Below are 254,720 nucleotides of genomic sequence, written 5' to 3' on the forward strand. Positions count from 1 at the left end.
CACTCCAGGCTCTCCGCTGGAACTCCTGGGAGCTACCACCCCTCCTCCCCAGTGAAGTGCAAACCAGCAGTAGACAAGACTTTTAAAATTTCGACCCAGCCCACAGTCAGTTTAGCAGCTAATTGAATCAAAGGGATCTGCCGGCCTTCTGACTACAAACTGGAAATGAGCATGGAGTCAATCCAAGCTTGTCTTCTGCCCTGTGGGGCACTCGCCGGTTTCTTTTCCATCTCCTCTCACCTGCTCCACCCACCTGACTCACACCATCCCAGTCACCACTTCCACTGTGGCTGGTGAAGTCTCCTGCTACCAATCTCCCAGTAGGAAGTCATTAATTAACCTTCTGCCTTTATAACCATCCAGAGAGAGCATACCCAAACAATAGTGACCTCCCTGCCACCACCATGCAGCAGCACCACTCAGCAGTCAGGGAGCAGACCCTCCAGGCCCTGGGGACAGAAGATAAACCAGACGTTGCTGGTGCAAGGTCAGAGCCCTTCGGGTCACATTGGCCATTGGCTACCTAGTTGCTTCCTGGCAGACCAGCCTTTTCCTGACTTGGACTCAGTCACGGGGGCCCTAACTAAAACAAGCCTCCAAGACTATTGTTGTTGGCTTCAAGCCTGTTGGTTTGTTTAATTGTTGTTTTTATGGGCACCAGGCACTGTGTTTGACACTGATGCCTAATACCTCACTTATTTCAATGATACCAGTTATCAGTGGTTTCATTGGGCGAATAGCATGAATCATCTGCAGGCTATAAAGCATGATTAATATGAAGAAACAATCCTAAGATGGCTTGAATTTAAGAGCAGAGCATGAACATCAAACCTCTCCTTTCTTCAATAAGGGAAGGGTTGTTAGAGCCACTTCATTTGGGGTGAAGAGGACCCCAGAAATATTAGACTAATGTTTTCTTAGTTAAGTAGGTCTGATTCAGGGAATAGATATCTAACCTGGGGTAATGTCTTTGTTTTTTGGAACCCCTCTGAATTGGGACTAGGCATTCTTGTGGGACAAAGAAAGTCCCATAAAATCTTTCTTGTGACAAATATATTCATTGATAGCTAAACAGCATTTAGAACTATGGAGATATCCAGGAGGACCAGGGAAAATGAAGAGGCATGTTCATTTTCATTTCTAATTGTAAAGGATATATAAGAGTGGTTATTGAAATTGAAAAGGTGGTTTGGAAATTACCAGCCTATCAGAAATATAGGGGATCTACGGAATGGCACTTCCAGTGGGCAGTGAGTACTTCTAACGAACACAGGCTTCCTAAGTAACCCCAGCTGTTTCCAGCCTGTTTCCTCATGGATGTCTCTCCAGTGCCCTGTTCTCAGTCTCCCAGTCATGAAGCCTCCACCCCTGGGATGTCACCTGCTACCAGGTGCTAAGCCTCTGGACCACTGAGCATCTGACAGTCCCCCAAACCCTATGGACAGTTCACTGCTTGCCTATCCCTAGAAGCAGGCACAGGGCACCCCCAAGCCTGCCCCCACCACCAAGTGAGGGTGTCTAATTTCCAAGTCCTGATCACGTCTACTCCAGCTGTATCTACTGCCTTCTAAGCCTTACCCATCAAACTCTGCCTGCACATGTATAAATGTGTGCAAATGCACCTATGTTCATGTGCACATGCACACGTATCTGAAGAGTGAGAGAGCACAAAAGATCTTAACTAATGAACACATACATATTTTACTTTCCTCTTCATGTCCCAGGGATTCTGTGGTTCCCTTCCAGGGGAGGGGAGGAGATGAGGAAGCCCATCTCACCTTCTAAAAGAGGCCCCAGAGCGCCCTCAAGCCCCACACTTAGTGTAGCTTCCTGACCAACGGATTCCTACATTGCCTTTTGTAGAAAGCATGAGTTTGAAGAAAGGATGCTTTACTTTTAAAAGAGTGTGTGTGTGTGTGTGTGTGTGTGTGTTGAAAGCCAGAGATTTAGTTCGACCCCTTTGTTTTACAAATGAGCAAATTAGGAAGAAATGAAGATTGTCCACAGTCATGTAATGATTTCACTGGAGCGGGAACGAGAACTGAGGTTGCTTGAGGCCCCGGCTTTGTGTTTTCTGCACAGCACACAGCACTGAGAAAGAAAAACAAACACCACCGGGTGCTTGTTGCAGGCATTAAGAGTTAGGCTATGTCTTGATGATAATCCAGGATTTAAAGGGCAAACGAGAATGTGGAAGTGGAATGTCCCATTCTACAATGCGTTCCAAGAAATCTCCGGAAAATCAGAGACTAATCAAAGGGTAGAAATCTTGAGCTACGGGAAAGTATAGATATGTTTGGTGACTCTGGACCTACATTTTTACAGCATGAAGAGGCACCATGAATCAGAAATAGCCCTTATAAGGTTTTTCATCACGAACATCATTATGGAAATGTACCTCATAAGCTAGCAGAATTTGGAGTTTTTTTTCCCATTGGTTATTCGTTAGGAGTGCTCCTAGAGTTGTGGCAAGGCTTATGAGCAGAATACCAACCCCCATCACCAAGACAACTCAGGTGAAGAAAGCTTCTGAAGTCAATGGGAACGGTCTTTCCTACCCAAATCTCCTACACATGGGGTGTATGTACGCCTGGGCCTGCAGAGTCAAGCTGTGCAGGGGTTTTCTGAGTTTGAAATCTGCACTTTGTGGACAATCCTGATCATCCTATTGGAATCACCTGGGGAGCCTTAAGCATACTGATGCCAGGGCTTGATTCCAGAAGAATGAAGTAAGGCTTCCTGTTGGTAAGACATTGGCCATGTCCCAAACAGTTTTATTATACCACCAAAGTCAAGAACCACTGAGTCAGAGGGTTCAAAAGAACCCAAAAGATGGAGGAGGAGGAGGAATGAGAGAACTAGTCCTAACCAGCCAAGGTGACTCACTGTCCAGGCAAACCTCCTCAGTGCTGAGTGACCTGTGTCACGTACAGAACCCCCCTAGGGGGCATACCTGCCTCCCACCTCATCACCACCCTACGCCTCTCACTGTTCCAGAGAATCTCTCTTGGGATGAACTTCCATCTGGAACTCTGCCTGAAATGCAACCGCTTAATTCTCAGTAATGACTCCTGCCTCCACTTCTAGGAAATACTGCCTCTATCTCCCATCTACTATGAAGAAACTCTCACTGAGTGTGTGTGTATTTACCCACCACTGATGAACCAAAGAAAATTCCCAGATACTGCTGTTTTTTATGAGGCCCTAACTAAATCCTTCCAGCTTCTTCTCACAGCCTCTGTGCACCTATGAAGGGAAAAGAGATCCTTCTGGTAAAGGCTTTTTCTTTTTAACTGAATTCATTTTTAACCCTTGCATTTTTCAAAGCTATGGCTGCTTACAGCAGTTGCAATAGCCCCAACAGCTCCAAACTCTCTGCTAGCTCTGGCCAGTGTTCAGATGCTGTGTCCCATCTCTGTCAGTGGTCCCTACTCATCTCTGCTCATAGCCTTCAAATAGCCCACCCTTTCAGCAAGCAGAGAAACATTCCCCTCACCTGCTTAACTTCTGTGCAGAGCCCAGCACTGTACAAATCCTGGGACAAAGTATTGTTTTGTCCTGGCAATGCTGTTCAGACTGGGACCGCTCAGCCTTCTGGTAGACCTGACATGCCCCACTCACCAGAAAAGGTGCCCTGGCAGCCTGTGATCCTGCCCCTGGGAGGGAGAAGGGAGGCTGGAGTTCTGCAGGACAAGAACTGGAAATGGATCAAACCTCCTATGAATACCACTGCATCCTTGATACTTATGTTTTCTTCTTGTTAGTGGGAGCTTACTGAAGGCTTACTCTGTGCTGCCCATAGAGAGAGGGGGTGCAGCATGGGGAGAGTAAGGGCTCTCCTGAGGCGGGGTGGGTGGGCAATGAGATGATAATGACTGCAGGAGTCAGGCTTTATGAGGTCTTGTCCCTGCTCCCACTGCATACATGGGACTAAGGGAAAGTGTCCAGTTCCACATCCCAAAAGCAGAATGACACCTACGGAAAGCACCCTGGGAATGGGAGGGCTTGGCATTTCCGCAGCTAGAAATCTGAATAGAAAAACCACTGGAGCACAAAGGAAATGACTTGAGAAGTGTTAGAGGGCAACAGATACAAAATTTTGAAGTACTATCATCCGTGCCTTAAATAAATGAAGGAATGCATTATATTAAAGGAGAAGTATATGAAATAAGAATTTAGAGCACTGAAGGAACACATTCTTAATATTTAGTCCATTCATTGAACATATAAGAATTGACTATTCCCATTTCCTCAACATGCAGAGCCTTTGTTCTTCATATGCTCCTGAAGCCACTTCTCATCAGAAGTATTCAGAAAGCCCAAACCTTGGAGAGCTGGAATAATTTTGCATCTAACAACTTAGCTTCCAATTTGGATCCCCTGGGAAATGCAACTCTAAAGGGAGGTTTCATCCAAACGAAGCCCCACAGGAAACGCTTGCAGGTGCCAGCTCCAGCTTTTCAGAGCTCCCTCTGCAATGCCCAGAATGGCAGGCAACCATTAAGAGGAGACAAAGAGCCAAATGAGTTTCACAGATATATCCATGCCACGAACATGCTTGTGAATGTCTAAAGACATCCCTAACAGCACAGGCTGCTCCATCATGGACCCACAGAAGCTTCATCACTTGAGAGATCCCAAACTGGCCAGAGAGTAGGCTGACACAGCCCGAGTGCCCCTCACTGTTCTGGCAGGGAAACCCACAGTGTGTCCTCATGCAGAAGGTCTTTTCCTCTGCGGTTATCTGGGGATCTGCAGGCTGGGAGCTTCCGAGGCTGAACAGAAGGACGGGTCTGTGCGTGTTCACACATCTCATTTCATTCATTCACACTTCAAAAGGCTCCAGATTCTGTTAAAATTTTAGCTTGCTTTTATTCTCAAATCCATTTTTGAAGCTGGCAGCAGTGCCCCCAACTCCAGGTATAACAAATGTATACAGTTCCTCACTGCCTCCCACTTCCAAGCCTTGCTACCAAGTACACCACTACATGTTCCTCCTCTCAATACAAACATGATGTTTTTCATGCTTTTTTTCCCAAATGATGGGTGATAGCTAGGCTAAAGATGGAGATGGAGGTTACAGACACATTTTGTTCCTGTTAAATGTTCTACCTAGAGTGTTACTGCCTTCTCCACTTCGCATGGACTCCCTCCCTTCCTCATCTCTAAAAGTGCCTATGATCGGAGCTCTGGAGGTCAGGGCTCAATTCTGTCTTCTGGACCTACCGTTAGGTTTAAAGAGTGCCTCCATTTACCTGTAACTTCCCATTAGAATGAAGTAAATCAGCTGTCATTGTTGTGGTCTCAGATAAACCACTCCTTTTAGGATGACTTGTTTTGTGGTCAACTAATGCAAGGAAGGGTGAATTGCAAAAATGGCACTTCTGGAAAACCAATGTTTACATTTTTCCTCTAACTTTTAATAAGCTTAATGTAGGATTTTATGAAAACTCATGAGGACTGACAAAAAGTTGAGCGTCAGGCTTTTGAAACAAAAGTAATGAGTTTGGTCTCCTGTTTCCACCTCTCATAAGTCTGTGACGAAGGGCAGGTTGTTTACGAATGGCAAGCTTCAGTTTCCCAGTCAACATTCCCACACTGTATTTTAGTGTGGGAATATCTCTTTAATCACCTTCATTACAGAAGTCCCCTATGGTCAGATTTTCCATTACCTCCTGCAGTTGCAATGTCTTTGTGTGCCAATTCCAAAATCTCAGCCATTTGGGGGTAAATTTTTATTGATTGACTTTTTCGTAAGCATGGATTATATTGTGCTATTTTTTGTATGGTTAGTCATTTTTTATTGGATGCTGGCCATTGTGATTTTTTAGGTTGTCCGTGCTGTGTTTTGTCATATTCTTTTAACTATTATTAGAATTTGTTCTGGTGTGCGGTTGAGTTCCTTGGAATCAGTTTTGTTCATCATGTCATTTGGAATAAGTTGGTTGGGGTGGATCAAGAGAAGCCTTTAGTGTGGGGCAAACTTATCCCCACTGCAAAGATGATATTCTTCTGAGAACTCTATCCACTGTCCTATGTGTTATGAGACCTTTACCCCCAGCTGGTGGAAACACAAACTATTCTTAGCTTTGTGGGAGTTCTAAAAATTCTTCAACCTACTGCTTTCCAGTAGCTCTTTCTTTTGGCCTTGAGTATTTTCTTCTCAGGCATGCCCCAGACAGTACTCTGCTAAAGCCTCGGGATGACCCTCTGCAAATTCCTGGCACTCTCTCTGCGGCTCCCTTCAGTATTTCGACATGAAAATTCTGGCCTCTGGCCTCACTTAATCCTAACCTCGTTCTCCTCTATTCGATGAGACTACCAGGTTCTGTTGGGTTTCTCTTTCCTATGCTGCTGCCTGGAAATTGCCTCCAAGCTGTAAACTGGGTCAATTGTAGTGCCGTTTATTTTCCTTTTATCAGAAATCAAAATTGTGTGATACCTACTATTCAATGTCTAAACACAATTGTATCATTTTTTTTTGCCAAGTTTTCTAGTTACGTAAGACTTTGAAAGGTAAGTGAGGTGCCTATTTCTCTACCATTGATGAAAGGAAAAGACCCCCTTGTCTTTTTGTTGAGTCCTTAACAGAATCTGATAGTGGCTTAGATAGTGGCTTTTAACACAACCAGATAGTCTAGGGTCATTTTGTGTTTTCCCAGTCCCATATTCATCATTGGCCATCTCTGCAGGGAAATCTGGTTTGTTTAGTAGGTGATAGTAAACTCAGAAAATGAGATACGGGTGCCAGATTTGCTCATTTCTCCTGTAACATCATTTGATCTGTGGCTTTTTGAATTATTACTTCCAGCTGATCTGGCGAACTCAAATTCAGCGCCATTCTCTTACGTCCCCTCATGCTATGTGTCTCTCTCTCTCTTTCATGACAGTAGGAGCCCTAGTCCCTGACACCACTATGTTTGCACATTTTCTCAATATGTACAAAAGTAATTTTGTAACCATTCCACCAACACCACTACCATAGCAAACCAAAGAAGTAAAGTTTATGATTTTTTGCCAATTATTCTTATCTTTAGAATACTTTCCACATTAGATGTTCAGGCAGAGTACTATGTTCAAAATTATTTGAATTAATTTTGCTATTTAACTTTGTCATAAATTTGATATATAGTTCAGTTTATTTTTTTCATTTTATTTAATTTTAGGGTGTGCTCATTTTCAAACTATTTTTAATTTATTTTTTCATAATACTTAAAAATTTACATGGTAAATCAACACTAGCAGAGAGATCTCACTCCTGAAACAATTCCCTCTACTTCATTCTCATAAACCTTTAGAATGAATCATTTTAAGTACTGGTTTATTTTTCATGTTTCTTTTCGAAAAATGAATAAACATGCATAATATGAGCAAATATATATACACACATATATTCTAATTCCATTTACTCTTTCTTACATATACAAGTTAACAGCCACTATCTATGCTCCTTTTTTTGTACCAAGTACATGAGGATGCTGTGCACAAGATATGTCTTAGGCACCAAATGGAGATAGCAAGTAGGTAAGTTGGACATATAGACACAGAGTTCAGAGAAGAGATTAGAACCTTAAGATTTTTTCCCGATAAGTTTTTCTGCCAATTATCAAGTAATACTTCATTCTGGTTTTGTTAAAATCAAGTCCTCTTGAAATTTTCTGTACACAACTTTGAAACAATTACCCAGGCTCTGTACAGTTTTAAAAGACAGAGTTCTCTTCATCTTGACAAATTGGAATGACATTACTCTCTTACCACTGACCCCATTTTTCAAAATGCAATTCTCTCTAAGTATAACATTTGAGGACTTTTCAGTTAACTATAGCTTGCTTAATTTGAGGAAGCCCGTGAATCAAATTGTCCCAATTCGTATTCAATTTCCATGTTTCCTTCTAAACATCTCTCTAAAGGTCAGGGGGATTTTTCAATTCTATGTGGACTTTTCAAGCAAATTTCCATAGAATCCAACCTAAAACTGTTGGCAAGGAAGAGTTTTTCTTACTTAATCAATCACAGTAGTCAGTGCAAAGCAAACAAATGAACAAAAAGTGCGTTGGCTGAAGAACTAACATTGAGTAAATATTGTTGGTATTATAGAGTAAGAGTAGCTTAAGTAAATTTAACAGACCATCTTAGAGGGCTATAGTGCCAGGCATGACCTTTTCATTCTTTCAATAGTGCAACACTATCAAGTGAGAGGACTAGGCTGGGGACTGAGCAATTGCACACCAGAATAAATCCAAGCTTTTGCCTTCAAAGTGCTTGCTGACACTTAAGAAATCAATAGTCACAGGTATTATTATTTTTTAACTTTGTTTTTATTGTTGACACTATTACAGATGTCCTCATTTCCCCCCAACCCCTTTGCCCACCTCCACCCAGCCCCTGCCCCCCCTTCCCTCTGGCCATCACCACACTGTTGTCTGTGTCTATGGCTTATGCATGTATGTTCTTTGGCTGATCCCTTCACTTCCTTTCATACAATCCCTTCCTCCCCTCCCCTCTGACAGCCTGTCAGTCTCTTCCATGTATCCATGCCTCTGTTTCTATTTCGTTTGTCGGTTTATTTTGTTCAATAGATTCCACATATAAGTGAGATCATATGGCATTTGTCTTTCTCTGGCTGGCTTATTTCACTTAGCATAACAATCTCACAGGTATTGTTAAAGTAGCACATACTGTATATTATCATGAGAAGAGCCTTTTAAGTAAAAGGCAATGAGGATTCAGTGACAGAGACACTCATTCTAATGGCAGAATTTGATAACTTCTTGGCAGACAGAGATTGAATCTCAGTCTCTGAAGGCTAAGATGTTGACAGCAGTGAGTGGCACCTGGTTTTGCCTTCAGCTAAAGAGACCTATTGGAGCTGCTGTAAGACACAAGGCAGAAGACAGCTTTAATTAAGGCAATTTCAACGGGCGTGGGGAGGACAGACATTTCAAAGGTCAAATGTTCAAAAAACAGGAAGCTTTAGCAAAATGTCATTGATGGTCCCGCACTGCACATCATTAAAAAGAACACAAAGTGAAGATGTAATGTCATGGAGAGGCTGAGAAAATAAAGCGAGTTTTCTGATGGATTTATTTTTTTTTGCTTTCCTCACAGGGTTCTTATTAATATTAAAAAAGTGAAGTGAAAACTATTTTGTTTGTTGCATGGTGTTCTTGTTACTTCTATTAACAAACAGAGCAATCGAATGTGGCTATTTGAAAGTCGTTTTTATGGTGTGCCTGTGTGTGTGTGTATAAGCCTGGAAGTGAAGAGAAACTAAAGGCTGAAATGAGTTTTGCTTTAGAAAATAATCCTACCAGCTGTTTCAAAGTAAATTGTTTGTAGCTTCTGGGATTGAACATAGTGGTTTGTAAAATGATAGAAAAGAGGCCTCCAAGTTTGTGCTTAGCAGGATAACTAGTTGTTGTTTTATTTAAATTTTTTTGTGTGTTTTCTTCATGAGAAGGGAATCTGTTGGAAATTCACACAGTTCACCTTCCCCCAGAAGTGCAGGATGGGTTGTGCTGACCTGGAGTTTTCAGGAGTCTTCATTGATTCGCAGGGAGACAAATGAAGACTTGTGTCACAAAGAGGCCAACTCTGTGACCACCTCTGACCTCTTCTGTACTGTACAAGGTGCGTGGCCTTAAAAGGACTTGAATTCCCCAAATTATGTATTGTTGTCACCATCATCATTGCTCTAAACTAAATGTTTGCATCCACCATAATATGTTGAATCCTAAAGCCCAGTGGGATGGTATTAAGAGGCAGGCACTCTGGGAGGTGATTAGGTCATCAGGGTGGAGCCCTCATGAATGGGATTAGTACCTTGATAAAGGGGACCCCCGAGAGCTCTCTGGTCCCTTCTGCCACGTCAGGACACAGCATGTGGGTGGCTGGCCACTTAGAATATAAACCAGAAAGCCAGCTGTCACCGGACACCGAATCTGCCAGTACCATGAACTTAAATTTCCAGCCTGCAGAACTGTGAGCAATAAATGCTAAGCCCCTCAATCTATAGTAGTTTTGCTACGGCATCCTGAACAGACTGAGGCAATCACCCCCAGAGCATTTCGATGAACATCTGGTTTCGCATGACAATGTGGTAAGTGGTACTGATAGGATGACCCTAGTGGTGCTGCTCAGCACAGGCCCAGACCTGAGAAACGTGGCCCAGTGGCTACAGTGCAGCAGATATTCCTTTCAACAGAGAAACTAATAACACCTAACATTTACTGAATGCACATTACACATTCAGACACTGTTTATAAAAGATTCTCGTGTTTTGCCTCACTCGCTTTCACCATCAAATCACCCTTTGAAGTAAGTCTTCATCTTAACCTCATTTTACTGATGAAAACACTGAGGCAGTAGGTGATTTAATAACTTTACAAAACTACATAGCTCATGTGTGGAGGAGCCGGGATTTTAACTCAAGAAGTTGGGCTTCATAGTTCACACTTTCAACCACTAGGGTTTATTGCCTCCCGCAGTGCATAGGGAGGGTTCAGAGTAGGAAGGATTTATTTCTGATTGGAGTCTAGGAACAGAACCGAAGAACTCTGCATGTAGGTATGGGGTGAAGAGATAATAGTAGCCTCCTGGGCCAGAGCTGAGAGAAGATTACAAATCAAACGGGCCTGCGCTTGAATTGAAAGCTCTGCCACTTACTGACGTTGTAGCTTTAGGGAACATTTAGCCTACGCCTGTCTCCGTTTGCACACCCATAGAAACCCATACAGCAAAGACTCACAGTTAGATTTAAAGAATTAACACATGTGATAAGCTGACAAATAGTGATGGGCACATAAAACACACTACAATTACTATTATTATTATTATTAATTATTATTACAACTAAGGATTTAGCTACCGGGTAGCTCCTATGAAGGACGGAGTATCATATCCTTGTAATAGATTAGTTGTTCGCAGGTGCCATAAAATTTTTTTCTCAGGTAGAGGAAGATTTAAGTATGAGAGGAATGAAGGGGGAAAGGGTTTGAGGAATTGAAGGCTCACCGCAGCTGAGACACAAGCTCTCCACCCGTGGCTCCTTAGTCATGACCTTGAGGCGCACCTCTGCAGTGGCTTGCTTCTTTCCCCCGGGACTCCAGCCTGGCTTCTTCTCAGCCACTTCCTCCTGTGACAGCCACAGAGCAGCGCTGCCTGTCACAGCCTTCTGGGCGCTTGTCACAGGAACACACAGAGATGTCATCTCACCAGGGACAGGCCCTGCTCTGAAGAGAGCTCAGCCCCTTAGGAAATGAGAGTATCAAGCCACAGGTGAGAGAGTTTATAGTTTTGGACCAAAAAAAGGTCTTAACAGATCATTCCAATTCCTCACTTAACAGATAAGGAAATTAAAAACCAGAGAAGTGATTTGCTGAAGGTCCCTTAGCCAGGGTTAGTAGACTTGGAGTGGCCAGAGCCTTGGTCCAATGGTCAATGTTTTGAAACTGTGCTCCTCCAAGCACCCGGGCTTCTCCCATGTTCTTCAGAGGCCTGCACTGGAGAAGAGAGCAGGGGGGCTTCTGGACGTTCCCTCAGGGAGTGCACTCCATGACGACATGGTTCTTATCCCGCAGCTTCGGACTGTGGCTGGGTTGGAGGGACGGCTCCAGGGCTGAAAGCTTGTTTGAGATTAGGCCTTGCTGCCTCGTCATTGAACAATTTGTTGAGAGCAAACTGGAAACTTCCCCCGATGATGAAGTCTTTCGTTACATACTTCAGGGCTGATATTATAGATTAATGTTCTAATAGATCTGAAGACTGAAGGGCAGAGAAACCTCAGCGTGTTTCTGTGTGACTTGCATACATTTATGAACATTATTATTCTTCAAATTAATGATAAAGAACTTGTCTGACTATGAAAGATATTGATAGAGTAATAAAAATAATCTCCTCAGCAAATATTAAGTGCTTACTATGTCTCAAGCTTGGACTGTTATCCGAATAAATTTTTCACACATATGTGCTGTTATTCTTCAAACATACATGTGATTTTACCACTGATGAAATCTAAATACATCTTAAAATGCTATCAAATTTGCCTTTCAATTATAATAATGTTTTCTCAGTCAACATTATCCTTATTATAAAATCTATGTTTCTTTTATATTTAATGCGAGAACTACGTCCCATGTGCAAAAATTTAAGGAACTCTGGCTGAACTTCAGCACTGGGATGCGGCTTGAGTAACCCGTTCTTCTGTGCCCTTAACATTACACAAAGGAAAGATTTCTGAGCATTTGGGGGTTATTTCAGGTTCTCGCCTGAACCTTTGTGACACTGACCTCTACCATTGTTTTATATATAGCCACTTGAATTCAACAAAGTTTTCTGGGCAGAAGGATGTGAGCTGGGTTGTGTTATATAAGTATTAATACAAATAAAAACCTTTTGAAAAGAAATATAACTTCTTTATTTCTCCCCAACATATGACTCTGCAACTGTATAGGGGACAAAGCCATATATAGAAAGGTTATCATTTGTTTAAGATAGAAGTTGACCATAAAAGATGAACAGGCGCTACAGAGGAGATGACCTGGTCGCTTGCCATAGTTAGTGTTGGTGTGGGAGAGTGGTTTGGGGGGGTCTGATGAGACTAAATAGAAGTGAAGATGCTACTTAGGGTTTACATGGTAACAGAGCAAAATCAGAGCTGGGTTCCTCTGTAATGAAAATCTAAAGTAATTAGGCCACCACCATACAACCACCTTAAAAATATTGGGGACATTGGAGTAAAAAATATATTGGGGACATTGGAAAAGCGATGATTTTTTTGTGGTCATTTTTGCTATTCTTAATTTCCAGTTAAAGTTTGCAATCTGAGTGGTGACCATGAAGCCAATAGGAGTTTGGAGAGGCACCCTCTCAGGAACGAGGAGGCAGCTCCGGAGCGAGAGGCCACGTGACAGCCAGGAAAGTGGAGCCCACCCCCAAAGAGGAGTAGACCAGAGCATCTGACAACACAGTCATGGGACTAGAGTCACCTGAGCGGAAGTGAGAGCCAGAAGCTTCAGGTGACTAGGAGAAGAGTCTCTTTCTCCTGTTCTCCACTCTTGAGATCTGGGCAGACACAATTTGAAGAGGTGCCTCATGGGCTGAGCTGCCCTGAGTCACAGACACAGCTTCTGCTGCAAAAACTACCTTGTGCCGTTGGGCTTTGAACAACTACCTTGCATATCAGGGTAGTGTCCAATACACCTTCTCAGCCATGGGAACAAAACATTCTATTGATCTTAAACTTCTTGAAGCCATAACAGCTTAGGGTGTTTACTTTCCCAGATGACAGATACTCTCTGGTCATGGTAGTTTACCCAATTCTCAAAAAATTTCTTCCAGGATTTATGCTGTCTAATTGCACAGTGTCACGAGCTGAACGTTTGCATTTCCTCAAAATCTATGCATTGAAGCACTGACCTCGATTTAATGGCCTTCTCAGGCCAGGCCTTTGGGAGATAATTAGACTTAGATGAGGTCATGGGGGTGAGGCTCCCATTATGGGATTAGTGGCCTTGCCAGGAGAGTAAGAGGTGCCTAGCTCTTTGTCATGTAAAGACACAGTCAGAAGGCAGCCTTCTGCAAGCCAGGAAGAGGGCTCTCATCAGGAATGGAATGATCCAGCACCTTGATCTTGGACTTCCCAGCCTCCAGAAGTACAAAAGTTACGTGTCTATTTTTAAACTACCCAGTCTATTGCATTTGGTTATTGTAACCCAAGCAGACTAAAACATACAGTTATAGGAGCAGGTCAGGTAGCTCTTGACAATGTGTTGGTATCTATTACTTTCCTTATATATTCACAGACCCATTGAAAATTTGTTTGAGAATTGATAGAGCTATGTGAAGAGCTCTCAAAAGATTCCCACAGCTCTTGGAAATCAGCGTTCTAAGCACTATGGGGATTTGAGTTTGTGACCTCATGCTAGCTAATTTTTCTGGTTCAGAGAGTATGTAAAGGATCTTTAAGAGCTAAACAAAAAATAACTATACCAAACTGGATTAACTAGGGTTCCTCAAGTGAGGGCAAGCCCAGAACACCTGCCAACCATTAAAGATTGTGACCTACAGTCATTGTAACAAATTGCGTAAGAATGCTTTGGCAGAATTCCAGGTAACACCTGCCTGAGATCTGCTACCAGGAAATTGCTAGTGAAATGCCAAGAAATGTGGGTATGAGTTGCAAGCCACAGCCCCCTTTCTTCAGCGCCAGACTTTTATTTTTTATTTCCAAATGTGTGTGATCCTTTGGATTTCGAGGTCCGAACTTTGACTTGCTTAGTAGCACTCCTTTAAAAGAAAGGTTAAAAAATCTTTCGCCTCATAAAGTTTTACACATACCCTCTCCTGGGCAGGGGTATTAAGGGGCGTATGCAGGAAGCAAAGCTGTAATGGGAAAATAATATGAAATCACATTCCCAGAGACTGCAGGTCAGAACAATTGGCTTTAAGTTCTGTGTTGTTTCCTTTGCCTCTTCGTGTCAATAACCCCGAGCAGATTACTGAAGTGATCGAAGGTCAACATACCTATTGATGAGTAGTGCATCCCTTAGCATGTCCCCTTAAGCAGAGGGGACCAACAGCCATGCCAACTGTCTGGGGCTTTGGTGATGCACGAGCTATAGCATGAAACAGCTCATATAAATCATGGTTTCTGTGTTTCTTATTCCTGTAATGCAGGAAGTGCTGGTTCTACGAGCCCCTGTGCTCTCAGAGATAAGAATGGTTCTGCACTGTTCAGAGTTTTTAGATAGCCCGTTGGAATTTAGTAAGCGATATGGAGCACGAAGCCCTACGGTGAATAGATAGGAAACTGTTCTCAAGGTGTCAGCACCCACTGGAGCTGTATCAGGACCTGGGAAATGAGGATAGATGGAATTCCTCTTTGGGCTGTACACAGGCCATGGTGTATTTGGATAGATAGACTTATATCTAGGTGCCTTCTAGCCTTTGCTGTGGAATTTCATTCATGGAAACAATGTCTAGACTGAAAGAAGCAGATCCAATTGTGTTTGGTCGCTCTGCATAAGAAAGCAGGCTTAGATCTGACAGCCCAGAATCCGATTAAAAGATCAAATGAATCAGTCATTAAATTATTAATTAGGGTTTTTTTAATGTTACTTGAAACACTTTCTTGCCCTGAAGCAAGGTAGGATATAAGCAATAAGGAGAAAGCCTGATGGTAAAAGTTGTGCTGTCTGCATTCTGGAAGCTTTTATTTATTTAGAGGGTTATGGTGGGAAGTGGGAATGGGGATAAAATAGTGAGTATCTAGGTGATGAGGATATGACGCGAATCATTTCAAATGGGCTAGTCAGAAACATTAAAATGCTTCTATTATGATCTATGAAGTCAGATCAGAAAAGTGAAAGACATGAAGTGTGCAATGGTGACTTCAGTGTGGAAACTGTGTCTATTGTCGCGCTGAGGAAGAACATGAAGAAACGCAGCAGTTCTATTCCTCATGGACAGTGGGTCTGCTGTTCCCCCATGACTGTCGTACATAAGGTGGGCGACTGTGGTGACGGTGGGCAATGCACTTCCTAATTTCTTTGGAATGTACATTGAATGTGTTCTGATGTTAGGGAATTATTTAGAGATCTGCTGTATAATGTTGTGCCCCTAGACAACAATACTACATTGTACACTTAAATTTGCTGAGAGAGTAGACCTCATGTTAAGTCTTATCACAGTAATAATATTTTAAAAATCAAATCAAATAACGGAATGCTAGGAAACAGGCTGGTTTTCTCACTTTTCTCTCAGAACTTGTTCATATTGGGAATATTGACATGTTTCCCTTGGCCACGTAGCCTATTTTTTAGGGTGTTTGTATCCTGAACACTTTTGTAAAGTGGGTAAAGGAAGCATCGAAATGTTGGACTTGGAAAATATTTTTCTAATGAGAGTTTGGTTTTGTGGGAACTTTATTGGTTATTTCAAACCCACACTCACGTTCACACCCATTAGGGATCCGATTGAAGAACACCATTTTCCTGGTCTTTAATGCTGTCAAATCAGTTTTACTAAAAATTCTGCCAGTTGAATCATACTCGTTACTAGGAGTATTACGTGGTTTTTCTTCATTGCTTGTCAACACATTCTCTTCTTACAGTATTATCTATACTTTCAAAATACAAGTATGACCATTCCTCATGACTTCCACCTATATCACCCTACTCCAAGTTGCCATCATTTCTTCCCTGAACTGCTGCAATGGCTTTTCTAATTGGTCTCCCTGCTTCTAATTGGCCTACTTGCTCCCCTAGGGTGCATTGTCTATAGAATACCAAGAAAGATCTTTTAACATCCCACTACTGTTCTGTTGAAGGCAAGAGAAATCTTTGAGAACATAAATTGCAGTTGGAGGTATTGATATAGATTTGTGATTTCTAAAATATGTAAGCATCATATGTATGTACAGAAACAAATATACACATGCATTTCTTAGTTCTATCTACTGAAAAAAACTTGAAGCGATTGATACTCCCAGTAATCAAATGAACACATTTAGCATTCAGATGTTGATTTCTATACCATCTACACTAAGAAGAATCGGGGATTCTCAGATAACTGATTGTTTTCCAAGCTGGGGCATGGTAAGTATAGCACAATACTGACAAATTCCTTTATGTGACAGATTAAGAAACAAAAACAGACTCAGAGATACAGAGAACAGACTGATGGTGGCCAGATGGGCAGGGAGTTGGGGGGTTGGGTGGAGAAGATGAAAGGATTAAGAAGTACAAATTGGTAGTCACAGGGATCATAAAGTACAGCAATGGAAATATGGCCAATGATATCATAATAACTATGTATGGGGCCAGGTGGGTACTTGAAATACTGGGGGAATCACTCCATAAGTTATGTAAATGTCTAAACAATATGCTTCACATCTGAAACTAATATCAAATATTATTGAACGTCAACTGTAATTAAATTTTTTTAATTAAAAAATAATAAACAATAAAAAAGATTAGGGAAATGTTCTCCAAATGTGATGGGGACTTGTCACAAGGACAACGTGAACAGCTCGAAGGAGCTCCCACTGGGAGGATTTGAGAAATAAAATAATTAAAATCAGTGATGAATCATAAGCCATTTTTGAAAGCCATGTGTGCACACTAATAATGAGTAATGAAGTAAAAAATATTGTAGAAGAGAAGGCCCTTGGTAACAGTAGAATGTGAGGTGAGTATTGAATATGAAAACATCATCTCGCAAGCATCAGAGTAAAGAGGAGATCAGGCAAAGATCAGCAAGAAATGCTAACTATAGAGAGTACATTTTGGTACTGTCAGGATATCTGCCCGAATGCTTATTAGCAGTGAGGAGAAACTGCATAACACCTTGACTGGGTGATTAAAACTAATATAAATGGAAGACGGATAGACATTGTGTGTCTCTCAATGGGATATTCCAAGGACAAACACCAGTTCTATGTTCTTCCTGCCAAGAACGCATAACCTGATCATGAAGAAACATTAGACAAACCTGAAATGGGAAATGGCCTGTTAAAACGGGGTGGTAGGAGCCGGTATGGTGACAGGGGGTGGGGGGCAGCATGCTTCAAAACTGTTAACAGCCAAAAAGGAAAAACAAGGCTCCAGAACTGCTCCAGATGAAAGGAACTAGAGACATGAAAACTAAACTCAATCTGTGATCCTAGACAGAAAGAGAAAAACACACTACAAAGGGCACTATTGACTCAACGGACACACCTGGAATACAGATGGCAGTGTGGATAGAAGTACATGCTAAATTTCACCTGAGTTGATAACTATTCCATAGTTATGTATGGAGTTAGGGTTTTTCAGAGAAGTAGAACCAATAGGAGTTAGATTAGATGATGATAGATAGATAGATAGATAGATAGATAGATAGATAGATAGATAGATAGATAGATAGATAGATACAAAGAAACAAAGAGTAGGAAATCGAAACACCAAACAATTGTGGAGGTTGTCAAATCCCCAGATCTGCAGGGCGAGTTATCAAGCTGGAGACCCGGGAGATCCAATGATGTCATTACAATCTAAAGGTCAGCAAGGTTAAGACTCAGAAAGAGCCAATATTTCCGTTTGAGTCTGAAAGCACAAATAATAATAATAATAAGGTTCCAGTTCTAAGGCCATCAGGCAAGGAATCCTCTCTTACTCTGGGAAGGTCAGCCTTTCTGCTTTATATGTGCCTTCAGCTGATTGGGTGAGTGAGGCCCAGCTGCATTAGGGAGGGCAATCTGCTTTACTGGGTTTACTAATTTAAATGTTAATCCCATCCAGTTCGCCTTCACAGCACAGTCTCCTGACTGTGTTCACCTTCCAGCTGTTGGCTGGTATATAGTGTACTCACATAATGTTGGACCAAAGATCTTGGCACTCCATGGTCCAATAAAAATTAACCCTCAAAGAAATGAGTATCCTTTTACTTGGGAAATATATATCGAAGTATTTACAGTTTAATACTCATGAGATGTGCCATTCATTCTCAAGTGATTCTGATTAAAAAGTTTCTGAGAGAGATAGAGATGGTAAATGATGAAGGAAATTGGCTCTAATGTTCACAATAAGTGAATCTGAGTAGAGTATAGAGATATTCTTTGTACTCTCTACGCTAATTTTTTTTGTAAATGTCAAATTATTTCCAAACAAATTTTCCTTAAAAGCCTTCCAGTGTTCTCCTAAAAGTACTGCCACAGTTTCCTAAGTACTAAGGACAGGTCCAGATTTCCTCACTTGGCCTTCTAGGCTGCAAGTGACCCATCGTCTGCCCACTTCTCACCTCAGTGAGTCCTGCTTACCTCCCCTGGGACCCCCTCCCTCCATCCTCCTGCATGCTTCCTGCTGCTAGAATCGGCCAAGTTCATTCTCTCCACTGAGCCTTTACACTTGTGTCCTTGTTAGCCAACAGCAAGTGGGGGCCTGCTGCTCACTGCCACCCTCTGGGCAAAATGCCAGAGGCAAGGGTTTGGTGATAAAGGAAAGGAGTCTTCATTCAAAAGCTTCACAATTTTGGAGTAACTGCTTTCCACATTAGTCATTGAAGCCTCTCAATAATGGCTAAACTCTTCAACACCTGAGTTCCCCTATCATTCCCCATGTTAGTTTTTAATCGTCTTTTTTCTATAGGGTTAGTTTACAAACGAAAAGAACATAAGATACAAAATCTGCACAATTTTGGAAGAATGGCAGATTTCTGCCTCAGAAGTCCTCTCCTCTAGAACACCCAAAGAAGAGTGACCCTGCCACCCTCTACCAGGCCAGCCTGACCCTAAGCTGCACCCAGAGTTCCTTCCCATCCAAAACACTATCTGTTGGAAAATTCAGGCAACTGCAGTATGATCATCCAGGCACCCTTGAGGAAGGGAGCAAGAACCCTAGAGACAACCAGCCAGAGAGCCAGCCCCTCTTATACATCCATGAACCCTGGAGGCATTCAGCTTCTCAGCCAGTCCTGTCCCAGGCTATTTACTATTGCCTTGGGCAACCTCCCCTATGGCCCCTCCCTACTCCTCCCCAGTGAACTAATCAGGTCTCTCCTTTTCATCCTCTCACCTGAAAGCTCCTCCCCCCTCTTCACTTGGCCACTCCTTCTCATTGCTCCTGTGTCTTGTCAGAAGTAGTCACTTCCACAAAGAAGGCCTCTGCCCGAGGGAGCCAATCTTCGGTCTCAGTGCCCTGTTTTACGTTACACTCTGAACTTAGCATGTTTACTCTCTCCTTTACCTACTTATTGTATCATACTTCACTGTGGTAAAATTTCAGAAGGGCAGTCTCCTTGTTCATGCTGTGTGCTGCTATTTCTTTAACACCTAAAACCTTGCTTGGCATAGGATTGGTCCTAAAAAATATTTCTGAACCAACAGGTAAATATTTAAGTGCCTGTAATGCTAAAACCATTGAAATTAAACTACTTAAACCTATTAGCTACTTGTCCTTCACTTACATAAATAGGCTTTTCTAGTTTCTGACAAGAATTTAATAATTAATATTATGACGTTACAGATCAGTATCAAAGATAGAGTGTTATTATAGGGACTATAAAGGTAAGTACAAACGGATGAAAAGAAACATTTTTAAAGTAATTCTGATGATCCAAAAATTGAATTACATGGACTTAGTGTGAATATCTCACAGACACTGTAGTAATAAGAAAATCTATTGGTGGCAGGTCCTTGAATTCAAACTATCTCACATGGTACCTGAGAAGTAGCAAAGGATTCACAAATGTTTAACAAATACAAGAAATAACCTGCCAATAGTTCATAAGTGGTTCCCTCCAAGGAAAGTACAAAGAGATGGCTAGTTTTTCATTCTTGAACATTAAAACAAATTTAGTTTGTTAACTAGAAGAAGCGCTCATGATAGTAAGAGGTAAGGTTTCCCCTAGGAAATGGAAACAACATTAGAAATAACAATTACAGCCCTGCCTCGGGATAGTTACCACCTTCTTAACATTCTTGCTTGTTTTGTTTTCTGTTTTGTTTCTGTGGTACCTCTGATTTAATCAATGACTCCTACTTCCCAAGAAGCCACATGTTTCTGCACGAGGCATTCACTCCACATTCAGTAGGGATGAGAGCCAAGCAAATATAATAAAACCCCCTTTTCTCTGTCAAGAATAAGAATGAAATTCCATCTGCAGCGAGAGTTAATTAGCAGACACGGTCAGCCTTTTGGCAAGGAGAGCACGCCCTGGACTGTGTAGTGACTGCTGGTTTCACACCTTCACACTCCATCCAGCATCACAGTAGTTACACCACATGAGGTGCTCATCGTTTTTTACAAAAGAGTCTGGAAGTTTCCAAGTTCTATGATTTTAGATAAAACTACAATCTCTGGGGGTCCTCTCTAGGTGCTGTGCCTTCCACATTCGCCTCTCCTGTTCCCCACTGTCCAACACGCAGTTTGCTGCCTCTGAGGCAAGGACAACATTTACTAAGTACAGCGGAGCTGTTGATGTAGTTAGTTTGAGAACCTGATAGGGTTTTGGACTGTGCTCTTGTGAATGTGCAAATGTATTACTCTGACCTCTTCAGTATCGGAAAATCAATGCCATTGTTAACATTTCCTAAGCTTAGGAGAAAACTGATTTACTGATCCAATTTTTTTTCCATGGAAGCGAGGTGCAACTTGCAAAGGGTAAGACTCACCTTTTAATGTACAACTCCAAGACTTTTGATAAATGCATGCAATTGTATAACCACCAGCACAACCAAGATTTAGAACCTTTCTATCACACCCCAAAATTCCCTTGTGACTCTTTGCAGTTAAACCTGTCTACCCCTCCCTGATAAATGGAATCTTTGTATGTGAATGTGTTTATCACACCTTACTTTTTTACCCTAATAATAGGAAGACTTTATTAGAAACCACGGATCAAAATGAAATTTCATCTGCAGGAAGTGAGAAAAGGCAATTTAATAATGATACCCTTACATTTGCTTCTATCATGTCTTATTCTTAATTATGTTCTCTTTATTATGTTACCAATATGTAGAATTCTTAGTTAATAAAAAAGGATGATGGTATATGTTATGGTCGATAAGCAAAAAAATCATTTTGGTGACCAGGGTGAGCAAATGTCATTTCCCTAACAGTATGTAAATTATTAATTAGCTTATATTGACCTTCTGAAGTGACTGATAGTAAGTAACACACCATTCTTCTAATCAGAGATGAGACAATAGTCTCAGTTTGAGTCCTGGCTAATTGATATCAGCTGATCATTCTAGGTAATAAAGTATTATGAGACTTGGTGGGAATAATTACATGTGACATTTAAGTTTTAGAAATTATTAAATATTACATGCATATGACCTTATTTAATCCCAACAAAGAGCCCCAGGGAATGTTCCTATCATAATCCTTATGCCACAAAAAGAGAAACCGAGTCTTAGAGAGACCAAAAAGCGAGTTCAAGGTTGAACAGGGAGATAAGTGATGAAGCTGAGATTTGAACCTACTTAAACCCTAAAGCTTGGGTGCTTGACCACATTGCACTCAAGCAATTAATCACACAATTATGGGAGGTCAGGCAAATTATTCTGAAGAGGGAAATCTGGGCTGAAATCTGAAAGCATGTGTTAAACAGAAGGGAGAGAGGGCACTGAGCAAGCAAGGGCTTTTCCAGAGCAGGTCCAGGGCCTGCGTAGGTGGAGGAACAAGGCCCATCGGGGAGCTGCCATGCCAGTGCCTGAAGCTCAGAGGCCCAGGGAAGAGCAGTGAGAGAAGACAGAGAGAGAGAGAGGGAGAGAAGCCCACACCCTGGGGCCCCAGAGCCCTCTGAATGACCTTCATATCTCTGCCAATGGCATCTGGAAGCCCCTGCATAGCTTTGTACTGCCGAGGGACACAGTCTAATGTCAGCTTTCCGAAGGTCACTCTGTGTGCAGGGAGAGAAGCTTATTCGCCAGGGTAAGAAACAGAGAAGGTCACTGCCAGTCCAGTTGAGGAATAGTGGCTATATTAACCACCATCTTCTCACTTTCTGTATTCTGAGGCCTTGACCTAGGGGCCTGGGTGACCCTGGAGGCCTCATTCTGGGAAAGTTAGTTAATTCCTAAAGATTGTAGAAAATTGGCCTGCAAACCTGCCTTTCATATCCAAATCAGCTAATTCAGAGCCCCTACCCCTAACTGCCTCCTTTACCTAGCTCCTACTTTCTGGGCTACTTTCTACCTGCTCAGTCAACCCAGAGGCACATACCAGAGAACTAAGCTCAGCCCCAAAGCCCACTAAAATTATTCAAACAGCCAATTCCAAATCTGGTGTTTCCGCCTTTCTCTTTCCTTCCTGTGGAAACCACAGTAAAAGCTCCTGCCCTTGTGATCTCTCTCCCTCTGCCTCCTGACCCACCCTGGTGCTTCCCCACATGACCACAGTGGGGTGGGGTGCTGCTATCTTGGGGTCTTGAGCACAACAAACTCTCTCTAATGGCTGTCATCTCCTGGTCGGTTGGCCACACCCTACCTGAATGATAGTAAAACATATTTTAAAAGAGTGGCACACTGGAGAAGAGAGGGCACATCTGAGAGATATTAGAGATTGAAAAAATGGTGGTTGATTGAATATGGGGAAGTGAGGGACTGTAGATGTAAAGCTGGATATGTAGATCTCTAGCCTGCAGGCAAAGAAAAATAATAGCAAACACCTATACGGCACTTGTCATGTTGTCATGCTCCAGACCCTGTTCTAAGCACTTGACATGCATGTATATATGTATATACATATGTATATGTGTGTATACATACACATATGTGAGGTCTGTTCAGGAGATGTCCAGCCATGTAATATAAAAAATAGAGAAGTTTATTGAAGAAGATACAAGATATAGGAAACATCATACACAGGATAATGACGCCTCAGTCCCCTTCAAAGTAGGCACCTTGGGACCTCACGCAGTTCTCCCAGTCACCATCAGCTGTCTCATTATATTTTCCTGAATTTCAGAGATGGTCAGAAATCTGTTCCCTTTCAAAGGGGATTTTAGTAATTTTAGTTTGAGAAAAAGCTAGAAGTCACAAGGTGCCAAATCTGGGCTGTAGGGGGGCTGAGTCACCTGGGTGATCTGATGTTTTGCCAAAAAACTGTGCACCAGACATGGTTCATGAGCAGGCATGTTGTGTTGTCATGATGAAGCTGCCAATCACCAATTGGCCATAGCTGCGGCCTTCTGAATCATCCGACCAGTTTCCACACAGGAATGTTAAAGCTTAACACAAAATTTGACACACATTCGTTGCTCTACTTGCTCAGTCATTTTGAATGTGATGGCCACGCAGTCCACATGTTCTCACGCAACTATATTTACTGCCCCCACTGACTAGTACGATGAAGTCGTCATTGTTCACAGAGCATTCTAGTCCACTGTCCCTGGCTGCCAGGTTACATAGATGTTGCGCAAACCATTCTTGTTACATTAACAATGATGGCTGGGCTTTTTCCAGACACACCTTGTATGTAATTATGTAATATATATGTGCCTTACACACACATACTCTGAATGAGTTTATATATAAATCCAGTTTGTTATTCCCATTTTACTCAAGCTGAAATGGAGACACAGAGAAAATGAATAACCTTCTGTGGCAGGAACTACTGTCCATCTCCTCTCTTTTGCTTCCTGGGAAGGCACTTGGGCTACATCCCTCCCAGAGTTCCTGTGTGGCCAAGTGACTGGGTTCTGGCTGTTAGAACTTGGAAGGAAGTGATGTGCAGCACGTCTGGTCCTAGTTCAGAAAGTCTTCTCATGTCCCACCAATTCTGTGTGTTCCTTTCCCTCTAGATTAATGAATGAACCTGTGAAAAATGGCGGAGCCATAAAATGGATGGAGCTTGGGTTTTTAAATCAAGGAATAGCAGACTTTTTTTGGTAAAATACCAAATAATAAATATGACAGTCTTTGAGGACCAAGAGGCTCAACTGATGATTAATGACAAATGATTATGTCATTATGTGAATAACCATTTAAAATGTGGCCATTTAAAAATATAAAAACCATCCTTGGCTCATTGGTCATACAAGGAACACATAGCAGGTCAAATTCAGCCCGCAGCTGTGGCTTACTGAGTCCCACCCTAAATTTTCACTAACAGGGAAGTCACCTGCTCATCTGGAAAACTTCCCCTGAGAGAGTAATAGATGGCTTGTGCATCAAAACACTGAAATTTGGGGGCCATTTTCCCCTACCAGTTAGCCTCCCATAACCTACCTGAGGCCATATAACTAGGAAGTACCTAGAAAGGGCAGATTTGGACCCACGTAGTCTCGTTGTCAAGGTTATGCTCACTGATAATGCACAATGCTGCCTGGGAGAAGGAGGACATGTCTGATTATTGACATTCTCCAAGGGGTGGGAAGGGCCTGAGGGGCTCACATGCTCATATTGCCATCCTAAATCCTGAGTCAGAAGGAGATGCACAAAGACCAGCAGTAAAAATTCTACTGTAAAACCCACTGGATACCCAATTTTGATCAAAGAGATCTCATTTAATAACATCAAGAATAGTGGCCTGTTATTGTTCCTTCAAGGAGGGGAACTGCTGTTTTGCATTTTATAATTACCCTCAAATGCCCTTTCTTCCAAGTCCAATTCTCCCTGCCACCTTCTCGGGAGCGCCCCCAAATCCAGGGTCCACACAAATCTGGACACATACTGCCCTTCTGCTGGGAGGAGGAGAATGGAGAGATGTATAAGGCCTGGCTCTGTGGTCATCCCGTACTTTCCAAGGTCTACGTCCCTTAGAGATGTGTGATGCCTTATTGAAAATGACTAAGGAAACAAAGTAGCTGTTTCTAGAACTTTATGGAAAGTAAAAAATGAAAGGAGGGAGGTATCCTGACTGTGTTCACCTCCCAGCTGGTGGCTGGTATATAGTATACCTAAAAAACAAGCAGGTCTTCCTGGTATAAATTTGGGAAGAAATAAATTGACCTTCAAAAAATTACCTCTCCTGCTCATTCTTGTCGTCTTTCCCCACCAGGCAGGATTTGTTTATACTGGTGTTTATAGTTACTGGTTGGCCTCAAAATAGATATTTTAATTCTGAGAACTCACTCATGGATAAAGAATGTGAAAAGAAGGTTTCTGTGGTGATGTTGGCATTTTAAAAATAAGGGTGCAGTTAATTAATCTCCACTATCCATCTCAGGAAAAAGAGGACGATTAATATGACAACAGAGGGTGTTAGCAGAGAAAAGAATTCATAATTATTTATTCTGGAACTTTCTTTAGACTTCGTTTTTGGTTTTAGTACAAAAGGTAGAAGAGGGCAGTTATTTTTATTTACCTCAAATCCAAAGTTACAAAAAGAAACAAATCAAGGTCTATATTTACCTACTTTTCCTTATTTGTAAATATTTCATTATCAGTGTTTGTGGTTTGGTTCTATCATGCCAAACTCTAGAAATTCAACGCATAGTGTAAGTTGTCTTGAACAATGCAACCAGAACTAGTTGTTGGTTGGTTAATTTTCAGAAGCCAGAGAATCATAGTAACTTGATACATCTACCTTTAAATATTTTTCTATAATTTAAAAACACTAAATGCCCAAACATTCATCATCATGTAGTGTAGCTCGTGCCCCATCTTTTCTCTGAGCATGAATTTGCCATTGGAGATGTAGCCAGGTGGCTTAAATAAACCACAACCATAATGTATTGCCTACCTTTCAATATCATTTTCTTTAAAAAGAAATGAGAATTTAAAGACATTTGAAAATCAATTGAAGGGCAGAATAATTTTTTATTTTATTCTTTTAATTTTTTACAGTTGAATCACCCACACATAATTCAATAGCCATTTTTAATGATTCCTGTATTAAGTCTTTCTAAAGCATTTAACTTAGTTGTCATAGATATAAGCATTCTCTCTTTTTGAATTCATACTTCATAGGTTTACTGGAGATTTGGATTATGTAGCTTAGACACAAAACTTGTACAAAGTGATTTAGTATTAAATTCAACTGCATATAAGTCACTGGTGACAGGAAAAATGCATGGACGTATGGAGAGTGGCTTTGGGTCTTCAGCTTGGGTTGTGAAGGCAGGGGAAATGCAGTCACTCTTATGAGTCTGTTAGGTAGAGGAGGTCAGGTTGAAGATCTTTGAATGTGTATGTAAAGTGCTATTTACATGGTCATAGGTTTTACAAATCTTCTGTTACTACAATTTAATAAAGATGGTAATAGTGAGGCTGCATAGACTCCAATAGTATAATAGAAACTGTATTGATCTTCGTATGACTTACTTGGTTTTGAACTTGATAACCTTAGTAATAATGGCAACACCATAGTAAAAAAAGCAGTTATTGCCCTCATTACTTTTAAGTTGACTTAAATAGCAGTCATCTTCTTAATACACTATGGGTATATTTATGTGTTGACTACTCTATGCAAAATAAACTTCCAGAAACTGTCAAGTGTTTGATTCTAAGCTATTGAAGATAAGCCTTTAGGGTAAATAAATTTTTATCTGATGAATTTCTATCATCTTTATCTACTTCCTCTGGGTTCTCCTCTAGGGCAGTTATGAGTCTCCTAAAGCCACCCAAGGCCTTCTGGGAATTTTTAAGGCTCTTCAATTGGTGCCATGATTGAAGGATGCCACTAGCATTAACTGGATAGGATCCTGGGGCCCTGGACTCCCAGAAATGTGCAGGATGGGTTCATACAAAGTCCTAATGATCCTTCAGACAGCGCACTCACGAAAGTGAGAAATCAAATTAGATTTCAATGAACCTAGAACCAAACTGTTTTATAAAGACAAAAATTTTTAATAGAAGAAATAGATTTTTAATGTCATTTCTGCTCTACCAAGACACATGTGCTCCTAAAAATCCCTGTACTATCAAAACTGTGCAATAAAAACCAAAGAGCCTACGAGAAAAACAGGGCTGGGGTACAACACTCAACACAGTGACACATAAGGAAAAAGATAGCATCCCTGTGACAGTAATAGCACAGTGTTAAATGGCTAAGAAACACACAAGTACTGCAATACATGCAGCACTTGCGTGACAAAAGACCTAAGGTGTGCTAGTGTAAGAGGGCGGCAGAGAGCTGCAGTTAGTGAGTTATTATGTAGTGGCAGCAGGAGCGTTCTCTAAAGTGGGGCGGAAAGTCGCAACATCACACAGCACCTGGTGGGTGTGGCTCCTAGCGCAGGTGCTGAAGTGCAGAGCCCTCAGTGTAGAGTGTGCGCATGCGTACTCCTGCACAGCTGGTTCAGCTAGGGGCGCTTTCCTGGGTTCACCTAGTGTTTCTCACCGACAAGCTGTTTCAGTTGTTCCCTCATATACCAACTTCATTGGAACAAACCTTAAAATGAGTGTTATAGCAGCAGGGGCTCTAGGCTGAATTTTCTAGGAAGGCAATGACCATGTACATTTTTTTAAAAGATTCGTATTTTGCTTTCTTTTGAACTTTCCAAAATTTGTTCATCATTTCAGAAAATTAAGTCCCTGAGGCAATTCCGTTGTGGTACATGAGTTCCCAACACCACGTGCTGGTGTGAGCCTGCGTTTGGAGCTATTGTATTCTTGGCGAGGTATATAGAGGCATGAGCAGCTAATACTTCATTAGATCCTCTGTCATAGTCCTTAACTATAGTAGGAAAAGGACATTGCTGAATAAATAAATACGATTTTATTATAAATTATTTTCCAACCACTTCTCCCTCATATACAATTAAGATAGCATATCAAAACTTTTAAAATGATGTATGTGGAGCAATGATATTATACGAAAAAGGCACCATAAAATATGTAAGTAGGAAAGGAGGATGACTGGGTTTGATGAGTCTGTGAACCACTGACATAGAGTGATACAGGGCAATTAGAAAAAAAGAAAAAAAATGTGGGCATATTTTTATCCACCAATACATGTAAGGTTTAAATGAGATGTGCTGGTTTATGGTCAGGTGTAAATAAATTATAGGATGTATGATGAAGATCCTGATTACGATGACTGATAAGGTATCAGAAGGACCACATAGCCACTGGCTCCCTTTGGATGCCCCACAGGTCCCTTAAACTCAGGAGTTCAGGCTCCCACCTTCTCACCGCTCCCCCAAACTCGCCCCTCCTCTGGGGGGTTTAACCTATAGTAAAAAAGCATCCTCTTTAAAGCAGTGGTCGCCAGCTAGAAATAGGGCATTATCTCTTCTTTTTTCCGGAGGCCAATGTCTAATAAACCACCTTTCCCGTAAATTCTACCTCCCCAATGTGTGGGAAGTCTGTATGACTTCTCCATCTCAACTGCTGTCCCCTGGATTCAGGTGACCGTCACCTCCCACCCTGACTGTGGAAGGAGCCTCCGCTGAGCCCAGTCTCCCCTCTCATCCCATCAGACCTGGTCTCTCCTGCCTCATCTGACGGGGCCACATAGGCAAGCGTCAACTCGCTGTGTCAATATTTAGAAAAGGAAACATAGGAAATCAATTTTAACAGCACTTTATTTAACCTACTATGTCCCAAATGTAATCATGTCAACATGTTATCCATGTGAACAATTATTAATGAGATATTTGGCGTCCCCCTTATGCTTTGCTTTCAGAACCCAGCACACACTTTGTCCTTACGGCACACATCAGTCTGAGGTGGTGAGGTTTCACACACAATGCTGTTTTGTGATACTAAATGTGTAATTTCCGGTAAACCAGATCGGATGACAAGACTGGACTTGAGTTGTTGAGCTGGGAAATGCATCGCGTGCATCCCCTTCACAAACTGTTCCGTAAGAATGAGCATGGTGAGCCGTAATGCCCTGAGACACCCACCGGGAGTAGAGAATTAACTTCTCCCCGTGTATGAGGTCGGTACCAGTTATGCACTCTCTTTAGCAGGTTTGAGAAAAACAGTTACAGCATTTTCTGATGAGCTTAATTCTTCCCAGAAAAGGCTGCAGAGTCTAATTATTTACATAAGTGCAGTTACTTTATTTGATTTGTCTAGTTTGTTTCCGTTGAATATCACTTGATTTACAATCTCACTGATTCCATGAGGATGACAGGGAGTCACAGAATGTGCTTTTTGTGGAACGGGGTCCTTGGTGATGGTGATCTTTCTCCAAAGGGTGGAAAAAATCACGGTGTGCTTGTGAACTTTGGGGGGCTACTCAGACCAATGGGAAATGTTTGAAAGAGAAGCCTTTTCTCCTGTGTTTCTCACTTAACAGGAAGGGACACTCCCTTTCTTCCCTCTCTTCATCCTCTTTATTACTGTGGAAGAAGAAATGGCAGAGCTGCGCTGTGACTTCAACCTTAGGCTGACTCTTTTCTTTTGCTGCTCTCCTGTTTACTTTTTTCCTGGTCATCAGAAATGCGAGGTGGGGCTTGCAGGGGCCCGGGGCCAGGCAGCTGTCTCCCACAGGCCTCTGTTTCCTGTGCAGAAGCGTAGGCTGTCAGGCCCTCCTGGGAGCCCAGTCGGGGCTCTTTTCCCATAGACCTGGAAGAGAGGGTGCCTTTACACTAAGGCAGGAAGCGGAGACCTCGCATCCATCTGAGGCTGTGATGCATCCTTCATCCTACCTTGTAACAGAGATTTCCAGCAGGAGGAAGAGGGGTTGCCTGTCAGGGGCTTGACTACCTCTTCATACAATCATGTGTTGGCTGTTATTCCTTGGGTGAGTTCCAGGGTCCAAAACTCAACAGAAAGACGAGTGATCACAGGACTGCATCACCCAAATCTAACTGGATGTTTAATGGTAAGCACTGAACACCAGTTCTATCATGGCAGAGGTCGTGCTGTTGGTTTCACTCCTACATACCCTGCACCGGGAAGGGAGCCTGGCACACGAAAGGAGGTATGTGGTGCAGCTGGTGACAAAAGTATGTGTGATCTCACAAGCTGGGCTGTCCTGTTCAGAAACCAGGAAGCCACATATGGCTACTAAGGTTTAAATTAAGTATAATTACATAAAATTGAAAATCCTGTTTCTCAATTACACTTGCTACATCTCAGGTGCTCAGTAGCCACAGGTAACTAGAGGTGATTGTGAAAGGCAGGTACAGAACATTTTTATCAGGGCAGAAAGTTCTACTGGATAGTGTGCTCTAGAGCCCCACCCCCTGCTCTATTCTACTCAGCATCTGTGTAGACATAAGCACATCATTCCTCTCAGTTTTGTGACTAGTGTGTGAATAGACTAATGCACCCCAAACAGCGCTAGCACATAGTTCTTCATCATTATCTAAAAATGCTTTCACACTGGGATGCTGTCCCAATACAAGGAAATAGGCCCCAGACAACGACAACGTCTAAAGCCATCATCTGCCCTTAAATCCTGACGAAGTATTCCTGTAATTGAGGGTTGCTCATTTACAATCAGCCCTGGAACTCAAGACAGATTCTCGCTAAGGGCAGAGATGCTCAGGACTAATGATTCACACAGTCTCTGCCCTTCTCCGAGCTGGGACTTGGCTGTCTAAGGGCCGAACCTGTGAGGACTAAGGTTTCCATGGCTTTGGTGGGCAGGTCAAGTGCAGGGCCCAGCCTCCCGGCTGCCGCACTGTCCAGACGTCAGTAGCCACCAGTTTTTGAGGTAATCCCACACTTTGTTTCCCCCGGAGAAGTCCTGTTACCCCTTTTTAATTTTTTCCCTCTTCATTTTCCACAAAGCCACTCCAACTTTTCATGTTGCTTTGTGGATATGGTTGGATCACTAATTCCGTTTCATGACTCCTCAGACATATTTTCAATAGAAAGGCTTTTATTTTAGAATATTTTATCCAATAACATGATTTTTAGTGAATTAATAAAATGTATCATTATTAGTTATTCTACTTGCTTGTTGCAAATAAACTTTATTCGCATCAAACCATAATTGTTCAACTTGAATTTCAAGAAGATCGCAAAGCTTGGAATGTGCCTGAAGCATAAAACACGCCAGGGATCTATACCTGAATTGGAATACATTTTAAGTATTTAGTAAACTGAGAAGACAGCTGATGGTTTGGTTCATTTTGATGACCAGCATGTGTTTCTGAATGTGATCCCAGTTACTGCTAAGTAATGGTATGTACTTAGAAAATGACCCATAGAGAGTTCTAGAAAAATGAAGATTGCTACCTTCTACTTGTTATTCCTTGGCACTTTTAAATGCCAAATAAAGTATTTTCTGTCACTTCCCCAGTTGTTCAGTACAGCTACGGCATGCCCAAACCTTGGTTATCACTGAATCTAGAGGGCGAGCTGAGTTCCCCTACACTCAGGAATCAACAGGAACATTTTCATGCTCTGTAGGATGCCAAACAACCTGTGACAAAGTAGATGCAAACATTTTTAGTGGCATATTCTACATGAATAATAGCCTGTTATCAGAGCAGAAATGGGCTTTCTGTTACCTCGAGATCATTCAGCCCTGGCACTGTCACCATAAATCGTCACGAGTGGATACTGGTCTCGATGAGCAGTGTAAATCATCAGAAACTGTTCTTTAAGCAAATCTGGGCAGGGAGCGGGGTGATCTTGTTTCTCCTTGAAAACTTCACCTAATTTATCTGAGCCACAGGCTTTGGCAAAGAGCTTTATAAATTCAGGTTAATTTAAGAATCGCTAATTGTTTAATAATAAAGCTGCCACTACGTAAACACTACAGTTTTAGGATCCCATAAATAGAGTGGCCTTTTTTCCTCCTAAAATGATGTTCTTAAGATTTGCTTTGTAGAGTTTATCATGGAAACCTTACAAAAATCAAGTTTTCAAAAATCTCACAAATTTATGTACAGTTAGGGCTCAGCAGACATGAGATGTGCTGTCATTGGAAATACGTCTTCTTGGTCAACTCCCAAGTTCCCTGTCCTCCCTGTGTACGTCCCCAAATCCTCTTCTACCCCTCCTGATGCCCTGAGTGACTTCATCCAAGGCAGCATCCGCTGCTATGATGAAGTGACCAGAACTGGTCATTTCTCAATCTCAAACTCGAGACTTTCTTGAGACTTAACTATTGCAGCTGAATTGCTTAGGGGTCTCATTTCATTGCCATTACCCCCTTATGCATTTTTCCTCTCCATGGTTTGTTACATGGGGTCAACCACAGTCTAAAAATATTAAATGGTGAAATGTAGAAATAAACAGTTCATAAATTTCCAATTGTGTGCTGTTCTGAGTGGCATGATGAAGTCCCACTCTGTCCTACCTGGGACGTGAATCAGCCCTTTGCCCAGACTCTTCGTGCTGCAGACAGACACTACCTGCCCCTAGTCACTTGATCTAGGGTCATATGATCTTGGAACCTATTTCCTGTGGATAAGGGTGAGTCTCCTGTACCTGCATCTACTATAAATCCACTTTCTTTGTTGGTTGATAACACCACTCTTTCCACTGTACAAATACAACTTCGGACATCTTTACCTCCTCCTTCTCTCTCCTCTCTGACACAAATCAGTCACTAGTTATTACCAGTTCCTCTTCATGAAGTGAAAATATCGCTTCTTTATCCATGCCTTGATTATCTGTTTGGGTTGTCGATCCCCTCATTTCAATGGAAATGCCATAGCTTCACAATTCTCCCAACTGGTCTCCCCACATGCCTTGTCCCCCCCCCAATCCACGATCTTCATTGCTGTCACAGCGATTGTTTTCTAAATAACGACAACGTCAATTCCACTTCCCTATTTCCATCCTTTCTTGTCTCCCCATTGCTTATGGAGCCAGATCTGAGCTCCTTAGCCTAGATCAGGAGACTGGATTCTGATGTGCCTTTCTAGCTTTAACCACACAACACCCTGCCACGTGCCCAGGGAACCTGGTACACCTCTCTTTTTACCCACTTACTGCTTTGCCTATCTGGGACTATCTAACATGCCCTTTACACTTATTACGCCCCTGACCCTATTAGAATATAAGATTCACTCAGGTAAGGACTTTCTCTGTTTCGTGCAGTATTGCTGACCTAACAGATAGAACAGTGTTCCAATGTGGGTGATGAAAACTTATCCGCCGAATGCGTAAGTCAATAGATTGTTTCAAAGACCTTCAAAGACCTGTTCTAAGGCCACCTCTGTAATGAAGCCTGCCCACCCCTCCTCCTACTGTCAGCAGGGATATTGCCCTCTCCACTGTGATTACAAAACACACCAAATACACCTTTATTTTAGCACTATGATCACACTGTCCACATGTACTTACAGAATGCATCTCTTACTCACTTGAGCTCCTTGGTGGCAGGGATACTCTCATTCATCCTAAATGCCCATCAAAGTACCCAGTTCAGAGCAGGACGCAACAGCTGTTTTAAACTGTCTTATGAGAGAGTGAATACATGAGACAAATTAGAGAGGAGGAGGTAAAGAGTGATTAGATTCGGCCTGGAATCACACACCCCCCTCCAAGGAAGAGGAATACTTACACACTACTCCACGTAATTGAATGTTTCAAGGATTCTTCTCCAGGAGAGCCAGATGTATTAGCCTGGCTGGCTATGTCGACCTTTAATTCGCCTTCGTAAAACATACTTTAAAGAGATAGCCGGGCTCATACACCAAAAATAGTTAAATTGTAAATCCACCAAGTGGAGGGTTCTTATAATGGCAATACTAATAGATTTTGACCTTTAAAATACTTCTACTTTCATTATTAAAACCATTCTACTCTTTTGTTAATAAAAGAACCACGATATGTGGATATTTTATGATATACTTATTTCAGTTGGTTTTTGCCTTCAGTCACCTTGACAAAAATGGAGAAGAGGTTCCCTCAATGCAATGTCAAATACATGTGCACACTGAATGGGCGGGGGGGAGGCAGAGCAGAAAATAACCATTTGCTTTATTCATGACTCTTGTACAGTGTATTCTGCCAGGGCCCACAATCAGGTTCCGATGACTCCACTTCTGGAGCTCTCACCATGGTGACCACTGTCTGCCCTAATCGGTGCCATGAAAGCCAATGACAGTCTTCTCACTTGTTAAAAGCATCCCTATCAGCGTACCCCAGGACGGGCAGAGCCTGGCAATGAAAAAACACAGATGGCGTGTTGGTAACATCAAAATTCCTTTAGAAAAAAAATTGGGAAATTAAAATGTAAAACAACACATAAAAACTAGACACCTCAAGCATGTAATTGTATATTTATTTCTCTTTTTAAAGAACACTCCTTAATGTAATTCAATATACAAACTTGGTTTCACAGAATTATAATCCACTATATAGCACAAAGATAACCCAGATTGTGTGTGCGTACGTGCACACACACGTGTGCGTGCGCGTGTTGTTGTACCCTCCCTTCCTTCCTTTCTTCTGGACCTGCAAAGGCTCTGCCCGCCTTCAACACTCCCCAAAGCCCGTTGTGAATGTTACATACAAAAGACATCGTGCTCCCACGAGTTCTCTCCCCCCGGAAAGCTTCTTCCTCCCATTCCCCCTGAGATAGCCAGAAGTGCGACACTTCCCCTCTGCCAAAGGGTAAAGTGGCTTCTCCTAAAGCTGACGCCAACCCTGTCACCGTGTGGACTGGCTGACGGGAAGGGCTGTGAGCAGCCAGGTCCCCATGCCTCTTCCCCGCTTCCACACCCACCCCTCAGAGTCCAAGTGCGACCCCTCTTAAGTAGCCTTAGTTCCAGTCACCATCGCGTGCAGCAAGAACCAAGGAGATTTCTAAGCCCAGATCTTCTCCACGGGCAGCGCACAGCACTGCCTGCCAAGCCACCGGGCCGGCCGATAAGCAAGCTCTACACAGTCCCATGTGCTTTGTCACTTTAATTTTTAAAGACACCCTAGCATAGGTCTGTGGTAACCTAGTGTCCAACTGAGTTACATAAAATTGTACCAGTGATGCACTTGTACATATTTACATGGGGCGGAATGTTTTCCCATATTTTTAGATGAGTATATAGATCAACATGTTCACATAAGACCAAATACTTTTAATATTATTTATAACTGATTTATAAAGCTTTGAAAAAACTCACAATAGCACGTTGTTTACTTTAATGCTTTACGGTACTATCAGTTTAAAAATCACAATCAGCACTTAAGTTATCGTCAATCCAGCAAACAAGAGTCAAAAAAATTTACAAGAGTTAAGAACTGACTGATACATCCTTTATCTTTTTCTTAACTAATGCATAAGTGCAGAATAAGATACTCTAGTTTAAATAACTTGTTTACAATATACATTTTTGTCTAGTTATGCAACAGTAAATCCCATGCTTCACATAGAAAAGCAATCCACAACATTAAGAAAAAATGTACAATTTATGAAACAAAGTAAATAAATATTAGTATTACAGAATCAGAGCTGTACATAAAAGCTGTTCAGTTTTAATCATATAAAAATATGTTTTAGTGCAACCTCACATATATATTGATGCTGTTTTGCTTTACATCATTTAGATCCAAGTGTCCAAAAAAGGAAAGAAATTACATTTATTACAAAGCAGATACACAAATTCTAAAATATGTACAAATTACTGCTAAAAAATGCTTATAAGAATATAAGCAAAGTAAAGAAAAGGCACAAACATCTGTACAATTTTAAAAGTACCAGACCCAATAGGTTAATTTCAAATTTTGTTTTGGTCAGGCTCATGATGACTTGTTAATTCTCCTAATTCTTTTGCTATAAACAAAAGTATATATAATAGCAAACTACCGTAACTTAGGACAGGCATGCTATCAACTCGATTACCTCTATTTCTAGAAAAACGAAACAAAATAAGAAAAGGTGGAAATGGAAGTCCCCATGCATCTTAGATCAATGTAGCTGACTCTTCTCTGACGAAGGTTCTCTGCCCTCCTCTGTGCTTGAAGGTGATTCTTTGCTGCCATGAAAGCCTGACGGCTTGTCATCCGCACAACCTTTGCTGTAAAATGTGGCGTGAGCTAACGCAGTCTGTGATGTACCCAAACTGTCCTTTCCACCGTCATGCAGGTCCGCGTGGGGAGCTGAGGTGCAGGGCTGCCCCGGCTCAGGTCCACTAAAGTGTCTAATGCTGACATGTGCACTCTCCAAGGGTTTCTGCTGGGGCTCCGGGCCCCGTGCTGGCTGGTCCGCCCCAAGCAGAGCGGCCTCTTCTGTGGCAATCCGGAGAGAGGCAATGGCTTTTGTACAAGTCTGTATGTTCTCCTCCTGCTCCCTCTCTGTTGCATTCAGGCTGTCTTCTGAAGTGCTCTGTTTCATCAGCAGGCGAGGAGAGGAGGGCATGCTGGGTGGACCAGATGACTGCAAAAGGTGAGGCGATGGCTTCTCGTGCTGCTTAGAAACAACGTAGGGATCCTTAGCGAAGAATTCCCCGGAAGCTCCTTTCTTCTCCTCGGAGCCCTCCATTGGCAGAGGCAATGTGGGTGGAGGATGTAAACCAGGGAGGGCCGGCGGCATGGAGTGAACCATCTGGATCCCACCAACTGGCACCATGGGGATAGGAGCTCGGACTTGCTGCTGAGAGTGGAGTGGAAGATGACTGAAGACGTAGTCATGAGGTCCCTCAGGGAAAAGGCTGGGGCCTGGATGTTCATGAGCACCTTCTTGGTCTCCATAGAGACTGAAGTAAGGAACCTGAGGTAATCCTCTTCTTAAATTCTGCGTTGGGAAACAGAGAGCACGAGAGTCAGGACCCGCTACTCGCCATGCTTAGGTCAACCTACTTCATCCATTCATTCATGTATTCAAAGCACTTAAAAACTAGTTAGTCCCGCCTTGGCTGGTGTGGCTCAGTAGACTGTGTGCTGGCCTGGGAACCAAAGGGTTGGCAGTTCGATTCCCACTCAGGGCACATGCCTGGGTTGTGGGCCAGGTCCCCAGTAGGGGGCACAAGACAGACAACATGATAGACATGAATGTTTCTCTCCCTCTCTTTCGGCCCCCTCCCTTCCCCCCTCTCTAAAATAAATAAACAAAATCTTAAAACTAACTAATCCTTTTACTGGTTTTTCACTTTCAAGAGATTTCTCAGTTGTCTTTTAGAATCTCTGAATGAAGCTGCCCTTTGAAAAGTTACTTTTTAAACCTTAATGTGATAAACACAGGCATGTGCTTTTTACTGGTACAGAGACACATTTTAGCTTGGCTTTTTTTTTTCATAAGGAAGAATGAAAAGAAAATCATGGATAATTACTAGAAAAGTTTACTGAGCAAAAAGAAACACTAATAACAGATTTTTAAACTCAAAAGAAAGTAAAAAGATTAGCCTTTGTTTATATACTGGGAAGATTTTTAGTATTTTTCTTAAGTGTCCCTAAGTATAATCAAAGTAACAATCCTGAAAATTCCCATTTTAGTTTTTATTCTGCAGAGCAAATGGCAAATGGTGTTGGTATGCAAACTGGCCCCTCCAAAGTGCAAGCTGTCGGTCTAATGGAATAAATTTGTACAAAGAGACATCCAGGCAGATGCCCAGAGTCTTCATCAAATCACAGACCAAGGCGGGTTTTGCAGAGCAAACTACCAACGCATCAGATGTGCAGTTCACAGTAAGTGTTTCAAGTAGTTACAACTCTCACTCAACTACATGCCTGGGAAGCAAAGACGACTGTCTGTTATTTCCATTTGCCCATCTTCTTGGAAATTGATGAACTCAAGACATTTAAAATTTGGGGCCAAAGATCCAGATTTCATGGTCTCAGCCAGAACATTTGCAGAAATGCATTTTCTACAAATATTTCTGTAGCAAAAATACAATGTAGACTGTGAGATTATCAGGTTTTAATGAGATTATCTAGTTTCACTGGCTGAGATTTGTTCTTTTAATGGAGTGCTGTCCTAAGGAGACTCCGTTTATTCTTATTTTCTGAGAAGTTAAAATCAAATAGATGTAAACATGTCAAGTATGGTAGTAATCCAGGAAAGAGACAAAAAAAATGTTCTAACTCATTTCATGAATGTTTCAGTTCTAAAACTCAAGGTACGCTTTATACCATTAATGATTCATCCGGTTCTATTTAGATTGTGAGACTGGCTGAGGAATGATGAATTATGCATCAGCTGGGCTACTCTGTGCCATGCTTGCCACTAACCCTGCTCCAGGCTCTGACTTACTGAAACAAATGATTTGTCTTGGAAGTGTGGGAGAAATCACACAATCACCCACCCTATAAGCACAAGACCTCATAAGCTAGGTCAGGGAAGAATTTTATGGTATTAGAAAAAAATCGTTATATGCTACCAAAAAATCCTTCTTGTATTGGTTCAGGTTTAGAAAAAGGCATGTTTCCTTCATCAAACATCAGTTAGGTGGGAAGAACTGCAATGCCTATAATAATCTTTGGAAATAATCAAATGAACCTTCTTTTCATCACAATTGTTACAAATTCAAAGTTTAAAATAGAATGTAGTTTGGTTATCTTTCTGTTTTGCTTTCAGTTGCTATTCGGTGATGGCCACTGTCCACCCCTAATCAGAGAGACAGAGAAAACAATGTCCCATTACGCGGGGTTCCATCTCACTCAGGCTGTCAAAGGGAATGGTGGGCTGCCTTCCACAACTGAGGTTTCTTCATTATGTCCAAATTCCCACAAGACGGTATTTGTGTTAAAAATAAAAGTGTCACATTGAGACCTTTACTGATCAGAAACTCGATGGTTACCACCACAGAAGTAAGTACGTACACAAGCCCAGCTCCTACCAGGGAACAACTTCCAGCCCACATCCTCTCTCCTCCTATTCACCCCTCCTTCGCCCTCCAAATAACTCTCAATAAGGGCTTACTAGTTTGGCTTTTACTCCATTTGCAACCTATGCTGTTCTGTAACTTGGGCCTTGCTGTTGTGAGGTGGTGAACAAGCTCCCATCTTGATGCGGAACTACAAATAAGGAATTAATCCGTGGGCTGTGTGAAGTGCGTGCGTATTTACATGCGTGTGTGTATCAGACACATCATCCCGCTCATCTTCTCAGCAGTGTCAGTGGGTCCTCTGGAAGCAAATGCTGGGAAGGAGGAAGGAGCATAACCAGAGGTTCACTGGTTGGTGTGTGTGTGGATGTGGGGGTAGGAACAGACAAGCTAATGCCTGTGAAGGTGACAGGAAGAGAAGCAGGTGCTCAGCTCAGCTGTGACCAATCCGAGCTCTGCCATTGGCTGGGGCTGCAGCAGAGAGCATGGCCTTGGCTGAGAAACTGAGGTGTATCAGGAGCTGACAGCAGCTGTCAGCTGACTGCATTCCTTACAGCTGAATGGCAAGTTCTTTCTGGGACAGAAATCTACTTGGCCTACCTCCCTACCAACCACAGAGAGGTTCAGAGGTTCAGACTTGCCCAAGATCACACAGCGATCAGGGGACAGGACTGAATGTGGACTCTTTCACTGGACACAATGTCCATCTATGCTACATACCAAGGACCAAAACACTCTTCTGTCACCTTGCTATTTATCTACTGAATCTTTAAAGATGGAAAAGAAATGTTTTAATTTAGAAAAGATGAGGGCAGAAACCATACAATTTTCACCCTTGTTCTCCAGCCATATATAGGAAGGAGACCCTCAAAAATATTTACTGAATGAAAAAGACTGCTGCCTTTTAATTCTACCACCTGTATATCCATCTATCCAGCCACCCAACCAGCCTAAAATGGAAACTAACCAGGGGGCATCAGCGCAGAAACAGCAGGGAAGCAGGACCCAGTGACTGTACATCATCTCCTCCGAACGTGCCCCCCAGGGCCTGCTGCTCAGACTGAACCGGACAAGGGAGGGATCATGTTGAGCTACAGGGTCCCTTCACACCGTGGCCACTGTCTTGTGGTGGAAGTGAAGCAACAAGACAAGGCATGGCTAACAGCATTTCCACCAAAAAGGGCTATTTTAGGGTCATCCCAATGTAGTATTTTCAAACATTACTCAGAGAGAGTGGAGCACTCATCAAATAAAGCAATGGGGAGAAATAATTCTCATTGGTATTGTCGGTTCTACTTGGCTCTGGCAACAGGAATCTAACGTGCAGCTCACGGAAAGGTGCAAATCCTCCTTTGCCCTCAAAAATAGCGTGACAAAGCGCAGAAGTGTTTGGGACCAACTGCCCCTGATTCAGGGAGGATTCCCAGATCCATCCTCTCGAATCACGCAGACAAAGCAGCCGGCTATACATTCTCGAAAGATAATTAAACTGGGTAATAGACCAAAGGCTCAGCACTTGGGCTTCATAAATATCTAGGTGAATTGGCCATATATGTGAAAACCAGATGAAATCCCTTAGCCCACTCCTCCAATTCCATTGTCTGAGTTGATTGTGAGTGCTATTTTTTTTAAATAACATAGTGTGTGGGCACTAAATGCTTATTTTCTGTGGTTACAATGGGGCTGAATATGCTCCCGCAGCTCACTAACACACCAGCCTTGGCCCGCCTGCCCACTACCAGAACAGGGGGCCTCTTCTCACGCAGTCCACAGGCATCGCTGAGTCTCCATCGGAGAAAGCATTTTTCACCCCAGCTGCAGTGCCCAGGCACCTGAGGGATCCATCACCCTTCATTTACACTTCAACGGCATTGCATTCTGAAGCTCACTCCTTCATATTTAAAGCCACCAAGACACAAAAACCTGTGGAAAGGCACCTCCTTTTCCTTAGCTAGCTAGTTTATTAACCTAGCAAATAAATTATATTTCTGCAGTAGTTACACCATGAACACTAAGTTGGTGGTGGGCTTGTGAAGAGAGGGTGCTGTGGGCAGGTGACTGGAATGCCGCAGGGGGCTATCCTGAAGTTCAAGAATGACAACCTAAGCTTATGATTCAGGCTGGTGGAAAGGTGATAGCAGGGAGGAGCCTGGCTACTGTGGCTGGGGGCGGGCAGTGCTTCTTTCAGCTGTGAAGGGCGGGGCTGATCCATATGGCAGAAACTCAGAGCGAAGAGAGAACAGAGACCACAAAACAAAAAGTCACATTTAAAGCAAGCAAACTCAAGAGGTAGCATTCCTCTGTGTTCATTGGCTGCTTCATTCATCATTGTAAGTCCTACTCACACTGAAAGAGACCTGGAGGTCTACCCCACTGTGGCAGGAGGCGGGGCATGTGCTTTTCAAAGGATTGGCACCAAAGCTTCTGCCTAAGCTGAACTCATGATTGTTGCTGCTGTTAACTCATACTGAGGGTACTGTAGCAATTTCCTCTGATACTTTCTCCTTTCATTCTTCTAACTTTCCACTCTCTTTGGGCCACCATCTCACTCAGCAAGTGCCCTTGGTGAGCAGGAGGCGGCAGAAATAGCAAGAAAAGCATATACGTTCCGGCCTTCGAGTTACAAACATACCAAGGGGGTCACTCTCTCTTCTCCCAGTCCCTCACTAATTTCACCTGTCCACTCACTGTGAGCAAGGTAATGAGTTTATTTATTTAAAAAAACTTACTAAAAGTCAAAGCTAATACTGAATCAGACTCTCTACTGAGCAAAGAGTTTGTAACTATGACAACTTTATTCCCAAGACTGCCTATCTAAGCAGCATGACATTCCCAAGACCTTATCTTCTCTACTCACGTCGAAGTTTCGGCTCACGTTGATAATTAGTTAACCTCGGAAAGCACTCCAAAAGGCCTCACCTGTTCCCAGCTGGAATGCACTGCAGCTGACACAACACTACATTTGGGGCGACGCCACTGCCACGCTACTGACAACAGCTTCGATAAAAATGCCTTCCTTCCTGCTATTTACAGTAACCAAGTTCCCACCTCCCCATGAGGGAGACTCCTTTATGAATTCCCACACTAGTGTGTTATCAAGAGGTCCCCATGTGCCGTGTCTGAGGCCTTAAAAGGAGAACGTTACTTATACTCACAGGCGGCCCCAAGACAATGGGCTCTGCTTGCAAATACTGCCCCATGGTCAATGGTGGGTTGTGGTATAAAGCCCTTCTGGGAGATGGCGCTCTTATGGAGGTCATGTATCTTCTCTCTCTTCTGGGAGAGAGGTCTCTTCTTGCCGTGATATCTTTCCCAGGTGACAACGGCCTCCTTGGGGACAGATGCCGTCTTGGTGAAACATCTCTTTGGGACATCTCTCTTCTCAGTGCAGCTTCCTTTCTTGGTGAAAGATGTCTCATGGGTGATAGATCTCTCCTAGGTGATAAATGTCTTCTGGGTGATAAATCTCCTTTGGGTATCAGATACCTCTTTGGTGAATTATCGCGACAGGGTGAAGAATCATAGCCTGGTGAGGAATGGTGGCTTGAGGGGGAGAAGTCCCTTGGAGAGGAGCTGGGCTCTGAAGACAGCATGCACTCTTCATCCATACACCCGGGTATGTCTAACCGGTCTTTGTCCGGTTCCGAGTCCGTACTTTTGCTCTGGAATAACCTCTGGTATTCTGTCATCTGGGTGTCTTCGCATGAGTCACTTGGTGTCACTAGCTGAGTAACCTGAATACTTGGCAAAGTAACCAAATAGCTGATCAATGAAGAATGTCCCAGGGAACTGTCCGAAGGAGCCCCATGGGGCACGGCGCCGACATTCACGGGCAAGGAGGAGAATCGAGGAGGCTGGGGACTGGTGCTTCTCGATCTGGTTTTTGGTGTCAAATCACCCTGGTCATCAAAGTCGTCATCATCCTCATCATCATCATCGTTGTCATCGGCGTCCTCACCATCCGACTCTTCGGCATCTGAGAACTGATGATCAGTTGAAATACTGGACATGCTATGCTTCTCCACCGTTTTGTGCAAATCTTCCATAGTTTCTGAAACAATTGAACAAAGATAGCGGAGATCAAGATCCAAATATCAAGGTCGGGAGCTACTTTAGGCCCAGTCTCCTTCCAAGAGCTGTCCTCATCCCTGCAGCCCCTAGAGACAGTTCCATCTCTGAACTCCTGTAACACTCGCCGGACGCCCACTCCTGTGAGGCAGCACTGGCTCTTGACTTTACGTTCCTACCTGGTTTCATCCCCACTTCTAATAATAAAAATTCCGGAGTGGGGCCTATATCTCAGACACCGCACCACTCAAACAAGAAAACCCTCAACAAGTGGGTATATAATGTTCTTAGTGATAATGGCAGAAGCAAAATAAAAGCACGGACTTGTCTCTATAGGTATCAGCTTATGTATAAGTGCTGTATCTCAGAGGGTTTGGCTGACCCTCAGGTTTTTTTACTGAGGTTAATGATGATTTTCTTTTCTACTAGATTTCCTCTTAATGGGAAAATTAAGAGACTAGAATGCTTCCCAAATCTCCCAGAAACTTCTGTAAAATTTAAATCACTATCACAACAAAAGTGCAACAATCAGATTTCCTTTATGGTTCCAGATAGAAATATTTTCATAGTAAGACTTGTCCCCTCCCTAGGTCTGAACTGAAATGCATTTCTTCTCAGTAGGTTTTCAGACAATTCAATGTGTTGGACTTCTTTTCCATATTTAGTATTTAATACAATGAAGTGTAATCAGTCTTTAAAAACTATCTAAACTTATTTTTGCCATTTTGGCCACAAAGCTGCATCATGCATAGTGCACCGGCTGGTCAACTAAATGATAAATACCTGCTTCCTCGGTCTCCGTGTCATCCACTGAAGTCATTGAGACTCCCAACTCCAGGCATTTTTTCATGTGTGCTTTCGACTTCATATGCTTCGTCAGGTTTCCTAGAAAGCAGAGGGAGGGGGGAGAGAGAGAGGAGTTAACCTGTTGCCCAAATGCAATGACTGCTCCAAAATTCGATGCAAAGTGAACTCGCTTGGGACAACAGAGGTTTGTTTCCATCCACTACCCTCACCTCAAACTTAAGAGACCCAGTCCATTTTCTGAAGATACCAATGAATGAGGGCTTTGGCCCAGCTCAGGTTGTCTCCCACCTGCTGGACTTGTGCAAGTCTGGAGTCACACCTTTTCAAGAGCAGGCTGCAAGCATGACTGGGAATCTCAAGTTCTCTTGGGTGACAAAGGATCTAATACCTTTGACCCAAACGGCCAGCCTTCTAACATTCCAGACAGCCACGCTGGGTCACACATTGCAGAGAGACTTCAGAGTGAAATATTATTGACATGCCCCTCCCCAGACCCCTTCCCTTCTGGCAATGATCAGATATAGATTAGACTCACAGCATCCTACCACGTCGGAAGGAAAAAAATATCCAAGCTGATGTTAGGGGCAACCCTGTAAATGAATTCAAAGGACCACGCAAATATTTCCTATGTATCCAGAGTGTCCCCCTCAGCTCTGAGCACCTCTCTGCCAGTCACATTGGCAAGCTCGATGACAGCCGTTTTCTCTGGCACAGGAGCGCCCCTTCATGTTCTCTGGAACTCCCATCATTCCAAGAAAAAAGATTTTCACATCAAATATGGATGATGCTGATGATGATATGTGTACAATTGTGTATATATACATACAAGTGTGTGTATGTTCCTATAGATTTATATCCTTGCTGTAAGTCGTGCGAGAAACTATGAAAATACTGATCCAATCACTCTTGATTTAGGATCTATGGAAAAAAAATCCTATTCCGTGTCATATAGATAGCTCATCAAAAGAGATCCGGGAACCAATTCAGTTGTAAGGGCCACAGTATTGTCCATGCCCTTTGATGCTGCTCTGGCCGTCTACCAGCAAACGCCTGATTTTCACGAACAGGCTCATTGCATCTCAGTGGGAATCCTCAGGCTGCTGACGTAGGTTGTTCTCCTTGCAGGGGTGTTCAGTTTACTATTATTGTAACATATGAGTCACAATTCTAAATGGGGACACTGTTCTTTATTGTTTTATTTACATTACTGCATTTTTAAAAAAAACCTCAAATGTTTTTGTAGATAAATGAAGAAGTCTAAAATCTGTAAATTAATGACATACATCTATCAATGAACAGAAATCATCTGCTTCTGAAAGGCAGCAAGGAGTTGTGCATGGGGGTGGGTATGGATGTTAGGTGTGTCAGGATAACGTATTTAGATCTTAATATGTGTTTCTTCTGTATTTTTCTGTCCAGCGGTTTCAAGCAGGTGGCCAGGCTTTGAGCGCTCATCTTTAGGGAAGGTCTACAGTCAGAAATGTGGCTCTGAGACAACCCCACCCTGGCTTTGGTTTATGGGGTTCTTGATCTTCTAAAGGGCTTCCAGCAAGGAGAACGGAGGGGAAGGGCGGTTGGGAGGAGGCAGGGACGAGAGCAGAAGGAGTGGCCCAGGCCTGGAGGAAGCCTGCTCCTGAGCTGAGCTCAGATGCCTTGGGTTTGGACGAGTATTTCAGCGGGAGGTGAAAGGTGGAGGGGTTTCACATAATACCTTGCTTATTTTCAGATTCTGAAATATTTGCACAATCTCAAAGGGTACTAGGAAACTCAAATGCCGAAGAATAAGTTATTTCCTGCTAAACTCCAGGACAATGGTTCAGAGGCAAATTTAATTTGATTTTTAAAAAATCTTTAAAATGTGTTTCTTCACCCAGTGTTCCACAGAGCTCTACCTGTAGACAAGTCTTATGTCCAGGGAAGATATAACTGGCAGATCTGCAGTATCCTGTAACTAAAATATGCATTTTCTTATCGCCCAGGAAGTCTTTGAGTGAAATTCTGCACCAAAGGCTTGACTGCAAGTGAATGATATTTAAAGAACCTTATGTTTATTTCTTCTAAAATGCAAATTAACACTCCTTCCCCCTTGTTCTGGCTTCAAAGAAGACATTCTTATAATATAGATACTTTGTTAATACAGGAAAGAAGCAGACACATTAAGAGGCTTCACATTTATCCCTCTGACAAACCTATGCAACAGCTCAGGATTTTGACTGTAAGAGAAAATAAGCCCACATTTCTTTATCAGAGGTCATTTTATTTGATATTTATTTTTCTCGGTGTGTAGTGAGCAGATCAATTGGTAAGCAAATTTAAAGCAAAAGCTCTGGGAGATGATGTGAAGTTAGTGAGTGGGTATCTCTAGGATCCATTAGTACTTCCTTTGTAGCAGGAAATGCGCTTCTACAAAAGTCACTGGGCTTAGGGACATTTTCATGATTTTATGAAATGATAGAAACAAAATTAGGCAACCTTTTGTGGAATATTTTCCTATAAATATACCCATTAAAAACAGACTTTTTTTGCAAAGGCAGAATACCATTTCAAGGCAAGTCTTAGTTTTATGAGATGAACTGTTGTGGCCTGAGTGTAAGAAATTTGTCTCTGTGCTGATAAGTACACAGAACGCAAGCTATCAAATTTCTATGCATAATTAATGCCACTGTGGATGTAGGGGCCCACCTGGGAGTCTGTGGATTTCTACATTATTCATAACCTTGAAACTGACCATGGGCACATGTTTTTTTTTCCCCCTGCCGCTGCTTTGCCACCGCATGGATTGCGTCCCTGCAGTGCTTCAGTCCTGATGCAAAGATTATCTAGACCACATAACATTTCCAACGTGAAGTAATAGCTATCCAGGCAATTCTGAGCCACTTCCTTTGGAGACAACTGGCCTGGGTCCAGCTCCGCAGCTCTTACCTAAGTCACAGATGGAGCCTCGCTGTCTCACATGCATCCTTTGATCACTTACATGCGGAAGCAAATACATTTTGAGGGGTCCTATTTTCACAAACAAAACCGTCTTACTGCCAATGAAAGCTAGTTATAAAATGGGATTCGGAATCTGAAGTAGCCATGATTTTCCTCTAAAAAAGAAAAAATCGGACCCATACCTTTCGTTTTGAAGGCGAAGTTACACAGCTTGCACACATAAGGCCGGACGTCAGTGTGTGTGCGGATATGCTTCTTGAGCATGCTCGGCTTCTTGCAGCGAATCCCACATTCTTCACAAATGTACTTCCCACGTCCGCGTCCTCTGACATATACGTAGTCTTCATTTGACTTATACCTGTTTGAAAAAGGCAGTCCAGTGTGTTTTCAAGTACTTTAGTATGCTGTACAAGGGGGGGGGACTCCCCCTAAATGGAATTATCTTTTCTAGACGGCGGGCTTCTTGTAGCGCTGAGACTTCCCTCGCTAGGTGAGTGTTCTGGGGACTCATGGATATCAGTGGACAGGCTGGCATTGTTGGGAGAGGCTACCTTCAGCTTCAGAGAACTTTTCTGAAGACTCAGCGCACTGCCCATTTCGCAGTGGGTGATGCACCAGTGCACCTGCCCCCACTGTGCTGCACCTTCAGCCGTTCCTGATATGACAGAGTGGCTTGGCCCCAGCGCCCCACTCTCCCTGCTTCCCCGATCTCACCCAAACAACTTTTTCTTATTTCGCAAATGAAGAGAAGCCTCAATGGGAAACATTTTGTGCTTGTGGAGGAGGTAAAACAAAAAAAGGCAGGAGTACTTAAGAGGCATCACAATCGGTGAGTTCAAAAATTGTTTTGTGCCCTGGCTGGTGTAGCTCAGTGGATTAAGCACAGGCCTGTGAAGCAAAGGGTCGCCAGTTCGATTCTTAGTCAGGGCACATGCCTGGGTTGCAGGCCGGATCTCCAGTGGGGGACACGTGAGAGGCAACCACACATTGATGTTTCTTTCCCACTCTTTCTCCTTCCCTTCCCCTCTCTCTAAAAAATAAATAAATAAAATATTTAAAAAACCTGTTTCGTGCAGTGGAAAAAATGACTGAGTAGGTGTACTGCATCAAATGGAGAGTACTTTGAAGGTAACTGAAGTTTTTCTCATGTAAGACTAAATACAAAGTTTTTATAAATAAATTCCATTTTTTGGGTTCCTCCCAAACCCAAAGCTAGTCATTTACAAGGCAAATTTTTATGAAGGACTTTCTATAATCATGCAACTTCTATGAAGCCTATAAAATTTATGCAGTAAATGCCTGAAAGATAGATAACAGATTTGGCATGGTAAACAAAATGTAATTTTTTCTACATGGAGTTCAGCATGAAACTGGCTCTCCTAGTAAGTTGGAATAGATGAACTGGGTATAGACATTCAAATGGGCTCATAGAAGCCTCAAAGAGTTGCAGAGCTATGTCTTAACAGTGCTTTTGGATTCCAGTAAAACTTCCAACCAAGACACAATCAAAAAGGTATACCAACATGTTCAAATCATCATAGATCACTTCTGAACATTATATCATTTAAAATGTGAATGTGCAAAACACACACTCCTCTAAATTTTCTAAAATTAATGTAGCTGATAATAGAATTCTCCTTTGCAAGCTTCCAGTCTATTTTCACAATCCTGGCATGAGAGTGCCTTGGAAATTTCTAACTTACACAGGCTGAGCTCACCAACTGTTGTCTACAGATTTTATCTGTTCTTCCCAAGGACCGTGAATCTGTACACAAGTGGAGTCTGAATTTCAAGTGGCTTCTGGAAGGTAACGTTACACAATGAAAACTAGAGATTCTATGTTTCAATTAAATTTGAATTGTTTTCCAGAAAGATTTAACTGAGAGGTTTGAAAGAATGTCCAATGAAATCATTAGATGACGTCTAACAATTAGAATGTCTAAGGACTTTGTCAGATGAATGAAGTCTTAAGTATGAAATATAATAATCAACAGAAGAAAACCTAGATAGTGCCCAAACATCACATTTTGTTTACAATATAAAGAAACATGGTCTATCATGGGGTAGGGTAGCATCCTATTGGATAAATCACTGAATACTATCATTTCCTCAGTCAAAGCGAGGTTGGAATTATGGGACTAACGTCATTCTTGTAAAGATATTTCACTCCTTTTTATAATTTCAAAAGGGAAACTGACATACAAAATGCCTCAATTTACTCGGCATTGACTTACAAGCACTAGATTGACAGTTTTTTTATACTCTAGGAGCATTGCAAACTATTCCATTTGTCTTAGCTAATGCATCATCAGGAATAAGAACAAGCTCAACTTCATTCATCCAATACACTGAAGGATTTTTAAGCAAGAAAAATCCATCCATATATTTAAATACCAACTCTGCTATAGATACTTTAATCTTAACATTATCTACTTTTGGTTAATACCAATCTGGGTAAGAATTAAGTAGTATTTTAAAAAATGCTTCCTCCTGGCTGGTATAGCTCAGTGGATTGAGCTGGGGCCTGGGAACCAAAAACCACGGTTCGATTCCCAGTCAGGGCACATGCCTGGGTTGCAGGCCAGTTCCCAGCAGGGGACACACAAGAGGCAACCAAACATTGATATTTCTCTTCCTCTCTCCTTCCCTTCCCCTCTAAAGATAAATAAATAAAATCTTTAAAAAACTGCTTTCTGATCCTTAAAATCTGTCCTTCTTTACAAGAATTTCCAACATCAATTTGTTCTTCAAAACCATTTAAAACTTTTCTTTATCTCACATTGTGTTTTGTAATAAAGTAGAAAAGAACCTAAATATGCAAAATATTTTCACCTTTAATTTCACTATTATGTGCCCCTAAGTAGATGAAATTATCTAAGAAATACAGAATTAAAGTATTTGACAGGAAGCTTATTTTCTTGGAGGAAGAATAATTTAAACTTGTTATAGCCCATGATCATAGTTAAGGGGGAATATATTTTTCCTTCAAATAATATGATGTTACTTTTCATGTCTTAGCTGACTAACTTGCTTCCAGAATAAAAATACAGTAAAGGTCTGTATAAAATATAACTGTACATTGGAAAAATCTATACAAATAAAGTATTTACAAATCCATTCTGCAGACCCATGAATCTACTTAATGTGAAAATTCATAAATTTTGAAAAAAATAAAGGGTATATTTAATTAAATTCTAAAACTATAAATCAGATGAGAAACACAAACACATAAATTAGATTTTTTTTAAGTCATAAATTTTGCAATCGCTAAAATAAAGAGTTGATAATATGCTGTTTGGCATGAACCTGGGCACCACCAGGCAGACCGTGGGCCACAGATTGAGAAATGCTTGGATACAGCCCATGAAATGGGGCAATGAAAGGAGGAAGAAAATAACTACAGGCACAATCCTTTTGGATCATCAAAACACAGCGATAAAACGTTCACATGCGTTTTTTCACCTGTGTCCTTCGTTAGTGGCGACCGGCTCCCCAAAGCGTACATTTCCCGTGAAGGTCTCTAACCTAGTTCCAGGGCACTGCTGTGAAGAAGGTGAGGCAGCCACAGGGACCTCTTGGTCCCTGAGGAAAGGTAAAATCTATCTTTCTCTCATTTGTGTTAAAAGATGAGGGGTGTCAAAAATACTGAGACAAACCTCATGACTACATACAACAGTGAAAATGCAGGACCTCTGTCCACAAGATGTCAAACCCATGAAGGAAGCAAACTCTATCATCCATGTCCAAACTGGGACTCTATGTGAGAAATCAATACTTCATATCACTAAATAGTCAACATTTTATAGTCAAAGAGATACTATTATTTTGTCCTCCAAGTACAATTGGAATAATTGCATGCTATTGGAAATATGTAAATTATAGACGTGTTATACAGGTAATGCTAATTCCATCGAAATCCCCTAAATGTAGTCAATGTGCTGTAAATATTTGTTTAATTGTAAAAGCAAAAATCTGGGCTTGTCTCCTACTGACTAGATAAAAAACACATTTCCATCAAAATCTAAAAGTAGACATTACGCATATGTGTAAATTTTCTCAGTTATACAGACAACAAAGTCATTGAACCTGAGTGTTTTCTACCACTCAGAATTTAACATTTAAAAATAAATTCCTAAAGACAGCGAACTGTCACAGACTAGAGCGGGTGAGAAAGCATGACAATGAAATGCAGTGCAGTCTCCTGGCTTGGATCATGGAGCAGAAAGAGGATATTGATGGAACTGATGAAATCCCCAAAAAGGCTGGAGTTTAGAGAATAATAAAAGCAATAAAACAAACCAATATATTAACTAGTTCCTAGGATGATACAGGAATGTACATGATTGCATTTTTGTAAGCCCAGAATAAAAATATGCTCGTTAATAACACAACAAATGTCGACAAAAATACTCTTTAAATAAAACTTTCAAGATTCCACCAACTTAGTCAATTTCATACTACATTAGAGGCATAAAAATGTAAAGCAGAGGCAAAACCATAGGCAACAGGGATGCTTGCATTAAAAGCAAGTCACGAACGCAAGGGCATGAATTTGTCGTCCGTTACCAGCCAGACCTCAGATGGGTGGACAGAAAAGGAACTCGCCGTGCGGTTCCCACATGTGCACGTACCAGTGTTTCCATGCAGACATGGGGGACCATTCGCTCCGACTTAAAACCGAACAGTTTCCATTTGCCCTTATGTTTCCTTACCCTCCTTCGAAGATTTTAATTCGGATTGGCTCAGTTTGTTTGGATCCAATATCTTTATCCCCATGAATATCTCCTTTCCCTCTTTCCTTTAAGATATTTCCCACTAGTTTCCTCTCTAGTTTGCTGCCGAATAAAAAGGACGCATCAGGTTTCATCTGTGGGACAAAAGGAGAGAATTATTTCACATGCTTTCTCTATGACAAAGGGGGAAGCTCAAGGATCCCGCTCTTTAATGATCTCTGAAAATTAGCCTAAATTCCGCTAACAGGCCACAGGCTGCTTCCATAAAAGAAGGGACAATACAAGTAAAATCAGAAAAGAATAACACTGTTTCCTGAATAAATTCAGTGTTTTGTTTCAAAACCTACTGTGTTAGCACTTACACGGTGCAGCACCAAGACAAACTGCAAAAACATGCTTTATATTCTGAAGTAGCGATGAAAGCCATCTTTATTAATTAAGGAAATATTTTTTAAAATCATGGAAGGGAAGTGGTAACTTAAATAAGTAAAATATGTTTTTAAATTCTCCATTTGCTTCTTTAATAACTTGGCATAAATTCCCAAGTGCCCCTTGGTTAATATTTTTCTAATTTCACATGTAAGGCATGAACTACTCATTTTCTGAACAGACCAGCTAGTCATTTGGACAAAAAAATGAGTTTGGGAGAGATACACAAAAAATAAATTTTAGTAAAAATTACTGTCAATGGGAACCAGCCCTCTGAAGTTTGCAAAGTTCAGTTCCCACTCCCTGGCCCTCTCTGGCCTGATGGAGTCCACTCCCACTCTCTGTCCCCACTTCACAAGTTCCTGAATTCCTCACATCAAAAGAGAAGCCAGCCTGCTAGGTCATTCACACAGGTCTGGAGGGAGGAGGACCCAGAAGAATTAGTCCCTGAGACAGAACTTCATGGCACCTGGGTGAAGGAGATGCTTTGTGGCTAGAACTTTTGCTAGGCCCCTCCTAACTAAGTTTACGCCAGTGGCTTCTTTCACCCACAGGTAAGTCTGATGCTGCACAGGACTCCCCAACTCTGACCTGCATTCTATTTGCAAGTTTTAGACAGTCCTTTACTATGTATTCTCGTCAGCAATGAAACCCACATACAGAATGCTTTCAGAACAGCATTCATTACCTGAGTGAACTGCTTCCAAGCACTTGATGATGTCAGCTTGCCGGTTCCAGGCCTGTGCATAGCAGCCAGAGTATAAATTTCTGCGGTGATTTTTTGCTTTGACCTCAGAAGAGCCAGAGTGGTCTTGGTGTTCAATCCCGATGGGTTTGGATTACAGGAACTAATGCACCATGAAGCATAAACCGAGGATTTGAAGGTGGCCTGTTGCACATAATTGGGTTTTGTATAATTCAAGAAGCACCAACTCACAGTAGTTGTTGTCCGCAGACTGGGGAACTGAAGAATCTGCTGGAAATCAGCCACATCCGTGAAAAGAAGGGTTGAGTTTGCCGCTTTCCCGCTTGGGCCGGAGGCCATGTGGACCAGCATGCCAACCGGCAGCTTCTGGCCCCTTGCTTGCTCTGCCGTCTGACTGTCTGCCTGGGGCAACGAGGAACCCTGTGGGCTCATGCTCATGTCAGAGGCTGTCTCATCAACATCCAATTCATCCGAAGACTCCTTGCTCTCAGAAGGCCCACTGGACCTCTGCCCGAGAGAGGGTGCCCTGGAGCTAGGAGGGAATGGCTCCCTTGGGGGCGCACTGGCAGAGGGATGGTCTTGAGATGAGGAGGGGGAGAGCGAGGACAAGGAAGATGACCCCGACTGCGAGCCGTCCTTTGGCTCAGAAGCGCAGCCTTGTCGAACCAGCTGGGGTTTCTGTGGGCGGGAGAGATCCTTTTTGATGTCCGAGTTGGTTAGCTCCACAGCACTGAGCTCCTCCACGATCTGTCCGTACATCTTTTCTTCTTTGACCCTTTTCTGCTGCTTTGTCTCCATGAAGAGCTCTAAGCTGCTGGCGGGAGAAAGCATCCGCTTGCTGCCTCCCAGGGTGGCGACACCGTCGGAAGTGGAAGGTAAGCACAAGGGAATTGAGGATTCCAAGCCGAGGGGTAAGGTTTGAGGTACTTTCCAGATGGGGTATGTTTCCAAGCCTGCGTTCTGCCCCAACACCTGGGCAATGTTAAACCCTATCCCTTGCATGGCCGCGTTCGTTACCAGTGTTCTCTGGGTCATATTCTCATCCACTTTGCATATGACAATCGCAGGACTGTTCGGCCCAAGTATCTGGGAGATGCTTGTGTACATGACACTCCCATAGGACGGGACATGGGTCTGGATCCTAACAGGGACCACCGTCCCCGGCAAGGACCTTAAAGGCCCGGCAGGCGCCGAGGCAAACTCCTCTTGAAGACCCTGCTCAGAGGGCACGTCTGTTGACGTGGTGCTCTGGTCTGACGGAAACTTTGGAAGAAGGTTCTTTGAGTGCAGCCCTGATGCTCCCGAATAACCCGGGTAAGTTTGCTCTTTTGCGTGTGCGTAATCAGCAGCTTTCTTTCCAGTGTGCTCTGCAGCGTGCTCTAAGGGGTAGCTGGGATGAATTTCTGCCTGGAAAGGAGGCTTGCCGTAGCTCTTCTGGGGGTGCGGCACAAGGGGGTGCGGGCAGTGGGCCTGCCACCACGGAGGCTGCTGGGCCGGCAGGTGAACCATACAGACAGCAGGGTACTGAAACGGAAACAAGGCGTTCTGGATCGGAGAAAACGGAATCGCCTCCTGATGTGGAAATAAATGTGGCTGTTCAGACAAGTGCTTGCTTGCCATATAGGATGTTGGCTGTATTAAGGGATTTCTCAGAGACTCCTGACTATCCATGTGCAGGATCTGTTGTTGGGCCAGGTGCAGTGGTCCCGCGCCCAGCTGGGCACAAGGACCCACCAGCTGCTTCCCTAGGTCCTCTGCCTGGAGAGGGGGCAGCACGGAGGACGGGGCGTGGTGCCACGTGGACCTGAGGCCAGCGTGCAGGTGCTCCATCTGCTCCTGCTTGACGCCCAGGTCAGTGCCGGCCTCACCCTGGGCAATCTCAGGGGAGCCGCTGAAGGAAGCCTGCCGCACCAGGAAGCATTTCTTCCTCTCGCGGGATGGGGATAGCGTGGAGGCCGATGTCCCTGCCACCGGGGCGTGGGACAGATTCCCATAATCAAATGATTTGCTCCTAGTCTCTGGGACTTCAGTTGGGTTGGGGCAAGGCATCTGCTCAGATGAGCAGCGCCGCATCTCTTTCTGGTGGTGGTGGCCTGGGACTGACAGTGAGTATGAACCAGCAGGGACAGTCAGAAACTCTGAGTGCTTCCCAAACTCATCTTGCTTATTGCCAGGTGCAGCAAGCTTAATGGCTTCTTCTCTTTCAAAAGACACCGAGAAACTGGAGCTGTGGGACAGGTTGCTTTCCTGGCTGGGGCTGCGCGACAGGCCGGTGCCTGTGGACTCAAAGCTGGACTCCCCGGAAGAGTGCTCCATGTCCGCGAGTCGCAGCCGCTTCTTTTTGGGTGGCAGCTTCTCGGCTGGAAGCTGGGAAAGGGTCTCGCTTCTCTGGGGCCACTGAAATTCCTCCACAGGCTTCTCTGGCTCTTTGCTCTGGGCTTCTTTCTCCTTGTCTGGTTTGTCTGGCTCCTCTGTCACTCGAATCTCGGGAACCTGAATGTTGTGCTGGCGAACCAGCCTGGGCTGTGCGTGGTACACCTGCTGTTGAACCTGTTGACAAGGGGACGGTTTCCCCCCGCCTTCTGCACCCTCCCCAGGGGGAGCCCACTCTGGGCTCACTGGGGCTTCTGAAATCTCACTGTCACAGGTCTCAGAAGGGGAAGAGGCTTTCTCCTGTGCACCAGGCGCCAGCTCGGATGACTCAGACCTTTCGAATGAATTGGGTCGGCTCAGTGAGTTTGTGTGTTGAATCACAGAAATCACATTTCCTGCAGGTTTCCTGCCCCCTAGGTCTGACACCTTGTCTGAATCGGTGGCTGATGGTAACTCCTCTGACCCTAGAGATGAACTTCCAGAGTGCAGTTGGGGTCGACAAGGGTCAAAGCGCTCTGAGTGACCGTGAGAAGTGCTGTCGTGCGCAGCCATGGCGAATCCACTTCTTCCACCTTCCGGCAGCTGCAACTTGGGGTCATAATCTGAAGTCATTATGGCCACAGGAGTGCTCACAGCACTGCTGCAGATCATGGGGGTGTCCTCCTCATCTCCTACACTCTTCTCTTTCCGGCGCTTCCTGTTTTCACACGTAGGTCCGAACATGGTGGGCGCTCCCTGCAGTGGGACCGAGGGGTCCATAAAGTACTCACTCCCGTGCTTTAAAGAGCTCAAGCAGGAAATGTCCCTGTAGCTTGGCTTGGCTGTTTCAGAGTCTTCCCACTTCTTGTAAGGTTTCCGGCAGACGTCATACTCATAGCCAGCCCTGTCCCCAGGAATCAATTTCTTTTCCTTCAAGGATGAACCTGAGATACTCTTCACCATCCTGCTGTGGTGTTCAGACTCCACGTGTCCCTCCTGGACTGAAGGCAGCTCAAACGCAGCCTGTCTTCTCAGCATGCGCTGAGGGGGGATTCCGACGGTCCCCGGATAGAACACGTCATCAGAGCCTGTCATCCGCTCATCAAATGAGTGACTTCCTCTCAGGGAAGGAGGGATACTCAGATTAGTTGCTGAAGAAGTTGGCATTGAGTTGCTTCGAATAAGGGGGGAAGAGTCCATAGGAGCTTCTAAGAGAGCTGGGTTGCTGCCTTGGAAATTTGCAGGGTAAAGTTTTCCTTCATTCCGGACGGACAGTGGAATAGTCTGGGACTGTCTGGACTCGCTGTTGAGTTTGGTGGACTTCAGCATGCTTGTGTGACTGGGATCGACTTCGCCTTTGGTTGGGATCAGCTGTGAGACGGGATCTTCAAACATCTTGACCTCTAACCTGGTGTTGACATGAGGCAACGGCTCCATCACACCCTTCCTGCCCATCGTGGCACGCTCCTGACTGGTGGCAGTGACACTGAGTGTGTTCCTGGGACTAAGCCGACAGTATTTGCCAAAAATGATTTCTTCGTAAGACTTTGCATTTGTGTTTGGAGGGCTGATCTGCTGCTCTGCACTTTCTGAGCGAGAAAAGTAACCAGAGTCAGTGCTTCCTTTACTGTGCGGGCTCAGAAGGTTTAGAGATGGCTCAGAATCTTGTCCTTTTTTCTCTGACAGTCTTAGTGCAAGTTTCTGTTTTACCGTGTGGGAGTCATCAGCCTTAGTACTTAAAGCCAGGTTGGGGAGCATGTCGGAGCCAATATACTGAGAGCTTTCATTAGCTAAAGGAACCCCACTTTTAGGGATAATCAGAATTGGCACCTTCATTGGACCTCCCAGTGATTCTTCCAGTGAGCCATGATAGCCCCCTCTGCTTGCAATATCCAACGGGATCGGCGGACCGGGACTCATTTTGTCGGAGGCCTCGACAAATAAAGAACTCTCCTCATCTGTGTCTGTACTCTGCTCACCATCTGAATGGATTTCTGCTTCTACATCAATAAAACCAGCCTCTAGGTCCAATTTAGATACAGCTGACTCTGTGAAAGGGACTAAGCCTGCCTTAATTGCATGGGCATGTGACTTCCTGTGCTTGTACAAATTGCTCTTTGTCTTGAAAGAGAAGCCACAAGGTATGCACGGATATGGCCGCTCCCCGGTATGGGACCTGATGTGTTTCTTCAGCACACTGGGTTTGGCACACGCCCTGCTGCAGTAAGGACAAATGTACTTGCCGGGCTTCTTGGGTTTGTGCTCTTTCTTGTGAGCATCTTCTGACTGTTCGATACTTTTCTGGGAGTACTGGCTAAAAGCAGGGGCCAGACTTGAAATCTTCTTTCGAGGATAACCACCACTGTGGCCATGGATAGGAAAGGAAAATAAGTCCTCAGAGGCAACAGGTGGCAAAGGGCCAGGGTAAAGCCACGGAGGGCCTTCGAGGCTCTGCTGTGGCTTGTTGCTGTGCATGACCCCCTGCGGCAACGAGGGCTGCGGGAAAGAGAGGGAGTGTTGGCATGAGTAAGGACTTGGACGGTGCGGTGGGTATTGCTTCTCTGGGACGTGCTGTGCCACTTCGCCGGGGGAGGCCAGCTTCCCAGAACCGAAGAGCTGTGCTGATGCTGGGTTTCCGATCTGCTCCGGATCTATTTGCGGTTGCCGCTGTCCTTCTTGGCTGCCAAAAGTGCTCATCTTAATAACAGCTGATTGTTCCTGTCTCCATCTACCTGATGCTTTATCAGTTTCTCCAGACCTTGAGGTAGCTTTTTGTCCTAGAGCTGTGTCCCCAGTGTCCATTTTCGTTACACAGTTCTTAAGTGCTAATTCGCTGGAAAGCCCTGCAGACTCATGGAGCGTCTCCAACGCTGTGCTTTTCAAAGCTTGCTTGCTGCCATGTTCCAGGTGTCTGCAAGCTTGCTGAGCGTGCCTTCTCTTGGCAACCTCTGACGCCCACCCCGTAGGCTAGGGGCAATGTCCTTGGGCCAGGGCTATAACACAGTTCTCTCCATTGCAGCCACGTCTGCCCGAAAGCTAAGTGTTTTAAGTCTGTGAAATTTTCTTATGGCATTTGAATATTTTCAACTCAGATGAAATTGGGATGATGAATAGTCTAGCAGAAATTTTGTCCATCAACTAGAGCAAAGTTCAATGGCCAGTTTCACTGAGATAAAATGATCTGGGAGGGGGAACAAGTGCAAAGAGATTGTCAAAAACAGTTATCAAGTAAAACACCAAAACCAACCCTAAATAACCAGCCTGATATTAGATACACTGAAAATGATTTTGACTCTAAGGAATTTTTATGGCCATTACATTGTTTCCACAATTAAGGGATATTAATATCAAACTTAGCATTAACTCATAAGCATAAATCTCTTCAATGCTTGAATTGTGATCATCCTTTTAAATACACATTAATTTTGGTTAGAAAAGAATTTTAAGAACAACTTTTGATAAATATTATTTATAAAATCATAAAAATTTAAAAAGCCTTCATTAAAATAACTTTAGAGCTATTTCTTACCAAGTTCTATCAAGCTGGGTCACATGTTTCTTTGTATAGAGATATTTTATAGCTTAATACAAAATATAGACTTATAAATTATATGTAATATAATTATGTAAACACACAAATACATCACAATATATAATGAACAACACAGACATGTTTATAGCTTAAAAGCTGTGATTAGTAGAGCTCGACTAAGTCTGTAAGACTCGATGATTGCCAAAGAACTTTGCAGAAAGCAGGAAAGTCAAGATAAATAAATACTTATATATAAAACCTTCATAACATGGACAACAAAACACGTTTTAGGAAGAGCTGAAAAGTGCGATGACTACCTGAGTGGTGTGGAGTGGTCCTGGGCATGATTGTCTTGACGCTTCCTGTGGGGAAAACAAATGCTGTCAGGAGAAATTGCCCTGTGCGTTACATCGCAACACTCTGCAGTGTTAGCGGCACATGGTGCCAAGTTAAAGTCCATGTTCACCAGGGCTCACAACACTACGTGTCCTACAGAATAAAAGCGGGTGACTTCTTAGACTACACTGTAACAAAGCAGTAACATTACACTGACATGGTGTTTAAAAATGATCCAAAGAGGAAAAGGCATACAAACTTCGGAGTAATATGTTCTAAGGTATAAGATTAGTATATGAAACAAATCTTAGTTTTCTTGACACAATTGGCCTGGTTCCAATCCCTTAGACAGTAAAAAGTTGAAAATAGCAGTTTTCTTTTTGAACCTATAGTTCTGAGTATTTAAAAGAATACATTTCCTCCTTAGGAAATGTACATCACAAGCAAGTAAAGGATTCTTCCAAATGACTGTGGAGAACTCAACAACCTAGAACCTATTAGGCTTCAAGCGATGGTCAACTTCCATAAGCAAATTTCCCATGCGGTCCCCAGAGGATTCTGAGCACTTCAGTGCTCACTTGTGCTGGGCAGGCAACACTGCAGTGCTTACCAAAGTAGAAAAGCTCATGCTTGTGGGCCCAGGGATTCCACTGCTGGGATTCTATCCTTACAGATGGACCTGTGCAAGCGCACGAGGAATTGTGCACAAGAATTGCTTAAATAAATTACAGCTCCATCATAAAACTCAACCATCTAAGAAAATGAAGGACAGCTATGAGTATCACCATAAAAACTCGTCCAAAAGACAGTAAGGTTGAATGTAAACAAATGCTTATTGCACCCTAGGTTGTATTTAATAATCCCATTTGTGTAAAAGAGAAATGGGCAATAAACAGAAAATTTAGGCAAAGATGCCAAACAGCTTTTAACAGCAGTTAAAGAGCAGAAGTGGGACCAGGGAGTCAGAGGGAGGGGTAAGAAGGGATTTCTACTTTTTACTTTATGACTTGCTTATATTTTTGCTTATATTTTTAACCCAAGCATGCTCATCTCTTTAATAAAATATTGTTTAGAAAAACAAGATGCAAATGTACAACAATTTCCCGAACTAACTCTCAGGTACAGTCTTACTTCCACGTCCAATTTGCTCCCTAATACAGAATGGCAATGTAATAATGATAACAGCAGTTACACTTAGAAAAGGGGAAAGGAAATGCAAATTCCCATGGGAATAAGAAGGCTTTGGGATGAGAAATGAGTAGGCACAGGTATTGGTGGCAAGATATCTGCCATCAAAAGATCCTGCCGCTGCTGAGAGCCATGAAGATTTGTAAGGGAATCACTGCAAAAACTAAACGATCAGCATATTCACCCAGGTTTTTAAAAAAGTGAACTGAATTTCCCCCCACGGTGATTTTCCTACACATCCCTCTGTAGGTAATAAGGCAAAGATGGAAAGAGAAGTAAAGGCCTTGTAATACCACAGTGCGAACTTCAACCAGTGCCAGCAACCACGCTAGCAAGAACACGCAATGTCAACTCCAAATAGGCTACATTTTTTGTTTACTTAACTAAGTATTTAAGCTTCTTATAGATATAACCTTTGTCAAACTTTCGGAGGTAAGTTACACCTTCTAAAATGGAAATAAAGTGTATTTTCGAGTCAAGACAAAAACATTTGCAACTATTTCCTTAATTAGAAGTCAAAGCTTGAACTGAATAATATCAAGGTTACTTTTCATATTTAATATTTTATCATGGCATTGATATATGCACACAGTTCCATGGCTATAAACAATAATTTTGGTTGTTTATTATGCATTTACTGTATGCTGACAACTGGTATAGACTTACATACATATTACCTTATTTGATCTTCATGACAGCCCTATGCACTTAGTGTCATTACACCTATTTTACAGTTGAGTATGATCCTCAGGTAGGTTGAGCATCAGACCAAAATCGAGTCCAGGTCTGGTGCACCTCCAAGCCTAGGAGGCCCCACCTCTGCTGTTAAGTGTTATCAAAACTTAATATAATCCATCACTTTTTCCTAGATATTTCTACTTGACTCTGATATTTTTAATGCTTACATTTTTCATCTGTGCGGGAGAATACATGAGTCTTGCAGTAGTATAAAAACTGCCATTTCCTAGACATCAAACCAATCCATACTTTAAATAATGTTCAAAACGTGTACATTAAAGCATCGATGAGGACAGCTCCCTATGAGAACATGATGGATTCCCACGGCAAACAACTGTTTCACTCACTTTATTCATTAAAAAGGGGGACTGGGTGAAATGGTGCAGGGATTAAAAAGTGCAAATTGATCATTACAAAATAGTCGTGGGGGTGTGAAGAAGGTGCTGCACAGAAAACAGTCAATAATATCGTGATAATGATGTGTCACCAGGCGGGTACTGGGAATATCAGGGGGAGCACTTTGGAAAGTATATGCCCATCCTACCACTACACTGTACATTTGAAACTAAAATAAACTAATATTGAATGTAAACTGCATAAAAATTAATTTTTTTAAAAGCATTACTTTTAGGGAAAATAAGAGTCTCACCCAACTGAAAATTAGGGATATGGTTGCTTCCCATTTGTTAGTTTACATAGAATTGCAATTTTACTTAAAACACAGACTTCATATATAAAATTATATGAAAAACAGGACTGAGATAATATATTTGTTAAGTAGAATATAATATTTCCATTGCAATGAGATACCGTAATAAATCAGATGGTTTTAATTTTTATAATTTACAGTAATAAATGAAAACCATTACACCATAAGCAAGACACATATAATTCTTATTCTTAAGGACATATCACATGAAAGAGATGTATCAAATAAAATTCATAAAAAATAGCAATAACCATTTGCTGTTAAAGAATAGACCAGAAGATGAAAAAGGGATTTATATAAAATTTAAAAGTAGGTCTTCAACAGTCAGAACAAAAATGATCTAAACATCTAGTTAATTGTTCTTGGATTTAAACTTTTAGGAAAGGAGGCTAATCAGAAAAAGTAATATAAACTATTTTATTACAAAGGTAACAGTCCATTTTGCTGCTATTACCATGTTATCATCCTGTACTCCAACAGCATTTGTTATCCAGAATTTTTTTTTAAATTCAGAACCTTGATCCCAGTAAAAAAACACATTGACTCAATTATGCAAATAGCTTCTGTTGGAAAAATCTCTTCAAGTTTCTAAGGTACACCTACCTAATACGTCCTACCACTTCATCACAAAATCAGATGGCACCCCCAGCCGCATCACCTTCCCCTGGGCACTCAGGAAGAGCCCTGTCTGTGGCTGAGGGGGAGCTCCCAGCAGTACCGGGGGTCGCTCTGCTCTGCCGTCATCTGAGCTGCACTGTCCAAATTCTCACGTCAGTGGGAAGAATATTACTCAGGAACTGGAAATCATTACTATTTCCCACGAACTTTTTGCATTCGATTTTAAACTTTTTTTACGTGAATCCTTTATATTAGATTTTAAACATATTTGAGGATATTCTCTCCAACACCAAGTACTATCCATAAAATCAGTTTCCTTTTTGGAATTTCTGAGACATGTAGAGAAAGGTAGATGGGAGAGAAAATGAGTCGTCAGTCTTTTGGGGGATTTACTGATCCTATTCATGAGCCATTAAAAATGTGGGCTTTTTTCATTAACCGCCTGCCTGCAGTTGCTTTATGGTTGAAACTGAGAGAACTCTGCAGTGTATACTGTGTTCCCAGACCCATTCCAGGGCATGACTGTCTGTCTCTTCACCAAGAGGATTTGGGAGTGTTCAACAGTCTCTGCTATTCTCCTCAACTTCTATTTCGGAAAAGAAACTCACTTTCAAAATCGTAAGACTTTCCAAGTTCAATCCAAAATTTGATCAGGCCATTTTGTCATGTTTTGTGCGGTGGCACTTTTACTTAGTAGTATAACTCTACCAACAACGGTATAAATTCCTGAGCTTCTGTCTTATTATTTAAATGTATGAAAATGCTTATAGATTGGGAAACAGTTTCTTTGGATCTCATAACATTATTACAAACCATCAAATATACCACTCTATACACCTGCAGTTTTAGTTTGATTTTCCCAATACGGATCTACCTAGTGCTTTAAAGATCTAGAGTGATGTGGTTAATTATAGCTATATCACTTCTCTGTGACTGGGTAGATTATTTCCCTGTTTATTTACTCTAATTGTTCAAAGTAAACTTCCAGTTTTCCCAATCAATCTATATGTTTAAAAAATGCAGTACTAGAGCAACTCTCGCATACAAGCAGCTGGTTATCATTTCACTCTCTGAGATTCCTTTTTATGGTAACCAAACCCACACACAGTCATTTTTGGCACTCACTGCCAACAAAGGAGAGGTATTCCAAACACAGTTTCACATTCCCATTTAAAATCTCTCCTGATGTCTTTCAGTGCTACAGAAAGAGAAAGCTATTTTGCTGGAGGATGTGACTTCCGGTTTCCTGTGGCAGGTGCTCCAGCCCATGGGAATCTACCTGTTTGTAAAGACAGGCACAATCCAGTGGGCTGAGCACATTTTTCAGAGAGGGGCTGTGATGGAAAAGGTATTACCCTCCACACGGCTATTTCTGTGGCAATGGAACTAAAGGAACTGAGCAAAAGAAAAGAAGATGATATACTGCATGGAAGAGTGGCCATTTTCCTTGAAAGCGAGCCCTGTTCTTTGGCCCCTCTTCACAGTCCCACTCCAATAAATTTGGCAAGCGGGCAGCTAGTGTGCTCAAGCGGACCCTGAGAGGACAGGCACAGAAACAGCGCCCCGTATATGGACCCGACAGAGGTCTCCTCGGGATGGCAGCTGGGCGGGGCTGGCAGGAGGGCAGGCTCGCTCTGCAGATGAATAAAGGCCCACAGTGTCCAGGGTTGTCCATCTGGGATCTTTTGCTTAGAAAAACACTATCTTAGAAAAAAAAACTTCACCTCAGGAAATTAATCATTACTTGAGTGGTGGCAGAAGTCAAGTGAGCATTAAATAATAACATCCTAAATAATAATGGATAAAATGACTGGCACCAGACACTACTCCTCCACTTCCAATATTTTAATAATGAAATATTCTTAAGAACTAAAATGATTATCTGGTTTTTTTTGGAGAATTGAGTGGTATTTTACTTGTAAACAAGCCTACGTCTTATGATAGTAGCTAGCAAGCAAAATTTCAGAAGCCATTTGCATATATTTCATTTTCAAATGCCAGAGATCAATCACGCAATATTTCCAGAAACACATGAGCGTCTGAGAGCACTGTCGCTCTGAGCGAAGGCCCACGAGTCCCACCACGGATGCCTCCCGGATGAGGGAAAAAAGGGTCCATGAAAAAACCATGCCCTGTGCCAGCACCCAGCTGAATACAGACTTATTTCCACAGGATGATGGAAAAAACAGGCACCTTCCTGAGAGCCAAATTCATTATAAATGCTTCTTTTATTAGTAAAAATTCCCATAACAACCTCAGCTCTTCCTAAAATAAGCAAGTTGCCGATACGAGGAAGATACTGTATATTACATAAAACTCTGCCAAGCAATTCAGAGAACTTTTGGAGAAAGGGAAAAATATGATCTGACTGTGTTTCACTACTTTTAATATTTTCTCATAAATTGTTTTGTGATATTTTTATAATTGTGATTTTGTTTTTCTGGTGGAATGTATAAGCAAAAGTAATTAGGATTTACTGCTAAATAGAATTTTACCTGAAAAGTTGCCAGAAAGATCCTTTGAAACAAGGTTATTTCATTCAAAAAATTATAATTAAAACTGGTCTATAATTTTTTTAAGAGCCAAAACAAATCACACCACTTTTCTCTGTGAATAGCAGATACATTTTTCCTCCCAGATGTGACTACGAAGTTAGTTTATGTATGGGTGCATCATGTCCAAAACTGCTTATTAAGTTAAATGTAAAAAGAATAGAATAAATAATAAATTTAGTATTAACCTGTTATCCTCACATCACAAAACCGCATCGCAACCGTCTGCGCCTGCCATGGTGCCGACTCTCCCACAGGGACTCACGTACAGCTTCTGGAATCTAAAAGATGAACAGGAGATTTAAAATGATGACTCTTGAAGTGGAGTTCATAGGCACACTCGTTCTTTACTCACGGAAACTGCCTACCCCGAGGCGGAGAAAATAGAACTGATGTCTCAAGAAGACTTTTCTTATCCCAAGAAAAAAATTTCTGTCTTTGAACATAGTTTAAATCTTTGGGATAAGTATATGTATTAAAAGAGAATTGCTTGCAACAATAAGAACAGAGGCCATAGGAAAATAAGGCTAAAGGTAAAACTTAACTTAGCAATTACACCAGTGAAGTCCATGATACACTTCTGCACTAAAGCTGACATTCTCACAAAATTTATGGTGCATCAGCAATGAAACTCCACAGGATGAAGTCTCAGATCCTCGTAGCAAATTCTTTTCTGCAGTTTATATCAGCAATGTTATGTTCTGTGCTAAAATTAATTTCTAAAATAGGAAGCCAAAACCAACCAAAGGCAAATCCTGATACTTAACAAACCTTAGTAAGTAGCAAAGAAAAGGACTTTCTCATACTAAGAATTTATATTTACCCAAGCCTGATCCCCCCCAAAATGCATGGAAGTTCAGTTAAATTACTTAATCCAAACAGATCAATCCATCAACCATCTCAAGATGATTTACCTCCAAATATAAAAGGCCCATATAAAATATTATTATACTCCCCCTAGATAATTATTGTATATTTGTTAATTTTTTAAAACACTGCTTTCTTCCAGAAAAGTTACTGTCCCATAGAAAGGATTAAAGCATCAACACATGCCAATTTGAATGCACTTTAATCCAGAACCAGTTCATGGGAGCTTTCAAAATGCTTAAAGGAAGAAGCTTGCTTTAATTGCCCCTCCTTTCTGCACATCCCTGCAGTAGCACCTCGGGACACCCTGTTCACATGGAGACATGAATCACTGTAAGCAAGGAGGCCCATCAGTTCCTCAAAAGACATAAAAGGTGCAAAAATAGCTTCTGCAATTGAAGCAAGAACCACATTGGCAACCAGATGAATGTGGGTGGTCAGATAAGATTCTGTTGCTGCAAAGGGCAAATTATTAAGCAAATGTTACATTAATTTTCATTCTCAACTTTGTTCTTCTTGCCTCCAATCTGCCTTTTGCTGGCACTTAACATGACACTTGACAAGCTGTACAGTTTTCAAAACTTAAAGCTTCATGAAGCCAAAGAGCATGACTGATTAAACACTGAGAGAATAGTGGCGATGTGGGAAGAAAGGGAAGGAAGGAAGGAAGGAAGGAAGAAAGGAAGGAAGGAAGGAAGGAAGGAAGGAAGGAAGGAAGGAAGGAAGGAAGGAAGGAAGGAAGGAAGGGGGGAAGGGAGGAAGGAAGCAACAATGGAATAAAATATATATTCCATAAGATAATGAATAATTAACTATATGTATCTTTCTAACAAACCAAATAGCATCTCCTTTTTGAATAACATCAAGTTATAATGCTTTGAAAAAATCCAAATTACACCTTGACAGTATGGCCTCCTGCAGAAAATAAATAAGTCACTGAGCCACTTTGCACTCTGAGCAAAATTCACCCAAGACATCAATGTGCCCAGATTCTACAGATTTAGCTACATATAGAAAAAGTTAGTCGCACTGTTCAGTCACTATGTTTGGCAATCCCAGGGTCACTGAACTAAGAGGTAAGAAGGGGAGAGGAGAAGGTAATCTGCAGGAGGTCAGCGCTGATATCCACTTCTTCCAGTGGTGAAGCAACTACAAGAGGCACCCAACCAACAGCCAGCCCAGAAGTCCTCATCCCTACCAACGACCTCCACAGGCAGAACAGCAGGCGGGTGAGCCCCAGACAAGTCGTCACCGGGCAATGTTCCCAGTTCTGACTCGGCTTTTCCGTCTCACTTTCCAGGGCTGTGGCTACTGGAAGTAGAAAATGCTCATCTCCTGACATGCATATGTATCTGGAAATTTAGATTATGGAAGATTCTGCTTTTCCCTCAATAAGAGGATTCAAAAATTGTTTTCTGTCATATGATTTAAAATTCATGACTTCGATGTCTGGTTTTTCCCTAACAGAAAAAAGCAATGATAATGGTGTTCTACTTATATTTTTACCTCAAAGAAACTTCCAGGTAATTGGAGCAATTTTAAAGCCAAGATCTCAATGATATTAATGTGAAAGATATGACACCCATTTCTGAGGTTTTGCACAAATCATTTTGCTGCAAATTGGAATCAGTAATGGCCTCTACAAGGGAGGTGATTATGGGTACTATTATAATAAAAACATGGAGATAACAACTCAGAAAATTATTTTTGCATTAACTTTAAGCAAGTTTTTGTGCTTTAGTTTCTTCATAGGTTCTTCATAAACATAAAAGAAAATTGGCTCTGGCCAGGTGGCCCAGTGGATTGGATCATTGCCCTGCACCACCTTAAAGTTGCAGGTTTGATCCAGGTCAGGTGGTCAGGGCACAAAACTGGGTTGCGGGTTCCATCCCCGGCTGGGGCACATAGGGAAGGTAACCAAACAGTATTTATCTGTCTTGTCCTGTCTTGTCTTCTCTCTCTCCCCCACCGGCTCCAAAATCAACATATCCTTGTGTGAGGATTTTTAAAAGTAATGATAATAACATAAATAAATAAAAGAAAAATCTTTCCCCACACAGCTCTTGAGATTGTAGTATGATCGCTCTGCTCCTCTTCCATAGAAACCAACAGTTCACATGATACAATATTAAACAATGGAACAAAAGAGAAGAGATTTTCATTTCTTCAACTTTACTTTTAGGTTACTTGATTCATAAAAAATCACCATGCAATGAAAACTCAATATTCAATACAACCAACAAGTTTTCAGAAAATAGTGTTAACAGACCCTATTAAATATCTTAAGGTCATGTAACATACATTCCTAAAAGGAGGGAAAAAATTACCTTGCAGGTAACAATCTTGTTAGTTACCTGCAAGTTTTAGAAGAGTTCTTTAAAAATATTTTCCAATCCTCTACCTCCTATTTCCAACCAATGCCTGATAAGCTTGATTATTATTGTTCCTATCAGCGGTTTCTTAGTCTTTCTACTGTTAGAAAAAATTCTTGGCATTAGATATTTATTCTTGAACGCTTACAGGTTATTATCACTAAATCACTAAGCTAAGCAAAGCTCACAGGTCACGTTCAGCTATGATGAGATAGATGGATAGATGATAGACAGGCAGGCAGAGGTGGGTATTTTTAAACTATCCATTGTTGGCAGGACTTCTTATTATTTCAATTTTCTGTCATTTCAAACTATTTTAACACAAGTTATGGTTTAATGATTTAAATGACTTTTTCATGAATCTCATAAGAGGTTAAAGTTTTATTGGCAAACTTCTCGTGGAACTATAAGTACCTTCCACCATTCTTATTTTTCCTGAAATTAAACAAATGCACACTAGATTATAATTTTAGTAAAAGTGCTGATACTATAAACCAGTAACACTTTAGATGAGAGTTGTCACAATTAAAAATAATCATGATTGGCAATAATTAACTCTATGGAAAATGGCAAATAGGACCTGGAAATGAATATGACCCTTATATTTCTTGGTTAAAAGGAGTGTTTAAAAATGACGTTTTAAAGAACAAATGTTACATACATTAGAGAGGAGACATTTTTATTTTATAGAAGGTAGTAGAAGAGATTCAAAAATAGTAGGTAAAGATGGGGATGAGGTGCTGAAAGGTAAAAATGCATGTTCGAGATACAATTGATCAATTCCGCCATTTTTTTTAAGAGTCATATTTCCTTCCCTAAAAAAAGGCTCTAAACGGACCCATCGATCCATGTTGCAGTGTCGAGAGTGGCAAGGTGAGAGACAGCAGGGAGCTGGAGGGAAGGCAGGCGCAGGCTACGAAGAAGCACAAACACACACATACACGTACACACAAATATTTTGATCAGCATGATGACTACATGGAGGTAAAAGTTGGGGTCTGGTTTGAAATGTAAAAAAGATTAAAGAGATACACATGGGAAAAGTGGTAATTTTGGAAAATGGGGCAATTAATTACTGAGACAACAAAGTAGAAGACTGAAAAGTCAAAAATGTGAGTGTGAAAAAGGATTTTTTACAAGAGTCGGCTGGGGTGAAATTCACCTCTTATGCCATAATTATTTAGGACTCTGGTTCTACACCTGTCTGTAAAAGTGATACCAGACCTACCTCTAATGTATTACTGCTTCTCAGCAGGCAGTGGGTGCTGGAGCGCAGAAAAGACACAAATGAAAGCATCACTAAATCAGCACTGCTGAAAACAAAGAAGCAAGTACCTGTGAACCAGGGACTGTAACTTAGGCCTCCTTCACTGGGGTCTCTAACTATTTTATGACAGGTATTGAATGAATGGCTACTATGTGCCACGAAATGAGCTAAGTTTTTAATATACAAAAAGTGAAAAAGGCAAGCTCTGCACTGAAGAGCTCAGAACCTACAAGGGAGACGTTTTGAACATGTAAGTTCAAGAAAGTGCTTTGACATAAATGTGAACACTGAACAGGGAGACCACAGATCGGGAAATGCTCAATCCTATTGAGAGAATTTGAAAAGGCTCTCAGAGAGACCACAGCACTGAGCAAGTCTTTAGAGAAATCTATGTGTGCTGATATGCAAAAGTACACAGTTCTCCGTGTTAGCTATAGTGATAAATACATTTGTCAGGTGACATAAAATATGACTATCATTGCAGTTTCTCTCTAGTATATACTTTATTTTAGTGAGGTAAAATGTTGGTTCTTGGGGACGCTTAGGGAATAAGATGGTCTAGTTAATACAACCTCATGTTAGGTAAAGACCAAAGAGAACATTTTTGTTTGATTGCCTGTTAGCAATTATTTTCCACAGTACATTAGCCTTCTCCTTGAGTTAATTAGTCTCCTGAACATAATTTCATCCTTCTTTGATGATTTGGGATAGTCCAGCACTCTCCAGTTCTCACTCTCATCGGACCTGTGACCGCTGGGTACCAGCAATGCAAACCCGCCCCCACAAATGTTCTTAAAAACATGCCATGTTTTCCAAGACTGCTATTGTAACTGATATTTGTTTTCTTGACCACATATTTGACATCAAACAAGTCACACCTGACTCACTTACTAAGGAGCAAACGTATTCCTGCCCACTTCAATCATCATTAGTTTTGAGCTCATTATAAATCATAGAGGGTGTGGTCAGTATCGTCAAGATTTCAGAAATCATTAATCCATCAGCCAACCAACAGCAGAAACAGCTGAGAACTGGAGAAATCAAAAGACTTGCTTAAGGACCCACCAGTCATGACACTGGCTAAGGACCAGAGCTTAGTTAGGTCTTCAAACCTTCAAGTCAATTATTTTCCATCCTACTTCCATCCTACTTCCATTTATTTAAAGTTTTTTTTTAACCTGGCCCTATGGCAGAAACTGATTGAGTAAATGAATGAAAAACAAAACACAGATGGTATTGAACTTAGGATGAGCAAGCCATGTATCATCCATATTTTAAAGCTAATCAGTCCAAGAAACAAAAATAATAGTAGTTAAAAACCAATGCTTCATTGAACTATCTGTTTTTATAGAAAACAAAATAAGTTCAATCAAAATTTTAATTTTTCCCAAATGAGTTCCTGGTAGCCATAATTGCCAAAATAATCAAGTTCTATAAGTAGTAAATTACTTAATATCCAAAACAGGCGCTACTGCTTCTGTGGAATGGTGTACGCCGCCTTGTCTTTGCAAAAGGACAAGGCCAATGAGATGTTTCATAGAATGAAACATATTTCTTGCTTTCTCATTTGTGACACATTTTTATTTTTATTCCCCTTCTTTTCAATCTTCTCTACTCTATCCCTTAGTATTTATTATGGCAGGTAAGTAAATACCCCTTGACAAGCTATCTTAAATATTTACTGTTTAACTAAATATATGGAAGATGAAAGCAAAGGAGGACTGTTTACTACTCCAATGAGAACTATGCCATAACAAGTCAAAACTCCAACATATTGCCTTCTCCAGTCTTATCTTTTGCAGTGCTTATGTTTACTATTTGGTTGCTACAGGTATACATAAACAAGATCAGGATTCTTTCTCCATGCTTTCTTTTCTTCCTGGATATGCCAAATTTAGCATAAAGAAATGCCAAAGTTAACTCTGGGCTATGTAAATGAAGAAAATGAGGAAATCAAGTAATAAAATATACATTATATTCATAAGTATACGTAACACAGGCTGACCTTGCCTGAGAAAAGGTCATCTCTTAGGAAAGAACAACCTCCCACATCAATGTAAATAATACCAAAAACAGTAAAAGCACAGCTGCACCGTATCTACAAGTGATTCGCAGATACGGTGGAAAATAGTTGTCCTCAGTCTTCCTACATTAGGACTAGACACAATAAATACCCCTCAAAAGGAAATCAAGGTGGAGCCTATGACATATAATCTAACCACACAGGTATAACCATCTCTAATAACTAAGCTGCTAAAATAATCAATTGGTCTCCTCTTCCGAATATTTTGACAGAATGGGGAAATTAACCCGTGTGCCACTGAAGAGCTAGACAACCTCAGTAAATCAAAGAGAAAATCTCGATTCAACACTCCCCCAGGATTGGTGAAGCATATGGAGTGAATAAATGACACTGTGCTATCCCACGAGACTTTGGAAATGAACATCGAGTTAGTGCACACAAAAACACCTGGACGCCAGTTATTGTCAGAGCTCCAGAGAAGCATCTGATCAAAAAGGGGCTTGAACAGCCAGGCAAGATGTGACAGAGGACTGTGCTTCGAGTGGAAGCCACACTTTGCCCAAAAGAAGTAAGCTTTTGCCCAAAAGAAGAAAAGCTTCGTTATTAGCTGTGCTTCATGGTTGTTCAGGGACGGCCCGGCACACGGTAAACTCTGAAAGGCATTCATATTTTCAGCTTCATCTTGGACTATCTCACTGTCTACAGAGTTTAAGGCTAGAAAAATACTCAAGTCTCAAGCAGGTGTTTGTAAGGTCCCTTGGGCAAACTGTCAGACAATTCCAGAACTCCATCTACCAGTCCATTACTCAATTAAATCACATCTTTTCCAAAGCTTATATACTAAAATGCAATGAAGTAAAACATTGGAATGCAAATTTCAATATTTACTTGAGTTTGAATCCAGATGCTGTTGCCTCATTTACCAAATACATATGTTTATATAGATTTATATATTATTAAATATAAATATATGTAATTTAAGTCCATTTCAGTGACACTTAACAACTAGGACTTAAGAATAGTGCACACACATAGAATTCAAAAATAAATAAGATGCAATTCATGCCTTCACAGAGTTTAATGTTCAGTGGGTGAGAAAGCATACACACAATAAGCTGTAAAAGCAACAGAGGCATAAATGGGAGTATAAAAACGAGAGAAACAAAAGGTTACTTGGGCATGCTGCATTTAAGGAACACTATTTTAGGCCTTGAGAGAAGGCTAGGATTTGGCAACTAGAAATGCAAAGAAGTATATAACGTGAACATATCACACTGTGCAACAAGGAAGAGCAAGGGGTGTTGAAGGAGCAGTCAGTGGGACTGCAACAGTCAACACTGGGGCAAAGGCAGGGGGCAGAGGAGGAAAGGCGGTGGCACACCCTGGAGGGACTCCATTAGGTTGACAGTGAAGCCACCAGAGGTTCCTAGCAGAAGACAGCCACAGTCACGGAGACACGTTAGAAAGTTCACACTTATATCTCATCCCTTTCCTTCCCTTTTGGGGGCCAACTTCTGCCAAGGTGTAGCCTGAAAAAGAACCAAATTGAGAGTTTGATTCTTCATTTTAAGACAAAGGTTTGAAGTTAAGGGAGAAAAGATATGAGAGATGATCAGTAGAAAAAAATTCTTGGAAAAGTGAGAAAGGAAAGGGAACTCAAAAGCGTAGATTAAAAGATCAGCTTCAGGAGAAAGAAGGACAAATGTTCTGTTTTAGACTGGAGGGAGGGAAGAAATAATAAAGCAAGGGAACCTTGTAGATAAAAAAGAAAGTGAGAAGTTCCCTTAAGATGTTCTTAATGCGCTCAGAAGAGTGGGAGGCTGGCTCTGTGCTGGAGTGAAGGCAGCTGGCCTGACGGAGAGGCGTGAGGAGTGTCAACAGCTGTTTGCTCTGAGGGATGAGTGCCCTTGACAGTCTTAGGCAGAACACCTTCTCTCACTGCGCTATTTAAAAAGGACATTTGTAAAATGTATCTAAGCTAATAAATATATACACATAATATACTACCACAGTATATAAGATAATATAATTAAATATAGAGATTTATGTTTTATTTTTCAATGAAACTCTGAAGATGAACTATAATATAAACCACTATCTACAAGCAGTATACCTAAGGCAATTCAAAAAAACTCGAGTATCCTGTATTTTTACACCTGCAGAGGTCTTCTTTATACTATAAAATGTAAAAACTGATCTATATTAATTTGTACAATGTTACTGAGTTTTAGAAGATCAAACTATTAGTTAATATCTGCAATGCAGATTCCTTGTCTATTGAATCAACTACTTGTATTCAACTATACATGGAATGTATTGAAAAGCCAACTGAATGTCCCACAGGACATAGGGCAGTGGTTGGCAGAGTAGAAAGTCAAAAGACATTTGTCAGTTGAGTGATCAAATGAATAGATAAATGTGAATCGTATCGAAGAACTAATGAATGCTGTGAGTGTACCCTACGTGTATAGAGCATTCAGGAAAACACTCTTCTGGCTTTAATGGCTGAAAACAAGCATCGCACCCCTCCAACATGGAGCGTGGGAGGGGTCTTAACAAGTCCAACATCACACCCAACGAGCAAGGACACGAAACCCTTTGGGACTAAGTGACTGATGTAAGTGGACCTCGGGAAAGTTGAGCACCCCTAAACCTCCAAAAGGATTCATTTTAGAATTTCTAGCACTTTTCATCTACCACACAGAAAAAGAAACATGTAATTTTGAAATGTTATAAATTCATGTAGAAAAAATCTTAACACAAATGTGTATTTTTTTTACTAAATAATAAATTTAAACATCCAATTACTTTATCCTCTGTTAAGGATCTCAACTCAATATAGTAACTAAATTAAGTGATTAAGAGTTAGACTTAAATCTCTTTACCCAAAATCTGAACACTAAACAATTTAGCTTGGACTCCCAAATTTCTCACTCTTTCTTTCCTGCCTCCTTAGTGACTGGCATTGTCATTTTAATTGCCAAAGACCTGTGATGTTTGATGCTGATTCTATGTACACGGTGGGGCAAAAGTAGGTTTACAGTTGTGAGTATGAGAAACACAGAGTTTATTCTTGTATTATTATTTATTGATTATTGTATTGTATTCCATAGGAACAACTGTAAACCTACTTTTGCTCCGTGCTGCATACTTTTTTCCAAACATACAAATATGAAAATGACTGAAAACCAAAGGAAAAGAAAAATGACTCTTGGATTAGAACACGAAGCACTGAAGCAATGCTTCAGCCACAAACTTCTGTCTCTGCCCTGACGGGTGGGCGAGAAAAGTAGGACAGTGCTGATCTCAATGGCCCTCAAGATAAAATAACTCGTCCCTTGGAGTTGCTCATGAATATTCCTACCTTTTACCGTCTTAGTGCTCATTCGCCTTACTGACTATCAAGATGCTGGCCCACTTGCTAACTTGAAGGGAAGAATGGGATAGTATTTAAAGCACCAAAGTCAGACTGTCTAGGTTTAAATAAATCATGAATCAAGCGTTTACTAGCTATGTGGCCAGGAACATGAAATCTTAGTGTAAAGGAAGTAACAATATCAGATATCACCTATTTAATTGTGAGACTTCCTTGAAACACAATGAGTTCAATGAACCCCAAACACTTAGCAGATAGTGCCTGGCACATGGCAATTATTCAGTTATTATCCTGCTTGTTATTATTATGGGTTACAACTGCCCTCAGAGACTTAGCCTGGGTGTTGGTCACTTTAATTCTGAATGGTATCAGGATATAGAGCCAACCTACAGTTCAAGGCAACGGCACAGGATGACAATGGCTCACTCAAGCCTGCCCTGAAACTAACCTCAGCCCTTGAATCTAGGTTGAGATCCTCATGCACACACCAGGCACAAACATGAAGGAGCACTAGTCGCATTCTTCTACATGAAATTTCCTTATACTGATAGCTGCTATGGACTGAAAGTTTGTGTCCTCTCAAAAGTCACATACTGATACCCTCGCCCCAAGTAAGGCTACATTTGGAATGGGGCTCCCAAGGAAGTAACTAAGGTTAAATGAGGTCACAGGGCGGTGCCCTGATCCCACAGGATCAGTGTCTTTGTAAGTAGAGACATCAGATGCCTCTCTCCCACTTTGTCCCTCTTCATGCACGCAAGGAGGAGGTGGGGTGAGCACACAGGGAGGTGATGGCCACCTGCAAACCAAGAGGAGAGGCTTCTGAACAAAACCAAACTTGATGACACCTTGATCTTAGAATTCTAGCCTCTGGAACTACGAGAGGTATTTTTCTGCTAAGCCACCAAATCTGAAGCTTTTCTTAAACGGCAAACTGAGCAGACTAATACAATGTTTTAACACAATTTTACAAACTACATAAAATTGTTGAGATGAGGGAGAAAAGGTATGAACAAAACAACATCGGATTTTGAGTCAGGAAATCCATATTTCTGTGCTAGTTCTAATGCTTGGTAGCTGTGTAATCTTAGACAATTTATTTAATCTTTTTAATCTTTCTTCTTCAGTCAGAAATGAAAACAATTTCATCTTGGTTGTTGTAACCAGGATGCCTGTCATGGTAGGTACTCAATACACTGATTTTTTAAAAGATAATGGGATGAAGGGGAACTCCTGTGAGGGAGAGAATACAACAAAGACGTTCCACCTCCTAATTCTACATTACTACCTAGAGGAGCACACTGCAACAGGCATGCTGTGCTTAATTCTATCAACATTTAGGAAATATGTTTATTCAGGGCCTGAACATTCACTTTTTATGGTGTTATTAGCAAGGTGATTTTTTTTCAGTGTTTTAGTCAATAATTTATCAAAAGAAATTGGCAATCACTTTATACCACATTTTCCTCCCAATTCAGTGGTTCCCAAAATATACACTGGTTGCAACTATGAACAAGGCAACATAACTATTCTATTTAATTCAGCATTAAAAAAGAGCCATGTAGTTTACAATTTTTAATTGTCTATTAAAGTAAAGGTCCCTAGGAGATATTGATCTGTTGTCAGTAGCAAGAAGAATTTTATCCTTATTGAAAACTGGCTTTAAAGATGCATTTTAAGCTTATTAAGTGTCCCTCTTTAGGTTGGCTGCTGGAAAGCTAGGGTCTGAATTGGGGGCCTTCCTCTAAGAAGCATCCAGGCCTTCCTGGCATGTATTTTGATCATGAGCATCGTTTCAAGCTTCAAGTACTATGCCTACTCTTATGTCCTATCATGTTCACGCTTACTAACACGCACACATACACGCCTCAAGAATGGGGACTGTTCCGAAAGACAGCAGCTGCGAACTGTTTCCAAAATTGAATCTCTATATATGTCAATAATATTTGATCAGCAAAACTGTGAAAATGAATTGGTTCAAGGTATATAAAAAGAGATGGGAAAACTACCCAAATATTTGTCATTTCTTTCAGCCTTCTACTGTATTGATTCCAAGGAAAGAAAGGATTGCACAAATATAACAGAAAAGGCACACATAATACAACTGAAGAGAAACGGTCAAGATTTTCTTTCTCTAAGGAATTGCATGTGAATAATAAGGAAATAATATGGTCAAATTACATTATCTTTGAGACATGGTCAAATTTCCAGCTACTGTCAAGGCTCAGCTGTGCACGTGGTAAATGCATCTGACATATTCTTGGACGCAGATGACTTACCCTGGCAGACCCCACGCGCAAATCCTGCGCAGTGCATCGACGGGGTTGGACAAAGGTTGTTTTATCTGTGGAACAGCCGTTGGGTGTAAAACCAGATTTGGACCCATGTACTTTAACAAGTTTAGAATCCACTTAATCAGAAAGACTTTTAGTTCCAAATCAACCTCTACTTTTAAGGTATAAACATCGAGTATCCTAAATGTTACTAAAATTTTAAACAGCAAATTAGAGTCTGAAAAGCATTTCAGTGCCATTTTGATGACCAATTATATGTGCTTTAATTTGACCTTCGTTTTCAAATAAACCTAAGCACTGGAGAATATGTGTTTGTGATTCATAATTTTGGATTTCAGTCAGCACTGACCAGTATCCAATATGGGCATTTTATCCTTATTTCTGTGTTCTTCACACCCATATAAGTAATTTGAAGAACATAATTTAAACCGTGTGACTTGAAAAAAATTATGATAAATATATTTATTGGGATGAGCAAAAGTAGGTTTACAATTGTGAATATGTGAAACGCAGAGTTCCTTCTTGTAGTATTATTTATTCTTCTGTTATACGAACAACTGTTAACCTACTTTTGCCTACCCTTACTTTTCTGTGTATATGTATGTGTATACGTATATACATATATGTATGTATATGCTTTTGCTTCAGCTTTGAAAGATAAAATGTGCATGCTTACAAATGGTCTTAATTTACATGACATTCATTGACTCCACATTTACTGATGTCATTTGGAATTTCACTTTCATTCCCTCTGACATGTCAATGGGAAAAGAATTTGCTTTAAAACTCTTATGCTAGGAATTCTTCCTGAGCACATGTTCTCATGAAAACAAACCAAAGTAGAGAAAAGTAAGCAAAAACAATTAAGCAAATTATAACACAGAGATTACCAAATTAAATATTTTATCCCGTTGTCTGATTTACCAGGCTTGCCCTGATTTCATTAAGGGTCTTAGACAAGTTTTCAGAACTAATTTTATTACGGTACCTGCTCTCTGCTTTTAACAAGGGTGTGAATTATCTGAAACAAGCAGATGATAATATTTCACTTAGTCAATAACTAGCAACACAGTACAGAGAAGAAACAGTTTTAATAATGTATTACATATATTCATTATTTTATTTTTCAAAGCTTATCATTTCAGCCCCATAATATCCTCCCCATATAAGATGACCATGAGGAAACTGAGACTTAGAGAGGTTAAGCAATTGTCAGGCCAGTCTCTCAAAGATCACACAATCGTCAAGTAGCTGCCTGGCCCTTGTCTGCCAGTGCAAAGACACTTCCTTGAACCACATGGGTCCTATAAATCTCTTAAGGAAGCATGTGTGGGATGGTAGGCCTCCCTCTACCATGGACTGACCTTGGGTGGTTCCCTTACTTTCTCAGAGCTTGAATTTCCTCATATGTAAATCGGGAGTAATAAATGTGGTGGCCCAACTTTTACACCACTCTATTGGCGAGCCAAAAATTGAGATGATGTGGGAAAGTTGGCTGCCAATTTTAAACCACGAAATACTTGATATTCTTCATACTGTTGTTGATACTAATGCACAAAGCCATTTTGCTGCTCGAGAAGCTAAAACAAGAAACAAAAAGGCCTGCGCCTCACTAATACTTCCAGCTTCACCAAGGACCCTCAGTAAATTTCAGTAATATAGTAGCCAATCAGAAAGCTGCTACACCATAGTCATGGGCCGCTTTTCGGCTAATCGAAGTCAGCAAAAACCTTCTGCACACACACAGCAGCGGCAAACTTACATTCATTTTATGCATTAACTAGTGAGTTTCCACTGACAAAGGGCCCGCGAAGGCCGGGGTAGGGCTCTCGACGTGGGAGTCCAGCTGAGCTGCAGTGCAAAGACCCGTCAGCGTCAGGAAGGCTCACCATTCTGAGTGTGGGCACTGCAACACCTCCAACCCAGAAGCAGAGACAGGTGTTATGTCAGTTGGGCCTGGAACGTTCTACATTAGACATTTACTTTTAGTTTAGTAAGTGGGAGGGGAGGCATGAGAAAAATCCACCCAGATCATTTTCTTATTTGGGGTCCGGGGACTCATTAATACCCTCAAAGCCCCTGAAATATTCATATTTGCACAGTGATACCCAGTCCATAAAAATGGCAGGGTTTTGCCCTTGATGACACCCAGCACATTCAAGCTTCATGTTTTTCTATCTTTCTATATAGCCATTTTGACTGTTATGGTCCCTTGTGTTCAAACTAGTTAACAATAAGATCCATTTCTCAGAACCCGGAGATAAGTGCACAGCAGGAGGGAAGAAACCGTATAGTAAATAGGCCTGTGGGAAAGCTTACTTCACTACCTGCTACCATGACTTGTTTCATAAAACAGACCTTCCTTTCTTTTCTCCTCAAGGAGAAAGGGGAACAAGCTGGAGATCCTTACTCATAGGAAAAAAAAAGCAAGAGAAAGAAAACAATTTAGACGTAGTACTCAGAACCAAAAAATATAAGCACATCGTATGAGAAACTTTTAAAAATATTTTATTTATTTATTTTTAGAGAGAGGGGAAGGGAGGGAGAGAGGGAGAGAAACATCAGTGTGTGGTTGCCTCTCACGCGTTCCCTACTGGGGACCTGGCCTGCAACCCAGGCTTGTGCCCTGACTGGGAATCAAACCAGCGACCCTTTGCTTCACAGGACTGTGCTCATCATATGGAAAACTTTTATAAATTGTGCCTCCTCACTGAGGGTTTACTACAAATGGAGGGTTTTCACATGGTCAGCTTGTTTTCTCTGACAGCGACATCGCAAAGAAGATTGTAAATGACGATACTGCCGTCTGGCCTAACTTCGGTGAGATAAAAATAGGCTAGAGTGTAAAATAGTTACATTTAAAAGTTCTGGATGGTAATTTCTTTTATTTCGTAGGGATTAATTACATGATCTACATAAGTAAACCCAAACTGAATTAAAATGTTTGGTTCTAAGTTGTTTCACAACCTACATGGGACACACAAAACACTTATCGATAGTAGTAAATCGAATACTGTTTTTAAGGAGTCAGTAATCAGGATTTTAAGGTATAATAGGCATACATCATTTGGCAGTAAATACAGATGATGCCATCCAAAATTATAAGCAAAAGGTTATTCTTCTTGAATAACAGTTTTCCAATTGTGTACGTAAGTACTTGGTATGCCCAAAAAGTATGTACGCATATATCTGAAAAAGTCTTCCCTTTGCTCCTAAGGTAGTGATTTTCTGTCCAGAAGAGTACTGTAAATAATTGCAGCAGGCTCCTTGGTAACAACAGGTACTGCCCGTCAAACATGAAGGAAGAGTTTCACCCTCCTGAGCAGCCACAAGAAGTTCTCTCTTCCTCTGATTTGCATGGCGAGGAGCGGGAGACGGGAACCTCTTGTCACTGCAACTACCATGAAAGGAACCAGCACAGTGAGAAATCTGATACACAGAGGGGACAGAGCCAAAAGAAACCCCACAAAAGAAACCAAACCCTGAAGGCTCACAAGTCTCTGGATCCAGCCTCTCCTGAAAGCACACTGTGTCTGGACTGCTGAGAATCATAAGCCTTAGCATTTCTGCGTTTGCTTTCGAGAGTTTGAGTCAGGCTCTCTGTTCCCTGCTATCAGAGACACCATACAAATGCTGGGGCTGAAACACACGGGTTGGCATTGCTCACTTCCCAGATCTACCACACATCCATCACAAAGGCATGAAACCAAAAAGCAGAAAGGTTCAACAGTCTTTTACCTGGGTTGCAAATCTCTGCCTAACCCACTCTGTCAAAACGAGGAGCAATGCTGCTTCTGAGTGCTTAGGGTCAAGGACGGCCCTAGGAAGACAGTGGAAGCACATGCACTTTGGATTTAGGCTGGAACTGGGTCTCAGCTCTTACACGCCATCCACCAGCTATACAAACCTGACGCAACTACTACTACTTTTAACATCTGTTTCCTCATGATACAATGAGGACGATAACAGCTCTGTGCCAGCAGGCTGTTGTGAGTTTTAAATACGATGCTGCATGCTACCCTGAACTCAGGGTAATATCTACCTCTAACACACACAAAGTCCTGGCATTCTTTTTACAGGTACCAGTGGAGTTACATTTTCAGCAGCTTTTTTTTTCAGATTTTATTTTTATTTTTATTTATTTTTTAAATTAATTTTATTTAGTTATTTTTCAGCAGCTTTAAATAAAGTCAAACACTATATTTACAAAAGTAGGTAGGTACTTGATGTTTATGTTTAACCTACAAGAATAACCAATAAGAATAATATCGAATTAGCTAAAAGTGGTTGTTTCACTTTGCATGTATTTAGGGACCTGTGAATACACATGTGTATGTCTGTAGATTTTGTCTCAGTGAAGATATAACTTAAAGCATGAAACCAGTGCTTTAAGTTATAATGGTATTTCATAAAATAAAAATTGTTAAATAGTATATATATATATGATATGAAATATATATTGCACACACACATATAATGACAGAATGACAGGCCATAAAATGTAACTCATTTCTTGGCTTATCAGCAGGAAAGCCGTTCAGGCCTGCAGTGCCGCCCAGGGCCCCTGAAAGACAGACGGGAATATGCATCTTGTCAACCTCACAGGGCCATTCCTCTGTGAGGTGCTATGACACTAAGAAAAAGGGAGAGACAGCATCAGGCATCATCGTTTCTTGGAAAAACTGGATATTCGTACTGCTATTTGCTTCCTTGGGTCCTACAGAACAGTGACTAAAAATTAGTGAACTTCTGGTCGTCAGCAGGCAGCTTCAAGACCAACAACTTATTTGGAATGTTAACATTTGCTAAAAGTGTTCTCCACGCCCCAACAGTATAAAAGTTCCAAACTTCAGAGTTCTATCAAGCTAATTTCTATGACACACTCCAAAAACTGTGACTAAAGTTCAAGTGGTAAAGTAGCAACTGGTGACATCAGAAAGCAGGGAAGCCTCTGGGCTAAGATCCAATTAGTGGCAGAAAACAGTCCTTTTGCAGGCGAGCAAGAAGCTACTCATCCACTCCACGCCCCTAACCAGGTCCCAGCACCACCGACATCATTTGATGCCAATGAACAGTGAGTTCTCTTCCAACGCAGGTCAGGTTGCTAAAGTCCATCTCCCCCCCTGGCCCAAATGCTAAAAATGTTATTGTTGCCCAAGAACTTTCCCAGAAATTAGATCAAGCAGCAATATTTTCTTTCCCTTTACTGCAGATGAGCGTCTGGATTACATCACAGCTGGGTGGCATCAGAAACTATTAAAAGTGTCTGCAACTGACCGGTGTGAAGGGTGTCACAGTGGCTCACCACTCTGGCACAGAGGCATTGGACCCGGAGACAGAGCATCACCCCACTCTCTATTACTGCGATTTTTAGATACGCATCAACATTCAATCAGCATCCATGATACAATATTAGTCATTACTAACACTTATGAAGCACCTCTCTGCCTCTGCTATGAGAAGTGCAGAATTCAAGTTTAATAAGGTGGGAGTCAAAGTGCCAGATAGCTTCGTCACTTGCTTTGTGCTTCTCTGTTAGACATTCGACTCCTTTTCTGAGCAAATCAGCTCAAGGCTTTTAAGTGTCTGTCCTTCCTTTTTATAAATGTCCAACATGAATATATTTATGTAGTGGAACTTATAGAGAAGCATGTTTTCTACTTAGAGTGATAAGTATCTATTTGATGAGAAAAGACTTAAATTTGTTAAGATTAAAATTTTAAACCAGATGAAAAAATCGTAGAGATCACTTCCTTTTAATATTCTGAGGGATGATAAGACAAACAAAGGGGAGAACTCGGGAGGTTTAGTGGAAGGAATCCCCCCAAATGCATGGAAAGTGTTAATGTATCAATGTCTGTGGAAACAATGTAAAGAACAGGTTACCTTTTCTGAAACTGTGACTATCCTGTTTCGGGGCTGTTTCTCATTGGACTAAGCACAGAAAAGTCTGATGGCCCAGGAACTGTGGCCTCTCCCAGAGACAGTAGCTTTAGAGGCCTCATACGTAAGCTGACCTTTTGTTGCTTCTTGATGTTAATGGGTATATAATAACATTTCTTAACCAAACCTGATTACATAGGGGTCATTATGTAGAAACCTCTACATTTTGAGTAAACAGAGGATGCCAAGAGCCCCCTCCTGTGTGCGGCGTGCAGAACACACAGCCTGCCCGGGGAAGGATCGTCACAGTGGCTCACGCCGGGGCTCAGCCTGCCCGTCCCTCCTGTTCTGATGCTCCCTGCAGACCAGAGAGGAGAGCCTTCCCCAAGGCCTCACAAGCATGAGGTCAAGGCGGTGCCCAGTATCTATACAAGTGGGAACTAGGGGTACAGACAGGCACAGATACAGGTAGAGGTACCACGACAACATGAAAAGAATGCCAGATTCCAGCAATACCAGTACACTTTAAAATACCTTCACGTTAACACTGAAACAGTATTTTTACAGTCGAGAAAGTTAGATAAGACCAAAGGTCACAAAGATAGTAAATGCCAGGGACAGGATTCTGCGCTGACTCTTTTTTATTCTAGAGCCCCAGTATTGTCACTGATCCAAGGCACCTTGCAACCAACAAATAATTCCACTGTCCCACTTTCATATATATATTTATATATGTGTGTATTTATGCATACAAACTTACATATAACATGTAGTATTAAAATGAATTTTTTTAGATTTTATTTATTTATCTTTAGAGGGGAAGGGAAGTTGAAAGGGAGAGAAATACCAAGGTACAGCTGGTTGCCTCTCGTGCGTCCCCTGCTGGGAACTGGTCTGCAACCCAGGCATGTGCCCTGACTGGGAATCGAACTGCGGTTGTTTGGTTTGCAAGCCTGCGCTCAATCCACTGAGTTACACCAGCCAGGGCAAAATGAAAATCTTAAAATGAAAAGATATGAACATTAAATCTATGGCTCTTCTCAGTAATGATTTTATAGATGTTCCAAACACAGGCCTTCTGTGTCATACCTGAAGACTTTGATGTCTCATACATCTAGGGATGCGTCTGGCTTGTTCCTATTCATCCTTAAATCTAAGAATGTCCCTCCTCTCTTAGGGTATCAAAGCCCTCTTCTGTGATCCCATAGGACAGGCACTTAGCAATGGTCCATCCCACTGTGTCACAGGAGGCCCTTGGAGGCAGAGATTCTGTCTGTATTTGCTAATGTACCACTAGCTGCTAAGACAAACAAATTCCAAAGTGCACAATGGCTCATGCACAATAGCAGTCTCAAACGAGTGTCCTGAAGGGTAGGTGGCTCCACTCTCAGGGTAACTGGAGAGCCCAGGCTCCCTCAACCTTCTGGCTCCACCATCTCCATCCTGGTGACCCCACCAGGATTATCTGCTTCAACCTGGCAAAAGGGGGAAAGGATGGAGGGTCACCCAAAGGAAGGTTTTCTTAGTCGGGCACTGAAGCTGCAGACAGTACTGTCACCCACATTACATTCACTAGAACTTGGCCACATGGCTTATCCAGCTGCAGGGGAGGCTGGGAAGTGCGGTCTGTGAGTTCCAGGGCAGGACACGGGTTTGTTGAGTAGCCGACCAGCCTCTGCCACATTCACGTTAGAAACTGCCAGAGGTGCCTTCTGGTCTATGGATGGACTGACCAGGACACCCAAGTCTTGGCCACACAGTAATAAAGGGGAAAATATACTATATATAAAGTATATAGTATTTAGATCTAATTTACTTAAAAATCTTTAATTCACTGCTTGCCTTCCCTTTCCTGATATACCCAAACCCAGTAATAATGACGAAAAACTACATTACCAAGAGAAAAGAGAGAAGTATCATAAGCGAAGCCCAAAGTGCCAAAAGAAAAAGAATCACCCCATAGTAAGGGAATAGTACAGAGATGGAAGAAACATGAACAGAGACAGAATTCACTCGCACAACATAACGAAAAGACACAGAGAACATGACCAAGTCTGTCCGGGCAATTTACTTCAGAATTTTATGTTTTTCTAACACTACAAGGTAAAGCCCTGTAGTGTTGCTGTAGCTGAGCTAGACTTTACATCATAAAACTCTGATGTTGATGTTTAATATCTAAGTAGCTTTAAAATCAGTTGAGATTAAAAGGGGATCAAGTGCATGGATGACCAAGACACTTACAACTTTTGTTTCAAGTCAAGTCACTGAGTACACACCAAGAAAGAACGCGCGGTCTTTTAAAGACGTCATATAAAACTCTGTAGTATGTAAAGGGCTCTGAAAAAGTCTCCATTTGACTGAGCCAAGATTGTTAGTGCATTTAATTCTCCTGAAAAGAAATCTATCAAGGTAAGTGTAAGCGCCAGTAGGAAACTACCTGCGCGTATTGCATCACCCCCGGAAGTGTCAGGTGATGAAATGCTACGGACGGCGTGTGACCCCAAGGACCCCTGTTCTCCAGGGAAGTTGCTTCACCGCACAAACTCTCAAAATGGGTTTATTTCTGCTATTTTTCTGACTGTATTTTAAAAGCGAAATGACATAAGTTCTGCAGATGCCTGTGAAATAATTACAGTTGCATGGCATATAATTAGTCGAAGAAGAGGCTAAAAAAAGACTTCACCTACACTGCACGTTGGGCACAGAGGTAGGATTAACCGTGGAACCACTGTTGTCTGTATCTTGCACAGATATAAATAGCACTGAGGAAAAAACAACCATACACACATGCACACACACGTAACACAAAGAGAAGATACTCTTCCTAAACTCAGGAGAGCACAGACGCCCACATGGAAGCAACTTTCGGTAGTTACCGTCACCTCTTAGGTGTGCAGCAAACACTGGGATGGAGTGAAAACAGATGGGGGACAGTGAAGCGATTCTCCCTTTCCTGTCATCTGTGGCCACAGTGCCCTTGCCCAAGTCACACAGAAGAAACCTCTCTTCTTTGGTGACTGTGTGTGTCCCTCCATGCACCTGAGTCCTCGGGGTTGAAAGCTGGAAGTACTGGGAAAGGAACCAAAGTCTCTCATTTTCATCTAAACTTTCGTTGAACTCATAAAGGTTTCAACTTTTCATCTCAAGGAGCTCTTAGGTATGAATATCAAAAGGTATTGTTACCTGTTTCCACAATCTCCTTTAATTATTTTATGACATTTCAGACAAGTTTCCAATGATACAGTGCAGCAAACCCCAGTTCAAACTTTAATTGCACATGGAAGCATGCACTGGTTTATTTTCAGCCAGGATGCATAAATTCTAATTGGCAGGATTTGCTCACAGCTTAAACAATGGCACCTTAGTGGTACAGATTTCAAAGGACTTGGAAATCATTACAAGTGAAGACTACGCAAGGCTGTGGCTTGGCCAGCACCACTCAATTTCAGAAAAAAATTACGCCAGTACTGAAGCAGATCGACTGTCCCGCAAACGGGGTTTTGGAAGGTACGCACAACGATAGTTAACACTCTACCGGTCTAGCTTAATACCAGGATAAATTTCAGAACATCAAGGTTCATAACTCCAGTCCATCCAGGGCCAGGGGGTAATAAAACTGTGTGGAGGGGCGTAGGGGAGAGTATCAGAGAACCAGCTGAAGAATGAAGGGGCTGCTTCCCTGTGAATTTAACATGAATGGATTACTCATGCCATACCATCACCCCCCACCCCTGCCACCACTGCCACAATTCACACATCGAAATCCTAGTCCCTGATGGGATGGTATTACAGGGTAGAGTCTTTGGGAGGTAACTAGATCGTGAGGGTAGAGCTCTCCTACGAGGATTAGTGCCCTTACAAGAAGAGACACAAGTACCTGCATCTCCCCTCTCTCTCTACCACCTGAGGATACAACAAGAAGATGGCCATTGCCAAGAATTCAATCATACTGGCACCCTAACCTTGGACTTCCAGCCTTCAGAACTATGAGAAATCATCTTTGTTTTCTATACGAGTCTATGGCATTTCTATTACAGCAGCCCATGCTGCTTAAGACAGGTGGTCAATGAGAGAAGGACAAAGCCGACACTAAGAAAATAGGGCAGCCTAGTCGGGGCAGGTGCCTGAATATAAGGCCATCTCACCTCAGCGTGGAGAAAAGCGGAAGGAACCATCACAGGAAAAATTCTAGATTATTATTTTGAGTAGACTTTAAAAAGATAAATGGGGAATATGAGCCCTTTGGATTTGTCACCACAGGGTAGGCCACCAAAATTCCACCACTTGTCCAAAAAACAAACAAAACAAGAAACAAAAACAGGAAACACATACTGAACACAATCCCTTAACACCAGGTCGGTATCACATGTCACTTTGCTAGACCCTGAAGGGTCCGCACTTGGAGGTAACTGAACGGAGAGGCGCTGCAGGCAGAGGGGGAGTGGCTGGGTTGGCAAGAGCCAGCAGGTGTCCTTCCCTGGGCTTCCCGGGAAGAAGGAGGAAAGCGAGTCACACCAACACCCCTTTTCAAGGAGCCCTCCAACTCTCCATCCTCTGCGAGTCCCACACGCCCCAGAGAATAATGCCAGAGAGCCAAAGTCCCCTCCAGCTAACAGAGTAACCTTTTACGCAGGATTTGCTCTTTCTTTTATTGGAATCAAAGAACAGAGAGCCAAAGGGCCCCAGCCTTCATTTGTCCTCTTATCAAGTAGGGCAGAGTTTTATAGGAAGAAATCTACTTTTCTTCTAGAAAACAAGCTTATTCAGAAAAGAAGACTACATAGAATAGTTTCCAGAGAAGGTCTGAGGAGACAAGATGTCTCCTGACCTTCGCATATCCTCCTACAAATCTTTGAGCTCATAGTCAAGCATACCAGAGCTCTTCGGACTCTCTCTGTATTTTGTTATGCCATTTACAGAGGACCCAAGGGGAACTGGATAGAATTTCATGAAATAGCAAGGTGTGGCATGCTAAGAACCTCATCATTCATGCATTCATTCAACAAATACTTACTGAGCACATGCTAAGTTTCAGGTGCTGTGCTTGGTGCAAGGCTACAGTGGGGAAGCAGATAAACTGATCTCTGGAGTAATTCTGTTTAGTGGGCAGCCCTGCCCTTATGGGTGAGAATGACTATTTCTCACTTACACATCACTTAATATGTCTATACATCAGCTGATGGCTTCATCTAAAAGCAGCATTGAGATTATGGCTGGTGCCAATACAACCTTCACACTTACTATGTCACTGCTGTGAAGACACACCCTGGTCTCACTACACTGGTGGCACCATGATGTCCTCAGTGGATTCGGGAGAGAGATATGAAATGGTTTATGTCCTCAAGTGGCTTACAACCTCCTTTAAGAGACAGCCCACCTACATGAAATATAAATCACAAAATAACTGGAAAAGTACCATGGACAATTCAAAACTGCAAATATTTCATAAAGAGGGCACCCATGCAAGTTATTGTCCAAACCATTGCACTTTTCAGAGCAAAAGGTGGCACTAGCAATACATAATATTGAGACTTGCCCTGGAAAGCCAGAACCTAAGAACACTTTCTTCATGAATCCCTTTTGGGAGTGAATTTTGCAATTTAAAAGTAGTATTTAGTTCTTTCCTCAAATAAATATTTATGGGATATTTGTTACCTTCAAAAAGCTACGATAGGTTCTTTTAGAGGCGGGATTTGAGGAGGGGACAAATAAGGTACATTGCTTGATCTCAACTTATTCCCAGAGAAAGAAGACATAAAAATCGCTAACCTATTCTAAACACATACCATGTGATGGATAACCCTATGTGAAGCTTTTTGTATACATTATCTCATTTAATCATCAAAACCATCCTGCTAGGTGAGTGGTACTGCTCCCATTTTAGAGATGAGGTTTAGAGTGGTTGTGTAACTTCTTCAGAGTCACTAGGACTGTAGTGAGCAGCTGGCTTTGGGATCCAAAGGCAACGCCCAGCTCTCGGCCTGTGACAAGTGCCACAAGAATAATCCAGAGGAGATAAAAGTGCACTTGTGGTTGCAGTAATCATGGGGGCTGAATGAAGGAGAGTGATATTAGACATGGACCTGGAAGAGCTGGAAGGATTTTGAAGGCAGAGATTAGAGGGCAAGGCAACCCAGGAAGGAAGAACAATGAACCAGTAGCCCAGAAATGGGAAGGGGTAAGTGAACAGGGAGGAGTCCACCAAGCTGCGACTTGGTAGTTTTGCATAGAGGAATTGAGAACTGTAAGACTTAAAAAAAATCAGCTGAGGCCAAAGATGCCTTCTTGTTTAATTCAAGCAAATGTGAAACTCAGTTTGCATGCCCTGAGCACACTTGATATTGAATTTGCATTGAGGCCAAGCACTGCTTCCAGATCAAGAGATCTTGTAGGCAGAGTGTCTCATAGGGCTGGACCAAAGGAAGCAGCTAAAGGAAGACAAGCGGTCATGTGTATCATCCAAAGGCAGAAAGAATGCTCACTAGGGAACTGGCCACAGTCCTGGGAAATCCCTGTCAGTTAAAATAATGTAAATCAAATTTGATTTTTTCCATACAAACAATGTTACAGCGAGGGTGACATTTCATATCAATGTTCCAGTGAAAGCACCCCAAATATTGTAACTTACAGTCCCTTAACTGATATTTGCTAAAGAATAACGCCTTCAGTGTGTACATATAAATTAAACACAGTGCTGACACAGTCATAATGTTTATGAATTGAAACTATCCCTAGAGGCAAAGCCTTTGCAGGACTGGGAGGGGCTGTGAGACAACAGCCCAAAAGGACTCCCAGGAGAGAGGTTATGCACAAGGTCACAAAAGCCTATCAGCTTGAGGAAAACTGCCAAGTACAACAGAGGGAGCGACCAGGAGCTCAGAACCTATGGAGTCCAGTCTTGGGCAAACAGACTGGGTTCATCAAGCCCAGCTACAGGGGTCTCCCTGGGTCCCAGTGCTAACCCACATGCCATGGTTACCACGTGAAGCTTCCTAAAGCCATCTCTCTAATCCTAATCTTCTCCTGCTCAAAAACTACCAGGGACTCCTCATATCCCACCGAGTTCCAATCCCCGGGATTGCCATCTGTGACCCTCCAGAATCTGGTTCTTCTCTGTGTATGCAACTTAATCTCCTAATACATCTATTCCAATAACCTCAGTTGTAGAAAAGATGGCTTAGTCCTTATTTTCAAGCGGGACCAACATTTTTCATCTTTCTGTCTTTGCTCAGGCCATGAGCTCCGCTTGATAGACTTCCCTTATCACCTCCACTGTGATGTATCAAAAGCTCCAGAGACACAAAATCCAGCTCATGTGTCAGCTGTTCCACAAAGCCCGGCACGCAACCAATGCTCTGTATATGTCTGTTGGATGGACGAACGGAGGGAAGGATCTCATCCTGAATCCACTACCTGGTGGAGATCATTCCCTTGTCAGTGTGCCAGAGCACACTTCTGTTCCACACACACTGCAGGCTCTCCTTTTTCATTAGCATCTGAATACAGTTCTTATCTACATCATTAAATGCAAGGACTTGAAGTGTGAACTACATTCATCTCTGTCTCCCACACAACTTCCAGCACAAGGTCTGTCATAGAACGTATGCTCAAGATATCAGAGAGCAACGTGGTATACTTGGCAGCAAGTGGCAAATGTGCATAACGGTCAAATTTAATACAAGTAAGGGATAAAACCCACGTACAAATGAGTACCTCGGTCAGTAAATGGGCCTGGCATACATAGCCTTAACCACAGCAGACCATGGTGAGATCCCTAGTCTCAGGTAAATTTTTGCCAGACACAGTCAAGGTCATGGCTGCCTACTCCTCCTTCAGGACTTTCCCCACTGCACACCCCCAAAGATTCTAGGTCCTCCCACTGCGTGCACCCAAGGCATCAGGTGCACGCACCCTTCAGAAGCAAGGCTGGCACAGCACACTGCTGTGTAACTGCCCCTCCCTCCTCAGGACACAAGAGTCACTTTTGCTCATCGTTACAATCCATCGCCCCCAGAGCAGGACCTTGCACATCCTTGGCTCTCAATAAAGTTTTCTTGGTGTTTTATTTTAGAAGTAGCAGGTTAACGTTCTGATTTTTTAATCTACCAAGTGCACTCCCCACTGTTGACAAACATGGGACACGTTACTAAACCTCTCAGGGTATGAAAGTAGCCTGACGTAAGCTCTGCTCCTTTCCAGCGATGTGGCCTGAGACAAATCACTGACGTCTCTAGGCCGATTTCCTCACGGGTCCCCGGACGGCAGCAGCACCTTCCCCGCAGCTACTGCCAGGACTAGAGGTCATGGAAATAAGGCACCCGACGGTGTCCCTGGCATTTGGTTAGTGCTCAGTAATGATAGTGATTGTAAGTATCACACTACGAGGACAGGCAAAAGTGAATGTTGATACAAATACTTTTTTCAATGAATATGTGTAACTTTTTTTCTAATTTTGGTGTTTAAAAAAATCAATCTGAAAGAGTTAATTTAGAAACCCCATATAGATACAACCCACATCTTTGGGGCTATAAATTGTTTTCTGTGTTTTTATTAAGAATCTTGATCCATATATATATATGGAGAGAGAGAGAGAGAGATCCACATATCTGTATATATAATGGAATATACAAGGGCTGTATGAAGCTGACAGCAAAATATGTGAGCCACGGGACAGGACCTGAGGGCCTAGGGCCTGTCTTCAATCTGATTTCCACCCCACTGTTTGCCAAGGAGATTTAAAAGAAAATCAGTGGGGAGGAAAGAGGATGTTCTCTAAACATTAAATATTTAAAGTCAATAAGCACATTTCATATTGGGAATTCTTCATCAGTCTACATGCCTCCCAAACTTTAAGTGATACATGTGTATGCCATATTGAGAAAAACCAATGTGGAAAATACATTTCTGACACGGTCTCCAAAGAAAACAACCTAGAGTCTAGCTTCCTGTGTAAACAAATGTCATCACATTCAAAGGACAGTACATCAGGAAATTCTCTGGACGATGTCTATGTTTTCATGAGGGCTGTGTGTGTGTGTGTGTGTGTGTGTGCGTGCACGCGCGCATGTAGACGTGGGGGGAGAGAATCTGATAGCATTCCATGAGAGAATAGCCTCAGAAGCACTGCAAGACACATCATTAAAAATGCAACACACACAAACTGTCTTCCACTGTAGATGCAGAAAGGTTAGTGAAAGCAAAATGATCACTTAAGATCAGTTTGAGGAACCTGGCTTCTTACAAATAGGAGTCAGTAGGTGGATTTGTCCAAACCACACAATTTACATCTTCTCAACCCTATCATTTTGTGCCATGGCTAAAATTTCATACATGTCACAAGTCTTTCCCCTCCTCTCACACCACATAATGTGGCTGCCTTTGAGAATGTCAGATTGCACATAAGGAGAAGAAAGAACCTTTATTTCGGAATCTTACAAATCACAACTGAATGTAAGGCACACAACTTTTAGTTAAGTATTTTAAAAAAGATGAAAGATTTTGAAAAGAAAGAGCCAACAATACTGCTTTGCATTATGCTATGAAACAACTTCCTAACACATTCTCTCAACACAAATTTCACAGACCTAGCTCCCAGCGTTAGGTGAGTACATGAAGTTAAATCCTTTCTGTAGCAATTACCTACAAGTGCCTCCTTGAATGTTCAGGCTAATGAGTATTACATAATTGAGGAAATAACAACTAAAATAGGCCTTGACTCAGCGTCGGATCAGCATGGAGTAGCAGGACCCAGATTTATTCTCCTGCCTGAAAAGCCCCATAAAGGTAGATATCAAATATGAAATAATAGCTCTCAAGATACTGGACACGGGGCAGCAGAGGACAGTGATCCCTGAGAGAAGGAGAAACAAATGAGCCAAGCTCGGAAATGGCCCCGGATGACACCTGGAGAAATTCTTCCCTGTGGTTGTGAAGGAGAAGCTCGGGGAGAAATGAGTGGTCTCCCAGAGTTAGAAACATGGCCGTGGGAGTGCAGGGAACGAAAAGTGGCTGCAGATCTCGGAGCATGTCAACAGCAGCACTGCACAGAGAGAGGACTCTGAAGATATGCGGATGAAGTATTCAGCCGACTACTGGCCAGTATACACATATGAGGAAACTACCCACAGTCAGGAGAAACATCACTAAAAATACACGTGGGAACAGTGCCCAGTGTTCACAAAGGGCCAAAAAAAAAGAGTGCCTGTTTCCAACAGCCAGAATGGATAGCCTCGTAATGTATGGGGCACAGGTCAGAATATTGTATTGCTTGCATATGGGAGGGGCTGTTACCTGAATGAATGCTGCCGTGGTCCTGGCTAACAAAGCTTTAAAGAAAGATCTGACTGCTTCCAAGTATCTTAACTATGCCCAATAATGAAGCTCAAGAATATTTTAGGGCACTGGCTGGCATAGCTCAGTGGATTGAGCGCAAGCCCGAGAACTAAAGGGTCGCCAGATCGATTCCCAGTCTAGGGTACATGCCTGGTTTGGAGGCCAGGTTCCCAGTAGGGGGTGCATGGGAGGCAGCCACACATTGACGTTTCTCTCCCTCTTTCTCCTTCCCTTCCCCTCTCTCTAAAAATAAATAAATAAAATCTTTTAAAAAAGAATACTTATAGGAATACTAAGTCTCTGTTAACCCAACGAGGTAAAAGGGAAGCTTCCAATAAAAAATTACTAAGCATGCAAAGAAACAGAAAAATCTGACCCATAAAGATGAGAAAAATTAATGGACCAAAATGGACCCCTCAATAACACAGATGAAAGAATTAGTAGAATATCCATTAAAAGTTATTTTAACTGTATTCCATATGTTCAAGAAGCTAGAATAAATATGTTAAGTAACAGCAATATGGATGCTATCAAGAAGGCCCACACTGAGCTTCCAGAAAAGATCTCAAAATCCGAAAGGAAAAATATACCAGATGGCAGATTAGACAGTGCAGAAGACAAGACTGTGGGACTTGAAGACTTAGCAACAGAATTATTCAAAATGACATGAAATACTCAGCCCCACTCGCCACAATTCCAAAAGTGTGCTGACATTCAGCTGAGGCCCATTGTCCTGAGGCTGAGACAAAATTCACAGTTGTAGGTCCATTTAACACAGTGAAAAGAAAGTGTTTACTTTTTCTACTAGTGAAACTATGTGACTTTTTAGACTTGTCTCACTTTACAATCTTTCTGTTGATGGTTATACACTCTAACACCTGTTGCTGCTACAAAGCCTTCAATAAGAACCAACATAATTTATAAGTAACTTTACAGTTTTAAAAACTAGTTTGACTTTACCAGCTGTATACAGTAGTATATTATACAGTAATAAAAACCCATTGGGCCTTTTGTTTTCAGTACTTACAGACAATTCTATTCATGCGACCAAATTTGTAAGGAGAGTTTCTTTCACTTAAAAGATTAATGTTGTTTGCTATTTTGAGCTAGTTTCCAACTAAACCACCTTCTGGGTCATCTACCTCTCCCAGTTTCCATTGTTGAATCTTCTGGATTCTGAAAATATCATTCATATTCAAGATTCTATGACTTCATATACATGGATAACACACATATTTAATCATTTTCTTTAGTGTAGTAAGAAATAGCATATTGTTAAATCATTTAAGGTCAATCATTTAAAAACTTCAAGACATTGAAATCCAGATGCTTCATCATCAATTCCAATGTTTTATAACAGAACATATATTCAGCTTCTCTTCATAATCTTTCCTTTATTATTTACTGAATGCCTAGCTGGTCCACACTGGTCACAGGAAATATGATGATGAATGAGACACAGTCTTCAAGATGAAAAATAATTTCACACTGTATGTGTGGTCAAAGCACCATGGGAACAGAAGTGAGAAGGGGAGTGACTGCGACCATGAGAGATGACGGGGGTAAGAAAAACTTCACAACAGAGAGGGTGTTCCTGCCTTGAAGTATCTATGGAAGTTCACGCAATGGAGAAATTGAAAATGACATTACATGCACCGGAGCATAAAGAGACAAGATATATTCTGGGAATAAATAAATTTGGGTATTGTTGAAGATAAGTTATGTGAGGAATACTAAGGAGATGAGAGAAATGATGTAATACGAAAAAGTAAGTTGACATAATAAAGAACCTAGCGTAATATGGTAAGGATATTGAACTTTATCCTAAAGTAGAAGGAAGATTTCTTTTTTAGTAATAGAGCTCTGGAAACAGTATGGAGAGATCAACCTGGAGGTGGGTGGAGCTTAAGGCAAGGGTGACAGTCAAGAGTCTACTGCAGTAGTTCAAGGGCAGGGCGAACACTGAAAAACTGAATAGGCAGAAGTAGAAGGCACTGAAGAAAGAAACACTTAGGAAGAAGAACGGACAGAACATGAGAGGGGGTGTGTGTGTGTGTGTGTGTGATGTGTGTGAGTGTGTGTGAGTGTGTGTGTGTGTGAGTGTGTGTGAGTGTGTGAGTGTGTGAGTGTGGCACAAAGGTAAGGATGAGGGGTTTCTCCAGGGTTCAACCTTGAAGAAACTCCAGGGACAGTGGGCTTTTCATAAATAAAAAGAGGATCAAGTCTTGAGAGAAAAATACAATTCTGGGCATGCTGAAATTGAAGTTTATTTGGACTACTTAGGCAAAGATATCTAGTAGATAGGATGGGGCAAAAGTAGTTTTACAGTCGTGAGTACATGTAACAGAGTTGACTATTGTATTATTATTTATTAATTACCGTATTATTTTTTAAATATTTTATTTATTTATCTTTAGAGGGGAAGGGAAGGAGAGAAACATCAATGTATGGTTGCCTTTCGTGCGTCTCCTGCTGGGAACTGGCCTGCAGGGAACCTGCCTGCAGCCCTGGCATGTGCCCTGACTGGGAATCGAACCGCGATTGTCTGGTTCGCAGGCCCGCGCTCAATCCACTGAGCTACACCAGCCAGGGCTTAATTACCGTATTATTTTTCCATATAAAAACTATAAAGCTACTTGTGCCCCACTCTGTAGATTTCGAAGCATGGAGCAGGGAACTAGAGCTTCTACTACAGGTTAGCAACTGAAGAAATAAAAAAAGATGAAAACACTCAATCATAAACATGAATAGGAAGAAGGGAAGTGAGGAGCCCTGCGACAGAAGAACTCTCCACTGAAATGTTTACTGGGCTGATGGGCAGACAGAACCAGTGATGGAGATGAGGAAAAGGAAAATTCAGAGCTGCAGTGGAGAAAACAAGAGAGACGAGTATCAAAAAACCAGTGGAGAAGAATATGTCAAGGAGAAAAAATTTAAAATTCCACTCAAGTTGCCAGTTAAAAGACCATTGGAGACTTTAACATGAATAATTGCATTGGGGCTGAAGTTTTAAAGCCAGATCCCTATTAGACAGGAGGCAAGGAAACTGGCATTACTACGAGATTAATTTTTCAGAATTTCAGTTATGAAAGGACCAGTCAACAGATCACACTAATATTTAGAAGTGTTATTCTAAAAAGTAATTATGGAGGACATACCATCAGGTACTGTACTAAGCACTTCACATGCATTATCTTGTTTAATTCTAGGGAATTTAGATGACTCCAAAATAGGCTTCCTCTAATGCCAAATTTCCATTAAATTGCTAATCTTCTAAATAAAACATCCACTTTGATCACTTTCACTTTAAGAATAAGGATTGTGTCTTATGCTTCCATTCTTTTGTGCTATCCAGTAAAGTTTTAGGGATGTAGGAAAAACCCAGTACCTTTAAACCTCTTAAAAATATATTTTGAGTTACTGCCATATGCAAGACTCTGATTAGATAATAGAGAAGATTTTTTACACTATCTAGTTCTACACAAGTTTGGAGGCTCATTGAAAAGATAAGATATGCAGGTGAAATTTTAAATTATAGCTTTAAGCATCAATTAAGTGCTACTACACTTATAACAGTACTGTATGAGCTCAGTAAAGGAGAGATTGCATGAGCTAGTGTTGTGCAAGAAATATTTATGCAGCTGGTTAAAGTTAAATAAGGGCTTGAGAATTCTGACAGGCAGAGACAAGGCTTTCCAGGAGAAAGAAATGCCTGAGTAAAGAAATGGCTGTGCATCTCAGGAGAGCCAAGAATTCACCGCCAACGATTTACTGAGCAAAATCTTCAACCCTACTGTTCTTTGTCCCCAATTCAGCCCATGTCCAGTGTGTATTTTTCCTTCCCTGTATATCTTAAATTGATCTCTTCATCTGCATCTCACAAGCACACGCTTGTCTATTCATATTCTGTTTCAACTACGACAACCCCCTCATCACTCGCTCAACATCGTGAACACATCTATGGATCCTCAGTTCTGCTTCTGAAGTTCCTTCCATTGATCTGGTTTGCATACCACCTCCTCCAGGGTCCTACTTAGAGTTTCCTAGCTGCATATTACGACTAAGAGCTTTTCTTTATGTGCCAGACCTTCCCCCGACCATCAGATATCAACCTCTACCTCCCGCATTTTTCTTTCTTCCTTCTGCATACTCCTCACTTTCTCCCTTGTAACTCCCTGATGTTTTTCCCACACTAATTTGTTTCAAAATCTCCTGCAGCCAACTATCCATTTCCCTCTTCCAAGGCTCTTCTGGCTCAAAACCACTCTTTATATTCAAGGCTCTAAATCATAACTTATGGGTCGGAAATCATTAATCATGTACAGAAAGAACAGAGCTGACTGCCACTGAGTTGTTCAAGTACTAAGACAATCTGGTTTCATGTACATTTTTAATTTAAGTTGCCTATAAAAACATCTGTAAGACCTGCAGGCCATATACACATACATATGCACACATACGTACACACATACATATACATATGAGTATACATACACACAAACACACAGTCAAGCAAAAGTAGGTTTAAAGTTGTTCATATAGAAAATAATGCAATAATTAATATATATTAATATAAGAATAAACTGTGTTTCCTGTACTCACAACTGTAAACCTACTTTTGTCTCATTATATGTATGTAGGGAGAAAGAGAGAAGTTGAAGAATGCCAGCTCCTTGAGGACATGTTTGTTCAACTCAAATTCATTGTCATTAGCAAGAGTACATGATGACTGAATCCAAAGAGAGGTGGATCAGTATGTCCTCCAGGCTATCATTTGAACCCAGATTCTAAAACTTAAATATAAATTAAGACTCTGTGGGAGCCAAAATTCTCTTCCAAGACTCTGATAATATACAGGTCTATATATTTCAGAAATTTAATAGTACCTTTTTTAATCACCTGACTGAAAACTAACTTGGGTAATTTCAGCCAAGATACTGTGGCTCTGGTTGTAGCCAAAGCTAGAAAAGACAAACGTTCAGTTACAGGCCGTATTCTGTCAATAAATCTGACCTTGACTGTACACTGATCGTTTGTCTTCTCTTTTGAAATGACTAGTATTCACTTAAACACAATCCAGTGACATTTAGAAGCCCAAATCCAAATTACTCCATTCCTAAAAAGCATTAGACTTTTACTATCAATTTAACACACAAAATTCCTGCGTGCCTTAAGCACTTTGCTGGACACAGCATGCATAGAGATAAATAAAACTTTACTAATAAGACACAAGATCCTCAAAATGCACTCCATGAGATGTAACCAAGGAAACATAACACAATCCTACTAAGAGTAATCTGCAAAGCAGTAGAGGAACACTGGGGGGGAAAGTGGGAAAAATCTGTCTTGAGGAGTTGCAGAAAGATGTGCAAGAAGGTGATATTTAAATTAGATCTCAAAGGGAGGAGAGAAAAAGAGAAACTATATATTGAGAGCATGGACTATTTGCCAGACACAAATGTCATTTATCTCCCTATAGCTACCATTTCAGAATTGGTGAGGCTGAGGCAGATCACCCACAGGCTTGCTAAAAATGTCATCCAGTGGTCTTCAAACCTAGCATCGTATGTTTTGTTCAATGAATGAGCTCCCACCCAAGAACAAGGGAGCACTTTTCAAGTGGAAAGGGAAAGAATTATTATTGTTACAATTAAAGTTTCTTAAAGCCTCTTACAAAGTCTTTACTAGTAATGAATTAACATTTTATGACTGAAGCTATAATTTCCTATTAGTCCATGAATAGTTTTAAAAACCTAGTCCTATGAAAAATGCCTGGGGGCCAAGGTCACTTAAGAGGTTTGTGAAACTTTTTTAAGTCGTATGCAAAAATGTTTGACATACGCATTTCTTTGGGGGAAAGAGCCAGGGCTTTTAAAGAGAGCCCTAAACAGGTTTATAAACCCCTCCTCTAAAAGGCTAAGAACCACTGATGTACAGAGAATTTTGCTAAGGTTTTAATGTTTTCAAAAAAGGGAAACAGTTATGTAAAATTTAGTTTCATATATAAGGAAATACACTTCATATTTAATAGGGAAGCATATTAATATATCCTATTAATAATGTAACAACTTGATAATGAGACACTGAAGTGACCCTTTCCCGTATTTCTAATAAGTACTCAGGATGCTAACAGTGAAAGGATCATTTAGAAAGCTAATTTCCTTTTCATCATTCTTGTTAAGTGTTTACTTTAATTCACATCCTGTGTGACCCTATGGGAAAATTTTTTAACTAATACTGGGGAAAATCCCAAAGGGTTACACAGGATGTGAACCGGGCCTGTACTGAACTACCTTTGGCTTGAAAAATAAAATTAGATAGGTGAGTTTCACTTTCTGTTTGTCATACGTTCCACTTTCTGGTTCCCAAAGTTTAGATTTATAGCATAGCTCTGTTTCTGAAATGGCAGCTCAGTGAAATACCAAAATCCTTCCTCCGTTGTTAAGGGACGATTTCTCAGCGTGGCACAGCAAAATCCTTTCTGCAGAAAATGCACCTCTGTCGTGCAAATCACGGACAGGCTGGTGGCGCGCTCCCGGAGTGGAGTGCACTCCATACCTGCGCTCACGGCTCGGCTGCCGTTTTCCATTTCCTGTGGAGAACACACATCATACCACTTCCCCTATAGAAAAAAGAAAGCAGCCCAGCTTAATTGCTGATGGAAACACTGTCATAGTTTCCACTGGCCAAGCTTGAAACCATTACTGATCTAACCTTCATTAATTTTTCCACAACAATTTGCAGAAATGTCAGGAAGCAGCTGCACGAAAACTGATTAATTGTCCTTATCACCGCAACTTCACCAAGCTATACAGACATATGCATATATATATATATTACATATATATTATATATATATATAATTTCCAGTTTAAAAATAAAATTTGAGATTTTTTGTTTGGATTGGTATTGGTGGTAGGTAGTACGTCTTATTCTGAAAAACCTGGATCTGTTTTTGACAGCTTCCAATGGCCCAAGCGCTTTCAGATCTGGAGGAAGTCCCATGAAGTTTGGGACAGCATCCACGAAGGAAAAGATTGCTTCCTGCCGATTACTCAGTTATATCTGTTTAAACAGACGCTAATGAATTCAAGTCTTATAGCGACACTGCATTTATTAGTCAATCACAGAAGCTAAAACTCACTTCCGAAATGTGAAGTAGAAAATCAAGTGCCCTTTTCATTTCTTTCCACTTGCTTCTCTCCCTCACAATTTTAGTTTGAGCTATACCATCTGTCTCAACCTTTCAAATAATGTACTGTGTGCATGGCTGGCAAAAACAAGTGGAACAGTACACCTCATAACCCCAAGTACGCAGCCAGTGAGCAGCTATAAAAGCGGTACACAACGAAATCTGGCCATCTGGGGATAACTGGTTACAGCAAGCTTAGCTTCTCAGCCAGCACTCCGATCTGCAGACTCTTAACTAGTTGGCAAAACATCAACTAATGTTAGAAAAGAGAAACATTAACAAACATTTTTTTTCAAAACACCAGAATTCAGATAGCAATTTTCGAAGGTGTACTTGCCAATGCTGCTAAGAAGGAGGCTTCAAAAGCAGAGACTGAAGCACTGTCAGCATCCTTGACATGGACACAAAGTCAGTCCCGATGCAGCCGTTTGCAGCACTACTACACTTCGGGGTATGGACACGTTTGCCCTTCCCCATATTGCCTTGACTACATACATGCAAGGGACAGAAGCCGAACAGAGTCTGAATCACAGGACGAGGTAAGTACCTTTCAGAGACAGCTCTGAGACACTGGAAGGAGTTCCTCCTAGGACCGCATCACCCCAAGGCATCCTTCACCCCAGAGAGGTAGGTTCCCCATCACTCTCGAAGCAAAAGAGAACAGCTTCTGGACAGCAGTGGTGCACAGCATTTACATCATAACTGGCCACGGCGCACGGTGTCCCCGATCACGGACAGTGGAGCCAGAACACCTCTTTCCAGTCCGATCTCTGACATGAAGTGGACACCTCCGGCAAGCTACCTAAGCTTTCTGTGCCTAGTTTTCCCGTCTGTAAAACGAGGATAATAATAATGCTGTTTGTTTTAAAAAATGATACAGTGCTTAGAAATGGCACTTGGAAGTGAAATATAAATATTAGTAATTCTATATTTTTCTCTCGATTTGAGGCACATGTTAATCCAAAATGAGGAGGAAATGATGTGACCAGAGTTCCTAAATGAGTTTATGAAAGCCCCTGGGTTGGCTGACAGATTCCCCTTGCCGGTCCAGGGATAACAATATTGCCCGAAGTACCATTAATAGTGGGTCAAGCAATCAGGGTTAAGTTTCCTATTCTTTCTGTTGACTGGAGTGTCTTAGGACACCATGCTTGGTGATGCCTTAAGCCCCCAGGGATAAGCACTGTTGGAGATGACCACACCTCACTGCCACCAGCAGCAGGCCTGGAAATGGGAGGAGGGCGGGAGAAAGGCCGCCACTGGCCAGGGAAGTGCAAACAAAGAGGGACACTGACCGCTGACGGGGGCCTTCATCATAGCCACAGGGCTTGCTGAATAAGACAAAGGAGCTCATTCCCCTGGCACCGAGATCAGGGTGGTGGTGCCAGGAGGCCACACGGTGCAGGAAGGACACCGAGCTCAATGCCTGCTCCACCATGTGACCTGAAGTAACTCCCTGCACTCTCCAAGGCCTTAAGCTTTCGCAGTGAAAGATGGTTTTTCATGGACATCGTCGAGTCTCAACCTCTTTGCTGCCAGGAGCCCTTCTGGCAGTTCGCTGAAGTCTGTGGATCCCCCTTCTTAACAAACACTTTCAAACTATGTAAAATAAAATACATAGGATTATAAAGGAAACCAATTATAATGAAATGCAGTTATCTCAAAAATTAAAATAAACTTGTTGGCAGTATATCTGGGAGTATTTATTAAAAATTAGAAACAATATATAGTAAAGGATAATATCCACCATGATTTTGAGTAGTCATGCTCATAAAGATACTTGAGATATTAGCCACAATGGTAATGTGATATGAAAATATCTGTGATTTCTACTGGTGACAAAATCACAGATGGGACCAAAGCCACTATCATTTGTTGCCTACATTAATTATGAAGGAGGTGCTGAAGTAACAGGTTCGTGAAAATACAGTTAAAAAAATTTAACCAAATTCCCATTCCCTCTGAATTCTATCCGTTTGTGGTTAAGATCCCCAATCAAAATGAATAATTAATCCCTTTATAATTCCAGTGCTGTAATAGCAATGACTGCACTGTATCTCTGGCTCCCTCCACAGAGAATGTTCATAAAGGAAAAGGGAACGATCTTCTCTTTTCCAAGTATGTGGAGAGAAACAGATTTACAGGAGAAAGCGTCCTTCCCTGGCAACATCCCAGTGAAGAAGGGAGTGCGCATTGACTTGGAAATGAGCTGCCCGCCCCCTCGCTGGCCCTCCCAGCCTAGGAGCATTACAGATGAAGTGGTCTCAACACCAATCAACCACATCCGCTGTTCAGCCCCACCTGCTTCCACGGGACCTCCAGTCCCCTAGAAAAGTCCCAACCAAGTATTTCTAGGATGCCAGCAAGGGAGACTTTCAAGATCCCACAAGCATTCCGACAGCCAGTCCCCAAACCATCTGCCATTCTTCCTTCCTGTGCCAGCTCCCCCTAGTGTCCCCCAGAAGGAACCCCTCTGCTGCCTGTGCAGATGGTGTTCCTGGTGAAAATGCCAAAGTGCTCCCATAGCCTGGGGAGTCCATACATCTGGGCAAGAGGGGTTCTTGCCTTGGGCCCCGCGCTTTAGAAGGCCCACGTACCACAAGCACACACAAAAGAAATTTACTGAAAAATACATGAGCGCCTTCATCTGCCACTGGCATCCAGATGTCCTGTACCCTAGGTCCCAGTTCCTCACTACAGCTGTTTGGGCCCCAGGGAAATGTTTCTCCAGATCTCATGCCCAGTCTCTTTCCTTTCATCAGAAAGCGACTGAGCTTGAATGTCCTGAAGGTCTATGAGTTGTGGCACTGCGCAGTGTGGTGTTAGAAACCATTTGAAAGCAGAGGAGGTGTGGGAAGCATTCAGACTTAGGTGAAACAAGAGAGGTACCTCCGCGTTTCTCTCAGATGGCACCAATGCAGCAGATTCTGGGGTACCAGGGTATAGGAGTGCCCATCCCCCCTTTCATTGCCTTTCTAGTGCTCTGATGGGTGGTTCTGGAATTATTCATGACAGCACTGTATTTGTAACAACCACGTATGGCACTCAAGGAACCCTGTGCAATTAAACAACTCTTATTCTTACATTTGCGAAGATATAAACTGCATGAAGCTCGAAGCTGTGTCCTTACATTAGCAACTGAATGAACACTGAACACTAAGCTTGAATATGGATTTGCTTTTATTAAAATACTTAAAAACACAGTAAATTTCCAAAAGAGAAATATTTAAAAGTTTCAGCTTTGTTTAAATAATTCTGGATTTAAAATGCTTTGCACGATCATTATAATATAGTTTGCCTTCTAAGTTTAAGATATAATTATGAATATTTAATTAAAAACAGTTTTTTGAAAATAGTTTTAAATTTTTTAGTTTACGTTGTTAATGAAAATGCACTGATACTCTGCAGACTTTGAATACAATTACATTTTATTTTTACTTCCTCAGGTCACTAAGAATAAGCCCAAGCTAGGACCTTGGTATATGTAGGATTTTTTTATGTTTCAGAAACTTAAAAAGCCGAGGGGGAAAAACACAATAGAAAATCTAAAATCAGTCAGTCTGCTTAAATTTTTAAAGCTGGAAAAAATGAAAGTAGACACTTTTGTCAAACATGACCCATATAACATTCAGTAACAGGACATTACAAATTCTTTATTTAATGAAGATTTAATTACTGTTCAAAACAAATAAACAAAAAAAAAACCCGAGCCAGACAATTACCCTCACCCAGAAAGCGCTGAAATTGCATATCCTTTACAAATAAAAAAGTGTATCACGGAACAAATTAGGAAGAATGCACGAGGGCCGCCATCTGAACTCTCGCCTTGGAGGCCCCACGAGTACCGGCAGCAACAGCCAAATCCCAAGCTGTGTGTTCTTAAAGTCCAACCAAGCTTGGCTCCTACCCAGTTCTCCTTCAAGACTGTCTTGAAAGCACTTCCACCAAGTTTTTGCCTCTGCTCCTCTGAATCTCTAAGTTTGCTGCAAGTACCTGGTCGCCATGTAACACAAGGGCTCAGATCCAGTCTCAGGAGCTGGGAGACGAGGCAAGCCCCACACAGCCCATCCTGGAAACCCTCTCTGTGCCCCACTGCAGCCAGATGTGAAAGCAGAGCGAAATGTCAGTGAGCGGTAACACGGATGAGACGTGAGAGTGGAGGAGGCCTGCGGCTGGAGTCCAGTAACTTCCGAACATTTATAGACAGAACCATGTACTTAGTTTACACCTCTTCCCTCTTTATTCTGTGTTCCCTGCCGCCCAGGCCCTTTGGGCTGCCATGTGCTCCACCATCTCCACGCCACATACATGGCTGCATTTCCCTAGCAGCCTAATGAAAATTAACGTCTAGTTAGGGTGTCCAACCTCTTGGCATCTCTGGGCCACACTGGTAGAAGAAGAGTTGTCTTGGGCCACACATTGAATACATTGCGATGCGTAATCGCCAGAAAGTCTCATAATGTTTTAAGTGAATTTGTGACTCTGGGTTGGGCCACGTTCATAGCCATCCTGGGCTGCGTGCGGCCCTCAGACCCCAGGTTGGACCTCCCTACTGGTAGAAGGCAGAATGGCACTGAACACCAAAGGGAATGCAACAGGCCTCTGAGAGCACCCTTTCCCATGTTTGCTCATCATCCAGATTTTAAACTTGAAAAACAAATCTTGTACCAACCTTTTCTCAACAATTTACATGAGCACTATGAATATTTTGGATGGAGCTGTTCCTTTATACTTGGAGGCTTAGAGGAATGTCATTTCCTAGACATCTGGATTAAAGGACTGACTCCTGCAATGATCCATATCAATCTTTGCTTAAAGATCTGCACGAAGTCTTGATTCTCATGGTTTAAACACAGACTTTTAGAGATTTTGCAGATATATACACAAGTCTATATGTATCAGCATGTATGTGTATATCTCCTTGAAATCAAGAATTGGGTGGTGAGATGCGGAAGGGCTGACCCACTTGCCCAAGGTCTGCCAGGTTGCTGTGCCATCCAGGGCAGGCTCCTCTGTGGCTTCCTGACACCCCAACCAGTGCCCTTTCAGGTTCACCCCTGTTCCCTCCCTGCCAGACTCACCCTCACATGATGTTTGTGTGATCCCATGTAATACTGGTATCATTCAATTCAGAAATCACTTATTAAGGTTGTGATAATATTAGAAAATAATACTTAGAAATCACTGAGTTATCAGAGACATCTTCTTATAAGTTATTCTATCCATTATTACTAAATGCATAAACTCAAGCACATCTAATAAGAAACAGCACCATGAATGTAATCCATAATATTCTAAAATCATGCATTGTGTCAGGGGGTGCAAGATTTATTAGGATAATAACTTAGTAAGTTATATAATGTCTAATCACTGAAACTAACATAATATTGTATGTCAACTGAAATTGAAAAATAAAAAATAATTTAAAAGAGAAAAGCATCAAAGAAATGACACAGAATGTTTCCCAATTTAATTTTCAAAGATATCTACAAGAGGGTTGAATAATGATGTTATTACAAGTAAAAAGATTTTCACACGTGGCCCTCAGAAAATGTTAACTAAGTTCATCTTTTCTGAAGAATAATTTACAGTACCAACCTTAAAATTTAATTAATTTATTTTAATTTTTAATCAGATTTCCAAAAAGCATCAAACATGTACATGGGCACCTTAAAAATACTAAGTATAATTATAGCGGTGGATGTTTAAAATAAAATAATAAATATCTTGAAATAAATAATTCTCTTCACCCACTGGTTCACCTCAATCCTCTAAGTAAAATCCCAAGTGAACGGACCTCCTACCCCTTATGACCCACAGGTCAACCAAGTTGCCCCCCAAAACACAAATTCAAAATCCCTGACGGAGAAATTCCAAAATAGCTTACGGAAAACAGTTTATATGAAGACTCAGAAGAGCCCTATTTTGACTGAAACTAGTAGAAAAGTTGTTGGTGACTAACCAAAGCCTGTTCCTGAGAACTGAAAAAGGTTCACAACATGTAATTTTAAGGCACACATAACCCAGTTTGAGATATTTTGAAAAGAATGGATCCTTTGGCCTATAACAATCAAAGGGAATTTTATAGTTAATTCATTAACACTATCAAAATGATGCTGTTATATATAGCAATTTTCCATCCACTTATAATAACCTAAGTTTCCATATGGGGTTTAGTCTCCCTGCATTAATACTATATTTACCAGTTAAGAACACTCCATCTATTCAGTTTTATCCGAGTGAATAATACAAGTCATTGATCAACATTCTTCCATCTCACCCTGAACAGTGAATGAGTGAATGAATGACTAAGCTTGATACATGCATCAGACCAGTTCTCGTTCTCTCTTCCAAGGCAACAGATTCAACATGTAAGAAGATAATATATGCTTTCAAAAGCAATATAAGCACAAACATATCAGAAAATAACCCCAAGGTGAAATGAACTATTTTTCCCTCTAAAATTTAAAAAGTCCACATGAACATTTTATCGTTGTCAAATACACATTTCCAAATTAGGGCATTCTTAAAATATGCATTATAAACATCCAAATTAACACAAAGTTTAACTCAAATATTTTAGTAACTCTACAAAACATATGTTAATATGTTCATCAACTCCGAAAACTCAAAATTTATATTTTGACATAATAAAAATGATTGCCTTTATGCATGTATCATACACATATTTTTTTTAATTTGCTTTAGAAGCAGAAGAACTCCAGAGTAAGAGTTCTGTGGCAAAGGTCCCAGCACTTCATCAGCTCACCTAGAAGTTGTGACCATTTAAAACAGAGCTGAGCATGGTGGCATGTCCCACCTGGCCCTACCAGTCCTGCCTGTGGCTGCAAAGCAAACAGAAGAAACGAAGGCCGTGTTTTCTCATAAGCATAACCAAGCTGAAATTAAAACAGGGTGAAGCCTGCAAGACAAACCTACCAGCCACAATTCCTGGTTTAAAGAAAAATAGAACATTATTAAAATGAAGCAAGAAGAGATAATAAAAGAGTAAAAATAAGGTTTACTCTGCCATACCTCAGTCCCAGTGGTCCTTCCCACTTCTGAGTTTGCTTGCTGGTTGAAAAAAATCTTGACAGTGTTTTTTCACTGTCAAGGTAGAAGACATCCCTACATTTGGGGAATTCCTGAGAATATTTAGAATATTTACCTGTACACACAAATAAACATACTGACCCTATCCATCCAAGGCTTCTGATAGGATGGGAAAGGCAGCCTGGTAAAACATGATGCCAATTCTGTAGTAGGTAAAATCTGATGAGAATGTATGGCAATTTCTTTAGAATCTCTAAGGAGTCCTACTACCATTAATCTAATAACTGGATTCCTATGTTCTAGCAGGTTAAACACATGTAGGGTTTACAATGGTAGGAAATAGCTCTGAGGGGTGATAGCAGTAGCATATAACACATCATAAATGTACTTTCACTAAGCCTCTTTCTATAAAACAGGAAAATTTACTTATATTGGCCCATTTCCTGTAAGGATAATGTAGTTTATTTAAAACGTTGCATGTTTTTTTCTCTACCCACTTATATTTCCTGGTCTCCAGCCTAGAACAGAATAGGAAATCAGCAGACATTTATTGATTGAGTGGTCAAGTAAGTGAATGGGTGAACTGATGGATGGATGGATGAATGAATGGATTATAACTGTACTCACACATATCATGCTCATGTACAACCATGCATTTGTGGGGTCAGGCAGCAATTATTTCTTCTTCAATCCCTGTACTCTTTTGAATTCCTCTCCTTTCATTCCTTTTAAATTATAGGGTGGTCCGTTATCATTTCAAGTTGCCCTTTGTAATAATATGGGTGTCTCTGTAAAAGTTCTTGTATTTGCCCAGTTTGCTATAATGATTGATTTTAAAAAGCACAACAAAAACAAAAACAACCAAGAAATAAATCTCATCACTTTACATTCTAGTGTTATTCACCTTAATAAAGCAATTTAAAATTTTTATGTATTATTCCTAAAGCTTGAACTGTTAATAATGTCCCTGCAACCCCCTGTTGGATCATGGCACCCCTGCCCTGTTTCCTGGGGTGAAGGTGGCACAGTGTGCCTGCCTGCAGATGACTGCTCGTCTGTTTATTGGCACATACCCATCCTTGAGGACAGGAAAAGGACTGGTGTGTGTGCGCGTGTGTGTGTCTATGTGTGCACTCACTTCCCTGGATTGTTCTGCACGGAAAGTTCCCTCCACACGGGCAAGGAGCCAAGGAGAGCCCGAGGACTTCCCTGACTCTGAGCCAAGGGTGTGGAAAATGTGTGCACCCCAATCAGCTGGGTGCTTCAAGGGAAGGAGTGGGAAGGAGGAAAGAGGAAGAGGGAAGCTGGCAGGAAGTGTTGAAATCTTTTACTTGTGAGAAAATAATCCAAAAACCTAACAATTTTGAAATAGTTTAAAGTTTGCAAAGACTTCTCAGGACTAACAAACACATTCTCAAGTGATGCCTCTAAATACAGTCAGAGCTCTAAGATCTACTGTGGTTTGTATGAACTCGATCCATTAAGGAGAAATCACTGAGGAAGCTCAGCCTTTTCTTTCCCTGATGTAGTTTAATTACTTCTGCAAGATTAGTAATAACCCTTAGCATGTTTCCACCCTCTACCCTACTGAAACTTTCTTCAAAAGCCATCCCACAACCCGTACCCTGCAAAATACAGCGGCCCTCTCTTTGATCATAACATTATGATGACTTTGTAGCACTTTACACTGTTGAAGATGCCTTCCTTAAATACAGAGCTGCCAGCCCAGGATCTGACGCAGAGGAGGCAGTAACAGCCCTTCTGTCCATAAAGCGCCTCTCCTCTTAGCATGGATGCTTGCCTCTCTTGGTTTTCCAACATTTCTGACAGCAAAAATACTTTGGCGTTCTCTATCTGATCTTTAATGTCGAAGCATCATCTCGTCTACATGCCACCCCACTTTTCCATAGTCAGAATTAAGGACTCTCTTCTTGTGTTCTCAAAACCCTTTGCTCTACCCCTGTTATTGCACTGGTCATGATCGGCATGGATTTTAGTTTTCTGAGTATATATTTTACACCCCAGACTAGATTTTCAGCCACTTGAGAACAGGGCCATCCTCATTTTTCTCAGTATACACATCTAGTCTCAAGCACAATGTCTTGTACCTGGCTGGTTTTCCATAAATGTTGATTGGACGCAAAGGTTTACTGAAATTCTTGAATGGAATTTTAAATTCCTTCCTGTTTCCCACCCTCAAGTAGCCAATCACACGCCATAGCCTATCGGCAACTTAGTGTCTCTTCCACCTGTCCCCTCCTTTGTAATCCCATTACAACCAGCCTAGTTCAGAACCTTATTACCTCCCATGGAGACTATCCCAATAGCTTCCTAAGTTGTCTCCCTCCAAGTTTTTACTTCTTATTGGTGAGGTACAATATATTTCAAAAATAGAATCCAATCATGTTGCTCCTTAGCTCAAAAGGGGTAAAGGTTCTTAAATGTCTAACTAACTGATATGCTAATTACAAATTCAAAGTCCTCTCTGCTCCACAGATTTCTTGGTATTCTTCTTTCCTCTTCTTTCATGGCTCCTCTTCACTTACCAGCGCTGTGTTCCAAACACACTCTGATACTTTTTATTTTATTACAGCACCCGTAGTCTCCATCCTATCTCTTTGCCCATGTGGTTGTCATTCTCTCCACCTGTCAAAACCTCACCTATCTTTAAAGACTTCCTCAGGAAACACTTCCTGATCCCCAAGCCTTTCCTCCACATTGTCACAAGAAGATGTATATGATTCCTTTCTCTGAATTTGCAACACATTTTATTTATACCTTTCTCAGGGTGCAACCTAGGTCTCTTACATCCAAGTTCTGCATCTATTAGAATTATCTATTTTTTAGGTTTATAGGCCACTTGAAAGCTAAAATGCAGACTTACTCATCACTGTACTGCTCCACACCAGAACACTAAATTTCATGTAGCAGAAATGCCATAAATATTCATTGGATTTAATCGAACTAAAGCTTTTACAAATAGCCAAGAAGCTCAGGTTCCCTGTAAGAAGGATGAGGCCCAGGCCAACTTAGTGTTGGCTTCTGCGATGATTGGTATTCTCAAAATTTCCACTTAAGGCTGATGACAGAATCAAGCTCTGCTACAGTCAATGAATAATTTATTTGTGCACAAGACATTCTGTTAATGGAAATCTTTTTATGGCTCAAGAACTGAAATATATTTACTGCCCTATAGTTATTAAATGTTTGCTTTAATCATTAATACACAAGGTAGGGGCAAATGATGATCATTACCATGACATGGCCTGAAACTGCATTAATCAAGAGAACCTCTTCTAAAATTCAAAAACTTCTCAGTGAACGGGAAAGGGGGAGGAGGTGACGCGGAGGCCTGCCAAGTCATTGCCACCACCAACCAAATCTGAGAGCCTAAGGATTCTGTTGTTAGACACGCCACCCATGGAGGAAACAGCTTTAGATTCTAACAACTTGCACATTTTTTCAGTTTCCGTGCTCAAGTAAAATCGCCCTGCTTCCCTTGAACTGGATTGCCTCAACCGAAAAGTACAGCAAAGAAGAAGTGCACGTGCCTGCGCGTTCCCCGGGTTTCCGAGCCTGTCAAAAAACGTTCCTGCGCTGTGCTGTTTCAGCAAGTTGTGAGATGACAATGGCCATGCTCCTCAAAGGGAAAAGAGAGCTATTTTGCCCATATGTTTTTCTTTTGGGAGGCCGAAAGGCACACTTCTGGCTGTTGTGAGTGCTCTGACAAGTACACATGTTCCTGGGGAGGTGACTTTGCAGGAGGTGGGGGGGGGTGTTTGGCAGGAGGAAAGTTGAGAAAACCTAAAACCATCCTAAGCTCTTGGGAAACATTTAAGGAGCTGGAAAAAGAGCAAGAAGAGGAAGAAGACTCACGTCTTTCAGTGAATTCCTGTTTCCAACAATAAACCCTCTTTAAAAAATGAGAAGTCAAGTACATGCTTCTCATCTACTTTTACCTCCAACTCAAGTGGTATACAATCACATTCATCCTCCTACCGCCCAAACCAGCTTCTTCTCCCTTTGTTCCTTTTTCTGTAAAGTGATATTCAAACGCCCGGGCTCAAAGCCTGGTGTCATCACTCACAGTGTCCCCCAAGGGGCACATGAGTGTGTGCACACACACCCCTACTCTACCCAACCAGGCAGTCCTGCCCACTCCCCCCTCCTTTTGTCTGCATCCTGTTGCTCTTCGTTGTCACCACTCGAATTCAGGCCCTCCGCACCCGCCCAACTGCCCACAGCCTCAAGTCAGGGGGTCAGAAGGTTCTCTGCATCCACCTGGCAAACTTCCAAAGGACAAGTCTGGGCACTGAACCCTTGGGTACATGGAAACCAGGGACAATTATTGGAGGCAGTGACCTGTGGAAATATCAGGAGAATCTTGAGGAAAAGAATTTGAGTTGAAAGGAGCCACAAGGGCACCATGATGCCAAGCCTGAGATGTGAGGAATGAAGGAAGAGACAGGAAGAAGTCAGAAAGCATTGCCTAAACCTGGGATGCAAATGTTCCCTGAAGTTTTCCAAACAGGGCTTTCATCTCTGATGTATGTGTGGGAAGAGAGGGAAAGGGCACAACAGGAGGTGACAGCTCTTGTGTGAATTAATGTAAGTGCCTCCTAAATGTCTTCTGTGCCTTCAGGAACTCTAGCACCCACTCAGCCCACCCTCACCTCCACCCCCACGCCACTCAGCACAACCTGGCAGGAGCCGTCTTCCGCCAGTGCAGCTCTGACTCCATCACTCTGCTGCTCAGAAATGTTCAGGGGCTTCCCACCACTGCGGGCCAGACGAAATGTGAAATGCGTAGCCTTAGCTGCAGCTCCACATCAGCTCCCAGGAAGCCTTTAGATTCAGAGGCCACATTCTCCTTTTTCTCAGTGAATCTCATCAGAGGTCAATTGTTTTTGTCCCCGCAGTCAAGATAAAGACAATGAAACATGTTTGTAAGTGAAATGTGGGAATCTTTGTCTTGTCTTGGTTAGGGAAGGGATTTTTGTTATTTCACTGTAAGAAGGATTTTTTTTTTTGCATTCGAAAAGAACACTAAAAAAGCACATAAATTTGTCCTTATGGCTCTGCTCTGGATAATTTAATAAGTATCAGACTTGCTGATTCATCTCACTAATATGATTAAAATTAAGTCTGTGCCCAGATATCAATTTGCAGTCCCCAAATAAATTGTAAAAGAAAACACACAACCAAATATTTCTATTAAATTAAACAAATATTTATTGAATAGTTACCATTTTTTCCAATCACCATTTTCAGGGTCGAAGAGGACACGGATAAAAGGAAGACAGAGTCTTCGCCTGTGAGCTGTTGCAGCGCAGTGTGTGAGATAAAAACCTCCCCCAAATCATTTCCTATAAAGCATGGGCACAGATATATACGCACAAGGAATGACAGGGGAGAAACGTCAAGTGTTAAAATGACTTGGAGAGGAAAGAGATGAAACATGAAGATCTCTAAGTGGGCGATTTTGTCCAAGTCCCAATTTAGTCATTTATGATGAAACCTATAATTGCCAAGGGAATCAGAGTTCCACAGACCAGTCCTGGTCTATAAAGCTGTTGCTTGAAGTTTGAGATTCTCAGAACAGGGGCAGTGACTGGGTGAACTTAAGAGTTTGTATTACCAAGGAAGGTACAGGTGGGATGCCCCCAAAATTCCCTGAATTAAAGAGCTGTGACTCTTCCCCCAAACTCCAATACGGCTTCTGTTTCCTTATATGATTCATACTAAACAGAATACAGTGACCACATCAACAAAATTCTGATATTTGAACCCTGCCGGCCAACATGGCATGCTGTCTGAAGTGAGGAAAACAGAATTCTGGTTCTACGACTCACCGATACTGTAACTTTGAGCAAATCATTAAGTTGTAACCCCAAGGAGCCTCTACTTCTTCATACACAAAACAAAATGTGAGTCATATCTATATAGTATCTATTGCCTTTAGTGAGATAAAGTCACATTGGAGCCATTTGTAAACTGTAAAGCAGTACCCAAATTTCAGTTCATCAGAGAAATGAGGCATAGTAGGATCACTAAGTTGCACTGTGTAGGTTTTATGTGGTGAGATGAGAGATTCCTCCACACAGCCGTCCTACGCTGCAAGCTGAGGAGAGGAGATGGGAGGAATGACAGGCAGGAGGGAATACTATGAAATGATAAAAAAGCAACCCACAGTCAGATTTTCAGATGGCTACAGAATGCTCGTGGAGCAAAATGCTTTTTGCTGGTACCACTGGCTTCATGAATGCCTGCTGACTGAATGATGAATTCATAAACGGGTATAGAATGTATAAGGGAATCAAGGTACAGCTGAGTGACAGGCTTGAAAACAACGCAGGAAGAGTCAATTTTTATAGAAGAGGGTAAGAAAAAACTGGGGGAAATCAATCCGTGCGCCTAGCAGCAAGGGGTTCTACTCACTCAGACTGTAATGGAAAAACAGACAACTGTCCTTATGAGTTGGCCATAAGCGTCCAAACATTTCACATCAGTTTAGTAATAATCAGAAATACTGCAACTCTATTAAGTCACCTTAAAATATGGAGAACCCAAAGAGAAGGACTGTATACACCTAAACAGCTATAAAAATGACCCTATGTAAAAGGAAACATTTTGAAGGTCACAACACCTTACAGCTTTACAAGGTATACTCTGTATTATATGTAATAGCAGCAAAAGGTATACCAAACCATAGAGAACAGATAGCAGATCTTATCTGCAAACTTATCAGATCTTTATAAGACCTGCTAAAATGGTCCAAGTAGAAAGAATTACAAGTTTTCTATTTTCCATATTGGTGTAAGTAATGGCAAAAAACAAACACACAAACAAACATCAAAAGGCAATAACAGAAGAAAAAGGAGCAGATGGGTGGATGAACAATGCGTTTGGGACATCACAAAATACAGCAATCTCCACAGAAAATAAAATATTTCAGATATATTAATTTAAAGTAAGACCGAATAACTTCTGATTCCAAAAATTACTGTCATAACCGTGTAATTCTCAACAAAGTAATTACTGCTCTGAAACCCTATTTCCTCAAATGAATGTGGGTTTTTAATTCTTACTTTGGAACAATTTAGCAGCTACAGCAAGAACTTGACTCTGTGGAACATGCCCAATGAAAGCTAATAGTTTTCACCTTCTCTCTCCTCTTTTCTAGGCTTAAAGAAGAAATACCACTTACACAATTCTTAAATAATTACCTCCAATGCCATGAGGGCATATAAAACTGAGGAGATAGTTAAGAGTTCATAGTTCAGCTAATATTATCTTAAAATGACTAAGGTCAAGGTAAGTCAAAGTACTGGTGGTGACTTGAAGGGAAATGGCAGAATATAAAAAGCCATATTATTTTATAGATAATATAATTTGCATTCACTATCTTTAAAAAAAAAGTACTATACAAGGAAGAGTAATCTAATGGTGAGGGTTTTCCTTCTTGCAAACTGTTTTGTATTTACTACTAATTTGGAATGGGGAACACTGGACACATTTTTAAAATTTATTATTTAAAAAATCCTCATTTGGGCTAATGGACAAGGCCAGGCGAACAGATAAATCCCCAAGGGACTGCTGATCACGCGAGGCATACACAGCATGAGAAGAGCTTACCAATTTCATGTGAAATGTTTCCTTGCCCAAATAAGTATTTGGTTTAATTGAGAAAATGTACTCATCTCCATGGGTTATGTCCATGATGATAGGCTAAAGAACTAGTCACATGGTTAGTAAAATATAATTATGGTCATGTTTAAACAATGATTGTGACCATTACCACTATTAATCACTACCATCACAATCACTACCAGTTACTGAGTCCCCACTACCTTTCAGGAACTTAACCCTCATATAATCTTATGAATGAAGTAGCATCCTAATTTAATTCAAAGAAACAATTCTTTTAAAACACAGTGACCCCAATGAGCTGACTTCACCAGAGCCTTCCAGAATTCCCAGTGCAATAAGCAAGGAAGAGGCCAGCCATCCCCGGTGCCCAGGTCGTGTCTGTCCTCAGGAGGCACGGACAGAACAGTCTCCTAAACATAATTTAAACCAGGTCCTGCCAACCAGACAAGTGCAACACTGTAGGGTACTTTGGGAATAATTGTACAAGCCAACCTTGGGAGCAGATGGAAAATAAAATGTGGCAGACAAAGCCATCTAAGTTAGTGGCCCAGAGTATTAATTTTCATCTTCGAACATCTATTATAGCTATTGAAGAAATTACGGCTTTGCTTTTGAAACTCTTTTTGACATTTCTCTTCCTGATGGGTTTTTCCTCTAACTTCCTTGTGTTCCTTTAATTATCCACAAAAGTTTCCGAATGGCACCACGTGCCCATAACAATGGAAATTATTGGTCACAAATGAATCTGTGACCCGAGGGTCATGAACCTTATAGGCCAAATGAAAAGACTCCCGGGGTTTCCACACTTGCTGGTTCCACACTCACTGGATGTTCAGAGGCTGCACTAACAAACCAAGTTCCAGGACAATAGCTTCAAGAGAGATTCTTTTAGACAAAAGGAAGGCAGTTGTCATCGGCATTGTATAAACAATGCAACTGTCTCCCCGAAAAACCATCTGACCTCATCATGTCTTAACATGTCCACAGGTAAAGCAGATACTATTAGTTTAGTTTCGAAGTCTGCTCCCCACGTGATTAGACACTTTCCTCTCTTATTCATTATATTTCATCATGTTTTGAAGTAGCTCTAATTTATTCAGAGGAAAATCAAGCTGCACAATTCAGAAATGTGAATAAAATTTAGTATTTCAGAAGCTCAAATCCTGTGATTGAAGAATACAGTTTTTTTCCAAATTTTCTGTTACTCTGTAAAGGGTTAATTAAAACATGAGTTTGCCTGGAATTTTAAAAAATTACCAAACCTTAAAATCAGTATCATTTAGAATTCTGATGCCAAAAATCTGTTTGACAGAGCAGGTTTTACTCTCCTGACATTTTAACAGTAGCCAAAGTCCTGTTCACACTAAATGCTGGCTTGGCAGCACCAATAATTTTCTAAAAGCCTGAACTCCTCCTGGTTTGCAGTTTTCTACCTCAAGAGCTTTTTGCAAAAACAGTGCAATAAGGAAGTTGAATTGAGACAGTCCTGAAGATATCTATTCCTATCACAGAAACAAAGATTTCTGTACAATGTTAATGGTTTAAAATAAAAAGAGTTACCGATTTATTCACTTTACCTTACATTTGACTCTGACACAATACAGCACAATCACACACAAACATCTCACTGTGAGTGAAATTTGACAGTTTCACATTACCTCAAATATTAAAAGCAAATAATCATTCAAAGAGTAAACAGAGAGATCTGGTTCCAAACTATAAATGACAACATTTTGTAATCTCATCCTTTGAAACAGGAAGTTTCCAGAAATATGGAGAAACTTAACAACATGTTTATTTAGACAGCATCCCAGACTTCTTTCACAGGTTTTGAGGGCCTCGAATTATTACTGTCAAATTTTTATGTAAAGCTTAATTGCTTCTTTGAGAGATCTTTCCAATAATTCTAAAACCAAACCACATAGAAGACACTTGATTCAACTTACCCAACTGCTGAATGTTAAAAAACTGGTAAGAGTGTTCCAATCAAATCAATTCACTTAATTTTTCAAGTAGATCTGATTACTTTCGTCTTTCAAAAAAAATCAAAGACTCCACCTAATGAAGAAAAAACAACAAAGAATAGTATTTAAATCAGAGCAGCATGATATGATTTATACATTAGTAACACAGAAGTCAAATCAAATCATTGTTGTAGCGCCTCCCAGCTACTACACTACTTAAAACTACAAAACAACAAAAGCATCTGCCAATTAAATTAAATTTTTCAGTTTGGGGTAAAATGAATGTTCAAGCATAGAGAAAACCATAAACTAGCCCAACAGCATGAGAGCAGAAGAGTTTATTTTCAGTACTGATTGGAACATGGAAATGATGAGTATATAATATCAGTTAGGGTAATAAAATTAGGCATGAGGGAAAGATACAGATGACTGTTTTGGAATTCAGATACAAATGACTTTTGATTCTTATTAATTTATTAATGCAATAAAAATGTGTGAGTTGCAGTTCCTTAAAGCTGTTAAGGTCTACGAACTATTACCCAGATTAATCATTTGGAGAGAACTCACTAAGATGAATTTTCAAATCATTCTTAAAACGTTACACTTTGTCTCTCACAGAAAGAGTTTGCTAAAGACCCAAAAAGAGCTTGATTATGACTTATAAGTAATATCAGTTAATTTTATTCATTTTACTAGTAGGTACACCTTTTCTGAAGCCCAAATATAAAATTATTATCTGAGCTCCCTAAGAAAGGCTGAGAGAAAGCAAGCTATATCTCAATTGGTGAGGTCCTAAAACAAATTGGAATGCTGGGGGGGTTGACCAGAAGAATGAGACAAAAAATTGGACGGCTTCCAGCTCCCATATTTTACCGTGTATAATGCACCCCCATGTATAACACACAGCCATGCTCTTTGTGCATTACACACAGCAAAATGCAGTAATCCTGAGTCAGGTGCCCCAGGCTAGAGTTAGCACTTTAACGTGAAATACAACCATATCCAAGTGAAGGTACACAAACCTATTCTAACACCATAAATACATGATTTTTAGTATACAATTTGAAATTAGCCGCAGACTGTCACTCCCCCAGTCCCACTCCATGTGCTAGAAAAACTCCTTGATAATTATCTCAGTTAAAAAAAAAAGGATGAGATAGATTTGCTATCCACCATTGGAAGGGAGATGCTCAAACACAAAACTAAACAAAATTGTTCCTAACAATGAAGATAAATAGCAATTATTGCACAAACCAGATAGAAATCCAGAGTAGTCATGGAACTAGGTTTCCAGTTCTAAGACGACCTATGTCTAGCTTCCTGTCTGACTGCTATTCAAGAAATAGTTATCTAGCAAACTCGTTTGTGTATGGTCTCAAAAGATTTATTTATTCAGTGGTAGTCTTTGTTATTATTTTATGGTTCTTGCCATAAGTATGACAAGACAAATGTCAAATGGCTTGGTTATTTTAAACTATACTCTCTCAACAAATACAGGCACCTAAACAATGAACTGCAAAATGACACAAAATGATATAGTCATTCTTCACATTTGAACATCTAGAGCTGCAAAAATAATTTTTTATTTTTCCAGGTCCTTCATGAAAGAATTAGAAAGCCTCTTTTCAAATAATATTTGGTAGCTATATTCATAATATCATCTCTGAATTCTTTCCATGATAGTTTTGTGTTATTATACTATCTACCAACTTAGGTTTATGTAAGTCACTTTCCAAGAAAAAGTAATGGGGTTTCTTCTCATGGTACAGAATGAACTTGAATATTCTTAAGAATCCTTTCTCACTAAAGTGAACACTTGTGAATTGTTGGGGACACTGTAAACTGGTACAGCCACAACGGATAACAATATGGATGTTCCTCAAAAAATTAAAAATTAGAACTATCACATGACCCAGTAATTCCACTTCTGAGTATTTGTATACAAACTCTAACACTAATTTGAAAAAATATATGTATCCCAATGTTCACTGCAGCATGATTTACAATAGCCAAAATATGTAAGCCAACTAGGTATCCCATTAATAGATGAGTAAACAAAGAAGATATGATACACACACAATGGAATATTATTCAGCTATAAAAAAGAATGAAATCTTGCCATTTGTGACAACATGGATGAAACTCAAGGGGTTTCATGCTAAGTGAAATAAGTCAGACAGGGAAAGGCAAATACTGTATGATTTCACATCTATGCAGAATCTAACATACAAAATAAACAAACAAAACAGGAACAAACTCGTAGGTACAGAGAACAAGAACGAACTGATGGTTGCCAGAGGGGAAGGGGGTCAGGGGACTGGGCAAAAATGGTGAAAAGGATTAAGAAGTACAAACTTTCTGTTATAAATACAGTCATGGGAATGTAAAGTACAGCACCGGGAGCGTAATAATATTGTAATAACTATGTATGTGTCAGGTGGTTACTAGACTTATCATGGTGATCACTTTGTAAGGTATACAAATGTCTAACCACTGTGTCTTACATCTGTAGTTGGCATATAATGCCAGCTACAATGAAAAACTAAGTTCTAAAAAATTCTTTCTCACTAATTTTTCAATGTATAATATGAAATCGACCAGTACCAAAGTATACATCCACCAGTCCCCTTTCTGTCTTTGTTTATTTCTTAGGTTAAGTATGATTTTCTTTAAAAATATGTAGTTCTTGCTTCATAAAAGAACTTAAATTACTTGAGCATGGCCAGTCATTGAGTATTTTAAAAGGTCATTCACCTGTAACATAGCAAATATGCTCTAGTTTCAATCTAACTATGGTTATCTGAGCGGCCAGTGACTTCAGATTATCTAGAAATTTTTCAATGGTGATACATCACCTTACATCACACTTCCAATGCAGCAAGTACAAAATATATTAGTCTCCTGTTTAGCTAATTCCATTAAATGACTGCCCCCAATTAGCCCCAGAAGATACAGATCAGTTACTTGTTGAACAGGTAAGCCTCAAGTGTGCAAACATCAATACAACATTCTTTAGAAATGTTCATTTACTTAGGAGTGAACAGTGACAGTTGAGATATAATCACAGGTTCCTTTCAATTTTTATAGGACACAGCAGTGCAACCCCTAAAATAATTTTATAACCTGATTAAAGCAGTTGAGTCTAAACTTCCTTACCTTCCATTTATTTTTATTGTCTGCCTCATCACACTGAGAAAACAAACTGCTTGTTTTATTTCTCAGACAAAACAAAAACCCCACCTCAGTCAATTCTGGCTCCATAAGAAAATCTAAATAGATTTTGCTGTGTTTTTGGCCCAAACATTCAGGAAAAAAATATTTTGTTTTAACTTTTTAATTCAATTTTTGTTTATTTACTTTTAGAAACAAAACTAATTATCATGTTCCAGTGTATTATTTTGTATATGGATATCATTATTGCTTTCTAGAATTACACTTTTAATGCATAAGCATTAATAAATGAATTAAAGACATATAGATACAGGATTAGTACTAGCCATGTATAATGCACATCCTTATTTTTCCCTCCAAAATGTGGGCAGAACGTGCACATTATACACAGCAAAATATGGTAGATCTGAACTTTGCATTTCCATCAGTTACATGGTGTAAACAATGGAGTAATTTATCATTAGGTAATATTTGATAATGCTGTCACTAATGGGTCTATTTCAGTTGTTTGCATACAATAAATCAGATGTGCCTACAATGTTAGACTTAGGTAGCTGAATGGGTGACTCCTTGCAGCACCCAGGAGCCACGCTTCCTGAGTTGACCTGGATACCCTGGAAGCACTTCAGCTATATGTGCTGTTGGGACAGTGAACACAGTAAATCAGATCTTTCAGGAGCACTTTAGGGCAGCATATTTTAATGTATCTGCAGCCCTGGACTCATCCTTAGTGACCACCAAATACTCTCCCTTTATTGACTAGGAGACCAGGGTCCAGAGGGTCACAGTCACTTGCCCAGAGTCATGCAACTGGAAGACAGGTTTCCTACTATTGCACTATTTTCCCCTTTACACATGACAGAGCGTCTTTGCCTCCTGTAGGCAAAAGCTCAATTATATTTAGCAGGAGTTTACTGAGCACCAAGGATGTTAAAGATGCTTCTCAGTTTAAAATGGGAAAGAAATAAGTGCAAAGTGAATGAGAATAGACCCACACATATTATAGGCTCCATAACATCCTCTTCGTCACGGTTCTAATCAACTCTCTTATTTGCAAACCAAGTTTAAAAAAACTGGCCAAGGAGAATAAGGAGACTGAAAATACCTTGAGACATACACATCTAAGATGCGGCATATTTTGACAGACTACATGGTAACATTTGGAAAGCAATACTAATGCCCAGGGTTAGCACAGCTGTCTTACTTAGTAATTTATATTAATCATCCTTATAAATACATAACAACATTGAAGACATTTTCAACCCGAAAAACACCCTTATTCCTACCACTCAAGCACAATTATTTTCACTTTTAAAAATATTAATCTAGTATTTATTCACCCCAGGTAAGCATATTTTCACATAGATATTCTTCTAATACATATGTAATTATGCATCCTCATTTTTTACTGAACATTTCATGAAAACATTCTATATTTCCATGTAATTCATATAGTTCTCATTTTTACTGGCCATATAATATTCCACAGATTTAGCATGCTTAGTCTTTTCCTTAATCATTCCTGTATGTGAGAACATTTCAGATGTGCTCATTTATTTTTAACACTAGAGATATGTTTTTTCCTTAAAACAAGAGAAATATACTCAATATATGAAATGGTATAAATACTTATTGACTTCAAGTTTATAGGCAAATTAATGTCAAGAGATTGAAATTATTTATAAAGCTACTAGCAATACATGAGCATTCAACTTTCACCAAACTTCCTCACTTTGTATGTGATTAAACTTTGGGTGATTTACTTCATGTAAAATGGCATTCCAGGGCTGCTTTTTTATTTTAATGGTAACCATAATTACACTCTTATTTTAAAATAATTTCGACTTTTATCTTTAGTGAAATTATCTATTCATACAATTTGACTATATTTAGGTTCTATTTTTTCTTATGAACTTAAATGGGTTTTTAATATGATACATATATTGATTTTTCTACAAATTCTTCTGCAAGTGTATTTTTAGATATTTAACCATTTAATGTACCTGGCATGTATTTGGATCCACAGTGTGAGGTACATATTTAAATATTTCAGACAAATCCCAAGTTACCCACAATACTATTTACTAACCGTACTATACAATGTTATAACATTTTATGTGTATACTGTATTGTAATGGGCCCATATCAGGATTCTCCATGACGTTATATTGGTCTATGTATTTAAAATGGAATGTTTATTCAGGCAGTATGCTGTAACTAGCATTGTTTGGCACAGTTTTCAGCAGTTTAATTACAATTGGTATGTTTGAACCCTCTGTGAGGCTGAGCTTCGATACCTTACTCTCTTTTTTCAAATATTCCTTAATATGGGGTTGCCCAAAGAGACTGTTACATTTTCCCCAAAATACAAAACATGTTTTTCATTTTCACCACTATCTTTATTGATTTGGATAGTTTGAGTATAACAGCTATCTCCTGCTATTGGCTTCTAATGGGTGGAGGCCAGGGGTGTTGCTAAACCTCTTCCGATGCATGAGGCAGCCCCATGGCAAAGACCTATTTGGCCAAAATGTCAACAGTACCAAGAAAATTCGCACCACTTTTGACAGTTTCAGTCATAACACCTTCTATACACTGCATAAGTGGGGTTTTTTTGCATTTCAGTTGCATTTTTACCTTTCTTGAAATAATAGAGCATAATATGTCAAAAATGTTGTATATTTTCTTCCATCTTCAATACTAAAATGACTACACAAAAGTTCACCAATTTTGATAAGTTTTTAAAAAATGCACGCTGATATGACAGCTGTCACAATACAATCTTACAAAATTATTTTGAATAGAAGTTAAAGACAACTAAGCACTACTAGAGCCACCATATGAAAAAAATAAACAATACAATCTTACAAAATTGTTTTGAATGAAGTTAAAGACAACTAAGCACTACTACAGCCACCATACAGAAAAAAAAAACAAACATTTGGCCAACCCAGTATTTCCTTGGGTTCACATCCATGCTCACGAAATTTGCACCCATTTTCCCCAGATTATATTATTTGATTAAGTGTATTATTTCCTGTCCATATTCAGTTGTACCCCTCAAAAATTCCCATTAGGAGTCTGAATGATATTGTGTTGATCACACATATAAGCATCTTGTCAATATTCTGTTTTCCCATGTTAAAAACATAGTATATTATAATGCATCTCTACATGTATCATATTTTAACTATTTGATAAACACTTATGTTCTACAAGTCTCTTGGTTCTGTGTCTTTCCTCATTTCCACTTAATTTGCTTAAAAATACTGCATTTCTCCAGTCCAGCAACCAGATTGTGTTAATTCCTCACAAGGGCCCTTGAATCCTTTAAATGCAGGTGAACAATGATGAGACAGAAGACAAGTATTTTAGTCCTGTCTAAAATAAAACATCTCAATTGCCTCAACAAAAGTGAAATTAAACTATGTAAATGGCCCAACCACAAAATGATATCCCATGCAGCCAATTTATTTTTCTTAGTATATTTACAAGACGGAGCCCTGAGTTCATTTAAAACACAGCTACATGGCAGAAGTTACCCAACAGCCTCCCCCTGCCCTCCATCCCAACCAGTGTCTCTTATTCCTGTTATCTGTGAAGTGGGTTTGGACTCAAAGAAATAGAAAAACTAACAGAGAAACGTTAATTACTAAAAATTATACCAACATGCTGTAAACTAAAATTCAACTGAGACCAGTCTGCCTATTGTTGTACATGTTAATTACAACCACATGTTATCTTCCTTGATTTAAAATCCTAGGTACCCTCAAGGAATCTTATACTTTACAAAACCTGTGCTGTGCAGGAAGCATTCCAGAAACTGCAGTGAAAGGGGAAGACAAGCAGACGGGGTGGGAGGGGCAGGCGTTTCTGCACAACGTTGGGCGAATGAGGACAAAGGCTGTTTCCCGCCCACACTTTGGAAGTCACACTGTGTGCCAAGTTGAGTGAAAGCATGAGTGATGTGCTTCTCCACTTTCCTGAAGAAAGAAACGCAGGAAAAAAAATGTGGCAAATATTTAATCTAAGCCTTGTTTCCTGAAAATCTGCAAGTTGCCCACAAATTTTCTTTCCCAGAGTTCAAAATAGCAAGTTGAGTGGGTGTAAGCACTTCAAGTGAAGAAGAAAAAAAAAGGTAACTAAGGAAAAGGAAATCATACTTTTTGCTCCTCGTTTTGAGAATTTTAAGAAGCCTTTAGAGGGAATTTAATGATCCTGGATCTGGTGGTTGTTTTGAATCAGAATACAAATACAGTCCTAATGATTTAAACGAGGCCCTCTGGGCACTTTAAAATCTTTTCTTAGTTTTTTTTATGTTAGGACTAAATTTACAACCTCACTGTTATAGTTAGAGCTGCAGGTTCCCTAAGTCACTACAATACAGAACGGCTTGGAGTGGAGCTTCCTGGGGCCTCTACCCCACCCCCCCGCAGGAAAAGAGACTTTCCTCAACGGGGCTATGAAAACTTTGCATATGAGTCACCAGAAGAGCTTGTTAAAAGGTTGATTATGATTCTGCACGTCTGGTTTGGGGTCCCGGCTGTGAAAGCTCCCAGGAGATGTCGATGCATTAGTCTGAAGTCCACATTTTAGGAAGCGAGGCTCTAGTCTGTAAAAATGGTTTACTAAGAGCCAGACAACAGAAATGACAGCCCACCAATTAAGACTTTTGCAAGGTACCTAACACTGTGCTGGTTGTTATAAGAGATGAGCCAACACATAAAAATTATTTTAAAAATTTAAGTGTCGAATGCTAAACTGTGTGGTAATGATTCTAACTATACCGGCAACTGGGAACAGGAAGTGTTCAGTTGGAGCCAGAATAGCGACAAATGACTTCACAGAGGTCAGACTAAATCAGACCCAGGGCCGAGAGGAAGGTGAGCAGGGGCCAGAAAAGGCAATTCTAGGCCAGAGGAGTGCCTGGGTTCCAATGAGAGAAAACCACGCTTTGTGGTTGTAGATAACATCAAGTGAAACTTTTCACCAGAATTCACTTTTAACCGGGTGAAGGAAAGTTCCGACCTCGGTTAAAGTCTGTAGGTTTGGGAATTATAATGCTGCTCCTGGTCCCTAGGGGAATGGGTGGTCCTGCCTCAGTCTTTTGCAATTTCTCCCCACTGACAACAAGAGGCTTCTTTAGTGACATTATGGGTATAAGCCTGGTAGCACAGAATTACCCTATTTGGATATTAACATGCCTTTGATAAACATGTCTTTAATGATTAAGAATGTTAACAGCATTAGACTATAACTTTTCAGTACAATGGAATTAATAATCTTCCATTAGTGTTTGAATTTTACTTTTAAACTAAAAACAAACTTTTGTCTCCTCTGAGATACTTCAGGATGGCACACACCTACACAACACCCTTGGCTCCGACATCTTCCTCCCCTTTCCTCCCACACTGGCTGACAATGGGAAGAAAACACACCCAGACACCGAGTGAAATTATTAATGAACGATGCCCTAGATTTTTTAAAATCTCTTTAATTTTTCTATCAATCCACAATGTATTGGATATATTGCCCAATGGGCTCAACAGAAACAAAACAGGATTGCCAAGGTCAACATAAATATGAGAATTCAACCTCCAAAGTTTTTTTTACCCAAGAAAATCACAGGGAGAGGAGGGTACCTGTGAGCTGCAGGAGGGAAGGAACATATCTGAAAGAGAAATAGTGCACTGTAGCCTTCCCAGGTCAGGTCACAGTGCACTGAATTCCAGTGACGTCTGCAGCACTGGCAACTTCAGAGCCCATTGTACACAGTAAGAAGTGAGAGATGGAATTCTTGCAAATATTACATTTGCATGTTAGCGTTCAGTGCCATGACTATCAGCCACCGTTCCTTCCATGGTGCTATACTACAGAAGTTCCCAGTGTCTGCTGGAAGACAGAGTTTCAGCAGCAGGCTATGGCAAACCTCTGCAGTTTCCAAGCATCTAGACTTGAACGTTGTAAGATACCTGCTTCACTAGGGCTGTGTTAAATAAGGCCCTAGTATTTAGGATGCACCCATGCAGTTACCTACACCCCCAGTAGATTACCCACATGACACATGGCTCTGACTCATTAAAGACAAGAAAAAGATACAATATGAGGATGCTAAATTGTTACCCATGAATGGCTGCAAAGCACCGAACAGAATGCAAACAGGCATGCCTTAAAAAGACCGGTAAAGCTTGTTTTCTACAAATCGCTTCCCCTTTCTATTCTGAACCCTTTCAGGTGACCTCCCCTAACTAGGTCATAGGATCCTGCAGGCTGCACTCCCCAATCGACTGCAGGAAAGGTCTTTTTCATGCTAGACTGACAAAAATGTAATGTGTGCTCATTAGAGAATTTAGTTTATGGAACCAAACAAACAAATAAAAAACCTTCGGACAATATAAAACTTACTACAAAGAAATCAAGTACGGTTGGGGATTGGATTTTACTAGAATAAACTCTCCATCTGTGAGCTATGCCATTACTAAGTTCATTAAGATACAGTGCAAGGTACTATTATGCCATCTAAACTAGAACAAGATATGGTCTGCTTTCAGTCTGCTGAGACAATTTGAATTAAACTGGCCCTTCTGAAGACAGCTCACCCATGAGAAGCGCCCCCGCCCCACCCCCATCCTGGCCTGAGTTGGCCTTTCAGTTAAGAACAAGGCACAGTCCCTTTTCTGTCTTCCCCAGCATTCATCATGATAATCTCTGTGTTTATGTGTCCACCTGCTTTTAGAATTATCTACAGATATTACCAGAAGTTGCAAGAGTTAAATTTGCAACAGCACAGATGTCTAACCACCCGTCTGGAACGGTGGTGGAGATAGGTTCAGTTAAGAAAGGTTTCTGAGCCAGAATTCTCTTCCTTGCTGCCCAGCCTGCCAGGCCTAGATCAAATGAAGGTCGATGCAATGTCCCCAGAGGAAGCCGTTCGCTCTCTGGGTCGGTTCCCCTGAGCCCCCGCCAGGAAGGCTCTGCAGACTGACAGCTGACCTGGCGGAGCTGGTGTCTCCCCCCAGGCGGAGGGGCCCTCCCCCGGATGACAGGCACTGGGAGCCGGCAGAGCAGAGCTGAGCAGCTGCAGGCAGCCACTTGTGGCTGACACCAAGGCAGGTTCCCTCAGCCACCGAGTGTTAGAAACCTCTGACCATGACTTGGGCTGTCAGAATGTATAGTGCGAAGACAGGACATCCCTCCTAGCATTCTGGTGGGTGAAGCCCAGGCCAGGGCAACAACGGCCTGGCCCGAGGACAGCCCGCTCCTCACATCAAAGCCGGCGGCCCTGGGAGGCTGGCGAGCTGCCAAAGACGCAGAGAGCAGCAGGGGAGTGTGTTGCCTTAGGACAATAGCAAACTGGGACGTGGAAGAGTCTGTGAATTCCAAGCACTGGGGAGGTCTGCTCAGAGATTTCACCCTCTCCTGTCAGGGCTCTGATTTAATTTCCTTTGAAGAAGAGGGAAAAAAGAATAAAAAGAGAGAGAGAGAGAGAAGAAAAGAATCTATATTCCCAAACCTTCTGTCTGCAAAAGCAGACACCACAATGCAAGTTACTGCCCTCTGGCCCTTTTCTCCTCACAGCCACTGTCTCAAACAGTCGCGCTAAGTGAGAGGTGACAGCCCTGCCCTGTTCATCTGAACAGGGCATTGAGTCTAAGGGGTAATTAAGATCATTTAAATGCAAACATCACCGTTGCATTGCTAACATCCTCCCAGATATTTCTCATCAATCCTGTTTAATTAGAGAAGCATCACACGTTAATTATAACCTGACAGTTTATATATTTGACAGGACACAGTATACAGTCCCATTCCGGTAATAAGAATTGAAGATGAGGCACCAAAGTCTCACTCTCCGTGATGACTCAGCTCTCAGACCTAACCAAGAGGCTCTACCCAGAAAAGTATATACACTTGCTCAACAGAAATAAAAGTGACCTGTACTGGCATAATCAATAAAATATATTCAAAAAAATTAAAAATAAACCCAGGCACAATTTATTTATTTAAAAATAAATAAATTAAATATTTGTTAATTTTGAGATATTAAAAAAAAAGAAATGAAAGTGATCAGGAATCATCTTCTACCCTCCTCATTTTATCTTACAGCTTTTTGCATGAAAACATACAGAAGATGAACTAAGGGGGGGGGGGAATCTGTAAGAGTAAAAAAAAAATCTATCATGCTCCATGCCATGGTCTTAAAATGTGATTCCTAAGAACCAGGATAAACGCTGTCACTGTCCTCAAGCCCTTTCAAGGAGGCAAGCATCAAAGGGTAGCACAGTCCTGCTGCCATCAGGAGAACCCCCAATACAGATCCTCCGCAGCACAGAGAGCCTTGTTTTCCTTTCAGAGGAAATGAATATGAGTTGAGGTCACTCAGCTCTAATCCACCCTGTACATCAGGGTTATCCTTCCAGCAGCCCGTGCTCCACTGAGGCACCGGGTTTTCCTAAGCCCAGCATGCCATCTACGGTGGCCCGCCGGGGGTGGACCACCTCCAACTCCTGGCTAATCCGGTGCGGGGAAGGCCAAGGTACAGAGTTTGACTTGACTGCATAAAATGTAGAGCTATTTTCAGCTTCTGAGTCATCAGTCTGGCTCTTTCACCAGTCCTAAAGCCATATTACAACCCTTTAAAAATATCTTTTCTATTCAATTTCAGTTATTTTAACCTAAGCCAAAAGTTAAAAGAATCATGCAAAGTTTCAAAGAGGTGAAACCATGAAATGTAAGGGGAAAAAAAAGAGCAAAAGAGTTTTACAAATATTTTCAATTTAAAACAGACACCATTTTAATGGTGGTGAGCCAGGCGCTACATTTTCACCAGTTATCAGTGAAATCTTTAAAAAAACCCTGAACAATTAACGCTTAGCAGGACTTCAGGGCTGGAGGGCACACGTCAATTTTGTTTTAGTCACACTCCTGAGGCTTTGAAGAGAAACATTAAAAAATGGAAATTCTTTTAAAAACCTGCTGATATAGAAAGAAACTTAGCTATTTCAGTAATAATTCCACTGGGATTGCTGCTGGATATTATAAAAACAGGATGTTTTGTTCGTTGTTCCTCATGAAGACTACCAAACCAGCGTAAGACCACAAAACAATAAACTACAGACCTATGTGAAGTTTGCAAGTCTTTAAAAAGTGAGATAAAATTCTTTTTTTCTGTTTCTTTTATTTTATTTTATTTTATTTTATTTTATTTTTTTAGCTGTGTGTGAATTTTTTCTTTTTTTTTAAATTTTATTGATTATGCCATTGCAGTTGTTCTATTCCCCCCTTCATTCCCCTCCACCCTGCACTCCCCCAACCCCACAATTCCCCCCCTTTAGTTTATGACCATGTGTCTCAAGTTCTTTAGATTCTATATTTCCCATACTATTCTTGCCCCCCTATCTATTTTCTACCTACCGTCTATGCTACTTATTTTCTGCACTTTCTACCCCCTTCTCCTTGTGCTTCTCAGATAAGATCAAATTCAAGGAGTTCATCATCACCAAGCCCTTATTATATGAAATGCTAAAGGGACTTATCTAAGAAAAAGAAGTTAAAAAACATGAACAGTGAAAGGACAGCAAACTCACAGTTATTAACAACCACACCTAAAACAAAAGCAAACTAAGAGGACAGCTAGATCAGGAGTGAACCATAGAAATGAAGATCACATGGAGAGATAAAATTCTTATTCATGTATTTTAAATCTCTGTTCTCTGGAAACGTCGCTTGTTTTCAGGAACGCTAAAAGGGAAACAGTTGCGGGACTATTTTGTGATGGCGCAGCATCACAGTACCGGGAATTTGATCTTTAATACAGGACCACGGCATGTGAGCGTTCATTGCTAAGACTTCTTATTTTAAAATTAACATGAATTAACCCACGGTAACTAGATACCTGTTCCATTTAGTTAGAGGTTAACCCCAACAACACAAGGATTCTAATAACAAACCTTTCCCAATGTTCCTTCAATGAAAAGGGAGGAAGCTACTGGCACTTGAGGATGAGCCTGATGTTAGTGGATTCAGAGATAATTCCAAGTAAATACGACCAGCGCAGCCAGAAAGACAGTCTTATCTGGGTGGGTGGGGGAGGATGGAGCAGAAGTGAAATCATAATTCTATTCACTACTTTCTGTCTAAGGAAATGGAAGCATATATGTATATCATCCTCTTATCCTGACCCACACAGACCCATCTGGGAATGTAGAATAATAAATAAATAGGAGAAAGTGGATCTAGGAAATAATTGCACCTAAATGTATTCCCAAACACACAGTTCAGCCCTGCCCTGCCATCAGGTGCTTTATGGGAATAGCTGAAAAAGTCACCTGAAAGACTGCACCTGCCGCCACACTTCCATGAGTGCGTCTCCATTCAAACCACGCACAAACAACAGGTCAACCAAGAGTCTGGGAAGGACGTAGAAGTTTCCTTTCTCTTCTGACATTCTAGGGGACTACATCTAATCAATAAGGCTGATGGTTTCATGTTTTACAAAAATATAAGTAATATCTTTTTAATACCTCGCCACTAACAAACTTTTCTGCCTGGTGAAATTAAAATTTTGCCTCCTCTCTCGGGGACTATCATTTGCTATTTCTGTTGACATTCAACAAACATTTCCTAAGCACTCACCACACGCCAGGCCCTGTGCTGCATCAGAAAGTACACAAATGTGATTCTGACCTCGACAAATACCTGGTCTGCCAGGAGGATGGAAAGTGCTATAGTACAAGTTACAGTTGGTCCTGTAGGAGAGCGAGGATTAGGTGTCAAGGAAGGGCTAAGGGCGGAGACACCTGACATGAATCTGGAGGAATCTGCTGAAGCACGTCAGGCAGACAAGGAGAAAACCAAATTCAGAAGGAAAAAATAGTATATTTGGTTTTGTAATAAACTAGGTTTAAAATACCTTAGAAACATTCAAGAAGAACTGTTCACACAGACGGTTGGACATATGACTGTGACCCCACAAAAAATACTGAGCTGAAAATCCATTTTGGGAGACCATGATCTTCATCAGATCTACGGGATACTTAGAACGACTGGCCTATGTACACAATTTGGGCAGTTACAGAAGGAAAGGCCCAAGGGCTACACTTTGGGGAAAGTTGCAAAGCCAGAGGAGTGTGTCAAGGGGCTGAGAACAGAGGTGGGTACCGGTCACAGCACCAGAGAGCCAAGTGGAGAAAAAATTAAATGATACACAGGGTCAAGTACTAAAATCAACGATTGGACAAATAAGTGAAAGACCTAAAAGATGTCACTGAATTTTAAAGTTTACTGGTCTTCCTTTCTCAAGCAAATGGTCAAAATGGTGATGCAGGTGAGTGTTTAGTTTGAGTCTGTTTGTTTGTTCATTTGTTTACTTTTTTAAATGGAAGGGATTTGAGCATATTTAAATTTAGGCCACAGTAGAGAGACATTATTTGACTGTGTTAATTTGACTTAACAGTGTTCAAGTATAATTTCAAATTCTCAACAATTAACTAATCACTAATACTGACTTATTGATTCGGGGCGGGGGGGGGGAGCCTAAAGGAATCACAAAGAAATCACACAAAACTGGAAAAATCTTAGAAGTAAAACTCTAAAAGGCAAAGGTCAACTTCAATCAGAACATTTTCAAGGTCAACAACACTTTCCAGAACATCCATTGAAACCCTTATTTTATTTTTAACAGAGCTTAATCAATACAATAATAAGAACTTCCATCAGGAAATATCAAACCCAAATTTAAATTGCATGAGATGAAATTGCTTGTGACAAAGAGGCTGCACAAACTACCCTGTTTCAGAAACGTTTGAACATTTTATCGAACTTTCGAACCCTGGCAAGCGCATGACCAGTGAGTGAGGACACCAGGGCAGTTTCCGAAGAGCTACCTGAAAGAATGACTCCATGGGCCTGTCACAGTCTCAGCGCCCAGTGACTAACACATGCTGCTCAGGCCCGGGTCATGCCCCAGAGTGGTTCTCACCCCGAGAGTGACAACACGACAAGGAAATACTCGAACTGAAAAGAGTAAGCAAGAAATTGTACCAAGTGAAAGACGTTCGTTTCGCAGTGTGACAGTCTGAGTCATACGGTTATAACTGAAACCCCGGGTTTTATTCCTATAATGAAAAAGTCAGGAAAAAATGCTTCTTTAGAGTTTAGAAAATGTCTTATAAAATCAGTTTCTGGGTAACAGAAATCACAGAAGCATTTTCTTATTTCTTTTACAAGTTTACTTCATCGTTTTCCAACTCCTTTCAGTATTCATGTTTTAAATAAGAGGAGAGGAAAAAAGTCGCCAAGAGAAAGCATCTTTATCAGCCCTGAAGTAAGCCCTGGTTGTAGGATTTGGCTTCTGGCGATTGGAGTCAACCTGCCTTCAGTCCGGTGAGACTTTGGGTCGTGGCCCTTTTACACGGACACACACACATACACACCAAGCACGATCTTATTTCATTATGAGATGGAGCAGATAGTTTTGGCAGAGCAGACTCTGTTGAGAGAACTCTGATTTCCATAAAAAGGAAACTTTTGGGCTTTACTACTCAAAACAAGTAAGAAAATGAAAGATCTGGAAATAGTAATGGAGTTTGAAACAATCATTGCATGGAATGATAAAAATAATCAACATTTACCCAGTCCTTGTGTTCCAATAATATGCTAAGTGATTTATGCACGTTTTCTCATTAAATCTTTTATGAGGCAGGTACTATTATGGACTGTCTCACAGAGGCCTTGAGGCCCCGAGAGCTTAAGGAACATGTCCATGGCCTCTTCATTAGGGCTAAAAATGTTCTTCTCTTTTCTTTTAATCCAGCAGGCTTGACTCTTGAAAACATAATATTGGCAACATAAAAAGATTCTCGGGTTGAAGAAAGCCAAGAGCCCTGAAGTTACACGCACTCAATGTTCAGTTCCATTCATGGTTTTAATCTGGCAAACGGACCACCAGTGCCAAACCAAAGAAAGTTTGATGTACCGAACCACCCCAGATTCCTCACTGTCTGTGCTGGAGTGACGGCCGAACCACAGGGTAACGGGGCTGCAGGTGGGCTGGCCAGGTCTGTACTGAACAGTGATGGAAAGCTTTCACTCTCAGAAAGGAGGGCCATTCTTCTAAATTTGGCAACCAAATCAAAATCTTTCTTACACGGCTCAAGAATATTCTTTTACCCGAAACACTGCCCTGATTTACTCTGGCACTGAAAGTGTTTATTACAATAAAGGAAGACTGAAACGGATGGGTTTGGAGGACTCTGTGCTTCCGTGTTCCACTAGATTGACTTTGGAGGGCACACCATGCCTTCCCTCTCTGGAAAATACAGCACTTCTTTGTTCCTCAGCAAAAGCCATACATTCTCAAACTTTCCCTACATGGTCATTCTCTTAAATTTTGTTTTGCAAAAACAAAATTTATTTTCCTACCCATCTTTATTTTCCTACCCAAAATGCATTGTGATTTTCTTTTTTGTTTTAATCTTCATTTACTGCCCCGGCTGGTGTAGCTCAGTGGATTGAGTGCGGGCCTGCAAATCAGAGGGTCGCGGTTCAATTCTCAGTCAGGGCCCATGCCTGGGTTGCAGGCCAGTCCCCAGCAGGGGACTCATGAGAGGCAACCATACGTTGATATTTCTCTCCCTTTCTCCTTCCCTGCCCCTCTAAAGATAAATAGATAAAATCTTTAAAAAATAAAATAAATAAAAAATAAATCTTCATTTACTGATTTGAGAGAGAGAGAAACATTGATTTGTTGTTCCACTTATTTAGGCATTTATTGGTTGATTCTGGTATGTGCCCCAACTGGGGATCATCGAGCCCGTGACCTTGGCATTATCAGGACAATGCTCTAACGGACTGAGCAACCCAGTCAAGGTCTATGTTTTTCATTTTAAATATTTTATTCATTTTTAGAGAGAGGGGAAAAGGGGTAAGGAGAAGGAGAGAAGCATCAATCAGTTGCCTCTTATAAGTGCCCAAATGAGGGACCAAACCCGCCACCCAGGCATGTGCCCTGACTAGGAATCCAAACGGTGACGTCTCGCTTTGCAGGACAACACTCAACTAACTGAGCCACACCAGTCAGGGCCTTATGCTTTTCTTACAACATATTCATAGTGAGCCATTTTTTTCTTTTTTTTAAAGATTTTATTTATTTATCTTTAGAGGGGAAGGGAAGGAGAGAGGGAGAGAAACATCAATGTATGGTTGCCTTTCACGCATCCCCTGCTGGGAACTGGCCTGCAGGGAACGGGCCTGCTACCCCGGTTATGTGCCCTGACTGGGAACCAAACCACGATTGTCTGGTTCGCAGGCCCGTGCTCAATCCTCTGAGTTACACCAGCCAGGGCTCATTTCTTTCTTTCATTTATTCAATTATTCATTCAGAAAACAACAACTGTGTATTTCCAAAGCCACAGTTTTGGTCCGCATGGAACTAGAGGGCTAGTAAAGGGCAGACATTGCAAACAGACTGTTACTATGTAGATGCCCCCAAAATGCATGCTATGTAATAAGAAAATATATAATAGTATTTTAGAAAAGCAACTCTTTGAAGGTACACAACTTTAAATGTGGAAGCTAAGCATCCATCCAGTGATGATCTGAAGCCTCAAATTTAGAGATGATTTTAAAAGACACATGTTAACAAAACAAACTGGCAAGCAGAATATAGCCAGAGACACTGAAATAATTGACAACAAACTGACAGTAACCAGAGGGGAGGGGGGAGGAGGATAACAGGGGAAAGAAGGGAAAGGGACGTAAATGAACATGTATGAGGGACCCATGGACGGAACCAAGGCAGAGTGGGATTGAGGGGGGAGGCGGGCATGGGTAGGGCGGGGGAAGTGGTGGTGGGAAAATGGAGGAAACTGTATTCGAAAAAAATAAAATAAAATGGATTTTTCAAAAAAGACACGTTAAATCCACCACAGTCCACTTTCTTTCAACACTACTAGATGTCCTACAGCACCCTGAATCCAATTTGAAAAGCATCAATATGGATGTTCTAGAAACTTCCTCAAAGTTCCTGGTGATCACTCTCATATTCTAGATCGCACAGATTTATCCCTCAGCCTAACATATCAATTTGTGCAACTTGATATATTTAGCAGAAAGGAAAAAAACCAAAATTATCAGAATTGTAACACCCTTTCAAGTCTCGGAGTAGCAGTCTTTCCAATTGTAGGTGTCCAGTCTAAAATGAAAAACATTCCTGTCTGTGACATACTTGACGTAAACATTTGTTATCTGATGTAGAAACAAAGAAAAAGGTATTTCTGTTCTTTCCATTAATCTAAACTCCCCTCAGTTTAACTGCATCCTTGTATAGTATGTATCTTTTCTCTTACTCTTTCTAGAACCTGCTAAAATGACCATTGTTTTCTTATTGATTTCCCTCATTTGGTATCTCAATCTATAGATTGAGATGTTCTTGTTTTCCCTTTTTGCAGACTTAGTACATTTGGCAAAGATTACACGCAAGACTTTCATATCCAAATGGAACCCAAACAGACCGCCAGATGATTCTGTTCTTCATAGCTGGTCCAGCTCGTCTGCCCTCCAGGTTTGGGACTTGGTGGTGATAGAGTACAATCCCAAAGGAAAGGGGAATCGAAGCTGCCTACCTGGGGATTTCCTCGTGGGTTCAGTGAAGAACTCACTTGGAACAGCCACACCCTGGACTGTTACACTTCGTCTTCCAGCCGACCAAAGAGGCTCCTACTTAAAACAAGACATACGCCTTACGCTACTATTTGAAATTTGGAGCGTGTCCCTCTAGAACCAGAGTCACAAACAGAGAGTAGCATCCCAGATTAGTCAAAGGCAAGGCAACAAGGGTACTATAGAGCATAGTCACTTTATATACAACATCGCTCTGTTTGAAAAAATAGTCCCGCTGAAGACCTGAGTTCACAGGATATGAAACTGTTCCTCACCCTTTCCTACATGGGCCATAAAAGCCTAGGCAGAACTCTAAGCAGTACATAATGAAGAACGTTATCCCGGGGTAGAGCGCTGGGCCAGGGCCTCAGCAGGAAGAACCTCAGAGGCTCTAGGCTTTTGCAAAAGCAGCACTGGTGGATCAGCCACTGATAGTAACAGAGGTGGCTGAAATGTGGAAAAGCAAAGACAGTACATAAAATAAGTGAATCAGAAGCTAGGGCGGTCAGGAAAAGGGAGTGTCCTAACACTGAGGGCAAGAGGAAGAGAAAGGGAACTCCTGCCACAAGCCAGCAGGGGAAATCCCCCGGTTCGGGTTGCTATCCCCTCTGTCACTGACCAGGAATGTTCATTATTTAGTAACCGAACCATTCTGTCCTGACTTTCTTACCCTGGCTTCTTAAAGTCAAGCTTTGAGTTGTTAACAAAAATCTTGCTTCGGGCTGGTTGATGTTTAGTCCTCAGATTTCTTGTTAGTCTACAAAGTTTCTCAACCCTGATGATTTTGTTTCCCCAAGGGATATTTGGGGATGTCTGGGGTTATTTCTGATTTTCAGGACTAGGGAGTGGGGTAAGGGGTAGTATTTTCATCTTGTGGGCAGAGACCAGGGATGGCAGTAAGTATCCCACCATGCACAGCATAGTTCCCTTCCCCCAACAAAGAATTATCCAGCCTAAGATGCCAGTTGTGCCAAGCTGAGAAGCCCTTGGACTTTGTGCTGCAGTAACACTTTGTTTCATGCTCCTGTATTCACAATGGGTTGAACTGAGTGATTGCAGCTCAAACCTGCAGACTACTGCATCACTCCAACCCCCTCGTGAGGACCATACTCACCTAAGAGATTCCTACAAACCACCAGTGGTATTCTTTAGAATGACAGTTTGACATTTGTTTTTTAATTGAAGTACGTACAAAGGGTATGGGGTGGACTACGGCGTGAAACTGAATCAAACTTCAGTTTCCAGAGCCCGGTACGGTACGAGCTCTCATGTGGATGTGATCCTGCTTCTTAAGCATTTCCACCAGCAGCAGCTGTGTTGTTTAAGCCTCACCTGAATAAGCCTTACAAGATGTGTATGTGAACAAGAACAAAAGCAGGGTGACTAAGCAGGGCACCAAATGTCCCCCGACCCGGGCAAGGAACGCAACCTCTTGCTGGCCCTCTCTCTCTTCAACTAAAAAGAGAAAGCGTATGACTGAGTCATCTCCAACCTCCCTTTCAATTCTCACCACCACAAGGCTCTTCTTCCCAGATGGTAACGAAAAGCGGGCTGCTCCAAAGAAAGTAGGTAGGCATCCGAGACCTTACAAAACCCTCAACAGTGAGGGCTATGTGAACACGGTGGACATGCCACCCAGGCCACAAGTGGGTCCATGAGAGGCACTTTTTTGAGCAAAGGTAAAATGGCCCCTGGCTAGACAGAGCAAGTCCCCGTTCAGCTCCAGGCTGCGCTAGAAATGACGGCTGTGAGAAATCAAAGAATGATCTCCAGGTACACATCACAGGCAAGGACTAATCATTACGCACTGGCCTTGTCCGCCAGCCACAGCCTCCTGCACGGAGTCCCCACCTCCCGAGCACCATCCTCTCATTAGGAGGGACAGAAGAAGGGTACATGCATTTTTAATGGTGTCTTTGTAAAAAAAAAAATCACAAATGAAAACAAAGTGAAAGGGCAGCAACAACACGAAATAAGAAGCCTTTAGTGATCACAAATATTTTACTTATCTTTAAACATTTGATGGAGACCCCAATTAGTTCCAGGGACACTCTGTAGCAACACTGCACCACCTACTGGGGTAGGCTTGGATCGTTGCTTGCTCCGCAGTGAGAATGATACTGTTTTCCAGAGCCTCTCCCTGAGAAGGCTGTACTTCCCTTCTGTCCATGTGCTTGGTGCAGACATTTAAAAGTTCCAGTGTCAAGGATATACTCAGGTTCTACCGAGTATGAAAAGTAAAGGATTTCAAGATCTCAAGACTTAAAAAATCTGGTGAAGGAAATATATTTAAGACACACCATGATAAGGGCATATACAAGCAGTAAAAACAATAAAAATCCATTTTTGGCCACCTTAACATTTATCACAACTTTCTACGATTATGTTTTCCCAGCTGAAATGCCAGGATTTAAATGTGTGTGAAATACAAAGCCTTCTGATAAAACATGTTCGCTGAGTTTGTTTGTTGTTTTGCTTCATTTTGCATTTCAGTAGAGCTGGTACTTCTTAAAATACCTGTCATTTACAAGTACTTTACAATTTGTCCCATTACTTTTTGCCCCATGCTGGTGAGGGGGAAACTGGCAGGTACTCTCATCCCATTTCACTAAGAAACAGACAGCTGGGGGTTAAAACAGGAGACCCTCACCCCCCAACCCATTCCCTCATATTCTCTCTCATATCCAGAGTTCCACCAAGATACCCCAGAGAAAGAAGACAAAAGAGTTTCCTTTGACTGATGTTCCTGCAGCGGAAGGACTGAAGACTCGATCTACAGTACCTTTTGTGGTGAAGCAAAAAGACAGATGCAAGGAGCTGACTTCCCGCTCATTGCAAATAACTAACACAAGCAGTGTGCTATAAAAATCAATAGCAGTAACGACTGCCTTTTTTTGCAGCGGCCTGGGCAATCGGCTGGATGGGAGCGGGGGGAGGGGGGTTGCTACATACTGCAAGCAAGCTCCACAGTAGAGAAGCATGAGTAATGCACTTATTAAAGAGATAACTGTAAAGTCTGATACAAACAGACAAGCGTAAATCCTCACGCACAAACCAAATGCATGGCTTAGTGACTGTAGCATGCAACAAGTGATGAAACCTAGGTTACACTACTCAATTTCCAAAGACAAATACCCCCTCTTTGTCCTCAAAGGGGTGACATCCCCAGGTGCGCACAGACACACAAAGGCCTGCAAGGGAGAGCTCTGGTTTAGAGGGGCTCCCCAGTTACACGGAACCCACACAGGAAGTGGAGGGGAAACCTCTGTGACCAGACTCTTCTAACCTGGTCTTCCGTGCATGAGAACAGTGCAGACAAAGGGAATCACTCCACTTCGACTTGGTCCTAACGCATCTTACATGATTCAAAAGAACACGAACCGAATCAGTTACTGCCCAAACAGTCCCTTAGATCATTTTTCCTACTTGGGTCACAGACCTAGGGATGATGGTACGTTTTTTGAGATTCTGAGAACAAGAGACAACATCTGTGTGGCCTCAGTTTTACTTTTAAAATCATTATTTAACTGCCACCAATCACCAAGCAGAAGCAAAAAATAAAGGGATCTGAAACATTAGAAAGTGGAACTTGAGTTAATGAGCAAATTAAAAAATATATATATTATGTCTCTTGCCAGCAAATGTTGTCTTGTCAACTTAAAAGGAGTGTGAAATAAAGAGAGAGCTCAAACAGTCCTTCCACAATAAGCTACTGTACAGCTCACAGGTCTGGTCGCTCACAACTCTAGGAAATACCTACATGTTTCTTAAACACTCTTATTTTCTCGTATGTTCTCGCAGGCTTTCAGGACTCGTGCAAATTGTTTTCCAAGCACCATCCGGCCATAATGACCAGGTTACTAGTGATAATTACACTCGCCTGTCTATAGGTCTGTCAGCTAAAGAAATCCCCAGACGGCTATCATAATGAGCAGAAGTCGACCCTGGCACAGCTGCGCTGACCACAAGGCATTCGAAAAACAACCTTCTTCGCAATAACCAGTTCTGGGCATCACTGGTTAAAAAAGACTAGTTTCCTGTTTTTCTCAAAAACTTCAGAGTGTGGGTATTGCTATTTTTTTACTCCACCCACTCCTTTTCTCTTTAATTGTTGGAGATTCAGTGCTGTAAACACCTAATCATGAGCATTTTTTATATTGTAGCTGCGGGTTTAATTTTAGGTCAGATTTGCCCTTTCCAAGCTGGGGCCTCCCCTGTGCCAAAAGGCTCGCCAGTAGGAGGAGGAACTAGGGGCTGCCAGATGAGGCCTTGGGAGGCAGGGGCGCTGTACCCCCTGGAGGGAGAGCTCAGGCTGAGTGTGAGCAACACCCAGCTGCTCCACACTCTGCCCAGGGGCAGGTCAATAGTATGTCCATACTGGCTGAACCCCAGAGATGGAGTCTGGTGGCCTTAATGCATCAAGTGCCAGGCCTAACACATCTCACTTACTCTAAGCTATTTCTCTTCCTCACTTTGAAATGTTAATTCCTGTCTTTCAAGGGGAGTTCTAAGTATGTTCAGGACATACTATCGTAATGGTGGCTGCTCCTTCCGCCGGACCCCATCAGGTCCCTGTTCCAATGTCACCTCTTCCCATACCCTCTCCCCACGCAATTAATACACACCTATACAGAGAATATGTGCTGGAAAGGATGACAGGTGAATTTATCTCCCACACGAGGACAGAAGCTTCTCAGGGGAGGCAGTCCTGTTTTGTTCATCCCTGTAGACCCCCTGTACCTTAAATAGTACCTGGAAAGTAGCAGGTGACTGATTAGTAATTGTCTAGAACAAATGCCACTCCCCCCAACTGTTTTCACGACTGCCTTCAGCTCGCCTCCTCCTTGAGCTTGCCTCTGGAAAACCCTCATCCACTGTACAGCGGTTAGTGTGCAGCAGCAACCTTTCTCACAAACCCAGAGCTCCTGGCAGTGAAAACCGCTCTCTGCACACTGCTCAGGGCCAAGTACAAAACAGGTGCTCAGCAAACATCTGCTGAATGTGCTGAAACAAGTCACTTGTGATGGCCTGCCTGGGGCCAGGGGATATGTAGACAGCACAGAAACATAAAAAAGAGTGAAAAATAGATTTCTGTGCATCATTTTTTCTTTTAGCAATGCTATACAGTTTTGGACGTTACAGGGAAAGTCTGAGGTATTTCCTAAGTCAACAGCACCCACTCGAAGGCAAGGCAGTGAGACTTAATCCGCAATCACTTGTCAAAACAAGGACCAGAGAAAGAATTTTTTAAGAGGAAGTTGAAAGTAAAATGTTTATTGCTATCCTGCCAAGCAAGAAGTTGAGGTAATATCCTTTGAAAGTCATTAAAAGGGAAAGATTTTAACAAAAATCAAAATTTTGTTTTGGTTACACTTCACAATAGGGAAAGTATAAACATTTTTAACCCCCTAAGTTCTCTTCTTAAGAGAAAGACAAAACTTCAGCAAAGGCCTCTATCCCCTTAGACCTTCTAAAGTTCTCTACACTGTAGAAGGAGTAAGAAAAACTCCACGTCATAATGATATCTGAAAATACACACACACAGGGTTGACCTCACACAAGTCCCACTAATGTTGAGAAGCGAGGGGATTAAAACTTAAATGAGCTTCGGAGGGGCGGGGGAATAAATTCACAGTACTTACTATGTCTCAAGGTTTTAAAAATTACTTATGTGTATACTTTTATTATCAAGTTCTGTAAGCTCCCCATTACTGGTCTGTCACTTCGAGGCCTGGTAGCAGGCCTCACTCTCTAACAAAGTTTGCGACTTGTCTAAAGTAATAAATAGACTTTAAAAAAAAATTAGGTGAATCTTCTTTTATTCTTTTAATGCTTCATTTAAATACAGAAAAAAATTTAAAAGACACAAAAGTGAAGTCATCTATCATTTCAGAGAAGATTTAAATTGATAATCGAGAAAGTTAAAATTTCACTTAGAGAGTCTAAGCATGCATCAGATAACAACAAAAAACCCCACAAGAGAGCCTCAAACCAAGGAGGGACGCAGTAGGCAATAAAACAGCATATTCAAATGCTGGAGCACAGTAATAAAGAAAAATGCTGGTTAGAATAACAAAGTCTCTTTGTTTCTGTACATTTGGAAGTGAACAGTATCAGGTATGTTTTATTACTAAGCAGTGAAGCCTTTCCCTATCCATCAGCACAGAGTTTGAAATAGCCTACCCCTGTATTGATATTCACATGATTGAGCCATAAGAAGCAATTCAGTAATAATGAGGAGCTCTAACATATGCACTATTTGTTTGAGATGAACAAACCATAGTTTCTGTATATGAAAAACAACGCCATGTCCCATGTAAACCTAAGATCTAATGCAATAACATTCCATGAACTATAAGCAACATGACCAGCTCAGCAAAATAACTCTGTCTCTTGCAGGTATTCTTCGATAAAGTACAGTAGCACTATACATATAATACAAATTTATAAAAGACACACACACACACATTTTGCACTCAGGTGGAGGCTAAAAATGGAATATTCCCCAAATCAGAAGATCTGCACTGGCTTTCTTTCCAAGCCATCAATAAATGTCCTTGGAATTAGCCCTCTTCCTCTACACAATACATCCTAAATTGTCAGTCCCACACGTTCAAACTATAAATAGATAAGATTCAGTGCATGAAACTTCTATTTAAAAGGGATTCCATTTCAAAGTAGACTCCTAAGAAAGAAAGGGTAAGTAAGTAGACCAGACAGTGTGGCAGCCTTGCTGGAGATCAGGATTTGGTCCACCTGCAAGAGCAGATGGCCCTTCTGGACAGCTGCAGGGAGACGGGGAAACAGCTGGGGCGCTACTGATTTCCGGGACGATGAGAAGCAGCAACAACAACGAAACAGCATTTAGATTGTTATAATGTTACTTGAAAACTTTTTCAGGAAATTTTAGGTTTATAAATATCAGCCTGGCAAATCTCTCTAAGGTGCCGTTATATACCTGAATGTTTTTGCTACCCTATATTCTCTTTTCCCACTACATGAATCTTCACAACAGAGAAGAAATGCTAATAATTGCAACATGCATTTGACTAGTGTTAATTACAAAAGGAAAGAAGAACTTTACTGTATGAGATTTCATATAGGAATGACAAGGGTCACTTTTCCCTCAATTTTTACTACTTTCTACAGTTAAAATTATTGATTAATTGATTTGATACTTAACAAATTATATATATGGCAAAAATAGATTTGGTGGTATTTTTCTTGTGAATTCTATCACAGTTCCATACATAATACGCCACTAAATTTAATATGAAATTTCAAATAGTAGAACTCTATGTATGAATAAACTCTGAACTATAGTAGTTTAGGTTTCTTTAATATAGATCCCGAATATAAACCAAATCTTTTCTCAGCCTTGTCAATATTCCAGACCTTAACGCATAACAGTGTTTTTATTTTAAAACCTCAGATCATTTTTGAAATTATGAATGAACTTCTCTAGATTGTTAATGGCTATTAATAGTCACTATACATAAAGTAACTTTCTAAAATATTGCTTTCTGAAGAATCAGAAAACATATAGGATGTAATGGCAAAAGGTTTCCAAAGGCAAATACCAAGTTATGAATCCTCCTACCAATTTAATTGAGTTCTCAGAAGTAAAGAGGAACTAAAATAAGTTTAGAAAGTCTTTTGCTAAAGGAGTCAAATTCAATAGTAAATGTCATGCCAGATTTAAAGTAAATGAAAAATATCAAATCAAAACTTTTCACAACACTCCACATCTACCTCCATTCGACCCTGGCTGCTCATATGACACATTTTTAGGGTCCCCTCTATATCAAACCCTGAGACAGGTGCTGGTTAGAATCTCACGAGGAATAAGATGCGTTTTTTCCTCCAGAAAGCTCACAGTCAAGAAAGGTTTCTCCTGTGCAGGTCCCTAGAACACATTTATAAGCAAAATCTCTATTTAAGTCTCACTCTTACTATTTGATCTGGCTTTTGTTCCTGTATGAAGAAATGTTTATACTGCTATAAACAAAGGCTGTATTAAAAGGATATATATGTGCTAGTAATTTTCAAATTAAATGTGCATGATTTACCTTTTCCATTTCCACTGGAAAGACCACCCAGTGAGTAAGCAGTCAGACCAGCAAAGGGGCTGTAGGGAGGTCCCTTTCTTTCCTGTCTGCTACCTGCAGGGAGGATTTCACTCTTGCCTCCCTCTTGCCCTCAGCCCTGCAGCCTCGTACTTGAACCTTCAGCCTGATGGAGCATCTGCCCTCAGCCCTGCAGCCTCGTACTTGAACCTTCAGCCCGATGGAGCATCTGCCGGAACCTCCCCAGATCCTTTCAACCTAGAACGCTGGGAGCCACCTAGCAGTCAAGAGTGGGAGAAACACAGCTTCCACGATAGGAAAAACAAAACGGCACAACTTACCACTCAGAAGGCACTTTTCTTGAGAAACCCGACACACAGATAGATAGTGCCAATAATTAATAATTTGAGTAAGCTGCAGGTCAATTCAGTTTTTGTGACTTAGCAAAGAAAAATAAACGTTATCCAAGAAAACTGATTTTAAGTCAAGGATATCTTTTATGCACCCGGAGGGGCAAAGAAACTGGAAGTTTTATGCATGACACTTGCACATCCAATAATATTCTGGGCCCTAATAACCTCTAGGTGCCCACATTTGCCATTACATAGTTCAGTTAAATGCCTTTTTTAAGAAAGAATTGCCTCTTTTGGAATTACAGCCTTCATTTCAATCTACACCCCCCCCCAAAAAATTAAATATTAGGAGGATAAAATCCACTGCACACAATCTGTCCCTCACAGGGATGCTGCCTGGTCATGTCCCCAACACTGTCCTTCCTCTGACCCCCCAAAGAACAAACTCAGCAGACTTCATTACAAACTGCAATTACTCCTGGAAGGGCTGAAATCCTTCTCTAAATTATCAATTCCAACCTCACATATTAAACATATGTATACATGTGCTCGAGTTTAGAATTGAAAAATAAACTCTTCAAAAAGAGTTTCCTCCAAGCAAGAGTTTTATTACAGCCTCCATGGCTTTGGGTTTTGTTGTTGTAGTTTTTAATTCTCTAACAGGAAAACAACTATCTTGACGGCCACTGTTGCTTCAGAAAAACCAAATCTCCTCTGAATGACTCCAGGTTTCTAACATGCTGTCATTTTTCTAATTCAAGATAAAATCTGAGTTGCTATCTGTAACCCATGAATTCAGATTTTGTTTTCTATTACATTTCTAATTGCTTATTCAGTTAGCATGTGGGATGGTGTGTATTGATGTTGTCAGGAGCACTGTAAGAAAACAATGAGGAAAAAACATACAAATCCTAATTCCATTAAAAATTAACCAGAAAAGACATTGGGGTTTATGCTACCAACTAGTGAGGGTCTGAAATTATTAAACTAAGAAGAGTAGAAATGAAAAAAATTTCAAAGACTAATGTTACCATTAGTCTTCTCTTTTACTTGGCTCAAAATCCTTGCATAATTAACACACTAATACTTAATAAATGCGTATGAACCTACCACCTCTCTTCTCTTGCAGCTTAATTAGGTGATTGACTTCAGGCATGCTATAAATTATAATGACAACTTAATTACTTCTTTAATGTGCACACTTAAAAGATTTATAAACAGGAATGGAATGGCCCAGGACATTGAAATGAGGCAAACCAAATGAGGCAAAGCACAACCCAGAACAGAGGCCAAGCTGGATGATTTCTACAAGGCAGAGTTGAATCAGAAGGGGTTTTACATGGCTCAGTAAACCACTCACTGCTCTACTGTTCCTTACAATGAATTAAGGGCAACCCATACAGGTTCCTTTATAACCTTAATTGTCTTTATAAGGAAGGAGCTAGACCTGCCATATCTTTTGAACAAGCTGTGCCTCTGAGTCTTCCCAAAAGGCCTCCTCTTGCGGTGAAAAAACACAGACTTCTGAGAGTCAGACCTCAGTACAGATCCTCCCTCTGCCAACGGTCAGCTACAACCTTGAGAAAGTTGACCTCCCTGGGCTTTAATGTCTCTGTTTGTAGAGTGAAGAAAATGCTGACTGTGCAGAGCTGTGACAGAAATTAAGTTGGATAGACAGTATGGCACATACGCTGCCTCCTACTACCTCTGGAACCTTAGGCAAGTTGTTTATTCTCCTTGGGCTTCAGTCCCATGTCTCATACAGGGAGACAGAGACAGTAACAGACCCACAAGCTTGTTGGGGAACTAAAGTACCTAATACACATAAAGCACTCCTGCCTGACACACAGTGAGTACTTAGAAAATGCTAACTATTAATAAATCACGGAGCACGATCATTGACACACACTTCCTTTCCCAACCTCCATCCACACAGATATTTACAACAGTAAACGGTTCCTGAAATTTCATCTCTGCTGTCAAGTTTACTTTCGGAATTGGGATAAGAGCTAATACCTTCTTCCTTCATTGTCTCCTTGTCCTGTGTTATGTATATCCATAGTTGAATGTCTTTAAGGTTCTAGGGCACAAGTATTTAGTCTGGAGGATTCTCTCCATAAGGCACTTGTAGCTTTAAGAACTTGTATATGCCATCAGTTACTTAGAAAATATGTGGACAATCTCAGAAACCATATGTATTTTGAAGTTAGTGATAAGGAGAATTGTTGGAAAAACAACATGTAAAGCTGTGTAAAGGGTTTTCTTTTTTTATCTTTAAGGAAACGCTCTCCCTTAGTTGATTTGACCAAATCAGGATTTTATTTTACTCCAATAGGGTGAAAGTGTAAGGAGACCCCGCCTGATATGACTAATTAGCCCTGTTTAACTGCTAAAAAACAATTTCCCTTTCTCTTGAACTGGCTCTATGAAAAAAAGTGAAAAAGATTATAAAAATTGAGCTACAGTTTTTTGGTGGAGATTTTTGTTGCTCTTCTCTGCTCCCAGGGTCCACGATAAACTGAGTAACAAGGAAATATGAACAACAGAGAATAATGAGATCGGTGCGTTACGAGAAATCTCGGTACGGACACACTGACTCCAGTTGTTCTAACCAGCTCCATCTAGTAAGCGTGGTGTTAGTATTCCTCTAATAAGCAGCTGGACGTGTGCCTCGGTGTCAATATTTATTTTAATCAAAACACAGTAGAAAGCATCGTCGCCTGCTTATATCAGAAACAAAACATTTTACTCTTTTACCATTATGTGTTTCCATTGGCCTTTTAAAAAAACTTTGCACTCTCTTAAGCATTCAGATTTATGTTATCAACTTTAAAGAATGGCTGCAGCCAAAACTAAAGAACACTGCACACTCGTGAATAGTTCTCACTGTACAGTTCGGGTAATCATATGCCCCCAACAAGCTTTGATTCACTAACGGTGGTCATTTATCACTATGGCATCTGATCTGCGGTATAGTTGGTGGAAGATAAAACATATCTAGCTTGAACTGCCTCCTCTAAGCCAGTTGTTATCATCACAGATTGACTGCAACAGATATGCTTTTGATACACAGAATCTGAACACACCATCTCTGATTCTTCCTCCACCCACTCCTGGGACAGCTTTGGTCAGCAACAGCTGCAGCTGATACATTACTTGTTTAAGAACACGGCGTAAATAGAGAGATTAGATGACATAAAGCTGTAAATACTGGGCATAGCTCTCCTAGAGTTTTCCTGAGCTAGTCAGAAAAGTAAATAAGATATGTGATGAAAGAACCTGCATGTGCCATCAGTTACCCAGAAAACACGTGGACAAGTGTGGGTTTTAGGTAATTAACACGTTAATAGCTGAGGAGTAACATGCAGGAGCTAGGAGGCACCCTAGTGGTCTCAAGACAATAACAATTCCAGGAGGATCCCATGTGAAGTCCTTGAAACTGAGTGCTGGCCTAAGATTATTTTTCTGTGTGTTCTTGTTTAAAAAAATAAAATAATAATAAATAATCTTCCAGCAGTCCCAGGGCCACTCATCTCAATAACCCAATGTCATGTCCTATACATTATCATTTCATACCTCTAATCTGGCACAGATTAGCAACAGAAAGGAAATATATGTCCCTAATCTTAAAAATAGAAAGACACCACATTGCAAGACTGCTGAGTCCGTCATTTCCGTTTTCAGGAGTAACACAACGCCTAAACAATAGTTATCCTCCTGCCCAGCTACAGTTCACTTAACCCCACAGCCCAGCTGGTGATTGATGAAGGGTCAAGAGGGTAGCAGACTTTGGTGTACAACACTTCAGTCCTTTAACGACAGTGGCAAGAGGCCATGTACTACAATAACGGAACAAATACTTCCTTTTACTGTACAGTGAATTCCTCCCTCTGATTGGCTGAAGCTTCAGCCATAGTTCACAAGAATAAAAACATGTTCTATGGTTAACAAAACACGTTTTAAAAAGCAGTCACTTAATTCCTGGGCCAAGCGAAATGTGTGTATCCTACGGTTGTTAATAACCAGGTGTATTGCTCTGCCTCCTTAAGCCAAAACATCCACTAAAAAGTCCATTAAAAGACTTCTGAAGCTCATGCTCAGCATCTTTTGCACAACCGTTTCACAGAGGCACACGCCCATCTGTGAAGGCAATTAAAGGAACATGAGGAACACAGGGTGTTCTCATGAGAGAGCATTTAATGTGTGGCAAATCATATATTTCCATGTGTTTGAAGCTTTAAAAAAAACCACTTGCAAGTCATTGTGATACATTAATTCAGAATCAAGGGGATATATATCTAGTTTGAAAGAAAATGAGATAAAATATTCATCCAAATGTTGGAAATTCTGGTTAATTGGATTTGTTACAGTAACTGTTAATCAGAAAACATTTCAAACCATATTGTCACAGAATCTTATTTTTTCATAAATCAATATGTTTAATGTATTGCCTCTATAGCATTTTCTCCTTCTTGGTGTGATTCTGAACGTCTATTCATAGCTTTGGGTGAGGTAGAAAATTGGAAGATATATTGAAAAATCCCACATCAGTGGTTCACAACCTGGGATATTTTGCTCTCTCAGAGATATCTGGCAATGTCTGGAGACATTTTTGACTGTGAAGGGTGGGAAGAGGGAATACTACTGACAACTACTGGGTAGCAGCCAAGAGATGCTGCTAAACATCCTATGATACACAAGACAGCAAAGAACTGCCCAGACCTGAATGCCGGCAGTGCTGAGGTTCAGAAACCCTGGCCTAGATGTTACTTCAAACAGACAAGTCACCCTTACCTGCCTCTCCTCTGAAAAACGAAGTGTGTGTAATCCAAAAAAATCGTATTATGACTAGTCAAAAATTAATGCATGAAAATAAATTTACTTATTAGACAAAAATGCACTGTACCAACTATAAACAAATTTTTATTCAGAGTAAAAAATGATTTCATAAAACTATCATGTACTCTAATATAATACAAAAATCACTGCAACCGTTAGTCATTAACGGGTATGAAATAATTCTTTCAATTTTAAAATTTGTTCTCAATATTTGTAAAATTCTAAAGCACTACACTGAATTTACTTTGATCATTTGATTTTTAATATGACAAACAGGATGAACGTGATAAGGAGGAAATTGAACTTTAAAGCTGTGTTTCATCTTAGAACCAAAAAAAAAAAAACCCCCAAGTGAAATCATATTATATAACAACTAGCATTTTAAGATGTACAACTGAACCACAAACAGAAGACTTACTTAAATCAAACTAAGGCTTACATTATATTCCTTAGTAATTTTGCTTAATAATTTCAAGTTGATCAACACAGTGACCCCCAAAAAAGGCATGGGTTAAAAGTGTATTCATACTACTAATTGGTACCATATGTGTTCAACCACTGACTAAGTGTTCATTACCATCCTTTTTGGCACAAAGGAAAGGCGGAAAGTTTCTCCTACAGAACACTGGTCTGAAATGGCCCTTTGGAGAGATGAAACGCAATCTTCACTCACGGCCAGGAAGAGAGTGGGGGCGCTTAACACCTTCCCACCCCAGAGGCACCCTAAGCAGCTGCAGGTCAGTGCTCTCGGTGTCACCAAAGGAGATCCCCGGATCCCCACAAATACCACCCCCACCCTCTGCTCCTTTAGGGTTCAGTGCCAAGGTTAATATACAAGTGAGCATGTTTCATGAGCAGAGAGAAAGACCAGAAAGGAAATGACCACCCAAGTCCAGGATACCTGCTCCTCTGACCTCACTGTGCTACTACTCATGGACTGCTGTCTGCAAGAGAGTAAAATAGACCTTGTGAGGGCTCCATGGAATAAATGGACATAAAAGGCCTGTGAAACCTGCCAGCCCCCACCAAGCACAGGGGTTTTGTTTCTGTGATGGTTCCCACAGCACTGCACCCTCTCTCTCTGCTTCCTCTGCTCTCTCATCCCTCCTCCACCTCTTCCTCGAGAGACGTATCATCAGACTCAACCAAGCTCCATCACATGGGACCTACAACAGCACTGTGTCACTTCAACATAAGATTTTATTTCTTCTTTTAAGCCATACTGAGTACAAACTGCTTCAGAGGCATTAATCTATTTGCATCTAAATAATCCCACCATGTCATAAAACTTGCCTGTTTTACAGTTCAGCACACTGAGGCACGAAGAGATGAAATACCTGGCTCGAAATGAAGGACCCAGGACAAGAAGCATGACAATGGGATTCCAGAGTCCCTCTTTACCAAGAACAGCCTCTCATTTTAAAACTAAAGTTATTTATAAAGCCAAATATCAGTTTTTGTACAGTGAGCCTCACACCATGCAGATAGCCAAACAATGCATAATTCCATCCATATATAAATATATATGAATGTTTTCCATCCTTAAGCCTCCCTAACACCTCCCTTTGCCTGACAATCTTGGTGAGGACCTCAATAACAGGACTGGTAAATCGACATTTTGATTAAGACAGTGTCTCTTCAGTGTGCCCAATTTCTTTCAGCTGAAGAAGAACGTGGCTTCTCCACTGATATAGCCATAGTCATCTCTGACATCTCAGAAGTAATTACCAGTATCTTTGGTGGAATAACACGAAGCAGTGAATACGTGAAAACAAGAACAATGATAACAATAATACATGCTCATGTATAATACCTTCCATCTTAGAGAGTATTTCCATATACATATTTCATTAGACTTGGACCACCCAGCCCTGGAGAGAGGAGATGTTCAAGTCGTATCAGAAGGAAAAAGGCAAGCCAAGTGTCAGAATAACCAAAGAGAAAAATAGTGACTTCAGTTCCCAAAGTTCTGGTTTATGGCCAAAAATGCAAGTTTGGAGTTTCTGAAGGGCTGTAAAAGGACATATCTCTTGTGACTCCAAAATAATTTTGAAAATTCTTAATTTCTTTTTAAGGAAGATAAAATGAATCAAAAACTCTATTATAAACACAATCTGCATTTTAATATTACAAATAAAAGCCTAAACGTCCCAAGTTTTCCTTTTGAACTATACTATGTAAATAGATTCAGGAACTGAAATCACAAAAATTCCTATTTATAAAAGTACAATGGAAATGTTTGCATTAGCACCCTATTTGGCCCCCATCCATTTTTCTCTCTCAGCTCCCCAATTACTACTACCCTTTGAAGGCAACTACAAATGACTTTCCTTTGCTGGTTTCCCCTTCCCCCGGCCCCCAGACCACCATCTCCCACAGGACTTTGTATATAGTAGAGACTCAACAAAGGCATGGACCGACTAATTAATGAAGATTGGCTATTAGCCCACCACTATAAAAATCAATGGTCTTAAAATATATGTTGTTGACAACACACAAACAACCCTAAACCCAGCTGAAAAGCAACTGTAAGCAAAAGTGAACTCAGATTTAATGGTACTGCAACAAAAATGCTCCTTTTGAATTTGACAGCTCCCAGTGATTCAGGCCCCAAGTAACACGCGGGGAGCGTACCTCTAAAGCTACTGTGGCATCTTCTGAATCACTGTCATTACCCGAGAAAACCCCAGGAAGTGGTTTGATTGAGCAGTTGGACCAGTGGGTAGCTATCAGCTGATGTCTCTCACACATACACACAAGTGGGTAACAAAGGGGACACTGTGAAACCAGGAACAACCTTCCCTTTCCTCTAGCAGTTTGGGAAATCATTTCCAACCCAGTGAGTATATAACTTGGGAACAAGTCAAATGGTTAATTATTCACTGAGTTTTTAGCAATTAATCTGTTTTAGATCAAGTACTGTGGGAGCTGAGTACCATAAGGATGTCCGATGTCTGGAACAATGAGCCTTTGGGACCACTTCCAAAAAGCTGCGATCTTTCCTAAGCAGTTACGACCAACCAAGAGCAAAGCATAAGAACAGGGAGCTGCCAGCAAAAACTAATCAAAATGAACAGTGATATCATAAAACCTTTCAAACTCACTTTATTTTGAAATAGGAATCAATGCCATCTTTTTATGTTCAAACAAATGGCCAGTGAAAATCACAATACTGCTCTGTGAGGGAGCAGCAGCTAATGAGACAGGGGCTGACAAGCCAGTGAGCTCACCAGAAGAAAACCACAGAACATCACAGTCAGTCCTCACCCAGACAGCATTCCCGTCTTTACCTAGAACAGAAGGACAGCTTCCAGGTCACCCTACCAAACCAAATCTAAGTATGATTTACCTAAACACATCGGTCTGAATTAAATATTTACCCTTTTCCTACAATTGAGGTTATCCCTCATATGGCCAATTTTGAGGACTGAACTAAGATATCATGCAGTATTTCTTAGAGTTCATAAAATTTCCCATTTGACATTTTGCAACATACTATTCCAATGGTTCCCACCCTTTTTAATTAAAATAATCTGAATGCACTGTTTTCCTACATTCCAGGCCTCCCCAAACCTCTACGGGTATTAATTCTCCGAGGGATCTAAAAGTCACCAGCAGCCACAGGACACAACTTCTTCACCACCCGTATCAGCAGTGTTCCCCTAACAGAAAGAATCTGTCATGTCAATCCTAACGCATCAAACAGCAAACTTTGTTTTAGCTTTAGACGGAGGCGTGAGGTTGCTGCACAGGAACAGGGAACGAGACCCACCTTGCCCTCCCCACTCGGCAGCTCACCGCACAAGCACTCTCTGAGCTCTCCCATGCAAAACTATGGTAACCTTTCGGGAAATCCTTTGCGTCTATTCAAGAAGGGGTTTTAAAACAGGAGCTATTTACCCTGAACAAGATATTTATAGAAGCAGACAGCTTTCTCATCTCTACTTTTCCAAAAGAAATGGATGCCTTGAAAACAAGCTGTTTATGCAAAACAGCAAATTCTGGGACTGAGACTGAATCCAATCATTGGCATTATTTAGAATGACAATACTCTTCGCAAATAATTGCTGCACTCAATGATTACCATGAGTCACTAAATGCTTTTAATATTATTAAATATAAAAATATTGTAAGTGTGTTTGACTGCATTATTTGAAAACAGTTAATCCATGAACAGGATATATGCTTATTCTTTATTTGGAGCACACATTTCCAGCCACCTTGTATTAAGAGAAATTTAGCATTTGTATATACCGAAGTAAGCACGATGATATGCAGCGTTGGTTCTGCATTACGTAAAGAAACAAGCCTGTGATTCTTCACAACATGAGCCCTTGCTATCCTAGCCCATGGAAATTTTAAAAACGGCCTATGACAGGATGATAATAAATCAACATGTTTATAAAAAGAATAAATGAGGTATTCCCTAGCTCCTGAAATTTTTTAAAGTTGACCAGTAATTCTTCTACTTGTATAGGAAATGAGTAACATCCTTCTGAATTATCAGGACCTTACCAACAGCAAATAGAAAGAGAGAGAGAGAGAGAGGAAAACACATTTGCACCAATTCCTGAGCAGTTAGCATAACTTCTACTTGCAATGGGAAGGACACACTGTACTTAAATTTACCCTCTACAACTGGTTCCCCTCCACTCAGCCATTTGCTATTAAAAGAACCAAGCTGTTCTGAAGATAAGCAGGAAGAGGGTATTGAAAATGTGTAGGTGGGACATTTTCATTGGGCTTCTCTGAATTCCAAATACCTGAACAAACTGATCCAAATTAAACGCCCAACTTGAGCTTTAACCTGAGTTAATAATAATAAGAGATACCCATTTATTTCTCTTTTCAACTATCTATTAGTATATTTTTATAGAAAACTTATTTGGTAAGATTGCTTACAACTGTTTGCAAGACGCCATGTTATCCTAAGTCTAAATTTCCATTTTTTCAGTTTTTTTCCCTCCATTTCAGGCTTAATAAAGGTATACTTGGTTGGTTTTTAAAAACACATTTTGTCCCATGAAAATCAGTAAAACAGTGCAAACGTTTTTACCGCTCTGAAATCGGGGTTTTTGGAAAACCCCACTTGGATTTCAAACCCTCCAAACACTCTGCTCTTATTGTCAGCTAAGAGGCACGCATTGGGTGTGCCCTGTAAGCTGGCATCATCCTAGTGGCCATGGAGATTCAAAAGTGTCCCAAGTATAAATCAATTAGAGCCTCATGCTTAGGAACTAACCATGTAACAGGACAGGCAAGACATGTTCACATAAACAACTGCATTCCTCTCTGACGGGTATAGACAAAAGGAGAAAAAAGGAAATCCTTAAAGAATGTGGCTGGAACAGAAGAGAGGAAGGACACTTGGAAAGGGAGTGAGCAAAAACCTAAAGACCTGAAGAAACATGGCCCATTTATAGGACCTTCGGGAGGCCAACTGGATTCTATCAGAGAGCTGGAGACATAAGAAGTAAAACTATTTAGATAGGGCCGGTTCAGAGGTCACGTGCTAGGTCATCCTACCAGCTTTGTTTTATAGATAAGGAAGTCAGGCTCAAGGTGGTGAAAGAGTCAACACATACTTTCAAGTGTCCACTACATATTAATACTATTTACTGAGCACTGAGGTACAGAAGTGAGTTGCAAAATGCCACTGACCTCAGACAGTCCATAGTGGGACAAAAAAAAAAAACACATATAAAAAACTGCATTGTTTATTTCAGGTTCTGAAAAATTCTATGGAGATAATAATGTGATATAATCCAAACTGGAGACAGAGGCAAGAAACTGCTCAAACATGGATGACAGGTGGCCTGTTCAAAGAAGTGACTTGAATAAATAGAAAAGACATACCTGAGATGCAGGTTAAGAGCATTTCAGGCAGGGAAACAGTAAATGCAAAGACCAAGAGAGGAACAGCTTAACAAGTTTAAGGAACAGAATGAAGCCCAGGTAGATATCCTGAGAAAGGCAGAGCCCTGTGAGCCACAGTGAATGGCTTGGATTTTATTCTAAGAGTAATAAAAGTCTACTGGGGGAATCTTAGCAAGGGAACACAGTAGATAATTTAAACATAACATGCTATTCTGGGGACTGTGGAGTCGGGGAGGCTAGTTAAGGGCCTTTGGAACAGACTAGGCAAGATGCTGAAGGCTTGTCCAGAGGCCATGGCAGAGGAAACAACAAGAAGACCTCACATTCTGCATTTATTTTGGAGGAAGTGCCAAAGGACCTTGCTAGGCTGAATGTGAGGGCAAAGGGAAGGAGATGAAGTCTGGAAATTTGGCCTGAGCGATGGAGGGCATGGTGGTTCTATTTACTGAAATGGAGAGCAGGGGCAGAGTTGTAGCAAGAGAACAGAAATAGTTACCCTTGGACTATCCTAACTTCAGTATATCCCTCCAACAGCCAAGGGCACATAATGAGGAAGTATTTAGGTTGGGAATTCCGGAGAAGATCCGTTCATGGATGTAAAACTGGAAACTGTCAGCATAGAGATATAGTTGAAACTATGAGATTATTGGTAGATTATCTGCTAGAAGGAAAGTTTGAGACGAAGAAGATAAAGGGATTTGGGACAGAGCCCTGGGAAACCACAGCACAGAGGGGAAGGCCAGCAAAGGAGATTGAGAGGCCAGGTAGGAGAGAAGCCTGACAAGTGTAGGGTCAGGGAAGCTGGGGAGCCAAGCACGTCACTAAGCAAGGCATGATGGTCAACTGCTCCAGATGCTGTTAAGGGTTGAAAAACACAAAGGCAAAGAATGAACAGTGGCTTTGGCACAATTTATTGGAGGTGAGGAACTTGAGACCCTTGCTTGGTAAAGATATACAAATCTGAGGAGTCTTAATGAACTATGATGTTTCCAGGCCAAACAATTTACAAGCTGGTCTCTGGACTCCAGAGCTTTTTTTTTTTTTTTTTTTAACTCTAAGTTGCCTCCCACCCTGTGGACAATAAAGACTTCCTGAATTTTGAGCAGGAAAGAGGGGTGCTGAAAGATTGCTCCTGTAAAGTTCATCTGGTGGTAGTGGACACGATCAGTTCAAGCTGGAAGATGCCGTGGTCCACAGTGGCCGGGCACTGAGGGCCTGCATTTGTGGTGGCGAAAATGGAGGTGACGGGACCACGTGGAAACTCTGTTAGGAACACAGGGCACCAGAAAAGTTAGAATAACTTTAAACTGAGTGCCACTGGCACCAAAAATCATTCACGAAGGTTGGAGAAAATAATGTGGTGAGATACGAAATTCTAAGCACTTTTGAAAAATTCAATGACAGGACATGCCTCATGACCTATGTATTTTTTAAAAAGGCATAAAGATTGCTACAAAAATATCAACTTTCCGTAACTTGTTCTTCTCTTTAATACCATATATTATAAGCAGGCTTCTTTTATTATTACTAATACTTGGAATAAAATACAACCTAGTCTTCCAAATCATTTTGAATTTATTATACAGCCCAACATATATACTAACAAGCTCATGAAACGCACATATGCCTATTTTTAATCAAGTATGCTCTCTTTAATTATTCAATTTTTATCAGCCAGCCAGCTAATTGTAACTAGATTCGGTGAAGAATACAAGATCACAATACAATTAATTAGTACTTATACTAATAAGTACCCCAATAAGTATTTTTAATTACCTAAAAGAGAAATAATACAATATCTACAGTTTGGAATTAAAATCCCATTTCAAAAACATTAGAATTTACATCTTGTCTCCCTTAAATGTTTTAGTACAAAAGTTCAAATTGTGTTTCATTCTAATATATTATATATCACTACACTTTTGATAAAATTAGAGAAATCAAAGGGGAAAAAATACAGAGTTTGGCGGTTGAGTCCTTCACACTCCCACCACAAACATTTACTGGCCTTTTAATTCTAACATGTGAAAAGCACAAGAAAATTAAGAGACATGTATCTTAGCATCCTGAAAAACTGTGCTACTGTCTTCAAGAGGAATGCAGCTTTCAAAGGGGATGCAAAACAATGAGGATTAAAAAATACTGGGTTTTTTGACAAAAAAAAAAAAACACTGAAACTATTCTTCCTTAGTTTTGCTTCTTAGAAAGGCGCACCCATTAATTATGGAAACCTAACTTTAAGGATGTTGGGTCACAATTTCCAAACAGATGTTCGGGGTTTTTTTTGGGGGGGGGTACTTAACGTGGATCCCACAAGGCAATGTGGCACTCCTGCAATACGTTACTGAACTAATAATCTTCATGCACAGTATTTCCTTCATCATTTTTTATGAGAGTAGAGGCAATTCTTGATATTCTACACAATTGTCAGGCAAGGTTTTTATATCACTTAAACTTCTGATGCAGTAAATTGTTGCCAAAAACTGTCAAAATCCAAATTACACTGGCTTCAGTACAATGAGAAAATGATGAAAACAGAGTGTACTCTAACATCACGTCAACACGGACTCATTAATCATTACATTGCTAACAAATGTTCCTGACTTTAACACATAGTCCAAAGCATAGCCCTACAGCCTTCTGTATACAGTATTTTCCAGACCTGTTCATGTCTACATGGTAGCTAATCTATACATCCAATAGCATAACAAATGAGAATACATTTTTAAGCAAGTTTTCAGATCATCGGGTGAATATTCAAGGCATTTTTCAGAGGGGCACCTTGTTGGAGAGAAATGTTGGAGGAGGAAGAAATGGTCCTATCAGCAGCCAAAAGCCACCCCATAAGCCAATGAAAACTCAGTGACAGCCCTCTCCAAGTCCCACATGAGACCAGTAGGCACTGGGGATGACATCAGGGAAGTACAGTGTTTTCTGTACCTCCCCAGGCGTCCTGGCAGGAGACAGACTTTCCCAATCTAAGAAAAAAATTGCCAGGAGATGTGTCTCAGTTGACAGCTCTCGGTCACAACTTCTGAGCAGTGTTAGAACAGTGACTTCAGGGACATAAAAGGCCTCTCTGCAATCCAGCTAGAGGACAGCTCCTCCATCACCCTAATTTCAGGACGCACAGGGTTAGAATGGGGACGGGGCACCGCAGGCAAGGTGAGACCATCGTGCAGTACCAAGCACCTTCATCTTCAACTCAGAAGACCTGGTTTTTATTCCTGGCTCAGTCACTCATAGAATGTGTGGCCCTGGGCCTGTCATTTGACCTGTCTGATCCTCTATTATGTCACTTACAAGCTGGGAAAGAAAGCAACATCTGTCCTGTCTACCATATGGGTTTTGTGAGAACTCATTGACACTATGTACATAAAAGCCAATGGCAAATTATGAAGTCTTATGAAAAGAGATTTCTTTTTTGGGAGGAGCACATGCTTTGAACTGTAACAAAGGGTAGCCAGTGAAGGTTTAGATCGTCACAGTAGCCTAATTAAAATGGTATTTTAAGAAGATGTGCCTTGTGGTGGGCAGAATAATTGATCACAGGTAGAGAACTTGAATCAGACACGCTGTTTAAAAGGCTGGAGTAGACCAGGAGTGACACAGCACACCTCTCTAGGGCAGTGGTAGTTGCCTTCTACAGTACGGGATTTTAGGGGGGGGGGGGGGAGGATGTGAATGGTGAGCATAACAGTTAATAATGTTAGAAATCTCTATAACATAAGCTAGCATGAGAATCAAGTCAATCACTGAATCTTTTCAAGCCCTCCACTAACATCTCAAATTCAATCCCATTACCTGCTTGGACCCATTCTTTCTCCTCTATCTCAAACTCAGATCTGCACTTGCTATACCAGACTCCTTTCTCCAGATGTTTTTCACTTCCTCACAGTTGCTGAGGGGACTCTTTGTCCTCATGCTGACTTCTGGTCCCTTAATCCTACCCTTCCCAGGCCATCGGACCTCTGTTTTAGCAAACATGAATCACAGAGACATCTCCGTGACACCCTCAGCAGCCTTCTACAGTCTCCACTTGACCTTCCGTCTGTCCCTGCCACGCCCCTCTCCAAACAAGCTGCTCTGTCTCCCTGATTACACTGCGATGCCAGCAAGAATCACTCAGCAGTGTCACCTGGGTCCTGATCCGACTTCCAATACATTTTTTGAGAACAAGGACAATGTCTGTTTCACTACTATACCCACAGAATCTAATACAGGGCCTGGCTTATAGAACAGCCTCAACATATACTGAATGAGTACCAGTGATAGTATTTGGAAGTTCTATAACCCATCTCTCCGAGTACTGCACTTTTCTTGGCTTCCACCTACTCCCTCTCTGCTCTTCTTTATTAGATTCTATTTTTCTTTCTGTCCCCAAAATAAGAATATTCCCCAGGTTTCTAAACTGAGCTCTTTGATATTCCTGCTTTGTTCTCTCTCCAACAGAGACCAGCTCCCACCCACAAACACAGTTGAATGTTGAGATATTTCAGACAATAATTCTCACTAGATCGCAAATTCAACACTTCTGTCAAAATTCCCACAACTTGAACACAGTTCCAGGAGGTAAATCCTCACCCCCGCCTCCAAAAAAAAAAAGGGAGAGAGAGAGAGAGACTTCAATGAGAAGGAACAAAGGTCAAAAAGGAATTGGACCCTCCCAGTGGGGACAACTGAGCCTCAAGTGGGACTGACAGGCAAGCCTTTGCCACTAGACACAGTCACCAAACTGTCCTACATTAATGACAAAGAAGCCTCTTTTCTCGGAGATCATTACTTGCCTTTAAAGTCCAGGTTCTCTGAAGCCCGAGCGCTTTATACTTTTAGAGGCATTTGGTGACCTTCCTTTAAGACAATCTGACACATAAAAGAGAGAGGTTTGCTCAGCACTTCCTTACAAATGGGGAAAACTGACCCATTCCACTGAGACCCGATCTCAAACCCACCCTTTGGCCTCTATGGCTGTGACTCTAAGTCTCCAAAGTTCAGCCGATAGCTGAACTGTCTTGATCCCTGCCACACATCAATGCCCAGGCACAAATCAGAGCCACAATCAAACTAACCCCAGGGTCCTCATACTCCTATCTGGACAAAGTAGTTATACAAAATCAAATTTGTCTTTCTCCCAATGGTTTTGTCTTTCTTTTGTCTGTTCTTGGGACACCAATTCCTTGAACTACAGGGGCTCCAACCTCAGTCATCCTTAAGTGCCTCTAGTGTGCAACTGGGACAGCATGGGACGTACACAATGCTCTCCCCACACCAGACTCAAGTTTCTTGTGGGCAAAGGTGTTTATCTTATGCTTTATGGTTTAAAAGGCATAGATCCTCTTTCATGACTGGCAATACACATTTCTGGTCTTTCATAAACTTATTCCCTCAGTAGGAAGATAAATTCTTTATTGGACCATGCTATGTGGTGTTATAAATACCTCTCCACTCATATAAAACTAACCCAAATAACAGAAGGAAACCATTTTCAGTCTGGCTTTACCTAGTTCGCACAGGAGTCAGCCTGTGATTTTTATAGAAAATGAGGCATCCGCCAGCAATTAGTTATTTTGATATCTGTAAAACTCCATGTCAAGAATTTTTAAGTGCCCAGTAAAAAAGTCTAAAGGTTTGACAATGGGGACATTTCTGAAGTGAAATTCTGCAGCAAGTAAATATTGAGAAGATGAGCGCAGGTAACCACAGCAGCCTGTTTGAAACATCGCAAGAACACCCTACACATGTTCTTAGAGGATGCTCTGTCCATCCTCTAGTTTTGAGGCAATCAGACAGCGTCATCTAATGTTATTTAGTTAAAGAATGCTACTGATGAACATTCTTGTGCCTGAGTGTCATCATTTGTAATCAAGTATAAGGCATCTGAGGTTCTTTCCTCCTACAGAAAATAGATCTTCTGCCACACTAAGTGAAAAGGGTAGAACAGAATGCGTTCACCCCCCACCCACTGCAGTCTGCACAGGGATGTGTGTCCACCACTGAGCTCCCAGCTTCCTGAATGATGAAAGCCCTTCCCTTTGCAGCCATTCAGCAGGAGCTCTACCCCGCTGACTCAAATGATGACATCTTGTTGTAGAAATCTGAGTACCTCACGGTGGATCCATGCATCAGTCACTAAGGTATTCTTGCCAACCTCTGTCACAGGAAGATTAAGACAACACATGCAAAGCTGCAAACACTGACCTAACTAATGAGCAGAGTTTTGTTACCATTATCAGGGCTGCAGGAGGACTGGGCCAGGGTCACCATGCTCCCTGCGGTCATTGCATACATAAGGTCCCAGCCCTCCAGCTCCCAAGCAGATAAGCTCCAGTGGGGGTGGGGAGTTGTCCCTTAGCCACTGTCAATGCAAGGTATAATTCTGAGTATAAAACCCATCGGTTTATGAGGCCTCATATTCCTTGTCTGCAAAATGACAGCCATGGAATAAAAAAGTTTCTTAAAACTTGAATGATCACTAAGCAGAACTGATAAAAACTAAGGAATCCCTTCACTGCTGTTAACACGCTAATTACATAGTAAGAAGTGAAAGAGTCATTTGCCAAATGATACATCTTTACCCCCTCCCACCATGAGCTTTGTAAATAGACCATTCAATTGTCCTGACATTGTCATTTAGGTATTATCTTAATTGTAGGTAATTTTGAGGGTTTCTTTTTCCCCTCATGTAATACTGGAGCACTGTACATATACAAAGGTAAAATTAAGAATCATAGCACTTCAGTGTTTTAGGAGGTTTTTGGTGTTTGCTTCACCCTTCTAAGTAAACCCTGTAACATGACAGGAACCTGAGTTAAAGAATCAGATATTAAACAGGAAACCCCATCAGCAACACAGACTGAAGCCAGAACACCAATCACTCTCACTACATTCGAACAACCCGATCACCCATAAGTGATAACGGTGTCTCCATAGAAACCAAGTATACAGTGGAATCTGCTGACAGTGAAGGATATGATACAATAAAAAGATCTCACTTCAAACCAAGATTTTGCTTTAACTTAGATTTACACATCACCCTACCCTGGGATCATTAGATGCTACACCTTCAGAATGTCACAGTCTTAAAGATTATAAAAAGCTCTGCACATGGGGAGAGCAGAAAAAATCTGGAAGAAAAGATTTGCATATGTAGTTATAAAAACACCAAAGCAGATTCCATGCTAAGCTCTGCCAGAAAGAGAATAATTACTGTTGCCCATCGCACGCAGCCTTGAAATTATATTCTCTTCTCCAAGCAGAAGCAGTCATCAGATTATCAAAATGAGGTTATCCTGCCTAAACTCAAACACTGCTTGTATGCAGTAAGTACAATGCAATCAACAGACAAGCAGCTATTTCCCTCCCACACAAACTATAATCCTTTGTGAAATATATTTTAATGAAGAATACATAACCCTCCTACGTGCTCGGGTTCTGCTCTCTCACACTCCCCTACATGAAAGCACACATTCATTTTAAAGACAGGGAGAATTTCATAGCTTCAAATAACATCCTGTACAATGCAGGGCGGAAAAGAATGTTAGCATGTGAACTAACCCCTAAATGTATCTTTTCCCCCCGATGTTACTCTTAGGAAAGTAAAACTAGTTACCAATAGCACCTGGGGGACAATATGATGAAATAAACAATGGATCTCACCAATATTTTAAAGATGTCTTTGTAACTAGTTACATTACAAAGTCTTAATTCGTTCAACTACTAATCACTCAAAACTCAGGGAGCTCTGAATTTTAATCTTTCACAAATTTCAAATTATAGTGCTTGGCATGAGTCATATTGCTTATTCAAGAAACAATTTTTTAAAGAAAAAGTTTCTAAGTTTACAGTGGTGCTCATTTTTCTTTCTTTTCCCAATAATATGGTTTTCAATGTCTAAAGTGAAAACAATATGACTGGATAGTCAGATAGACTTTTAGCATCTGGATAGCTAACTGGAAATGAGGCTGTAAAAATGATTAAGAATGTTGCGGTCCACTCAGTGGATTATAAGAGGTAAAGAAGATATGGATAACAATCTCTTTCTCCACTAGGGTTTTTCTGCCCCACACAGCACCTGCCTGAATTCAGGTATTAGGCTCCGCTGTGTACCTCAGAATTTGCTCCCTAGGAGACAGGCCATTAAGAAATTAGTTACGGTGATGAGTAACCTTAAGAATCTGTTACATTCAGGGGATATGACTTCATAATAAGTAAATAATCTTTTTAAAAACTTTGTAACCCAAATCAACAAATGTTATATTTCCATAATGAAAATGGTCTTAAAAGAGAGAAAATAGTCTTAAAAGAAAACCAATTTTGTATAAATGCTTAAGTGATGGAATTCCATTACACTAAAAGGAGTTTTAATCCTGTCGAATTGTCACCTAAAACACGCACACACAGAATAATCACTGACGACAGCCAGCACACACGGGCAAGCCAGAATCTGTATAGGACCTGTTCGTCTGTAACACAGCAAAAAGTCAAGAACTACTTTTGCAAACAAAGTACCGTCAGGGAGAGATGGAGAGAGGAGGGTCAAAAAGAAAAGGAGGAGTGCGTGCAGATGGAAAGGCAGACCTGCAAACAAGTTTAGGAACCGGTCACGTTCCTAGCAAAGCAATTGTAATCAGCTAAAATAATGGTGACTCAATCTCCCTACAGTTCAGGAACCTAATTCACCATGTGTAAGGAAGAGGTGGAGACAAGGAAGAAAATGAGAAAACATTCTTGTGAATTATAATGCGTGCGACTATAATTCATTTCCACATCCATATCCTGATGCTTGGCTCCCCTCCCCAAAGCATGTCCAAGTGGTGGAGGCTTTCAGAATCTCCAAACACATCCAGATTAAAGACAACAGTAGATTCCTATGCACCTCCAGGAATGTTTGGCACATCCTTCAATTCAAAGCCCTTTTTTCTATACAGACTGAAAACAGCCCAATCGCTCACAGGTAAGTCTAACTGATTTCAAAAACAAAACCTCAGCTAATTACAGAGAACTCAGAGCCTCCCCCGGCGACCCCACAGAGTCACGGGTGCCTCCATGGCCAGGTCCTGACTGTCAGCTTCTTCAGGTGCAGGGAAACGCACGCTCCCCACACACTGCCTCCAAGGGCTAAGGAACCAGCTGAGCCAGAATTGCCGTCGTTCACAAAAGGAATTCCCCCCTTCCCCTCCTTCTCCCTCCCCTTTCTTCGCTGGTCCCTCCTCCCGTCATCCGCTGGTGAATAATATCACTCCGCTACCTGCCTGGATCAACACCGGGAGCCCCTGTCTTCAAGCATTCAGAGAATTTAACAGCCTGGTAATTCCTGTTGTCCGTTCGCTGAGGTCACAGATAAAGCTAAACAGCAGCCGTGGTTCCCATCAATCATAAGTCACTCACTGATAGAATGTATGGTAGGAGACCTGATGTAAGCAGTCACCAGAGAAAATACCCACTGATGACGCATATCCAGGCATAAAAATAGTTACAGGGCCCTCAAAGGGATTATTCAACAGCCTACATTTAGACTTTCCTCCAAGAGACCCGAAGTCGATGTGCTGCCGCTCAAAGGCTGGAGAGAGCTGAAGTTCAAGCTTCCTCCACAGACATAACCACAAATAACTGGTTCGAATAAGCTCCTGCAATAACACGCTGTTTAGTAAATTTTAACACAATTTTATAAGCATTAAACAGTACCACCAACTGTCTTATAAAATGCCACGTAATCTTTTACTTTGTTCATGTTCTCCACCATAAAACAATCACACCTTTTAAAAATAAGTTCCCCAAACATTAATACTTAATCAGTCCAAAGAAAAATAGCATTAGATGCCCTGAAAATAAGTGTTAGGAACAGAACACAAATTGCAGTTCTGTATCTATACCCTTTTAAAACATGCTTAATTACTTAATTATAAGTTTCATCAAAGAAATGGACATTTTGCATACTGTATCAGCAATTAAATTTCCCTGAATTGGTTTGATCTTTTATAGAAATAATTACAATATTAGTTAGGTACACCTACTATCCTCTCTTACACATAGGAGGATTATTTTTTGCCAAAAAAAAGAATCAATCAATGAAATGTTATGTGCAAATATTTTAATTACCAAGACACTGTTAAAACTGAATGCTTTTTTTATTTTATGAGAAGATAAATAACTTTTTACATGTGTAACAGTGTTATGAGTTTTCAAGTCATCTGTTCTCTTATTCCTCCTGCTCAAACATATCACAGCTACCCTGCAGAGGAAGGTCCTTCACATAGCATACGTTCTAGAAAATGCTGGATTTTTGCACATTCTAGTATTCGGACATATAAAATGTTCCCTCACCAGTTCCCTTTAAACCGCAGTGCTGGTACAGTAAAGGCAACTAGCTATGAGAGAACCCAAATTCTGCCTCAGAACTTGAATGCCTCCTACTTGCGTACCATATTTGTTCATCTTAATTACCCATCCTTTCCTAACAGTGGATACATTTTCATTGTTACCCACTTAATTACTAGCCACGAGACATCTCTCTGTGATAGAACTTATCTCAGGGCTTAATGATACTAACTCTCCTACCCACGTGCCTGGCAAAGACCTATTAGCAACATTGCTATAACTTTGGGCAAATCTAAGAGCTTTATTTACAGCGAAGTTCTCCATCGACAGAAACAAGATGACATTTTTCTTCCAATTCTGGTAAGCTCTAACCTCACTTCCCTCAAGTCTGGTAACACTGCTATAAATACAGGTGAAAATTATTTTTAGTACAAGATTTCGCAAAGCATTCACGTTTCTCTCCTGTGCATATGTGTCAACAGTATGTGGCCTACTTTAAAGAATCAAAATGGAAATGTTCACTGGTGCCCTCTAGTCGATCGCTGCCAAGTAACTCAGAAGAAACACATTTGGCCTGGGATCACTCCACTCATCCGTACTGCAAAGTTCCTCATCGGCCACAATTCAGCAATTCCTGACAGAAAATGCGAGATAATAAAGCAAATTCAATCTACAATCTACTGTATTTCATAAGGTGTCATTATCCCTCTCTGAAACTGAAGAAGGGAAAAATTTAAGAAACAAGAAAAAATAAACACAAGATAATGAGACATAGTTACATTTGCTAATGAAGAAAGAATGAACTTAAAGTTAACTGATTCAGAAACTAAAAATGCATCTCAGATTCTACAGAAGCTCATGTTTTTAAATAGCTCCAAACGAGACAAGGCGCCCAGAAATAATCCTCCGCATCATACACACGGCAGCCTTCTGTCGCGGTGCTCCAAGCTGGTCAAGTTTGAACTGAGAACCCTCAGATGATGTTGTAAAATGCCCATCTCCAAAGCAGCACTAGTTCGGAAGGCACAGACACGGCTCTGAATCCAGAGACTGCGGATGGACTTCGGTAAGACACTATTTTCCTCAATACTCCTGGTTTAGGTAAGTGCACCCCGTTCAACGCACTATCAGCCAAACAAGTGACTTTTTTTGAAAATAAAACTTCTTACCCTAAATGAGAACCTATGCCAGCATTATAATTATTTTAACCTGTGAGACAATTTTCTGCTCTAAGGCAATGAAATAAACCCCTGCTTAAAATTAAGAAACGTCAAAAAATGTTAGAAAACACTCCTTAACTTTTTTTTTAATGTCAAACAACCGTAATTACTGGTCACTAAATTAAAACCAGATTACTTAATTACCTGGATAGGGTGGGCGGGTGGGGCTTTGCTAACGAAAATATAAAAAAAAAAGTCTGCCTTGTCCACAGGAGGCTTTGTAGAAGCCATCTTTACAGCCATCCTCTGTGTCACCACTAGAACATCATGACAAGAAACCTTTTTACAAACTGTGACTACATTAAAAAAATGGGAAGCTCTACCCCCAGGTCACTATCCTGTGCCCGGCCTCGAAGCAACCCCTCACGTCTGGACGATAAGGTTACTCCTCCCTTTCAGTGTCAGTATTATGTCAGGATTCAGTTTTATTTTTATTTTTTAAATCACACCCTTAAAACGTCTCATTGTTTAATAGTGGCCTTTTCCACTGGCAAAAATGATTGCTTTCTGCACATTTGATGGCTTGTGGTCAGTGAAGTCATTATCTTCACCCTTTGCCGCCGTGCGATTCACCTACATGAACACAGGTATAAACACACATTTGTACAACCTTTTCTCACACCTGATGTCCTTTCATAAGGGCAGACATTCACCTAGTCACTCCAGCTAAATACATGGGAGTCGTCTGTAACTGCTCCTTCCTCTCAGGTTTAGTCTCCAAAACTGGACAATTTTACCAAGTTACTGCTCTTGTCCATCTTCTCCTTCACCACCATGACCTTAGTGTTGGCCTTCAACATTTCTTTGCTTATCTAAATACAGTAATTACCCTGAGTTCACTTTTTCCTTCCAACAACGCTCTACGTCACCCACAGTGAGGGTGATAAAACCTAAATCCGACTGTGGCCTGTACTGGATCAAACCCTTCTTCGGTGGATCCTCATTGCCCCACACCAAGTCTGGTGTCAGAGATCGTGCTACCAGAACTGTTCACTGCATGTCTGAACTCCTTCTTTGATCTGGAGCTCTTTGCAGCCAGAGACTGTGTGGTGCCGACCAATGTACCTCCAGCTCCCAGCAGAAGCAGTGGCTAGCCCATTCGTTGGGCAAAAGTGAACTGAATAATAGGACAACACACTGACAATGTTAACTCTCCACGTGGTCCAACGAGACTAGATAAATAGACAACATGGTAGAGCAAAAGAGCATTCTCTTTGAAATTGAAGAATTCAATAGCCCGACCATATCTTAGGCAATTACATCATCTTTCTTAACCTTAGGTTCCCAATCTACAAAACAGTGTTAGGATAAAATGGAGTACCATTTGCATTATGTGCTCCTCCAATAGCTGGTACTTAGTGAGAATGGTACCTATTATTGTCTTCGGGGGAAATGTGTAACGAAATGATGTCATTTCCAATATGCAACTATACACACACATATCAGACAGCAAAATTGTCTATTTCAGCCCTGTTGGACTAGACGCTGATCTCTCTATCACTGTGGCACTATACAGCAGCCACCAGAGTAATATGTGGCTGACACTTGGAATGAAGCTACTATGACTGAGGAACTGATTTTTAACTTTTAATTAATTTAAATGTAAGTAGCCCTTTGAGATGGAGTGGGGGAGGCTACCTTACTGGATAGTGAAGATGATTTCAACTCTGACAGCAATGGTCCCCCCCTTTAAGTGCCTGCCCCCTCCCTTGCCCTCCAACTTGCAAGGTTCAAGTGTCAGTGTCAATACTTCTTCTGCAAAAGAAATCAGGCATAAAGGAACCCATTCCATCCAACCAGATCTAGTCCTGGGAGTATGAGAAGATCACATGACAGAGTTCCACGTAGAGTATTCAGATGAAATGAACGACTGTATCAACAAAAGAAACTAATAAAAAATATTAGTCCCACAGAACGGGACACCCAACACAACACAGGAAGGCAGGTCACAGAGGCAGCACACAGGATTTGGGACGAGAGGAGCTTGATTCAAATCCTGGTCCTGCCATTCACATTCTGTGAGGTCTTGGGAAAATCTTTTGACCTTTCATCTTTCAAATAATGATAACATTACTTGCAACTCACAAATATCCTGGAATAATCACTTGAGATAAGACAGACATATAAATATTAGGGCAAATGGTAGAACTAAGAAAGCTGTAAAAATAACATTTAAATCTCTACCTTCTATACTATTATAGTAAATAAAGTCCTATAAATATGAGGTCCCCTATGCATATGTCTTGACAATTTGGGTAAAGGGAAAGATTAATAATTATAGGGAAAGAGTAATAATTACAAGGATAATTACACTTCCATTTGTAAACCATAATAAAAGGACTCATTAATTCATTGCAATCACTGTGTGTAGTATACAGTTTTACCTGACACCAAGGTCAAATAATGTTGAAATGTGCTTTTGAATTTACGGCCTTGATTACGCCATATGTGCAGTATGGACAGGGTCTGCGGCCCTCGGCAGGATTCGATAGCAACGGTTCGCTTCTCTGCTTTACAGTTTGAAAAGCGCCTTCACGTACATCCTTAACGTTATCTTTGGGACCACTCATGACAGGCCAAGAATTTTGCTGTTTCCATTTTTCAGAAATGTAAAGTAATAATAGAGTCAGTAGGTACAATGATCAGGTTAATAACTCTTAAGTCTAGAGTTTTACCACTATATTCCTGGGAATTTCCTGGTGGTTCACATTGCTAAAAGAGAATCCAGGTTTTTTATTAATGGGCTCCCACAAGGAGAATTTTAACAAAATATTAGGTGTCACTCTGTACATATATCTCATCATATGTATATGTCTATACATAATTTAATACTTATTAATACTAATGCATCATTTAATAGTTTTTAAAAGAGTTTTTATTCACAGTCACTTAGCAGAGCCTTACAATTCCTTACAAAGAAGGTACACCAGGTAGTACAAGCCCCAATTATAGATAAGGAAACAGGGGCTTGGAAAGACTGCTCTGGACCATGTCTGCAGCATGATGGGGGGCAATGAGCTGTGTACTGGGCTGGGCGTCCAGACTACCAACCAGCTGAGTAACTTCAGGTAGGTCATCCAACCTCCCTGGGTCCCACCTTCCTCCCCACAAAGTGAGAGAATCTGAGTCACTCACGGAGACCACCTCGCCATTAAGATTCTATTGTTCTCTACCTCAGCTAATTCAGTAATATCTCGGAGGCAAGGCCCCAGATGGTCTGTTTTGGCTAATTCTTTGTCCCCTCTCACACACTAAACTGCTCCTTGAGCTAACTCACTGTTTTTCCACAATTGAACAAACTAGACCTAATTAAGGAGTTCATTCCTGTGTCTGTTTGTTTATCTTTACAGCTCACTGGGCCGCGTTTTTCCCTGGGCTTGGGCATGGTCAGTAGAACACTCAGGCGTGCAGGCAGGCACAGGGGGTCCTGCAGGCAGAAGAGGGTGTGTCTTCCTGTGACCTTTGGTCACAACACCACACTTTCACTTTTGGGATGAAAGTACGTGTTTGTTTTCATGGCTTCTGATGTCTTTTTCATTTTTATTTTTCAGAGAAACAGCAAAACGCATGTATGAGAGGAAAGGCAGGCTCCAGCATCCAGGCCGAGGGACAGGATCACAATTACTTTAAAGCCGTTCAAGGGGCCCAACCAAAAGCCTCTCCACCGTGAAGAAGAGGGCAAGTCCAGAAGAAGTCAAAGCCGAGGGGGCCTGGCTAAAGGTGGACTCTGGTGCACAAACCCACAGAGACCCCCCTGCTGGCAGAGATAAAGCTCGTCCTACATCCCTCCTGAGGTAGTGCCAAAGACACAAGCCACCCACCGCCCTGTGGAGTCTTTGGAGCCTGGCAGTAACCTGAGCTGCTCCAGGTTATTTTTGCTGAGGGCTAGTGGTTCTTAAAGGGACGATGAGCTAAGTGCACAGACCCAGCCACAGAAGGCAAATCAATGAAAAGTCCGATGTGATGTACCTGTCTTCATTAAAGGCATCTATTGAAAGAATACAATTGATCAACAACAGATATGTGAACACGTACATATTTTAATGTAGTCAATAGCCATATCCTGTGATGTAACAGCGTTGGTTTAAACAATGCAAATGCTGAGTATCACAGTGCCCCACTGGTTTCAGTGTAACAGGAAAGCGGGCATCCCCACGGCTCAGTCTTCAGTGCTGTGCTGCTACTTAAGAAGGGTCTAGGGATAGAGATTCGAGACGGTGATGACTGCCAGGGCAGTGCTCCACAGTCATCCCCCGTAAATGCTCGCTGCAAGCATTACAGGTATAATACTAGCACTAAAAAGGGGACGTGGAGCTCCGTGAGGCCTTGTAACACACTCAGAGTTACATGATGGGTGACCAAAGGCCCCTTCCAGTACTCTCTACCGGAATGGTGAAGACTCCAAAAGCAAATACTCACCCCATTCACAAAACAACTCCTGTGAAACAACTGGTCCTTTCATTCTCTGCCCCACATCCTGAAACTGGCCAGGGAGGAACAGGAATAACCCAGTAACTAGGAAAGTGGGATCTGGAGTGACAAGTGGCCAGGGTCATAAACCTGCTCCACCACAAACTCTCGGGGTGACCTTAGGGACACTGGTTACACTCCCAGAGCCCCAGAGCTTCAGCGGCAGTAACTGTAATACTTATTACCTCATCAGGATGTTTTGGAAATTAAGTAAGATAATCATATGCGTACTGTATCTAGAACAGGGCCTGGCACACAGAACCCTTCAGTTAAACAATTGCCATTATTAGTTGTATTAGTACTCCTATTCAGCGAGCATGTAATTCCAGTTGCCCTGCAATTTGGCAATGTATAATCACACGAAAAATAATGCATCAGCTAGTTGTTGGGCAGGTACTTTACAGACATGATCTGCTGTGCTCACAAGTTTGCCAGGCAAGTTCCCTCCCTCCTCAGCAGGGGGAAGAGGCTCACAGAGGTTTAGTAACTCGCCGGGAGTTACAACTAGTAACTGACAGAGCTGAGATTTTTAACTCAGGTCTGACTTTGAAGCCTACACTTCACCCACTCAGTTGAGAAATAGTCAGAAATGGCATGGAGATCAGTGGGAAGAACCCTCGAGTGCGATTCCTATTCCACATTGACTGTTCCCTGATAACAGTCATGTAACCTCTCTGCTCTCCTTGACCCTCCAGTTGACTTTTTTGGGGGGCCCTACCTCTGCAGCAAGTTGCCCATCCATTATTGATCTACAGGTAATTCTGCAGAGAATAATAAAGTTCTCTGTAACCCTACTAAAACTACATTATGCTAAGTATTTGTTTTGAAGTCATGGATCTTCAGAGTCCACAAGGCCTGTATAATATAAATCATGAGAAAATATGTAAATGCCTACCATATGATAGTTCATAAAGTTTCTTTATAAACAGCAGTGCATTTAATCAACCTACTCAGCAAGGTATCTATGTACCTGTTGCTCAGGTGCAGAACTGAGACATAGGTTAAGTCAAATGCCTATAGCCACATAATCAGAAAACAGTAGATTTGGCACTTGAATATCCAGGTTTTCTAATATCATATCTTTGTTCCATCCATTTTACTGTATCTAGCACTGGAAAAATCTCAGCAACTTTCCTCGTGCAATGTGCTATGCTTAGAAATATCAAGTTATGATATAGTATTTAATATCCCCTTCTGTCCTTCATGAATTGCCTTTTACTTGTGCTGATAATACAGTTTCAAGAGACTTCTATGCTATTTCCCTACATAGCATAAAATCTACCCAAGAAAACTAAGTCAGTAGATAATTTTTCAAGGTTGGACCTTCTTACACATCATTGTTGAGCCCCAAGAATTCTTACTGCAGTTAGTATCAGATGTTCAACGATTCAATGGCATAAGGCTCAAGAGAACTATAACTTTATAAAATCATATGTATGTCCTTATTTGAATAATCATGTTTTAATTTAGGTACTTTTAGCAGAGAACTTGCCAACAGAAGTCATGTTTAGAATAACATGTACTGAACGTTTACAATGTACCTGGCAACAATTTTGTGAAGTCAGCACTACAACTATTATTCCTATTTTACAGATGAGGAAACTGAGTCACATTACTTGCTTACAGTATAGACTTAGTGGCAGAGCAACATTTGAAACCCAGGGACTCCAGCATCCAGAATCCTGACCTCATTTAACCTTCACAACCACCTTAATCAGCAGTAGTATATCATCCTGGAGAATGAAAGCTGCCCTGATCATTCACTGGCATGATTTGATATTCAGGAGAAAAATCAACTAATCCAATTAAATTGTTTATAGTAACAGTTCTGTTCCATAACCAAAACTTAGCACAAGTAGTATACCATCACATTACAATTTAAAGGCCTGATGGGAAAAAATTAAGCTACATTTTAGTTTTAATACTTAGAGTTTGAATTCGTACCCAGAGGTCTTAATAGAACTCTTCATGGACTTTTGATGTTTTTTCCCATGCAATCTTGCACACTTCATTGTTTTCATTTATAATCTAAAAGTTGGTATGATTCTACCTAGCATCTTTTGAAATTTGCCTTTCAAAACACATAAATGTGTAGGGATTTCTTCAAGACTTAAATTCTTGTCTTTTTTCTTGTCTTCACCCATTTTATTTTCACCTTATCTTTTCCTACCTTCCCTTCCGTGTTATTTCTTTGTCACAGTGACTTAGGGTGGTGCCCAATACTGTAGTAATTGTCCAAAGCTAGAAGCTCTATTCTAAGTTTCTCAAAGTCAGGTCTGTAGGACAACGTACATCAGCATCGCCAGGGACAGACCTCCAAATCTGCATTCTCACTAAGCTGCCCAATAAACTCTACACATGCTATGATAAAGCACAGGATTTTCAATCTGCCAATTCCTCTAAACACGTCTTCTATAGAAGCCTTCTTCATCTAGCAATGTGTATATGCACACACCTATTTTAAGGACATATAAACTTTACTCTTTAGACTTATTTAAACCAAAGATTTTAACACACCCTATTATTTATTTCAATGTGTAGAAGTGAGAAAACGCAAATGTGTGTTGGATCAAATGAGGATTCCAAATGCATCAAATGAAGATAGCAAATGTAATTGTTTAAAGGGACATGCCCAGTATGTTTCAGTTGAGGTTGCTGATGCAACAGATGTCGATTTTCATCATTTTAGTTTAGTTTAAAGCTTGATCATTGGGTCTCTATAGTTATTCTTATTATCAAAAACCAATCTTACTGAACCAACTAAGACTCAATGGCTGATAGTAGAAGAAAATGCTCAAATAAAACTTATTCAGAAGTTTTTGTTTAATAAAAAATAGTTGACCAATAATGTACAAGGTAAGCTGAAACTTAAAATGCAACCTCTTTCGAAAAGTTATTTGCTTAAGTATTTGATTATTTTCCATAAAACCTTACAGGGAAATCAGATCTATTTGGTTCAATATGACTGGCTACTTTAATCAGTCTTGTCACATCGCTTAACATGTTCACATTCACACTCTATTGTTATCAGTGTCAAAGAGACCCTCGGTTCCTTAACCCCTGCTTTCCAACAGTTCTCCCTCCTCTTCCCCGCATGTCCCTTCCCCTCCTCATCTGCCTTCTCCCCCGACTTCTTTCACTGTATTGTCCAGATCCCACTATGAGCCACTTCCCCCTTCCCCTCGCCAGCATCCAAAATGCACCCATCCTAAACATTGCTGTGATTTCTGCCCCTATGTCTCCTACTCAAAGTGTCTGAGCAAAAGCACCTACGAAGGCAGAGCCTACTTCCGCTGAGCCTTTTGAAGGTTATCACTGGTCAGTTTATTCTTGCTCCAGATACAATCCAAATGTCCCCCATTTTCTTCAACAGTATCTGATTTTCCCAGGGAAATAACAGCCTTCACATACATACATACATACATACATAGGGTTTTCAAGGAAAATTTGTCCAGTATATAGTTTCTACCCATCAACTTCATAGTGCACCTCCCCCACCTCCGTCCCGCCTGCCCCAGTTCTTTCTAGATCTCGGAGCACTCTGGCTGCTCCAGGATTCTGCTCAATGACTCTGTTTCCTTTCTGTCATTAACTTTTCCCTCCCCAGTGGCTCTATTTTTGTCAGCACATGTAATACGTTCACTTGCATAAAAAAATGCTCTCTGGCTCCCACATCTTCTGTCCGTCTGTCTACCATCTCACCATTCCCAAACAGCCGAGCTTTTTGAAGGAGTGGCCAAGATTATAAACTTCATGTTGGCCAAAAGTATAACTATACAGATCCCTTATCCAAATGCTACCACAGTTCTTGGTAGACCCTCAATGAATAACTCATTGTTTAATAGCAATGTTGCAAAAAAAGGCAGAAAGCCTAATAAAAAAATGAACAAAAGGCTTCAGACAGGCACTTTTATAAAAGCGAGAATACAACAGCCAAGCACATAGGAAAAGGGGCTCGTCTTCATTAATGATCAGAGAAATGAAAATTGAGACGATAAGGCTACCCCACCTAACATGCACCAGAATCCAAAGAAGAAAAAGATGGAAATACTACAACAGGGTGATGGCAACTAGGATCCTCATGCATCTCCAGGCAGAGTATAAATCTGTACAACCTTCTGGAAAAGTTACGTGGCAGTTAACTGCTAACACTGAATATGCACAAGGCCTGTGACCCAGCACCTCCACCCCTAGGTATTCACCCAACAGATATGTATTACAGTGGGCATAGGAGCAATATTTGTAATAAGAAAACTAAAAACAAGTTCATCAATGGTAGAATCAATAAACTGTACTTGTAGTACACTCATACAATGGAATTCTATACAATGAAGTGAACAATTGTTACATGCAAAACATGAATACATTTCACGAACATTGTTCAGTGGAAGAATTCAGACACAAAAGGGAACACAGTGTATGATTCCATGCATACAGAGTGGAAAAATGAGAAAAATTTGTATGGTGTTAAAAGTCAGATTAGTAGCTCCCTGGGTTTCATTGTGAGCAGAATAGGGCAGGAGAGTGCTCTTGGAATTCTGACAATGTTCTGTTTCTCGACCTGCTCTTTAGTTTGTGAAAATTCATTAAATTGCATGTGTCCTTTTCTGAATGCATGTATACAATTATAAAAATCTTGATATATTGATTCACCCTTGGTCCTCTTCTTATTGAAGACACCCTTGATTCCTTTCTGCGTCACCTGTGTAGACTCTAAGCTCCTTGAGGCCAGAAACTTGACTTCCCTGTTCTTGCACAGAATTTTGCACACACTGGCTGTCAACCAATGACTCTGGACAAATGAGTGTGCGTGCCACCTCCGCCCCACTGGTAAATTCTGTTCCCTTATATGCTCTTGACTCCAGAGTCTGCATTTTCAAACTCTCGCTGGGCTCCAGGCCTGGAGACCCACCTACAGGACATGGCAATGACAGTCATCTGCCCTTTATTTGGTAGCAGGCTCTGAGTCGGGAGCTCTGCACAGATTATCCCCTTCATCCCTCACCAACAGCCTGCAAGCTAATAACTATTACCCCCACTTTACAGACCAGCAAGCTAAGGATCCCAGAGGTTAAGTAACGTGCCTACAAATTCACAGGCTATACACTGGAAAAATAAAATTAAAACGCAGGTTTTTCTTAACCTAAAACCAGTGACCTTTCCACAGACCACACATAGGCACAGAGACAACCAATCTAAAATGTAAGTCATTCTTTTCATAAGAGCCTGCTCATCTTCCTGTGTTTCTTATCCTGGGAAATGTTATCAATATTCACCTTGTCATCCAACCAAAGTCCAAAAGATTGCCTTCTCTTCCCTCATCCTTCACACTGACTCTGTCACTGGTACCATCACTTGGTTCCCAAGCTTGACAATCCATCCTCTGCTCACTGTTCTGAATATCACAGAATTAGCTCAGGTCTCCATAATTTTCTTTTGGAGAGTACTCTGTCTGCAAACCATGTTTCCCACTGCAGGTTTGGGTCTCTCTAATTCATTCTCACGGTGCCACCTGTGAGTCCTTGCAAAATGCAAATCTGCACACGTCTCTCCTCGCTGCCTACCAAACGAAGGCCCCACATAGCAGCATGGCGTACCCTCCCTGACCTAGCTCCTGCCTAGCACTCCAGACCCTTCCCTCGTGACCACCACTCCTCCTCTCCCTACACCCTGTAATCCGGCCACACAAAGATTTACTGCTCACAAAAGCACCCTGCTGTTTTCCTGTCTTTGGGCCTTTGGACCTCAGGGCTCTCTCTATGGCCAGGAAAACTCGTCCTTGGGCTGTCCACCAGGCAAACCCCTGCTCAGCCTGCAAGGCGCAGCCCAAGCATTCACACCTCCACCAAGCCCTCAAGCAGAGCTGACTGCGTCCCCTCATGTCACAGCCAGGCTCTGTGGGTCCTTCTCTCACGGCTCATTTCACAACACACTGCAATGCTCTGCTGTCTGCACTTAACTTCCAGAACATTGGCTCTGCAGGGGCAGGCACACGTCTGTTCTTCTTCACATGTCCAGGCCAGCCCACAACAGTATGTCAAAGATAGTTGAACGAGTTAATTAATAAATGAAACTGATGGTATGTGAGTATATGAAACTGATGGTGTGTAGTCACAGATCATTTATTTCTAAGAGTAAATCCAAAGAGAATGTTCCAAGCAGGAAAAAAGGGGGAAATACATTATTTCTTTGTGTGATGAAACAATGAACATAATCCAAAGCATAAGCAGAAGACAACATTTAGCTATTGGGTAAGTAGTGTTCTCAGAAACACAAAACCCTCGGGCCACTCATCACTAATTTTCTCCTAGCACTACTACAGCCATCTGTGATGCTGGCCAGGGATTATGTCCAGGAGTCAAAACAAAGCGTAAAGATCTTTATTGAAGAGAACATTTCTTGGATCCCTCATCTCTGAACCTAGTGCAGATAACCATCCATATTCAACCTCAAATTTTAGGTGGTACGAAAATGCTCTAAGACTTATTAGAGATTATGCTCAGAGCTACCCAAGGTAAAGCAGAATATTCAATTCACCCCTTGGATCAACTAAATCGGAGGGCAACAATAAACATTTTTCAGGTTGCTCTATCATTCCTAAAATGCAGGACAGGAACACAGACATACAACAGTCGAGTCACGAGATTCTCCACAGTGATAAAAGAAAGCAAAGGAGGAATGGGACTGGTGGAGAGAGGCCTGACTGTGAAGCAGGAGGGAGACAAGAAACCTAAAGTGTCAAGAGTTGAGCCGGAGGCCAGTAACCGTGGGTGGGAACACTTCATTCACCAATCACTGCACGCCACCCCAGGACCTGAAGCAGAAGGCAGGCCAACAGATGACCAACAGAAAGCACTCCTTCCCACAGAGGAGAAAGCTGACTACAGCTTTCCCGAGCCCCCACACTTCATGGAGGCTACAATTTAAAGGCTCTCCCTGGAAGAAGACTGTGGAAAGAAGCAGCCAAATCCCTGCAGAGACACAGAGAAGAGCAATAACTGCATTGACATTTTGGGGAAAAAAAAGAGAGGGAGAAAGGGGCAAGTGCATTTTCCTCCCAGCAGCATTCTTTAATTGCCTTTTTTTGCTTCCTTTCCAGAGAAAGATGGGAGGTGGACGATGGCAGCTAGATCATGTAAGGAACCAGAGGGCAGCTGACATGAACTCCTATCTGGCCTCCTCGCACAAAGGCCTTATTATAATCCACAAATAAAAATGCGTGGGCAAGCCTCGGAGGGTTGGTCCCTGCACCCCCCCAAACTTACTTCCAACCCCATGCTTTGAATGCATTTGTGTTTACACACCCTCTGACAGAATAGGTTCTTCTTGTTGCCATGGAGCTGAAACCTCTGTAGTTAGATGGAGGGATCACACTGTTTTTAGATTTCCAACAGCAGAAGTAAGAATCGCTGCATAATATTAACTCCACTTCTATTTCAGATTTTCAGTTGCTTGTCTCCGTGTTCACATGAACTGTATTTTTTTTAATTTACTCTTTGTAAGATTACCGCAATGGAAGCTGCTGGCAAACGGATTCTTGTTTTTGTAAAATTGGTAAGCAGAAACTTGAGGATATGTGTGCTCCCTGACTTCCTCCCCGGGGGCCCCTCCCTGCTTACACAGACAGCGTGCGACCTCATCGCCTCTTCAAGGAGCTCATGAGAACTGCCACATATAAATCAATCCACAGTCAGTAAGTAATTTGTGAAACAAATAAAACATCCTATAACCAGAAGCTGTTTTCTCTGGCATGATAAACCTTCGTATTACTTATATTCTGGTGAGTCCTTTTTCGAACAGACCTCAACAATGAAAATCGTATCTGCAGTGCTTCTGCAAATATAGATATACTCCTCAAGTTCCTCTTGGGTCTCATTTCAAGGCTCAGCTGTTATCTTGTGGTTTAGAAAACAAATAATAGAGGAATCTAAAGAAGGAACACAAAGTGATTTCCCGGTGCAAGCTCAATATTGTCGCCAACCCTCCTTTCTGGAGTCTGCCTCTCAGGAGAAAATGGTGATTTGGCTTCTACAAAACCGAGCGCAGAGGAGTTCAAGAAAAGGATTCTGACTTCCTGCCCGGAAGTCTGCTTTTGGTCCTCCTGACATGTTCTCATAATTCTGAGTTTCACTTTCTCAGGTAAATTCACCAATCTGCTAGCAACAAGCTTTGTATTTTCACTTCTCCTTGCAAAGTGCATTCATTAAAACTCGACTACAGGAATGACCTTAAGTGCTAACTGGAGCAGCAAAACGGACTCCAATAATTTGAAGAATGAGAATGTAAACACATGGAGGAGTGAGAAGCCAGAAAAGATGGGTATGCACGCTGCCCCAAACTGCACGTAATACTAGAAAGCAAAGCAAAATGCAGTTTTAAAGAAATAAAAATTAGTTTATGAATGCCGAAATAAATAGTGATGACACTGGAGGATAACCTGAAGAATGAAATAAATATCAATGAGTTCACACCAAGTAATCATAATAATCTGCCAATACTCTCTTCTCTTCAAAGGGTGAAGCTTCATTACTCTCCCTTTAAGTGTGAGGTGACCTCAGGAGCACAGAATATTGAAACAGAAAAGTAGGAACTTTACAGCAGAAAACGCAGACTCTACCTTAACCAAGTGATCGAAGCTAACATCACCAGTGAGTGATCGGCTATGTTGACAGAACATATTCCATAACACAAGGCAAGGAGAAGCAGATCTCACCTCTGTGGTCTTCTTCCCTAAGACTCCTAACTCCAGTTTATGAAATTCCAGGCCATTACTCTTCACCAATGTCTGTCCCTTCTGAAATATGTCATGGTATGTATCTATGTTATGTTATTACATCTCATATTGTATTTTGTGTTATGTGGCTTTAGATGTTTTTTAAGTGAATAGCCAATTAATACGACTAAATGAACTTCTCGGGAAAACCAGATGACCCTTTAAAACCATTAATTAAGCACTCAAACAGACCAGCCTTTGTAGGTAATAATTTTGTTTGTACAGTAATTTTTCTTTTTCTTTGATTGTGAAGCTTGCAAAACCCATCAGAATGACATCTCCAAATGCTGCAGGCTTCAGTTTTTTTCTTCCCACAAATAGTACATACATTTTCACTATGACTGGCCACAGTGTGCCTGTTATTGAAGATTCTGGCAGTTATTGAAAAAGCCTTACTCTGCATCGACTTCAATGGCACAACCATGCTCACAGTTCAGTGTCAGCCTGTTGCAGGGCTTGTGAGCACCCTAGCCAGATGCCCTGTGCTGCTTGTGGACAGGCATTCCCCGGCCTCTTGGCTGGGTGACAGCAACCACAACAGCCCACAGGCGGGTAGAGAATGATGAATAAAATGATAAATATTTGTGATGAAACAGGATGTAAGAGAGGGGGGAGAGGGGGTGGAATATCTCAACTGCTGAACTGCTAAAGCTACTTGGAACTTCCCCAGTATTCCCTTGTTGAAAACTGGGACCAGTAAACAGATCTTTTCTCCAGTATTTTCCCCTGTGTTGTAAATAATTTACAGAATATTACTACTGCACAACATAACATCACCAAGACCCGAAATTTAAGACTGTGGGCTATCGAAACATGAGCACTATACCCCCAACAAATGCTGTAATCATCCATTGAAGACAATCCAGACAACGATGTGAAAATATAAGTTTTTTAGGTCAGAAAAGATACTTTCAACAGATCTGCCCTTGCTGATGACTGAAGGTGCAATTGAAACAATTATTCATCAGTTTAAATCTCTCATTTATGCAGCTTAGTAACAACAATAATAATAATAATTTACAGGCTCAGGAGCTTTCTTTTCAAAAGTAAACTCAAGAAGTTCTGAAATCAAACAGAGTACTTCACATACAGAGCAAAGTACCAAGAGTCAGAGACTTCTCTGACATGGAGTCTCAGTACTCAGCACAGGGCAACTAACTGAAGTGATTCCCACTTATTCACATACTGATTCTGATATCTGAAATGAATTAAGAGGACAAAAAAGAAGAAGAAACCACCAGAGTGGTGGTACTCTTTTGGACTCATTTTTAAAGAAAGTGTTACTGGTAACGATGCCTTCTCCGAATCCATAATACCCATGTCTCTCACCTATTTCACTCCTTTCTTGCTCTATTACTGATTATTCCACCAAAACAAAGTTCAACATAGCTAAAACCGAAGCATGTCTCAGTGACAATTTGCTCCTCGAGATGAATCTCCAGTGATCTGTTCCACTACAAGTGTCCTGACACTGATCAGTCATTTTGCTCCATGAGGAGGAGACAGTAGGGCAGCAAGGTGCTGGGGAATGAAGACGGGAGCTGGGCGAAGCGCTGTCACAGCTCGCTCGCTTGAAACCAGCTATACATGTAAAAGCTCACATCAGCACAAAGCTGGGACTTTCACTAGTTTTCAGACTTACGAGCTCAATTCACTCTGCTTGAATTCCAACTAGTATACTTGACGAGTACCTCCCAATGAAGAAACAAGAAATTCTATACATGAATTGGAACATGTTCTACTTTTGTTTCCCATCTGTTACACTAATCATTCCCAAATATGATTTGTCAACCCCCTCTATGCACTTCTCTTTAAAAATAACTTCCTGGAAAACTTACTAATTAACACTTTGAAAACAATGCTAAAGTATAAAGGTCACAGTGTCCCATACACTTTCCTTTACTACTATTGAATATATTAGATATGTTTCTGTAAATCTGTTATTCAGCACAAACAACAGAACATCAGACATGAATTGCAAAGTAAAACCTATGAGAAAATACAGTAGGTGCATAATCAGAGATGAACTGTCATATTTCATTCCCAATACTATCAAAACGGATACATTTCCTCTTAGTATAGTTAGGTTTAAATAGTAACTCACAGTAGATATCAGTTCCTACCCTCTTTCTTATGAAAATAAAGCAACTCAATAACAGTGTGATCAAACTAGGGAAAATATCCTTTCTTATCCTTCAAAAGAAATAGATACAAAACAAAGATACAAAGACATCTCTACCAATACTGAAGACATTTAAAAAGTAAAGTCAAACGTATAACATTCTGTAAAAACAGTTTTTCATTTGTTCTCATCTGCCAATCCTAACTTGCCCAAACTTCATTCATAGCCCTTCTAACTGGATCAGTTCAATTTCACCTCCCACACCACAATTAATCCGTGAAGGAACCATGAACACACGGTGGTTTTCAGATCTTTTCACCTGAGATAAGAGTAGGCTGATATGTCATCCGCACACAACTGGCACGACTCTTCCTTCTCTACAATTTCTTAAAACCAACTTAATTCTATTTTCTTAATAACTGTTTTGATGATTTTGCTTGCCCATTTATTTTATAATATTTTAGATACTAGTTAACTGTATTTTTTCCGTTACCAATTATCCCCTATCCCCTTTCCACCTCCACCCACGCCCCCCTCCGATCACTACACTCTTGTCCACGTCCGTGGGTGGACATCTTTTCTGCTCCCTCTACCACCCGACCCCAGCACAGCTGTCAGCCCATTTTCTGCATCTGTGAGTCTGTCTATTTCACTTGTTAGTTCAGTTTGTTCATTTGATTCCACATATGACTGAATGGTATTTTACAATGTTTTTGATATAAGAATTTATCCTCTAAAACTACTTAAGAAAAATCATCTTTCATGAGCTTTTACAATTCTTCCGCATATGAAATACCGGAAGATATATTGAACTCCTGCCTCTAAATACAGCTGAGAAATATACTGTTAAACTATCTACCAATAAACTAAATATTATTAGATAACTTAGCTTATTTTAAGTGGTTATAAGATCAATTAAACCAATAAAAAGAAAATGTTGAAATGGTTTAGAAATTCTAAATGTATACCCCAGTTACAAAACAAAATCTAAGCCTTAGAAGAAGAAAACCAACAAGGTATAATTTAGATAGTCAATAAGAGGCTGCTAAAGTAAATTCTGCATATAGCAATAATTTGAAGACACAATTCTGAAATTATATTTAAATTTAAAAATCAAGACCCTGGAAAGCAGTGTCATAAATGCTCGAAAACAACATGGGAAATATAATTTCCAAAGACAGAGTGTTTTTCAAGTGCTTTAGAAATATAATATATAACAAGTTTTGATATTAAAACCTAAAGTTAAGCACATTTACCAGCCATATTCACTGTATTCAGGTCTTGAATGTAGTTCCCATCTGCATTCTAAACTCTCATCTATAAATATACATTTACCTGTAAATAGTATTTACTACATCCTCTAAATTTTAAAAATGAAACTGATAATTCTCCTTTGGCTTGATAATTCCATGATTCTATACATACATCTACACGAACCTAAACCACTTGACAGTAGACCAAGAAGCAATATGAATAATAAAAAGCAAGGAACCACACCTTGATGTCTGTAACTTTTAAGTAACTTTGAAAGCATCCATCAAACTGACCAGAAATAGATAAACCAAGTGAGACTAGGGTAAAATTGTTAAACCTATAAAACGATAAAACAAAAATTAAATCCCATTGAGAAATATTAGAAGTATAAACATTTAAAACAATAATTAATACTTACATAAAGAGCTAGCAGTAACTGGGAGTTAGAAAGAATATGATAAGCCAATTCAGAAAATGAAACATAATTAATAAAGAAACCTCACTAATTATTGAAGAAATACAAACCCAAACAACAATGCAGTGAAGATTTTTACTTTGGCACAATTGTAATGAAAATGGAAAGTAATATGAAAATAAGGACCATGTATAATAAAAATATTTATATCCCTTGACAAAGCATCCAATGGGAGAAAAACTGAATATGCAGAAATAATGAATTTTTTAGAAAATTTAGACCATTAAATTAGATCGAGATTACATGGTCAGTAAAACTAGAATATAGAAATCTTTTTAACTGTATCACAGGCATTACTTCTACAGAAGCCCATGACAGTACCAAATCACGTTGTTTGAATACAGTCACTTCTCAACTTACAAACACCTGACTGGCGAAGACCAAAAATAAAACCAGCTGCCACCGTCCCCGGGTTGTTGCCTTCTAATACTACCACAGGTCTTGCTGATACTCCCAGAGAGACTCAGCTGTTGTGAAAAAAAATCTTAAACTTTTTAGAGGTTTTGAAAGGAGAAAGGCTGAAAGCAATGAAAGCAGGACCAGCAAGAGAAACCACATGAAGTTGGTACTTGACCTGGAGAGTAGTCAACAAACATTAAATGAATGAATGAATGAGTTTTCACTCCTGTAGTTTCAGCCTGATTTCTCTCCCCTATCCTCTTCCAAGAGCCTGATAACAGGCATCTTTCTTGGGCTACTGAATCATGCAGTTAGTCCTACAAAGGAAATCAAAACCCAGGAACAATCAGCTATGTCCATGGCCAGGACCAATCCAGGCTGGGTCCAGTTTGGGGGCTAAGCCTGTGACCCCAAAAAGCACTAGGTCAATAGATAACTCCTGTTTTGTTTGAATGGCCTTAAAGAAGCAGGACCACTCTACACACATTGGAAATCTACTAACTTTCCAATTCACTTCACCCTATATGTTCATTTTCTGAAATTTTGAGCCACTCCACTGCTCAAAAGTCTTCCTCGGCTCCTCTTACCAACTGAATCAGAGAAAACACAGAATCTTAGCATTTGAGAGGGTTGAAGGGCTTTTAGTTCTACAATCCAATGAAAGAAATAAAACAACCTGAATCTTTCATTCAAGTCACCACAACATGGTGCAGGGTATCCTCCTTATGATTCTCAGATCATATCTCTACAGGTTTCTGGCCTCCTGGCTTTCACTCATGGCCACTATGACTATGCTACATAACTACAGGAGGCACCATTTATGTCATAGTCTATGTGAATGGGGCCCTCCAAAGTTCAGTAATACTCAATTCCAGGGCAGCCATATCGGATGTTCCTGCTCACATCTGTAACATTCTACTCTCTCCACCTGGAATGCAACTCCCAACCCCCATCTCTGCTTTTAAAGATGCTAACCATTCCTCGAGGCCCATATCTTCAAATAAAACCCTCCCTGGTTCCTATAACTGGTGGTACTATTTTTCTCTAAACTTTCATTTCATTTGTTTCATGCTTCTTTTATGCATATTCTCTCTTTTAGTATAGTGAGTTAGTTACACATGTCTTACTACCAATACTAGATTGTACATATACTCCCTGATAATGTGAATAGTATAGAAATTACCTTTCTTTATACATAGCTCCACATCCACCACCGAAATCAGAGAAGATACTGTTGGCTGGGACTTCTGATGATGCGAGAACTAGACAAGTTTGAGGGAGTGGTTTCTAGACAAGAATGAAATACACTGATGGGAGAGGCAGGACTAGGTTTTGATGACCTTCAGGCCCACTGGGTTTGAGGGGCTGCTAAGGGGCAGGAGGTCACTATGAACGACACACTTTTTTTCTTATTTCACAATTTTGCCTAAAACCAAACATGTACTTAGGAAAAAGAGAACTTCCTCTTTACCCCTTCCTCCCTCCAATAAGAAGACTCAACTCTCGGAGAAAATGAATCCCAAATTCTAGGCAACCAATTAAAAACACAGTGTTCAAACAAAGTACAAAGCAACCACACATGATTTAACCCGTTTTACATAATATCAAAAATAGTCCTCTTTTTCCCATTAACAAACACCTCCTAAAGGGCAAGTTTAAAGAACACACATGTGAAACACTTGGACAGCATGCCATTCCAAACATGGCTTCCTCTACTATATGAGCCCATGTGCCTTCCTGGAACACAATGTGCATTTCCTTAATTAGTAAGCACGCCAAAATACCTATTTTAATGGAGGTATCATGCTCCAAATGAACCATTATGATCCATAAAAAGATAACTAACCATATAAAACACGATGGGCATTAGCTCTTTAGAAAGAGGCAGCTTCCACTCAACACAAACAGGTTTCTAGCTAATTACAAAAATGTATCTGAATATTTCTGAAAACTTTAAAATCTGCTGCGCTCATGTGGCACTGACATAGTGTACATTGGTTGATAACTCAAACTATTCTACTTTACCTACATGCATGGGCATGTGTAATCCGAAAGAGAAATCCCCTGCACTTTAAGAAAATTTAAATATAAACAAGGCAGGAGGAAGGGCAACGACAGGAGAGAGTAGAGAGCTGGGAGGTGAAGCACATACTAATCATGTAGAATAAACCTCCATATAAAAATATTTTAGATGTTTTTTTTAGATTTATTTATTTATTTATTTATTTATTTTTAGAGAGAGGAAGGGAAGGAGAAAGAGAAGGAGAGAAACATCAATGTGTGGTTGCCTCTCATGTGCCCGCTACTGGGGACCTGGCCTGCAACCCAGGCACGTGCCCTGACTGGGAATTGAACTGGCAACCCTTTGGTTTGCAGCCTGTGCTCCATCCACTGAGCCACACCAGCCAGGGAAGATTTCTTTTTAAATCTATCTAAAAGGTTAAAATTACTAGGCTCTCTTCTTAGCCAGAAAATTTTCAGGGTCATTATCATGAACATAGATTACCCCTGCAAACCTATTAATTTCTATTGATTTACTACAAAAATATTAGAGTCATTATCATGAACAAGATTACCATAGCAAATACATCCATCTAGTTATTTATATATGTGTGTGTATATATGTATATATACAGAGCCTCCTTATAAGACAAGCAGTCCATTAAGCCCTGGAAATAGTGGGCCAGATTGGAAAAGGATAGTCTTGGCCCTGGCAAAAGTTAAATTCTGAGAAGATTAACAAATAGCCGCTATAAACTGGGTTAATTCAGTGATGCCCTTTGTAGCTACTGAGATTCATGCATTTATTACCCCTGTAGTCTTCAGCTTCCCCACTGTCCTGAATTTTGTTCCAACTTTTAAAGATCTTCTGTCTGAGCTTCACCATTTGTCTACTGTATTCTCCACTTTGCAACAGTCAGCTATCACTTTTGCAATCACCATGCCACCCTTTACCAATGGTTCTATTCTCTTTCCCTCTAATGTACAGCTCCTAATCTTCCTTAGAAGATTGGATCACCCAGCCCGTTAAAACTGAGCCTAAAATAGGGACCAACAAGCTCTGAGTAAATGCTTAATCAGTACTTTATTCCACTGTAGTTTGATGAAATTATTCAGCTCTTTCTGATGGGATATTTTTGTTATCTCACTGACCCAAGCATACATTTGAGAAGACAATTTAAACAAAGGTTTTTACCCACAAAATTTTCCCCCTTTTCTCCCAACCTCTTCTAAAAAAAATGTATGAAGCCCAACATTTCTCCTTGGAAGAAATATCCTTGCTGCCAGAAAAAGTTTCTTTTGGCAGACTATTTAGACCCTGTACCACACTACCTAACCCACTGTTCTCAGAGCTGTGCTCCAATCACCTGCATCGGGAAGACCAGATGTGGGAATCCAGGTGTCCTAAGTCCCGCCTCACTCAGATCTAGTGAATCGTATTTATAAAGCCTAAGAACCTGAAAATTGTATAAGCACCTCGGGAGCCTATTGAGCATGATAAATCTTGAAACAACCGATCTACATAATCAAAAACTGCTGATTAAAGATGTCAGGATGAGCCTGAACAGCCCGAGTCCCCTGTTTTACTATCAGTCTGCAACATTTACTAAGAGCCACCATCTAGAAAGCACTGGATTAAATTAAGTTAAAAAAAATAAAAGATAAAGTTCAGAAGCCCCCTGTGAACACAGGAAGTCTCCGATTTAATCAGGAAGATAAAACATAGACACATGAAGGTATGTTTTTAAAATATGCACACAGCATGTACGGGGAGGAGGTGGGTGCTCGGGCACAGTCCTGTCTGTACACAGTGAGTGGGCAAGTAAGTCCCGGGAGGGCAGAGGCAAGTGCTGAGCAGAGTACTGTTGGAATGCATGAAGGAGGAACTTCCCAAACAAGTTTGGGGCAGAGTTTCAAAGACAAGATTGTCAAGTGTGGCTCTCAGAAGAGGTTGCGAGCTGCCAGACGATATTTAAGATCAATGAAAAAATAAGTAAAAATCCTATCTGTTGTTACCACAGTCAATACAGAGAGAAAGGTCCCAAAGCAAGATAACAAAAATGCTGAGATACTGGTTTGGACAAATCTCCCTGAAAAGAAGCTTTTAGAAATATATTTTTACCTTAAATGCAGACAGAGAAGGTATTATTATATCTAGTTTATAGATGAGAACAGTAAGACTCTCCTGGGACCCTTTGCCAGAGCTATTGTAGGGGCGAAGCTGGTCTCCTTCATCCATCAGGGACTCTGTTTGCCCGGCCTGGTATTTCTAGAAGTAGAAGGATCAGTAATTCATGACCGGTCCTTCAAAACAGCTAGTCATTCAAAAACACATTTCTCCCACTTTCCATCTCAAAAAGACAGGGGAAAATGTGTGTGTTGTATGTATCTGTGTGCATGCGAGTACACGTTCACACATGAGCGTACGTGTATTCACACAAGTGCGTGTGGAGGGGGTGTCACCAACCAACTTAAGTAACAACTCACTCTTCTTTTATAAAGAGTTGCTGAGTTTTGATATAGTCATGGGTATTCCAGTGCTAGCATTTATGACAAATTATGTTGAAAAGTAAAAATCAACCAAAGTCTTTTTGATTCGTGGTCAAAATGATCATCTGAAATCACCGTACTGGGTTAGGATACACAGGTTTCCTCTGTACTGTCCAACAGGATAGCTAACTGTGGCTGTTTAAATTTCAAATTAGCATTAAATGAAGTTTAAAATTTAGCCACTCAGGTACACCAGCCACGTTTCGTGCGCTCCAAAGCCACACGCAGGCATGTGGTTGGTGGCTACTGTTAAAGCCAGGGCAGCTAGAGGGCATTCCCACCACTGCAGAGTTCAACTGCCCAGCACTGTTCCACAGCATCTTTCTCTCTGCAAACACAACTACAGATCCCAAGATGCACAACTGCCCTTCACATCGAGTTTTAAACACATGCCAACCACAGTGATCAGACTTTTGTCCCTTCTGCTAGGCCTTCCCAAGCCTCTCCAGTACAAATTCACATCTCCCTCCTAAGAAATCCCTGGGACCCTTCTGCTCATGGCACCTCTCTTTTCATGGCTACCTACTTCCCCGGCTGACAGGTATGTGTGCACCCACCTGCCCCACAGTTAGCTCTTTAAGACCAGGGCAGTCCCATTCATTTGAGCACCCTCTAACAACCTGGCCCAGTAAGAGGTCCACAAATACAGGATATACTCTTAATTAAAAGATTACTAGGTAGAACATATTTTAATGGGATCACCCAAAGAATGAAAATGTAGACGTAAAAGAGGGAAAGAAAGAAGAAAAGTCTAAAACATGGTGAGGTTTTTCAATCATTCCAAAGAGGCACCTGCTTAGCTACCAATATTGCCTGTGCTGCACATTTAGAAGAAGAAGAATCAAATTATTTTTAAAGCAGTTCCAAACATATACCTAGCTGCATAAATCAGATGCGTTCTGGGCTCACTATCCTGTGTCTCTACCATCGGCCAAGAGATCGGCCCTTTACCACTGTGCAGGGCGACAAACCCGGGGCTCACGATGACCTATGGGAGATGGACTACATAGGTGAGAAGGAGTTTTTCAAAGAGGGTGTATCAATCCAATTCAATTCTTACTCATGTAATTACAACAGCTTCAAACACTCAAGCCTTGAGTTCTAAATGAGAACCTCTATTTCACTCTCAGAACATCTTCTGGACCACCAAAACCAGGTAAATTTTCTTTGTGCTAACATTTGGATAGTTTCCAATTATCTAAAAGATAAACAAAATCTGATTTTTTTAAAAAACAACATTTGAGGGGAAAAGCCCCGATATCAGGACACAGTGAATGTGTCAAGGAAGATGGGAAATGTTTGGAAGGAAAAGTTAACGTGTGTTCTTCACTCTTAGTGTTTTATTTAGCCAACTTTATTTAATGCAGTTCCCCATCCTTCACTAAGCTTGCGGACACTTTCCCACCAGCTGGGGAAGCTGGGGGTGCCGATGGGGCCACCTCAGATCAGAGGAAAGGTAACTTCACAGGAAACGAAACCACGCTGAACAGCGAGAGCACAACTGCTGACAATCGGAGAGATGGGCGATAAGACGGGAGGGGGTGCTGAGGGTGGCCTGCAGAGGAAGTGAAACCTAAAACTGGGCTGAAGACGCATCATTTTCCACCAGAAGAGGCACCCACTCTTGCCCAAACCTCACCTTCACCCCCGTCTCCTTCACCACGGTGGCCTTTCTTGCGTTGTTCACATTTTAGATTGGTAAAAACTGGCCAACCAGAAGACCTGCCCTCAAAAGATCAGGATCAGTCCCAGGCTCCCTTCTGTGTGCAAAGGGCACCGTGACCCCCCCCACAGGGCCCACACGAATGCTCCCCCAGTTTGCACAACCCGCCAGCTCTTCTCGCCTGTTCTTGTCGCTCACGCTGCGCTCCACATACCCCTTCCTCAGAAAACCTTCCCTTAACTCTGGAAAGACTTTATCGACATTTTGGTTTGTCAAGTGAATGAAGTGCCCTGTTCTCCTCTCTAGCACTTCAGCATCATTTGTAATAACACCTCCGTATGATTATTGTAGTAATGAGATTAAGTGTCTCTCCCACACAGGCTGAAATCCTGCCTATCTTGTTCCTGCTCTGTCCCCAGCTCTTGGGACACTGCCTGGCACATAACACACACCCAATACAGAAGTGTTAAATAATGTAATGGATGGTAAGCAAGCATTGCATGTGTTGGGAGAAGTTACTGTATTTTAATTGTCTATGATATTGTAAGGCAAACATTTTTTAGAAAGACATATGCAGTATTTTTTAATTTCCCAAGAGCTTCTACTCTAGCACAGTAGACATACAATACATGTGGGAGGTGAAAACTCAGTTTAGGTTAACTAGATTTTAAATACACTTTTCTGATATGGTATGGTCAATAGTTATGCTTCCATAGACAATTACTAATTTACATTACTAACAATTTCAAATCTCACTGGCTGATAACTTCTTTCCTACTCTTATTCTAATAGTTCACATGTGAGTCATTAAACATCAAGTAAGAGTTTCATAGGTAATACACTGTTGGTTTTAGCACCAATTCCTCCTTTTTCAGAATCACCAACCTACTTGATATGAAAAATAAAAGATGCTTAAAAATGTAAAAATAAAGTACTGATGTTACATCACCAAAATGAAAGAGTCACTTACTTGCCCTCACTCTGTTACAAAGTTTTCCGAGGGTGTATCGTGGTGATGTTGAGGAGGGAGCCGCAGCAGCCGGCGGGAGCCGTGCGTGTGACTTCCCTGTAAAATCACACACACTGCAGATGGAGGAACAGTGCATGCGAACTCTAAATTAACACATTTTATTCTCATCAACAGTGATGATGAAAGGCAATGTAACATCTTTTCTAAATGATGGGAAAATGTTTCTGAATTTCTTTTATTAAATGAGAATCTCATAAACAACTTCCAAAGATATGTGTACCTCACAGCTGCTACAAACCTGGGACACAATTGTACAAAGGACGACAGCATTTGCCCATGTCCCATAAATAACCATATCTGGGCATCAGATAAACTAACTATTTCTCTAGTAGTTTCCCACACATGTTCCAAACCTTACCAGTTTTCTATGATTTTAACAACAATAGTGTTATAATGAAAGGAAACTACCACAATAGTCTCTCTACTACCCTTTTCAATAACTTCTTCCTTCCACTCCTCCTCTTTACTTCCTATTTATTTTTTGCTATGAAACAAACCCAGTGTTAGAAGTACAACAGCACCCAGAGTATTCACAGTGGCATCTGCTGTTTCCTACTAACTGTGTCTTCCTGTTCCTTATATCCTACCCGGTCCTCTTATCTTTGGACTCTATTCTGAATTCAGATGCTACTAAGAAAAACCTACTCCAGCACTAGCAGGCCAGATAGCTCCTAAATACAACATGTGGAGGTTCTGCCTTGGCTTTCAACTCCACAGGCCTGTGGCTGTTTCAGAACTGTCTCCCCAAGATTCATGCCCATGAGGTCATGCCCGGCTGACCTTTTTGGAACATGATACCCTGAAGCGCAGCTGTAAAAATAGAGCACTCTATACCGACTTCTTGTTTCCCAATGAACACAATGTTCTTTTAATTTTAGAGAACGAACACAGTCATATAATTATACAAATACAAGGTGAAATAAATGAATGAAAGAGACTTAACTTACATAAATGTACTTTCCCATGACCAAATAGTGTCAAAATAGGCCGACACCAGGTTCCAATAATTGAGGAAACAATGATAGCATAAAAACAATTTAACCGAGAGAACCCAAGTCTCAGATGAAATCTTTCCCACCACGACTTTCAAAAAATACATTAACACTTGTAGTTAACACATTCATGCGTTTCTTCATAGTCCATAACTCCCTACGTAGTATTTTACTTTTAAGTAATACAATTTAGATTGCTTTATTTTTAAAACATGTTCTTCTGCTTTGATTTCCGTGTCTTTGTAAACTCCCAGTCACCCACCTACCACACACCCCTGCCCAGATGAATGACACTTCCCTTCACTCTCACTGGTTCCTTAACCCCAGTGTGCTGTCACTGTGGTTTTATTTTGGGTCTGTAAAAACACAAGCCAAAAAGAACTCTCAAAAGTTACAAAGATCTTTGAGGCAAGTCATCATAATTCTTTTTCTATGAGACAAAATCTCAGTAAAAGAAAATCACAAAATAATACCAGTAAGTGCCTTTCCCATAAAATACCCTCTGCCCATTTCCTCATAACAGCAGGTTTCTTCGCCACTGTCAGAGCTTCATATTTTAATATCTGATGCATAATTGTGCTTTAAAATTAAAACAAATGAATCTTCCCAGGGTTTTGTTGTTCGGGTCAGGGATGTGCTTTACCAGCTGTAGCTCAGACACTGAGGTCCATGGTAATTCTCTTCTCATACACAGGTCGTTTTCTAGAATCACATTACTTTTACTGAAACATGTCATAATGCAGTTTATAATATGGATAAGTTTATCATCATTCTACTCATAGTCTCACTTTTGCAAATTATCTTCTCATTTGCCTTCTACACATAAACTCTATATTCAAACCTATTAAGCCTTACACAATTTACAACAGCCAAGTGCCGGAAGCAACCTCAGTAAATGAATGGATCAAAAACCAATGGTACATTTACACAATGGAATACTACCCAGCAGAGAGAAAGGAGGAGCCCTCATCCTTTCTGACACCGTGAATGGAACTGAAGAGCATTATACTACGCAAAATAATCCAGGAGGTGAGGGACAAATACTGTATGATCTCACCTTTAACTGGAACCTAATCAACAAAACAAACAAGCAAAATATAACCAGAAACATTGAAATTAAGAACAATCTGACAGTAACCAGAGGAGGTGGGAGGGGATAATGGGGGGATAAGTTTTCAGGAGCAACTATAAAGGACACAAGGACAAAACGAAGGGGGTGTGGAAGCCCGGGAGAGAAGTGGGGATGGCTGGGGTGGGTAAGGAGTGGGGGGGGGGGTAAATGCAGACAGCTGTAATTGAGCAACAATAAAATAATTTTTTAAAACCTATTAAGCTTTAGGGAAAAAATGCAGTATACATTATCTATGCAAAAAAAAATGAAGTGGCATTTTAAATATTGATAACTCTATTTAGTTAAAAAGAAGATACCCTGATATGGCTCTCACTCTGCTCCTTTCACGTTAGTGTGACTATTCGAAGTAATATTAATAAACTGCAAATAAATGCCAGTCACTAATGTTAAATATCAAGAATCTTGGTCCACAAGGAGACAGAAATGTCTCCAAGAATATCTACTCACCAGAGATAACTAAAGAAGTGGAAAACACTTAGCATATTCTTTATTGTAAGTGAAAACGTAGGGTTTTGAGTACATTTTATATCCTTAGACATGTATGAGCTTTTTCAAAGCATTTCTATGGTAGGGTAGTTAGTTTCACCATGTAAAGTAATTCTGTTAATTGTAAAGACTCAGTAGTGCAATCTTTCTATCAGCCTAGCAAACATCTCCTCTCATTTCCTCTCCCAAGATAAGACTTACAGTCCCATTCTGCAAAATCACTACATAATGTGAAAGAGTCATAGCTAAAAAGAAAGTCACAAACATAAGAATAATGTCCCTTTTCTCATATTCTGCTACTTATTTGTCAATTATCTTGGTTATCTCCTAAGCACTGGCTTCCAAATGTCAGGGCCCTCAGAACTGGCCTTGGTCCACTGGCTCATGGCTTTACCAATGATGCCAAGTGCTGGTCCACTCTTGCACCATTCAGACAGCACGGCTGTGTTTGTATCACCACCCCCAGCAAACTAAGACGCCCCCATGACCCAAACCAGAAGGTGAGCTCATTCAGCTATTCCCTACCTACCAAGAAACAAATCCCCAAACACATCTTAAAATTTCAAGAATTTAGAAAGCTGGGTTATTGTTTGAAATAATAAAACAATAAATATCCCTTACGAAAATAAAAGGAACCTACCACCCAGAAGCAGAAAAAAATTTAACTCAGATTTACTAATCTGGATAAAGCAATTACTAACTAACCCCCCCTTTTCAGTAATTTACACACCCAGTTATCCAGCAAATGTATAATGAGTTTCAGTAAGGAAGCAGGAGGTGCAATCATAATAAAAAGGAGTCTGGGGTTTGAATTCAGACTTTTAAACTCAAGCTCCAAAATACATTAGCTCTGTGACCTTGAACAAGCTACTTAACCTCTCTGCCCTTCAGTTTTTTCATCTATAATAACCCCATAGGAGCATAAAGATTTAAAGATATGAGATAAAATACAAGGCTTAAATTAATTCACACATGTAAAGTGCCTAGAATAATGCCTGACACTTGATAGTTTTTTAAATTATCATTATGAACTAAAAACTTGATCACTGATAAATGAGGCTCAGCCACCCTCTCCCTACTGAAGACGACCGTCTAGGTCGGCCATAAACCAATTACAAACCGGTGGTTTACCCCAATCAGAAAGCAGTAGAGATAAATGGATTATGAAACTTCTTTTGGAAATTCGAGGGCTTAATCCTCTCTTAGAAACTTCTGTGTCCGGTCTAAATGTCTCCCCTGCACTTAATCCATAGTCAAAACCTAAATAGTCACCCATTCTCAAAATCAAATGACAGATAAGAATAAATACCAACCATCTCCTAATTATTAAATCATTCTTCAGCTCTTATCTCACTTGAACCCTTCATAACCCTTGTGGCTTGTAAAATATGACTTTCCTAGTTGCCCTCCCTCCTCTCTGGGTCTGGCCTCTACATCTTTACACTACATGACATCATCTCCCAGTTGTCCTTTAAGCTTCCGCTGCCACCAACTACTTAGAATTCCCCAACCATCCCCCAGCCTCCAGGCTTTCTCAAATCCTCCCCAAGCTGTTCTGGATCCCCACTAACGTTGGAAGGCCAGCTAGGAAAGGCTCCCTTTCACCACTCCCCCCAGGATGGCTTAGAGCTCCTTCTAGACCTTCTTATCACTTTCCTCTACTTCCTTCTCCTTTTGCATTTATTCCACAACGTCTTAATCCTTGAATTATAAATCAGTTCTCTCACTAGACCATGAAGTTTTTGAAGGTAGCCACGTAAGCTTTTAATTACTATTTGATAATAATACATAACACAAACAAATAAGTAAACAGACTTTTTACCATGGTCTCTTTAGCAAGTATTGAGTGCTAACTCCAGATCAAGTACTTTACCCATATTAGTTCATTTAATCCTCCCAAGGAACTTTGAGGTCATTTTAGGAATTATCCCTGTTGTACAGAAGAAGAAAATTGAGGCTAGAAAAAGTTTATTACTTGTTCCAAAACCACACATCTAGAAAGTGGTGGAGGCAACATTGGAACTCAAACAGCCCACCTCTGAAACCCACATTCCTGGTCATGCTCTCCGCACTTCCCCCTTTCCAGCCATAAATCCAATTAAGTGACAGGAGTGGCTCTCAACAAGAATTAGGAAATTTACACCCATGGAGAGTCTTAAGTACAGATTTTTTTCAAAAGACTGATTTGCCTCTGGATGCAAAGGAGGGACCAGAGGTCCGGAGCCAGCTCCTCCCACTGCCGCACGCTCTCTCCTATTAACTGATGCGCTCATTGGTATTCTCCAGAAAACGAAGACATGAGTTGTAATATAAATCCTGCTCTATATCCAACACACTGGTTAGTAATAAATCAATGATTAGGTATAATTACATCACTGATAACTGGGGTAAGTGTTTAATAGTTAAATATTTGAAAGTTAGTAGTCTGTAAATAAAGATGAACCAAAATGTAACTGAGGATATAAAGAAAAGCCTAAGAGAAAGGTGAGCCTACTCACCACCTTTCCCACTGTGTTAGCCTCAGTCTTCCCAATTCTATCAGCACTACCATTTAGCACAAACCAGCTAGGAGCATATTTTGAGCACTTTGGACAAGTCTCTATTTTGTTTAAGGTCATTCATACTTGGTTCCAAATAATATTCTAGGCGAGATACTTCCTTGGATTGAACCCAATTTATACTTCATTCCATTACACCACAGAAAGACAGGAAACTAAGGCCCATGGACAAACCAGTGTTTTCAGAAGTAAAATCTAAGTTTCTAAACTCTATAGTTAAGTCACTAATGTTGCCACAAATATTTATGTAGCAACAAGATCAGCTACAAAATGTGCAGAGCTCCGTGCAAAACAAAAATACAGAACCCCTCCCGTCCCAAAATCAAGAATTTCAAGGCAGCAGAGCATTAAACAAAGCTCTCTGAGCTTGGGGTTTGGTTGGACCGCACGGGTCTCATGCCTGCCCACCACAAAGCTGGCCCTACTGAACCCCTGGGTTTTGCCGGACACCATTCTAGGCACTGGATGTACAGCAGTGGCTTTTAATCCACATCCCCAATATCCTGAAAGGCCTGAATGCAGCATCAAAGATCCTGTTAGGCAATCAAGGGTCAAATACAAAGTACATTTAAGAGCTCAAAGAATCTTTGGATATCAAACTGCTATGTAGAGCCTTAGGGTTAAGTGCCAGTCAAACATGATGCAAATTCAAGTGCGTTATTCTTTAGCCTCCCTATGTGTCTTCTTTTGTAAATCAAGAAGTCGACAAGCTTTTAAAAAAAAATGACTCTCCTTAGCCCTGGCTGCTGTAGCTCAGTGCATTGAGCACGGGCGTCAGAACCACACTATCCCGGTTCCATTCCCAGTCAGGGCACATGTCTGGGTTGCAGGCCAGTTCCCTGCAGGCCAGTTCCCAGCAGGAGACGCAGGAAAGGCAACCATACATTGATGTTGCTCTCCCTCTCTCCTTCCCTTCCCCTCTAAAGATAAATAAATTAAAATCTTAAAAATAAATAAATAAATATAAATAAAAATAAAATTAAAAAAATAAAAATGACTCTCCTTCCATGAAAAAGGAAGGTTGCACATTATCATAATAGTAAATAAAGCACCCAGGATGCAATATTGCTAAATGTGATGCTTCTTTTAATATTTTCCAACCTAATAAATGTCTATTGTGCTCCGACTAAGTTTACAGTTCATTGAAAAAAGCAAACATTGTCTCATGTTTGCAGAATTCAAGCCATCAGACACAAAGAGGATTCTGAAGTTACAGCCCAGGCACAAGAAATATCCTCTGAAATGTAAGAGAGAGCGCTATCATTTTCGGAATTTCTTCCCTGGGCCCCAGTGTGCTGGACATCAGCTGGGAGCAGGGTGCTGTTCTAGGAAGTGGGGATTCAACACGGACCAGACAAGTTCTGCCCGGCTTGTGCAGCTGATTGGAAAAAGCAGACAGTAGACAACCAATTCCTTTAAAACACTTTCTAAAAAATATTTCAAATTATGATTGCAAGATATAGCGGAGAGTTGCATTCATTATAGAATTTTCCTCCAAGAGGCACGAACTTCTTAGGTGAGAACTAAAAGATTTTTTTCTACTGACCCTAATCAGAACTGTAGCTTTGGTCACTACAAAGGCACAAAATTCTTCCGCAGATTAAAATAATAGAATATATCCCCCAAAGTAGATAAATCCATAACTCAATTATGAATTAAATTACATATGTTTGGGCCACGACTATAAATGAGGTGTTGGGTCTGGGTTAATATTATAAAAGTTCAAATTCTATGTATAATCCATAAGAACTTCTCACATGGTGATTTTCATAAAATAGCATGTTAATCTCCTGGTTGTTATAAGATTTAATTAATGTGTTTAAAGATCCTACTTAGCACCTCCAACAAGATGCTGCATAAAAAACTGAGGATTACTGTTAATACAGATCTGGAGTAATTGATCCTTATATTAATACTGCTAAATAAATACTTTCATAACACCAGTGCTATAAACGACCAAGCTGGGTTTAAAAGTGGTTCCACCCTATTACAGAGCAAATAACCATAGCTCAGGGGACCCAATATCATGGAGCCACAAAGAATGAAACTAACATCCACTTTTAGAGTTTTCCTTGTTAACATTATATATAATCTTACTGTAGAAGGAGAAAAGGAACAAGAATCATAGAAAAAACTAATCTTGCGTTAGCATAGTGCTTTCCACTTTTACAAAACATTTTCATTCCCACCACCCCATTTGCCTCTTGAATCCATTTAACCACTGAGATTGTACTGTAATGGAGTCTGCTCTCTTTGGTGCAGTACCAAGGAGCCACAAGTTCACCCTCTGTCCTTGACTTCTAACATTATTTCCTTTGGCGGGCCATTGAGAATACCTGCACAAATATTTCTGTGCATTTCATAGCCAAGTAAGAGCGCTACCATAACATCCCTAGTGAGGCTCAGGTGATGAAAAGAGAGGATCTTTGTGTTACAATCTGTCAGAGGAAATGGCGATCTAAAACAATATATGATGTTCAAAGCTATAGCTCTCTTTCTACATGTACTCAAATCATCTTCAAGTTCCTTGTTGCCTAAATCAGCTCAAAGTGTCCCCAGGGAAATCACATTGTGCTATATACACAACTAAATGATCCTGCGGGGCCTTATTTTAAAGGAAAATATTTAAGCAACAATTATAAAGGCATGGGTCAGTGATTAGTTTGATGATTCAGTTTAACCTAAACATACAAACAGTGTTTGGTCCAATTTAGAATAATTTCTAGGTTTACTATGAAAAAGTAAATATTTTCATCTATGAAATCCTCTCTGCAGACCTCCCAGTGAACTTTGGCATTCTGGCTGTGTGGCCCAAAGAACAATCTCCCATTACGAAGCCTGTTCAAGAGTCAGGCTGAGGCCTTAGGACAATGACGACTGCCCAGCTGATAATACTCTTCTTCATCACTGTCCCAGGTATGTAAAACACTGGAGATCTATGTCCCTGAATTACAGGTTACTGGTACTAAACATGGGTTCTAAAATGTAACCTGAAAGATCACCAATGCAAGTTGAAATACCTTATCTAAAAGGCTAGATTTACTTGCTTGAATTGCTTAAGCCTACCGACGGCCAAAAAATAAAAATTTCAAAAAAGAGTAAAAATCCGTCTATAATTTGAGGATAGTACCTCCAGGGTCACGGTACTGTTGACATTGGCAGGACCACCAGCATTTTTAAAACTAGATTCACTACCTAAATTGTAACGATTAAAATCATAAATACTGAGATAATGTTCTTAATGGTTCTATCTCAAAGTGCATAAAGGCACGATGTTTGTGCTTTGCACTAAACATGCATATCTTTGTTTCCACAACAAAATAAAAGGTGACAGTTAGAAGGAGGGTTAAACACGAGGTTTCCTGCCAGGGCTTTGTGAAGAGAGAGATTGTACATTCTATCCAGGTGATTAAAAAGTCGACTCAGGCCCGCTGCAGTCAGCATTATTCAGCATTATTCGCCCGATTTCTGGAGCCCGCCAATGCTTTTGGCCCACCTGACCTGAGCGGGTGTTCTCTCTATTATGCAAGTGACGTGGTCTCCCCGAGGCCAGTGATCGCCCGACATGCCCGTCTGTTCAGCACAGTGGCGTACCCTGGCGAGCTCGTAAAGTGAGCTGTGCACGTACGTGCATCCTCCTGTGTCCCTGCTCCGGGCGCCCGGGAGCCAACGTCCCGGAGGGCCGGCCCGGCGCTGCGGCCCCGAAACTAGGTCTCGGCCGGCGCGGCGTCGGCCGCCGGGAGAAGCGAGCCCCACTTTCTCCAGGCAGGAAGGGGGAGGCCGAGAGCATTTCCTATTGTGCAACTGAAATGAGCGGAGACGTCACTGCATTCGCACTCCCCCGGGTCTCAGCGGACCCGGGAGGAGAGCGAGGGCAAAGTTCAAGCCCTTCCCGGGCGGTGTGAGCGCTGCGGTCCAGGGCGAGGCAGTCGGGGCTCCCAGCTCCTGGAACCACTCCCCTCGCCTGGGGCTGGCACAGCCCGGCACACAGACCCGGCTGCAAGGGCTTGGACAGCCTCGGTTGAACCGCGGCGGGGCGGGGGTTAGGATGGGGGGCGCTTTTCCTCCCAGAATAAACCAAGCCCTCAACTACTGCGGGCTGGCCTCTGCCTATCTGTTTATTTCCTAGGGCAAAGGCATAGGCGTGTGTTTCCAGGTGTTTAGGGGACGCACTTTCCTTCCGTAAATTTCTTAGTTTAATTTTTAAGTAGATGACTTTTTCCCCCACCAGGATTACTTTTAAATAAACAAGAGTGAAAACCCTTTCAGCATTATTCTTGCAATTTGTCCCCGCAATTTTTATCTCCTATTGTGGATTCCTCTGAAGAGGAATCAAATGTCAAAGAGGAAAAAAGTAAAAAAATCGTTTCTGTACTGCATGGCTCCAGTGAGGTCAAAGAAGGCAAGAGGACAACCCTAGACCTTTCCAAAGCGTATTTTATATGTTTTCACTATTAAAATACCCATTATACAACATATAAAATCCTTTTTATTCATTAAGTCCTTAATCTCAAATGGCTAATATTAAAAAATCAGCGTCTCTTAAAAATCTTTCGATCTGTTCTTACTCATTTTAATAGCACACAAAACTTTTGGCTAGAATGTTTTTAAAATGGAAATTACCCACTCACATAAAAATAATGGTGATATTTAAAGTTGCCTATATCCTATACTCCTAGTTTTCCATTTAGTTTCAAACCATAAACCAGATTATAACCATATGCTATTCCAGAGAAGCAGTGATTTAGGGTTCACAAGGGTTAAAACGAAGACCATCAGGTATTATATAACCATTTTAAAATTAAAAACTGAAAGACCTAATGTGTCCATAGCATTGTCGATTACAGAACAAGTTATAGATTGTTTTTCTCTGGTGACTGGATGTTATAGATGTTACATTGTGCCAACATCTCTAGCATTTGAACTAACCAATGTTTCACCTCAGTACATGGAATTCAAATATTTAGGGTTTTACCAGTGTAGACCATAGACTTTGGGTAGTAATGACAGGTCAGTGTAGGTTCATCAGTTAACAAATGTGTCACTTTGGTACAAGATTTTGATATTGGGGTAAGTTGGGGGAGAAGCATGGGAAATATCTGTGTCACTCGATTTTGCTATGAACCTAAAACTTAGCTGCAAAATAAAGTCTATTTTAAAAGTATGTGTTTAGGGTGTTATAAGTATCATGATATTTACACTATGCACTGCATTGTAACCTACAGATTCACAAGTAAATGAATCTTAAAAATTGACAAAGAAATCATTATTGGGATAGCTTTCATGAAGTTCATCAACTGGGTCTACCCCTCCTTGATAAAGAAATTACATTTTAAAAAATTTTTACTGAAAAAAATTTTAAATGTACATTCAAAACAGTACAACTTCATACACGTTAGTTGTCCCAACCAGTCACTCACTCCTTAAGGGCGACATGAAAGGTGACCTTGCTTCCACTTAAAGTGATCCAAAGCCGTTGAGTACTTTTTCTGTTGTCTTATTTTCGAAATATCTGAATAAAACAACTGAGTATTTTATCACATGATAATATCTTAAACCTGCAGACTTTATTATTGCTAACCACTTGTTTTACATATATTCCTCTCCCCATGTTACCAAGAAATGGGCTCAGTGAACACAGGACTGGCATAAATGTATGGATCTCAGAAGGGCTCCTTTCAATGTTGAAAAGAAATGCTGAAGCCTTCCCCTTTCCATATTCCAAAACTCAAAACTGAAACCAGGCCCTCTGTCTGCACTTCCTAGGACGCTCTAGGTTGGCGTGGTAGCCACTTCCTCCTCTGCCTGTGAGTGAGTGCTGGGAGGGGCCTAACAAAGAATCACATCCAACTGCTTCATCTACTGAGCTTGAAAACAGCAATCTCTGAACAACTTCCTTAAGCTTCCCAAATTGTTATCAAAGGATTCTGGATTGTAAAAGTGAACCTATGTGTCCACTCCTGGGAAACACTCTGGATTGATACGGGTAGACCATTGTCAGCCTCCCGGTCTGATCTGGTCTGGGTGATCCTCCTGGTCTGGGTGATCTCACACTAACTTTTTTCAGTGCCTTTTCTCTCCCCGTATCAATCATTAATTTAAGCATTAAATCCCTGCAGTGATCCTGTGTTTTCCATTAGAGCATAATCTCACCTATTCCTTTACATCATCAGCCAGTGGTATATAATTAACACTCCACAAGCTGCGAGTGACTGCCCGAATACTATTGGAGCTTGCGGAAGATTTTACTCAGAATTCTCACTCTCTGGTTTATACTTAGTTGCTGGCGATGGCATGTGGAAAAGACAAAACAAGGATGAGTAAATATTATCCTATTTTATAATAATAATTTCAGACTAAATGAAATCAGTATTACCATAATTTCAGTATAAACTGGAATATAAAGACCAGGATGATAGCAATGAAATAAATCAACTTGTGAAAAAATACATCATTGAAAATATAAATCATAATAACAAAATGTGAAATCTTCAAGTTCCTGGTGTTATTTTCAAATGCATCTCTTTTATATCATGAAAGAGAACAAATGAATTATGAGAATAAAAGGATGTTTTTCAGGATAACATATATTTTTCACTTCATCTTTAGAAATTGCCAGAAAAAATTTAAATGCTCATATTTTATGCTTCCAAGTATGTTATGAGAGCGCACAGTTCCAACCCAGTGATATATATTCATTTCATTCAACCGGAAGGACTGAGACTTGCTGTTTCCCAAGGTAACCCTCTTAAAACTCATCGTTTAATTCAGGATTGGTTTCACTTAGTTACAACATGAGAACGATGGTTTCGTGGATGGCTGCGGTAATTCTCTGGGTCTCCATGTTTCTGAGATCCCGGTTCTCTACAACAAGAGCCTCCCCGTGTCTTAGATGATGCACAGGCTTTGCTGTAACTTGACCCTGAGAGGCTGACTGGCCTCACAAGCTGACATCTCTAAAAATGTTCAGAATGGCAGAGTAAGTTCTTACTCTTCTCTCGTAAGAGCCCATATTGAGTTTTCTTCTTCTCAAATGAGCATTCCCCAATCCTCTGTCGTTTTTCCAGAAAACTGGCTCCCAAGAAGCATACTTGGCAAAACGACCAGGGTGCCCTTCTTTCTCAGGGCCACAGTCGATTTCCACGCCAGTGTAAGGCTGCAGTGCTCCTGTGGGGCCAGTTCTCCATAAAACCAGAACCCAGCTCAAGAGTCAATTACACAGTACAGTCAAGTGAAGATTATAGCTCACCGAGTGAACAGGGACAAAGACACAAGTGCATTACACAGACACACGTATGCACACACATGAATGAAGAAAACTTTCATGAGAAACCTTACATGGTTTACAATCTTTGGTTCCAAAATGATCCTTTTTCTACTTCAGTACTTTCAAGCCCCATGATTTTATTTTTCTTACAAACTGCCCCCATAACGACAACTTTCTCTTTATTAAATGGCCCTTAGCACAAATTAGTTGTGTTCTGATCCCTTCAAGCCTGGGTAACTATACAAAGTACAGCACCTGATGCTAAGACAGTCCCCAGACCTACAGATGGCTCGAACACCGTCCATTCCCTCCTCTAGATGATAAGAAGACGCACCATTACCTCACGCCTTTCAGCCTCTAGGTCAAAGCCAATACATTCTTCAAATGGGAGTGCATGTATATAATGCTCGTTCCTATGCAGAAAGGAGTACTCTTTCTCCTTCAGTCTCCATCTACATTTAATACTTCAGGATAGACCGTCAATAAAGTCTAAAGAATAGTAAATGCTCAGACGGCCTATCATCAACTGTTACTGAAACTTCAGTGTCCCCACAGGCATTCAAGTGTACTTAAAAATTAATGAACTGTGTAAGTTATTTTATTACATTATATTCCTATTCTCTCCTCGTCCTCACAAAGCTCTGTGTACTTCTCCAGAGACTAAAAGAGTGACTAAGTCTAAAATGTTACTTGCCACAGTGGTTATAAGTTCCAGAATCAAAGTATCCACTGAGGAAATGGTAACTTTTCTTTTGGTAACATATAATCATTAACTTTTAGCTATTGTATAATGTACTGCTTCTGCATACAGGTCCACGTGTTCTATGAAACGTGTCCACCTTGGTATTCACCATCACTACTATTCATTATGCGGATTAATAAGCAACCTGCATGGGTAGATTAAAAGAAGAGAGTTTTCTCATAGATACTAAAGACAGGTGAGCTAAAGTAAAAATATTTTTCAAAATTATCATTAAGATACAATAAAACTCACTGCATACTCTATCTGGTACTACACAGGTAGCATTCTTACAAGTAACACACCCCCATAGTAATATTTCCCAAAGTCCTGTATCTCCACCATTAATCAACAGAAAATATAAAGTGAAGAAAAGGTTAATTTATGTTGTACTAAAATGGCAACCATCTGCGCTCACCCTGATGTCAGTGTGGCATGCCATTTATATGGCCAAAGAGTAGTAAATAGAAAAGGTACCAATAACCGGCACGGGTATGAGGATAACAGCAAGTGCATCAGCAATATATTCACTTTACCTCTTTCATTTGTTAGTGTCCTTGAAACTGCTGGGCTTCTGGGAAAAAGAAGGTAATAATAATATCTAATTCAAAACCACTAGGTCTTACATGCAAAATATACACCCTTCCTACTCTTTATAACTAAAATATAATTTATGCATAGAAGTTTTCACATATCTTTCTTCCATTTTATTTTATTTAACAATGTTTTGTAAAACATATGGAAATGCCAAAATCAGGGACCAAGTTTTTGATGTGTTACAGCACGTGTGTTCACTGTTATGTATTGTTGTGAGTACAAACTCTTTCAGCTGGAATCCAAGTCCTTAGACAACATATCCCAGACATTCTAAGTTTTTTTTAACAACATTCACTTGATATGCCCTCAAATAACATACTGCTCTGAAAACACCCTTACACTTTGCCACTTGGGTACCTGTCACAATCAGGGCCTATCTGAAGGAGCCCCCCCTGCTATGAAATCTTTTGGGATCTCATCAGCCAGGGGTGACTTTGTGCCTCATATATACCTCTATTTAAAATGCTGCTTTTAATTACAGTTCCCCTTGCATAGTTCTTGGCTTTAATATAGTAAATTATGAAAGCTTTGATATTGAAAATAGTGAAGCACTGTTCTTTGTATCTTACATTCTATTTCCATCTCTATTGTATTTTGTATTCCCGTGTATCTTACACACGCCAGAACCTCAATAACTACATTTGTTCAAATGGATTCGTATTATATTATTATACATTCCAACTCTGTTCCAGCTGTAAAAGTCTCAGCAAGCACGTCTACGCCTCTCAATAAAACGTTTCTAAACCAGCTGGCAAGAGGCTATGTTCTGAAGAGTAACCGGAGATAAGCAATTTATTTTTTTTAAGACTCGTAACAAACATAGCCTGGAGTCAATTTCAGACGTGAACAGCCTGATGCCTGAAGAAAATAATAAAATAAAAATGAAAACTACATAATAAAAGGTATTGTTGAAGGAGCTATGAATAGTAAGCCTGGAGAAAAGAATATTTAAGGGGAATACAAGCACTACCTTTACATAATTGTAGACTGTCCTGCAAGCCAATGAGCCAACTCATTCTAGATAACTGCAGAGCACTCGACTGCTGATTGACTGAAGCCTCCGGGAGTGGAAGAGGCCTCCCTAAGAACGGAGGAGGTGTTTGAGTAGGGACTGAATGCCGGCACTACTGGGCGATCTGTCTTGAGTGATTTCTCCTCACTCAGCTGGGGATTAAACGGTGCCTCCGATGGTTTTCTCTAATCCTGCAATTCTATGAAAGACATTACACCGCACGTGTCCGTCACCATCTGACAAATCAATACAGCAGATTCTACACCTGAGCAAGTTAATCGGCATAATTTAAATTAGACCATTTAGAAGATGCCCTAAATAAGTCATCGCTGTATGACTATAAATTGTAGCAGAGTGACAGGAAAAAGTAAAACTTCTCCTAAATGCTAAATGGATACTAAAGATGCGGCCTGCTCAAAGCCAAGATCTGACCCCTCTGGGAAGAAGCACTTGGAAAGGTTACACTGACTAAGGAAGCAAGCCATCTGCATATTCCAAAAGACCCTCAGGATCCCATTTCTATCTCAAAAAATATTTTTAGGAAATATTTACACACCAGAGATAAGAACAATAACTTGATTTACACAACTGTGTGTGGTAGAAATTTTCTTATGAAATTTAAACCAAAACCAATGGGCTTGCCCTGGCCGGTGCATGGGCCTGGGAACCAGAGGATGGCGGTTCAACTCCCAGTCAGAGCACATGCCTGGGTTGCAGGCCAGTTCCCAGCAGGGGACCCAAGAGAGGCAACCACACATTGATATTTCCCTCCCTCTCTCCTTCCCTTCCCCTCTAAAGATAAATAAAATCTTTTTATAAAACCCAATGGGCTTAAAGGAGATCACAAACGTTGAGTATACCATTAGATACTGTTCACTTCTACAGCTATCGGAAGGATTAACAGAGCAAGCAGCAGAGCCAGGGCAAATTTGTTACTAATTTAAAAATGCCCTCTATGTGATTCGCATTGCTCCCATTCTATAAGAACTGTAAGAATACAGAGAAAGACTAATTATCAGGGCACAGTGAAACATAACCGAGGTATAGCCACTTCGCCTGCATCATTTTGCAAATCAGTAACAAGGCAAGCAACATACTACTAGGGTCAAGGTTTACCATCAGCAGCTGGGGTGTCCTCTGCAACCCTGGTGTGGACCCTCCTGAGCACAGCCTCACAGCAAGAACAGACAACATATTTGAAATCCTCATTTTCTCCTACAAGTCTATGTTTCTCCCAACATTTTTCACACAATATAAATTCTTGGAGTAATCAGCTAAAATTTAAAATTTTGCAGATCTTCTAGTATTACCCATCATAACTATTTTCAGGCGTCATTAGGTTTAACATTAGCAAACTCCTACCAAACATGGCCAACAATCAACTGATGACTGAACAGATTTGGAGTCTGTCCACCAGAAAACCTAATCTCCGCATTTAGCATCCAATTATTTTCTGTATTCTCTACTGTCAGGTGATTTATTTTAAAAGGTCATTTTGAATATTCTCAGGCACTTGGATTGGCCCTTTTTAAAAGGTACATTTGATTGAATTTTCATGAACATTACTGAGGCCATTGACAAGTAAATACACGACAAATTAGTAAACAAATGACTTTAGATTCCTGTTCTTTTGCTTGAATACAGGTATAGCTATCTCAAAATTCTGTTATGCGTGTGCATTAGTGACTACACAACATGTAAATGCACCAAAGATTATTACAACAAGCTTTAGAGCTGTTGGCCATCATCTTTCTGAAAACAATTACATGTGCCTGTAATAAGTTGCATCAATAGCAATCAATTATCTCAAGAACACTCTACCGCACCCTTATCAAAAATGTATTGCTGTGTATCAAATTTTGTTTCAACAACTGAATTATTCTCAAACTTAGTGTTTCTTCACGTCCTCCAAAAATAGCCACTCCAATTCTCTTGTATGTTACCCTCCTGTTCCCAGGAGGCACGTCAGCACTTTAAACAAATGCCTCAGTTTTACAGATGAAGACACAATGAAACATAACCGAGGTATAGCCACTTCGCCTGCATCATTTTGAAAATCAATAACAAGGCAAGCAACATACTACTAGGGTCAAAGTTTACCATCAGCAGCTGGGGTGTCCTCTGCAACCCTGGTGTGGACCCTCCTGAACACAGCCTCACAGCAAGAACAGACAACATATTTGAAATCCTCATTTTCTCCCCGAAGTCTGTATTTCTCCCAACATAAACTTTGACACATGGCAAACACACTGAATGACAAGAAAATGCTCCAAACACTCAGAACCCTGGATATTTCCCTTGCTTACAGAAACAGAAGTTATTCAAAATGTAAGCACCAGGAGAAGAAAAATGAAGTTTGATCATTGTTCCATGGATAATTCAGAGCCGAACTTCTCCTGACCTGTCCATAAAGTGTTGGGCCAGCCAGCAGCACTGTCCCACGGGGCACTGCTAGATTGCAGACAGTTCTACTCGCCAGCCTCAAGTGAGAGGACAAGAGTCGCCCCTCAAGCTTTCACTAGCTCATCCTTCTTTGCTCTACAGACAAGGATACATAATGGAAGAAAGGAACACATCCCCTCTCTCTGATGAAGTTATCTGAGCAGGCCCACCAACTCTTCCTCAAACCCAGCAGGGACCCCCTTCACACAGCTTCCCTGTTCAGAGGGCCCTGAACAAAACATGGCCAAAGAGGACTGCCCTCCATGAAAGAACCCCAGCTCAACTGTAAACCGCCCTGCCCAACTGAAGAGAAAAATGAGCTCAAGGTGGCCCCAGCTGTTCAAGTGCTGGAAAATTGAACAGGAAGTACAGAGCCCAGGGAGGCCTTGGCTACGACTCTAAGAAGTGGCTGTGACTGCTGGGTGGGTAGGTGAGGCAGCGGTTTCCTGGACGACTTCTTAAATAGCTGACGTCAGGAGGAGCAGGTGAATGGACTGTGGCTATAGGAATGAAGACTAACCTGGACTTCATCCCTCTTTTGTTTCTGATGACTGCCCCCCCATCTTATACTGGATCAAATTGTTCTTACCATTTAGGCTGAAGCGAGTTGTGAATGATGACTTTAAACATTCACCGAATATCTACTGCATGTCCCCTGGATAACATGCACAGTGCTGTCCATATGGTTTGTGGCGGTAGAACCATCACAACCCAACATAAATTTTATAACAAAAGTTATCTGTAAAAAAATCATTTACAGAAGATTAAAAATATGCACTCCAATATACATTGTGGAAATTGCTTCACTTCAACTACTTATAAATGCAGTGTATCTATAAAGCATTTTCTCTTCTCCCCTGTAAAACAGTCACAAGGGCCTGATTCTACAGGTTATAAAAAGCTATAATCCTGAACCATAAAGAGAAATTTTTTAAAACGAATGCTATAATACGGAGTTATGTAAAAACAGCTCCTCTTCAACACTATCTTACTATGAAAAATACATAGAAACAATAAATGAGATATTTTCACTAGTGACTCACTAAGCCTCGCACTGCTTCTAGAGACCCAATATAAAACCACTGGGAAGTAATGCAAGGACTGAATTTGGCCTAAAAAGTTTCTAAATTAGTCCAAAAACTGTAAAGGCCATGAGGGCAGGGTATTATGTATTCCTCTGTTTTTACTAGTTTGTTCACTGATAAATCTCCAGTGTCTAGAATAGCACCTCTGCTAAAAGAGGTGCTTAATACATCTTTGTCTGGTCAATAAATGTCTGTTTAAAAGTCAGCAGTTCCAAGAACACTCCGGTTGTGTCTCCTAAGCACATCCAAGGCCCCGAAAGGGAGGCTGGTTCCCCTGCTCTTGAGATTGACATAGTTCAACTTGGATAAGTAAGGCCCTAAAGGCTATTTTTAGACCCAAAACTCCAGCAGGATGATCCACAGAGAACCAGAGAATTCAGTTCATTTCACTACTACAGCACCGGCTGAACTCAGTAAGAAATACCCAAAACTGTAACTGATATTTCCATTTGTTAACTGTTGAAAAATGTGCATTCTGGTATCATTTATTAAACCAATTTCAATCAAGAGATTAATAGACCATTTGAAAACATATACAACAATTGGGATTCTTTGTGTTTTTCTTTTGGTCTAACCTCTTTGTAATGATAATCACAGCTACCAGGTGTTACACATTGACAATGAGTAAATGTGCACAATGTTACACACTTACAATTACACATTTACCCATCAGATGCGTACACACATTCTCCTAAAGATTTTGCAATGATTCTTCAACAGATATATCACCCTCGTTTAGTAACCTCCAGAGATTAAGTGACTTTCCTAAACTCCCCCAGCTGCCAGTGGAGTTGGAATCCATCCTGTTCTGTCCGACTTCAAATCTAGGTTCATAGGTCCTAGGTTACCTATATCCATCAGATGTGCATCAATCACTAGGGGAAATCACTGTGAAAAGTGGTAAAAAACAGTTGACAATATAATTGTTGACATAATCTCAATGTTTAACAATTGCTTAGGCTGCATGGAATGGTGAAAAGACCCAGTGGTTTTGAAGCCAAATAGCCCTGAGTTCAAATTCTGCTTCGCTACTGACTACCAGAGTGCCCCTGCAAAAGCCATGTAACCTTTCTGAATCTCATCTCCTAAGTATACTCATGAAAATAAAATACCAAAATATTATTGGGGTTGTTACTGAGAGTGCCTGGTATGAAGCATGGCACAAACCGCCTGCTCCGTAAGCCCAAATTCCCTTCCCTCTAACGGATTTTCTAAATTGGCACTGTGCTGATTTTTTTAAAGTGTTTGGTTCATCCTTGTAATACCATAATTACAGAATATAATGACACTGCATTCTCTAGAACTACAAAGTAGAATTTATAAACTGATAGAATATGAGTTGGAAGAGGCTTTAGAAGCCATCTGTTCTGATCCCTTCCCTTACCAAATGAAGTCCGGAGCGTTTAAATGACTCGTTTCTAAATTTTTACAGAAAGTTCAGTGCAAAGACACAACTAGACCGTCTGCACCTCCACCCCTCTCCAAGTCTACCCCAGTTTTTGCCTCACACTACACAGGCATGGTAATGCATGTAATTTTCAGACAATTAAGCAGTATAAAATAACCTCAGTTTAATTGCATCCAATTAACAAGCCAAATTAGTGTTTCATATGTACACTATTAAATGAGTTGTCTGGCTTCCAAAAGAAAGAAAACACTGTTTCAAATGAATCTAGCACTTTAGTGAACAAAGCTACTTACAATTTAAATTACCTTTCCTATAATCTTCTTTATATGGTGTTAGACCTAATCTCCATTTTAAAAGAAATATTGCACTTTCTGCACTACCAGGATGAGAATTTAAGCTGTATTTCAAGTATCAAAAGTTTCTTCCTCATGGAACACATCTTTTCTATATGTGTGTGTACGTGTGTGCATGCCTCCCGTATAAGCATGTCTACAGATCACTAATTAAATACAAATGAGGGTGTGTCTGCATTTGCCTACTGCCTTGTTTCAAAAGTCCCACCTTTTTGTTGGGCTTCTGAAATCAAGCAAATCTGCCACAATGCAAATAATAAGAGCTTCACTGATCTCCTGCTTTCTTTTTCAGAGAAAATGAAACCATCAAATAAATCTTTATCAAAAAAAAGAGCAATGCCTTTCAATACACTGCACTATGCTAACTGTCCAGTATTGTCATGATTTAGGTAGAATTGGGCATCGGTTAAAAAGTGGTATTTTAATGAACCATGAAATGAATCACGTATACTTTCCTTGAAATATTTACACCTAAAAATGTAAATACCTTATAATCTTAAGTATAACCATTTTTATAAGCCAGTGTTTGATAGCCAAATTACTATAAATATTTATGAATATTGTCTAGAGTAAGCAGTTTTATAGTGGGTTGAACTAGTAATTCAATGTAGTTCAAATTGACAACCTGCCATTCTTACTTGACCATGTTTATCAAAACATTTTATCACTTTTTATTTATTATTTTTATGATGTCCATTCACAGGAGAGAATTGTCACGCAGTAGTGTTAACTTATATTACTCCTCTTTTGGGTGTTATAGCAACTTCACTGTCTCCTTGTTGCCAAGATACCCATCCTATATATGCTTATCATCTTTCTAAACACACACACGACAGCATCACTCCTCTGCTCAAAATCTGAAGTGAGGCCCAGCTTTCTCACAGGACCTGGAACCAATGTCCCTTTGCAGGTTCACCAACTTTCTCGCTTTCCTCGCACCACAGCTACTGCCCCACACTTCCCCTTCATAAAATTTGTCAACACTCTACTCAGGCTTCAAGGTCCCCAATGAAGAATCCCTTCTTCCCACAAAGACTCTCTGATCTTTCTGGCTGGAAGAAAGCATGCCTCCGATCATACTCAACTTGCACTTGTGAGTTGTAATGAAGATCACTTATACGCTGTGTGTCTTCTCTACTTTGTAAAATTCTTCCAGTTGGAGATCACTATTCTTCTACCTCCCGGTTGCTCATTCTGACCCAAGTCTGACTCCAGAGCCCAAGGTTGGAACTCCTACACAAGCGGACTCCTTTTGCCCACCTAAAGTGAATTCTGTACACGACATAAATGTTACAACAGGGAACAAGTTAATTAAATGATACAGCCGACAAAATGGAATGAGTCCTAAAGTACATAAAGGAATGTTATTTTCACTGACTTCTTTTTCTACTCTTTCTCTTCATATTCTTTTGTTTCTCCCCTAAACACAGGTAAAGTGAAAAATAAGATCTAAAGTTTCCTAAAGGTCTTGATATTTGCAATCCCGTAGAGAAATTATTTGTGGAATTCAATGTTTCACTAACTGTTCAGAAACGTAGATCCAGCTCATATAGGGCTCCAAAGATTAACCTGCTCCTTCACACTGAGACCTTGTAAGAATTTTTCAATTGGTAAGTAATCAATTAAATCAGTAATGCTGGCCAATTAACCAGAGTCCCAAATAAGTATTTTTTTAAAGTGAAATTATTGCCCTGGCTGGTGTAGCTCAGTGGATTGAGCGCAGGCTGCCAACCAAAGGGTCGCCAGTTCGATTCCCAGTCAGGGCACATGCCTGGGTTGCAGGCCAGGTCCCCAGTGGGGGCCACATGGAGAGGCAAGCACACACTGATGTTTCTTTCTCTCTTTCTCCCTCCTTCCCCTCTCTCTAAAAATAAATAAATAAAATCTTTTTAAAAAAGTGAAATTATTTATTCTTCAAAAAGTTATCTGCGACAGCCAACCTGCCACCAAACCCCTCCAAGCGAAGCCAGCACACGAATCCTAACAGATTTCTAGCAGGCCAGGAAGCACTGATGTGGAAGTAATGTGAAGAGATGCATGTTACACATACATCAGCCCCTCAAACCTCTAAACCCTGCCCCCAAACCCCACCTCCAACGGTCAGTCTCTAACATGGCCAACAATAGGGTCATCATACATCCTCATTTGCAAACAACAGTCCCTCCTCCCCAACCATTAACACCAGGTGAGGTGATCTTTCATGGGGTCAACCTGCCCACATGGTCTGGCCTCACCTTGCATCACCTCCCTTCTTATCTGCGCTCCAGCCTCACTGGCTTGCCATCGACTCCTCAGAACACTGTACATCCCCCAGCCTGACGCACTGTTCCCCCTCAGTACAACACTCTCCCCCTCTTCCCTCCCACCTTTTTCTACTTGACTCTTAGTTTTCAGTCTTACATTTTATCTCAAACATCAGCTCCTCAGAGCGGTCTCTTGTTCAGTCCCAAGACAGGAGTGCAGTACCCCTTGGTATACACTCCTTTACACTTCTTCCATAGGACTTATAACCAGTGTGGCATTACATATATCGGTCCGTGATATTATTAATATCTGTCAACCCCAGTAGATTACATGTTCCTTTTCTGGTCTAGGTCATGATTATACCTTTTGTGTCTAGCACAAAGCCTGACCCATAATAAATACTTGTTGAATAAACGGATGAAAAAATGTATTCACTGATGATGACTGAGGCCCTGGTCACAGAGCCCTAAAGAATAGAAGATTATATGTGAATTAAAGTCAAAGCTGCTGGCTGGCCCCTGAGTACTTCCTGACTCAGAGGGGGACTCAGAAGGGGCAGGCCAATGTCCACCTGCTTTCTGCCGAGACTCAACTTCAGGCATGCAAACATCACTTTCATCTCTTCCCTCCAAAGCACTTTCTTCAAATGTTCCTGAATATGCCTAGACTTCAAATTTTAACCTGATAGGAAATCTAAAGTTATGAACCCTTATAGAATAGATCACATCACAGTTAATAACTCAAATGACTTATGACACAAATTTTCGGGAAGTTCTGATTCCATTCCAAATGCAGTCCTGAAGATAGGACATTCCTATGTCTCCCTTTCTCTTAGTGTCCATAGTTCAACTCAGATGCCAAAGACTGCACACACCCAGCAAGCCATGTCATTATCCTCTTGTACATAAAGACTTGGGAGTTGCATCACAATAATAGATTAAGTGCTAAAACATTTTTTTCCAAATTACTCAGGGCCATCTCGTAGCTAGAAAAACTGATTAATAACAACCTCCTTTTTGTTAGCATTGCCATAACAGCACATAGTAAGCAATGCTTTTGATTGTGGTCAACTCTCAGGAGCAAACAGAAAATTATATCACTTATAGAACTCCCTTCAAACACTCACAATCTTATTTTCATCAAGTTTTCCCATTTTCTCTCAATCCTCTGTGTTCATCCATAGCTTCAAACATTGGGGAGTCTCACAGGGACAATCACTGAAGTTTTACTCAAGATGAATAAAGGCTCTGCCTAGGTAGTTATAGCAAACCCACACATGCCGGATGGTCTGAAGTTCTTTGAAACCTAAAGTTCATTGAGTTGAGTTAGCAAACTTCCTCTGCTCCTTTCTAAACATCACCTAAAAAGTTTCAACACTTATATACCCAGTTTCAGCCAAAAATATGGATTCACAAAGAATTCGCATGTAAATCCATTAACTGGAAACACGTCACTTAAATTGCGAACCATTTCTCCACCTACAGGTCTACCACATGGACCAACAGAGTTCTGCCGATGCTGGCTGTGAATCAAAACATGAAAAAATTGTTTACTTTTAACAGACTTAGGTGCGGAGCAGCCTGTTGGATCCAAAACCATCCATCCAGTGGATCTTAGCCAATTTTTCCTTATTATAATAGTTACCACATCCGGCAATACATTATCATATGTCCTATGGATTACACTTTTATTTATGCCAAATAACATGTGCAACACTCTTTAAAACCACTTTTCCTATGTTGAAGCTTTCTGGTTAACTTCAGCTAACAATTAATAACTCAAAAAATCTAAAACCAGCACAGAATACTCATTATTTGTTAATGCTGCTATTAAAATGAGCCCTACTTAAAAAAAAAAAAAAACAAGCAACTTCTTAAATGGAGGTTTTTCATTTTAAATTGGAGAAGCATAGAAGAGTCAACCCAGCTTTCTGAATCATGACGAAGTGCCAGAGGTTCAAGCAGACACACGCACCCCTATCCCACAAGGAACACCTGCACGCGTGTTGTCTGTTTTGTTTTCATAGTGACAAGAACATCTGTAAACACATCTCAGGTAGAAGGAACTAGAGCCATCCAAAGGCTGTGCTGGCCAATCTTTCAATGTAGCCAAACAGCATGATTTCATTGGTGATAACATACACGTGGTAAATCCCTTTCACAATCCACGTTTAGTAGAAATATAGAAATGTTATATCTGTTTCAACGGTATTTCCCCGAAGGCCTTTACATGGATCTAATCATTTAAAAATTACTTAAATTTTAATCATCTAACCATTTAAAAATCAGTTAGAATTTAAGATTTTAACTTTAACTTCAATCATTAATATACTTACACTCCTAAAGTTACCCCCAAATCAAATTCCTCATCAATTTCATCATAAATACCTTTATATGAATATAAACAGTCTCTAATAAAGCCAACCACACAAAATACAATCACTGTAACAGGGATATGTGTGTGTGTGTGTGTATGTGTGTGTGTGTCAATAAGCAAATTTTGTTTTATATCTCACCTATGCTGAAAGCAGGAAACTCAATTTTCAAAAGATTCACTATAGTCATGTAACATATTTGTGTACATAGACATGTACTGAACGTTTCAAACCTAGTGGTCAGAAGGGATTATGACACTTGAAACACACTACTATTATTAAGTGGAGGCTGGTAAATCCCTTTTACCTCAAAATACAAACGCACAGTTGTCATCGTGACCCTTTAGTGCACCACAATAATTTTGTCTTAATAATGGAAATGATACCCATTTGACTCATGGGGAGGGCATTTCTGTCTTAATAAACTATCTGGCCTATATCCTAAAAATCAAACCCAAACCCAATCTATGCATTACACAATTTACTTGATTAAAATCTTGCTTTGGCACTCTTACAAGGTGAAAAAGCACAAGATATTTGTAAATCCTAATATATATGTAAGATGTCTAAAATATATCTATATACTATAATATAGGCAAATGTTTAAAATAAATTGCTGTGCTCAAGGCCAAACATCACCAAAGGTTACAATATCACTGGAGGAAATGTTGCAAATAAAGTTAAATGGCCTTTTTCTAGGAGGACAGATCATTGCAAATGTAATTAAAGTGTATCGTATTAATATTTCAAATAATTTCTGGGCTTGATCACGCCACTACCAAAAAAAATGTACTGAAGAGAAAAATCAATAGCCTTTGACCAGAGCTCCGAGAATGCTAGGGCAAAAGAAACAGTTCTCTCGTGAATTACCAAGGTCTAGCCTTTGGGGGTAGGGGAGAGTACCGATATTCATTTGTAGGTAAACTGAGTTATTTTTAAAATGGCCAAAAAAAGGAGGGAGGAAATCAGTTCAGATTTTCCATTGTAAGTGAAAGTACCGGAAACAAGCCTTTTTATGTTCATTTCAGGCCTAAGTAACTGTACAGAGAACAAGGCTTTCGCAATGTCAGTTGCTCACACTGCTTCCTGTGTGAATTCTAAGCCATTACAGGTGTCCTAAGACCTCCAGTGAAACCTATTATCAGAGGATTCCTCTGGTCCCCTCCCCGCAAAGGCCCGTACCCCGCATTTTTACTGCCTGTCTCCTCCAAGTGTCTTTCCTAAGGACCCTATCTTTTCTCTGCACTCCCCAAGTTCAAGTAACAGTCGCCCTCGGTGTGACATGTAAAAGCTTTCTCATTAGACAGGAGTAGTTCCTGCAGTTCTTTTTAGTTCGATGCTTTCAAGTCAGACAGAGAGAAGCCACTTGAAGAAAACCTGCTTTCCTCTCCAGCTTTTGCCCGCTGGGACAACGTCCGCCCCCCCCACCCCCACCCCAAGAAAAACAGCAGCGCACGCTTCCTGACCTTCTATCCCCTCATCCAATTTGGGCTTGGAGGGTTGGGGTCGCAATTTCTCTGCTGCACTGGATGTGTTATGTAAGAGGGACAGAAAGCGGGAGGCACATGCGTATAAAGCGCATCGATCTGTGATACCAGCTGAGGTGGCAGCGCTGATCTGGAGTCTCCCCCACCAATACGACAGACACCACACACACACACACACACACACACACACACACACATACATCACCCCTTCCCACCCACCCAGCCACCCACCTCCACAGCAATGTTTTCCTGTCTCACCCCTTCCAGCACCAGACGCACAGAATGGAAAGGCGGGGGGGAGGGGTGAAGGGAGGTGAGAGGAGAAGCAGCAGCAGCACATCTGCTAAGATAGCAGCCGGCAGAGCCGCCGCGGCAGAGAGCCCCTCGTTAACCCCCTTCCTGTGGGTGCACGACGTCATGGAACATTCCCGGAACGGGCCAACGTTCCACCCACTTCAGGGAACAGACATAAAGACGCGGACCCAGCTCCCCACCGTGCACAGCCCAAACACACATGTCCCTTCCCGGTCCCCGGGCAGACGCACAGACGAACATGCATGCAAACCGCCCCCACCGGTCTCCACGCGCCCCCGGCCAGCCTGCGCCGCCGGGAGCCGCTCTGCGGCCGGTGCACCCGCAAGGCGAGGGCGCCTCCGCCTGAACCTTCCATCAAGACAGTCCCCTCCTTCCTCGCTTCCTTCCTTCTCTCCTTCCTTCCTTCCTTCCTTCCTTGGCAGGAGAAAGGAGTCACTGAAATGCCAACAGCCAGCGCCTCTGCTGCGCTCTCTGGGCCGCAGGCCGGCGGCCCGGCCCTCGCGCCGCTCCCCAGCCCCCTACTCGCGCGGCGCGGCCGCGGCCCCCTCCCCCGCTACCTGGAGACTGGCGGCCGGCGGCCGCGGGAGCCGCAGCTGTAGCCCGGCGGTGCGCGCCGGTGCACGTCCCTCATTAGTAACCAGGCACATTCCTGCCTCCAGCTCTCTCGCGCGGCCCCCTCCCCCCAGGACATTACGCAAAGCAGCCTCCCCTCTTCTGCATAGATCCGCGGCCAGGGTATTCCCCACATTTCCCAACGCGCCGGACCCCCCTCGCGAGGTCTCCCCCCATCCCCTCCCCCTCCGACCCTCACCCTTGGGAAACCGGGAAGCAACGGGGGACGCGCGCCCGGAGGGGAGATGGAGTCCGGCGGAGGCTATTTCGGTATAAAGTGAAACAAGCTCCCCAACGCTCCGGGAGGCAGGAAAAACACGGCGCCGAGGCCACTTACCGAGCCGAGGAACCTACATTTATGCCGCTCTGTTTCCCAAATGCTCAGTCCGCCCTCTACGCGCCCCCGGGGTGCATGCAGCACCCCAAAGTCGAGACGTGTCGGACTGATGTCAACGAGCCATGAGACCCTTCAAGTTGCTCCAGGGTCCTGGGAGCCTCAACCTCCAAGACGCAACTTGGCCAAGACTTGTGCCACAGTGAACGGAGATGTTTTGGTGGAGACCCTCCTCCAGTGGGGAGAGACGGCGCTCCGCGGCGCCCCGCTCGCCTGCTCTCCACCCCCTCACCTCCCGCCCGCCTCCTGCCCGCCGCCCGCCTCCGGGCCGCAAGCCCCTCGGGCGGCTGTCAGTTCTCGGCCGCCGCCGGGTGACAGGGGCGGGAGGAGGGCGCGACGCGGCGGCCGGAGACCGAGCGGGCGAGGGGGATCCTCGCAGCAGCAGCGGCAGCCGCTCACCTGGAAAGTCACCGCTGAGTAGGAGGAGGACGGAGAGGAGGAGGAGGGAGAGAAGGTGGGGGAGGAAACCCCCCTGGTGCCCTTGTTCTCGCTGCCGCGGCGGCCGCTCCTCGCCCAGGCTGAGCGTGTCTGGTGGGGGGTGTCTGGTAGCATTTCCTTAAGGACACAGAGAGGGCGGGCGCGGAGGGAGGGAAGAGATCCTGACCGCCTGCCCAGGCTCCTCTTCCCTTTACTTATTTTTCTGACACTGTACGGAGACGGGCCGAGGCAGGGGCCGCGGGGCTCGGGAGGGAGCCGAGGGGCCGGGCCGCAGCAGTCCGCTTGCGGGAGCCGCGGCGGCCGCCTCCCCTCCCGGTCTGTGGACGCACCGGGTTATTCCTGGCAGCGCCTCCCCGAACAGAAGTTACTAGGAGGAGAGCGCGGCGAGGGCGGGCGGGGGGAGAGGCGGAGGGAGGGAGGGAGGAAGAGGGAGAGACTCAGCCAGCGACGTCATCGGATCCCCCAGCGCGTCCCAGGGAGGGAGGCTGAACCAGAAAAACCAGTCTGGAGCCGGCCCGGGAGAGAGGGATGTGCTGCCGCGCGCGGGGCGACCAGCGGAGGGAGGCGGCGCGGAGGACAGGGCCCGGCCCCGCCGCGGCCGCCCGGAGCGGAACGATCGTGGCCGCGCTCCCGCTCGCTGGGATCCGGGAACTCCCTGGAGAGCGGGTTTCTACTTGTTCTGCAAAAAACACTTGGGCGTCTCTAGGAGCCTGAGAATTTCCTTTCGGGCTCTGGAAACCTCCTCCTCCCCCCACCAGCTATCTCCCCCACTTTCCTTATAATCATTCCGGGTCTTGCTAACAAACGGAATTATATAATAATTAGTATTGTCATTAGGATGTTGTCCGTGCACCTCTGATCCCTTGCGTCTCCCTCGTCCCCGCCTCTACTCACGGTTATGTTATCAGTCAAGATAAACAAAATCAGACTGTACGTAGCTCCTGGCTGCGTTTGCGGAGCTTTGCAAAGTGTTTTGACTAGCACTTTCCGTGCCCCTGCGGAAGCACGAACTTTTCTCGCGCTCCAAATGCCCAAATTGCCTTCCCTTGGGGTCACTCACCAGGGCGCCCTGGGCGCACCCAGCTCGGGCACTGCCGACAGCCCTCTCCGCAAGGTTCAAACCGATTTGGGCAGCGGCTGCCGGTTTCCTGGTGGGCCGGGCTGGGACCCCGGGCGAGCCGCCTCCTGCAGTCTGCGCGCTCCGCTCTCCTCGGAAGGGACGCGCGTGAAAACACACCCTACGCGAGGAGAACGGGGCCGGAGGGCGGGGGAATCCCGGGCGAGTGGGGGCCGGAGCTCTGGGCTTCCTCCCCAGCGACACCCGGGGGACACCGGGACTCCCTCGAGCCGTTACCCTGCTTGTGTGGACTCGTGTGAACCCTCGGGGATGGTTCCCAGAAGGCCGCGGCGGCCGGAGAGCCGCGAGTGGCAGCCAGGCGGGGCTAGCGCCGGGACCGCCTCCTCCGGGTGGTCTTCCCGCCGGGCAAGTACCGCGCGCACCCTCCTCTGCAGTCGGAGCAGCCGGGCCAAGGCGAGCGGAACCCCGTGCCCCGGGCGCCGCGGGGCCCGGCGGCCCAACCCACCGCAGGCCGCGCCGCCGCCCTGCCAGGGGCGGAGTAAACAAGAGACGCAAGATCTGACCTGGCGCGACCCGGATTTCTGGCCGGGGTTCCCCCTGAGCAGGTGACTCCGTGGGAGGGGTGGAAATTAGTCTCTGGAATTCCGGGCCAAGGACATTAACTGTGGTTCTGCTTTTAAAGCAGGTATTTCTCCAACTGAGGGATGCTTCGCCTCTCAAATTTCAGATTTCGCGGAAAAGGACCACATATGGAGTCATATCAGATATTCTTTTCCCTTTTCAATGAAAACTCATCAAAACGGAGGCAGCCCCTTTAATGTCTGTGACACTAGCGCTGCTAGTTTCCTTTTTGTTTTGCTTTGTATTTCACTTCGACCTGCGATCGGTGTATTGCTGCGGGTCCCTCTCTATCCAAAGCCGACATCGTCATGAAGGACGACTGCAGGTAAAGCGATGGGTACTTATTTTATGGGTATTTTTTCCAAAGGAGAACAATCTGAACAATGTGGAGTAAGTTTCCCTGTGTCCTTTTAGGTTGATCTCATTTAAATTCACGGCCTACTTCTGCTTAACTGGCTCCTTTCACTGTGTAAGTTCCTTATTATTCAGCCCTTCTTAACTTGATGCACTTAATAAAAGTTCCCCCAATCATCATTTTCTCTTAAATGTATGCCGTTGCATTCTTCAACGTCCATTTAAAACGCAAAACGCGATTTCTGAGTTTTTTTCACTTTCAAACCCACCTGCCACATACTCCCAGAGTCCATTTTATTTAATTGCTTAATGGAGAAGATTAAGCAGTTTCTTTAAGAATTCAATTTCCCTTCAGCACACACAGCGGCTGCCCACGCTCCCACAAAGTAAGCAAAGGAAGTAGCAGGCAGCTTTGCTTCTCTAGAACGAATGAATGTCGACATCCTAAATGCCTCTTTAAAAGACTAGACTGAATGGTGGGTGTAATGTGACTATTAGAATACTCAGGTACTGGGGCTACTAAAGTAATTTTTAAAGCAAATATACATCTATTTTGATGACCTGATCCTACCACCAAAGAGGACCCCCGCCCCACAGACAATCTGTAGTCAAAGTTGGATTCTCCTTACCTTGTTCTAAAATCATCAGGTTCTAAATAATATAACCTGAAGCACATTGATGCAGAAATGAAAATATCTGTGAGGATGTGTGAACTTGATGACATCCCTCTACTGGGAAGAATTACTCTCTTTCAAATAAATGCATCCCTGTCCCCAGTCCCTAATGCTGCAATATGTCTGTCCACTTGCTTACTTCTAAGCGTAACAGTAATAAAAGAACTCCTCTTCCCAGACATCCTCAGAAGACAAAATCAGCCTCGGTAAACTGCACTGGGCCCAAGGAGGCTCTACGGAAAGTGGGGCAGTGTGGGCAGAGCTGCCTTGCCTGGGCACCCATAGGGTGCATCAACAACAATGAAGCAACTTCCTTTTTATTACTCATCTTTCCTATCACTTCTCACTTCAAAGGAAGGAAAAATCTAGTAGCCTTGGTAAAATAATTAATTTCCACATGGCAGTATGGCATTTTCTTAGTCAGAAATCACTTCAAACTGAAAGCACCTTCATTCAAAGAATATTTGTCAAGTGCCTGCCGTGTGCTAAAGATACGTAGGATACATCAGTGAACATATCCCTGGTTTCCTGGAGCTGGCATACTAGCAGTGGGGGCTGGGAGTGGGGTAGAAACAGGATAGAAAACAAATATGAGAAATGGACAGTATGGAATTTGGGAAGGAAAAAGAGTTATGGGGAGGGGGACATGAAACAGGTTAAAGAATGTCTGTAGGGTGGGGTTTTGTGTTGCTATACTAAATACAGAAGTCGGAATAGGGCTTGCTGAGAAGTAACATTTCTGCCAAGGCTTGAAGGAAGCACTTGAGTACTGGCAGTCATCTGGGGTGAAGAGCTTTGCAGGTAGAAGGAACAGCTAGGATAAAGCTCTAAGGCCAGAGCAGCAGGCCTGCCCTGTTTGTAGACCTCAAGGGGAACAGTGTGACTGGAAGAAAATGCAACAGCCAGTGAATGGAGCAGCCTCCCAGGCCACCCCCTAAGGACTTTCCTCATTCAGGAAAAAGCTTGGTGAAGGACAGATTTATGGACTTTGCCACCCGGTTCCTCCGACTCTGAATCTGAATCTTTGTGGGCCCAGCAATTTACGCTTTTAACAGATACTACAGTTGATTCTTAAGCATTCTGTAAAGCTCAAACTCTACTGCCTTCTAGCATGTAGGCTGACAGACCCCGCAGGAGAACTGCGTGCCTGGAAACCTGTGTTCCCAATAGGACTCATTCAGTTGCAAATTTAAATCTTCCACTTCAACTAGCTGAAGGATCAAAGGGACTTCATTGACTCACAACTGGAAGGACTAAATTTCAACTCAACAAGATCCTGAGGCTCAAATGGTGTTACCCTGCCTCAGTCTTTCTACCTCTCTTGGGTTTCCTTATCTCTCCGACTCATTTTCACTTCAGACAACCTTTCTGCAGGGTGGTGGCAGGAGTCCCAAATTACCTCTTCTCCTAGTTGAGCAACGCCAGTGGGAAAAGACCTCCTTCCCAAATAGCTCAGGCAGCCTTCATCACGTCCTTGTACCTGAGCCAATCACTGGACTTGGGGGATGGGGTGGTCTGATTGGTCAGACCTGGGCGTGGAGTGCAGGGTGGGCCTGGAGGGAAGGGCAGTTCCCAGAAGAGAAAAAGAGGAGCTGTCTAGGACATCGCATGGGGTGTCCGCGGCAGCCCTTAAGTTTTTGGCCTTGGTTTCTCTCTCTCTCTCTTTTTTTTTTAGTTAAGGGGTTGATTAAGGTCATGTGCCTGATTCCTTATGACTGTAAACTCTTTATAAATCTCTGTAATAAATCCCTCCATACAACTATGCTAAATAAATTAACTGGCATGTCATCCCCACAAATAATATGTAGTACTAAAACATAGAACAATATATAAGTATTAAAGGGTTTATCTGCTGTGGGATTCACATGAATAAATGGAGCACAGCTTTGGGTCGTGGTAAAACGGGGGTGATTTAGAACTGCCCTTCCGATGGACCTCCCACTTCCTACTCATCCACAGTAGTTAGTACATAGAGAAAAATGAAGCCAAGTCATGATTTTCATGGTATGAAGAATACTTAGGTCTCCAGAAATTAGTTAAGGAACAGAATTTTGAAGGAAAATCTGCCTGTCTGTTATATTGTTAATACGATATAAGTCAAACACACTAATGTAAACCAGGTTCTTTATTCCACTATAACCTCCTTTGATAGAAGAGTGGAGGGAGGGAGTGGTAAGTAAGGACCATCCAGCCAGTCACACTTACTGAGATTCGAAGTGATATCTATTAGGACTGAATGATGAGGTGCTCATCCTTCTAGCTTTCACAGAATGGGGGGAGCTCAAAGACACCCAACCAACTACATGTCACCTCTTACTCCCAGAACTTCTTTAGGTATATTCCAAAGACCACCCACAGTATCATCTCTTGAAACACTGATTTAAATGTCGGGGCTTCCCCCTAAACTTATAAAATCAGAATCCTCGAGATTAGGGCCTGGGGAGCTCCATGGTGAAAAAGATACCTCTGGTGACTCTGGTTCTCATTAAAACTTGAGAAACATTGATGTACACTTTGCTCCTAAGATCCCCCCTACTTTCTCCTCTATTATATTTCTCAGGTTCCACCCGATCTTTTATGGCAAATTGGCCCTTTTTGTTCTTCAAAGATATTCTTGGGATGGTCATTGTAACCAGATTCATTTGTGTAAAAATATGTTAGGAAAAGAAAAGCCTCAGAGGAGTAGGGACAAAGGCATTCTAGAGCGCAGAATTAGAAATTACAGGGGGCAGGAGGGGGGAGGGAGAGGTGAGTTGGTGGGGATGAAAAGGATGCAAACAAACCTCCGATGCCTTTCTGATTTAGCTTTTTAGGTTTTATGGACTAGCTACATCAACAGTTTCTAGAAAGAAACTGCACATTTCAGCAGTACAAGCTACTAATGAAACTAGTTTCTTACATCCCAGAGAGTGAACTCAAGATATGCCCACTTCAGGTCTCTATCCTGAGGAAGACTAGTTCTCTGGTCTCTCATGGAACACCTTCTTAGAAAGGAATCAGATTAGAAAAGAATCCGTAGTAGAAATAAGACTCTGTCCAGGATTGCTGAGGCCTGAACTGCTCCCTTAGATGCAGGGGAACACGGGTTTACAATTCCATCATTAAGAACTCAGGAGCAACGCATTAGCCCATCCACCATGCTACTCTCTTCCACCACCCCCTCCTCACTCCAAAACCGGGTGTAATAGAAATTCCTCCACTTAGCAGTCACTGCTTGAGGTTAAGCCTTTGAACTACTGAAATCTTCTGTTAACAATCCAAATATAAGTAGCGAGCTCTTAATATCCTAAGCTCTTAATAAGTCATTAACGTCTTCTGAGAGATTAATTTACTAGATTACTTTTCCAGAGTGACAGCTAGCCTAGGACTCAAACTGATTTATCTTGACAAAGTATAAGATGGGGTGAGACAGAGATCCAAAGCTTGGGCAGGACTGTTAGGGAGTACACAAGAGGTCTAGGAATTGAACACAGACTGATGGGGAAAGGATGTGGAAATGGGAAGTGAGAGACAGACAAAGAAGCAAGGTGTTTGGCACCAAACTGAAGGTTCCTCTGCTCAGGGCCTGTGGACAGGGCGCAGAATGATCTAGGCTTCTTAGGAGCAAGGCAGGTGGCTGTCAGCTCAGAGCACAGGTCCTGGCTCTGACCCTGAACTAACAGGAGACTTGCTTCCCCTCTCCAGGCCCCTCCACTTCCTCACCCAAAATACAATGGGATTCCTTACAGTCATAGACTCTGCACATTAAACCGCGAATGATCCAGCAGGGTCAGGAGAAAAATAAAACATGAAGGTAGGAAGAGAGGAGAGCAGAACGGAGAAGAAGAGGGTAGAGAGCTCATCAGAGACCTTCATTTTCCCAGCGCTTGATGTGGTTTCTTAGGGCAAAACTTCAATTTCCAGTTTTAAGGAATGAAGGAGATAGAGTTTTGGTTTAACCCAGTGCCATATAAATTTGACATTCAGTCTGCTCAGAAACAAGAAGAGTTGTTTGTAATTATCAGCCTTAAAGTATTTTGTGGAAAATATATTTTTCTTTAATTTAGCCAATGAAGGATTTTATTGCTACCCTAAACTTTTAGGATTTCTGAGAACAGTGACTTGACCCATTCCCAATCAATCTTTTGGTCAGCTCTCTGGTATATTTGACACTTTTTTATATAGTGCTGAACCTTGGGTTAAGAGGAGAAAATAAAACAGAGTTAAATAGTTGTCACAAAGCTTGTGCAGTGATTCATACCCTTATCTAGAAATTTTATGTAAAATATGGTAGCAAGCTGACACAACAGTAACAATTTTTTGAATTTAGGTAAACAAAATAAACAAATCATAAGGATACGGCTCCATTAATTTTTGCGAATCTGTATGTATTTGTGTAACCACTACTCTGGTCAAGATGAAGATTATTTTTAACACTCCAGAAAGCTCCCTGGCGCTCTTGCCCAGTTAATCAGTATTCTAAATTTAATCTCCATAGATGTTACTGAATGAAGATATCTGTCCACTCATCTACCTATCTCCAAAACTAATGTATTGGGGCTCTGTGAGGCTTTGTTGGGGAACTGATTGTAATCGAACTAACAAATAAGACCATTTCATATCATGAAAAATAAAACAACGTAACTGATAGACAGTAACTGGGTGGGACAGCAGCACAACATTGGATGGGGAGGGGAGAGACCTGCAGAGTTGGCATTTTGGCTGAGAACCGGCTGGTGAAGGGCAGCGAAAGAGTGCACCGGGAAGAGAGAACTGAAAGTGTGGCGTCCCTAAGACCAGCAGCCGCTCAGGGCCAGAGGAACTGAAAGGCCAGTGTGGCTGGTTAGGGAAGGTGGCTCGTCCTGAGACATAACATAAGAGAAGCAAGCAGGAGCCAAAGGAAAATTCCTTTATAGGGAACGGGTTGGCAAAAGGGGGATAGACATTGGAGATAAAAATATATTTGGCATATTCTATTAATTAATTTTTAAAACTTTTCCCAGAAAGAACCTTCAGAAAATTAGTAGTGGCTTCCACATAGGACTTACAGCTGGATGGCAGGTCAGCAAAGAAAGAATTTCAAAGCAGAGGGCCTTCTGAAAGCATAATTATACAGGCTGAACATAACAAAAGGAAAATAGTTTTTAAGGTAGCAAATCCTAAAGAGAATTTAGATAATGTGGGTGCTATTCTTCCCATTTTTCTATGGCTAATTAGAGAGAACCGGGAAACTCAATGCTGCCCACAGCCCTGCCAACCCATTACGGGCACTTCTAATTTCAGATAAATGACGCCCTCGGTTACCACCCCCAGCTTGTCTCGGAACATGCTTTGTATTATCAGAGTTGACGAGTAAAAATAATAGCCTTCTGAATATCTATAAAGGGTACCTTTCTCTTAGTAACAGGGACTTAAGTTCAAATCATGTCTCCATGTTAAGGAAGCAGCTTCCAAATTTACTTGGCTCTTGAAAACCTACATTTTCAATTTCTCCCCTTTACAAAGAAAATGTGATATTTGGGCCACTTAGAGCACCAACAGTTTCATGGGCATGTGAGCATGGAATGGAAAAATTAGTGATCATGTAAAGTCTGAGAGACATGTATCTCTTCAGTAAATAAATTCCATACATGTTGTCAACACTTACTAAATTTACCCGGTGAGTTCCCTGCTTCAGATTTTAAATAATACATTATTTCATTAAGTAACTCAAGCATGCTAACATTTAATGGGCACCGAAGAAAAGTTTTGATTTGCCCAGGGCTGTGACTTGTGTAGGTCATTTCCTAGCCCTTATGAAGGTTTTTGTGAAATGCTACACACAATTCAGCAACCAGTCAGGCCAAATGAACTGGCAAGTGTGTTATAAATAGCAACCAAAATTATACTTCGGATGTTAACTGGTTTGTCCTGATCTAATAATGAATTACATCATTTAACAAATGAGACAAGACCTTCACCTTTAGCTCTCTGATCCAAACCCCTAATAGTTGAGATGTATCATTCCCATCTGGTGTCTGGCCTCTGAAATGCTCTGGCGATGTCTGCCTCATTTCAAGTGGTCAGGGCTGGTCTGCCAGAAAGACCTCTCCTAAGAGTCTTGATTGGCAGGCCCCACGAGAAGGCTAGGAACCTACTGAACCGTGAAGACACAGCTTGCGCTCTGGAGAAGTTTCCTCTAGGTCAAGGCAGGCTCATTCTCCTCCTTTGTGCTACAAGAAATTGTCACAAAATTAAAGTTGTTTTTGTTTTGGATCTGAATCCTCGAGAATGCAGCTCCTATACTTTTTAAGAATGTTCAGATTTCTTTTAAGGCCTTTGGCACACATTACAAAATGGTGATAATTGTATCACCTTTCATTCTCAGGTAACATAGTTTGGCAGTAAAGCTGAGAGTGCTATATTGCCTGGAATTTTAACTGGGAGAAACCGCATTAATCTGACAGTCTTTTATTGTTTTTCATATTGTTTTAAGTTCTGAGAAAGTCAGGATGAGTCTCACTGCCGGGGCTGGGTGAAAACATGAAGGGACTAAGAAGCATAGATTGGTTAGTTACGAAACAGTCACAGGATGTCATGTACGGCACCGGAAATACAGTCAACAATTGTAATAATTATGTATGTTGACAGATGGATACTAGAATTATCACGGGAATTGCTCCATAAATTATATAAATATCTAACCATTATGCTGTATACCTAGAGCTAATATAAAATAATATTAAATGTCAACTGTAATTGAAAAATAAAAAATAAAATTGCATGTTGCTTTGGTATTACAAAAATGATGAATCGTTGCTTTCAAGAAACTTGGAAAATGGTGGGAAGAAAAGAGATGACACATACAGACCCATAGCCAATAACAGATGGAGGTGAAAGTGAGTGTTAAAGAGTCATGCAGGTTGTAAGTATGATCAGTTGCGGGGGGCATTATAAAAAAATTTAAAGCGTAAATTTGTGAACTTTAGGAAAACAACTAGAAATGAAATGCAAATAACAACATAGAGAGTGACTCTGGAGTAGAAAAGTATCTATCTGTGTGTTGGTAGAGATTTCAATAGTTTAGAAATGCCAATCCTGATCATAACAGGAATTTCTAATAATAATGGCTGTGCGTCTTTAGTACATATAGCCAAAAATGGTTAATATCAAGCCCATGTTTGTTTATGAAGTGAGAGGAGTTAAGTGATCCCCCATCATCACCCAGACAGCAAGGGAAAGTGCAGATTCGAGTCTAAAGCTAAGTCCCAGATTCCTACAATTGCACTTAGTAACCACTTTCCTCTTCGGTTGATTTCACTAAGGTGACTGTACATTTTGGAGTGACAGGAGAAGCTATAATAAATAGGCCCGGGTAACTGGTATGAACCAAGATGGTCTGGGACCAACCGGGAAACAGTCCCCCTCTCCCTGCATCTCTCTGCTCCCATCTCTCTATCTACCAGAGCCACCCAGTACTTCCACTCACTTGCTGGTTTCTTGAAGTAAACTGATTAAAGGCTCGTAATTTTAGAAAAGTTCTTCCCTTTTAAAATGCACACAAAGAAACTAAAATGAAGTGAATTTCTAACAGTGAAACTTCAAGTAGTGCGTTACCTGATAATAAGGACTATTTCAAAACGGCACTATTTTCCTGGGACCTATCCAGTCACACCTCTCATATGAGATACTTGGCCACCTGTGTGCTTATTGGTCAGCTACTAGGTATATGGATGAATCCACAGGTGGACACTATAAATCAATGAAAGGTCTCCTGCCCAAAACGCTCAGCACTACACAGACCACTATTAGAGTTTCACTCTCAGTTCGGAACTCATCAACTTAAGGAAAAATAAGACAATTTGGAGAGCATTCAGAAGAGACTAGACTAAAACAAATATATAAATATTTAAAATAGTTAAAGCTATCAAAATGTAATGTGTTTCAATAAAATGATGCATAGCCTCAACTCACCCGAGTTCACAAGTGTCTGTTAGATGCAGATAGGAACAGAATATCAAATGCCTGAGTACCTGCTGTGAAAAATGTAATCTAATGCGTTTCCATAAGTATGTACGACAGCTAAAGTGATATTCTACCTGTTCTGCTCTTATTTTAGTTTTTGCTAATTTAAAATTTTATTTTTATTCTAAAAAATACATCTACAGGCTAAAGTAATGGGGGGAAAAGCAAAGGAGTAAGGAAATAAAATAAACGCTAAACGGGGGAACAGAAACAATGCGAAACACCAACACAGAGAAACATATAAAAATACTCTAGCCGGGCTCAGAGGATCAGCGTCCCAGCAGCAAGTGTTGTCAAACATCGGAACCGGTTGCTAAGGAAGGTCAGGGAATCTCCCTTTCCCAGAAGTCTTTAAAAATAGGATCACATCTGTTGGGATGGGATAATAGTAGCACTGCCTGAGTAGACAGCTTCTAAAGCAAACCTATAGTCTGGTAATCTTACCATTTCTATTTCTGGTTGTGGAAAGTAACAAATGACTTCAGTTCACCTAGCAAACTGGGATGTACAATGTCCACCATTTTAACTGCTGTAAATCTATTTTCATTGATTTTTATAGTGCAAAGGTAGGTAACTAAATTATTCAGAATATAGTTGAATTTACAGCAAAGGTCCAAACCATACCCATTTGTAATATTTCCTCCAAATATGATAAAACCAGAAAGGTACTGAGTTTATGACCTTACAAGAAATGTATAGATAAAACAATATATGGAAACCTATAGTCAATTTTTAGTTTTAACTGAGTAGGACTTGTATCCACTGAGGTTACAAGAGGGCTGGATTGGATAAACATTGTTAGGATCTGCCAGACCAATATCCCAAGAGGTAAGAGGATATTTCTTCCTTGGGGAGAATTCAGGCTGTGATCTAATGCGTCTGCACTGTGCCCTCCATCACTGATATTTTGCCTTGTACTAAACTATCAGACTGTTGGCCGCATTCCATTTAACTTCACACATATTTCCTAGGCCCCTGTTTTTTGTTAGGCACCAGGCCAGGAACACAAAGGGGAAAAGGTCCCAACCCCTGACCTTGAGGAAGACACAACCTGGAATAAAGCAGGTGGGACTAGGTCTGGTGGAGTTTTACACTAATGTAGCTTTGGAGCTTCATTTTAAGAAGATGAATTCAAAATTATAAACGCAAAATAAAGAATGAAAGTGAATATTGCAGAGAGAAAAGAAATAAAAATGAATTACAAGTTTTAAAATTCTGAAAAATTCCAGAAATATCACAAAATCTAGAGGGGGAAAAACTGCTGTATTTTATTATCAATGAACTACTTGTCTCACAGCTATAATTGTATTTGTTCTACATTTTGGTTGCATATTGCTGACCACACAACAAAAATTTTGTTATAGTATTTCCTATAAAAAGAACAGAATGATAATGCAGTTATTCCTCTAGTATGCTTGATGAAAATTTGTATTCTTTATGGTTCACACCTATTCCTAAGTAAAATTTCAGCATTGTTGGCAAGTATGGAAGAACCTCAAGTTTCTTTCATATATGGGCTGTAAGAGATTTAACATTTCGGGGCATTGTGAATTTCCTTGTGTGTGAATAACTTTCAGTACTCTTTCAGTTGATAATACTCAAGAATCAGCTTGTCATTGGAGTCTTCGTTGTAATGTTATGTTGTGAATTTTATTTCATCTTCTTCAATGTCACTATTTTATATCCATTTGAAAGAAATGTAAATACTTTCCAATATTTCCCTCTTCATTAATTAGCTTATCAGAGAATACAAAACCTATTCAGTACTTTAACTCAAAACTTTCTTCTTAATGAATTAGTGTTCTTTGTATTATCAGCAAATGTTATGTTAAAATGTATTTCTTGATGTCAAAATAATTTCTATTGATTTTATAACTCAATTTTTCTTTTATAGTCCATTAATTTTCATCTAGTTCTCTTCTACTGAGAAGAAATTAATAAATTATAAATAACAAAAGAAATGCCCTTTACACATGTTCAAATTAGAAGTCATTGATTTCTCAGGGTTTTTTTTTATTGAAAAGTTCAATATCATAGTAGACATAAAGTATTCACACTTTATCACCTTTTGAATAACTCTTCACATCATATTTGTGTTTATGTTTCTCTTCCATGCTTTGAAAATGTATTTTAGAGTCATTATATTGCAATGTACCAGGTTGCAGGACTGAAGCAGCTTTAGTCTGGACAAACCATGTTGCTGCCCTTAGACTCTTGAAAGAAATAATCTCATTGGCAGGTTTAAAAGTTGAAGTATAATCACCATTCAATAAAATGCACAAATCATAGTGTTTAACATGATGTGTTTTGAATAAACCCATGTAACCACCACCTAAAACAACAGAGGGGACATTTCCACCACCCCAGAAAGTTCCCCTGTTCCTTTTCTATCAAGGTTCCCTTTCCCATTCACCCTGAATACCCAGAGCAACATTTTTCTGATTTCTATCACCTTAATACATTTTGCCTATTCTTGGACTTCATACGAGTAGAATTAAGCAGTATGTGTGATCTCTATCTCTCTGACTTTGCTCAGCATAATGCTTTTGAGGATCTCCCATGTTGTTTTGTGTCTTCATAGTTTGTTTTATAACTGTTATTTCATTGTACAAATATACCAAAATTTGTTTATTCATCCTCTCATCCATGGACATTTGAGTCCTTTCCAGTTTAGGTCTCCTGCGAATAAGGTTACCTTGAACATTCTTGAATAAGTCGTTGCTTTGTGTGGACATCATATGTTTTCCTTTCTCTTGGGTAAATGCCTGAGAATAGAATTGCTGGGTCACAGGGTAAAAGCATGTTGAACCTTATTAGAAACATGTTGTATATATTTGAAATATTCCATCCACAAGGGAAACACAAAAACATGTCATTGTTGCACAATCCCAGAGTGATCAATGAATTTGGGTTCTATAAAGACAGCTCTTTCTCCAGCTGTGCTGTTACCTTACGGCTTCTTGTCTACCATTTTTTCCAGACCATGCCATGCAGAACAACCTGCTATTCTGTGAGCATGTGACTCGGTCTCTCGGTCTCCTCCCTGGGTATCTCCCTACAAGGTACTTGTTCCAGCTGGCTGCTTTTCTCTTCTCTTTATCTTCTCTATGTTTCTCAAAGACTTGGCTTAGTCATTTTTGTCTCTGGGAGGCCTTTAGAGTAGCCTCCTCCAAACCCCTACCACCAGTACCAAGGCTGAGTGAAGGTTTTCTCCTTGTTGTTCCCATAGAAATATGCTTTTCTGTATAAGTGTTTGGTTATAGATCTGTCTCTACCACTGAATCCTAAGCTCTCAAGAGCAGAGTCCTAATAAGGGTTAAAATCAGGCATTGGTCTCAGAGTACTGAGTGCCAGCCTATGAACCAGAAGATCATCGGTTCAATTCCCTGTTAGGGCAAATACATGGGTTGCTGGGTAGGTTCCCAGTTGGGGGTGCATGAGAGGCAACCATACATTGATGTTTCTCTCCCTCTTTCTCCTTCCTTTTCCCCTTTCTGAAAATAAATGAATAAAATAAAACCTACAGCCTAGCAAAATTCTGGACCCAGAGTAGGTGCTCAATCAATGAATAAATGCTTGAACAGGTGTGAGTATTGGGCAGGAAGTAGGCTGGAGTGTAGATCTAAAAATGCTCCTTATTCTCCATCATAATGTACACAGGTAAGAGTTGAAAGTTTGGAATTGGACGACATCACCTGGGAAAATTTGCCATTTTAAAAAGTAACTGAGAGTGAGAGGAGGGACCAAATTGTAGCAGATTGTGGAGTGAATGACGAGAGGGGAGAAATGCCAACTGCATGCACAACTAATTCAAGAAGTTTGGGCTAAGATGTCAAGTAAGACAATTAAGATAATATCTTAACCAGTAAGTGAGCTTGGGCAGTGATACATTATTTTCAGTTTTATTCTTATTTTATTTTTAGTTTAGGAAAGCAAAGCCTGTAAGCCTATTTTTTAAATGAGAGAACAGAGTCACTGAAGAAATGACATTATTTTGAAATATAATCACACATGAGATGAGCTCAGTTTATACAAAGTTTTTGCAGAGTCCTCACCCTGTTAAATCATGATTTGGGTCCCCCCCCCATTCTCAATGACATGATTATCCTTTTTTTTTCATTTTGAATAATATTAAATTTTATTTTATCACACATTTTACTCAGTCCTTTATCTAGGATATTTATACTATTTTTAATCTTTTGTTGTTACATGTGTTATATGTCACAAAATAGTTCCAAACTTCATTTGAACATGAAATCCTTATACTCTTATTTTGTGAACGACTGTATGCATCTCATAAAACATGCTTTGAGAATCACTAATCTAGTCTAACCTTTTCATTTAGACAGAGGTCACATTTAGTGTTCTTATCTCCTTGTTTCAGCTATCCACACTTAGTTGCTTAGAACAATGTTATTGTCTTGGTTTACTGGGCAATTCTTCTGTTCCAAATAGTGTTAGCTGAGTCCACAGTTATCAGAGACATTGACTTGGTTTGGAACATCCAAGATGGCTCACTCTGATGCCTGGAAAAGGATGGCTAAGAGGCTGAACTTAGCTTTGGATGCTTGCATGGCTGGGCTTCTCTCTCTGTTGAGCTCTCCACATGGGTTACCCATGAGATGTCACCCAACAGCATCTTTACAGGTTAAGCAGGCAGCTTACATAGTAGCTCAGGGCTTTCAAAAGTTCACAATCAGAAGTTTCTATGGCCTTTTAAAGGTTTAAGTGTAGAATGTATATGCTGTCACTTCCATCATATTCATTGGTTAAAGCAGTCACAGGGCTAGCTCAGATTCAAGGGGCACAGAAATAAACCCCACCTCCCCATGGTAGAGACAAAGAATGTGCAGTTATATTTAATTCATCACACTTCTCATAGGCTTTTGGCATCTTGTGAGATAAAGAAGCTTCTTACTGACCCTGGAAAGGTCTCCAGATTATTCTAAGTGTCCAGGCATCCCAGCATCACAGAAATGGCTGAGATCCACTGATGTCTTCCCTGATATCCAGGATCAGTGAGTTAGACAAATGACCAACAGGTCCCAGATCCAGCACATCAGATAGGGGGAAAGTTGAAACACACATACCAGATCTAATAGGCTAAACCACAGGTTGGCAAACTACATTCTGTGGACCAAATACAATCACAGTTTGTTTCAGCAAATAAATTTTCTTTGGAACTGTGCCACACTCATTTTTTTATGTATTGTCTATGGCTCTTTTTTCTGCTGCAAGGTTCAGTTTGAATGGTTGTGACAGAGAGCATCTGGCCTGCTGAGCTTAAAATATTTACTATCTGGTCCTTCGCGTAAGAAGTTTGCCAACACCTGGTCTAGGTTTTGTAGGTATTACAGCATGGCAGTCATGGTGAGATGACTCTAACCATATGTCTCAATCAGTTCAGGCTGCCATAACAACAACAACAAAGCCATTGACTAGGAAATCTCATGGTTTGGGAGGCTGGGGAATTCAAGATCAAGGTGCTGCCTGATACAGTTCTTGGATCACCCTCTTGCTATACTGCTTTATTATTATAGCCTCACATGGCAGAGAGCAAGATGATCTCTCTATTGTGTCTCTTCTTATGAGAACACTAATCCCATTAATGGAAGCTCCACACTTACGATCTAATTGCACCCCCATAGGTCCCCTACCTTCAGATATCACCATATTGGGAAGTTGAGCTTCAACATATTAGTTTGGTGGGGTTATACAAACATTGGTTCCACAACACCATGTATTCAGGAAGGTCAAATATTGACAAGCCATAAAAACACTTTCCACAGAGACGAGGAATTATTTTGTGTTGTTGCATGCATCAAATAGTTTATTATTTGTCACGGTGATTGTATTCTATTTTTTATCCATTCATCTGTTGATGAACATTTAAGTTGTTTGCAGTTTTTGATCATTACAAATAAAATGAATAAAATGTATGAACAATTCATGTAAAGGTCTATTTCTGAACTCTCTGTTCCATTGATTGTGGGTACCTTTTTTCACATTATTGTTGGACTTGAGTGTAGCTGAAGAACCTGAGAATTCAAAATTAAAACCAGACCTTACCGGTTAGTATGAATATATTAGATAAGGTGGGAGGATGGAATGTATATTATTTAATAGTCTTTGAGTTTGATTGATAACTTTTTGATATTTAGACATAAAGTAAGTGCACCTTTCCTTGGGGCCCCACAAATATAAGCTGGCCAGGGGATTAAAATGAAAAGCACCAAATAGATTTAACTTACTTTCAATATTCTAACGTCTGTGAATTTAATGAAAATATTATTTTGGAAGGGTCAGATACATAAGAATTATTCATAGTAATGAATAGTTGCATTATAAGTATTGGGGAAAGTATAAAGAGGTAAGCTGGAGAGGAAAAAAGGGGCTAGAATGATCTTTAAAGAGCCATGTAAGCCGCACTACAAAGTTTGAACTATCCTGAGAGTAATATGGAACTAATGAGGGATTTTAAGAATGAAACTGACACAATCAAACTGGCCTTTTAAAACAATTAACCTAGCCTCAAAGTGAATTTAGGATAAGGGGCAGACCAGGATAAGAAGAACAAGTTATTTTAGTAATAATTACTAGAACAGTGGTGATGATAATGGAGAGAAATATACAAATTAAAGTATTATATAAGAGTAAGATCTATAGGGCCTAGTTAAAGAGAAATAGAAATTTAAGGAAGATTCTCAAGTTTTTGTCCTGGGCAGTTGGGTAGATGGTAATGCCAATCAATGGGATGGGGGGTTGAGGTGGATTTTGGGAGCCACCTAGGGAAAGAGAATGTATGTAAGTTGGGTATGTTGGTAGGCAAATAGTATGCTTTTTAATGCAACCTTGTCATATAGTAGTTATATGGTAAATAAATAAGTCAAACTTCTAAATTATTTCTTTAACTATTTCTGTCCTGAGAATGGAAAAGATAGAAGGAACTTTGTCGAAGGTCTAGAGAAACCTGCATGGATTGCTGCCCTCATCAGTTCATGAACTTCTATGTAGATGTGTCGAGAAATGAAGCAATGCTATTATTAGTAAATGTTACTTTGCTCTAGACATACTTGTATGCAGCAAGTTAAACAACTCAAAAACCAGATATTGGGTGTAATAAGAATTTACTCATTTTTGTAACATTTCAAAGTGGGTATAGTGGTTCTACTTGGAAAATGTTCTGCGAACTCAGGGATTCGGGTTCCTGTAGTCTTCTAAATCTGCCATCTTAGAAATGTGACTTCTGAGAGTGTCCCATTAGGTTGTAAGACTGAAGACTTTTCTGAAAAGACTAGACCTAGAAGTGGCTTAAATCACCTTGGGCCCACCTTCCATTGACCAGGTTAAGCCACATGGTCTCCACTCAATGCAGAGGGGCTGGTACATCCAGAACCAACCTGTGCCCAGGAATAGGAACTTGAACTAAGACTGATGACCATCCAGCCTGTCTCTACAGCAACTGAAAACCAAAGAGCTAGTTTTTATAAGTGCTTAAATAACAAATACACATACCAATAGTCAAAACTTATGCTCCCATGCAGATTTACTGGTCAAGGAATGATCATTTATTTCATAATTGCAAAAAGAGACCATGCTATTTTTTTCTACTCATTTAAAACACTTTTATTTGGATGCCAAAGGTTTACTTAGCTCTTTTAAAGGAACTCAAACCCTTATGCCAAAATAATACTTAGTGGTTCTTTTTTCCTGCAATCAGCTCCATGAGAATTTGCCACCATAACTACGAAGAAGAATTTGGTAAATTGACTGAGACCTCTGAGCAATAGATGACTCAGATGTCTCAAGTTCCAAAATCTTGATGTCACTATTGAAAAAAATGGTCTTTGAGAAATATTCTAATTAAATAACATTTGGCATAACAAATAAAATCTCTTATGTTTGCATAATATCTCATGTGCCTATATTATTTTTCTTGATTATTATGATGACCTTAAAATAATCTCTTTATTTCTCCTGACAGTACCCAGATGTTTCTATGGGGAGCTACTACTCCTCATCTACTCTCCAATTCCTACTGTTTCTCTCTCCTAATTTTCAGGTGGGCATATGGCCTAGAGCAGGCCAATCAAACTTCACATCCAATTGACTACAAAGAGAGATTCAGAGATACACACAAGGTCCAAGTTGTGCTAATTTGAGTTACTGCCAATCAACAAACAGACTGCTGTTTCAACAGTTGAGAAGTAGACCTTCTCTTTCTGAAGCTAGTTAGATATCACCTGGAGTTATTGGAGGCTGTCTTGTCCCAGGAGGAGAGCTTGCTCCCTGTGAGAGACTGGGTTGTTTGTACATAGCAGAAACTTATTTCTCTCAATTATGGAGACTGGGAAGCCCAAGATGAAGGTGCTGGAAGATGATCCAGATGCTAGCAGATTCAGAATCTGGTAAGTGCTTGCTTCTTAGTGCAGAGATGCCATTTTCTCTCTGTGTCCTCACGTGGCAGAAGGAGCCAGGGTGCTCTCTGGGGCCTCTTTTTTAAGGGTACTAATCTCATTCATGAGGGCTCCCTCTTTCATGATTTAATCACCTTCCAATGGCCCAATCTCCAAATAGAATCACATTGGAGATTAGGTTTTAGCATGTGAATTTGGGGAGAAACATTAAGTCTATCGTTGTGGCTGAGTTCTAGTGACTTTGTTTGAACCAGGATCTAGCCACACTAATGTACAGCTACCCTTGGACTTCTATGAGTTGAGTACCTCTTAATTTGCAACCAAAAAAGTCCTGTGCTTTTGGCTGGGTTATTAATATTTTCCCAATTTTATAGAAAAATAAAGTGAGGTTTAGAGAGGTTTAGTAACTTGCTATAGCTTGGCCTATCCTTAATAAGACAAAATGGAGCAAAAATTACTTAAAAGGCAAGGTTTTAATTATGTTTTATCTCATTAAGTTTTTTTAAGTTTTAAAACATTTTTCTCTTTCATTTCTAGCAAACTTAAGAAAACTTTGTCAGGGTAGAGTAATTACTGTGCTGTGTCTAGAAAGTTCAGCTTTCCAATATTTATTGGCAGCTGTGTAGCATTTTATTATTATAAATGTGAATGCTGAGTCACTCTCAAGAAATAAGTAGTAAATTTAAGCATTTTATGAGCCATATGATAGATGCCTCTGCTCCTGTTCTGTTCTGTGCTTCACATGAAATTTTTCCTACAGCTGAGCTCCAGGTCAGATCTAAAATCACAGAGAAGGTTTTAAATACTCAAATGTGTACCTCTTGTGAAATCTAGTGGTTTTTAGAAAAAAGCATGTATGTACTGTATACTTCAAAATAACTAAATAACAGTATCTTAATGGGGAAAAAAATCCCATTTTTCCTGGAACTGTGAATGGAAAACTCAACTGCATACCATTCCAATTCAGGGATCTGGAATCGTAGACCATTGAAGGGTTCCTCTTTCCAAGGAATGTTTCTCTGTGTGGTTTCTAAACCTCCTGACTTTTTGCAAAAAAATTAGCATACCCTGGGAAACTTTAGAGAAATAACAGTGTAGAAATATCATAGGCCTTTTTTAAGTTTTCATGTCTGACACATAATTCTACTATTTTTATCTATCACATTTAGACACACTCATTACTTCATTTGTGTTTACTTGGTCTTCAGAACAAAACAGAGACCTACAAAGCAGTGATAAGGATTTTTCCTTTCACAGCAAATTGAGGACAAGATTTGGTAGAACTAAGTCACAGGTACTGCAAAAACATGTGGACAGCCAAATTGTTAGGAATCTGAAGTTCTATTTTATCCTTTTAAAAGTCAATATTTATATGCCCTGGCCAGGTAGCTAGCTCAGTTCATTAGAACAGTCCTGAAACGCCAGGATTGTGGGTTGGCTCCCTGGTCAGGGCACACAGAAGAATCAACCAATGATGCATAAACAAGTGGAGCAACTCTCTCTCTTTCTCCCTCCTTCCCTCTTTCTCTCTCTCTAAAATTAATCTTTAAAACTCCATAGTTGCAATGTTAATCAAACTCTGTGGCATTTTATATGTTGTGCACCTTAATGAGATTATGTTCTCATTTCTTGCCTATTCCTGATACCCTCTGAACAAAACTCATGTGAATAAATAGCTCAAACAGAGTCACAAACAAGGTAGCGAAGGAAGTTGTTCTCTTCTTCATGCAGTGTTGAGAATGATTCTGAAGCACAACAGAAAGATGTCCTGATACTACCGCCCAGATTTTGGGCTCAGAAGTTAGCACTGTGGTTGGGATTAAGCAACCTAATTACTTAAACTCTCTGAGCCTCAGTTTCCTTAGCTATAAAGTAGGAATATTATTATTAATGCCTTCCTCAGAGGATATGTGAGCCCTGAGATGTTAAATGTCCTTTTAAGCTTTACTGTTAAGGTTTTTTAAAAGCACTATAAATCTCTATTTGAATACAAGATGTTGAAGATAACGAAACCCCAGTTTTAACTCCTCCCCTTACATATGAATTATGGAAAATGTGTTCAAAACCCAAGAACTAACACAACCACAGTCACACACACAAAAATAAGCTGAGACAAAGTCAAGTGACTAACAAGTAAGAGCAATTATACAATTTAAATACATTAGCTATTATGTATGCATATATACCTACACAGTTTCAATTTAAGTTTAGCCAAATGAAGAAATTAGCTCTGAGAAACATTCTTCTCCAGTACATAAAGATTTTCGAAGTGATTTCCATGGCAGTATTTTGATGATTCATCTCTCGGCTGAGATGGTTTCTTAATTTGAGACATTTTAATTAGATTCTTCCTCATTTTCACTTCAGCCCAACATCTTTGGGTGGAATCAGCCCCCTCCCCTCCCCACCTGCAGCATGTCTCTCCTGCCTCATCCTCAGAAGCTGCCAGCTAAGTTGCCACCTGGTAAAGCACTCCGTCAGCTAACTGCAAGGAGAGTCCTGTGGAGCTAGAATGTAAATAAAATGTCTTTGGTACCCAGCATTTTACCTCAGCTTCTTGGTTTCCATTACCCTCCTCTTCCTCACCCTCTCCTTTCTCAGAGACCCTCCTATGCTGCTCCCCAGGAGTCCGAGGTCTCTAGACCAGCCAACCACTCCTGCCCGGAGGCTCTCCAGTTCCATGATGGTCACTACCTTTCTTTTTCCCTTTTCCACCATCGGACTTGCATTGTCTTAAACCTGCCAATCTCGAAGACATCTAAACAGAAAAGCCAACTAATCAGGACTTAAACATGAGTGACTGCTTTTCCCCTCGTAAAATGTTGCATCTTAAGCAGGTTGACCCGTACTCATGCACAATTAGTGAAACCCCACAAAATTTAAAGGGGACTGAGGTTATCTTTGGGATATCTTTGAGGTTATCTTTGAGGACGGGGATATCTTTGGGAACAGACTTCTCTTCATTCCTCCTGAACTATCAGTTCACGTGTGAAGCTTCCCTTCTCCTTGGTTAGGGCCAGTCTTTGAAGACTCCACAAGTGTTTCTTGAGAACAGATACAGTTTAGGGATTAGTGGTCCCTCCTGGCTGTTATCTAGAGATTGACACCAGGAACACATCTTTGTTCATGGGTCATGAAAGCAGCTGGCAGAATCTGACTGATTGGCATAAACACACGGGGAAATAAAGTTTTTTACTTACATGTGCGTGCACACACAGAGCAGCACTTTCATCCTCACTCGTTAGTAAACACAATTTCAACCACATCTGGCACTTTTTCATCTCTCTGGTCATAGAACAGAAAAAATACAGGTTTGATTGGAGTCTGATTAAATCCTGAATTATCAATCGACAAGACTAGATGTTACAAACCTCAAGGTCCTTGACCTTTGATTAACTTAACTCTCTGGGGGTCTAGCCGGGCATTGGGAAGGCTGAGTATTTTGTGTCAATTTTATTATTTTTCCAGAGCATGTGGCTGAAGGTGATTCTTTTAAGACAATGCTCACAAATTGCTGCAAGGTATTACTTTGGGCAATTGCTTCCTGTAAACTGACATGTAACTTATTTGTAGAAATAAATTGCATTTATGGTTTCTTGGTTATTTTTGTTTGCACCCCTTAATACCCAGGATCCAAGAAGATCACAGTGTTCTGGGATCATAGAACCACATACCCCCGCATCAGAGCACAGACCAGGAAGGGAGCGAGAAACGTACACTGTGTTCCCAAGAGCTAAAAGTAAGTTACTAAACTGCTTATAGTAAAAAAAATTATGAGACAACTCTTGAAAGAATAGTCTGAACTTCCTTCAATATGCGTAATCCACCTTTTGCCTCCAGCATGCCACTAAAACAACACACAGACCGATTCACAAATTAACTTCTAATGGCCATGTTTCAAGGCCTCATTTTAGTTATTATGTTACTCAGTTGACACAGTCTCTGATTGACCTTTCAGTGTCCAAATTCCCAAAGTTCCATCCATTGTCTTCTTTTCTCTTTCTCTTTCAAAGATTTCAAAGTGCGTATAGAGCAGAAACAGTCCACAGATGTGTACAATTTTGGCTCAATGGTGTTTCAGGGAAATTTAAGACACTGTATTTACAACCTGAACTTTTCACGTATGGAAATTTCTGACAACACTAGACCAGCACTTATGTTACTCCAGTTACTATAGTCCTTACCATTTTCTGTGAAGGCCCTGACCCACCCATTTAATTGATTTACATAAATGAGCATTTGCAGCTACTCCTTATGTGCTCATCTGTGTAATCTGATCCTTCCTTAGGGTTTGAACTACGTCACTGTGGAGGTCTACTTCACAACACATTCTCAAACACTGTCACATTTCTCAGTTCCCCTGCGATGTACCATAGGTTCCTCACTCTCAATATGCCCCAAACCAAGCCTGTTATTTTTTCTCATTAGTTCCCAGATTTATTTCTTCTGTAGGCCCTAAACAGTTAACAGTGTCACCGTCTGTTATAGTTAGTTTTATGTGTCAATTTACCTAGAATATAGCATTCAGTTACTCAAATAAACACTAACCTAGGTTTTGCTGAGAAGATATTTGTAGCTGTCATCAACGTCGGAATTGGTTGATTCTGAGTAAAGAAGATTATTTTGATCTTCTTTATATAGAAGATATATTTGATGAGTGGACCTCATCAGTTCAGTTGTAAAGCCTTAAGAGCAAAATGGAGGCATTCCTGAAGAGAACATTTGGCCTCACAACAGCCGCATCGGCTCCCCCCAAGCTCTCCAGCCTGTTGGCCTGCCCTCACCCTTCACACATCCCCGTATCCATGATTCAACTGGTTCTGCTCCAGAGAACTCTGACCAATCCCCATCCATGTGGATCTTCGTGCTAAGAGTCCAAGAGACTTCCTCGATACTTTCTTGTCCTTATGACTTTCAACCAGCCACGATCACCTTCAAATTACTCTTTAAAGTAATTATCAGACACGACTTTGTGATTCAGTAACTCAGATCTTATCTCTCTTATTAAAGATTAAAGTCTAAATTCGTAAGTGGGGTACAGACAGCTGTTCATTTGCTGGTCCCTGTCCAGTTCTCCACACTTCCTTCTTACTGCACTATTCACTTCTTTTGTGCCTACCAGCTAGATGGAAATGCTTTTTGAATTTTATATGCCTCATATTTTATTTCTCTATGCCTGAGCTCTTCCTACAACCCCAGACATCCTTCCTTGTAAGTCACCCAGCAGCAAATCTACTCAACTACAAAAACTGAGTTGAAACCTCTTCTAGCAAATCTCCACACCCCTCTTCAGGGAGAATTAATGACTTTTCCCCTTTATCTCAGTCTCCTCTTGTATACTGTACAGACATAAGAATTAATTTTACTTGTTCACTCATATATCTGTCTTTCTCTGCATGACCCCTCTATATCTAGTACCCCCTCGTCCACATTAATAGAACTTCTAGCTAGGTATGTAGCCACCCAGAGCAAAGGTTACATTTTCAGCCTCCCTTACAACTTAGTATGATTATGTGACTGAGTTCTGACCAGTGGAGTCTAAGAAAAAGCATCCATGACCCTATCACCAGAGGCAGCAAGTCCCTATTCTTTGGAACATGGATGTGGTTTCTGAAGCTCCATCTTGGTGCTTAAAGAAAGGGTTACTTTTGTCATGGTCAAGTGCAAGGCTACAAGGAGCCTGGGTCCCTGAGAACTTCACAGAGCAACGTCACTATACTAGCCCTAGATTACTCCCCTCTGCACTCTTACTTGGGGAAGAAATGAATTTTCACCATACTTAAGCTACTAAATGTCAGTATGTGAATAGTTATGATAATGAGTTTACTTGGCAATTTTTTAAATTTAAGCTTTGCAATAAGCTATGATGAATAAAGATTTATTATGGGGTCCAACCTAATAATCTGAAAAGTGAGCCAGCTGTGTGTGAGTTTGAAATCTTGAGTCCTGTGTTTGCACGTGGTCTCCTGCTGTTTGCACCAGGCATCTTCTACATTTCAACCTATGGACTTTGCCTTAGTTCCAGCTTCAGTCCCTGAGGTACCCAGTCTTTGATGTATTTTCCTCCACCTGATTAGTATTTGACTGGCCAGGCCAGCTCCATCTAGTATAAGTAGAGGTGCATTAACCAAACAAGGAGGAGGAACGGCCAAGTTAGAGCCAAGACTGAGGTGAGATAGGAGGCTATGAGCTCAGAGGAGGAAGTGTCAGCAGCAAAGCAAAGGATGTGTGCCTACGGTGGGTGCATCAGGAGAGCAAGGCCTAGAGGGAAATATGACAAACTATTCTGAGTGACCTGACTTGCTCTTTCAAAGACCATGTTCATGCCCAGTTGAATTACGACTTTTTCCCACATTGGCATAAGGAATAGACAGTCTTATATATGCTACTCTCATTGGAGCAAAAACTGGAAGAAAATTTTAGGAGCACAACTTGAAAAGTCTTTTAACTATTTTAAATGGGTGTTCGCTAAGATTTTTAAAAGGGGGAAGAGGCACAGCAGAAACACTGGAAACATGTGTCTTATTATTTAATATTGTTCAGGATGTCCTATTTATACAATGAGAAAAAGAAACCACACTCACTACATTTAACAAAAAAAATACATAAAACCCATATGAAGGAAACTGTGCAACCTCATTGAAGTTTATACAAGAGCTAAAAACTCCCGGTTTCAAGATGCTGTTATTATTGTCTATAGAAAACCAAGGAAATAACTGATAGTTTCACATTAAAGTTCAGAAAGATGGCTAGCAGTAATGAAAATACTAGAATTAATCAGGTACATCAACACAACTAACTAGAAAACATACTGGCAGAAAGACATTAAATCAGTGACTAACAGATTAATTACTAAATAATTCTGTGAAAATTTTATAATCAAAATGAGAAAAAGTTATATTCTTTCCCCATACCATGTATATACCAATCCAGATGGTTTAAATATGTAAATGAAGAATGTCAAGAATAAAACATGGGAGCACTAAGACAAAATATAAGAGACCATTTATTGGTGTGGAAAAGGCCTATTGTAATCCTCAATAAAACATCCAAAAACTACAAGGGGAAATGTTGACAGTTGATTACATGCAAGTAGAGATTTAAAAACCATAGAAAAGTTGGCCAGCAAAAGAGAGACCACAAGAAGATACTTGTGATACATTTGAAGAGTTGAACGTCTTTGTTATAAAAGGTGCTTACATGTCAATAAGAAAAAGGCAAACACTCATTAGAAAATGAACAAAGAGAAGAAGAAAAGCAATTTGCAGAATGAAATTATAAATGAACAATAAACATGGGTAAAGTACAAAGAAATTAAAACAAGGTGACATATAATCTAATACTGGTTACATTCAAAAAGATTAAAAATTTTCTAATCAATGTGGAAGACAATAAACACGTTAATAGAAAATTGAGGAAAGAAAAATAAATTTTGTGTATCAGATTAACAGAAATGAAAAAGATGGACACAGAATAATCAGCAAATGATATGTGGTTTTTTTCCTTCTAGGCATCCGCCGCCCCCACTACAGCCTTTCCATTTTCTTATCTCATGGATTTTTCCAGATTTGGCAGGCAAAATCTGCCTGGCTTACCTGTAATTTGTCTACAACTGAACTTATTGGTGTGATTGCAGCCGGCTTCAGAGAGAGGTGGGGAGAAGGTGGACAGAGATGGAGCGAGAGACAGAGGCTCAAGGAGAGAGAGGAGAGTGATTTACAAGGGAAAGGAAGAAGGCAGCAAAGGATCTCCAGAGCAGCAGGACATGAGCCCCACTCAGGGTAGCACCCTGGGGAGTCTGGACACCGGATCCAGGTTCACAGCTTCTTAAAGGTCCCCAAGTGTTATGTGGAAACTGCAGAATCATCAGAGGCCAAGGGACTGGGAGGCTTTAGAGAACAAGCATCTGTGCGGTGGCCTGTGGACGGAGGCTGGAGGGAGCTCTGCACTCTACTGGAATAGTAAGAATCCCCAGGGACTCTACAAGACCCTGGTGACGGGGAGGCTTGGGGGAGATCCTCAGGGCTGTAATTTAGTCCCTACTCCCAGGCCATCAGGAGAGACCACTGAGTCTAATTTAAGTTTATTTTAAGTCAATAGAAAATACAGCATTGCTTGTGCACCCAGTTCACACTGGCTTGGTTGTGATATTGTTGACCAGCATGGGGAGGAACAGGCACCACCAGAAAAGAGCTGTTTGACAATATGTGTTGCAATGTAAAACGAGCAACTCCTTCACCAACAATCTTAAGCCTGGGACTCTACCCCGAAGAACTTTATTTATTAAGCAATGTAGATAGATATACTGGAAAGTTGTTTCTAATGGCAATTTTTTAAGTGCACATGCCTATCAGTGAAGAAGTTATGAAATAAATCCAGGTACATACATACAATGAATGTGTTCAAAATCAGTCATTAAGGACATTTAAAACCACAGTGAGATTCCACTTCATACCCACTAGGCTGACTATAATAAAGAAAAAAGAAAGAGACCAACAAGCGTGAGGGTGTGGACGAATCGGAATCCTCATACACTGCGGGTGAGAAGGCAGAGTGGCGCCGTCACTGTGAAAAATGGTGGCAGTTCTTCGACAATTAAAAATGAAATTACCACATGATCCACCGATTCCACCCTTAGTTATGTACCCAAACGAGTGAAAATGTATACAAAAATGTATGCACATATGTTTACAGCAGCATTATTCATAATGATCACAGAGTGGCAACAACCTGACTATCCAACGACTGATAAATAGGTAAATAAATGTTGAATATCCATACTATGGACAATTATTTAGCCATCAAAAGGAATAAAGTAATGACATAGCCATGAGTAGGAACAAAGTACTGTGATGGTTAATTTTTGTGTCAACTTGACCGGACTAAGGATGCCTAGAAGACTGGCAAAACATTTCTGAATGTGTCTGCAAAGGAGTTTCTGGAAAAAATTAGCATTTGAGTTAGTATGCTGAACAAAAAAGATCCATCCTCACCACCACCCCTCCTGGCTCTCCAGCTTGCAAGTAGCAAATTGTGGTACTTGGACTCCAGAATAGCACTAGCCAATTCCTATAATAAATCTCTATATAAATATATATATATATGTATTATATATATTATATTTCTGTGGAGAATCCTGACTAATACCAAGTACTGACACTGATACTAATTCATTTCTCCAAATAGGCCACATTCACAGGTTCACTATGGGACATAAGCTTCTGTGGGGGCATCAGTTAACATTCCAATGGAAAATTTTGAAGAGTGTGATTTCAACAGAGTTATTACTTTCTATATACTTAACTCTATTTTAAAAATAAAGGATGCACATTATTTTTCTAAAGTAAGTTGACAAATTTTGTCAACAACTAGAGTTTGTTAGGGTGTAGAGAATTTTAGGTTTTCATGTACTATTGGTATAACTGTAAATTGGCGAAACCTTTTAGAGGGCAATTTAACAATTTAATTTTTAAGAATGTATCCTGCATCCTTATCCATGGGTCCTTTATACATGTTTCTTGTCTTGACCCTTCTGGGGGTTTAGGAGACAGGATTGAATGTGGGAGGGGGGTGGGCAGGGCAGGGAAGACTATGGGGGGAAATGGGGACACCTGTAATTGAACAATAATAAAAACAATTTAAATTTTATCCTGTGGGAGCATTTGTACTCTTGCACAAAGATATATGCCTAGTGATGCTCATTATAGTGTTGTTTGTAACTGCAGAAATGTAAAAAAAAAATGTTACCTTTTGTGGTCTATTTCTTCTAGGCAAAATTTTATTACAAGTCTAGTACAAGAGTAGTCAAACGATTCTATATTATGCAACCATTAAAACAAAGAAGAGAGATGGGTTTTTGCCTATAGACAAGGACAGAAAGGCAGAATATATTATTGAATAAGAATAATAAGTTAAAAACAGTATTTATAGTGTGATCTCATTTAGTTACTAGTTTTGTATGCTCAGGAGAAAAATTCCAATGGATGTATACCAATTAGTTAGCAACAATTATATTTGAGGGCTGGGATTACAGAATTTTCACTTCCCATTTTATACATTTCTACATTGCAGCAAACATTTTACAATGTGCATCTATTTTCTCTGCTATAAAGGCGAAAACAATGAAGTAATTTTTTTGAAAGAGAAAAAGAAAAATCCCACAGAGAGCAGCATTGTCCCTGGCCTGGGTCCCGGGCCAAGATTTAGACTCCGTGGCACAGCGGTGGACAGGACCTCACTCAGCTGGAGCCTGTGAATGGCTTGATTGACACTCCCTGGCTGCTTTAGGCTTTCATGCATCTGGCGCGGCTCAGCTGGGAACCCCCCTCAAACTTCCATGAAGGGGACTCTCACTCTTCGTGTGTGATGTGGACCACTTCTTAGTCTTCTGCACAGCAGGATAGCAAGAATGCTGCCAGCGAGAACCAGGCTGCACCCGGATCTTTACTTCCTAGCTGTTTGACCTTGCGGATGTGATTTAACCTGTCTAGGCTACCTACCTCAGGGTCAATTTTGAAGATGCAGTTGAAAAACATGTAAAATTCCTTCACATATGTTGCTATCTAGGGGGTGTGTAACATCAGTTTATACCCCCACCATGCCTGCCACTTCTTTCTCCCTGTCTGCCCTCCCTGGCAGATGGCTATTTTAGAGCAGTGGTTCTCAGTGTGGGCTCTACCACCCTCTTGGAGGCATTTTATAGATGGAGGGAGAAGCATTTTTTGGTTGTCAACATGATAAAGAAGCTACTGGCTTTGACTATACATATAGGCGGGGTCCAGGAAGGGCAGGCGTCCTGTAGTAGATGAGACAGTTGGAGCAATAATTACCTTACAACCACGTAACTTTTTAATATGTCACAAGATATTCATGTAAGTTAAAAACTTCTTTATATTACCTGAGCTTCGAATTAATTCCATTTTATATAGCAACACAACATTCCCAGAGGAAAGATTCTGCTGTGTTTTATTTGGATTATACCACTTAAAAAAATCACATTCTAACAGTAGCACCATTTATTTTAGTCTCCAAATAAAAAGCATACTTCTAACCAGCTGTCTCTGTAGTTGTGACTAGTTGGGTCGGTGCATAGACACAACCATGTGACTATATTATTGGGTCTTCTAGGATATTCGTCCCAAACATGCATGTAATGAAATGCCTACTAACCTATTATAAATTATTTTCTCATTCATCTTTTATATTAGATTATACCTTATATTGTTTTTTTTGAAACTATGTATAGGTTAATAAGTTCTATTTTAACAAATTATTTTGGAATCATAACATGGCATTGAAAAATAGTTATTATAAAAAGAAGACGGAGCAGCATTGATTGGTCTAAAAGATCATAAAGTTTTTAAGTTGGAGCAAAAACCCTACAGGAGAACATCCCTTGTATGAAATAAAGTGGGTTTAACAATTGCACGCTTTCTATCATAGAATAGTGACATTGACAAAAATTTAAGTGTCTCACTGTTCTTATTTCCACAGGGGTACAAGCATTCAAGACCATGGCCAACATCGGTCCCAGAACCACGGAGGAAACAGTGCCCAGAATGATACTTATGAGAAAAAGTCCTTAGTCCAGTAAGATAAATCAAATAATTTTGCTGTCCTTTCTAGCTTATCAAACCAGAAGGCAAGAGATATGTCTTGAGGCTACAGATAAAGTAAAAGAAGCCAGAGATGCAAGTACATTGAGAAGGGACTGTTGTTGGTAGGTGGTGGAGGAAGTGGTAAGTTGGACAGGAAGTAGGGTAAACAATGTGGAACTTTATTTTAGCCACTGTGTGTGTCTGCGCATATATACGGCAGGCTGGGCTCCAGCTGGGCTGCTAGATTTGCATGCTTCTGCTGAACATTAAATGCTTATTGCCTGATTTCTTGAAGGTGTCTTCCAGCATTTGAAAGATAAGAAATGTTACTTTTTCAAGTGTCTCTGCTAATGGACCAAAAGATGGAGTAAAAGCATCAAAAAGAATAAACAACTCATTATTGTCAATAAGTAAATCATAATGTTTCAGAATACTCTCTTACTTTTATGTGAGCTTGTATCTGCTGGAAATGGCAAGTCTTCCTTCACAGACTCACTCAGAATATCAACATAGGCTGACCAATTTTGTTCCTCCGCTTTTCCTAATTATGAGAAAATAAATGATGTTCAAGAACTTCTGATGAGCTTCAGGCTACAGAGGTTTACAGGAGTAAAATAATAATAATGGTAAAAATAATAGTAATGATAAAAAGAATGAAAGGGCAGAATGAATAATGTAAAAACATTAGTTCCATAATCTGGTTCACTTTAAATCATAAAGCAAATTTGAAAGCAAAATTGGCTTAGGATAATGTGCTAAAAGTGCTCACATAATAATGTACTAATTCTGTCTATAAGGTGCTATATCTAGAATAGAGTGGTAATAAAAGTAATTCTGAAGAAGGTAGTCAGAAAGACATTTTATGCAGATGAGAAGTGAAGGAATATCAAGGTTAAAAATCATGAGACAGAGTCTGAGGTAGGTGACTTTTCAAAATATTTAATCTTTTGAGGTTGAAGATCAGGAACAGCCACTCATAGACCTGTCGTCTTATGATATATAGAGATTTGTAGTCAGATACAGATAGAAATATATATACATGCATATAAATAGCCCCCGAGCAGTTCCCTGGTTCTGAGAGAAGCTAGTTAGCTTAGACTTGGGTAGGTACACTGGTACCTTGACATAAACTGACACAGAGAGCCACAACCAAATAATTCATTTTCTCCATGATGGTTGTGAATAACTTTGCATGTGTTCCTCTGCCTTTCGCCACTGGCTAAGTGTTGGCCCAGGAGAATACACAGTAATGCATCCTTTGTGGAGTTCTTTTCTAGAAGCCCATGCGGGAAACTCACAAAGAAAGACGTACAGAGAAAGATCAAGAATAAGCAGATTTCTGGAGTCTAGCAGATGGGAAGCCTAAAAACTTGGTTTCAGTACTCATTTTAAGCAAGCAACTGAGAAGCATGTCAAGCTTCTGAAAAGGTAACAATAATTAAAATATTTTTTAACATTTAATTATAGTTACTGTTATTAGCTTAAATATAAAGCAGGAGGGAAAAGACTAGAAAGATCTTTAGGGGTTTCCAAGGAGATGTTTGGACAGCAATAACAAAATATCACAGAATGGTTAATGTATAGGCAGCACAAATGTACTGCTCTCTGTTTTGGAAGTTGGGACACCGAGATGAGCACCGTGGGTGAGGGCCCTCTTTGGGGTCCCAGACTTTTTATAGCCTCATTTGGTGTAAGGAACAAGGAGCTCTGGTGGATCTCCTTCATGAGAGAGAGCACTAGCCCAGTCCTGAGAGCTCCAACCCATGACCTCTCAAGGGCTCCCTCTATCAACACCATCACCAGTGGGGGTTAGGATTTCAACATAAGAATTGGGGTGAGGGGCACAGACATTCAGACCATAGCATTCTGAGTGCCTTTTCTGTGGTACACAGGATAGTTATATCACGTTAGGCAGAAGACTGGGCTATGGGATGCCCACACAACTGGTAAAACATTACTTATGGGTGTGTCTGCAGGAGTGTGTGCAGAAGAAATCAGCATTTGACTGAGCAGACTAAGAGATCGTCTTCACCAATATGAGTGGACATCATCCGGTGTGTTGGAGGCCAAAATGGAACAAAAAGAAGGAAGGGTAGATTCCCTCTCTCTTCCTGAGCTGAGACATCCATCTTTTCCTGCCCTTGGACATCAGAGCTCCTGGTTCTTCCAACCAGGACTGAATTATACTACCTCTTTCTCTAGCTCACAGAGAAAGCAGACTGGGGAACTGCTTGGCCTCCACGCCTGCGAGAGACACTCACTATACCACATGTCCTCCCATGTGGGCCTGTATGTATCCTGTTGGTTCTGTTTAGAACCCCGACCAATGCAATGTCATAGCAAATTAAATGGAAAATAGGTAGAATTTTGGATTTTTTGTGTGTCTGGAAAAAAGTGAAAAAGAGGTGGTTACAAGAAATGTTTTAGAGAAAGGGACACCATAACGTGAAACTGCCACCTGTGAGGATGAGGATGCGCTGAGAGATGCAAGGCCAGAGTGCCAGCACCGAGGAACGGACTGGAGTCAACCCCAAGGTCGGCGACTAGCATCAAGGCCCATGCAGGGCAAATAAATTTGGAAATGTCAGGCCACTGAATTTAACCAAAAGAAAATCTTTTTAATCTCAAATGGATATCCAATTATGGGGATAGTCAAAATGGTATAAAAAGTGTTAACAGAAAGAAAAGAAATAATGAAATTACAATGAGAGATATAGGGGTAGGGGGCCCAAAGGAAAGAAGCAATGCGCTATGTCTGGGCCTCAGAAGACACTTAAGTATGTAGAAGAAAGACAAATTAAACTTAAGGAGCATGAGTAAAGGCCAGAATCGCTCTGGTGATTTGAGAACTCCTGCTACTTTTTATGCTCTAGGAAGTATGAGTGATAGAGCCCGAACATTGTTTTGAACGTAGCATAAGAGATGGGGGAGCACCTGGCCTCAGCACACAGTGCCCCTGCCTTGTCGCCCATCCATGGAGAGGACGGAGGTGGCACCACGCACGCAGGGGAAGAGAAGATGCTGCTGCGTGAAAGACGTCACAGAAGAGATGAATACAGTCATGGAACGATGATTAAAGAAACAGAGGAAGCAAGTGTAGGGAGGGAAAAACATTTATTCCCTAATCGGAACCAGATGCTCCAAATACATTATCTCATTCAACCTTCACCACAGTCCTGGGGAGTGCACATGACCATCGCCCTTTGAGGCCTGAAGAATCAGGAGGTTAAGTACCCTGTGCAAGAAATATAGAGCGACATCGAAGCTGAGACTAGATTCAGGGGCTAATGTCACAATATCTGTCTCCTTGCTGTGGAAAAAATAGCATTTATAGGACAGAAGAAACAAAAGAAAAAAAACTAAGTAAAAAGTATTGAGTAGAAGAAATCCTGGAAGAGTGATGATCAAAACCTTACAACAAGTCACCGATGGTTAATGTCAAAGGTGTCGTTGGACTCTGATGGGAAACGATCCTGGACTATTAAGGAAATGAAAAGTACTTAAGAAAACTTAATTTTCACATACGAATCGGTGGAGAGAGATTTGGTAATCAACGGAGACACAATATGAAAATTGTAAATAATGAAGAGAATGTCATGTTTCCTCTGGCATACAAATATGGCCAGATTGTGGCAACAGTTTAACATTTTCATGAAGGAGACCCCTGGAGAAGTCATCTTCCCTCTCCCTTCCCTCAGTTCCTTCCCTCTGCCAGATCTTCCTCAGCAACTCAGATTTGGGGAAATAAAAATGGCAGGAAACTCAGCGTTTGCTCTTGGCAGCAGGTCTCTGCTTTCCAGACCACCCCGCCCTGCATGTCCCACCCGATCCATCTATTATCACGTGGCCGCATCTCCTAGCCTCCATAAATATTTCAAATAAAAAATACTAGCGATTCGTATAAAAATACCTCCTTCATAAGCAATTTTCTTAAGCATCATTATGTGACGTTCACATAGCATGAATAAATCAATAAAATGTAAAATGTCTCTCTCCCCGGACGAAACAGTTTTGAAAATTGTTTATTTCATGAGAAATGCATGACAGATGGTGTGAGTAGTGGTGAGGCATTCAAAGCAGTACAAAGTTTCCTACTGTTCAGTCAGATGTTTCCACTCTGTTCCATCCATTAAATGCTGACTTATTTTTCCTCCACGAACTTCAGTTTGGCTTTTGAAAAATAAATAATGCTTTTGGTATCCATTTCAGGTTTTCTTATACTATTTCTGGAAACCTCCACCTGAAATGTAAATTTCCCATGACATAGAATAAATGGTTAGAAGTGTCTACAATGATGTAAATATCACCACACACAGAATATAATGCTCATTGTTCAGTGAGGATAAATTAAATTATATATAACCATTTAAACTATTAAATTCAATGTGTAGATTGATACATAAGTAATACTTAAATGTGTTTAGATAAGATTACTGTTAAAATTCTAAACATCCAATCAGCCAGTCTCAGATTTGTCAAAACAATACTCATAAAAATTTTATTGCCTCAAAGACAGCTCCATGAGGCTGTGTTTGGGTGAACAATGAGGTGTGTTCTCACTGAGACCCACTTTGCTCTCTGACCGGGAGCTGATGAACACACACGTTGATGCACACACAAGTCTAAGCACACCTCCACACACATGCACACACACAACTTTCAACAAGATACTGTTTAAATAAGGTCCTACGTGATCCACATTACAAGTCTTCTGATACTTCTCTCTTGTACAGCTCATTTTGAAATCTTTCAAAGAACAATTTTGTAACGAAAGGAATAATGAGCTTCTGGAGGAAAACTT

The 254,720-nt window shown here is 41.0% G+C and overlaps 2 protein-coding genes across 8 annotated transcripts; one reads left to right on the forward strand and one right to left on the reverse strand.

The window, feature by feature from the left end:
- Positions 1–34,549: 34,549 nt before the first annotated feature.
- Positions 34,550–220,619, reverse strand: HIVEP2 (HIVEP zinc finger 2). Of its 7 annotated transcripts, none has more exons than XM_053663419.1 (10): positions 220,550–220,619; positions 117,003–117,114; positions 64,936–65,028; positions 58,924–58,968; positions 52,705–58,255; positions 51,567–51,721; positions 47,037–47,212; positions 43,897–43,998; positions 42,201–43,096; positions 34,550–37,016 (listed from the first exon to the last, which is right to left on the reverse strand). In XM_053663419.1, the coding sequence occupies exons 5-10, from the start codon at positions 57,874–57,876 to the stop codon at positions 36,192–36,194; spliced, it is 7,326 nt and encodes a 2,441-aa protein (XP_053519394.1). In that variant the 5' UTR covers positions 57,877–58,255; positions 58,924–58,968; positions 64,936–65,028; positions 117,003–117,114; positions 220,550–220,619; the 3' UTR covers positions 34,550–36,191. The 7 variants fall into 7 exon arrangements, with proteins under 7 accessions (XP_053519394.1, XP_053519391.1, XP_053519390.1 ...); XM_053663416.1 differs by lacking the exon at positions 220,550–220,619 and adding an exon at positions 220,256–220,528; XM_053663415.1 differs by lacking the exon at positions 220,550–220,619 and adding an exon at positions 219,157–219,551.
- LOC128627108 (uncharacterized) lies at positions 219,724–222,529 on the forward strand. The gene is made up of 3 exons (XM_053663434.1): positions 219,724–219,861; positions 220,259–220,878; positions 221,001–222,529. The coding sequence occupies exons 1-3, from the start codon at positions 219,724–219,726 to the stop codon at positions 221,089–221,091; spliced, it is 849 nt and encodes a 282-aa protein (XP_053519409.1). The 3' UTR covers positions 221,092–222,529.
- Positions 222,530–254,720: the final 32,191 nt, after the last annotated feature.

This window comes from Artibeus jamaicensis, unplaced genomic scaffold (genome assembly GCF_021234435.1).
Source record: "Artibeus jamaicensis isolate MK-2021 breed Jamaican fruit bat unplaced genomic scaffold, CSHL_Jam_final contig_3176, whole genome shotgun sequence".
Taxonomy (NCBI): domain Eukaryota; kingdom Metazoa; phylum Chordata; class Mammalia; order Chiroptera; family Phyllostomidae; genus Artibeus; species Artibeus jamaicensis.

What these genes read in the sequence shown, in the direction of transcription:
- HIVEP2 (XM_053663419.1), bottom strand. Translation starts at nt 57,876, where the DNA reads ATGGACACTGGGGACACAGCTCTAGGACAAAAAGCTACCTCAAGGTCT. An exon ending in ATTAAAATCTTCGAAGGAGG is followed by an intron (nt 47,213 to 51,566) that starts GTAAGGAAACAT and finishes TTTTTCAAACAG; the next exon opens with GTATAAGTCAAATGAAGACT. An exon ending in CACGGAGACCGAGGAAGCAG is followed by an intron (nt 43,097 to 43,896) that starts GTATTTATCATT and finishes CAATTGTTTCAG; the next exon opens with AAACTATGGAAGATTTGCAC.
- LOC128627108 (XM_053663434.1), top strand. Translation starts at nt 219,724, where the DNA reads ATGTGCTGCCGCGCGCGGGGCGACCAGCGGAGGGAGGCGGCGCGGAGG. An exon ending in GGGAACTCCCTGGAGAGCGG is followed by an intron (nt 219,862 to 220,258) that starts GTTTCTACTTGT and finishes GTCACTCACCAG; the next exon opens with GGCGCCCTGGGCGCACCCAG. An exon ending in CCGGGGTTCCCCCTGAGCAG is followed by an intron (nt 220,879 to 221,000) that starts GTGACTCCGTGG and finishes CTCAAATTTCAG; the next exon opens with ATTTCGCGGAAAAGGACCAC.